Below are 202553 nucleotides of genomic sequence, written 5' to 3'. Positions count from 1 at the left end.
TTACTCATTTTCAAGCTGGGTAGAATTGAATACTGTGTAGTGAATGAACTCTGTGGTAATATTCCAACATTATAGCTGCTATAAAGTGAGATTACATTCTTATTCCGATGGCAACATGATTGCGCACAGCTTGTGGTTGCGTGTCCGACTCCTGTCAGAGCTGCAGAGAATTGGCTTGAGCCGAGGGACAGAGAGGGTGGGATGAGGGAAAAGCTGGTCTGGATAATAGTGGAGAAACTCGCTCTGGTAAACTTAACATCTGCTGGTGGGTTTATGTGAAGAATCCGTGTGGACCAGGGGAACAGTGTTCGTGCGTAAAGTGGAAATGCCCGATCCGTCACGGGCATTGTTTGTCTAAAAGTAATATGCACTTTGAACTCAAGGGAAGGGGTCAATACGTGGCTCTCTGAGCTGCGATTATTAAAAGAAATCCGGATATTTTAAAGACAGGAAGAACACGAATGTCATGTAGAAGTAATACAGTCATCAGTATATCCTTTTTATTGTAAAATCAACCTTCAAAACATCGTAAAACACACAAAAACATCAAAATGCAGCGCGCGTAATGGCTCGATCCAGTCCGGATTTTCCATGCGATGCGCGTCGGAGCCCTGGAGGTGGATAAGCTGGTAGAGCCCGCTCTCTCTCATGCCATGCTGGGCCACAAGGGCTCCGGGAGACGCTGCTACATATTACCGAGAACCGGGTTGGAGGAGAGGCGGAGGGGGGAATAAAAAAGTTTCGTTTAAACCTGGCAGATAAACTTTCAACATGAAGCCTCACTGACGCACCATTTCGACACCACCACCAGAGCTAGAACAAAGCTTGCTTTTCCACTGAATACATTTTCCTCCTCCCAGCTTGTGTTTTTCTTCCCTCTTGTATTATTCTCCGTGCGTGCACGGCTGGTCGGGGCTCGCTGTCATTGCGCGCTGAGATGTTGGAGTGACCATGGCTGCGCAAGTTGCATCGGCTCCGACCAGAACTAATAACACAAATAAGAAATTGTCAAGCGGTTTGTGTCCGGAGCTCAATTCGGGGAAATCAGGAGGAGGAGGGACCGTACAGCGGACTGGACCGATGCTGGGCTCCGGAGATGGGACTCTGAATAATGTAGACCATCACCGCCGGAACGAGCTCAACATGGTTCATTCAACTTCCACGACTCACAACGCTTCGGACGGCAACGACAAAGATGGGAGTAACCTCACGTCCGCCTCGGCTTCGACTAATTCCTCCACTTCCTCGATGGAAACAGGTTTGATTGCGAACCACAAGCTGAAATGTGTGGGGAGCGGAGATCCCCCTCAGTCTCAGCCGCCGCCGCAGCAGCAGCAGCAGCAGCCGCCGCAGTTCGGACAATTTGCGCCACATCAGCAGCGACAGATCCAAAGTAACAACACCGCCAATAACAACGGCCAGGGGCCCCGTGGGGACAGGGGGGTGGATCACCAGCACCACGGCGGCAAAGAGAACCTGTTGGGGGGCCAGGGAGAGCCACAGCAACACATGCCAGGAAAAGGTGAGGGGGAGCTCACCTGTAAACCCGCGGAGAGGATGATGGGTACCAGGTATGAACACTCTAACTTGGGGCCAACTAGTAACAACTCTGAGTTTAATAACAACTATTACACTCCTCCGAGGCCTTGTTATGAGCAACATGGCGGACAGCAGCAGAGCAGTGGGATGGGGATAACGCACTCTTCGGCACAGAACAGCATGGAGAACTCCCACGAAGCGGGGTACCAGAACAGCCAGTACAATCAGTACCCGGCGTACAGGGCAGGCTACGGCGGAGGGGCCTATGGGATGATGGGCCCCACCGGAGGCAGACAACCTGGGAACATGATGATGGGCAGCAACTCCTCAGCAAGCCACAGCAAGTCCCCTCTGGGAGCTGCTTCGGGGGGCTTTCAGAGGTTCCCGGGACAAACTCAGCAGCAGCAGCAGCAGCAGCAGCAGCAGCAGCAGCAGCATCCCTCAGGGGCCACCCCGACTCTAAACCAACTGCTGACGTCCCCCAGCCCCATGATGCGGGGCTATGGTGGTGCATATCAAGACTACAGCGGCCCCACGGCGCAGCAGCAAGCAGGCATGGGCCTAGGGAAAGACGTGGGGCCCCAGTACGGAGCCAACTCTGCTCATGGATGGGGAGGGCAGCAGAGAAACCATCCGCAAATGAGTCCAGGGAATGGAGGGCAAGGCCTCGGCAGGGCTCAGGTAAGTTTCTGGAAACTTCATTAGTCAGCCAATCAGTGAACTTTGGTTTTTCTCCACGCTGGTGTCACTCATTTTTACAAGGTGATGTGTGTGTTGACAACAAATAGGCCCTTATGCCCCGGACATTACCTGTGGATGATTGTTGAAGTATGTAGATCATTTCAGAAAAATAACCTTGGTTTATATGTATCAAGGGGATTTTATGCAGAATATATATATATTTTAATTGTAGGTAAAAGTGTAAAATATAAGACCTGTTGGAGATTTAACAAGACAGAAAAGGGGAAGATAGTAAGCAAAACATTTAAATTCTAAACAATTTTCTTCTTGATTTGGCTTTAAATGAGGCTGTAATTACTGATAGGCTAAATCATAGGCGGTGACCATACTCATGTTTTTATAGATCATATTTGTGTTGTTCACCCTCCACTTTATTTCTTTTTTGATATGAGTTTTAAAGCAGCATTAATGTTAGAGAGATTCAACTCTCTGCCGACGTGGTGTTAGACACGTTGCGAAACGCCCTGTTTAGAGGACGTGTTGTGTTCGAGGTGCTCGCCGAACAAAGTAAAACATGCCTTTAGAATCTGTAGATCAACGCTAATTTTAAACGGCAACGTTCTCTAACAATTCTCAACTCTTCGTGTTTTGAAAAATGAACGGACACCGTGGCCGTGCGAAGAAACAGTGTGTCTCTGTCCGCGCGCTCAGTCTCGAGCTGGAGCATGTCGGTGCGCCTCGTTTATTCCCATGCAGCTCGGGATTTGAATAGTGGAGGTAAACTGGCTAAAAGCTCTCCGCACTCCCAGCTCACAGTTGACACCCAGACTGCCATCTGATTGGCTCCCTGTGGTCCCGCTGGGCAGACTGCACTCAGAAAAAAAGGAGGATACTTGCAAGGCTCCTTGGCCATGGCGTTGTAGTGATGCTGCATTCATGTCTGATGGGAATATTCCAGACTTGGAGGCCTTCCAACGCAATAATTGAAGTTTTATCAAGGTTTTGGCTGATCTGGATAATTATTCTCATAATTCTTCCACACTGAAAAGATGTACAAAAACACTTCAATGTCAGCTCTTAATGACAGAAAGGAAATCATGTGTGAGTTAACATTTTAAACTACTTTTTCTACTTGTATTCTTTGTTGAAGAATATGTTTTTTAAGTTATTTGTAATTTAGCATTTTAATTATAGTTTTTGAAAAATTGTCCAACACACATATCTTAAAAATGAGAAGTTAAAACATAATATAATAATTGTTGCATTGACATTTTGAAATACAAGGGAAAGGTCCGTTTTTGTGGAAACCATTTTATTCAACAACCCTGTTGGCTAACCTCTGTTAGCTTGAGGTTGAATGCCTTGCATGAGGGCACCTCTGGTAAAACTAGAAGAAAGTATTCCTCCCCCTGTTTTTGGACGCTGCACTCAGGGGTCCCTGGGTGTCCCCAAACCTTGTGCTGAACACCGATGTGTCAACAGCGTGCAGACATGGGGGAGGCACTGCCAGCTCAGAACTCTGCCCCAAAACAAAAAAGCAGCCATTATCCTGCAGTTGTTTTTGATGCACTAAATTATTCGTACCGCAGGATGGCACATCTGGACGTTGAGCAAAGCTTATACTGTCTGCAAAACAAAAGCAGTTCATTAGCCTACATTGTTTCAATCAAAGGCAATTTGCGTTGGATGCTGGGGAAATTAAGTGAATGTTTTAGCGTGGGAGTGTTTGCTGCCGTATTGATTGTATCAAATGATGCACTGATAAAATGGTCACGAGAAACCTACAGTAAAATCACTCCTTAATTATTACTGGGTTCGTGCAAACTGGTTATTAAGAATATATGGAGACTTATAACTCTGATAACAAATCAGTATAGGTATATTCTATACTATTTATGTTCAGCTTTTTAGTGAGTATATATCCAACAAACCAGCTCCCTGAACAAATCTTACGTTTATCATTATATATGGCAATTTCTTTTTTTCAATCTGCCACTTCAGGATTGAATGCTTGTGCGACAGGGTTCTTTCCTCAGCTCTACCTACATTTCAGCAGCAGTATATTCACGCTACAAAAGCCCTATGTTTAATTCATATTTGGAGCGGCAGCAGCGCTCTCCTGCGCACTGACAGGCTGTGTGAGAAAGCCGGGCGGTGTAGTGCATAATACTGCCTCCAAATTGGCCCCGTGATATGCCTGCGCTTCACTTCAGAGTGCGTTTGGTCGGAGCACGCCTCCGTCACCTGTTGGCACAGTTTCCCCTCTTTCAAATTCAATTTCCCTCCCCACTGCCTCTCTTCAGGAGCAAGCTGTGAGCGAAACGAGTGCACCTCATTTACACCGCTGCCCCCCCCCCCCCCCCACCTCACGCTCACTTGTCTGGCCGCTCACCAAAATAAAGACAGAACCCTACTGTGTTTGTTTGTGTGTGTGTTGTACACACACCAGAGACACATGTTATTTAGAGGTGTGTGTGTGTTGAACCTGCTCTATCATCAAAATCACATCGTCCTATAGTTTTACAAATAACGGAGGCCTATTTCATCGACAATAATAGAACAATTTTCAGTGTTCAGTTTGTGACCTTCAGCCTCATTGTGTGTTTGCATGTTTGGTAACACGCCAGCTGTTTTAAGTAGTCCATGCTGTTTCAGCTCAATGTGTGTTTTCCTATAGCAGTAATACACTGCACATGTGCACTCCTAATGACAGCATATTCTGTCTCAACCTGTATGTATAACAAGGATCTGTCTGGAATCTACGAATCAGAAGACATCACAGACACAACACAAACATATCACACACACACAGAACAATACAAGTAATTAGTAGATTATAACGAGAGCGTCGGAAATAGCGTTGTTGCTCACATAATTGCAGCAGTAACTCATTTAAAATCTGACCTAATAAAACAAAAATAAATGGATATCTACGGCTTCCTCTAATTGATCTCTATTATGCTCGGTGTTTTGCCTTTGTTTTAAAAAAAAAGTGTAATCAAAGCTCAGTAGTTCTACATATCAAAGACGAGAGCCAATCCCATCCTTGGTTAATGTGCTTACCTTGAAATGATTCCTGCTCGCAGTGCTCTCCAGTGCATACTGTTTACATTTCTCTCTTATGAATTATTAGTGTGATATGAACAAAGACTTTATAATAGGAGCAATGCATCAATGTCACATTGTATTATGCGGCTATCTCAGGGAGCCTTGTGCATAGTGATGGGCCTGACTGTGGCTGCTGGAATTTAATTTATGGCTCATGTTCTGCATCGGGCAGACAGCCCACGGGGTCCAGTCAGGTGTGTATGTTTGGGGGGCTTTTTTTTTAAGGGTGGTGTTTACTGTTTGTGTCCTTCAGTGTGTCTTTCTCTGTGTGTGTGTGTGTGTGTGTGTGTGTGTGTGTGTGTGTGTGTGTGTGTGTGTGTGTGTGTGTGTGTGTGTGTGTGTGTGTGTGTGTGTGTGTGTGTGTGTGTGTGTGTGTGTGTGTGTGTGTGTGTGTGTGGCCTAGCATTACTATACTTGTGGGGACCTACATCTGTTTACACAGTCACGTGTGGGGACTCACCTCCCTTATGGGGACAAATTGGAGGTCCCCATGAGGGGAATCATTCATTTTAGGGTGAAGACTTGGTTTAGGGTAAGGGTTAGGGTAAGGGTAAGGGTTAGGGTTAGGGTTAGGCATGTGTTGGTTATGGTTAAGGTTAGGATAAGTCTCCAGGAAATGCATGTAAGGCAATGTAATTTCCCATGAAGAGATGTATACGTGTGTGTGTGTGTGTGTGTGTGTGTGTGTGTGTGTGTGTGTGTGTGTGTGTGTGTGTGTGTGTGTGTGTGTGTGTGTGTGTGTGTGTGTGTGTGTGTGTGTGTGTGTGTGTGTGTGTGTGTGTGTGTGTGTGTGTGTGTGTGTGTGTGTGTGTGTGTGGGCTGGAGACTTCTGAAGCCCCTTCATCAGCACTAAGCAGTCCAACTTTAACCCCGCCTCGATCACAACGTCTCTCCCTCCCTCCGTCTCTCGCTCTCTGGTCCCTCCCGTCAGTCGTTTGTTTATGTCAGTTTGTTTACATCTCTGTCTTTGCTAGCAAGTGCACTGCTGATTAGCAACACTAGAGTGACATTTTAATTTGCTCTGTTGCGTCCGATAAGAGCCCAGCGCATCTTCCTCAGATGAAACACAGAGCTTGCGTAGGTAATTGGCAGGCCGGGGTTATCCCTGGTCTGCATGTGGTTCCCACATAAACGCCAATTAATTCAGATTTTTAGAAAAAATATGAATTTAAAGAATAGTCTGTCCAGTTGCATAACCAGACGTAAATTGGTTTTATAAGATGGCTTACTAAAATGCATGTTTTCCCTTTCTGGTTGCACCATGCACTCTCAGCATCCCTTGGAGTTAAAGGTTGATTTGTAAAGGCCCTGAAGAAAGTATTTAATTACTGTGAGCGGCCGCTGATTTGGTGTTCTCAGCTCGGTCTTATCCAAACTGCCGGTGTCAGGAGGAGGCAGAAAAATCTAAACCAAAGCAATTTTTATGGAAGAAATGTAATTGTGCACATGGGAGAATTTGACTTTTCCGTGTGGATGTAGCTTTCAGGCTTTGATTTGATATTTATTTCAATTACATTTCTCAACCTTGTTTAGTTTGTGTCAGCAGTGGAGAAGAACTACCATGTTATAAAACTACAGGCGGCATCTGGCATTCTGGGATTTGTAGAATATATTACAGCTCTGTTATTTATTTAGATAAAGAACCTACATGTAAGTGTGACCCCAACTTTCTATTTTTGTCTCAAACAGAATGATGGATCTAATAGCAATGACATTTTCAATAGCTGTTAGCGCTCTTTCTATTATCTGTTCAATTTATTCAGTGAGAACTACCGCCAGCAAAAGGGAAGTCCTTTGAATAGTTATTAATATTTGTGAATTCAAAAGTGCCACTATGCAGCGTGAAAACTGAAACAAAGAAAAGGTATTTGCAGTGTTAATATGACTATGTAGTCACAACTTCTGCAAAAGCACAGTTTTGACATTCTTGTTTGTAAAAATATTGCTTTTGTTATATTAGTTATAACCAATGCATTCCTGTGGACAAATGTTTATGTATGAACATTGATTCATACACATAGTTTTGATTGTGTAATTTAATCAATTTCAAGACTTTCTTGTGATATGTTATTGGATTTTTAGTTGTCTTTCTAATTCCAATAGGTCATGGTTTGCATCTATTTGCAGAGACTCAGCTGCTGCCTGCTCTGTGTAAACAGGCGGCGTATAGGAAGGCCAGAGATGTAGAGATGTAGGCGATATTTGAAGTGAGTCACATGGAGGGCTGCTGACTTCCGAGGAATGGGCCTGGCTCCACTAACAGAGACAGAGAATCAGTATCTGAACTCTGGAAACATGTCAGCATAGTTAAATCCTCTCTCTCCTGATCTCACCCTGCATCAGCCTTGTAAAATGTTGCACGAGTATTTACGAGTTTTTGGCCTCACACACACACACACACACACACACACACACACACACACACACACACACACACACACACACACACACACACACACACACACACACACACACACACACACACACACACACACACACAAAGATATTGGGTTTCCTCCCCTCAGTAGTGTGTGTGTGTGTGTGTGTGTGTGTGTGTGTGTGTGTGTGTGTGTGTGTGTGTGTGTGTGTGTGTGTGTGTGTGTGTGTGTGTGTGTGTGTGTGTGTGTGTGTGTGTGTGTGTGTGTGTGTGTGTGTGTGTGTGTGTGGTGTGTGTGTGTGTGTGTGTGTGTGTGTGTGTGTGTGTGGCTGGCAGGGTGCTAGGTATTATGGCAGTGGATGCTGTAGTGACACCCCCCACCCACCCCTCCACCCTGACCTTCACATATGCTAATTAGCCATGTGGAGCTGCAGAAAGGAAGGAGATTTGTTTTTCTCAATCTTTTTCTTTCCTTATGGCATTTTGCTACATATTATATTATACTGTATACGCACTAATAAACAGATGGTTTTCTTTTTACTTTCACAGCCATGTCTTTTTTTGTCTCTCCTCTTTTATCTGCCTCATGTCCCTGGCTCTCAGTAGCTAGCTGGGTCTCCCCGGGGACCAGCAGTCAGTTCAGAGGTATTTAGACAGACAGCGTATCCTATCGAATATGTATACACTATAGTGAACAGAACTGTGTTAGTGCTGATACACTGCCCTGCTTCTCTCCTCTCTGGCCCGCAGAAGAGGGAATGGAAACACAGTGTCCGGGTCAGTTCCTGTAGAAATGACTCATTTTGTGATTGCAGCAATTAATGCAAATTCAAAGAGTCAGCGTGACATTTTTAAGATCCAACCATTTCCTTCCTCTTTATATAATACAACTAATGGTCTGATAGTTCAGCTTTACAAAAAGAAAAGAGAGGGTGATAATTGGCGAATTATTATCAGAATTCCCTTTTTTATTTAAAAGAATGGAGGAGAGTTTTGGGGCACTTTCGTTGTCAGTGAATATGTATAGTATTGGTTTAGTCTGCTGAGTAGATCATCCACTTATAACAAAATGAGCCCATTTGGTTTGTAGATTGTCACAGAGATTTTGACATAGAAACCAATGTGAAATCCATAAAGTGGGACTTCACGTGTGAACCTCCACCATCCTACCCTCCTCTTACCAGCCTGTGAGAAAATCATCATCATCATCATCATCATCATCATCATCATCATCATCATCATCATCATCATCATCATCATCATCATCATCATCATCATCATCATCATCATCATCATCAAAGCCTCTGTTTCCACATTGCACACGGTGCTCTCCAGTCACACGTCTTGCTGTTTTGGTTCGACTTGATCCTAATCAGCGCTGGCACAGTGGGACCATTCGCTATAGGAAGAAAAAAAAGGAGAATACAACCAAACGGCACGTATACATGCATATTGGCTCACTGGAGAAACTGCATGTACTTAGTAATTTAGCCTATAGTTTGTTTCAGAACACAGATATTTAGTCTCTGTATTTTTGCACACACCTCTCTGATATGGCCGACCTGAGTTCCAGCCACTCCTTTGACACAAACCTGATGAACTGGATTAGATATTGACAACACAAGTGAACTTTATTTTTGAAGCTTAAATGTCGTATTTCTTTAAGATGTTAATTCCTTCAAAGGATATCAATACGGTTGGCAATAGCAGATGTTTGCTGTTCACAGTTAATCTCCCTGTGCAACTGAGCCTGTGTGTGTGTGAGTGTCTTCCTACTCAATGAACATACATAGTTACTGTTGGCTAAACATGCAAAGGTTACTGTAACATGCCAGAGGGGAGTGTGGAATACCACATTAACATCCCTTTTACAAACACCACTGTGCCAGGCCTATCGCCACCGCGCTGCAGGAGCACATGACTGCTACGCTGCGTGATACTGGATGGAGGAACTCCAACACAGTGGCACTCTTACTCTTCCAAGGAAAATGGCTGGTTGTCAGTTTTTGGCATGACTTGCCAGGACAAATTACGATGCTTGAACCTGAAACCTTCCTCCACTCAACCCAAGGCAAGGGCTGACAGCTTACATTGCTCACACAGTTACACAATGCGGAGGTATTGTTGTCTTGTCTGACCCGCTGGCCTCTGGCTGCATGTGTCAACAGTTTGTTGTGTACTGTGAGAACTTCCAACAACTCAGTGGGCAGAGGCTGGATTTGGCAACACTTTGTTGGAATAAGACCCTTCTGTGGGGGTTATTTTTTGTGGGGTTGAATATTTCCCTGAACGCTTCAGACAGATTTACTGCAGTGTTGGTATGGGACTATGAGAATAGCTTTATAAGGCCTTCACGGATCAACATATCCACAACTTAGCTTTAAATGTAGCTGTGTTTACTATTTCTTAAGCAATTAGGGATAATCTTTCTAGCAGAAATGAATACAAAGAAACTGTGGGACTAATATTAAAGCATTCTGTGTTAATTAGATGTGTTATGGTGGTTAAGGAGGATGTTGGCCTCTCACCCGCTGGGGCTAGAGTCTGTGCTGACAGTCGGAGTGATTGTTTTGATAATTATGTGTGCATAAGCCCGAGAAGAGGCTCTTACTGCATTTAGAAAAATACTTTCTTTTTTATATTTACAGCTTGGTTTGTCTGCGCTTTCAGCGTTGTTCTGAGGGATCCATTGTTTTCACTCGCATAACGGTTATTTTAATTAGTCTGTCTTTGGAAATTCCCTGTGTGTGTTGTGGTTTGTGTTGGACACTGCAGTCTCCCACAGCTCCCAGACATTTCTCAACTTTTTTTTTTACATGTTGGCTACGTTCCAAAAGCAGAGTCATGCGTGGAAAACTTCAGCAAGTTCACATTTTTCATCAGCATTTTAAAGCATAAACCATCCCTCTTTTTCTCTGCCGTTCTCTCTCTCCGTCGGTCTTCCCATTTGTTTCCAAGTCTCTGTCTTTTGGATGCTAGTTGTGGGTGACCTTGGCTGGTGACTACAGTGCCTCTACTCATTAAGTAGTAAAGATGAATGGTTCCATTATAACAGGGGGAAAAAACGAGCAGGGCCAATTAGTGGTAATTAACAGCGAAGAGGGCGAAGCGCTCTAGAGGGCACCATGACCCGCACTCTGGAGGGGCAGAGGGGAGCAGGGCTCATGTATATGGGGGGGGGGGGGGTTTAAGGCATATATGTGCAGAAAAATTAGTATTGGATAAGTGTGAAGTAGGTGATAATAGGTGTGTGTACTACTTATGTAATGGAAGGAGATGTATTCGTGTTTGTGACGGAAACATTACATTTGTGTGTTCAATTTTTGGTAGAGTGTGTGGCTGCCCAATATAATTATTTTATATGGATATTGTGATTTGAGACTTGATATCTATTTCTTATGTCGTTATATCGCATAAGTGTCTTTTCCTGAAGACAGTATTTGGTTTAATGTGAAAATAAATATATTGCTGTGGTGCTGCGAGGAAATCCTGTTCTACAAAGATATACAAACAACCCATTTGTATTTGGTACAGATACTAATTTCAAAATGATAATGTTACATATCATTTTCAATGATTATGTGAATACTGTTTCAAACATGATAACTCCCTCTTATATTTCATATCATATATTGCAATTGCATAGTTAGTTAGTTTCTCCAAATGGTGCAGCGCTACCAACCAGTAGTCATTCTGTTATTTGCCTTTACCCACTTAGCTATTTTATCATCATACCAGACGATATTCCATCAAAAATATGTATATGTGAATGTAAATATTTTGTGAAATCATCAATTGTTACTACAATATCATTGCCATACCGATATGGTATCTGATCAGAAATATTGTCTATTATATTTTCTCCATATCGCCCAACCTTAGGGTTTAGTATCAATATGTGTCCCTCGATGCAATGGATTTGTTAATCAACGGGAGGTCTACGTTTATATATGTGTAACCAGGGTAATGGGAAATTGTTTGTGTGAATATGAGCATAATGGTTACAAGTGGGTGTTTATGTGATGTTTAAGATATACGCCTGTTATATAACGAGGTGCTTTGTAACGCAAATCTGTTGGTGTGTAGCATTGGAGGCATTCCTGCATGCTGACGTATTGGAAAATCACTGGGGAAAATCGCCACGTTTGAGCATATCGAGGTGATTGGAGGTCAACAGCCGGCAACACCTCTCTTTGACTCCTAACCCGTGATGTGATGCCCCCCCCCTCCTCCCGCCCGCCGCCCTTTAGTGTGGCCAGGGAGCTCGTTAGGCAAAGGTCTGAGAATAAAAGGCCCTGAAATGCCAAGCCAATATAGCATCAGCGCTAATGAACATTTTGCGATGATTTTTGTCCTTAATTGGGGATTTTTTTTTTGTGCTGATCTGCAGTATTTTAACATCTCAGCATCAAGGAGGAACTCAAGGTTGTTCACTGAGAGACTCTTACTCTCCCTCCGTCTCTCTTTCACAGCCGCTGCACTTGATTTATTCACCCCGCCTACCATCCCGTTTTTTATCAGTTCTTGGTTGAAATTGTCACAGTCGTGTAATCCTTTGGGGGCCACTATAGCTGGGAGACACACACACGTGAGCGAGCACTAAGACGTGTGTGTGTTGTAATGGTATTGGCGGTGAGGTGTTTCACCAGTAGGTAGAACGGGGTCTTGTGTCCAACATGGAAATCCTGGCAAGTCAATAAAGGGATGTTCAATATAAACGGGAACAAGGCTGTGTGTCACTTTAACAGCCATGTTAGAATTGGCAGTTAGTGACAGAGAGCATTTGTCGAGGCTGGAGATTTTTTTAAAGGTATTTTGCAAAGTGCTGGCAAACTGGCAAAGTGCTGCTTTCAGGGCCCCTGAAATTGCAATTCCTAGTAAATGGATGGTTTGAGGAGTATACAGTGTATTAGAAGTCAATTGTGCATGGGAGGGCCTATTTTCCATATCGCTAGTCGAACAAGTGTGTTACTGTGTGTGTATATGTGTGTGTGTGTGTGTGTGTGTGTGTGTGTGTGTGTGTGTGTGTGTGTGTGTGTGTGTGTGTGTGTGTGTGTGTGTGTGTGTGTGTGTGTGTGTGTGTGTGTGTGTGTGTGTGTGTGTGTGTGTGTGTGTGTGTGTGTGTGTGTGTGTGTGTGTGTGTGTGTGTGTGTGTGTGTGTGTGTGTGTGTGTGTGTGTGGGGGGGGGGGGTGTGTGTGTGTGTGTGTGTGTGTGTTTGTGTTTGTGTTGCATTTCTGCCTTTGTGGCCCACACTAACGCATTGAGACTGCACATGCCCCCGCTCCATCTATTCCCCTGTTGCTCCAACGACTCTCGGCTCCGTCATGCACAGGTTTGTCTGTATGATAAGGTTGATGGAGGGGGGGGGGGGGTCACTGTGGGGGCCACTACGTACATTACAAACCATTACCCATAATGGCTTCCTTCCCCACACCCGGCATATCCATTCCCTTTCCCTCTTCTGACATTTATTTTATGACTGCTTACATATCAAATATTTAAATAAACAGAATTGGGGGCTTCGGCTGAGGTTTGCCCGGGAGGGGAGTTGCGGCGGAGGGAGAAAGGGGATAGATGATGACATTCATTTCCGAAACGAGGAAAGAAAAAAAAAGACAAGGTTGGGTGGAGGGGTGGTGGTGCTGAAGGGTGGGAGGAAAAGCAGCAGCGGAGAGGAAGGGGAAGAAAAAAATGCTTCGCTTGGCTCCAATCAAAGCTGGCGGAGGAGGGCGGCGTGTTTTTTTGCTTACGCGTGGCAGCATCGGTGACAGACGGCTGTGTATGTGCTTGTGTGTACGGGTGAGAATGTTTATGTGTGTGGGGCTCATCCGTCAGCATTTCCCGGGGACGGGGGAAAAGGCCCTTGTGGATCGTAAAAAGCAGCCCGTCGTGCTGAAGCAATATCAATTGCGCGGCAACCGGCAATGAGTTCAGAGCACAAGGCAAAGTAACAAAGGGAGAACAAAAAACAAGAAAGAAACTAAGTGTAACACAGCAATGAGAGGAAGGACACAGGGAGGGATTGAAGGTGAGGAATAGGAAGATTTATCTCTTTTTTTTCTCTTGGGGAGAAAGTGGGTGTGAAGGGGGGAGGCAGAGTAGGAAGGGGATAAGGAGGAAGGTGTAGATATATATGTAGAGAGACAGAGAGTCCCGGGGTGCAGGCGGCCAGTCTTGTGCTGGCTGGCATCGGTGGGAGGCCCATTACTGTCAGGCTAATCTTAAAATAATTAATTGCGAAGTCGACGCTTTTTAAAGAGTATTGTAATTGAATCCTAAATTAGGCTTGGGAAAGGGGACGCGTCCTGCTTTGCTGCAAGTCTGTTCCCATTCTACATTCACACACACACACACACACACACACACACACACACACACACACACACACACACACACACACACACACACACACACACACACACACACGCACACGCACACACGCACACAAATAGACTATGAGTGTGATGTGCGGGCAGGAGGGGAAAAAAAGACAACAGGCGAAGGAAATGCTAATGAAATGCATATTTGGGGAGACGGGGACCATCTATAATTTAGCTGTGCTCTTTGAATGTGAATGATTTGTGTGCAAGCGCTGTGATTTATTTTTGTTGTGCAGAGGGATAATTCTGTCAGAGTAGGCTTTTAGTCTTGTAAACAAATGTGGGGAAAAGAGCAGAATAAAAGTGGAGTAATAAAGTAAACAGAATGGTATGAATACATTTAGCTACTGGCATGAATCATTTGTATAGGGGATGGAGGGGTTTGATGAAAGAGAGATGACAGATATGAGCGCTGTGATAGTGCCTGATGAAATTCTGCGCTGCATGGCCTCCGATTCACTACTTTCTGGGACTTTCTTTCATTTTTTTTCTCTCATGGATTAGTGCAGTGTATTCCTTTCCCACGCACCCACACAAGTAGGTAGAACGAAGCCATAACAGGCACACGCCTAACATGCACCTTATAACCCCTCCAAGGCCATTTAGCACTAACCTCCGCACTAAGGCTCTGCTTAAAACAAGCAGCTCAATGTGCTTTCACTTACACACGCTGCTGCCCACATGGCTCCTGCTGGATGACCCCTGCAAAACTATAAGCTATAGAACTTTCTGGATCAAAGCTCCGGGAAAGGGGTCTGCCCTCCATAAACGTCGGCCCTGCTCCATAACTCTGGCAGGAGCCATGGAAGAAAGATGGCACGGGGTGCGAGGTCAGGGAGACGTTTCTAAAAGGCAATAATGGAAACTAGGCAGTCGACACATGCTTTGTGTCAAAGATAAAAAGTAGAGAGACTGCAATCATGTGTGGAATATTTTAGTAAACTCCAACTTCTATAAACATTGAATGTCATAGCATTTACATTGCAAGTGTTTATAAAGGGCTTGATAATACCTGTGATATAGCTCAGCGTTGACACACAGATGACTTGATTAAGTATCTAAAAGGCGGAGTTGCTTATGTATTTCCTGTTATGCTACGCTGTGCTTACATCTCACCTCTGCCAAGTTCCAACACATAAGAACCAGTTGAACCGCTCCTCCAACATGTTGGCCCTTGCTGCCGTTCACCCCAATGCACCGCGCAGTTCAGGTGCAGCTTTATTGTCATCTGTATTCAAATCCACGTCAGAAATGGAGTACAATGCAATTCTTCAGCTCTGGCGCAAGAATCGGGCGGCATCAGCATGACAAATCAAACGTTCCTCATGCTGTTTTCCAAATGTTTGAAACCTATTCAACTCTTATTTGGCCCTGCTCTGAAGGCTATATACTTGGCTCAGAACATCCCATTTTCTCCTGGCTGACTGGGATGAATAAAAGCGGAGCGGACAATATTGTGGTCTAGCTGAGCACGGCTGACTCTTCTGTCTCTGTGATCCCTCTATCAATAAGGAACACAGGCCTGTCAGAAGGCCTGCCAACTGTCTGGCTGTCCACGCAGCCTGCTCTCTACGCAACATCTGGACACAGATGGTACGCACTGATCGCACACTCACACACACAATACTTATACACATGTTTTGCTGATTCTGGCAGACTTTCACAGACATATATGTTCATTTACAGGTTTTTTAAACAGTAATTTGTGTGTGTGTGTGTCTGTGTGTGTGTATGTGTGCCTCCATGCATCCACAAACATATTCAACTTACATATTTAGTGCGTGACATGAAGATACATTCTCAGAATCAGACACATGGTGAAACGTGTGTTATTGCTGAAGGATCCTTGGGGTCTCCTGGGAAATATGCACGTCTCTTTAATATGTCTGGCCTTTAATAAAAACCTGAACATCAAAGGTCGGTCAAGGTTCAGTGTGTAAAACAACTCATGATCAGGGTACTTATTCTGGCCACAGAAGTGGGCTTGCTCTGATTTAGAAACTCTGTGTGGTTGCATTATTGATCAATTCTGAATTAGTTACTGTAAGATTTAGCTATCGTTGCATTTGATTTTCTCATATCGTAAAAATATATGAGGATGATGAAAACTAAACTACTAAGGACCAATACCTGACAGCCAATATGTATGGGGTTCTGGTGTGGCCAGCAGATATCCAAGCTAAGATTTCTTGGTGCGCTGCTCCAAGTTCACAGTTCGATGAGCAAGTGATTGTTTCACAAGTAGCCTGTTATCAAAAGAATGTAAGCTTATAAAAAGCAAAATATTCATCAGACGATGGCCAATGAGCTCCGGGATTGCATTTCGGCCTCGATGTTTTTTTATTTGTTCTCTCCTCACAGAATGTGTTAACCAAAGCCTGCTTGAACGTGATTGGTCGGTTCGGGTTGGACTAAAAACAGACACTACAGTAGACACTTCTTATACCAATGCTATTACCTACACATTCTTTATATGAATGTACGGTCTATTTATATACAGTGGGGCAAAAAAGTATTTAGTCAGCCACCAATTGTGCAAGTTCTCCCACTTAAAAAGATGAGAGAGGCCTGTAATTTTCATCCTAGGTACACTTCAACTATGAGAGACAGAATGGGTGGAAAGAATCCAGGTAATCACATTGTAGGATTTTTAATGAATTAATTGGTAAATTCCTCGGTACCTTCACCTACAAAAAAACAAGATTTCTGGCTCTCACAGACCTGTAACTTCTTCTTTAAGAGCCTCCTCTGTCCTCCACTCGTTAACTGTATTAATGGCACTTGTTTGAACTCGTTATCAGTATAAAAGACACCTGTCCACAACCTCAAACAGTCACACTCCAAACTCCACTATGGCCAAGACCAAAGAGCTGTCAAAGGACACCAGAAACAAAATTGTAGACCTGCACCAGGCTGGGAAGACTGCATCTGCAATAGGTAAGCAGAAATCAACTGTGGGATCAAAATGATCACAAGAACGGTGAGCAAAAATCTCAGAACCACACGGGGGGACCTAGTCAATGACCTGCAGAGCGCTGGGACCAAAGTAACAAAGGCTACCATCAGTAACACACTACGCCGCCAGGGACTCAAATCCTGCAGTGCCAGACGTGTCCCCCTGCTTAAGCCAGTACATGTCCAGGCACGTCTGAAGTTTGCTAGAGAGCATTTAGATGATCCAGAAGAGGATTGGGAGAATGTCATATGGTCAGATGAAACCAAAATAGAACTTTTTGGTAAAAACTCAACTAGACGTGTTTGGAGGAGAAAGAATGCTGATTTGCATCCAAAGAACACCTGCTGTGAAACATGGGGGTGGAAACATCATGCATTGGGGCTGTTCTTCTGCAAAGGGACCAGGACGACTGATCCGTGTAAAGGAAAGAATGAATGGAGCCATGTATCGTGAGATTTTGAGTGACAACCTCCTTCTATCAGCAAGGGCATTGAAGATGAAACGTGGCTGGGTCTTTCAGCATGACAATGATCCCAAACACACCGCCCGGGCAACGAAGGATTGGCTTCGTAAGAAGCATTTCAAGGTCCTGGAGTGGCCTAGCCAGTCTCCAGATCTCAACCCCATAGAAAATCTTTGGAGGGAGTTGAAAGTCTATGTTGCCCAGCGACAGCCCCAAAACATCACTGCTCTAGAGGAGATCTGCATGGAGGAATGGGCCAAAATACCAGCAACAGTGTGTGAAAACCTTGTGAAGACTTACAGAAAACGTTTGACCTCTGTCATTGCCAGCAAAGGGTATATAACAAAGTATTGAGATGAACTTTTGTTATTGACCAAATACTTATTTTCCACCATAATTTGCAAATAAATTCTTTAAAAATCAGACAATGTGATTTTCTGGATTTTTTTTCTCATTTTGTCTCTCATAGTTTAGGTATACCTAGGATGAAAATTACAGGCCTCTCTCATCTTTTTAAGTGGGAGAACTTGCACAATTGGTGGCTGACTAAATACTTTTTTGCCCCACTGTACATTATTTTCAGCACCATGTACAAATCTCAATATGGTCTTTTATAGCTCATATGGTCTGGCACATTTAGTCCACCGTAAACATGGCTGCCCTGGGGCATAACAATAATGGGACTGAATGGTGGAGTTAAGTGTGAATCAGAGGTGTGTATGTGCAGTCAGGGCAGGCCATGCATCAGGGCTCCCACAGGCTCGCATTGATCGACCCAGTTCCCCCCCCACCTCATGTTCCCAGCCAGCATCAGTGATTGATTCCCAGTCAGGGCCCTGGAGATGGGAGGCCTGGCCTGGGCTAACAGAGCCTGGGGCCTCCCTGAGGATGACCTGGGGCGGGAGGGAAGCCTATTTCCAAGGCCCCTTACCCAGGTGGAGGAGCCCATTTCTGGGAAAGTCTTCTCAGCGGGGTGCAGGAATGGAGGCTCACATTCATTACGGGAGAAAATGAAGGCCATGTCTGCTGCTGCTGTGACCGCTTTATTGAGCTGTGGGGAAAAACAAGTGTGTGATTGAGTGTATGTATGCAAGAGGTGAGGAGATATTGGTGCATAGGGGTTTGGGGGGAGTGAATACCACCTTAACATGCTTTCACACAGTCCTTCATACACACCGACACACTGTTCTATTACCACTGAACGCTGGAATACATTTTCTGTTTCCACTTACAATGTTCAAGACTCTAACCTGCTGTGTTCCCATTCACACCGAACACCACCGCCGCGGCGAGTCAACAAGCCCCTTTCCATGTCATGTTACAGGCGATAAAGTGACATACTGTAGAGTAAAATTGAGGGGGAAATAAATTATATGAAAATCCATTTTTTTCTAATTAACTTTGTAAATTTCCCGCTGAGCTATCAGACGTGGGGGCCCGCCGTGTCGTGCCGAGTCCGATAATGAAATCAATTTGGTTCAAATTGTTTCAGGTGACTTTTAATGAGTATCTAATATCCGCCTGAGGAAGGAAGGTCAGGATATTTGTTTGTTATTTGTGTTTTTTTATTTAAGTGATGGATCGCTCGCAGGACAAACATGGATGGTTTCACCCTGGAGGACTGGGCAGTGATCCAAAACAAACAGCCTGAATATAAATCCTTGTTGTTTTGGTAGGAAGCCCCCTATGCACCGCGGGTATGACCTGCTTTGACAACTTGCTTTACTGTATTATTACTTCTTATTAAGTGCTTCATGAAAGATATATATATATTTTTTAAATATTACACCTGGGTTTCAGGAAGAGAACCAGGGAGGAAAGTTGGAAAAGAGCCTAATAACAGGGACAGGGGCTTATTGTAGTTTTTCTTCAGATGAAGCTTTCATAATTTACTCTGCTCCCTCTCCCTCAATGGCCAGCCTCCCAGCCTGAGGAGCTCGTTAAGCTTTGCCTTACAGGGAAGACTAATGGATGGCAGAGAATGCCCCCTCAGGACCCTTTAGCATCGTTTCCGTTGGTCTGCTCACTTAGTATTCACTTATGTATTTTCACCCTACTCTGAGCACAATATCATGAATAACCATTGCTAATTCATAAACACACTTGGCGATACGGGACCTCGTTCATAATTATCCAAGCTGCAGAAAAGCAGTTCCTCTCCAATACCATTCCATTAGCAAAGGTGGTGATTTCCTTGAATAAGGGTGGAATCTAGCCTGCATATTTAATAGCAGCATTTCAGCTCGGCTCGGGGGGGACGTGGGAAGCAAAAGGGCAGCACATTTACTCAAATAGCGTGTTCTCTCTCTCTTTGGGGCAGATGGGAGTTATTGTTCTTTTCCTGTCCCCCTTTTTCGCTCTTTTATTTGGTTGTGTAACAGCATCTCTCCATGGGGTTCTGCGGACAGGGGAAGTGCATTCCTCTCGTTCCACCACTCTGCTCTCCACGACCCTTATATGAAATGGGTTTTTTTCTGCGGCCCTCTGCTGTCCCGGGGTTTGCGGCAGGCAGGAAACACACAGGACTGAGTGACAAGAAAAGACTTGGAATGTAGCAGGGCTTCAGAAACTGTGTAAAAATAGGCTAGCAGCGCCGCAAGAGGTGCTCTCCCTATACCCTGAAAGCATTTCATTTGCATTGGTTTCAAAGCGATAGTAGTACCGCCACACCGTCTAACCTAGAGGCGTTTCAGTGGATTTTCTTCCGGGCAGAGAAACTCTGCTGGTTTTCAGCAAGAATGTTAGATGATTTAAAAACACATGCTCAGCACATAAAAACACTGTGAATGTGTTAGGAGAGAAAGAATGAGGATCTCGGATCAGACTTGAACAACACTACAAAATGTTCCTTGGAAAAAGCTTCTTGCTTTAACTAGACCTGACGCAGGTTAATCTTCTTTTTATTCCTTGTTAAACGGGGAAAATCAGAATGAATTTATTCTTGGACAACTGCATCCTGGCAGGAGATTTGACTGGCAAATGTGTGGTCTGTGTTCTCCCACACTCTACTGTTTGCAGACGATCGCATTTGATTTGTTTTCATTCTCTAATGGTGTTTCGCAGTCTTGTCAGCCACGTCTTGTTTTGTCATTGAGGGTTTTCTCTTTATTTATGTCCCTGACGCTTCTTCAGCTCTCAGTCTTGGCGAAGGAAAAGGGCTCCGACGACCCTGCGACCCCAATCTCACTTGAGACAGATGAAGCAGCCTCTCTCCTTCTCCTGCTCCCTCCCCTCTCCTCCCCTAGCTTAATGACGTCTTTGTGCCGGCCGTGACGAACCGAACGCTCGGGAACTTTTTGCACACAGGCGGGGGCTGGAACGGGTCGGTGTGTTTCCGAGCACCCTGATGTGCGTCAGGTGTAAATATTGGTGTCAAACTCAGAGGGCACACCGATCAACAGCTCCGAGGACGACGCAGTAGAGCGAGCAATTATGTGCATTGCGCCAAACACAAAAGCACGCCAGTCGGCCGCATATAACAACCTCTTATCTGGCTTTCTTTCTTTTCACAACGCGTAGCATCGTTGCCGAACATATACGTTTCCTTGTGTCTCCTTTACGGCTGTCACTCCCCACTCCTCTCTCTCCTCAGATCATTGCATGCTTCTCTTTGCTAGCCAGCCTGCATGCCTATTGGGGCTGGGGGAAGGCAATTTGGATCTGCCCAGCTCCCGGCGGACCAGTGCTGCTCTTCATTCATTACCAGACCTTTTACTAACAAGGCGCGCGTGCCGAGATGCAGGACGAGATTGCGTTTTAAGACATAATTCACCGAATGTAGTCCTCTTAGCGATTCAGTGGTCACACACCGCTCAGCTACTTCCCTCTAGCTTACACGATACGTTTTCAGGATGGGGGTAACTTGATAGGAAAGATCTGTCAAGGTTAAGTGTTGTGTGGTGTTAGTTAAGTGAAATGAAGTGATGGACCCATACTAAAGAGTGATCTATTCCTCCCTGAGGCCCGGGCAGTGAGGAGTTAACAGCTCCTCTCCTCTCTGCTTGATGACATCAGTATTGTCTCTGCATCCATGAAATTAATTTTTCTAATCTTAGTCAGCAGGAGCGGGGGAATTTGCACACATTAATATGGAACTCGATCTGTACTCGCCCACTGCTGCAGTCTCCTCTTTCTCCCCCCCCCCCCTCTCCTATCTTTTTCTCCTTTTCATCCCATTCTGTTTCTCCTCTGTTTGAAACAGGCGGGCCCAAATGCACAGCCTGAAATGCAGAGGTTTGTTCTGAAGGCCAGGGCGTCGCTGGGGCCCCATAGTGTAATAGGAATGGGAGAGTGCTCTGCTACGTGGTATAAATAAAACACATAAAAGACAAGGCTGATTGTCCCAGCAGACTGACCGGCTCTGGCTGCAGCATGTTGATTCTCCTGAGACAGACGCGGCGCAGAGGATAAAGAGGATCCATTGACAATAATTATCCTTATTTGTTTCTCCTCACAAATACACGCAGGCTCAAACACTTTCATTACACAGGTATAAAAAGCCGGCGTTCAGCAGTAGCTCCTACAAGAAAAACACAAGATAATCAATACCCAAAAGGCATCTTGGGGCTAATTTTCATACACAATCAGGCTTGATGCCTTTTTCTATGGTGATATTCAGAACCATTTTCACATGGCAGTAATTTGCACAATGTGATTGCTGAATTGGTTTTTATAATATAATGGCTGAAAAATATGAATCCTGCTATATTTGTAGACTGAAGCTAAGTACAGGGAGCTTTAGATCGCCAATACTCACTGCAGCTGCTGGTTCTTTGGGATTTCATAGGAACTGTTGCCTACCCAAGTCTGCTCTAATCGAGACAGAATTACACCACAAGGCGATATAATGGATCATAATGGTTGAATTGCTATTTGGAGGTTCAACTATTTGTGTAGTAGTAGCCGTCTCTCAACAAAGCAGGTTGTTCATCATTTTTATTGCAGGGGAAAGAACAAACTGAGTATTTTAGTGGAAACAGTGAATCCAGTTGCTCTCCGTGTGTGTGAGCCTGTCCCAGTCACTGTTTCCTGTGTGTGTGTGTGTGTGTGTGTGTGTGTGTGTGTGTGTGTGTGTGTGTGTGTGTGTGTGTGTGTGTGTGTGTGTGTGTGTGTGTGTGTGTGTGTGTGTGTGTGTGTGTGTGTGTGTGTGTGTGTGTGTGTGTGTGTGTGTGTGTGCGCGTGCGTGTGTGTGTGTGTGTAGTAAATAACCGGAATGAAGGCCTGGTGCAGACAGGTGATGATTTGGGCATCTGGTGTGAAGGACGAGGGCAGCAATAGCCACAGGGACAAAGTGTGTAAGTGAGTGTGTGTTTCTGCGCGCCAGCCTTGTCTGGAAGCACTTTCATTCCCCACCACTGATAAATCAAAAAGATAAAAAAAAAATTGCCAAACAATTTGCGCATTTCAAAATGAATTTGGAATAATAGCCATTTACCAATATTGTTTTATGTCTGTTTGATCCCAGTGTGTGTCTCATAATCCACATCGCCAAGCCTTTTGTCTCGAGCATTTTGTCTCTTTCTGATTAGCAACTTAGAACATTAAAGCGAGAAGGAATACAATAATTTTTTTGCAACATAAAAATGTTGTCGATTGAGCTCAGAAAAGCAATTTAGCAGGTTTCACCCCACAGTAATTTCACCCATGTTCTGTTTTAATGGCTTTGTTTTGCAAAAAAAAGAGAAAAAACCCCTCACGAGAGTCAGAAAGCTGGAGAGGAGTTCATAAATTGAATTTTAAATTTAGCAGTTGAATTACTATTGTCTCCCTTGCCTCCTCCCCTTCCTCCATTGAATGGCATGCCCAGATGAACAAAAGTGAAAAACACATTTTGAAGAAAATAAAAAACAATTTCTCTGTATTCCCTCAAGTTCTTTATCTGCTGTCCCTCCCGGTGCAAACACGATTCACTTTATGTCATATTCCTAATTTTTTTTCCTAAGTACAGCCATTTCTCTGAGGAGGGGAACAAAATAATGTTTCAATTTTATGAAGAATTGTTGTCAGGGCCTTTTTCTTTATGCCTGGGGTTGTGAGGGAAACGGTGGGCATATCTCTAGGAAAAGGCGGCAGTGAGCTGAAATCTCATTTACTGGAACTTGTCATGAGAGTAGATAGAGGCTCCGTCTGGGGAGGCGAAGAATCGTTTTTTTGCCTCCGTGGACAGGTGTGGATAATGCCATGTGTGAAAGATGGAGCTCTGTATCATTTTATTGAGGCCGTTTTATTTAAGAATTTCCCACAAGTGCAGGAGAGAGTGGGAGAGAGATGAGAGGGATCAACAGTGAGAGACGCTGCAAGATTCTACTAATACACTTTTTTGTGCCTGTGTGTGTGTGTGTGTGTGTGTGTGTGTGTGTGTGTGTGTGTGTGTGTGTGTGTGTGTGTGTGTGTGTGTGTGTGTGTGTGTGTGTGTGTGTGTGTGTGTGTGTGTGTGTGTGTGTGTGTGTGTGTGTGTGTGTGTGTGTGTGTGTTTAATGGAGCGTCCACTTGTGCAATCCCAAAACTCTGAAGTTGTTTTCTGTGTCCAGTGCCTTTCTAAGTGCAGCAGTTTTTTGTATTTTATTTTGCGTTTACACTTAGCAGCCATGTGAGGGGATTTACTTGTGTAGCGCTCAGCAGTTTTGGCAAACGGAGGACCTCTCGAGATGGATTGGTGAACTGGATGGAGCCGGGGTGGGTGTGTGTCCCGTATCATGAGTGGCACATTGCCCTGGATATTTAGAAATTGGAGAGTGTCACCCTTTTGCTTTGTATTGCTTAGTGGACCTGTGTGTGTGTGTGTGTGTGTGTGTGTGTGTGTGTGTGTGTGTGTGTGTGTGTGTGTGTGTGTGTGTGTGTGTGTGTGTGTGTGTGTGTGTGTGTGTGTGTGTGTGTGTGTGTGTGTGTGTGTGTGTGTGTGTGTGTGTGTGTGTGTGTGTGTGTGTGTGTGTGTGTGTGTGTGTGTGTGTGTGTGTGTGTGTGTGTGTGTGTGTGTGTGTGTGTGTGTGTGTGTGTGTGTGTGTGTGTGTGTGTGTGTGTGTGTGTGTGTGTGTGTGGGGCTGCCTTGTGAGTGTACAAACATTTGAGCAGATCATGTGGTGCCCATTGCTCTAGAGGAAACACCATTATTGCTGCAGTGCCCCCCTAACACTGACTTTGGACCCCCCTGTGTTTATGATTAAACTATTTCTTGGCTGATGGAATAAGCGGAAGTAACGATATTTGTCATTCTAGTCGGACCCATTAGAGCATTCACGGGTCTCCAACACATCGATCACGAGCTACCGGTATCTCGCAAGCCCTCAATAGCCCCCACTTTACAAATATGTTTTTTTTTGTTTTTTTAACAAGCCGCCCTCGCCACGGAGGAGCACACAGCCTCTGTGAGCGGGCGAGCGAGACAGACAGAGAGAGAGAGCTAGAGAGAGCACACCTTTATCTATTTAATGTGTTGTAAAAAATAAAGAAATCATTCCAATGTGTAGCCTACTTTAGGACAGTAAAAAAAAAAACTGTTTGAAAGGGGAGTGATTTGTAAAATATGCATAAATAAAAAGAAAGAATACTAGAATACTACAAAAACAAGTTTAAATGATTTGTTATTGGTTGTGATCATATTCTAAAGATTTTTCGATTATTGAAAAGTATACAGCTCCCTGTCATGAGTGTTGAGAGCTGTATCCATACATTCCTTTTGTGCTCAAAGTGCACCAGATTGATGCATTTAACTTCAACATTTACAAAAAAAATCTTCCCGGGGCTGCATGCCCCCGGACCCCCCTAGAGAAGGTTTGGTCCACCCCCAAATAAAGCAGGTTAAAATAATTTTCTTTTAGTAAACACTGAAAACGGGTCCCACAGACCCAAACAGCATACAAAGGTAAGCATATAATAATGTGTAATGAAACAAATACCAATAACTGTATTGCATTGTTTTCTTAGGTGTATGCGCACTTCATACTGTCTTTTTCGTCCTGCATTTATTGTGTCCCCCTCAGAAAATAACTGGCCCCAGCCTGGCCCCCCCAGTCAAATTGGTCTAGAACCGCCACTGATCCTGAGCAATAAGTAGCCAAGAAAAATAATATCAATCAAGGATTAAAAATGGAAGTATATCCATCATTATTTCAAAAAGTATATTCATAATTTTCTTCCGAAAACATTCTCTTTTTTACGGGTTTTACACTACATTGGCTGATAACTGTAATTATTCCTTAATGTGCTTCACTCCAATGCTGGCAATCATTCATTAGGTGTCAGATTTGTCCAGAGCTTAAATATTTCATTTTAATGTCAGAGCTGCTTGTGCACTCTTTGACTTTAGCAACAGGATGCTTAAGCAGTTTCAAATATGAAGGGGGGGAGGTAAGTAAAGAGTACCAAACAGGAAGTGGACTTCGAAAAATGCATTACACACAGACATAGCAAATGTTTTCTATCTTTCTTAGGATTAGGCTCTCAACATCCTGGTGATGCAGACCTTTGCAGGATAACCCCCCGTTCTCCTCCATGCTGTTGAAGAACTTTTAGACACCCCATAGTACTCATTTCTATCTCTCTTGCACGTGCTCTGGTTTTCTTTTGCGATCCCTCTCTCTCTTTCTCCTTTGCACTCTGTGAAATAGTCCAATGTACTCCACACACATGCCTCAGTAGACAAAACCCCTCTAAAGCTAGAGCAGCGTAACCATCCGCACGTAACCCGCTGAATAAAGTGCTCCCATCCCCTGACATGTCTGCTTGATATTAGCCCGGCAATATGAGGCAGCGGCAATCTCTCCTCTGCGCTAGACGAGGTGATATTGAGTTGGGAAGAGGAGAGGGAACTGAGGAGGGAGCTTGTGGTAGAAGAGGAGGAGGAGGAAGAGACGTGTGTGTGTGTGTGTGTGTGTGTGTGTGTGTGTGTGTGTGTGTGTGTGTGTGTGTGTGTGTGTGTGTGTGTGTGTGTGTGTGTGTGTGTGTGTGTGTGTGTGTGTGTGTGTGTGTGTGTGTGTGTGTGTGTGTGTGTGTGTGTGTGTGTGTGTGTGTGTGTGTGTGTGTGTGTAAGAAACAGTAGGAACAAAATGTCATAAATCACACATGATCCTACACGGCGGAGTCAAAAGGGAGAAAGCATGAGAGGAGAGATAGAAGAAGAAGTCCACATTATCTGCCCCGGCACACAGACAAACACATCACTACGGGTGACAGATTATCATTAGCCGGACGCACTGTACTGGAATTTTCAGATGGCTCACTAAGACCCAAAACAACCTCTTAAAAAGACTCTGAAATACTTACAATGGGATAAATCGCCCATGACACCTTCTCTTTCTTCTCTTCGATTGTGTTTCGTGTACTTTGACTGCTTCGCTGCCTTGAGTTCCCTCCTGGGATTCAAACTCCAAATGCCTTGTCACCATTGTAATGCACAGTTTGAACCCCTGCCATACTCTCAACACTTCAGTGTTTTTCTTATTTGAATTCAAAAGAGCATGAATGCTAATGTAATTATCAGTACTCCTGCCAGTGAGCAGTAAGCAACAACATGCAAACAAGCGAGCGATCGCTGTGCAGCGATTACTGGCACGGCTGGGCTGTGGTTGTGGGAATAAGGCCATAGAGTTTTTATTGCTCTGGCTTCCCATCGCTTTAAACAACATTTACAACACTTTTAAAAAGCCTTTCAGACATTAAAACAAAGATGCGAGCTGTAGGTTTGAATTCAATCATTATATTTTGGCCCTACTCCAGCAAACTTAGCTCCTGATAGCTTTACGCAATAAACATCTTTGCTTACTTAATTCCATTTGTAGTTCATTTATGACCTGTACACTTTAATTTAAGGCTTTTGCTCGCTGTACTGTTATAAGATAAATCAATGGCGTCTGTGGTTTGTAGTGCGTGCGCTAAGTGGACTTGTGTCTTGGCAGACTCTAGAGATGAATTATTAACCAATCACGAAGCATCGTCGGGAATGAATGTAAATTATTATCCAATAAGAATAGCATATCATTAATCCCTCTTTTCCCCGCTACAGGTGTCCTCCATGGACTTCATGGCTATGAAGCGCTCGCAGCTGTACAGCATGTCCAACAATGCCTACTCCAGCCAACAGCAAGGGGGCGGGCCTTACCCTCCAAACCAGCCATACACATCGCCTCCCCCGCACAGATATCCAATGAGCATGCAGGGGAGGCCTCAAATGGGCATGGCCGGGATGCAGTACCCTCAACAGCAGGTATGTTAACAAACGTTTCCGTGCAATTCATGAATGAGCCCCCTCCCCCCTGTGGTGCTGATCCAGATAATTTGTAGCTGGTATTATTAGCGATATTGCTGCGGGACTTTCGCTTCTCGTGATGGAACATTCTCCAGTGGTTTTCCCCCTCAAGGCTTGGCATGTTCAATTTGAGATCCGGCCTAAAATTCCAGGCAGCACATCTCTCACGCGCCGGCATGTGGTGGTGTCACTCCTGTTCATCACTCAGATTCCCCTCAGACTCCCACTGGAGCGGAATGGGTTTGATGCTGTGTGTGTGTGTGTGTGTGTGTGTGTGTGTGTGTGTGTGTGTGTGTGTGTGTGTGTGTGTGTGTGTGTGTGTGTGTGTGTGTGTGTGTGTGTGTGTGTGTGTGTGTGTGTGTGTGTGTGTGTGTGTGTGTGTGTGTGTGTGTGTGTGTGTGTGTGCGTGTGCGTGTGCGTGTGCGTGTGCGTGTGTGTGTGTGTGTGGTGTGTGTGAGGTGGGGGGATGGGGTAGTGGTATGGAAGTAAGCATGTTCATTCTTCTTGGACTAGGTGCTTTAATATATATTAATTTGCTTCTGAACTATATTAGGGTGCTTTTTTGTTTGTTGGTTTGTTTTGTTTGTGTATGCATGTCTGTTTGTTTGTGTGTAGTGGAATGCTTTCTGTGTAGCCATCACAGACACACACACACACACACACACACACACACACACACACACACACACACACACACACACACACACACCACACACACACACACACACACACACACACACACACACACACACACAGCCGACCCACGTCACTGTCTCTCAATACAATAGGCCTGTGTTGGAGACAATAGCGCTTCTGTCTGCTTTATTGAGTCTTAAGTAAATCCCATTTGGACTGGAAGATGTGTTGGAGGGAGAAATACAGGGAATGTATGCATGTGTATTAATCTGTGTGTACTATATGTGTGTGTGGAGGATATGTGTGTCCCACATTTCTGGCAGATCACAAACTTCTTCCGTCTGACAAATCTAGCTCCATCAGTGTGTAGTGAAACAGCAGTACTGAGAGCAACAGTGAGAGACGGGGGAGTGTCCTCCGCTGTCAGTGCCTGCTATATTTAGTCAGCCTGGTCTGCTGGCCTGGACACCTCTTATTGAGGCGAGCGAGCTTCCACACATAGCAAGTCCACAAAGAGAGAGAGGGAAACACAGATGGACTGACAGCTAAACTTACATTGTCTTAGAATATTCTCCAAATGTGTGTGGAATGCTCATGTTTTTATTCATAAAAGAGCTTCTCACCTTTAATATGTTTTGTTATATGGAATATGAAGAAGAGTCAAAATTATTATTAAATGTATTTATTTTACGTTTGTTTATACTATTTTAGTTGTGATTTTTATGAACGCATCTAGCCTCAAAATCAACACAAGCAAAAATAAATAAATAAAAGAAGGTTAACTTTATATATTTTAAAGTTTTAATAGAGAAATAGACGGCTTATAAAGCTACAAAATATGTAATACATTCACAGCAATAATTAAACATAGGCTGAAGCCAGGACCACTCATGCCTACCTTTATCACTATACCAAAAAAAATTAAACAATGATGACATCATCTGCCAAATAAGTTCAAATATTTAATGCTGTAATTGACTCTATTAAATTCCATTCATTTTGTCTGTCTGGTCACGCTGTGCTCTGCAGTCTTTACTGAGACTTCGTTACCTAGACTGCAGATCTAAACCTCATCTGACGCATTTTGATGATGTCAACACACTCTCAGAACGAGCATTATTGAGGAGGCTCAGGGCTTTCGCAGCATGAAATACACACAATTGGGAGTGAGTGGGGGTGTGTATGTGGAGACAAGCTGTGCATAGAGAGTAATGACGTACAGTCAGTCACGCACAAAAATACATCCCTGTTCCTGCTCCGTGATGAAATCCTCTGGCGTATTAAATAGCCCGAACATAGCGCTATGGAACGTAATTAGTTCAAATAGAATTAGTTGTTCACTCCGGCTGTAGCCATGGGAAATGCGCTTCTAAAGTTTCTAATTATCTGGCTCTGGCTTTAAAAGCAGCACCACCGCATTGCCTATCTGCAGCCGGTGAAATCTAGCTCACAGTAATGAGTTCGGAGGAGGAGGTTTAATTCCACATTCTCAGATGAGCGTAATGAGCCTCACCTACAGAAAAGCGGTCAGGGGTCTGATCGGGGGGGGCTGAAAACGAATGCCCCAGATGTGCACTGCATAATATACTGTATATCGAGTCTTAAAGTGACTAATAATTACATTTCAAGAGATGCAGCAAACGCAGTTAAGATGGACATAATTGCAGCTGTGTGTGTAGGAGGATAACCCCCCCCCCCCCCCCCCCCTTTCTTAACCTCACATGCTAAGAGACTGCCCCAGGATCAGCCGCACAGAACATTCCCACCGTCTTCTTGACTGCGGCTGCATCAGCAAGGGGGATTGTGGGTGATGTAAGACACGGCACACACAATTCCCCATGATGCATTGCGCTTCAGGGCTGAGACCTCAGCTTGTTACAGCCAAGCATGCTGGGATGTTGCCAAGCAACGTGACGTCAACAAAGATATGCGTGTACGTCTATCTCTGTGATTTCCCCAAGAGTGAGTGACTGTGTGTGTGTGTGTGTGTGTGTGTGTGTGTGTGTGTGTGTGTGTGTGTGTGTGTGTGTGTGTGTGTGTGTGTGTGCGCGTGTGTGTGTGTGTGTGTGTGTGTGTGTGTGTGTGTGTGTGTGTGTGTGTGTGTGTGTGTGTGTGTGTGTGTGTGTGTGTGTGTGTGTGTGTGTGTGTGTGTGTGTGTGTGTGTGTGAGAGAGTGTGCATGTGAGAGTGTTTGTGAGAGTGTGCATGTGTGTGTTTGTGAGAGTGTGCGTAGTGGGTTTTAGCAGAGGAACAAAAGGTCCTCTTTGACTGTCTTTCATTATTATGATTAAATCCTGCTGAAATTAAGCCCCACTCGTATTAAATAAAGACTCCACAGTAATACATTTAATCCACTGGAGGTATTGGATATAGAATATGTAGAAATGTGTCTCCGTCATATTGACAACTTTCATATCGTGGACATTTATCTTTGTATCAGCTTGGATTTATGTTACTGGTTCACTTACAATCATCATAAGTATTTTATCCTTTAATCAAAGGGAAAGTTATTATTTTGTAACTTACCCTAAATTAAATCTGGCCATACGTGTTTTTGTCTTTAACCATAACCCCAGAGAATAACGATTACTTGAATTTAGTCAAATAAGACATAAAATCCTCAAAAAAATGTATTAAACCAATTTAAGAAACATTTTAAATCCACAGACCTCTTTATAAACAGTTATTTACATTATTTTCTGCCAGTAAAAAGTCCCTATGAAAATTGTTGACAGCAGAGGGGCAAGGCTATTGTTTGATGCGTTTAGCACCACAAACAACTTCATAATTACCCCCTAGAATCTGCGGATAAACATTTCTGACGACTGATGACAGATTTCTGGTGACAGTGTTTGTGTGTGCAGGACAGTCACTAACATCATAAACACAATAGGTAGCTAGACCCTACCTTTCATTACACATCTATGCAAAATATACTCTATCCAAACAGTGAAATGTATATATTCAAGCACACTACATGCTGCATTGACACGTTCACGTATCCATAAAAAACCATGTGAAGGAAGCTAGGAGCCAATACAAAGACCTCTCTTAAGATGAATTTAAACACTGTGACTCAACTGCTACCTTAATGTTTTTGTTTACAGTGCTATTGGTGTACATGTAAACTCTGTAATTATTGAGTCCAGAAATATTTCTTGCGAACTTTTTAACTGTTAAGGCCACATTTATTGAATTATTCACTGTAGCTGTGTCTGTTTCCTCAGTCACATCTAGTACAGAGAGTATGCACATGATCATACATGCACTCTCACACACGCCGTGACACATTCTGAACAGTCCATTTCACTACCAATTAGCTACTCTCCTCATGACCCCTTTCCTTGATCCAGCCATACACAGCAAGCACAGACACTGATCCCACTGTTGATGTCTGAGATTTAAAAAAAAAACGTCCTACTAGCCTTCAGCGAATACACCTAGAACTTGCATTAGGTGTAGTTAGCATCTTGCGGCATCAGCATGCATGTGAAAGAGTGCTGGTGGAGAGTTTAGGTGATGTGTGTGTGTGTGTGTGTGTGTGTGTGTGTGTGTGTGTGTGTGTGTGTGTGTGTGTGTGTGTGTGTGTGTGTGTGTGTGTGTGTGTGTGTGTGTGTGTGTGTGTGTGTGTGTGTGTGTGTGTGTGTGTGTGTGTGTGTGTGTGTGTGTGTGTGTGTGTGTGTGTGTGTGTGTGTGTGTGTGTGTGGAGTGATGGGAGCCAGAAAAAAACACATCAGCTTAAAAAAGAAAAGAGGAAGTGGAAGAAGGAGGCTGGTGTGTTGGAGACACGAAGAAAAGTGTCTGTTAGGGAAGTGGAATGAAGTTGAAAGCAACAAAAAAAAAAAAACCTAGCCAATTCTTAGCGTAATTTCCTGTGATTTCAAAGTTGGCAGACAAGAGAGGAAAAGGAATTTGAAGGAAACATTAGTGTTTGATGTGAAAAGAGGGGAGGGGTGACGGAGGGGGAGAAACAAAAAAAAAGATATCCTGGAGAATGAAAGAAAGGGAGAAATAGAAAAAGGAAGCAGTGTGTATGTGTGTGTTTATATATGGAGAGGGGAGGGGTTGTCAAGGAGTCAGCCAGAAACCATTAGCAGTGTTGGCTGTTTGTTCCTTTAACACTCGGCCAACTTAATGGAAGCCAAGCATTTAAAGTCAAGTGGAAATGTGGCTCAACTGCTGCTGGTCACTCCATACGAACCAAAACCCACCTTCACAAGCATGCTATCCTTCTCTACTTAGTATACATGTGTTTAAGTCACAGTTGGCTTACAAAGGTTTTCAGGAATCCTCGTTGTTCAGTAGTGGTCAGCTGGTAAAGAAGGAAGGAAGAAATAAACATCTGTTTCTTTCAAAAGCCTGCACTCCAATCAACTGGGCAAGCCGTGTACATTCCTGAATAACAGGCAACATTTCGAGATGTCTTCCTCTTTATTCACTTCATGTGTTTAATTTCTGCATTACAACATGTTTTTCAAATTGGTTTTCACAACAGCTTACCACTAGATTAAAACCAGTGTCATGCAACTGTCAGTATAAAATGTTATGGCTTTTAAATATTGCTGTAGAGAAGCACTGTTTTCAATTGAATTATAATAACAAAAATCCCTATAGTTGTTCTGTCTTGTGGTTTGGTAACAAAATAGGCCTTTGCGTTTCAACAAGTGACAGTCGAAAAAAGCACAGGTGTTAATATTCAACGTAATGATGGCTGCATTCCAATTTGCTTCAGTCTCAGGGTCTTGGTATCATTCATGCAGATTTATGTCCCACTGTCCTGGATTACTGAGACACTTGTATAGAGTGGAGCCGTCATTAGTGTTATTAGTAACACCTGTGTTTTTCCTACCAAAGAAACTGAAGCAGCTGAAGGGAATTCAGCCATCGTTAATTCAAATATTCACACCTGTGTGACATAACTACAGTAACCAAGTGTCCTTCATGGAAAATATTGATTGACAGGTCTCTTTATGCCTAACCAGAATAATGAGACAACAAGCATTTAACTCAATCTTGCCTTTGCTAATAATTTGTGAGTACTTATCATGGCCAGAAGAAATAGTGATTGGGCTCTTAAGTTACTACTATAACAAAAAGCTGTAAAAATCCGTCCAAACATCATCTTGCTGACGATCGACTTCAGGGAGTTAGATGGGTAATTTACGACATTGATTGAGCCTGGGTGGGGGGGTTCCTCACTAGTGGAGAGAGTGAGGGCCACTTGGAAGCACTTAGGGGCTCCGGGTGCTGGGGTTGTCTCTGGGGTTAATGCAGCCAGCGCTGCTGCCTCTGACAGATGGCTGGGAAGCCCCAATAAATCAGCCCTTCTGCCAGGAAAGATGGAGCGAGAGGAGGGGTGGAGGTACAAAGGGGACCACTCCAGCCTCGTCACCACCCTCCCCTTGTTTTTTAAAAAAGGTTCGCTGTTCAAAGTACACATCTGAACCAGGCTGATACACACAACACACACTTTCTGTCTTTCTTCTGCACAAATCCTGACCATGCCAGCCCACGGGACACTGGGCATTTTTACCTCACACTTAAAAAAGACATTAGGGGAGAGAGGGACAGAGAGGGGAGGAAGTGGGGGGTAAAGGAGAGGAGAGAAAAGGATTCACAGAAAGGAGGACCACTCTATAGAAAGTCTGATTCATTAAGGGTTCCTCTCTGGCTATAGAATAGATGAAGTTTCAGGATCAATTAATTAGCAAGCTAGCGTATGCATGTCAATGGCTCTAATAGCCTGCTCTCATTTGTAACTTTTATTACCCCACTGCTGTGGAGTGGCTCTCAGCCAATCAGACTCCACGTGGATGCGATCTTACGTTGCCATTAACTGGAATAGGGGGGGACTCTCCTCCCATTTTCACACAGCAGCTGAAGCAACACTATCAATTATATAAATGTAAAGTGTGTGTACGTTTGATCACACATCAATGAAGATGACCAAACACAGAATGGGACACGCATTAGTAAATTCTGTGTCCTATGTATAATATATATCGTGCTATATGTGATATGATTCAATGGATTTGTAAGCCATTAGTGAAATTACAAAACAAGCTGTCAGTCTTTTCTGTTGCATTAGTTGTATGAGCTCTGCATCATTCTCACGCAGGCAGGTGAAGTGATGTTGGAATTGAATATAATTTAGTGTTGAATGCAGGCAATCGGTGTAAAACGTCAACAAAAATAGTGTTTTTGAGAGATCCAGGCCTGACGCTCTGTGTCTGCAGCGCCTATTGATAGGATACAAGGGCAGAGAGATGAAAGTGGAGCGAAACTGAGGGAGCGATGACGAGAGGGGAAAGAAAGGGATGCTTTACGTCTCTGCCGAGTTAGTGGGGGATTAGTCGCCGCTCTAATTGGCTCAGCGAGAATTCATCTCGGTTTTCTTTTTAGATTAGAGATAGATTTCTACACAGGTCAAGTCTGCTGCAGCTTCTGCGTTTCTGGGCTTCATTTGTGGAGCGGAGAAAGTGAAGAGACGTGACACACCATCAACTTTTGAAAACAGATCTGAGGAGGCTCAGATTGGCATGATCAAGGTGCTACCACATCCATCCATTTGGTGTTAGGTTGGTACGAGGAGAAAAGATGAAGACGGGGCCCAGTTTTATAGACTTTGGAGTCTAACTTCAAAGTACTTCAAAGTCACACCGAAATAACTTGAATTAAGGTTGAGATGAATTGTATAAGTTACCAACACTTTGGCGTCACCATTTGAGATGAGCACTAAGGATAATAAATACCGTACATAAAAAGTCTCTTAGAAAAATGTACTTATTAAAAAAATACCTTAAACATACTGTAGCCTTGAGCTATTTTAAATTCCATTACACCATCTCAAGAGAATAAACTAGTAGGTACTTGTATTAACCAAACATAATGAAGGTTAAGTTGAAAGAAAGGAGAGAGACAGACGGAGAGAAAGTGTTGAATTTTTAAGTGTGTTACAAAATCTTATATTGATCCCATTAGGGTTTTTAGATATTTTGAATATAATGTGTTATCGTACAGTGATGTATCCACGTGACAAAGAATACATTTTATTTCATTATATACCCAGTTGCCAATTTATTAGATGCATCAGGCTGCGAGAGAGGTGTTGAATCACCTTTATGGTCATTCTTTAAGGTGCAGTTGGTGTTGCTATTTAACTACACTGAACAAAAATATAAATGCAACACTTTTGTTTTTGCTCCCATTTTTCATGAGATGAACTCAAAGATCTAAAACATTTTCTATATACACAAAATAATAATTTCTCAAATATTGTTCACAAATCTGAAAAAATCTGTGAAAGTGAGCCCACCTCACAGGTGTGGCATATCAAGATGCTGATTAGACAGCATGATTATTGCACAGGTGTGCCTTACGGCCCGTCCACACACAGGCATGAAAAAAATCTTGAAAAATCTTGATGCTGGGCGTGTCTGAAGCTTGGCGATTCTTTGCGAGCAACGCGACCAACAATCACATGAATCTCCCGTCCCCGACATACAAAGCAATAGCAATGTTAAAACGAAGTAAACTGGATATAAAATCCCCAAACAGGCGAAAACCTACCAGTTTCACCCACTGTCTCTGCCACCTCCCTCCATGCCTGGTTCCTCCGGTTTGTATCCCGGTAAATAGTTATGGTCGTAAAGAACCGGGTGATATGCTACCGTAATTTCTCGTTTGGAATATGAGGAAATGAACTGCGATCTGGCTCTCCCAGCTTGCACGCGGTTTGATTGGCTAGCGCTTGTACTGGCGGGATTTGCATAAACGGGATTTGATTGGCTGATGCCAGCTTCGAAAGCATCGGGAGCATCAAAAGTTGAACATTGCTCAAGTTTTGATGCTCACAATGCTTGCAAAGCCATGCTCCGCTCCCCACAATGCAGTTCGGCGAAGATTCAAAATCTTCTTCGTCACCCCATTCAAGTGAATGTGCGAAGCTTTGAAAGATTTTTTTCATGCCTGTCTGTGGACGGGCCGTTAGGCTGGCCACAATAAAAGGCCACTCTAAAATGTTCAGTTTTATCACACAGTACAATGCCACAGATGTCGCAAGTTTTGAGGGAGCGTGCAATTGGCATGCTGACAGCAGGAATGTCCACCAGAGCTGTTGCCCGTGAATTGAATGTTCATTTCTCTACCATAAGCCGTCTCCAAAGGCAGAGAATTTGGCAGTACATTCAACCGGACTCACAACCGCAGACCACGTGTAACCACACCAGCCCAGGACCTCCACATCCAGCATGTTCACCTCCAAGATCGTCTGAGACCAGCTACTCGGACAGCTGCTGCAATGATCGGTTTGCATAACCAAAGAATTTCTGCACAAACTGTCAGAAACCGTCTCAGCTCAGTCATCGGCTCATCTGCATGCTCGTCGTCCTCATCAGGGTCTCGACCTGACTCCGGTTCGTCGTCGTAACCGACTTGAGTGGGCAAATGCTCACATTCGATGGCGTCTGGCACGTTGGAGAGGTGTTCTCTTCACGGATGAATCCTGGTTTTCACTGTTGAGGGCAGATGGCAGACAGCATGTGTGGCGTCGTGTGGGTGAGCGGTTTTCTGATGTCAATGTTGTGAATCGAGTGGCCCATGGTGGTGGTGGAGTTATGGTATGGGCAGGCGTATGTTATGGACGACGAACACAGGGGCATTTTATTGATGGCATTGTGAATCAGAGATACCGTGACGAGATCCTGAGGCCCATTGTTGTGCCATTCATCCACGTCCATCACCTCATGTTGCAGCATGATAATGCACGGCCCCATGTTGCAAGGATCTGTACACAATTCCTGGAGGCTGAAAACATCCCAGTTCTTGCATGGCCAGCATACTCACCGGACATGTCACCCATTGAGCATGTTTGGGATGCTCTGGATCGGAGTATACGACAGCGTGTTCCAGTTCCTGCCAATATCCAGCAACTGCGCACAGCCATTGAAGAGTAGTGGACCAACATTCGACAGGCCACAATCAACAACCTGATCAACTCTATGCGAAGGAGATGTGTTGCACTGCGTGAGGCAAATGGTGGTCACAACAGATACTGACTGGTTTTCGGACCCCCCCAGACCCCCCCAATAAAGCAAAACTGCACGTTTCAGAGTGGCCTTTTATTGTGGCCAGCCTAAGGCACACCTGTGCAATAATCATGCTGTCTCATCAGCATCTTGATATGCCACACCTGTGAGGTGGGATGGATTATCTCGGCAAAGGAGAAGTGCTCACTATCACAGATTTTTTCAGATTTGTGAACAATATTTGAGAGAAATGGTTATTTTGTGTATATAGAAAATGTTTTAGATCTTCGAGTTCATCTCATGAAAAATGGGAGCAAAAACAAAAGTGTTGCATTTATATTTTTGTTCAGTGTATGTTGCGTTATTCTAACTCGTTAACCTAAAACTTGAGTTCCCATTCTAATAAAGTGCATAGTTAATTACGTATAGGGGAATTTTTTTTTGTCCAAACACCGGGCTGTCACCCAGAAGATCAATGTTAATTTCCTTTGTGAAATGTATCATTGTTGACTTTTTAATGTACGTCCAGAATGAGTTAACATACTTATTTGAGGCCAAACCATGATCTCTTATTTTTAAACCTTACCAGGTTTTGTGTTGTTTTTTTTCTATACAATGTTATCCATTTGTTTGAAACTGCAATTTTACAGTGAGGAGTTATATAGGTAACTATAGCCTAGCAATGACACAAGCTGGTTGGACACAATAACAGAAACACCTTGCATTATAGTGCTTTATAGTTCTCTTTCAATATATTTTATTTTATTTTCAGGTGAGACAATACAAAAAACATTAGGGACAACACAACAAAACATAATAAAACACACAAAACAATGACAAAAACAGACAAACAGTAGCAACCTAGTACTCTAGTACTTTACAGTTCTAAGTCAAACCAACACCTCATAAAAGTTTGAACAAAAACCTATACTTCCAAGGTGTCATGTTAACATAAGCCTACCTGCCTGTAACCCTTTAACCCATAATCCTCACATCCCCAACTCCTGCTTCATCTCTCACACACCGCCCCACTCTGACCCGAAGGAACTCCACAATCCATGGAGTCACTGTCATTTAGCACAGCGGCACCTCGGAGCGTCAGCATCCCAGGAAGACAGCCTCACAGCAGGGGATGTCAAATACCAGTATAATCTCCCGCGCTGATGTCGACCGCTAATGGTGAACAAGCGTGTTTCAACTAGAAGCCCTCCCTCCCTCCCTCCCTCCCTCCCTTCTCCCTGTTCAGAAGTAATTGACATGAATCCTACACAAGTTCGAGCCTGTCATCGTAGCGAGCGCTGAAAAAACGCTGGAATGATTGATCAAAGACATTTCAGGGCTATTTTGCGCTGAATTTTGATGTTTACATGTGTCGCAAGCCTTCCTTTCTTCTTTCTTCCCTTTGAACTTTAATGATGATTATTTTGTATCTGTCAAAACAGAATTAAGTTCAAGTTACCTCTAGTATCAGGTAGACAAAATGTCCAATATAAATAATCAATAAATATTTCAGGTGATTATTGATCTATTTACCGTTTTCTTTGTGGGAAAGCCTTCAATAACTCAACATCTGCACCCTCTCTCCCTCTCTCATTCAGATCCATTTTTAACCCCCCCCCCCCAATGAATCACATTAGCTGTTGCTTTCTCTCGCTCTTTCTCAATCTCCCCTCTCTCTTCTGTCTTTCTTGGCCCCAGATTGGGGTCAGGAGTTTAGTAGGGAAAACACATTTGGAGCCGATGGCATGGGGCCCAAAGCCTCTCGCAGAAAAGAAAAAAAAAGATAGAAAAAAGAAATCGCTGTTCACACACACATTACGGAGAGCATTAACCTGCCCTTCTCTGCCTCTCCAAATGTCTCCATTACAGCTCTGCTTGGAACAACACAGGCAGCGCTAGTCGCAGCCAGCCATCAATTGATGTGAGCAGAAAACGGAGAATTACAGGGAGGGGAAAATAAAGAAAGACAGACAGGGGGCAGAGAGCAACGTTTGGCAGTCTTCAGAAAGGAATCCGAGATGAAAATATAGAAAAAAACACAGCCTGTGTGTCTAACAGTCGATAGTGTACACTATCTGCTCGCTTTCACTCGCCGTCAACACAATGTTGATGTTATCACAAGGTCGATAAGTCACAATCTTTGAATATACAGGCTTGTGATTTCATTTGGGAATAAAAACTGTGGTTTATGTGCTCGATGCTTCATACATTGAAAGTACCAGACAATACATCTGGAATTTGTTTTTCTTTGTTGAGTGTGATAGTGTTTCTGGGTTTACATTTAGCCTAAATTCTGGTTTCTATCACACCACGATTGAGAAATATATCCCTCACCCTTTTTGTCTCAGTCCTCCAAGGGCAGCTCATTCCTTAAGGTATCAAGGGCTTCCCAATGTATGAGGAGGGGGGGGAGATATCTAACCTTGCGAGATGCAAGGATGATGACGGGTATCGTTATGCGTAAACCCTCTTCTCTTGCCTAATGTTTAATCATGAGTCTGTTGATGCTGATCTGTCCCACAAACATAAGGACTCACCTTCACCTTGTATCGCAAACCAGGCTGTGATTGGCTGATCTTATCACCGCACAGAGCTCAAGAAGCTAGTTTGTTTTGTTTTGGTCCTTAGTGTGATGTGTTGTCAGCTGATCAGAGTTTATATTTACGCTATATTGCCAGTGTCAGACTTAAACAACAGCACATGTGTTTTTACATTTGTCCAAATCAGACGCTATCTTGTTGCCGTGATAGCATTGTGTTGCGTGTTTCAAAGAACTTACAAAGCTCATTGTAGTATTACATCTAATTATCTAGGATTCCGTGACTAACTAAATGTTGTATAATGCAGTACACAGGTGTGTTGAAATGGAAAAGTAAAGCAAAATAAAAAGTTTGCAAGACACACATTTCTGGTCATGGATTTTCTTAAAAATCACAACGCTGAACAAAAGCATATTTTTTCTAAAGTTAGCTGCAACAGCCAATCAAACAGGTCGCTTAATGTCGAGCATCGAGACATATCCCACATTTAAAAATTCTTGAATTTAGCCAACTTATTTACAATATACATCCATCAAATATAGATCCATATAAATGAAATGTTTGTTTGTGTGATCACAATAAAATAGTTACAATTTTTTTTTTTTTTTAATAATGTTTTTCTAAAATGATGCACATCTTTTATACAAAGCGTTTACTATAAGAAAGATTAATCAAGTTTATTTTAAAGATGCATTCACCACAACAATTGATTTCAAGTAGATACATTCTTTAACTTCCACCCCAAACATTTAAGGGATCCTTTATTTCCCCCATAATTTCTGCAATTCTGCCATATATTATTTGATTCAATTATTGAGAGTCCCCCTCATTTTATAACAGTAGACTATTTTTTAGAGGCAGAGATTTTAACGAGTGATAGACAGAAAGACAGCAGGAGGAAAGGCAAGATGCAGGTCAACTGAAAAATGAGACAGTTGGATCATTTAAAAGCTTCAGCCTCTTATAGCAAAAATGCTTTAAAGAAATATAAGAGGCGAGAGTTATTTTGATAACGCTATACTTTTTTATCCTTTGACTGACAGGTCTGACAGCTTTTCCTCCCTAACTGTTTTTACCTGCTACGCTTCCTTACTAAAATATCCTTTGATTATATGCCTTTATGTTAACTTTGAGATTCACTGAAGTGCTCTAAAGTCTAAATATAAAAGAAATCCAGTTTCCTTTTGCTATCTGTTTACAAATGCAATTATTTGAATGTTACTGTATATTTACGTAGATCCTGTTAGTCAAGTTCTGATAAACTGATATAATACTTTCTTTAAAGGCAGTTGTCTTTTAGTATACATAAACTTCTTACAGTTTATTCATCTTCATATTCCTGGCCTCTTCCTGCCCCTCAAGCAGGTTTTTATTTATTTATTTGGGACCATTGTTAGGAAGAGTTATTTTCCATTTGCAAAAGATACTGAAGAAAAATATCTGCTATTTGGACAGACACACTTAACGTGCAACAACAAGTTTTTGATCGATATATATGGTAGTACGATTAAGTCCAAGCAATACAAAATATCTTAACTTGCTGCCAAGTTACTTAATGAAAGTTGAATGGGATTATATATAACAATTGTCAGTTTGAATCGATGACGTTGGGCTTTCAGTGTAATGCATTCTACTGTTAGCCAAACAGGTATAGGGTATTACAGCATCCATCAGTTCCTGTGCAGGAAATTATTATAACACAGTGCTAACGGTGTTCTTTCATATGTCTCAGTTTGCACTACCGACACATGCTGGATTATTTGTTATTATTGTTAATAGCTACTTGTTTGGGCATTTCCATCAGGGCCAGGGTGTGGCTTTTAATAAGCACTATTTTCCCAAAATGTATTGCCCACAAAGCATTTAGGAGTGAACTGAAAATATAACACATTTTTGGTGGTTGTGGAATGACCCTAGGAACATCTTAGAAAACAGACAAACTAAATAAATACATCTTCGGACACGTTCAAATGACATATCAAAGTAAATGTTTGATTGACATCTGACAGCAGTGGCCTGGTACTTTCAAGTTGAAAACATATGTAGATCTTGATGCATATGGCTTTGTGACTGCTGAAATAATGGACTATGGAAATCAACACTTTTACTATGCAGTATGGTATTGGAAGAAAGAAAAGGCAATTTAACTGTAAAGCTTCTTTCTGGTTAAAAGCATTAAGAAACTAAATGAAACCTTTTAGAATCTGACTTTTAAATACATTTAAAAACAGCGACTTTTCTACGTTTCTTCCTTTTACTATGTGTATTGCATTGTGGGAAAATGGTTTCCATTAAGTTATACTGGAAAAAAAGAAAGAAAAAAAGTGAGTTTTGTTTTGTCACTTTTCTGCTTAAGCCTCCTTAAAATCAATGTGTAGATTGCAAAGTACCGCAGCTGATTTACCCCGGCTCGTTAGTGCTATTTGATTAATTACATTCACCTGGTGTTCCTGGTGCCAATCTGAACTGCATTAAACGTCTCTCTGCCTCCTCCATACCTCCTCAAATGATGTGAGTATAAAAGAACTTGAAGCTCTTTGGCGTCTTCTTCCTGTCTCCATTCGTCTTCATCATTATTTCACATTACCCTCCTCTAAGACTCTTCTTGCTTCCTTCCTCTGCTTCTCTTTTACACTTATCTGTGTCGCTCCATCCTCCCCACATATCTCTCTGTCTGCCTCGCGTCTTTATCAGTCTCTCTCTGACTTTATCGTGTGAAACATCGCTTTATCCATCCCTTTAAGTATCTCAGTCTGTAACGCCGCTCCTCTATCTCTCCATCTCTGTCTCTCTAAACATTTCTCTTTGCCACCGTCTCTTGGTCTCCTCACATGTCTGTATCATGTTTTATTGCTTATATCCCTTTCTCTTGCTTTTCTTTTGTATGTAATGGCCATCTAGCAGGACAGCATGCTGATGCGTTGCCTGTCAGTGTGTGTATGTGTGTGTGCAGGCGTCAGGGTTGCGGCTCACTGGTTGGCTGAACCCATCTGTCAATCAAAATGGCTGACCTGTGATCCCGGTAGCAGCCAGTCGCATCGCCTCTTTGACAGAATTAACAAAATCTTGTGTATTGCTCATTGGCCCAATTGAATAACACGTTTTTAAACTGCTGATTTAAAGCACACACGCACACGCACGCACACACACACACACACACACACACACACACACACACACACACACACACACACACACACACACACATGCATATGCACACACACATACCTGCGATAGATGGGTTAGCATCGCTATGTATTGCCCTCCGTTTTCAGAGCAGGAAGACATTGTCTGCCTTTGTATCTGATTCTGGTTTTGATAGATTTTTGATTGAGTTCTTCTCTGTGTTTGTGTCTTTGTCTCTTAATATGCCGCCAAGGCTTTTGTTTTCATCACACTGTTTTCTACAGTTTATGGTGAATTATTTGCTTCGCAGGACGTCTATTCATCTCTCCCTAGAGCACCTCACATCTGTTGTCATTTCATTACAGACATTTATTTGACACCGTGTGCCTGCCAAGACACTCTGGATAAATCACACTGTTATTTTCTCTGCTTTCACCCACCTGAGTGGAAGGAAAAAAGGCAGAAAATGGTCTTTTTTTCTGCATCCAGCAGTTGTGTTTATTGGTGTAAGCAGCGGCACAGCGAGTCTGTTTATCACTAAGCATATTTTCAGTCAAAGGGAATCAGGTTTCAGTGAGCTGGTACTCAGTGGGTACAGTACATTCATACAGTCGCCCCCAGCGATCAAACAGAAGCTGTGTTTGAATGGCTCTTTCTTCCCTCGCAAAGCCACTGTGACAGGTTGCTACTTGTTAGACCTCCAGTCTGCCTGCTGTCTCTGTTCCTATTGACTGACTGACTGGCGGTATTTGGTTTGTCTCCATGACTGTCTCCACTTGCTTACCTGATTGCCTGTCTACCTGCACGCTATCTGTCAGTATCTGCTCTTAAATACACTATAGTAGTGTATATATATGTAACTATACGTAGTTCTAGGTAGACAAAGAGCTTGTCATAGCAGCAATATCAGAAGCAAAACTTTCCAGTTGCTGCAACCAACATTTATTTACATCTTCATTTAACGGCATATTATTTTCCTGATTATGTCTACAAAAATTCAGAATATAGTAAAATAGTGAATCAAGTCCAAGGTAATGTCTTTATTGTCTGTTTGTTCAGTCTTAAACCCAAACATATTAAGTGTTATCACAAAATAAAACAGCCTTTCTGCCGTAGTTGCATGAAAAATTACTTTGATTATCAATAATATATTGGAAAAAGGTCTATAGAATGCAGCTTGCTTGCTTGTTGTGCTCTGACATGGCAAAGAGTCTGCTTAAAACAAGTATATTGTGATCCATTAAAAAGGATATGGATCCAGTGAATTCAGTGGTCACAAATGATAGCACAACTTCTTGAATTTTTTAATCTTGAGAAAATAAAGAATCACATAGCATTACACAAAAAGCTCCCCATGCTTATGTCTACCCATCCAGGCAGTCACGGCGGATATAAAGCAAAGAGAGGCAGCAGACGTAACATTGGTGTATTTGAGCTTTCTTGTTCCCGCCGCTTGCTATCTGTGTCCCAGGTGCATTTTTACATGTAAAATCTCTGCAACTCAAATTGGCAATTTTAAAGACAACAGAAACTGGTGTAGTTTATTATTAATTCATTAGCTTGCCGTGCTCTCTAACAAGGTTATTTATAGCTCCAAGAGGATTTATTTGGAGGCAAGAAAACCTAAAGAGCTGTTCTCCATTAGCCCTTTTCTGTCTTTATCGCGGCCTACCTCTATCTATTCCTCCGTCTATCTGTCACTGTCTGCCCCTATCTGTCTGTCTGCCTGTCATTGTGTTTGTCTGAGAAAGGAACCCACCCACGGTTGTCTGTGCTCGATCTCCATGGCGACCTAATCCTCGCCAATCCCAGAACAGTAGTGTTCCAGTTGAGACCCACTGTGTGTTACAGTAGCCTGTCATCACTGATCACAGGATAGAGTCGCTTCTGTTTTGTGAGAGTGGCTTTGATCCACAACTAATGATGTGTGTGTGTGTGTGTGTGTGTGTGTGTGTGTGTGTGTGTGTGTGTGTGTGTGTGTGTGTGTGTGTGTGTGTGTGTGTGTGTGTGTGTGTGTGTGTGTGTGTGTGTGTGTGTGTGTGTGTGTGTGTGTGTGTGTGTGTGTGTGTGTGTGTGTGTGTGTGTGTGTGTGTGTGTGTGTGTGTGTGTGTGTGTGTGTGTGTGTGTGTGTGTGTGTGTGTGTGTGTGTGCTGCCCTGGCCTGCATAATGAATCCAGTAGTGCTGTTGGCATGAGCGGGGCCATGCTATTAACCTCTCTGCTAGCTAGACTGATCTCACCCTGTCTGTCTGTCTCATCGGCCTAATGACACTCTCACACTCTGAGCACACACACACACACACACACACACACACACACACACACACACACACACACACACACACACACACACACACACACACACACACACCCCCACACACACACACACACACAGACCTGTCCTTTCTAATCAAATTTTCATTTAAGTGAAAAGTATTCTACATTGTCCAATCATCTCTATTCAGAGTGTCAAAAAGCTTCTGCCAGCATGGAGAGAAGATTTCTTTTTCAACACCCACTCAAAAGGAAGTTACTCTTCAAAACTATTTCTAACGTTTTAATCTCCACTTGCCCTCTACAGCCAGAGGATCACATTTCACTGTATTTTACACCAGCCACACTTCAACAGCGCTTTTATGACTGACCGCGGTTTTCTCTCTTTACAGTCACAGTAAAACTACGATATGGATGTGTGCTCTTTACTTTTGATCTGACAAGACCGTAGTGTAGTAGTTCCGTCACGTTGTAGTCCCCTGATATCTAATATCATCATTTGAAATATAAATCTCTCGAGAATTTTACTCTGCCAAGCCTGCCAAAAGAAGATTTAAAGAGACATCTCAAAGCTTAGGACTCGGAGCAAAATCTGGAGGTGGACGATGAGCTTCACTCACACCCCAAATTACAGCCTGTGTGCTTGTTTAATGAGCTTGTGGTATCACTTTTGGTCGTCAATAAATTAAAAAAAGCAATATGACATGTTGGGAGAAACAATATGACATGAAAAATGCTGTCAAATTGCTTCACCAGTAGTCGTAAATGTTGTTTAATAGTCTGTACTTAGCTTTTGTGTGTGTGTGTTGGCATGCTTGTGTGTCTGTGTGAATGAGAAAACCCCAGCCTCCGTAGGAATCCTTAGAGGAGTGAGGAGCACCTGGCGCTGTCTGTAGTCATAACAAACGACAAGAGGGGATTTAGACTACATTTGTATCGGTGCCAGCTTGTTACACGCACTCCGTGTTCACATTCATTCTCATAACCGGCGTGTAATATAGCGTTGGGACTTGGCGTGGCTTCGCCCTCGCGAGTTAGTTATTTAACTGCACTGCCTGGAATGCCCCTGCTCATCCATGTGTCCCTCATTAGGGTTACGGCCTGGGACGGGCCAGCGGAAATATCCAACACACCTCATCCCATCTGTGAGCAGAGATAATGTAGAAGAGGATGCATTTGGCAAGCCAGAGGACATAACGTTTGAGGTTTCTGCAGTGAGAGGACTGCTGGGAGACGGGTGTCAGCCTGGTCTGAGCTAAATTAAAAGTGTTAGCTCAGGGACAATCAGATGAATTGGGGAATGTATAGTGGCCAGTTTGTGTTGGCCAGTGTGGAAATGTCCACATAAAATTTCAGATTATGCTTTTGATTGCTTTTGACTATTACACTTGCTGTGATGCCTACTAATTGCCCCTCTTACAGCCTCTCTGCATTACTTTTAATTTGAGGGAAGGGGAACGTTTTCTTCCACCTTAGCCCTGACCTTAATGCCTCCCTTCTAACCGTCGTGTGATTGGTTGTTTCAGCAGGTGGTGCCATATGGACAGCAGGGAATGGGGGGCTTCAGCCAGCAGCAACAGGCGGGGCAGCAGGGGAACCCTCCGTACTTCAGCCCCCCCCAGCAGACCCCACCAGGACCCGCTCAAAGCCCCTACCTGCAGCCTCGACCACCCCCCCAACAGGTACTAACACCAGCTCATCAGAGCGAGACACACACTGTGCTGTTTGCCGGCTGTAAAATTGAATAAATATATCAGATACACATTGATGCGCAGATGTCGCAAATCACATCAGGGATAACTTTTGAAACATCAGCTGAGAAAAGGATTTCATCCAAACATTTTTCCATTGGTTATATTTTAATATTTTAGTGGTGCTGAAATTGGAGGGATCATCTTTAAGGACAGAGTGTGTGGGTGTGTTTGTGTATGTGGTCCCATTATTCCCTCGCATTATTTCTAAGAAGGTATTTTAGGTAAATATCACTATGTGCTTCTATATATTGTCATAACCTCTCAGCTCACACACACACACACACACACACACACACACACACACACACACACACACACACACACACACACACACACACACACACACACACACACACACACACACACACACACACACACACACTCTCACACTTACAGAAAGAGGACTTAAATGCAATTCGAGTTCACAGTGATACAGTATAAACAAATATTGAAAATGTTCTATGCACACAAACGCGGCTGTGCAATCCCAGAATTCTCAGTACAACAAAAGGCCTGTTGCACAGCTTTGGATTGAGGCTAGCTCGTCCTGCCAAGTTTCAGTGTGTTGTTCTGTTGAAGTTTTCCATCGGGGATCTGGGTTCAAGCAGTTGTTTTAGAGTTGAGTGAAGGCTGCCCATGTGTTTCCCATCCACTCTGCAGCCAGAGGGATCTATCCGCCTGCATGGAGTGACTGGTTAACAGCCTGTCCCGGGATAGGAACAGATTAGAACAAAACTGAGCAGGAAAAGAACAGTATGAGACGGGAGAGATTACAGATACAGAACTGGACAGGAAGGGAAAGATCAGACAGAACAGGGAGGGAGAGTCAAAGAGTGGACGCAGAACTGGAAAAGAGACATGAGTAGGGATGGGTATCGAGAACCGGTACTAAGTCAGTACTGGTACCCGATTGGACGGTATCGGTATACCGTTAAGCCGCTGGACAAACGGTGCTGCTATCGGTATATGAATTACGCTACTTCCTTAGTTTAAACAATTCTGGTTGGTTGGGAACCCTCCTCCCGTGGGACGTATCCGGTTTGATTACCACTCTGATTGGCCACTGTGAATGCCACTCGTCATCTCTCCTAACAACGCTCTTATTATTGTGAGACTCCCCGGGGCAGACCATAGGGGCAGACGCAACATCTTGCTAGAAACAGCGTCTTAAGGCTTCTTAACATTTAACAACCTGTTAATGATGCATACCCACTTAACGGGAAGAAACTCAGCTAACAGACGATATTAACCATGTTACCTACACGGAACAGAAGTCCAACACCAAGAGTCTAAATCAACACTTAGCGAAACGGGCTATCGGGGCTAACGGCTACTTTAGCACATAACTGGCAAAAGCGATCTTTTCTACGTCATGTTATCTGCACAAACGACATATCACATGAACGCTGAGATTCCACAGATTCCATTGGTATAAGTCTCATCACTGTACGACCACAACTCACTGAGCTAGCAGCCAGGAAAGAGCAAGAAAACAACTTCACTTCACGTAGCCATGATGAAAATTGTGTCTTACCTTTGCTGTTTTGTGATCAAAAGCTGTGTTCAAGGGCATACAAACGGTTAATCCAATGTCTCTGTGTAACTTTAAAATGATTACTGATAATCCTTTATTACAATTATAAATAATAAACGCAATAAACGGATTATAATGGTTAGCCGACCGGAGCTTCCGGTTTAGGAGGTGCGCACGCAGTGTCTCGTTTTAACTGAATAATGGTCATGTTTACATGGATTTATGAACTGCCCCTAATTACCGCCCCCTTCCAGAGACACACTGTCAAACAAACTCATACCTGTATGACATTGAAAAAGTTACAATAAATAATAAATACAAATAAATTACAATAAAATGACTGTTGTTTAATCTCCACATCTTGTAATCATGTCTATACCTTTGAGCACCAAATTATTGAAAACTATATAAATACAGTTTTTAATTTCAAAACTGAAGAGACTGTGAAATGGAAAGATACACCACCATCATCGCAAGCTACAACGTAACTGCTTCTTACATAATTTAACAATCTAGAAGGTATGATTGGCACTTATTTTTCCTATAACACTTTCTTTACTTGGCAAGACTTTAAATTGCATTAGAGTGATTGCTACATTTACTGTATACACATTTCTCTTTCTAGATTGTAAAGACATGTTCATGCAAAGACTTGCAAACAATTTAATTTTTTTAAAAAGCATCCTTTATTTGGCCCAGATCCCTTTTTGGTTCACCAATGTGAGTGGAGTGTTTAAGCATCTGCACTAGTTGAGGCCATTAGGCAGTAGGGTAGTCGGATCTGTCAAGGTAGTTATACTGTGATTTACTGAGATGAAGTTAAACCTTTCTTTAGACAGTCTGGAATAATGAGTACATGAAGACAAATAGCTAAGCAAAAAGCCACTGAGAACACAAAAGCAGGTTGTCAAAAAATAAAATCGTTAGTCTTGGCATAGTAATTTTCACACTGAGTGAACATTTCAGCCAGCATGCCTTTTGTCTCTCACTGAAAAAAAGCACTTACTCTTATTCCCCCCCTTTAACATGCTCACACACACAGACTGAGCTGCATACTGCACAAACATTATTCCCTCTAACTAGGATCCATGGCCAGGTTGACATTTCGTGACAGTAATAGTGTGTTTTCATCATTGCTGATGATGTGGCACCAATTGACCCTCACTGACATTTACACACCAGGTAGTTGTGCCCCAGCTCTCTGATTGGCCAAAGCCCTGTTTCACCTGTGCTGATAGGTCCCATGTTGGTTTCCATGCCAACTGCTTTGGTGACCAAAGAGTTGCTTTCCCTTTGTTTTTCATTGTTAGGCATGCACGCCACTTTAAGGGAAAATGTTTCAATCAGCGCACATGGTTGTTAACGCTGCATAAAAGCCACAATAACTTCAGCAGCCACTGCATCAATGTTGCTTCCCGCTGTCTTTACCTTTTAATCAAGAAATCCTTCCTATGTGTTTCAGCTATATAGCATTTTATATCCCGGCAACACAGCAGGTGATGTGCCGACACCTCCTGATTCCTGTCTATTAGCCATCAAACTGTAGACCAACTAAATCCTCTCTTTGAATAATAAGCTTCCATACATTTTATGTTTTGGCTTGGTGTTGGAAGAAACCCTGCTATTAATGGAGAAGAACAGTCAATTTACTTTCAATGGAAATGTATAGTTAGTAATAGGCTATGTCTCTCTTGTAGGTTTTTGGAATATCAGTGTATTTTGCACACCAATTCCATCTTTTGTGACCAGCTGAGAATCCAGTTCCAGCGACCACTCACTTTATTTCAGCAATTTTTGTTCAAGTATTCATTGAAAATACACAATATTGATCATTAATACAAACATGACATTTAACACATTAGAAAAAGAAGCCTGTGCGCTGGCATTAAGACAAAGTTAATTGTTCATCGATTTAGCAAGAGAGGAATTTAGAGAAGCAAATAAAACCAGAAAACTAAATAATACATTTAACAAACAATGAAACCAGGTCTCTGTTTTAGATTTTGAAATTAAACTTAAACACTGCTGTTGGCCAAGATTACAAGTAGGATATTTGGTGTCTTTTCAGCTCAGCAATGTTTTTTTTACATTTTTTTCTGTGTGTCTTTCCATCCGTTTTTGTGTGTGTGTGCCTCTGTCAGTGTGTACACAAATCAGCCAAGTGTGCTGCAGCAATTCTGAGCTGTGAAAAGGTCAAACGGCGACCTTTGTCTGTGATTCTGGGCTGAAATGAGACATGATGTGAGCCGCACGGAACGGATTACACACACACACACACATACACACAATTGCAAGCGCATGCCAGATTAGGATGTCATTGTGGTTTTGACCCCAGTTTTTTGACCCTGCATTACTCTGCTGAAAAGTTCTTTATTTTGCTCTTCCTGCGCTCTCCGCAGTTCCTTTCCCCCACTCCACTCCCATTAACCCTAGCCAGAGGACATCCTCCAGTTGATGGAACCATTCCAGCTGCCTTTGACACAGAATTTGCTCTGCAACGAAACGCTATTAGCTGGTTTTGTAACAAATCGAAGTGAAAATGCCATCTTTCTTTGAGTCTATTGCACTGCTGTGACCTCATCCGATTACGAGGAGCCGAGCAGGCTAAAAAGACATTTCTAAGACATCAAGGCTGATACGAAAAGAAAAAAAAATATATAATAACATCAGGGAAGATATATGGGTGGTTTTCTGCTTTTTGAGTGCTGTGGGTGTTTGAGAACAGCAGATATTTTAAAATTGATGAGTACGAGTTGAAGTTTGCAGAAACACTGTTACATTCACTTATATAAATGGATTGAGATTGTTTCAACCTCATGCAGTTCTTTGTTTCTTATTAGTACACTTACATGTCACTTTCCACAACTGCTTTTGAATCGACTGTTAAAAACACTAGAAACAAATATATTTAAATGCCATGTAATGGGGCCCCCTTTTCTTGAAGTATATTTTAACAGACCCTATAAATACCATGACCCTGATGTTTTTGGTCTTATTGTTAGCTTCAATTACAGCGTGAGACACATCTCTTAAAATAAAAAAATGCAACGCTGGCCAGCTGCCAGCCTTAAACTCGTTGTAATGTTGTGAGAACATGGTGCTGGCTTTCATCAGCTATTCCATGGGGAACTCACTATTTCATATTTCACCAAGACAGTGTGTTACAGTTGTTTTTCAGAGAGCAATAACATGTGTCAGAATATAGCCTTGACTTCTCTTTAGTATAATATAAACTGTATGGTTAATTTGTAAGAATGTGTATAGTAAGGAATTTGACTGCTGGTCTTTGAAGAAGGAAGTTATTCTGTGACATTTACTTCCTGTAGTGAAACCTTCCTATCCACTCTAACTGATCCCACCGGTCGTTTCCTCTATTGGCCTTAACTATTTCCTCTTCCTGTCTGAGAGTGGGCTCTGGGGAGGTGTCAATGAGTTCAGAGCTGATTGGAGGAGACACGCTCACTTTACAGGGACCTACTTTGAAGGCAGCTGATTCATTGGTTTGTATTAGTGATGCTCATGAGCACAACATCACATGACCTCCACGTGGTGTGAACTAAACAACTACTATACCACGAACGCTCCTGGCAGTTCAAGCTATTTTACTTTTAATCTGAAAATAGAGTAACTACTGAATGTGGGCCTTTTATATGACAGAATAAAAAGTACAGGCCACTGGAATGTTATCATATTCTGCAATGAAACCAGAGCATATCTTTGCTGTCCTCTGAGAAACATGTACCTCTAAAGTGCCAGATTTCTGAAGCTTTGTGACACTGCATTTTGAAGATAGTACAATGTTTTTGTTATGAGAGGCAGTGGAATTTGTACAGCAAAAAAAAACAGTAGACCATTGAAGTAATTAAAATAAAATACAAATCACTACATTTGGAGAAACACTTGACATCAACAATGTCCATTGTGTATATTGAATGAAGTCTGCATATTTGTCCATCAAACACGTTTTATGTATTTACTAGCTGTTCTTAAGTATTTCTATATCACACAATCTTCCTGTGTAGGGGATCTCTTCCCAGTTGTTATGGGACTGTTAGTGTTAAAATGTTGACTTGCTAAAGTTTTTAAAGGCTCTTCTATTTTGACTTGACTGTTAATTATTGATGAACAATAGAAGCACCAGAGAAGTAGCTAAATGGACCTTGTGATATGATTGTTTTGTAAACTCCAGTTTACGTATTTCCTCATTACGCCCATTCTATATTCTATTTGCTTTAAATGTAAAAAAAAGATTAGTAAGAAAGTCTTTGCAGGTCTTTAGAGGGAGCCCTTTATAAACAATGGGTGCCCTATACTGGCACATCATCACCTGGCTCCTTTACCTCTCCCTACTTCCAGTCATTTCCTATTTCCTGTCGGTCACCCCCCCGCCCCCACCCGGCTGCAGCAGCAGGCCCTTTCTCTCGCCCTACGCCACCCCCGCTTTTAATCACACCAGGTTAATTAAAAGGCCGTCGAGCCTTTCTGCAGCCTGCCCCCCTGGCTTTATTACCCCCTCGCTGTATACTTGCTCTGCTGCCTCAGTGCGCGCACACACACATACACACACACGGAAATGGGAGCTCACCTTGGCGAAAGAGGTGGAGGGGAAGTTGAGGGGACAGAGGAAATGAGAGGCAGGAAAGTGTGTGTGAAGTGAAAGCGAATAGGATGTGGTGGTGTGTGTGGTGTGTGTGTGTGTGTGTGTGTGTGTGTGTGTGTGTGTGTGTGTGTGTGTGTGTGTGTGTGTGTGTGTGTGTGTGTGTGTGTGTGTGTGTGTGTGTGTGTGTGTGTGCGTGCGTGTGCGTGTGCGCGTGTGCGTGCGTCTGTGCATGCGCAGGGGGGCACTGTGTGTGTGGGTGGGGCGCTCAAAGTTCAATGTCATTAATTGGTCACCATTTGAATATTAAGTGAAGAACTCTGTTAATTAACAGGATAATAAAAGTGCTGCTGGCTGGAAGGGGGTGGACAGAAAGAGGGAGGGATGGAGGGAGGACAGGCTGCGGAAATGGAGGGCATATGGTGGGAGAGGGGAGGAGGGAGAGAGAGGGAGAGAGGCTGGGTGCGGGGTGATAAGAGGGAGAGAGAGAGACGTCCATGGGTAAAGGTCTGGCAGTGGTAATTTGCAGAGAGCTGCGTTAATTGTCATAACCTTTTAAATGGCAGAGTTTATCGGAGTCCTCTAAATGTCCCCGTGTATCGCCACGGCAACCCTGGGCCTGCCGCACTCCGATTGGCCACCGCTGACGAGCACTTAAGCTTGATGAGTTTTCAGGCACAAACTAAATGATAAAATTGTAAAAAAAACTATATATGCTGTATATGTCAGCGAGGGTTTGTGTGTGTGTGTCTGTGTGTATGTGATAATGTGTCTGAGATGATGTTTTTAATTTGGTGTGTTTTTTACCTCCACGTTGACTGACACTCGCTAATTGCTCAACTAGAATCCGCCACTGTTTTTTTTCTTTTCTTTTTCAGTCTTCTTTTTCCCCTGTTTTGATTTATGTTTGTTTTTGTACAGCCGAGCTGCAATTGAAATGCAAATGAACGAGAACGGGAGAGGTGTTTTTGGAACGGTTAGGACAATCATAATGGCTCAGAAAAAAAGGGGGCCCGTAGTTAGTGGCACAGCACCCTGGGGGCCTAATTTAGCTGCCATTTGTTAGGAAATGCCGCTACATTTGTTCTTGGATACAGACTTCACAGACAGAGAGAGAAAGAGAAAACACCAAAAAGGAAAATGTCAAAGTCGAGCTTGCCAACACACATCGCTATTGTTCCTCCGTGCTTTAGCGAAAGTCATGTGGGTGTACACCAGTTTGGGTGGATGTCCTCTTTAACTGTGAGCCAAAGCAATTGAAGTGACTGGGCGGATGGGGGGTGGGGGTGGTGACGGGGACTTGTGAAGAGTGTGTGAAGTGAAGATGGTACAAAGACTGGCTCTTATTTGATTAGTCTGTGTAGAGGAATGAGAATGAAAGCCCTGGCAACGGCATCTGCAGCTAACACTGTCGGCTCCATCTGACATCATCCCTGAGGGACGGCCTGCACACGTATATGGGCAATAGCTAATAGCTGCTTTTGACTGTGTGTGTGTGACTGACTGTGTGTGTGTGTGTGTGTGTGTGTGTGTGTGTGTGTGTGTGTGTGTGTGTGTGTGTGTGTGTGTGTGTGTGTGTGTGTGTGTGTGTGTGTGTGTGTGTGTGTGTGTGTGTGTGTGTGTGTGTGTGTGTGTGTGTGTGTGTGTGTGTGTGTGTGTGTGTGTGTGTGTGTGTGTGTGTGTGTGTGTGTGTGTGTGTGTGTGTGTGTGTGTGTGTGTGTGTGTGTGTGTGTTGTCCTGTGTTGGCACTCTGGTCCTCTCTTGTAGTCTCTTTGTGCTAAAGGTCAGGGGGATTGCTGAGATAGAATCCAATCTGAAGGACACAGCACTAGAACAGGCCCTGCTACAAATGGACCTATTAAGGCTGGACACACACACACACACACACACACACACACACACACACACACACACACACACACACACACACACACACACACACACACACACACACACAGCTCTTGGATACATACAGTAGGCACACACACACAGGAATCCTCGCATACACATAGCCACACACAGCAGCTGTTTCCATTCTAATGCCCACCTTTCCTCTTGATGATAATAATAGACTGTACCCTGGAATAAATGCCCATCATTTACATGGAGTCCAACCAACACACTGTTTCAAAAGGCACTTGCCGCAGAGGAAAGTAGGTCTGCCCTGTAATATATTTACAGCATATCTGACAAAGTCAGAATGTAACTGCAATGTTTTCCAAATATTCCGAAATGGATCAAACGATGTAAGTGTCAAGAGAACACGGGAGACGAGCACATCATAACCAAATGTTGATTTGTCACATTTTTCAGAACACGGTGTAGCCGGCGCTCGCTGCTGATTGCTGCTTTAATTACGGTTCAGTCGGTCTGATTGGTGTGAGCATGTGTGCGTATCTGCAAGTCTGAACCGATGCCTGTGTGAACGCGGGGTGTTGAATATGGATGTGTGCCGCACCCCCCTCCAGCACCACCATCAGCACCGGCACCGCCTCTCCCTGATGCAAAGAAGCTTTTTGTACATGTCTGTAATCGTTTCTTTAAAGGTTTTTTTTTTTTGGCAGCTTAGATGAATGCAAGATGAAAACGCCGCTTTTAACTATACTTACCTGTAGAGAGCAGAGCATACACACGTACATAAAGACATTCATATAAAAGAGGAAACACACTCCCTCGCATCCTCACCTCTGTCTGACCCACCCGTCACTATGTCTTCTCCCAGAGTTTATGTGAGTGTGTGTGTGTGTGTGTGTGTGTGTGTGTGTGTGTGTGTGTGTGTGTGTGTGTGTGTGTGTGTGTGTGTGTGTGTGTGTGTGTGTGTGTGTGTGTGTGTGTGTGTGTGTGTGTGTGTGTGTGTGTGTGTGTGTGTGTGTGTGTGTGTGTGTGTGTGTGTGTGTGTGTGTGTGTGTGCGTGTGTGTGTGTGTGTGTGTGTGTGTGTGTGTGTGTGTGTGTGTGTGTGTGTGTGTGTGTGTGTGTGTGCGTGCCTCTCAGGGTCTTGCCAATGGACATCCAAGACTCACTGTCCTTGGGGTAATGTGGCAGAGGGTTGTGGTCAAATGCTTCATGTGAATGTGTGTGTGCGTTGAGTTAGTCAGGGTCTGGGCAGGGGGGGGGGCTTATGGGCTTCTCTCCTAAAGACGCGCAATTAAGCTTAATTTTTAATGAATATTAATGGAATTAGCGTCAGATTTTGTGGAGATGTGCATCTGCTAAGGTGCAGCGGGAAAAGGGGGGTGACTAATTCATTTGGTAGTCATGAGGAGAACAGCTGGAGACGGGGGGATGGAGAGGGTGAAAGGAAAAGAGGACGAGTGATGGATATAAATAAAGAGATGGGGATGGAGTGTGAGGGATGTGAGAGGTGTGGAGAAAGCAAGAGACTAATGAGGAGAGTGGATGAACAGAGAAGGAGGCGATGCTTCAGACTGAGAGGAGGGGGGGGTGAGGGAAGGGTTGGTGCAAAATGTAAATGTTATTAGCAGTGGTGTAAAGTAACTATGGCAATTTACTCAAGTAATACTAATAATAATAAATGGTTTTTCTATAGCGCTTTTCATAGACTCAAAGTACTGTGCTTTAGTACATTTTGGAAGGAGTTGGAATATGTACTTGTTCGCAAATTGTGTACTTGTACATGTGGATTAATGATGAAACATAATCAAAACTAAAATACAACTTTATTTAAACCTGGAGTAAATTCACAAGCTAACCTGTAGTATACTTAGTCATTACAATTAGCTGCACCTTTACCAGCTAAACACATTAAAGCACCAATAATTATATCAAAATATATGATATATATTATTCTGTAATGGGCCAATCTGCATAATGAGTACGTTTGTTACTTTAAGTATTTTTTTGTATGCTAATACTTTAGGACCTTTACTTGTAACAGTGTATTTCTACTTAAAGGGGACCTATCATGCAAAATGCACTTTGTGATGTCTTTTATACATACATATGTGTCCCCGGTGCGTCGGGGAACTCACGCAGCGTTAGAAAATAAAACCCTCTCTCTTTTCCTCCGTACCCAAATCTTTTAAAAACGGGTGTACAACGAGCGGATACAGATTCCATCCGAACTGACGTCAAATCGGCAGCGGACCCACAGAAAGTTGCTATCAGAAACAATGCCTGACGTGTTTTGGACGTCTTTGTTTACATTAGCAAGCCTCGCTAACACTCAGAGCTAACCTGTACAGTGTAGAGGAGAGCACATGTGTTTAAAAAGCAGGAAATAAAAAAAGAATACTGTTTCAGAAATAGTCCTTGGCGTGGTTTAAACAGGAAGGCGTTTTATCACAACCGAATTTAACTTTATCTCCGGTAGAATTCTGATCAGGCATTAGCTCTGCCTCCTCCTCTTCTTTTTCTTTCAAGCTAAGGACCCAAGATCCGCGTTTCTCTAACAGGGCTTCAAAAGAGGGGTTTGAGCAGTATGAGGCATGGCTACAATGGGTGATCTGTTTGGTATTTTGAAAAAAAAACTTCACAGACATGTTTTGTAAGTATGGCCCTACAATATATTTTTTCAAATATAGCATGATAGGTCCACTTTAAGTAATGACCCGAGTACTTCTCCCACCTCTGGTTATTAAAGAAAAAAGGTATGAAAATCAAAGCCAACACAGAAAAGAATAGAAGATGTGAGCGGAAGCTGCTGAGAAATTCATTTGACCCCTGTATTAAAGGGAAAAGCAGTGTGTGACGAAAACACTGCACACAAAGTTTTTAAAAGCAACATAGCCCAGAGCAGACAAAGGCGGCGGAAAAAATGATTAAAAATCAAGCATTTTTCTAAAAAAAAGTACAGTCTCAAGTCACACACATCTTTTTCTCGCTGTTTGGGGGAAAAAAATTGCGACAGATGTCAGCCAAAATCAGCTTAAAGTAATGGCCATGAATTGAGTTCCTGCTGCTTTCTGTTGTGTGTCAAGTGGTGGCATCAAATGAAGCCTGTCACCAGAGCTTCACCGCTTGTTTTCTCACAAAGCAGAGCACCTTGCTCCCTGCTTGAACACAGAGGCAGAGAGTGTGCAGTGCAACCAACCAAAAAGGCTCAGTACAACATTCTTAAATGAGGTGTGAGCCGAAAAAGAAAGAGACTGTCAAATTGGATGTATGTCAGGGTTGGAGGAAACTGTTTGGGGCAGCACTGTGGCTCAGATTCTCCTGAAAGTAAATATGCTCAAACTGGAGAGGGTTTTGTTCCATAGCACAATTTACTTTTGACCGCTTTTGTTTCTCTTTGACGAAGTTTAACTGTTTAACTGTCAGCATGATGCTGACAGTACAAACAATAATTTAGACTACTTTTTAAAGAGTGCAAGTGTAATTTTCCCAAACAGGCAACGCACTTCAACATCTCTGCTTCCAGATCCTTGCACACTTAACGGAGAGCCGAACAAAAGTAATGCAGGGATTTTCTCCGAGTTCATACGAGTCTCATATTCTAACTGAAGTTGCATTACTTGTTTCCTGAGTTAGTGATGTGCATTTATTGTTAACACATCCTGAAGGTTGCCATGTCAGAGTTTCTAAGTTTAGAAGCGAGTCAGGTCTAATAGTCAGATGTTGTTGACAGGACAAAAGTAACAGATGTTTATTTCATATTCTTTCGCCCGCAGCTAATGTGGTCAAACTTTGTGTGTGTAGCGGCATTAATTAAACATGATTAGTCATATAGAGAGAATACAGAGGGAAAGCATGGGTGCTGTGTGTCTTTACTCTGCACTGTTCCCATGAGGAGAACACAAGTTGGTCGTAGAGTAAAACATTTTTATTATATCCAGTAAAGTTATTTGAATCTAAAGCACTTATTAACAGTTCCTACTGTTGTAAAACATTTGATGAAAGTAAATAATGCGTATTGACAGACATTGTTCTTAAAAACGTCAACATTTGTTTCACAGTTTAAAAAAACAACACCTTGTGCAGAAAACACATGTGAGATTACAATGAGAGATGTTAGATTACAACACAACTAGTTACAACTAGTTACATTATGTTTTAAAATGAAGTTTATCTGCAAAGTGTAACTTCCGTACTTGCCTCCCCCTGCCGTCTGCCTCCCGTTCCTGAGCGGATTAACACGCCGCTGCAATATTGATTTGCGTCCGCATAAAGCCTCCCCAGCTCTATATATTACACCACGTTCAGCAGTCATCTATTCAATCAAATCTAATATTACACTGTCTCTCCACACAGCTGTCTAATAGTATTTAACTCACAGTTTGATTCCCGCATTCCCTCATGTACTTCAAACGCTTGCCTTCAATATCCTTCATTCGTTTCTACTATGCCAAGAAGAAGTCTTTTGAAAAGCACGGAGGATGAATGTGTGTGTGTGTGTGTGTGTGTGTGTGTGTGTGTGTGTGTGTGTGTGTGTGTGTGTGTGTGTGTGTGTGTGTGTGTGTGTGTGTGTGTGTGTGTGTGTGTGTGTGTGTGTGTGTGTGTGTGTGTGTGTGTGTGTGTGTGTGTGTGTGTGTGTGTGTGTGTGTGTGTGCGCGTGTGCGAAGAACAGATTAGCTGTGGCCTAAGGCTTAAGGTATGGAGTATTTTAGAAGCTTCTAAATTTGCTGGGAAATGGGATTTTGAGACAATGGACTGGAAAAAACTCAAATGAAAGGATGCACTCGCAGCACTCCTTCATTTGCCTCTGATGTTCCCTCGCGCTCGCTTTTTCTGGCCTTTTTGTTCCTCTCCCCCCTCTCCTCTCTATCTGCTCTGCATCTCACCTTGTGTATTTCTCTGTCAGCATCTGCCCTCCCTCCTCCCGCTCTCCGTTTCTCTCTCTCTCTCTCCCCCTCTGTCCATATTACAGTTGACAGCGATGATGTAAGAACGTGAGTGTAAACAGTAGTATGAGGCTAACCTCACTTTGACCCACTTAAAACGGAAATCCCCTCAAGTACACACACACACACACACACACACACACACACACACACACACACACACTACAGACTCATATGCCTGAGTAAATATTGGCTGCTGACGACGTGGGTCAGCAGCCTCTCTTCTGTTCTCATTTCACTGTGTGAGCAACTGTCTGTCCATGTGCGCATTTTTCATCTGTGAACAGAACTGTGCACGTGTGTGTGTGTACATATGTGTGTATCAGAGAGCCACCACACATATTTTCGCCTCTATTTTGTCCTCCTCTGGCACCCCTCCTTCCCCAGGCCTTTATTTACCTGTGGAGGTGTGTGTGTGTCTGAGCCGGGTTTCAGCTTCAAACACGACTTCCGACCATGTAATAAAAGCCCAACGTTTGGCGTGCGTCCAGCCTCCCCTTGATAAAAACAGGGTGTGTGTGTGTGTGTGTGTGTGTGTGTGTGTGTGTGTGTGTGTGTGTGTGTGTGTGTGTGTGTGTGTGTGTGTGTGTGTGTGTGTGTGTGTGTGTGTGTGTGTGTGTGTGTGTGTGTGTGCGTGTGCGTGTGTGTGTGTATACAAATACAGGGCTTGCCCAGGGCCCTGACGAGGAAACTAGCGTGGCTTTTGTTTTTAAAAATAGCACCTCGGTCCTTTGCTGCGTTCCCGTTGTTAAGAGGCTCTGCACCACCCACACACTTATTATATGATACGTGATCCAGATATCAAATCCCATCTGGGTGAACAGGGTTTCCTCTGTCTTATGACAAGGTTAAGGAGATGTTGCTGGTTCAATTAAATAACAGAGCTGTTGTTGCAAGGTTATTGCTCTTTGTTGTTATTTATTTGACTGACCTTTTTCTGTGACTATTGTTTTTAATGAAAATGATGAAGGGAGACCAGATCTCTGGAAAAGGCGCCACACATGAAACATTACAATAAGACAATTCAGTCAAACAAAGAAGCATTGCATGCAATCATTTTAAGCAAGTGAGGAATTTTTTATAAACTTTTTTTGCGTACTTGCTTAACATTCAGCTGTACATTTTATTAAATTAATACATTAATAAAAATCTCCAGATTGTGTGGGATTTAGATTTTATTATCTTGCCAAAATCAGGTAACTTTCTCACGATTAAAAACTGAGATATATTTATTAGATATAATTAGAACTTTTTTACCTACATAAATATCCCACATATTTTATATAATATTTCATTGCATTTTATATATGTTCTCTGACGTGTTGTAAGTGTTTCCTACACACAAAATGAGAAACTATGTAAGCAGAACATTTGTAATGTAGCTAACCTGCCTTTATCTATTCACTGATAAACTCAAATCCTGATATCCTAAAGGACTCGAGGAGGTCTCAGTGAATATAAATACGAGACAGAAAAGCTGTTAGTTAATATTCAGTGACCCAGCGATGAACAGCAGTTTTAGTTATCCACCACATGTCCACATAAACTGAATAATTTCAGGAAACAAAGTTATTTAACATTTTCTTGTATTTCTTTAATTATTGTTTTACTGATTTAATTGGCTATTAATTGAAATATGGATTTGAAAGAGGGACTACTCTAGGGCAATTAAGGTCAATACATTCCCTTCTCTTAATACTGGATGATTGAATACATTAACTTGTTGTCTGCGTGTGCTCAGCTGCTAATGCACCACGCAAATGTATGTAAAGTAAGTGTGTCTAAAATATCAGATTTCATAAAGAATATACAAAAGTACAGAATTGGTATCATTCACCCTGGAAGCACAAATTGTGACACCTTTAATGCTCTAATAATAGATCAATTTCCCATGATACATCTCTTGCAGTGAAGGATAATCTTCAGCTATAAAACGATATCACCTAGCTGACAGGGATACTGCCCACCTACCACAGTATAATCTCACAACAGATAATACATCAAACTGTAGGGGGAAATGGATTTTGGAAGTTAAAACTTGAACACACCTGTTGTGTGTGTGACATGTACACGTGGCAGTGTGTGTGTGTGTGTGTGTGTGTGTGTGTGTGTGTGTGTGTGTGTGTGTGTGTGTGTGTGTGTGTGTGTGTGTGTGTGTGTGTGTGTGTGTGTGTGTGTGTGTGTGTGTGTGTGTGTGTGTGTGTGTGTGTGTGTGTGTGTGTGTGTGTGTGTGTGTGTGTGTGTGTGTGTGTGTGTGTGTGTGTGTGTGTTTTTCTGGTTGTGTGTTCAAGCACTCGTGTGTGTGTGTGTGTGTGTGTGTGATCTCTTGCCGCGTCTCGCCGATCAGTTATCGCTAATCCTTCCACACAGAGCTCTTTAACAAGTTGCCATTGTGCTGCCGACGCTTAACATGATGGAGGAACGACCTCCGTGGTGAAAGAAAAGAAGAGCGAGAGAAAAAGAGGGGGAGATACAGAGGCAGGCAGAGGGAGAGGGCAACACCTCCAACAATAGGGAGAAAATTGGTTTACACTAGATAGGCTTGTGATTACAGAGAGAAGGAAAATGACTTAGATTGAACAATAGGAATGAGTGTGTGTATTGGTTTGTGTGTGTGTGTGTGTGTGTGTGTGTGTGTGTGTGTGTGTGTGTGTGTGTGTGTGTGTGTGTGTGTGTGTGTGTGTGTGTGTGTGTGTGTGTGTGTGTGTGTGTGTGTGTGTGTGTGTGTGTGTGTGTGTGTGTGTGTGTGTGTGTGTGTGTGTGTGTGTGTGTGTGTGTGTGTGTGTGTGTGTGTGTGTTTTTCATTTTTTTTTCAAGGATTAGTGGGTAGTCGGGCCCGGATATGGTTGAAATGAATTGGTGTTGTGCTGACGTATTCAGAGGTCTTTGTACTGTCGTGTGTGTGTTTATGACACTATATGACATATCTAATCTAGAATCCCTTACAGAACTTACAAATATTTTGAAGAAAAAGTCAAATGAATCCTATGAATTTATTTATAAAAAGGTGGCTTGTCCCAAAACAACAACATGACACTTTGCTGACCCGTGTCTGTTTGTGTGTAGGAGGCCCAGCAGGAGACATATGGCCCTATAGGTCCAGCCCCAGGGAACTCTGGGAAGGCCAACAACGAGGATGGCGTCCCCCAGGACCGCCCATCCAGTCTCCCGGTGAGTGACAGCTCTGAGAGATCTCATCAAGCCTCAAAGAAAAGTTGTTTCCTTGTCTGTCTTCACTTCCTGTATTTTTGTTGTAAGCTTTTCTGTCCAATCACATTCCTCCGCTCGCCTACAGCTTTTATCTCTGGTCCCATGAGAGACATGGATTAAATTGCTCATTTTAGAGTGTATGTCTGTGTTTTGACTGGCGTCCATGCCCAAGGCGAAACGGCCATATGCATCAGCCCGTGGTCGGAGCATCCTGCTCTCACTCACACATACACCCCCCACACACACAGAAGCATATGCACGGACACAGACATTATTGCTAACGCGCAGTCACACACGCAAACCCACTCGCATTTGGCATTTAGGCGAGCTAAAAAATCTTTAAGCAGGTTGACTGGAGGAGTAATTGAGAAGAAATGGCGAGGCCAGGCTGATCTATGAGGGGAGAGAGGAGTGGGCCGCTCCAGTTTTTTGGCTAAACTAATCGTTTTTTACTCTCTATCATTTCTCCCCGCACAGCTCCGCAGCACTTTCAAGAATAGAATAAATAGACATTTGCAAATGGTCGCAAATATTGGCACTGCTTGAGGTGTGTGCCGTTTAATTTAGCAGATACTTTGGAAGAGCCCCAGGAGTGGAGGAATAAACTGCTAGAAAGGATAAATTAGGTGTATGAACTGAAATTAAGCCACCCTATTTTCCCATAGACTGCTACTGATACATAGGTCTGTGTGTATTGGTCGTATAAAGTATGATGACTCGGTTGACTCGTATTTGATTCAAATCAGCGGCTGATTTATGTGTCATATTTCTAACTGATTTTGTCTATCTCGCTCATTCACACAGTCTCTCCATCTTTCTCCGTTTTTTTTCGCCTTAACACCAGTGTGTCATCCGTTTTATCTTGGCATTTTTCTCCCTTTATTTTCTTTCATTATCATTCTCCCACACTCCCCCCCCCTCTCTGTCTTTCCCTCTAAAGTAGCATCATGAAAGCTTTTCTCTTTTCTTCTTCTACCCTCGTGCTATAATGAGAAATGGCCTTGATGTATCAGTGTGTGGATCCGGAGCGAGAGAGCACGGCGAGGCGAGGAGCCGCTGCAGTCGCGGGGGCCGATCTATTTGAACCGCAGCCGATATCACCCCATATTCCCTTACCCCTTTAATCCTGGCGTTTTACCCCTTGGGTTCTCCGTGTGTTTTTCGCATCCCATCCAAAGCGCATGGCTTACCGAGATCCTAATCGGCTGCAAGTTTTGATGAGAGAGAGACACGCAGAGCGAGAGATGGATAGATAGAAGGGAGAGGAGAGAGAAATTGCTCGCCGTTTGCCAGGCTCTTCCAGCAAGCTGTCACGGCAGAGATGTAACCATGTTTTTTCCCCCCTCTCTCTTTCTCACTCTCTCGCCGGCGTTTGATGTCAGATCTAAAGCTGCTGTCATCTTTTCTCTCCCCTTTCTCTCTGTCAGGGGGGAGGGAGCGCGGGTCGGCAAAGTGTCATGTTGTTGTTTTGGGACGAGTCTGCTGTGTGATGTGGCGGGATTTTTGAAGGGAGACCAAAGGGAAAAAATGCTTTAGTAACTTATCACAAATGCAAGTCACAGCGCCCCATGGGTCTTTTAAAATGAAATATATTGGGGATACAGCATGCCGTGCATTCCATATCACTGTACAGTATCTGTGTCTTTAACACTGCCTATAGTATCAAATCCATGCTCAATTGGTAATGCACTCAGCACGAGCTTGTTTTTTAGCATCAGCATTGCTGTTCTTCATTTCCATGTAGCTTTAGCTCTGATGCTAACATTTATGTATTCAATTATGGCATTCAATTATGTTGGTTGTTTTCACAGTCCTTCTCCGTATTAAGGAATCAATGAGGGAGTGGTGTTTTCATTGCATACCTTCCAGTTTTAACAACTTCTCATGTTAAAAAAGTTGTATATTTTGTATCTACCGGCAGCTTTGTCAGTTTATCCTTTTAAAACAAACTGGCATTCTCCCTCTGATTTTCAAAAAAGCGTTAGCATTTACAGTTTAGTGAGTTATTGAAAAAAGCTTTTTGTTTTTGTTTGCTGAAACTGTCACTATATCCAAACCGGAGTGCATTAGATCGATAATCCTATAAATATAAACATTATTATATCTATAATATAGATATTATCTTATAGATAGATACAAAACTATCTGGCCATCATGTTGAAAACAGATGAGCCAAAACCAAGCAGATAAGATACATTATTGTGTATAAAAGCTGAAAACTAGCAAATTAAGTACTTTGTGTCTGGGGTCATGAATGTTATCATGTTCTAATCAAGCAGTATACTAAAATATCTCTGAAAACATGATGCAAGAAACAGACAATGCAGTAAGAGAATGTTGATATTTGATCAGCACTGCCTAGTTTGACAGTTAGTGATGAAATATTTTGTTACTAAATGTAGCTCCAACAATATCCATATTTCCCTTACAGTGTTTTCATCCTCTTTAGACTTGCCCTAATATAGCTGAGCCTGTACTCCAGTGCCATAGAATAGTGGAGGCAAGAGCCAGAGCAAAGATCATCTATTGAAAAAGATGAACCACTCGGTATTGAAACTTTTGAGAAAAGTTGCCAGTTCCTCTGAATGCATTTTCTCCCTTTTGTAGTAGCAAAACAAACATTGAGAAGTGTCAATGTGAGCCGAAGGTGAAACACTTTTTTGGGTGCATACTTTGTTTATTATTGATTATTCCGCAACAAACTTGATAAGTGTAGGTCCTTTTAAAGTGACAAAGCTTGTTGGTTACTTAGCTGGAGTTTATTAGCTTATTTCCATCTTGTGCTGCAGTGATGGTTCTGGTACATGAATATAGAGGGAATGTAAGGGCTCTGTAGCGCCCTCAGCCCTTTCCATCTTTTACCTAACATCGCTAAGCACAGCCAGTTCTTCCAGCACCACAGTGAGGTGAGGAGCCAGGGCTTTCATACCCACTGACCCCCCCCACACACACACACATCCCCCCCTTTAGTACACCACCGCCACCCCCGTTCCAGTCACTACGTGTTCCCTGCTCTCCGGCGCTCCCCTGACAGCCTGCCAAGCTGCCGCACAGCCTCCCATCCTCTGGGACATGGGAGAGGATGGCCAGTCATGTGGAAAGAGAGAGAGAGAGAGAGAGAGAGAGAGAGAGAGAGAGAGAGAGAGAGAGAGAGAGGAGGGTGAGGTGAGAAAGGAGAGGGGTGAAGAGCATAAGAGAGTGAGTAAGATAGAGAGAGAGGGCGTGAAGCGGTGAAGTGAAACGTGGTTATCTTTTTGTCACTTGTTCAGGGTGAGGGATGTTGAATTCAGGCTATGGGGTTCCAGCAGCGACATGCTATTCACACTTGCACGCACACGCACGCACGCACACACACACACACACACACACACACACACACACACACACACACACACACACACACACACACACACACACACACACAGAAGAACTATTTTGTATGTCTTTAAGTGCTCATTTGCCCCTCCTTGACTTATTTTCCATCAGACAAAAAGGAAAAATTCAGAAACACTATCTCTCCCTCGCTGTCTCTTACTTCTCACGCCGGTCCACCTTGCCCTCCTCTGTTTTCGCGAGTGTTAGGTCATGAATGATTGACAGGGCACAGCTGGAGAGACCTGCCCCCCCTCCACACCCCCTCCCTTCTCTCCCTCTTTCCCCACAGCCACACTCACACAGGCCTCTTTGCTCACAAACACACACGCATCACACACTTTGATACACATTCTGTCCTCTGCGAGCCATTTGTGTGTGTGTGTGTGTGTGTGTGTGTGTGTGTGTGTGTGTGTGTGTGTGTGTGTGTGTGTGTGTGTGTGTGTGTGTGTGTGTGTGTGTGTGTGTGTGTGTGTGTGTGTGTGTGTGTGTGTGTGTGTGTGTGTGTGTGTGTGTGTGTGTGTGTGTGTGTGTGTGTGTGTGTGTGTGTGTGTGTGTGTGCTCTCTATCAGAGCATGTCAGTCAGGCTGCCTATACAGTATGTGCTCTCGCTCTGGCTCTCCCCACTGCTGTGTTTTATTTTAGAGTCCCCAGGCAGGCAGACAGGCCAGCAGGCAGCGCAGAGTAATGTCATCCAGCAGGGTTAGATTCAGCCTCCACATTAGTGCACGGGGGGGGGGGGGTAGGAGAGGAGAGGAGAGGAGGCAGGGGAGTCAAGAAAGCAAAGAATTGCAAGGGAATGATGGGGGAGAGAGGGGGGAGGAAACTTGTGGAAAGAAAAATATGTCCCTTATAGTGGTTTGGACATTCAGTTGAAATACAAAGATCACATACAAATGATTAAACATATATCTTTAGAGAACACTCAAATTACGCATTAGCCGCCACAACAAGTTTTTTTCCATGTTGTTTTCTACTTCAAATATATATTTGGAGCATGCGGAGAGAGAAAAAGAAGGGTAGGTGGGGGAGAGGGAGGCAGGACCCTGCTGCCTATTCTTAGAACCGACAGCACACTGAAGGCCACAGCAGCTCCAGCGCTAGGACAGCTAATCTGAAGCCAGTTTCACAGTCTGAGGTGCAGGGGAAGCTCCTGGTCACACCAGTCTTAAACCTCAAGACGTATTCTCTCAAATATGAGTACAAATGATTGATTCACTCTCCCTTTATGTGTTGCTGGACCCTATGTGCTCCACAGGACTCCATAATGTACCATATCATTTGAGATATCTGTATCAAACTTGTACTATTTCTCTACACACTCCTGAAATCATGCGACGAATATAATATGTGATTCACCTCCGGCCCGCTGCACTCCAGACCCAGATATCATGACACAGCGAGTCAGAGGACCCTGGCTTCATTTAAAATGCAGACGGACAATTTTTCTGCTTGTATACCAGCCTGTTTTCATTTGCTCCTCATGAATCATTGAGCGCGCACACACTGTTTCATGTACACGCGTCGTTTTTATTCGAACCTCAAGCGCCCGGAACACGTGTTTTTTACCGGGGCCATACCATTTGTTCCCGACGGCCTGAAACACAGACGTACAGGAAGGGGAACTGATCGGCCGTTTAACTTTCTCTGGGTCTTTCATCTGCACACATCTACGCCATTGTCTCTGGTCTGGACAATTCATCTGGGATTATATGTGCATTGGCAGCCATTTGTGTTATGATTAGGTCGTTTCTAAATATTTGGACTTTGTTTGTTTGTTCATATTGTAGCAGCTTAAATTTCTGCCATTTTGAACAGTTTGAACACATAGCAGTCCAGTTAGAAAGGATCCAACAAGAGGCAAGTCATTATTTCCATCCAACCTCCATGTTGACAAGCATCTTTGCTGCTGTTCTTGAGCAGGACACTGAATCTCTACAGCAGCTGACACTGCACCCTCATCCCCTGGGGAGGAGACACTCGCCAAAAAGAGAGATTTCCCTACAGGGATCAATAAAGTGTTTGGCCTGAAGGCTTTTGGTTGTATCTTATGGCAACATGTTATGGCTTCACACTGTTCTACCAACTGGGAACTATGCTGGCCAGTGTAGGCTGTTAAAGCAAACGGGCAACACTAGGATGAGCAGCAGTGGTACAGAGAGAGGGGGGGGGGGGGGGGGCGGAGAGGCTCTGCAGCTGCGGGGGAGGCCATGTTTATACCCATCCAGCCCTGACAGCCTGGCCGAATTAAGCTTAGCACAGCAGAGGGATGTGTGTGTGTGTGTGTGTGTGTGTGTGTGTGTGTGTGTGTGTGTGTGTGTGTGTGTGTGTGTGTGTGTGTGTGTGTGTGTGTGTGTGTGTGTGTGTGTGTGTGTGTGTGTGTGTGTGTGTGTGTGTGTGTGTGTGTGTGTGTGTGTGTGTGTGTGTGTGTGTGCGTGCGTGCGTGCGTGCGTGCGTGCGTGCGTGCGTGCGTGCGTGCGTGCGTGCGTGCGTGTGTGTGTGTGTGTGCACACTCTGTCCGGGCACTAGTCTTACACACTTACCTACCCCTATGCTTACATGCGTACTCCCCCAGTGTGTGACAGGCCTTATGATTTGAGAGTGAGGGGGAAAATGGAGAGGGATGAACTTGGTTAGGAAAACACCAGTCCTGTTCCACTGGCGCCTCTCCACCAGAGGGGGGAGATAAGAGAGGGGAAGGAGGAGGGGAGAGAGAGTGAGCGATGAGTGACCCTAGAAGGAGAGAAATGTTTCCCCCCTTCATCTTTTTTTTTGTTATCCTTTGCCCAACAGTTATTCTTCTCTCGCTGGTGGCTTTTGTCAAATCGTGTTTCTATAACTAGATTAGACAGACTTTAGTTAAAATTCAGGATAAAAGAGCACAAAGATGTGGGGAAACACACACACACACACACACACACACACACACACACACACACACACACACACACACACACACATATATAATCACACACACATCGATCTGTAGTTCGGAGACAAGCAGGAACATCTTTTTTTAAAGGATAATTTAATTAAAACTGACTGAGCATGTGTTGATATTAGCTTTTGTGTGTAACCATTTTGCAACATATGTGTGTGTGTGTAAGCAGTGTGTATGTATCACTGTTTTGTTGTTGTTGTGTTTTTACGGAAACAAAACACCTTCCTAACTGTCCTCCTCGTTCCACCGCGGGACAGTCAACAGTGTGACAGTGTGTGAAAGCGAGGCCACTGTGTCGTGATGTTTGATACACACAGTAAATGAACATGACACTCTGCGTGTTTTACCAGTTTGGAGGTGTTACATCCGATGTTGTTCTTAAAATACGACGAGTTCACTCAGTTCGCTCTGTTTTTTATTTCCCTTTGATAAGGCACTGTTTCATTTTGGTTTTAGAACAGCTAATATATGTTTCTTCTCAAGTGCAAACTGGACTTATAGATTTCATTTTCACTAACCGTTAATGCCAGATATGTCCTTCTGGCATACACCCTCGGTCATAAAGGAGGATTTCGGTCACCTCATTATTATTTAAATAAACAGTTAAGATGGCTTCAATGTTATTGAGCCAATATGAAGTGAAGATTGGAAACATCGACTCTATATTCAGTAGCAGTTTGAACATGGGAACGCCTTCTTTTCAAATGATATGTTAGAATCTATTTCTCTTCCTCATTGGGTGATTCTGATGATTGAAGTAACACATCTTTGAAGGGTGGATTGCAGCATTTTTCACTCTTTAATTTAAGCCGAGCAAATGAAAAGTAAACTAAGAGTTGCTGTACAAATAAATAATAAGTAAAAGGCTACATCATCTCCCTCCTTCCTTTTCCTCCCTCTGCCCTCCTTCCCCCTTCACTCCCTCTTCTCCTATCTTCAGTCATCCACTTCTAACCTTTCTGGGTTTATTTTTATGTCTGGACCCGGGTGCCTGGCCTCCCAGCAGGGGTAGGCAGCGAAGGGAGGGAGGGAGGGAGGGAGAAGTTAGCAGAGGTACAGAGTGAAGGAATTGAAAGGGGGATGGAGGAGGGAAGCAGCCGTCAGAGGAGGGGAACGCTCTGTCATCACCATGGCTCCCTCTGGCTGCTGGGAGGCTGAAATTACATCTGACTTTGAAGTTAGGGGCAGCAACACTGCCACTGTTGCTATAGTGACAGGAAGTGTGTGTATGTGTGTGTGTGTGTGTGTGTGTGTGTGTGTATAAACTCCTTGGGAGGTTTATTATGCATGATCCACACTGTGACTTGTCCTGATGGCATTACAGTGCTGTTAATAATCTACTCTCATAAGACACCTGTGCTTTTAAACAAATCCAAGCACACGAATATATCTAGGAATTCATGCTAAGATGCAATCGCGCGCACACACACACACACACGAGCTCACACACGACCCATTTCACAGCTGGATTCAATCTTCACGTCGTGCCTTTTAAAGATTAAGATGAAGTTTTTCCTCTTATTATCTTTGAGAAGGTTTAGCTGGCTGCACACTGCGCTCACAGGCAAATGCACACGCAACTGTGTGTGGAAAACACACACATTATGCACGCACACGCAGAGTTGTTCAGATTGCAGATAGCTCTGTTTGGGTTGTTTGAGCTGCTAATATTCCACTGAGTCCTCCAATATTTATGGCTTTTGTTTTCAACTCTGAGCGCGGCGAAGAGCATTTTCAAAGGTAATGTAGATGGACAGATATACAGAAAGACGGATGGATGGATAGACGTATAGATGGATAGGGAAGAGATAGAGGGAGGAGAGGTGTATGGAGAGATGGAGAGGTTGAAAATAATGTTCCATTAATGCAGAGCCAAGCTCTCGCTGAGGGCCCAGCGCCAATCTGCATCTCCCTACAGTCTGCCTGCTATACATTTTTCATGAACACTGAGCGAGAATTAGCAACGGATTGCTGCTGAAAATCGCTTCTCCTTGGTCGGGGGCCGATGGAGAGGGAGAGAAATAAAAAGAGAAAGAGGAGGATGAGAGAACAAGAGGGAGGGAAAAGTGAAGAATCAAGGACGGGGGGCGGGGGAATAGTGGAGAACAGAACTATTGACTGAAAGGGATATGAGGAGAAAATATTGTTGCGGTGTGGTGTCCGTATACAATGAAAACACTTATTATGACAAGCATATATACATAACACACTTCGCCCACCTTAACATCTAATGTATGTTGCTTCTCTCCTTTTATAAATCCTACCTGCACTGGAAGTTACTTTTCATGTTTTTGTTTCCATGTCTCCATGTAAGGAGAGGCAAAATGAAAAAGAACATAGTACCTACAAAATCAAACATCATCCGCAGAAATTATTTTGACATAAATGCACACTGAAAAAGCAAATGTTAAAATGTGTTTAATTAATCATTTGTTAATGATTACAGTCAGTAGTGCATTTCCCAAAAGTTTGAAATGCATAATCCCCTCAAAATTAGGGCAGCAGATTAAGATGTTCTCACCTCCAGTCCCAACATGTATATAAGATAAAGTGTTATTGTCTCCCTTAGGAGAAATGTGTCTTGGGCATCGAGATAATACACATAAAACATTCAGGTCAATCAGTCATAGATACAGAACAGAGATCACATATCACATGGCAAAGAAACAAACAAGAAACATACAGGTACAGCACTTTCCCTATTGCACATATCCCTATTGCACATACATAATCAAATTGCACTTTCCCTATTGCAATCATACATAATCAAATATTGCACTTTTCCATATTGTATTTTTACATAAATCAAATATTGCACGTTCCCTACTGTATTCATACACAAATCAATATTGCACTTTCCCTATTGCACCTATGCATAGTGTCCGTCAAATTGCACATATCCCTATTGTGTCCATACCTATTTACACACAATGCACTTCCCCTATTTAACCTTCTCGATCGCACAAACTACACTGCAAACATTGCAACAACTCCTAACACAGCATAATCACAATTGTTTCTGACTGTTCAGCAGCTTGATTGACAGCGGAATAAAGGAAAACTTATACCTGTTCAATTTACACTTTGGTAATCTATACCTTCTGCCCGAGCTCGGGCAGCAACTCAAACTCTCTATACAGGATGTGTTTGGGGTCGCATGTGATTTTACGGCCTTGCTTTCTCACCATCTCCTCAAATATCTCCTGAAGAGAGGATGGTGGAAGCATGCCAATTATTTTTCTTGCCCTTTTTATCAAGCTCTGGAGTATATGGGTTATCAAAGCTCAGTACTACATTACCCATAATGCACAGAAAAGCATTTGACCTTCCCTGCCTTGTGAACCACCACACCTTTCTGATAGTCAGCACAATTGCCAGGGTCATCGGAGACACACAGAAGACGGAATATAACTGTTTATTACAGGATGAGTAGGACTCTTTATAAATAGTAAACTTGCCTTTTGAATCTAAAACATGTGGAATTGTTCTAACGTTTTTCAGTCTGGTCCTTTCTCCTCTCCTTTCCTCCACATTTCCTCTCCTTGGCCCGTGCACCATATAGTTCTGACCCCAATCCCAGCCCACTCTCGACAATCCAATATAGCCTGCTTTCATTTTCCACCGGTGGCCTTGCACTGCCATTACAGACCCTCGCTGACCGGCTGACTGACTGTTTGTCCACCTGCTCTTTGTTTCTGAAAGGAACCATTTCCCCAGTCTGAGTTTGGCCTTCTGAGATTGGCCTTTGTGCTCGGTGGGTGAATTGCACTCTATAATATTCCCAATTCCATAAGGGTCAATTATTGCAACTACCATGCAATACAATATCTCACCTGCAATTCCATAAACACTATTCTTTTTTTTCTTTTTTTACAATGGTATTAGTTATTTTTCAGCATTTAATTTCAAATATTTGAAGACACACAATCTATAGTACCATCTCCATGTGTTTTATGTCCAAATAGTGTCCCAGTCCTGGCCCTGAATGACCCGATGTTCAGTGTCGTTCAGTTGTATTCCAGAGAACCTAAGGCACAGTGTTATCATGTGCCTGTCCCTTGCTACAATATCACTGCTTCATACAGGCCATACTGTAGGATGGATCCAGACATGTGTGTATCTATATTGCTGATGAAAAAGAAACATCACTTTGACAGAAAGGGAAGATGTGTGTGTACATGTGTGTACGTGTGTGTTGTGTGTGTGCAGGGCCTATTATTGCCGCTGTAATCTGCTCTCTCCTGCCAGCCACGGTTATTACAGTTGTCGATATGGTGCTCTGGGCTTTTCCAGACACAAGCAGCAAGACTCAGTCTGGATGCCCGCCAGAGTGTGTGTGCGCGTGCCAAAGTGCTTTATAGTTGTTGCTACACTTGTGTGTGCACATGTGTGTGTGTATGATCCTCTGCCCCGTGTGTGTTTGTAATTGAGCTCCCCTCTCATGTAAAGACCGGTTCAACAGTGTGTTAATTACTTATGTTACAAAGTGTTTGACCCGCCATTGTACGCTTTGTCATACCGTATCTCCAGTGTTTATTTTATTCCTGCATGCATGTATGCATGTTGAACGTGTGTGGGGCCCCATCTTTGCTTGGCCAAGTGTACAGCTATAAAGACTTGGTGCTTCACTGTTAATGGGTTGAAGAAGGGGAAAAGGAGAAGAACTTAAAAAGGGAAAAAACAGCGTGGGAAGAGAGGAAAAGGTTTCAGTGTCTGGAAGGAGAGTCTCAAAGGGACTGGAAGGAGCGAGGGAGAAAGTTCAGGGTGCGGAAAAGTGTTTTTGGTGGGAAGGAAGAAGGCATGTCGGTGTGGAGGGGCTTTCTCCTCATGGTGTTCAGCTCTGACTGTTTCCTGTTGTTCAGTCCTCCTCCACTCTGTACTGCCCTGCCAGCGTGGTTACTCTTGGGGCTTGGCAGTGGGTAACAAAGGGACAGACAATACTTGTGCAACATTTTGCTTTTGTAACACTGTCATACATGCATAAGCACACACACCGCGAGGGTCAGCGATGGCCCATTTTCCCACTCACACACACTGCTCTTTTGGAAGAGTACGACCATCTGTCCGACTTGGCCAAGCGATTAAACAAATCCGTCTTCTCTCTCTTCCTCTCTGTCTCCCCGTGTGTGTGTGTGTGTGTGTGTGTGTGTGTGTGTGTGTGTGTGTGTGTGTGTGTGTGTGTGTGTGTGTGTGTGTGTGTGTGTGTGTGTGTGTGTGTGTGTGTGTGTGTGTGTGTGTGTGTGTGTGTGTGTGTGTGTGTGTGTGTGTGTGTGTGTGTGTGTGCGCGCGCCAGCATTGTGATTGAGGTCTCCTCACATATCAGCAACCTGTGACCTCCATGGGATGAAAACACTTCTCCCATGGTGTTTGTGTGTGTGTCTATTCTTTGTGTTCTGAAATAAAACTCCCATCCCTTGACGGATGTACCACACTAGAAATTAAGAAACAATATGCCTTCTGTTCAGAGAAAACATCTTGTTTTTAATGGATTCTTTATGAGCTCTAATTCATGGAAATGTTTCAGTGTGTTCTGAGTAAGGTTCGCTTGTTATAATTGATTCTTATTACGTTTTAATTGTTGTTTCTCTATGGACTGAGTACATTTTAATTGTTTTGATTATTTCGTAATGTAAAAAGAACCCCTGAGCCCACATCGCCAATACAAACCTGGTGACTTAAAAAAATAAATACTGTATATATAAAGCAGTCCGTCAACAAGCACCTCTTCACCTTTTTGGGGCCACAGTGTCAAATGTGTAACATACCACAATAATGAAATACAGCTTAAATAAAGTTTAAAATATCTATTTTGTGCTGACAGGTTAACCTTAAAGCTTTCAAATGACATTTGAAGAACATTTTCCAGCTAATAGGGCTCTACTTTTCATTTTAGATGTAGGTTTTCTACGTGTAATGGAGTATATTATTAACATATCACACGACGCCCCTTTTGGTGGCCACATCCTACAAATCCTTCCCCAAAGATCTGAGAAAGAACCAAAGTACTTCCCCCACTGCTGACCAGAAGACAAATGTCCATTTATGCAGCCAGACAGCAAAGTGCTCAGAGGCATAACAAAAACATTAGTCCTGTTTAGACAGCGCAGGTTCTACACACACAACCCAACACACACACTCTGTGTCGGGGTAATTTTGAAAGAATCTTGTGGTAGCTCTGCATAGCATTTGGGCTAATGGCGTGCCGGGCGCTTTCTCCCAGGTCAGCGCATCCATTAGCGGCCATATTACTGCCACATAATGGCTTATTGGTTGGTGGGAAAGAAATTACCAAAGGGCCAGGACGAGAACAGAGAGCGGGAGAAAGACGGAGAGATGAAAAGAGAGGGAAAGAAAGAGATGTGTCTAGCAGGGCCTCCAAATTGAGTTACAGCTGTTATGATTTGTCGTCTCTCAACTCTTTTTCTCTCTGTTCTTTTTCATTTCTTGTTTCCGCCCCCTTTTCCACCCTCAGGGCTTTGGGAGGTTTTTATCTTTCTAATGAGCCGTATTTTTTTTGTCTTACCTCATTCGTTCTGTGTGGAAACCAATATTTGTCATACTGTCAAGCCAGTGTTTGAATCTAGCGTGTGTGTGTGTGTGTGTGTGTGTGTGTGTGTGTGTGTGTGTGTGTGTGTGTGTGTGTGTGTGTGTGTGTGTGTGTGTGTGTGTGTGTGTGTGTGTGTGTGTGTGTGTGTGTGTGTGTGTGTGTGTGGACTGCAGCCAAAGCAAGTGGCGCAGAGTGTTTATGCCAGTGTTTGGCTTGGCGTTGGTGGGAGAAGTGGTTGCAGGGGTCAGAGTACTTTGGCACCGCGGCTGCCTTATCGATATGCAGCGCGGTGGGTGGTTTACACTTGACTTGATTGCTTTAATTGGTTTGACACATTTGCAACACACACTAACACACTCAGGGCTACAGCAGTTCCTGCCGTTCAATGGTTGCACTGAATGTTTTGTTGTTGTGATATTTTGTTTTGCGAATGTGGGACTCTGCACTCTTCGGCTCAACTTTGCATGAGTCATTCTGCTCCTACACACTCATATGCATATTTTGTAAACACACGCATGCACACGCACACACACTCACATATATAAACAGTCCGTTTGGAGTAGGGAGAAGTTTAAAGGTGATCCTCTGTTATGAGCGAAATCCATAAATATGTATAAGACGCAGATCGTAGTGCTTGCGCTCACACACACAACTATGAATTGTGTGTGTGTCAGTCAGTCGCTGCAAGTATGTATATCAGTGATATCAGTGACTGCTTGGCGGTAACTCAGCGAGCATGTGCCTACTTGCTAATGCTGGCGTGGCTTGGGTAGAACGTGTGTTTAGATGTGTGTGTATGTTGTGTGTGTGTTTGTGTGTGTGTGAAAATGATGTGGAAATCAAATTCACCTTGAAGTGTCCTTCTCTCTCCCCTCACCACCCCCGTATTTTTTCCTTCGTCTTTGCTTTGAACGCACTGCAGCACTCAGTTCAAAGAGGTGTGTGTGTGTGAGAGAGAATGGTTTGAGATGGAAAGAGGGAGAATGAGTAAGAGCTGCCCTCATCTAAGTGTGTTTGTGTACATTATATGTTCATTTGCTGGTTGATCTTAATTATTATTTGACTTTGATACTGTATGTGTATGATTGCACGTCGCATTTATATTTGGTGTATTGCTGCGAGCGCATGCATGTATGCATCTTCTCACACGCACACTGGGGCACAGGAGCTCTGGGGATGTTATTGGAGCGTTTGACCTAAAGGTCGCCCAACGGTAGCAATTGACAGCTTCAGAACGCGCTCAATATCTGATGTTCACAGTTGACTTTTGCACAGGACAATCAAACGTGATTAATGTCTCTCTCCAGTGCATAGTGTTCCACTTCGGCTATTAGACAAGACATGAGAAAATGAGAGGACAAAATGGAAGGATAATATGGAGAAGAAGGAAGGTAAACAAAATAAACATGTCATTCTAGAACATAAAATGAATGAAGGAAAAAAGATATCAAAGAGGGTGGACTGACATTGGGAAGGAAATGATGTAAGAGGTGCTGGGCTTTATATATCTTGGGAAATAAAGCCAGAATAGAGACAAGAGACATTTGGACTGAAAGAGAAATATTCACATCCTCACCAGGCCAGATGGATAGTGTCTCTCTCTCTCTGGTCCCATAGGCTGGTTTTAAGAGGACGCGGCAGCAGGCCAGGAGACAGTAAAGGTCACATCGTCTTCCCCCCCCCTGCTCTTTCCATCTCTGAAATGATTTCCACTCAAAACTTCTACTTCTGTTTTATGGAGAATCGTTTCAGCTTGGCATCAGGATACTGAATGATTGACAAGGGTCAAGCCAAATCCTAAAAATCCTGTCAAACAAAAACATGGCTTGTATACCAAAAACAGAAGAAGATGTTTTCATGTTGTGCCTTTCTTTAGTCCTCTATTCTTCAATTTTGACTCTTTCAATTTCCCTCTCAATTGTACCTTTTAAAATTCTCCCCGTCCCTTCCTCATCTCCTTTTTATTTCTCACATCCTGAATCCTCCTTTCCTCCTGACCTCTTATTTCCTGTCCTCCTCCTCCTCTCCTCTCTGACTCAGGAGGCTGAATCTCCGAAAGGTCAGTCCTGGCTGACATTTTCCACGGAACCTCATTGATTTCCGCTTCGCGCTTTGTGATTGGCTAACCGAAGCTGCTTCCATTTCCCACCAATCCCCTTTAACCAGGAAGCCAGCCAGCCAGCCAGCCAGCTGACCCCTGGGTCAACCAGCTCCAAATAGCTTTTCTGGAGCGTTACATTGTTGTTTGCTCTGTATTTCTGCTGCAGGCTGAGGGGAGAGGGAGAGGAGAGAGGGAAGGAGAGAGGGAAGGAGAAGGATTAAGGCTTAAAATGGAAGTTTACAAGGCCAATGGTTCTCATACCCTGGTTCAGGGTCTCCCACGCGTCCTTGATATGGCTCCCTGGCAAAACACAGATTTATTTAATTTTACTGTATTCCACCGGAAAGTCCATATTTGACTTTAACCCTCATTCTGTTATCATATATGTATCTCTATAAACTACAGACAACTTAAATAAATATATAGGTTTTATGGAAGAATGTAAGTAGTGGGTAATAATTAGACATTTTAAGAGATTTCCCTTCCTATTTCTCACTGTAAATCAAACTGCGGATGGAATTCTAAACTCTACAGAAAGAGAAAGTGACATCAAATGAGAATATAGTTTGCCTATGTGCATCTGAATATTCACTGCGTGTGTACACCGTGCCTGATGCATGCTCTTGCTTTTGCACAACACATATCAGAGAATTACACCTCTGTCTCCGTCTGCTTCTTTATCCATCGGTGTTTTCTTCCTCCCGCCCCTCCCGGCTGCGCTGCTTCCTCCTGCAGAAAATGCCGTCCTCGTGAGACGGCAGCGTACGGAAAACGCTGGTGGAAAATGTCCGGACGCACAGGCGTAAACAAGCGGGTATACAGCTCTCAGTCTTTCTCTGTGTAGTGATAATGTGTTCCCCACGCTGTTTTTGTTCTCATGCTAATGAAGTGGACCGCATCGGTAATCACTTTCAAACCCTCAGCCAGGGAAAAGGTAGAAACGGCAAAACAAAGGCTCGCACAAAAGGATGCTGAGCTGTGTGTGTGTGTGTGTGTGTGTGTGTGTGTGTGTGTGTGTGTGTGTGTGTGTGTGTGTGTGTGTGTGTGTGTGTGTGTGTGTGTGTGTGTGTGTGTGTGTGTGTGTGTGTGTGTGTGTGTGTGTGTGGTGTGTGTGTGTGTGTGTGTGTGTGTGTGTGTGTGTGTGTGTGTGTGTGTGTGTGTGTGTGTGTTTGTTTGTGTGTCTGTGTGCAGAAGTGGAAATAGAAAAAGAAGTGGATGTCGGTTTGAAGTGGGCTTGCTTTTTTTTTCGCACTAGTACACTACCAACTTCCATGACTGGCTGCAGGGAGAGGTCAAAGGTCACTGGCTCCAACGAATGAGATGTGTATGTGAAATGCACAAATAAAGCCGAACAGTATCCTAATTCATCAGTTGTGATTAAATGGGATAAAACATGGTGTTAGAGCTGTCCAATGCTCGCATCGTTTTTCTCAGCAGGCACGTTACGCTTTCTTACATGTGCTAGTAGCTTTAGGAGGCATATGTGTAGCCTTTTGTGCCCCTTCCCAAATGTCAGTTTTCATCTAAGAGTCTTCATCTTGCAGTCAGTGTTGGAAAGCTGCTGCAGACACAGCCTCGCTTTACCTCGTTTACTGCGAAGAAATAAACATAAAGGTCCAGTCAGAGCAACATCGCTCAGCAGCTGCTGTTATGGACTGAAAACTCACTTTCTCTAAAATAAACTATTCTGTCAGGGTGTCGACAGTTTGCACATGTCGTATCCACACTGTTTTTCTTTCCATCCACTGATTACTACAATGTTATCAAATTAGCTGGCACGAACTGCAAGCTTTTTACTGCTAGTCGTATAGAATTAAAGAAGTGCATCTTCTTAATGTCTATCATTTAAAGGTTGAATATAAAAAGAAAATAATTGAAACACATTCTATCCTGCACCATAAAAAGAAAATGACAGATCCAATCGCCAGCAGGTTTTGGTCATAAAGCCCTTCGCGGCAGATGAAAGAACAAATCTAAACCTTCATTTCCTGCTTAGTCTCGCTCTCTTTATTAATGGTTCCTCTCCTCTTCCTCTTTCACTCATTGCACCTTTTTCTATTTTACAAACACGGGCCAGCTCTCCTCCAGGCTCCAAGTGTAGGCCATAAAGCTGAAATGCTGCCCCCGGAGAGCTTTTTATCTACTGGAGACCTTGGAAATCAGCATGTTTTAGAAGAAGAGGTTTACAGTATTTAGAAAATGCGTTGTTGCCAAATATATAGTTTATTTATTTTAAACACTTAAATGTGTGATTTGTGCGACTATTCCTCATTTGAATGCAGTTTCTGCAACATGTTGTTACGCCTTTGTCCTGGTTGCATGTTAACATATGCTTGTGTACTAGTGTTCATATGCCTGTGTGTGTACGTGTGTGTGCCTGTGTGTGTGTGTGTGTGTGTGTGTGTGTGTGTGTGTGTGTGTGTGTGTGCGTGCGTGCGTGCGTGCGTGCGTGCGTGCGTGCGTGCGTGCGTGCGTGCGTGCGTGCGTGCGTGCGTGCGTGCGTGTGTGTGTGTGTGTGTGTGTGTGTGCCAGCTCTGACGGTGAAAGACATTAGGCTGCAGTAACAAGCTATTGATTAAACTGGGCGGGAGGCTGCTGCTGATCTCATGGAAACGCTACAACAGGGAACAAGAAACACACACACACACACACACACACACACACACACACACACACACACACAGGGATGTGAAGCAGTACATACAAAGTACATTAAAAACAAGATATAACACCCACCAAAACAGTAACCTTCCTTGTATTGATGTTTCTGAGCCGCACTCCTCAGAGATCTCTTGGGAAATCAAAGTGTTTGTTGTTGATGTTGTGTTTTCTGTTGATAAAGTTGAGTTTTTCCTTTGCTTTGCCATGTTAGCTATACTTGATCTTAAAGATGTCATATCATAAACAAACTCCCCCTTTCACTGCTTGTGCACTTATATTTCTGTATATGTTCAGCCAACAACCCACAAACTTTGAAATAAGATAACCCTGTCAGTTTTTTGCGGGCTTCCTCAGTCAGCAAACGTGGCGTCAACAAGCTATCCAGATTTTATTCCCATTCTGATGTGACATGCACGCTTGTGAAATGATATCCCCCATCTACTGTGTCTTCTTCTATCACCACATACAACTTGAAAACTATCCTTTAAACGCATTACATTTTTCCTCGTAAGCCAATCAGAGAATGCCAGGCTTTTTCGGAGGCGGGGCCTTAACGGAGCATTTCAGACTAAAGGTGAATACAGGTATATTTAGACAGACAGTATGAGATAAATATGTTTTTTTTCAACATGAAAGCAAGTAAACAGGTTCTAGTAGAAATTGGCACAACATGTCCACTTTAAGTTGTATATCCCCACTTCTTAAAAAATATCACCTCTTTGCTGCAGAAAACTCACCCCAGTAAATCAGCTTTTTTTGTTTTATAACGGCAAAAGTAACACCTTTGATGAGCTCAGTCTCAATGATTAGTTATAAAAGAGCACCACTGTGGACATTTATTTGTAATAAAATGCCACTATGGGAAGCTCCTGTCAAAAATATCCGCCTTATTTCTACCGTTGGGTGCAAACTAGAGAACCTGTTAACAAGAAAATCATCCGTGGTTTGTGAAATATTGATCAAGGTTTTTATTAACATTTCTGTCTGAAAATACATTTCAATTTGGAGTGCCTAAAGAGACAAATACACAGTAATGACTCTCACTGGCTCCCTGCTCACACACACACACACACACACACACACACACACACACACACACACACACACACACACACACACACACACACACACACACACACACACACACACACACACACACACACACACCTGCTTTGCTACTGGCATGATGTTGGCGTCCCAGAGGTAATTAGACTGAGGCTGTTGCTGGCTGTGCTACCACAGCTCAAATAACTGGACTGACTATACTCCACTTGTCTGGGGGGGAAACTGTGTGTGTGTGTGTGTGTGTGTGTGTGTGTGTGTGTGTGTGTGTGTGTGTGTGTGTGTGTGTGTGTGTGTGTGTGTGTGTGTGTGTGTGTGTGTGTGTGTGTGTGTGTGTGTGTGTGTGTGTGTGTGTGTGTGTGTGTGTGTGTGTGTGCGCGTGCGAATGCGTGCGTGCGTATAGGTGTGCCACATCTCCCTCCAGATGTACAGTCTGTGTCTATACGTTATTGTGTTTGCAGGTGACACATGGTTGTGTTTGTACCGCAGTAGGTGTGTGTCACCATGATAGCTCCTCCATAATCCAGACGTCTAGCCTTTCATCTATGTGTGTGTGTGTGTGTGTGTGTGTGTGTGTGTGTGTGTGTGTGTGTGTGTGTGTGTGTGTGTGTGTGTGTGTGTGTGTGTGTGTGTGTGTGTGTGTGTGTGTGTGTGTGTGTGTGTGTGTGTGTGTGTGTGTGTGTGTGTGTGTGTGTGTGTGTGTGTGTGTGTCATCACCTGCTGGAACAAACTTGTTTTGACATCACTCTGATCTCCGTGATAAGCCTTAACAACAGGAGCATATATGATCATCTTGTCTTTGACACTCTCTCCCTCAAACACACACACACACACACACACACACACACACACACACACACACACACACACACTGGTGTAGATGAAAGGCTCGACGTCTGTATTATGGAGGAGCTAACATGACAAGGCTGTTATCTGTTATGCTCTTTATGAATATCACTAGATGGTCTTTAGGATAGATGGCGCAGGCTTTGATGATCGCTGTGTTACCAGAATGACATGTTGGCAGTTGTGTACAGTGAAAAAAAAAAAACACGGCAACATAATGCGCTGAGCTCAAACACACACGCACACATCGCACGATCACAAATGTAGGGATTTTCGTGCAAGCTGTCGTCTTCTCTCTCACTCACACACAAGTTTTGGGGGAAGAGCATGCTGCTACATCTCTTTCGTTCTAGCACACGCACACAAACACATACACACACACACACTCGGTACACATGTAGCTTAATGTTGTATTTTGTGAGCGGTTTGAAGCCGACAAAGGTTAGTTAGTTCGACCTCTGCCTGCTGTATTAAGCCTCTTTTCCGATCTACTGGAAAGGTAAAATACACAAACGCACACCACCTGGAGGCTAAAATTAGCGCTGTAATTGGGATGATTTTTGGAGGAGAGTAATAAAGAGGAAGGCAATGAGGAAGAGAGGGGGGGCAGAGGGAGAGAGAGAGAGACGGGTTTTCCCCCCCTCACATGCTGCATTTCATTTTAAATTGAGCTTTCTTCTCTCTGTTTATTTCTGATGGCTTTATGCCACGAGACACATGCTAATAGGATTTTTGCTCATAAATGAACGCGGCTCTTTCCTCCTGTAGGGCCGTCTCTGCTCTTTGACCACTCACTGTTCAATTATCGTTTTTTTTTAAGTTAGTTTATTATTAAATGCAGTATGTCCCAGAATCTCACGGTTGAAATGCGGTTTTCTAAAAGGCTTCTCCGCTCTGCCGGGAATACAATTCTGAAGGGGGAAAATACTGAACCATTGTATTTATTCATTTATGAATCTGTCTTTATAGCACTATTGTATTCTTGTTTTTTTGTATTCAAATTCTAAATCATCCGCTGTATGTTGGTAGTATTGCAGAGCTGCCACAAGCATGTTTCTGGATTCCTGACCTTGAAATGTGCTTTTCTTCTTGGTTCTCCTATTCTCATACTGAATGCCGAGTGTATGGTGCACACAGTGGAGTTATGATTGGACTTTCTGCTGCAGTGTTGGTAGTTTGGTGAAAATATTTGACATTGCCTTGAAACAACTTAAAACAAATTACATATGGGAATTAGGGTGGTCCTTAAAATTGAAAGTCGGAAAGTTTAACCCCCAGAAGTTTAGCCTCAGTTGCAGCATGCACCGTGGCTGCTGGTGTGGCAGCCCAGGTCGATGAGAGAGGGGTACATGTTGCAGGTCGATGAGAGAGGGGTACATGTTGCAGGTCGATGAGAGAGGGGTACATGTTGCAGGTCGATGAGAGAGGGGTACATTTTGCAGGTCGATGAGGGAGAGGTACATGTTGCAGGTCGATGAGGGAGGGGTACATGTTGCAGGTCGATGAGGGAGGGGTACATGTTGCAGGTCGATGAGGGAGGGGTACATGTTGCAGGTCGATGAGGGAGGGGTACATGTTGCAGGTCGATGAGGGAGGGGTACATGTTGCAGGTCGATGAGGGAGGGGTACATGTTGCAGGTCGATGAGAGAGGGGTACTTGCAGGTCGATGAGGGAGGGGTACATGTTGCAGGTCGATGAGGGAGGGGTACATGTTGCAGGTCGATGAGGGAGGGGTACATGTTGCAGGTCGATGAGGGAGGGGTACATGTTGCAGGTCGATGAGGGAGGGGTACATGTTGCAGGTCGATGAGGGAGGGGTACATGTTGCAGGTCGATGAGAGAGGGGTACATGTTGCAGGTCGATGAGGGAGGGGTACATGTTGCAGGTCGATGAGGGAGGGGTACATGTTGCAGGTCGATGAGGGAGAGGTACATGTTGCAGGTCGATGAGGGAGAGGTACATGTTGCAGGTCGATGAGGGAGGGGTACATGTTGCAGGTCGATGAGAGAGGGGTACATGTTGCAGGTCGATGAGGGAGGGGTACATGTTGCAGGTCGATGAGGGAGGGGTACATGTTGCAGGTCGATGAGGGAGAGGTACATGTTGCAGGTCGATGAGGGAGAGGTACATGTTGCAGGTCGATGAGGGAGGGGTACATGTTGCAGGTCGATGAGGGAGAGGTACATGTTGCAGGTCGATGAGGGAGAGGTACATGTTGCAGGTCGATGAGGGAGGGGTACATGTTGCAGGTCGATGAGGGAGAGGTACATGTTGCAGGTCGATGAGGGAGAGGTACATGTTGCAGGTCGATGAGGGAGAGGTACATGTTGCAGGTCGATGAGGGAGGGGTACATGTTGCAGGTCGATGAGGGAGAGGTACATGTTGCAGGTCGATGAGGGAGAGGTACATGTTGCAGGTCGATGAGGGAGAGGTACATGTTGCAGGTCGATGAGGGAGGGGTACATGTTGCAGGTCGATGAGGGAGAGGTACATGTTGCAGGTCGATGAGGGAGGGGTACATGTTGCAGGTCGATGAGGGAGAGGTACATGTTGCAGGTCGATGAGGGAGGGGTACATGTTGTCACAACATTTACATGGCATTAAGGACCACCCTAATGTGAATATCTACGAGTCAATTTGGTAACGGACACACTTAAAACATAAAAAACTATTGTCGTTATTGGCTAATAAAGTAGAATATTCCTTTAACCTGATTATACCTAGAATGCTTCTAAAGCAAACCGAACAGAACTTAAAATGGATCGCTTTTAGTTTATAAAATATTATATTTAGAAAAACAGAGATCAGTTGGTCGAGCTGGCAGCCTACGTACTGGGGCTTGGTCCCCATGTGGAGGACCTGGCGTTGGCCTGGGACCCAATGGTTTCTATGGTCTCTGCAGAAGTGTGATGCAAGGGTTCATAATGTATTGAATGAAAGAGGGGGGGGGCTTTCATTCAATTCTGTCACTTGAATAAAGGCCCTGGTTAAAAAAACATACATCTACTACATTATGAACCCTTGCATCACACTTCTGCAGATAACCATACAAACCATTATCTGGTCATGGCTTCAATGCTCGCCTTCAGAAAACTCACTGTGCTGAATAACCTTCTATTGAATGTCACGACACTTCAGTTCCATAATACCACAGATTTCATCATGGGTAGCAGTTCATTTGTGGGTGCACCTGTTTCACCTGTGTGCTTGTGTGTGGATGAGTGAGCCTGTGAGGGATAAAGAATGTATGTTCCAATCGCAGTATTAACAAGGATACCTAGTACATTCAGTAGGCCCAATCCACGGGGCTGTGTGTTTGTGTGTGTAGAAATACACCAACGCTTACTTCCCTCCTTCAAAATGGCAGATCAAGGATTTCTCTCAAGTCAATTTGGAGAAACAGAGAGAGGGATAAAGAGGAAGAACGCAGCCACAGAAAGAAAACAAGAAAGTGGATAAAGAATGAGAGGAAAACTGCCAAGCTGTTTGCTCCCACCTGTCTTGACTTGAAAGAAGAAAGGGGGAGAAGACAAAGAGTCGCAGACGCCTGGGAAGACTTGAAAAGGGGAACATAAAGGAGAGGAAGAGGAAGAGAGCAGATATGTGCGCAGCCCCAAAAGGCACGGTGTTCAAAGCCGGAGCGCTGGAACAAGCAGTAGCATCGACTTCATAGAGTTCAGTCCGCGGGTAAACGACTGGGGTGGAAGGAGGCGTTTGATACTGGGAGCGCTGGAAGGAAAGGATAGCTCATTACACACATCCGAGCCCAGAGACCACGCCGCCATATCTGAGGGATCAGGATATGTACACAAGACACAAAGTTATCCATTGGAATAAATGTGTCTTCAGCTGATGGCATGTCCTATGTTCGGAAATGTAATTTGTTGTTTTAGAGCGTTCTGTAGGAATATCGTTAATGCAGTAGTCAGGGAAAGTGTTTATAGATGTTTACATTGATATTAACTGCTAGGTAGATTTAAAGCTAAACTCATATTTATATTCGTTTTGGTACATTTGTGTAAGACCTCTGGTTAATTCAAGGTATTGTACTGCATTACAGCCGTGTAATATCAATATTAACAGTAGTTACAGTTGTTTATTACCGCCATCAAGAAACGTGTTGGCTCTGTACTGCTCTGTCTGTTTGTTATTCTGTCAGCAGGGTTACTGCAATACCATAACACTTGATGGAAGGGCTGGTTTTTTGGCAGATTGGAATCATGTGAAAGATGTGTTCTTGACCTAGAAAAGTTGCATCAGAACAACAACTCTGAATAATGTTGTCTTAAAGTTCTGAGCAATCATATACAACACATCGTTGTAGCTTGAAGTGTCCACTTAATGTTCATGAACCCAAAAATACCCTTCCAAATGGGACCGTGCGAGGAGACCTGAATGCACCAATGGCTTTGTCGGTCAGTCCTTCACTTGTTTGTTCTGCCTCTTTTTGTCCCAGTAATTAATAATAATAATAGTCATTTTAATTTGTATAGCGCCTTTCAAGAGACCCAAGGATTAAAGAAACAATATGAAGGAGAAGGTGTGTCCACGATGTCTCAGCTGTCTTTACTGTGAGATTTGGGTCTGTGTTTGTGTGTGTGTGTGTGTGTGTGTGTGTGTGTGTGTGTGTGTGTGTGTGTGTGTGTGTGTGTGTGTGTGTGTGCGTGCGTGCGTGCGTGCGTGCGTGCGTGCGTGCGTGCGTGCGTGCGTGCGTGCGTGCGTGCGTATAGATGTAAGAGGTATGCATGTATGCCAAAAAGTGTATATTTCCCCACAACCTTCAGTGGGATGTGTGCTCTGTGTGTGCAAGCGAGAGTGCAAAAAGTGGAAGAGTTCATTTGTATATGAAAGCATATGCTTTAAGTGCTTTTATCTTTGTATTTGTAATGCGTGTGTGTGTATTGCTGTGTGTCAGGGGCTGTGTCACAAGTCCACGGTGCATTTTAGTTTAGCTGTTTAAACAGGCAGCTCCTCAGACAGCCTTGCCTGAGCTGCATAATAAAAGGACCCCAGTCCATTGAGTTTCCTGCTGCATTCAGACAGAGATGCCAACACAATGCAGTCTGCACACACACACAGCCGCTCTCCATTGTACACTCTCTCTCTCTCTCTCTCTCTCTCTCTCTCTCTCTCTCTCTCTCTCTCTCTCTCACTTTTCCTCCTTCATTTTTATATTTCTTTCAGCCTCTTCCTTTTTTCTGTTTTTTAATCTTTTGTTTTCTTACCTAAAGTATCACCTTTTGATTCTCTCATTTGTATAAGTAGAATTTGTTCTGTCTCTCAGCTCATCCTCATCTGTTATTGGAGGGGCAAAGTATTCATAATCATTTTATTAACCCACGGAATCGATTACAGAATCAGCCTCACCGGTGTTATTTCGGGTCAACACAGAATTGGTCGTTGGAGGCGATTAATAAGTATCGTCACTATCAAAGAAGCCATGTCTTTCTGTCCATTTCTGCCTCTTTAATACTGCTTCCTGTTCCTCTTCCACCTGTCTCTCCATCTCCTCACTGTCTCATTAACATTGCTGTGTCCTCCTCCCCTTCTCTTTTTCTCCTTCATTCCTAACTGAATGTCCAAATTCAGCAACTTCTTTCCTTCCCACTGCATCCTTTTCTCTCTATTTCCCACTCATTACAGTATGTCTCTGTCTTCCTCTGTCACCCTCTTTGTCTCTAGCACACTCTCCAGAAGATGAGAACGAGTTAGGATGGAGGCAAATAAAAATTCAGCCATAATAACTTTGTCCTTGCACTTAAAAAAAGGCTGAATATTTAAATGATAAACTGATGGAAAGAAGAAGCCAGCAGGGTGAGAGAAAAAGAGGATCAGGGAGTGTAAAATAGGAGGAATGAATGACAAGACTGGAGAGAAAGGAAAAAAGAGGGAGAATGCCAAGTGAGAGAATTATTAAAATGTCTTTGGGGGGATGAGAGCGGCAAATCATTTTCTAACACAGGAAGAGGACCGGCTCAAAAAAGTATTAGCCGAACAGAGTTTTCAAACCGCAAAGCACAGAACTGATGGCGGAGTTTTTACCTTCCCAAAAACGAACGGACGGGTGATGTTTTGTGTGTTGAGAAAGCTCAAAAAGACAGCGACTGCGCTTTCATCTCTTTCTTTTTTTAGTGTTTCTGTGATCTCAACTCTGGAGGATTTCGTTTCAGCGCTTTTGAAATCATGTCCCCGTTCTCCTCTCTGCTTTGTTTTCTTCCTTCCTGTCGCCCTTTGTGTGTGTGTGTGTGTGTGTGTGTGTGTGTGTGTGTGTGTGTGTGTGTGTGTGTGTGTGTGTGTGTGTGTGTGTGCGTGCGTGTATGCGTGCGTGTGTGTCTGCGTATGTATGCAGTCAGTGTGTGTGTGTGTGTGTGTGTGTGTGTGTGTGTGTGTGTGTGTGTGTGTGTGTGTGTGTGTGTGTGTGTGTGTGTGTGTGTGTGTGTGTGTGTGTGTGTGTGTGTGTGTGTGTGTGTGTGTGTGTGTGTGTGTGTGTGTGTGTGTGTGTGTGTGTGTGTGTGTGTGTGTGTGGTACACGCCTGGCTAACAGTGGCAGCAACACAGATGTGCTGATAGAAATCCAGAGGCTAGCAGCAAAGCTCTGAGGGACACACACACACATGCATGCATACACACAGTGTGACAACAGGGACACATTCACCCTGGGAGACTGAAGAAGGACATATTGTAAAATCCCTTTGAGACACAGCAAAGGGACACATACACACACACACACACACACACACACACACACACTCCATGGAAATATAATTTAGAAGAACATGTCAAAATGTATCTCTGTGGTTTCTCAACACCCACAAGGGATGTCAACATTTGTGTGTGTGTGTGTGTGTGTGTGTGTGTGTGTGTGTGTGTGTGTGTGTGTGTGTGTGTGTGTGTGTGTGTGTGTGTGTGTGTGTGTGTGTGTGTGTGTGTGTGTGTGTGTGTGTGTGTGTGTGTGTGTGTGTGTGTGTGTGTGTGTGTGTGTGTGTGTGTGTGTGTGTGTGTGTGTGTGTGTGTGTGTGTGTGAGTGAGTGAGTGAGTGAGATAGGGGCAGAATTGACACTCGCGTCGACGGTTGCATCCCACTTCACTTGCTTTCAACCTCATTGACCTCGTGCTGTTGTTTTTTCTGCTGCCATCATGATAAAAATCACCCCTCCTTGCTCATCCATTTTAAATCCCCCCTACTCCGATTCTAATTCACTTAAAGGCATAGATTGTTTATCTTCCCATCTGAAGCTACAAAACCTCCCCCTTCCTTCCATTCTTTACCTTTCACTCAATCCCTCCCTCCCTTTTCGACGACGCTCTCCATTTTCCTTTTTAATTTCTCTTGGGGTAATTAAAATAAGAGCAAGGAGATTGGAAATAGGAGAAAAGAAAGGGAGGGGGTGAGGGGAGGAAGAAAAGGGGGAGTCTGAGAGGTAGAGTGACAGGGAATGAACAGAGAAAATGTATGTGTGGACTTTTGTCTACCTCTGTCGCTCTATTGGCTAAGCTCAGTGCTTGTCATTGCCCCAGCCAATCAGTACGCTTCTTTTCCTCTGCTTTCCCCTCTCTTATGTTTAAGCACTCATTACACTGTTCTTAGTTCTTGCCATGTATTTGCACAGCTCTCCGTTTTATACTCCATCACTCGGTTAATTCCTCCGTTTCTATGGTAATAACCCAAATTCTCTTCCTCTCTTTCCCGCTCTGTCATGTGCAAACACAGTCATTATAAGACTGTGAAATCTACTGTGAATCTCAAAAGCACTAATGATTCAACAACCACTTACCCAGAGCACATCTTTCTCTCCCTCTCTCTCTCTCTCTCTCTCTCTCTCTCTCTCTCTCTCTCTCTCTCTCTCTCTCTCTCTCTCTCTCTCACACACACAGACACACACACACACACACACACACACACGCACACACACGCACGCACACACACACACACACACTTGCACAGTAAAGTGTCACCAGTGTTGGGAAACATTCCTGGGAATATATTTAATGATATGCCAAATGCCTGTTGTAATGTAGCCATGTTAAATTAATGAATTGCATGTTTTTTCATGGACATAATTTTATGCAAATGCTATGGAATGTATGAGTAATTACAATGGCATCATTTTGCTGATCGCATTATAATTATGGTCTTTCTCTTTCTTCCTATCTATGTCTGTGTCGTCGTTGGTTCTTCATCACATAGGTAAGTTATTTTACTTTAAAGTTCATTCTCTTTTTCTACACTTCACTATTTTAAGACGACAAAGAGGGTCCAGTTTAAGACGTTTCATCATTTTCAAACCGTACATTTATATCCCAAATAATTCAAATAGCCTTCACACATAGAGCATTAGCTCAATATGAATACATTGTGGCATTGAACCGAACATTAATCAAGTTAATCTGATCCTCATTTTAGCTGTACTACATACACATAAGCTTGTGCAAAATGTACTTAAATGCACTTAAAGCTCATGTGTTGGTCTCACCTCTAAATGATACCTACAAGATAAACTCAACGTGTTAGAATAGGACGTCTTCTCTTCTCTGTGTTTGAGAAAAAAAGGGGGATAAAAGAGTCGAGCGCTGCTAGGCTTTCTCTGATCGCCAAAGAAGAATGTGCCTTTTCAGATGTTCTTTCCCCCTCTCTTCTTGTCCCTCTAAGGGCCCCGTAGCAGGCCTTATCTGAGAGCCGTGCATGGCTACTCATCTCTGACACACTGAATATTCACCACGAATGTGTGTCTCCACATTATTCACACTAAATGCCTAAACGTTTCCGTGTCTGTGCTCTTCAGAGGCGTACGGTTCAATGGCGCTGCCGTTTGACATTGAGGACACATTGTGAGACTGTGAGAGTGGCTGTAAGGGACGTTTGCGGGTGCTGCGTTACAGATTTTGCTGTCATGTGCCATCGAGGATTAACAACGTGTTGTGTTTCGGCCACTTGTGGATGAGAGAGATGTGAGTTAGCTCATGTGTCTCCTGGCGATTGCTTTGTACGGATATGATACATTTTGGTCAAGAAGATAGAGGCTTATCAGATAACATTATTACCGTAGGTCTGTACTTTTTACATTTGATTGTGACGAAGACAAAGGAAATACTCACCTCCATGCCTTATACATTTCTGTATTTTGTCCAAACAATAATAACTTCATAAACTCACAATTTCAGAAAATGGTATACTGCTGTTTCAAACCCCTCCCCATAATCCCAGTATGTAATTCACGTTAGTATAAATACACAAAACCCCTTATCTATCTATTTGTTTGGCTGAAAAAATCCAGAGTATTTACTCAAAAAGTAAAAAAACTCCCCATGTGTACATTCTGTGTCTAAAAGTAGAATGTTCGCTCTGGTCATTTGAGTCCTCACAATCTGATTGAGACCAAGAACAACAACTCAAAAGCCTCAGGTTTACTTCATAGGAGTTGTTTTTTTTGTCATTTAAATCATTGCGCTCTTTTGAGTAAAATAAACTATCAACTGTGCCCTACATTATCTACTCAAAATCTAGTTTGATGCCCTTAAAAAATGAAGCGTACATGGTATCTATTTGTGTGTTTTGTCCGGATTAGCCTGTATTGAAGAGTGGCGGTGATGAAAGGGGGAATCAGAGATGAAATGCGTAAAGGAACAGCAAGCCAGATTTGAACATGCGTCTGCCTCCGCAAAAACAGAGCCCGCATACTTGGTGCCTGGGAAACATTGAAAATCTTTGCACATGTACTAGTTTTTTTGTCCCCGCTGCCTTCCAAGTCTACGTTTGTCAGGCGACTCCACCGCAGCATGCTCTACCTGTGTTTGAAGTCAGCAACGTGAGAGGCTGTTTGTTTGTATCTCTGGACATTTCAGGATTTGCTGCAACTACTTATGCAAACATGGGGGAGCCCTTTCTTTTGAATAGTTTTGTTCTGCTTTCACTGAGGCTGCTTGTGTTCTGTAGAGGCCTACAAAGATGAAGGAACTTTTAAAAATAAGCACTCCTATGAAAATGTACCTTAAATTGGACAGTTTATGCTGTTTTTTCATAGAGGACACCAGAAGCTTCTTGGCAATTTACACATACATATTTATTTATATTCATTCTTGTTGTTGCTATGAGTCCAAAAGTTTAATAAATCATATGTGTGTAGGTTTTATTAAACCGTGTTGCATTGCTGACCCTGCGTTTTGAGCCATCCCCCGAAGAGATCTAACCTTAAATCCTTTCTCTACCCCCTCAAAACCAAAATCAATAATCTAATGGAGAATGCAGGACCATGGCTGTGACTGTGTGTGTGTGTGTGTGTGTGTGTGTGTGTGTGTGTGTGTGTGTGTGTGTGTGTGTGTGTGTGTGTGTGTGTGTGTGTGTGTGTGTGTGTGTGTGTGTGTGTGTGTGTGTGTGTGTGTGTGTGTGTGTGTGTGTGTGTGTGTGTGTGTGTGTGTGTGTGTGTGTGTGTGTGTGTGTGTCAGTTTGGTGGGTATTAGTGTCTCAAAGCACAGGGCTAGCCATACTGGATATTGCCCCGCGGTGAAAAGAGGGATTTGGGAAGTCTTAATAGCTGAATTTCCCCAATGCTTCCATGCCCTTTTTTTACCCTGTGAGGTGTGAAAAGAGCAAATAGCTAACCTTAGCTTTTCTGCAGTCGGAGTCACCAAAAAACACCACAACTCTTTCCAAAGACACATTCACTTACCCACACTGAGAGAAACACATCTATTCTTTCACTTATCTGTCACCGTGTTCTTGTGATGGTGTGAAAAATGTGTGATTTGGTGCTTCTCCGTGGGGTCCTCGTCACCCCCCCACCAGGACACCTTCACTGGATTTACTGCGCTGTATTATATATTTGCTTTGTCCAACATCCCGGCAATAATGCACAAGCTTTGGGAATATGTCTCTCCCATTTCTGGAATTGTTTCTATCGCTCTTTTGCACCAGAGCTGACACATTATTTTGCCCTTCCCGCACTCTCTCCATCTCCCCCTCTCCCCCTCCCCAGCTCTCCTCTGCCTCCTTGGTTCATCCCCCCCCAGGCTAGCGGAGAAGTTTGGTGCCCTTTCCCTGTGTCTGGGGTCCTGGTTTAGGACAGAGAATCAGTCACAGTTACACATATTAGATTAGAGAAGAGTGGAAACCAAATTGCCCTCTCCTCCTCTTCTTCTCCTCTCCTCTCCGACCTCCTCTCCTCATCTTCCTCTCCTCTGCTCCCCCACATCCTCCCATTCCCAAAGGAGATAGAATGTCATTGTCCTCTGATTTCAAAAATGTTTCCGCTGTCTCTATATTTTCTCCAGCCATCTGTGTCCTTTGCCTTACCCCCTAATCCCACCAGGAGCGTCTGCGGCGTTTTTAGCGATCGCGGCCACTCTAGTCAATAGGTGCTATTCCACCAGACCCGCTGCGCCGCGGCTCGAAGCGTCCCAGAAGCTCCTCGCCGCAAGGAATTTCTAAAATATAGGATGAATCCTATTTTTTACGCGGCGCAGCGCAGGCAGGAAGTGGAACGTTCATCCAACAACTGCGAGGCTGCACACACGACGCTCCGCTTCCGCAACGTTTTGAAACGCGCCTGGTGGGTTATGACGCAGGAGGAGGTCGCAGCGCAGCGCAGACGCTTCCGGTGGGATCAGGGGGTTATCGCCATGATTTGGGGTTCCAGGGCCAGACGCAGGAATAGAAGGAGAAATGACTGTTTGTTCGGGCATTGTGAGGTCAACAAGTCAAGTGTCTTTGTTTTCTTGCCTTGTTTATACTCAAAACTAAAATCTTTAAAATGTAGTATAATTAATAGCAAAGTGTGACATCCATCTTATCTTGAAACAGACCTTTTCATGTGTGTTTCATTAAATTCCTGATCTGCTTTTCCTCGTACTGCCAATTGAACCCAATGCTAATTAGCTAACTTCAATCAAAAACAACGTTGCCAGCTTTGCTTGTGGTTTAGGATTAAGCTTTAGGTTTAATAATATTGGTGAGTTTATTCTGTTACAGAGGAATCCCAGTCTTTATCTTAACCTCCATCCCTTTATCCTGCCATTTGTCTTCCCTGTGCTAATCACCCCATCTCAGCAGGGAAATGGGAAGCTTGACTTTGACTTTTACCTTTGGATGGCTGTACCTGACACAAGGGCACTGAGCCAGGATATTAACTCGGATTAATGTGCTTTTTTTTCTCTGATATATTGCCTTATGCCTATATTTTATCCCACTCACCTTTGTGTTGTGAATCTGTCACGTTCGGGGCACTTCCCTTTGAAATGCAGTTGTAATTATAGCCATATATCAACCTAATACATTTCAAATATCCTGAGTAATAAGAAAGGAAGAACAACAAGGCCTCCAGATGACTCCCAGTACTATTCTTCATCCACATTGATCACAGGGAAGAGAGAGGGACCCCCCTAACACACACATGCACCCACACATGCACACACACACATGACTAATGAAGACATGTTCCCTTTCACCTCTCTAATCTCCTACACTGCACATTCAAGCGCACACACTCCTCTGTTAAAGCAGCATGGTCAAAGTATGTGTCATGCTGTTGAACTGAACACTGTGTAACATTAACCCTAACCACAACATGTCCTCTGTGCTAATCGTTATGGACACGTCTCCATGTGTGTCTGCCTAAGAGGCCTAACACCATTCACTCTGTTCAAATTGAAATCGTGGTATGACTTGAAGACAATGCTCAAGCCACTCGTGCAAACACATTAAACCAAGTGGCACAAACTATGTTAGATACTTGTCACCTACCCAAACGTTCTCATATTCAGACTTTTCAACATCGTGTAGCCTTAGCAATTTGTAGGCGCACCTTCTCCTCTAAGGTTGATTTATAAGATGGTGTGCACAATATTTGTATCGATTGGTGAAACTAAAATGAAAAAATAGGAATATTTTACTCTCTCAATTCTTAATGCAGTGGTGGAAAAGTATTCAGATTCTTTACTTGGGTTAAAGTACTAATACACTGTAAAAACATTTTAATTTCAAGTGAATGTGCTGCATCGAGAATGATACTTAAGTAAAAGTATTTAGGGGAAAGTATTAGGAGTGAAAGTACTCATTGCAGAAGTTATATTTTCCAACATTTGGAAGCTAAAGCTGCACATTTCAAATTCTGAATTTATGAAGTATAAATCTGTTAAATAAATATAGTGGAGTAAAAAGGTCAAAGTTTCATTCCAAAATGTAGAGGAGTAGAAATATAAAGTAGTATAAAACAATAATAATAATAGGGTAGAGAGTTCAAGTATCTAAAATGTGTACTTGAGTTGATATACTTAGCTACTTTCCACCACTGTTTAAATGTGTGGTTACTTAAATACGGTACAATTGCAGCAGCTATTAAGTGTGAACAGGAGGTACTGGTGCTCTCAGTGCTGCCTCAGTGCAGGATAACATGCAGCTCTCTCTTTGTTCCACTGTTTTATTTCCACTGTGTTTATCAGACCTATTTGTGTCTTTGTTTGTTTGTGTATATTGTCTTGCAAAGTTTCCGATGTTCCGCTGTTGTCATGTTATCTGACACTATCATCTCCAGTCAGGCTGCAGAATGCATCGAGACACCCTCTTGTTGTGCTTTTCCTTCCAAGTAATGGGATTTCCCTTTTGTTGTGCACTTGTAATTTGTAAGGCCAAGGGCAGTGTTGTGTGGTCTGCAGGCTGTCCTCAGGCAATGTGGGCTCTGGCCCGAGGACGCTCCTGTTTGCTTTCCTTTTGCTCTCGCTGCTTCAAAGCTTTATTGTGATACAATCAGAGTGGGCACTGGATTTCAGCTGATAGTGGAATTAGATGGCTCTTTATTTGGATTAGAATTAGAGGGGAACATTGACCTAATCGTGTTCTGCACACTGATTTTCTGTCGTTTGATTTAGACCAAATATCACTTTTCCTCTCTTGCTGCGGTGGCTCCATATTGAGCTACATGTTTGTGTATCATGTGTCTTGGAGCCTAATTGAATGGGCTCTAATCAGAGATGGGTTTACTCTGAAGGGGCCGCCCAGGCATCGAGCCATGCCAGGGGCCCCCGAGAGTAACCAGCTCGGCAATAGCAGTACGACGCCCCTCTCCACCTCATACTGTGCTTCATTGATCACAAGAAATTAGAGAGAAAACCAAGAAGAAGATATGAGAGAGAGCAATATGAGAGGACTAATTATGGGGTCTGATCATTTGCATCAAAGATGATGAAAGTCTTGGACAGTATCCCAAATCTCTCCTGAGCATTTGTAACCACCAACCCCCCTCCCCCCTCTCTCCATCCTTTCTTTTCTCTCCTTCTTTTCTTGTAATTTCCTTGCGCGTATTCCCTGAATTCCCCCCCCCCCCCCCCCCCTCTACCACCTTCACGTCAGTATTGAAATGCCAATACATCATTTTAAAGTAACACCTCAAAATGAAGTCATATTTCAGCATTTAGCCCCGGCTATGAAAAGTGAACTTCTCGAATGTCCTTCCCTGGCCTAATGGACCTAGAAATCATTCAGCCATGAACATTATGCTAATACTCGCTAAGCTCGCTCTCCCTGCCTCCTTTTGTGAGTGTCTGTCATTCTATTTAGCCTGATAAACAAGTCTGATTTTCAATTATCTCTATTCAAATGAGGCCTGCGGCAGTATTTGCTTAGAGGCGTCCAATGTGTGTGTGTGTGCGCGCGTGTGTGTGCGTGTGTGTGTGTGTGTGTGTGTGTGTGTGTGTGTGTGTGTGTGTGTGTGTGTGTGTGTGTGTGTGTGTGTGTGTGTGTGTGTGTGTGTGTGTGTGTGTGTGTGTGTGTGTGTGTGTGTGTGTGTGTGTGTGTGTGTGTGTGTGTGTGTGTGTGTGTGTGTGTGTGTGTGTGTTTATGAGTGCAGGCATACATCCAACTGACAAGAGTGCTTCTCAGCTCTCTCTTTCTTTCTCCAAATTGCTTATGTGTGCTAGTTATGTGTGTGTGCATGTCCAGCGGGCACGCCTGAGTAAGAAAATGTTTGCATACGTGTAAACACAGAGTCTACCTGCGACAGGATGCATTCAGGGTATTCCTCGTTTAGTTTTATGGAGATGTTGTAAAGCTAAGTGGCACTTTCTTGTTTTACTACCCACTTATAACCATAGGGATTTGTCTTTTGGGCACACAGGCTGGAATAGTCATACAAACACGGTAATTAACTGGTTATTGATCATGTGTCGTCGCTGTGAGTCGGTCGGACAGACAGTCTGACCTAAACCAAACAGTCAGATAAGGGAAGGACAATTAAAGCAGAAAATGATTCATCTTCCTCCCTCTCTCCCTTTCTGTCTCACTCTCTCCCATTTCTAAGAACCTCTTTCTCTTATTTGTCCTTCTTTAACCCCCCCTTCCTCCATCCCTCCCTCCCTCGCTCCCTTCCCTCTCTCTGTCCTCTGTTTATGAATTCCCCTTGCTTGGAGCGGCGGCCGATGGAGAAGTTTTTAGTATGCAGCCTCTCTCAAGGACAGAGCCTTGTTAGAAAGCCTATTGAGCTGTGGAGCAGTAGCTGGCTGCAGCCCGGCAGTGGACTCAGTGCATCTCTCCCCCCCGCCGCATCCCTCCCTCCCTCTCATTAATGATGTATTAGTTTATTAGGCGCTGGATATTGGGTCGGGGACCCTGCGACGGACTTCATCACGGCAGAGCTGCATGGAGAGGAAACACAGCGAGGGGGGATAGGAGCAGGGAGGCAGAGACGCATACAGATGTTCAAAGACTCGCTCACATGCTACACACACACATAAAATAAACATGCTCAAACATAATCACACATGCACACTTCTGTGTCAGTATTCATGAACACGAACTACTTACTCCGTTGTGATTTAGTTGGAGTGGCTGGAAAACAATGCCGTGGATACATGGAAGCCCCGGTCACCTAGAGACACAAGGTGATTTCCCATAATGCCTCTGCTGTCTGTCTACGCTATCTGCCATGCAAAGCTATGCGTCTGGCACTGAGGAGCAGTGATCAGGGTTTGGTTACATGTGCTTGCAAATGCATAATGCAGCAAGCAGGCTCCTGTATAATTCATACAGAGCGATATTGAATTGTTACTAGCCTTTACTTTTCGTCGAATGGTATTCTTGTTTTTGTCTGAATTGCTCTGTCTTCTTCAGTAATCCTTTCTTTGTTTATTTTCCTTACTTCCATATTTTCCCCTTTTTTCAAATTTCAATTAACTTCATTTTAATTTCCATTGTGCTTAAATATTTTTTTTTCAAATGAAGCCTTTGGCAGTTGTTTTTTCCCGCTTGTTATCTTCCCTTTGTAATTACTTCCTTTGTTCCTTATTTCTAATTTCTTGCATCTCTATTTTATTCCCATGTTCTTCCCTTTTTCTCGACACCTTTTCCCTGCATCGTTCCCTCTGTTCTCTAAATGTCCATCCTTCTACCTCGTTGGCTTATCTCCTGCCTGTAGCGGCACATCTCCGTCTCTCTTTTTTCTGCACGGATGATTTTGTTTACCTACTTGTCATTGCTGAAGTGCTCACTCTCTCCGTTCGGCTGAGAGATGTGTGTGTATGCACGCACGCATGCACGCACACACACACACACACACACACACACACGCACACACGTGTCTATGGTATATATAAAGAAGCACACGTTAGCACAGATCCCAGACCCAGCTTGCTCGATCCAAAGTGGGCCTTGAAAGCCAGCCAGCCTACAGTCTTTACGTTGTGCTTTTGCTCACTATTTCTCTCTTTCTCTCCAACATTCCCACACACACTACCTCACCCAAATCTTTTTTTTAATGCACTATCATTGCTACAGCGCTGTCCGCCCTCGCTGCCAGAAGAAGAGTCGTATTTTAGACCTACATGGAAAGCTATGCACTTAGAGTTTGGCTATGGCCTTCATCTTGATGCCAGGAGACGAGAGAAGCACTAAGTGAAGAGACGCTGCGGGGTATAAATGCTGCTCTAATGCTGCAAGGAAGCATTTGCGGTTCACTGTAAATAACACAATTTGCAGATATTTCTGCATCAAAAGACCTTCTTTTCACATCTGAAGCATCTGATTTAACCTTCGTTGCACGATGAGATGATTCATTTCTCACTGAATTCAAATCACATTTTTCACCGAAGCCCATTGAGAGGTGGCAGTATGCTCTCGTGTATCAGAAAGGTCAAACATTTGAATTCTGGAAATTCCTAAAGGGAAAATTAGAGGAATAAAAAAATGATTCACATTCGATCACGCCTCAAATGGAAAATACAAAATAATTCAATTTGGTAGTAAGTGTAAAGTGATATAAGATGATTGCAGACAAGTATGAATTCAAATCTGGTTTAAAACATTGCTGGAAAAAAAACATTTTGTCCAAGCTAACTGACAAAAATAAACACTTGTTTCTACAGCAAGTCACAGCTAAGAAAAAATCAAGAAGTAAGAAATCCCATAGATTATTAATGACTCAGTTCATCCAAATAGCAATCAAACACTACTTTACCTGTCTTCTAAAAATTAGCTTATCCTGAAGAAATGAGTCCCTGAGAAAATGTTTGACAGCATGTTCGGGATATATTAAAAGTGACTGGAAAAAGATGTAGCTGTTGACATTTTTGTATGTGATTCTTCAATTCTGAGGGTGGCAAAATTAAATTCTACCTCTATTTATATGAGTTAGAGGCTGAAGTGTCACGGACGGATGTCTTAAAACCTTGGCAAAATAAACTAGCTTCATGGGTAGATACGCAGCAAGTGAGAAAATATGTGTTTTCTTACACACTCGGCGCAGGTGTACTCACTTATTCTGTCTGCTCAGACCTCTGCTCAGGGGGCAGGCAAGTGGATCTGCGTAGCCTATACTGGAAATTATATGACGTAATAAAACTATATTTTGCAGTGAGAATACTAAAGCTGTAGGTTATCTCACCAAACAGGTGCAGCAAATGCTTACAGGATGGGAAATGTCAGTCAATCACAATCAAGAGAAGAGGTGTAATCAGACACCAGTGGAAACACCCGTGCAGGTGAACCATGATGATGCCTTTCATTTGAAATAACCACCACTTAAATGTGCAAATGTTCCGTCTGAATAGATATATTCACAGAAGACATGAGAGGCAGTAGAACATCATAATTATAAAACCGATGGTGGCTGAATTCCATTTGTTGGTTTCAGGGTTTTGGTATTGACGAATCAAATCAGAGCCACATCACTTTTATTATGACAAGTTAAGATGTCTGATGTGAAAAGGTCTATCTTTTAAACTTTGTTCCAAAATAAATCTTGAAAAGTACATTTTGTTTTGATTGAAGTGTTTACATGCTACAGTTTAAACGTTACACTGTGCTAGCTACCACCTAGCTAGCAAGCTAACCTGAGATATCCTGCCTCAAGCTAATGTTTGGTTAACTTCATGCATAGCAACACATTCAATAAAAGTTTGCTTCTACAGGAGCAGTGTTAAGAGTGTGCCGGTCAGTCAGTCAGACAGCATTTTGAAAAGTAATGTCGTTCAAAGAAATAGTGTGCCACTGTCGTTCATGGTGTTCACTGTGACGGCTGCTGCTGTCAGCTCTTCTTTTTCACCCTCTCTCCCTCTCCCTCTGACACTCGCTCAAACAAAAACTGTCCGCTCAACCCTTGTGCAACAAGGTAATTCCTTCCCGTCTCCCTCCTGTCTGGAGAGAGCGTTTTTTACCGCAGCACAGCTCATGTTTGCCAATGAGCCACTGTAGCTACCCAGCCGTATGCTACAGAGACGCCTCACTGACAAAACACTATGGAAGACAGACAGAGAGAGATCACACACACACACACACACACACACACACACACACACACACACACACACATACCATGTATACATCACTTCAGGGGACATTACATTGACTTACATGCATTTCCTTCCTAGAGACGTATCCTAACCTTAACCATAACCAACACATGCCTAACCCTTAACCTTACCCTTACCCTAACCCTAAACCTAACCAAGTCTTCACCCTAAAATTAATGATTCCCCTCATGGGGACCTCCAATTTGTCCCCATAAGGGAAGCCAGTCCCCACACGTGACTATGTAAACAGATGTAGGTCTCCACAAGTATAGTAATTCTAGACCACACATACACACACACACACACACACACACACACACACACACACACACACTCAAACATGTAGCCTACTCCCATGAAAACATGCATGCATATACTTAAGCATCTTCAATTGCATGACAGCAGTTGCTCACCGATGTGCTGCATAGTGATTCATTTATTTCACACACTGAAACAATAAGCTGTGTATGTTGTGCTTTAGTTGAGCTATACTGCTGCTGCTAGATTGCACGCATCGCTCTCATCAAGTATTTACCGCCTATTCTTAGGAGAGGATGAATTGTAAATTGCTTCTGGTATTAAGGCGACAGTGTCTCTGCTTTAGCGTTGGAGGACTATTCTCTATCTCCTGTCTCTTCTTCTTTTCTCTCATCAGACAAACATTGGGGGAGGGTGTGGGTAGGGGGCTATTATGCCAGAGAGTGTTGTCTTATAATGTCCACACACACACACACACACACACACACACACACACACACACACACACACACACACACATACTCAGTCTCTCCTTCTTCATTTATTAGTATCCAGTGTGTGTCGTTCCCGGCCCCCCCCCGAATATGCAATGAAAGCTGTGGGGTCACTGGTTCCCACTCATTTTCATAATCTGGTGTACAGAGGCAGAAAGAGAGAGGGGGGGACGGAGGGAGAAAAGGCCACAGAGGAGAGTTTCCCCTCTCTGCATCTTCTGTTTCTCTGTGAGAAAGATGCAGTTGCTCGCTGTCCCTGCCAGGCAATAGGACGCTGGGAGAAAAGAAAATGGCTTCCTTTCACATTGGATTCCGAGCTTATCCTCAGTTTTCTTCTCACTTTCTGACTCTGTGTTTTGTTTTAAATGAAGGCTTGGTTCAAGTGAAAGGGCTATATTTAAACTGAAGTTTTATTAATCTTCATAACATCTAAACCATTATTAATGCTGATATTTAAACTGTTGTGAAAAGCGATCCATGGTGTCCCACACTGAGCTTTAATGTCTGCTAGCTCAATGGTGCTATTTAAGCTAGCAGTACAACCCAGTCTCACGGCATTTCGTGTTATAGTCACGACATTTAATCTATTGATTCGTGTTCACCGTCACGATTTTCCCCTTTTTTTCGTGTCACACAGAACGATTTTAAAAGCAATGTATGTCTATTGGTAGTATGATTAGTTGTACCACGTCTTTTTGTCCGGTCGGGTCTTGGAAGACCGGAAGCTGTGTGGTTCATAAAAAAAATGTCTTACTCAATATCAAGCCATGATTATTGTTTTTATTTTAAATCGTAAAATGTCTGACTTTTTTTGCCGTCCGTGAGGAAAATAAATGGGACTCAGAGCCTCAGAATACTGAAATCATCATAATCTTTTTTTTTATTTCCTTCTAATTTGTTATTCTTTTTAAATTACATGTCATTTGTTAGACGCTTTTATTCAAAGCGACTTGGATACATTCAGTACTGTGGACAATCACCACAGGAGTAATTTGGGATGAAGTGTATTGCCCAGGGACACAACGACATGTTGACTGACACTTTTTTTGCCATCCGCGAGGAAAAGAAGAGGCTCAGCGCTTCAGAATACTGAAATCTGTATTTTTTAAATCTTTTTTTCCTTCTAATTTGTTATTATTTTCTAAATAACACACTGTTATTTACTCAACAATAACACACAATTATCCTTGTTTTTATTTATTTGTTTAATTCTATAATCTCTGGCTTTTTTGCTGTTCCTCAGGAAATGAATTTCAAAATAAAGTCACCGGAAAATTGAAGATGTGGTTTAATTGCTGATATATTTATGATCCACGTCACGTATTCAGTTTCAGTTGCAGTTCTTCCAGTTTGTCTAGAAGTTTTCTAATCAGGGCTCTATAAATAGAGAACTACGGCAGATATGTAATATTTAATGCAGCCGAACCGTGTATTACAATGCCGTTATGTGATGACTTTCAAAGAGAAAACTCGGATTAAAGTATTATTTTGTTTTTTTTTTAAATGTTTTTTCGGATTTCATATTGCACAAACACCATATCCCAACGTGCATTGCTGCTAAAACATCCAATCACCGAGCTTAAACCATACATGTAGCTGAGGATCTTGGGTAATCAGTTCAGTGGGTGTGTATCGCAATGATGCTCGAAATGTCCCTTATAGGCCTACGCCTGTTTCCGTTGACCTTATTTTGAAATTCAGTTCCTGAGGAACGGCAAAAAAGCCTGAGATTATAGAATTAAACAAATAAATAGAAACAAGGATAATTGTGTGTTATTGTTGAGTCCCACTGCAGTCAGCATGTCGTTGTGTCCCTGGGCAAGACACTTCATCCCAAATGACTCCTGTGGTGATTGTCCACAGTACTGAATGTATCTAAGTCGCTTTGAATAAAAGCATCTAACAAATGACATGTAATTTAAAAAGAATAACAAATTAAAAGGAAATAAAAAAAAAGATTAGGATGATTTCAGTATTCTGAGGCTCTGAGCCCCATTTCTTTTCCTCACGGACGGCAAAAAAAGTCAGAAATGTTACGATTTAAAATAAAAACAATAATCATGGCTTGATATTGAGTAAGACATTTTTTTTATGAACCACACCGCTTCCGGTCTTCCAAGACCCGACCGGACAAAAATACGTGGTGCAGGCACGAAACACACTACCAATACATTGCTTTTAAAATCGTTCTGTGTGACACGGAAAAAAAAGGGGGAAATCGTGTTGGAATCAATAGATTAAATGTCGTGACTATAACACGAAATGCCGTGAGATTGGGTTGAGCAGTAACAGTTAGCTTCCTTTTGCGCCATCATAGGGTGGTTTTGCGGAAGGTACAAGTTCAACATGGCTCACAACGAGTTCTGTGGATTATAGCGAATAACTGGGTCATTATTTCTTGAAAAAGACATTGCTGTTAAGGACAAGTTATGAAATGTAATGTTATAAGGAAGATATCTCTACGCTGAGCAACTCACACAAGAACAATTGTGATAAATAAATATTGCACTTAAGTTTTTTTAAAGCTTTTTTAGTATTAAGCTACTGCATATAAGGCAAGGTGTATCATTATCCTGTTCTGCAGGTAACATGTTGTAATCTATTTTAGCTGAGATCGTCACAATTAGGCTACAGTTAATCGTCTGACCCGTAACACTTAAAGTGTATCGAAATGCCTTAACCGTCTTATTTATTCATGTATGCACCCACTTGAGTTTCATTACCGCTGTTGTTTACTTGCATGTCCAGAGGTGGCAAGTGATAAAGATCTATATAGACACACACACACACACACACACACGCCTATTTTACCCACTCCCTTATCTCTTGGTTTATCTATCCATTACTAATTTGTTCATTCCCCCCCGGTCTCCTCTTCTGTCTGTTTCTTTATCACGCTTTCTTTTCTTTTTTTCTCTCCCTTTTTACTTTCAGCCCTCCATCTTCTCTCCCCTACTCCTTTTCATCCACATTCTCACTGCAATCTATCTAGATCCTCTCTATTTTGTCTGCCCTGGGAGACCATGGATGCAATAACCAGAGCTGTGAGAGGGTCAGTCTGTGTAACATGCACCTCTATGTGGCTGTGTCTCTGTGTGTGTGGTGGGGGGGTACTGGTTTACTCTGTATCTGGTGGTATGAAATGCGTCCTCAAATGCGTGTCAAACCATTAAAGCCAAGGCCAGTTGTGCAGGCTTAAAGCGTAAGAATGGGAAAATGGTCATGTGTCCTCCAGATATGTTCATGTATATGAAGTGATTGTAAGATGCATGGTGCACAAGGCCACAGCTGCAAAAGACTCATGCTTCCTCATTTCCCCAGTTGACAAAAGATAACAGCTGAAAGGCAGGTCCGAACAGGTTTCATACGTTCCAGGGACAAAAAATTACCTCAAGTCGCCAAACAAAAACAGAGAGAGTGAGAAAAGTAGTCATGAGGTTTTCTCACACCTGTTAGCCAACACTGGTCGCATTCTCTGCATTCATGCTTCACAGCGGCCTTGGATTCCACTTAAATGCACAGTATTACATCTGTAATGGTATATAGAATTGGTATTCGCTTGACTGTGGAAGTGGGTTTGGGGAAAAACTGGCGGAAATTGAAAATGAATGTGAACTGCATGATAGTCCGCCTGCCTTCCTCTTTGCTATTGTTCACAATTCTTTGGCCTGCCTCCCTTCCCATGTCACAGTCTCTCCTCCTCCTCTCTCCTTCCTCCTCTCTGTCTCCCTCTCTCCAGATGGATTTGACTCTAACTGGCCTTGGCGCCCGTAATGAAACCAAATCTATTTAAAGCCAAAAGCGATGCAAGTTTTAATTTCCTATTCCAGACTTAACCTTTTTGGCTGCGCTGCATTTTCACATCCACTTAATAACTTTTTACCCAGCACTCTTCCTCTCCCCCTTCTTTCAGTCTCCCCATCACTCTCACTCTCTGTCGCTTCCTCTCCTCCATCAACCCCCTTCAATTCTCCTCTTCCCACCCCCACAACCCTCAAACCCCCCATTGCTCTCAGTGGCGAGGCACAGGCTGCCTCTTCAAGGGCAATATCTGTCAAATGATTCCCCTGTGAAATTAAGACAGAGGCCATGAGAGAGGAGAGAGAGAGGGGGAGGGGGGGTTAGAAAGAGGAGGGTGAGAGGGGGATGCAGGAGGTGGAGGGTGAGGAGTAACAGGAAGAGCTGGGAGTGTGTGTTTCTGTGTGTTAGGGGGTTATTCAGTCAGGTGGGATTCCTCCTCGTTTTAGTCTTGACGAAATCAATCTCATTTTACTGAAGAATAACAAAAAAATAAGTTAAAGATAGATCTGGCAGCCCTTTAAAGTACATGTTTAAAAAAAAAAAAAAGGGACGATCCGGGAAATGAAAGGCTTGGGGGAAAGGAATCGAGACAGAGTGGAAATGGGAGACTTCTGGAGAAAGAGATTTTCTCTTGTCTTTTAATGACCGTGGACTGGCGCTGTGTGAAGATTCCCTTCTCATGTGATGTGCGGGGTTCTGTTTACACAAAATGAATTAATTGAAACAGATCATTTTAAGTGATTTACTAAAAGCCTCGCATAATCCCCCGTCAAAAAAAGTCCCATTACAAACATTTTGAAGCAAACTATACAAATTCAACCACAAAAATCTCTGGGAAAATATCTGTAAATAACTGATATTATACAAACATAAACATCCATTATCACTGAGATGACACACATGTCCATATAAGGATATTAGAGCACTATTATAGCTTCCTGCTTGCTTGGGCTATTTTTATTATATGTACAGCACTTTGGCTCGACCAAAAATCGTTTATAAATGTGCTATATAAATAAAACTTGATTTGATTTGATTAGTGTTTCTACATGTGTTAGTAATTATAACAGTCCATGTCAGCAGTGTGAATCACATTATGAAACGATCAGCAATGTTGGCTGATCCCGAACCTCTTATATTGTTTAAAGTTAGATCACGTGCTCCTCTGTGCTCACACCAAGCACAGCGCCATCTCCTGTCCAACTCCACTATTACATCCAGGGAACATTGACCACTGGAACCCACCTCCACAATTCAGCACAGCAGCTCATGTGAAAACAGACACTTTTTCTCCCACTGTTCTCAAATAAACTTTACACTTTAAACTCCTGCTTTGCATTCACACACATAATGAATTGCTTACATCTAATTATTCAAAATCTCAATTATCAGAGCTGATAGCCTCACAGTGCACCACGAGAGCTTAAATTTACAGCCCTATTCCGTAAATGTCTAAAATGAAATTAACTTTTTACAAGGTGTCATCTGTGGCTTTTAAGTGGTGAAATTGAAGCCTCCCTCCCCTGCACACACACACACACACACCTCATAATGAGAAGCCATTATTAGGCCGTGATTGGAGCCAGGGTGCTGATATTAAAAGTGGCAGGAGAGGCAATATCACCTCAGTGTCTAATACGCTAGTAGATATGTCATATATTTTAAGACAGCTGCTGCGCTATTTATAATTAATAGCAATTTAGTTCCAGCAAAAATTGGAAGACAGCTAACAGAGGGATCTTGTTCCATTAAGTGCAGATTCAGAATCAATGTCAAAGTGACATTGTGCATTTTTTTTGAGTGGGTGGTCCAGACTCTGCAGGGCTTATATAAACACCACAAAGCCCATATGGTGTTCAGTGTGTTTTGCACGGAAGACGATTTCTCTTTGATTCCATGTAAAAATAAGTGCAGTACAAACAAAAAAAGAAATGACAGCTTATCTAAAGCCAGTTGAGTAGCACTTGAAATGTTTTGGCTCTATGAAACCTGATGTACTTATATGATTCTGTTTTCTTCAAGTTTGTATTTTGTTGGTCGAACGCACTTATTGTTAGTCGCTTTGGATAAAAGCGTCAGCTAAATGCAATGTAATGTAAAATGAAGTTGGCCTCTAAAGACACATGAATACAAATAATCTGTCTTTATTCTCATGCCTCCCAGTCATAAATCACTCCTTCCCCAATGACAGCCTCATACAGTACATGGCGTATCAGTGTGGCAAATGGCTCTATCTTATAATAGCAATGTAGCACATAGCAATATTATCTGCTGGGGAGTGTTGTAGTGCATGTGTCTCAGCGCTGTGCCCCGGAGCGCTAGCCAGATTACACTGGCCCAGCGACAGTCTTATAATAAGACGCGCCCATTAAATCATATCAGCACTGCTTTTTATAGGCCAACACCTCAGCTACAACACTATGAAACCGTCTATCACACAAAAATGTGCGTGTGTGTGTGTGTGTGTGTGTGTGTGTGTGTGTGTGTGTGTGTGTGTGTGTGTGTGTGTGTGTGTGTGTGTGTGTGTGTGTGTGTGTGTGTGTGTGTGTGTGTGTGTGTGTGGCAGAGATAGTGTGTGAGACGGTCTAGGAGGAGACGCGTGTGTGTTTTACCAAACGGTGCTGGCGTTTGAGCTGCTTGCCGCCTCTTCTGACAGCATTTCATCTTCTCCTGTTATTAGATCAGCCTCGCGCCGCTGTCACCTCTCCTTTCCCTGTGCTTACATCACACACACGCACACACACACACACACACGCCCCCGCACACACACTGCCGGGGCGACCGTGGGCTCATGAACTCTGCCAGGACGTTCTGGTTAGTAAGCTAGTCTCTGCTCCATCAGGCTGGAAGAGGGAGGGCATCCAGGAGGACTTTCCATCTCCAATCACAGTGTGATTGCAAACTGGATGTCTGTTCGGTACGAGCAGTGAATCTGGATGAGTGTGTTGTTTAAATGCCTTCTTTAGGTGTTATGAGAGGTTTCAGCCTTCATGTGTCACCATTCTGTCTCCTTAGTCCTTATCCCTTGGATTAGGACGATTTGAGCATGCACAATGTTTCACAAAACACAACACCATAGATCCCATCATGCAGCAGGCTGAATTATTGACCAATTCAATTGATTTCTGAGTTTTTATGAGAGAATGTCATCAAGAAGAACGCATGATTTTGTCCATGCAAAAACAATTTTTTATTCCTATAAAAAAGACACTGTTTTGAATGTAGCAGAGGGTACGTATTATCAGTATATTGACTCTTGCAAATGTCTAACATTAAAATAACCTTTATTGGATTCTTTGTTAAATCCAGCACTTAAACAAACGGAACCAAAGCCGTTAACTCACCAAAGACCTTTCATAACAAAATAAGTGGATCTGAATATCTATTTTTTTATTGACAAACGTCCCCTTGTCACTTACTGTGCTGTTAGTACCTTTCTGACTTTACTCACCGCAGCCTCCTAAGAAGAGCTGTCATGTCACATTTGTCATCTCTGATGGATGACGTCGGTATAAAGCTAGGAAGAGTTAAAGAACCGATCCCACAGAAGACACAGCAGAGCAGCTCAGATTCTTTTAGACAAATCAGATTGACGTGTTTTTGTTCCTCGCTATTTTTTTCGCTGCCCTCTGAGGGACGTTTTTTTTTTGTTCTGTTGCATGTTTGACGCGGCTTGCTCGATTGCGGCAGTGCAGCGGTGAAGTTAATTCAAAGGGTGTATGTGTGTGTTGCTTCTTGTTTTTCTGACAGCTTTGTGATTTCTCTGCATATCCTGATATTTTAGATTTGCTTGAGTTGTCACTTTTCATGACATTTCTCCGTGTCTCACTTTGTCACTTCTTCAAACTGCAGAAGCTTGATTCCTCTGTAAATTACTGTACAGCGCTGCACCAAGAAGCCAAAAGAAAACGCATTTCTCCAAAATCATATTGTAGTGTACTTCTTAATTATCTGTAATCGTCAAGATGCTGCTAAAATCGCACATTTAAAGTCAGGTGCATTCCCCAAAATTAATCAGTTGATGATACATTTCCCAACTCCAGCCAACAGAAACAAACGATCCACACAGTGGGGTTTAATTGAAATGCGTAATTGCATTGTTACTCACACTCTTTCTCATGCTAATGCACCCCCGCACACACGCAAGCATCCGCCTCCCCTCTCATTTACACACACGGACCTGCACTACACGTTAATACTGTGCACTCACAGCTGAGAGACAGGAAGAGACACATCAACTCAAACATCGACTCTAACACGGCAACATGCTGCACATACAAAGTGATGTAGTATACACAGGTAGACCAACAGAAGTCTGTCTGACAGACACACACACACACACACACACACACACACAGCATCCCAAGGCCTCTCCACATCTCGGTTAATCCAAGCCGTCAGTTAGTGCTCCGGGGCCTGGATGATGCCGTTTGATTGTAATTGCAAAAACCGGAGGCAGACGAGGGAGAGCCAGGGATGTCAATAGACAGGTGGAGGGACTGAGGGATGGATTCCTCCTGCCTACCCACAAGTCCCTGCTCAGCACGCTGTGTGACTTTGTGTCAGCAGTTTGTCTTGTGCATAGCTAATGACGGCTCAACTGAGGGGTGGGCTGCTGCTCTTGTTCGATCTCTCTGTCTCTCCATCCTCCGGTCTTCAGCCGAATCCCCGACAAATTAGATTTTGCCCGAGGTGGATGGACGGCTGGTGTGTGGAGCGAGGCCTCTGTCTGCCTGCCTGCCTGTCTGTCTGTTTGTTAAGAAATCTCACAAGCCATAAAGGACCCGGAGGTTTTTCTCCTCGCTAACCTCCCTTATCTTTTCTCCTCGCCCCCTTCTCTTCAGAACCATCTCCCGTCGTTCTTTCTCTCTCCTGCAGCACCGTCTTCTCATTTAAGATGGAGGCCAGAATAACTCACAGTGAATTGTTTTAATGAAGAAACAGGGGGTAGGAGGGAGGGGAGGGAAAAGAAAGAGAAGGAGGAGAGGGCAAGGGCATCCAGGCACACTAAGCAGCAAGAAAATTGGAGAGATGAAAAAAACAAACAATAGACGGAGTGGGTTTTTGAAATGAGGAAAAAAAAAACAGCTTCTCCAATTAAGGAGAAGTTTTTTTTGTTTTGTTTCTTCGGTCATGGACAGTCAGTCACACTTGCTTTTGTTGAGTGTGTGATGAATTACACCCCTCCACTGCTTCTCCTCTGCCTTTGTTGTGGTGAAGCTCCTGCCGTCTGTACCTCCTACAATATTATTTTTTGCACCGTGAATTCTCCATGCCTGTTTACCAACCGGGGTTCTTTTGAACTGGCATAGAGAAATGGCTTTTTGAAAAGTCTCTTTGATGGTGAGCCCAATTTGTTTTCACCGCTAAAAAGTTAGTTTGAACGCTGTGAGATGTGGGCTGACGTCGAAGCCGGGGCCTGTCCTGAGAGTGCTGACTCTCTCAGTGTGTGTGTGTGTGTGTGTGTGTGTGTGTGTGTGTGTGTGTGTGTGTGTGTGTGTGTGTGTGTGTGTGTGTGTGTGTGTGTGTGTGTGTGTGTGTGTGTGTGTGTGTGTGTGTGTGTGTGTGTGTGTGTGTGTGTGTGTGTGTGTGTGTGTGTGTGTGTGTGTGTGTGTGTGTGTGTGTGTGTGTGTGTGTGTGTGTGTGTGTGTGTGCAGCTTGTATAATTTGATTAACCTGAAATGAGAATTGTATCGCCTCTTTATTGTTCCATCAGCCCACTGTCTCCATAATTGTCTGTCTGTCTATTTGTCTAAGTAATTACACATCCATTTGAACAGCAGCAAATGTGTGGAATAATGATGTAACATAAAGATGTCTTTATTAATATTTTGGGACATTATTCTCTTCTATCACACTTGCATACTCTGCTGGAAGGTCAGAGGTCAGATGTAGATGGCATTGCCAACTTCTTTTCTGTGGACAAACACAAGCAAAAATTAGCGAGAGGCTACCAGTTGATGGTGTGAGTTATGTACATAAAGGATGATAAATACAAGCTGAACAGAATACAATACCCTTCCTTTACACTTTACATGTGCTTTTACTGTGGATATAAAGTCACACAGGTAGTTTTATGAAAGCTTAAACCAGTGTTTAGAATTTAAACAGTCATATGTATCTGCGCCAACATGATAGGCGCCAAGTAATTCCATATAAGTCAGCGTCTGTAATTGTCAGTGACTTTGTAGTCAGTAGTGGACTTGATATTGATAGACATGTTTTATCCACTGACAATGCACTTTAAAATGCTCTGAGTAAACACCTTTCATTAAATGACGTCGCCATGTCATTTGAATACAATATGACCGAATTGTAAGTTCACACAAACATCGTGAGGCGGGGCTAACCAAGGTGATCAGGGAGCAAGCTGCCATACTCTATCCATCCTCCAGCTGAAAGACAGATTGTGAACCAGGCGTTAATTATACAGCGCAGTACCTCTTCGGAAACACAGATCAGGACCAGACGTCTCTCAGAATTTCACCATTCACATTATTGATCGGCGGCGGGGCTGATGGATTACCGAGGCAGACGCACTGACAGGCGGCACGTCCAATGGGGGAAGAGTTTTGCAAGGCACCGATCAAACCAGACCTTCAAACCAGACTCCCCCCCCCTCCCTTCTTTTGATCAGACTCATTTTGACATTGATGCATAAGTCTCCGCAGCCCAGGGCTGGCTGGATGGGAGGAAATGCCACAGATCCCACGAGAGTAGAGGGATGGGGGATTAAACAGCGAAAGACACCCCGTTTTTGAAAAAGAAGTAAAAAGGAAATCAATGTTTCCTCCCTCTGCTGACAGGGTGTTTAGGGATGCTGCCACTCTTGTGTTTTCTGCCGTCTTTACTCTTCAAAAGAAGCATTTTGGGTTTGTGTTTAAACCCGTTAGTCTGCCTCCTCACCTCCTGAAGTCCTGTGCGGAGGTTAAATCGATACAAATCATCACTATCATCCCCTGCGCTGTCCTCCCCCCCTCCCCATCCCCTACTTCCAAGTTCTAACTTCCTTTCTTTATTTCTCGCCACTTCTATCAAGGAGAAGTGAATGGCACGCATTTCATCTCTCCAAAGCGACGTTGGGCCTGCACCACCACAGAGGCAGCGCTGGCTAACATTGAACTGGATTGGGTAGAATGAATTCAAAGGCAAGAGGGAAAAGAAAGCAGCTGGGGAAACACAAAGGGATGGAGCTGCAGATGGGAACTATCCTTGCCTGGGTTTCTCTGATGTTCTCTTAAACACACACACGCATACCTCCACCGCACCCATTACTGTCAACCCCTCTTTCTCTCTCCCTTTCTCTCTCAAGTCATCCTTTTATTTGTCATGTTCAGAGGACAGTACCAAAGCATCTGAGGAATGGGAGGTTACAGTGTATTAAAGGAAATGTTGTTTCACAAAAATGGTCATTCCCCTTTCAGCAGGAAATACAGAGGCTGTGTCGTTACTGCACTTCAAAGCTGCCCGGAAAACTTCCCATGAAACGACTTTGATTGTCTGCATCTAAAGGGGACAAGCTGGGGAACTTCCCACTGGTGCCTCGGCAAAGCCTTTCTCACGTAGTTCTAGCTTTTCTGCTGCATATAAAAAGAATAGAGTATGAACTTATAAGCTTATGTGGAAAAAATGCAGGCAGGCAAAAAACATGTTGCTTCAAAATCACATTGGTTGATGGATAATCCACGCATTTAGAAGAAATTGAATATTTAATCTGAACATTTTCATTCTAAATCCACAAGAAGAATCTGACCTTAGACACGGATTGCTGGCATGGAAATCTAATTCCTGATTGTGTTAATTGATCCTAAACTCTTGAATCTCTCTTAGATACAGCAACACTGAAGAGGAGTCATTCGTGTTTTTTTAAATGGGAAGAATTAACATTTGAGAATTAATGTCATCCTGGAATGAAGCACGTCATTCAAGTATCCGTGTATTGTCATTGAAAGTCCTTTACTGACTCCTTTTGAAGAAAGATAACACATGGAAGCAATGTGTTGGGAGGCGAGTAGTCTGAGGAAGCTGGTACTTGCAAATGAGTGTGGAGAGGGGGCATTGGAGAGAACCAGGGAGAAGTTGGACTGGTTGTTAGTACTGGTTGAAGTGAAGAGGCTGCAGTCGGGTGGACTGTCTCCCTGACGCACACATACATACACACACATACAACCCCACTCACAACCCCCCACCCGCCTTCGCTTCTCCAGTGGCCCTGTCGGTGTGCCAGGGCGGGTGATTACCGACGCTCTCCCCCAATTATGGGCTGATTATTCCGCCGCGCTCTAATTGACTGGGGAGATATGCAAATGGCTGTCATTTGGGATGATAAAGGATGCGGGTGCTGGATGCCCCCTGCATTATTTAGCCTCGGCTGTACGCAGCGTGAAGGATGTGGCGTGCGCTTTAATTGCTGAGGAGAGAGAGGTTAAGCTGAACGAGCAGCTGAATTAGAAATGAGGAATTTGGACCCTTTATTTATTTCTTTAATTTTGCTCCTCATCTTCCATCTCTCTCTCTCTCTCTCTCTCTCACACACACGCATATGTACACACATTTCTCACACACTCATGTCATTTTTTTCCAAGTTTTCTCTTGGCTGAGTGGAGAGGTGGGGGGGGTGGGTGGCAGGATGTCATGCTGGAATGCCATAAATAAAAACATTAGTGGAACCAATACGTGCAGAACAAATAGGGTGTGTGTGTGTGTGTGTTTGTGTTGGTGTAAGAAGAGGCTGTGAGTGGTCGGCTTTTGCATTAAAGTGTGTGAACAACCTTTGCGGACTGATGGAAACTTTCCACAGCTTAAACAATAAGTAGGCCTGTCTCGTCTGCCTCGGTAGAGCTGCAGTTTAAAATGAAAGCAAATATAAGTACACACTTCCAGGCAATATAACAATGACGTGTGAAAGGTCGGGCTGGTGGGTGGGTGGAGTTGGAGTGTTTGGATCTTCGACTTCAATACCTGGACACACAAAGAACACCAGCTTCCATCTTTATCCTGCCACTTAAAGGATGTTGTTGGAAAAACTTTGCAGTCATCGTTGTTGCTGCAGAAAACAGTTGGGGGGCATTTAGTGAATAGGGCCCACCGGCTAAGAACTCCTCGCTGCTACAGCTTGGCATATTATCAGGGGGAATCGGAGTGAAACTCAACACTAATCCCTCCGGTTTAGAGACAAGCAGTGCCAGATTTGGGAGTCTTTAACAGCTCAAACGTCCCTTTGAATGCGTCCTGCCCCATATCTCCACATTATGAGAGGCTTAAGAGCCGGGGCAGTTATCACTCAGTGAGCCCCCTATCTTACAACAAGCAATAATTGCTAATGCGTTGTAGTCACTGTTAGCATTATCACCAGATTTAGAGAGTCTATCGGAATCCTGAGTCAGGTGTCCAAGCTTCTGTTTGACCCTCACGCCTGACTTCAGGACCGCTCTTAGTTTTCTCCCCGCTCAGCGCTGCTGGTGGAAAACAGAGAGCGCTTTCTTTTCCCCTTATCGAGATGCCGCGGCATTATCAAGAGATTGTCTGGGCTTTGTGAAGTGTGCTGAAGCAGAATTGAAAAGAAAAGCAGAATTGCTTTTCAGTGCTCCTCTGCACAACTTTGGGAAGCCCTGAACAGTTTGTTCTAAGGCTGCTTTTGTTCCGGATAATAAAAACAGAGACAGAGTAAAAACATTGGCTTCAACAAAGTGGCTTTCCAAATAGTGCAGTGTTTTTCAAACCACTAAATAGTTATCTTTAAATAACGAGCTTTTGTTTGACCACTCTCTACAGTACATGCAATTATTTTATACTTACACAGATATATTACAACTTAGTTAGTTGCTAACATTATTACCCTGAAAGGTGTTTTCCCTTCATGGAGGCTACATGGCTGCTGTTCAACATCGAGCCCAAGTGCCTTCAAACCAGTTGATAAATACACCCTGACCTGCTTGGAGGACAATGATGTGTAATGTCGTCCAATATACTCAGATAAACAAACATTCTCAATTCTGTGTTGCTCTGTTTATGTCCTCACTGCTGCTTGTGCATGGTCACTATCTTCCATCTCTGAGATGGGACAAACAGATAGTGTGCCACCTGTGGCTGTCTCTAATAGACTTACTGGAAGACAATTGGAAACTTGACTCACCCGGGAGAACATGCAGCCTCCAAACTCGTGGCACAACCCAGACATTCATGGGAAGGCATGCTAGCATAATTGAGTGCCTGCTGGGTGCTCCTAAAGCCCACATGGGTTTCCTGGCGGGCCTGAGGCATGCCAAACATCTCCCCTTGGTTAGCAACGAGTACCCTTGCCTGTATTTGGAGTCTCTCTGAGTGAAATGCTCAGTGAGGAAAGGAGGCACTAGGCAAAGACCCTCAGGAGGTGGCAGGGAGTCTGTTTGAGTGCTCTTATCTCCACACACACTGGCTCATACATATACATGTCCCAGTTTGCACACAAACAGTCACATTATCTAGCAAAGACATAACCCGTTAAGGCATGTTCCCACATTCCTACACAGAATGATTAAAGCAGTGCAGGACTGTACATTAGCACGCACATTTTGATCAGCATTTTACAGTGTAGTGCTTAAATCTTCATCATTTCTATCAATCATCATCATCACCAATTCTAATCATCATTTTTGGTAGACACTCCAGCTGATTGACATCAAAAATAGAAATGATGATGTGGGTGTTGTGTTAAATCTCCGTCCCCTAAGTCGCTCTCTATTTCTCAGCTCTCTTCTTCTTTCTGTACTTAATAGCACTTAGTGAAGGGAATTACAGTTGGTACTCTACATGGGGCATCACATTAAAACACTCTTTCACACATACACACACAAACGCGCGTTCAGCAGTCCATTTGGATTCATTTGCATGGCATTTCATTTGGATTTTTCCTCAATCGACGGTTAGGGGGGGAGGATAAAAAAAGCATCTTTGTGTAATAGCATTTCCTCTTAGTCTCCAGTGCTCCATAAAGATAGAAAACACAGCGGCCAGAGTCGATAAATGAGTGCAGTGCTGCCATGAGCCGACCTGTCCCTCAGGCCTACAAACGATAGCTGTTTGAGTTAATTACAGTTTACATCATCATATTTACCCCGAGAACAGAAACAGAGATTAAAACTCTCCTCTGAGCCCACAGAGGTGTTATTTCTGTATATACTGTACCACAGTGAAGTGCAGTATAATCGTCGCTATGAGTAACATTATAATTCATTTTACTCGTGACCTGCGAAAACATAGCCCCTATATGGACACTTTGGTAAGAACTTCTATACAGCATAACAGTGTTTATAGAAAAATAACAATAAAAGTGTAGGTCAGCGTCTTTTCGAGAGTGTCTTTAGACAAAACTGACCTGATTTTATATTCAACCCTTTTTCGGCTGTAATCGTTCTACATACTGACCAAGAAAACATATTTTCCAAATGCAATTCCAATGTAGGAGATGGGGGATATAATCCACAGCCTTAGTCGTTTCAAATATGAATTCTAAAGTTCAGCCGCAGATAATGTGAGGTTTCAGCAGTAGGACTATATTGGAAAAAATGTCCCATTTGCGTTTGCCCCGACAGTGTTTCTTTATCGGTTTTATTTAAGTTCTCAATTGACCCAAACCATAAAAGATAAATACAGCATGTTCTCACTTATCTCTAGGAACATCTAGTCATGCAAATATTTTCGGCTTTATTTGCCTTGGCTTTGAGATATCTATCTCAGATTTTCTGCAGCTGATTTTCTTTTGTGGTGCCCGCAGCATTGAAAATTTGACATTTTAAATATTCAACAGCAACAGGATTGTCCAAAGACAGATATAGTCCCCATGTAAACTGCGGTTACAGCGGTTGTGATTTAGAGAAATGAGACACTGCTTTGAAATGTGTTGCTTTCAAAAAAACATCAATGTCATTTTTTTATGTTTTGAGCACAGCAAACAAATTATACACACTTTTAACTAAGACAGAAAAACAGATATCTCATGACTTGGACAAATAAAATAAACTTTGATAACGATATTTAACTTTAAACTAATGCATTTTAAAATATATTTTCCATGCACAAGTATGAACACAGTTATGTCACTATACAAGGGACCTGGTACCAATGCTCTTTTCCTCTGGCAGAGAGAGTTGATATTTCTTTAACAATTATCCTGTAAATGAAACATTAATGAAATACTGATAATAATAATAATTACTGTCAACTTGTAACATCGGTACTGCAAAGTGTATCTTTTGGTTCCGTTTAGTTTCAAGCCTTAAGGAAGGTTGTTTTTGAGTGTTACCACTCACAGTGCTCGGTGGCTGTGTTTGGGTTTGTCTTTCAGGCTCTAGTTAGCTGGCTAGCCATCTGGTGCAGACCCTTCAGCCATACGATCCCTCTGACTGGGGCACAGAGAGAGAGACAGAAAAACAGATACCCGATGTGTGTGTGAGAGAGAGAGAGAGAATCATGTAGCTAGTTCCTCCAGTCGCTCTCCTTTCCTGTAGCCCACAGGAAGCTGCAGTCATTGGCTCCTCCCTGTCTAGACAGAACTACTTTTGCTCTCACACTAACACACACGCTCGATCTAACAGAGCAACTTTCATTAATTCCCAGTGTGTGGTGAGAGGAGACAACATCAGCACCATGGTCAGGGGAAAAAGGCCAACCGTCTGCTGGATGTTACAGCTCCCTGCTCCACACCGATTCCTTATACCCTGTCGCAGTGTGTGTGTGTGTGTGTGTGTGTGTGTGTGTGTGTGTGTGTGTGTGTGTGTGGTGTGTGTGTGGTGTGTGTGTGTGTGTGTGTGTGTGTGTGTGTGTGGTGTGTGTGTGTGTGTGTGTGTGTGTGTGTGTGTGTGTGTGTGTGTGTGTGTGTGTGTGTGTGTGTGTGTGTGTGTGTGTGTGTGTGTGTGTGTGTGTGTGTGTGTGTGTGTGTGTGTGTGTGTGTGTGTGTGTGTGTGTGTGTGGCCTAGCATTACTCTACTTGTGGGGACCTAAATCTGTTTACACAGTCACGTGTGGGGACTCGCCTCCCTTATGGGGACAAATTGGAGGTCCCCATAAGGGGAATCATTCATTTTAGGGTGAAATCAGATCAAATCAAGTTTTATTTATATAGCACATTTATAAACGATTTTTGGTCTTGCCAAATGCATATAATACATACATACATATACTGTACATACATACGTACATATAATAAAAAATAGCCTACAGTAGAGACACTTTACAGCAAATACAATAGCACAGATTGTTCAGAATATCAGTATGAGAAAACGACACCCTCTGTCCTTAGACCCTCTGTCCTTAGACCCTCTGTCCTCAGACCCTCTGTCCTTAGACCCTCTGTCCTCAGACCCTCTGTCCTTAGACCCTCTGTCCTTAGACCCTCTGTCCTCAGACCCTCTGTCCTTAGACCCTCTGTCCTCAGACCCTCTGTCCTTAGACCCTCACATCGTACAAGGACAAACATCCAGAGAAAACCCACAGTTTAAAGGGAACATGGGAGAAACCTCAGGGAGAGCAACAGAGGAGGGATCCCTCTCCCAGGACGGACAGACGTGCAATAGATGCCGTGTGTAAACTGAAGAGATAATACATTATAGTGATAATACACACAGTGAAGACTTGGTTAGGTTTAGGGTAAGGTTAGGGTTAGGCATGTGTTGGTTATGGTTAAGGTTAGGATAAGTCTCCAGGAAATGCATGTAGGTCAATGTAATGTCCCCTGAAGTGATGTATACATGGTGTGTGTGTGTGTGTGTGTGTGTGTGTGTGTGTGTGTGTGTGTGTGTGTGTGTGTGTGTGTGTGTGTGTGTGTGTGTGTGTGTGTGTGTGTGTGTGTGTGTGTGTGTGTGTGTGTGTGTGTGTGTGTGTGTGTGTGTGTGTGTGTGTGTGTGCGTGCGTGCGTGCGTGCGTGCGTGCGTGCGTGCGTGCGTGCGTGCGTGCGTGCGTGCGTGCGTGCGTGCGTGTGTGTGAGAAAGAAAGAACGAGCAGGTCAGAACTATGAGTGAGGGACAGGTTGGTGAGTGTGTGTGAGTGTTAGTGTGTGTGTTTGTGAAGCTTCATCTGTCCCCTCGGCCGCATCAGTGCTCAAGCATGTCTCTCTGTGACAGCCCATCAGCCTTTCACACAAACACACACACACACACACAGACATACGCACAAACAGAGGTGCAGTAAAGACGACAGTGCAGGCAGGCGCCAACACCAGCGAGGTGAAGGGTCACGAGCGACTGCTTCCCCAATGTTGTGTGAGATGTGTAGATGACAGTCTCGGCCCATTATGTGCGTATACGCGACTGTATGTGTGACCGTCTTGAGACGGGTGTTGGTGGGGGGGGTGGCATCTCAAATTAACTGGTTATTATCACCTCAATATTTTTCTTATTATGACAATTACATGCTCCAGGAGCGAATTAAGCGATACAGGACGCCAAGCGGGAGTGGTTGACAGCTATTTGGAGACTCAATGCACAGAGCAATTTGCAGCCCCGAGCCAAACAAATTAGATTTGGGCCACTTTGGATCAGGGCCCCAGATTGTTGGGCGTTTGGATCGTCCGACCGCATGCCTGCCTGGCTGGTTAGCTGGCTGGCTGCTGGCTTTGATTCTTTACACATGACTATGTAGCATAAGGTTAGCCAGGTAACACAGTGCTCCATGGCCCTTGACGAGAATGAAGTGTACATGTGGAGGAAGGTTGTGTGTTGATAAATGCAGCATCGTGAAATGACTGTTTTACGGTAGTTTTTCAGCAACCATAAGTCCTAACTGTGGGTTTATTGGGTATTTACAATTGACATTTTTATAGTCTGCGGGTGTTAAGCTTCCCACCCTTTCATGTTATTATTCTGCTGCCACTTTTTTGGTCTTGGGCCACACAGCTGTGCTCAAGTGTGTGTATAATCCAAATGAGCCTAACAGCCTCTAAACGAATTACTGGTACACATTTTCCCACCCCTAAACTGCCACTGGAAAAGCTGGCAACAGCACCCAATTAGGTGAAATGCAATTATTCCCATCCATTCACACAATTAGCCCACGGGTTAACAACCTAGCCGTACGCCGGGTTAGCTCTGGGTGTTTTAGAAAAGCCATCGCCATGGTTACACCCGCTCTGATGTTAACCCTGCTGTGTCAAATGGCATGCACCTGGGGGCAGCAGGTCGGTTTGCAAATAACATTAAGCCCTATTGGTTGAGGCAGCGCGTGACATCACTCGGCTCAGAATACTGGATGACATGATTGGCTGAGACAGGCAGTGGTACCACGGGTGAGAAAGACAGAGGGAGAGAGAGAGAGCGGAAAGCGAGTGCCCCATGTGTTCAGCCGAGCGAGGGTAGATAATGCCAGGCGACAGGCTGGCAGGCTGGCAGAGCGGGTGGGCACTCACAGCGGCATGATGGGAAACAAAGGCTTTGTGTGTCACCGCCAAGATCGCATTAACCAAAACAAGCAGCCGTGGACCGACTGCCACTGACTGGGTTGCCTGTTCCACAGGCTAAGACATGCATGGATAGAGAGACATGGGAGGCGCCAGGCTCACTTTCTTTATATAAAGAACATGGGGCTAGGGTAATGAGGAAAAAGTACAGTGTTTGCTACTGTTGACATTGAATTGACAGTGTGGCAGAGCAGCGTAAACTCAAAATAAATACCATATTTGTAGCCAATGCATTCAAGACACGATGGGTTAGCAGATATTTCTAGTGCTCTTATGTTGCCAATACTTATTCTTTTATTTGAACTACTAGATTTTCTAAAACAGAGTGAGGCTGCTATTAATGTAGCTTTTATAGTATGACACCAAACTAGACTTTATATGAAAAACAATAGGGAGTTGTATATATTTTTAAACAATTGTGACAGTGATATCTCCAAGAATCTGAAGTGTGTTTAGTGTTTGATGAGAGAGTGGAGGATTCATGATGTTTTTCGCTAGTGATGTATTGAAGCTTAAAACTAATTCAATCAAAATTATTATTTGTTCATACTTATTCTTTTAGTTTTTTTTAAATAATTTTGTAATTTTTAGTTTCAGTTCACCAGAATAATTGTTCACTGATTGGTTTTCAGTAGATGTATAGTTTGGGTTTTGGGATTTTAAGACCCGATGAAAGCTTTATATGACATAAAGACAGACAGACACATATCATTATGGGGTGACAGTCAGGGTTGCACAGGACCCAGGTGGGACGGGTCAACAGGCCTGACGGAGCAGGCAGGATCAGCTGGCATACACCCGCAGCACCAGCCAGGAAACAGGGGTCACTGACAGGTGACTTCCCCTTATTCAGCTACAGCTGGGACGCAGCCGCTCGCCTCTACATGTGTGTGTCTGTCTAAATGTGTGTGATGTGTAGCTCAGGGTCAGCCACCACATCTGGTCTTCTCTTTACCTCCACCAATCTTATATCTATCATTGCTGTCTTAGTACTTTGGGGCTGCACACTTTAATACTTTATTCAGTATTCTGTCAGCAGTATTAGTGGGGATTCCCTGGATCAATTCTGGATGGGGTGTACCTGCTAAACACACACACACACACACACACACACACACACACACACACACACACACACAAAGTGATGTGCTCACCACAGGGAATGAAAAGTGTAATATGAACTCACCCTTGGTCTGGATGAAAGCCCACTTCAATTCATTTTACAGTAGCCACAGCAGCCACTGTAAAGTAGTTTCTTTTTATGTAGGTAATGTGTTTTCTCCTCTGCCATATTAAGCACTGCCTCTGAGTAAGAAAGTTAAAAACAGTTTGGTGGTACATGCTTTTAAACTGCACTGCCTTGCAAAAGCAATGGAAGTATTGTGTGTGTTTGCCTCATGTGTTTCCCTTGTTCTTTTTTCTTCTTATTTTCAAGCAGCTCTTTCACATTATGATCCGGTCCTTCAGCCAGTCATATGTCAACCATGCGGAAATAGTTGAAATAGTGCCGATCTATCATGACATTATATGAGCTCCCGTTCAAATGTGCCACCTGCTGCATGTCACAACATATCAAATGCTTGGGTGGGCTTCAGAGACACTCACTGTGCGTCCTCTTTTCTGTTCCAGGATCTGTCCGGCTCCATTGATGACCTCCCCACTGGGACGGAGGGAGGTCTGGGCTCTGCCGTCAGCGTGGCCGGCTCCTCCAGCAGCAGCACCAGCAGCCAAGGGGAGCAGGGAGGGGCCGGCAACCAGGGACAGTCCCCCTTCTCCCCTCACGCCTCCCCCCACCTCGCCAGCCAGAGGAGCGGGCCCTCTCCGTCCCCTGTGGGCTCCCCCGCAGGCTCCACTCAGTCCCAGCACTCTCGCTCCGGCTCCGGGCCCATCTCTCCTGCCAGCGGACCCCCAGCTAACACCTCTGCACCAGGTACTCTTTCCATTAGCGCCTCTGCAAGTATGTTCACCTGCATCTCTATAAACCGATTTTATCTTGATGGAAGATGCAACTTGTAGCATGATAACTTCATTAGTGACATCCCCACAAACAAACAAGACTATAACTGACAGGAGAAACACACACCGCATTTTACATTGTCTACCACAGTGTTAGGTTCCCTGGGAAATTTGCAAAATTGCTTTACAGCTTAAAGGGGAAATTGCTTTGTGCCACCAAACAAGAGTCTGCTGTTTGAAATCAACTGAGAAAACAATCACAAACATTCCCCCAGTCAGTGATGTCTAATGAAGTGTATTGCCTTTGACAGAGAAATAAAGCAGCTGCTGTGACATCACTAAAAGGGGCGGGGACAGACGTTTCCAGTGATTCAGTTATGATGTGCTCTTTGAAATCTTGAATGCAGTACCGTTAGTAAATGTGTTGCTGCTGTAAGCATTTCACAGTTTTCACACCTATAATTCAGCTTGACCTTTCCATATATTTTTGCTATTAAAAGCCCTAAGCCGGATTTCATTTGTTTTTAAATATGTGCATTTAAAGAGGATTTTTAAAAAGGTCATGTAGAAAACTGACCCTGATGCAGAATAGGTATTCACGTTTCAACAAATAACAACATGGTGTGTTTTGCATTGCAAGAGTAGATTGCAGGAAAAAAGGTTTTAATAACAAAACAGGCTAAATAAATCATCCCAGAATAAGCAGGAGGTGTTTCTCTGTTTTAATCTAGATTTCCTATTACTACCCATAATAATATTGTCCATGTAAATCTACATACTGATGGCATATTAACAAACCCTGTAGTGCAGAGGCTGATAGCTCCATGGTGATTGGACTGCATTTTGTAAGCGCTTTTTCCAGTCTTTGCAACCTCTTAATTGCGCATCACTTGGAACTGCTACCTCACAAAAGATGTTACTCTAATGATATTACAGCTCGAACATGCCCATACATTACTGCATATATCCATGTTGAAAAATATACATTTGTGGAAAGAACCTATATGCTGCAGGTCTCCCTTGAAAAAGAGATCTATGATCTCAAGGGACCAATCTGATTAAATAAAGGTTTGAAATGAAATGAAATGAAAGAACACAGAAGGCAGTACAATGGGAAAAAAACTTGACCATGAGATACAGATCCTAAACAACAATTCCTCCATTTCAGGCTAGGAATCTAAACATAGCAGAAATAATTGGGTTTTAAGATTTTTTGTAAATTTGGAGTCTCATTTAGACGGAATGATCCAGTTTTGTGCCAAGTGTATTGATACAACCTTATTTAAATGTATCCAAAAAGCACAGGAGCACAGAGGAGTTAATTGCTTGGCAGCACAGTTAGGGTGCATTTCACTGTTTTGCAGGTGCTTTGGGAATCACACGTTTTCTTTTTGTATTATGTGTTCAGGTTTAGATGTTGCAAACATTGTGAAATCGTTTTATTTTTATCCGCCCCTCCGACTTTGCTTTCCTTGAGCACAGTTTGACCTCTTTTTAGAGCTGTGCAGATGACCTAAAGCATAAAGGTAACACCACACTGGTTTAATAGCTTCTCTTTTTTCTCATCTCCAACTCACCATATCATCCTTCCAGATCCATTTTCATTCTGCCAGTTTGGACAGAGGATGAAGCTGAGTGCACACTGCACCAAAAGACAAATAATATCAAGCCAGCATGTCTAGTCTTTGATGTCTCTGGCCCATTTGAAATCCTAATTCAGACCGCTGAAGAATATTAGAGTTTAGTGCGGAGCACTTCATGGAATATGTCTCGTTCATTTTCCTCACACAGTTTTTGTCCTTGCATAGAAAGGATTTGTTAAGTCTTTGATCGCGATGTTGTAGAAACACGTCTGTTCATTGCAGGGGAATTTTGATAGAGTCAATCTCCCCTGTGGCTCGCACAAGTATTTCCAACATTTACTAATATTTCCTCTCCAGTCTGAGTGTTAATGAATTGAGACTGACTGGTAATGGAGGAGCTCCTATCTGATTCGGAGTCTTATCTAAGATATGGCAGGCCAAACAAGACACCAACAGGATTATCAGACAATGCACGGTGTGTCTGTCTGTCTCCTGAGGCCACAGTGCAGCGCATAACCATTTAGATAAACACTGAGCATTATAAAGCAGTGTGGATTTGATTTTCCTCAGACAGGCCTGTGAATGTGTGTGTGTGTCTTCGCCTGGCCTCCCGTCATCCCTCCACCTCTCTGCCCGACTGCGTGGCCGACCGGCGCATCAGCATGTCTCAGGCCTGTCAGTCACTCTGACAAGGCGGGGCAAAGTGTCTTGAGTGATATCCCGATGCCGGCTCCTCCCCCGCACCCCCTCGAAGCCGCTTACCAGAGTGATTGACGCTAATGAAAAACCGGGACAGTGGTTTTTACAGGCGCCCGTGCCAAGAATCATGACGAGAACCCGGGATGAGTCGGCGAAGACGGGAAGCGAAACTGATCGCTGGGACGTGATTAATAAGAAAATATTAAAAAATATTCCCCATGCCAAGTAAATGGTGATAAAGCGTGGAGCAGTGAGTAACATCTGGCATGTTTTAGCGGCTGTACTACAATCAGTTTGAATTAGATCAAGGAGCAGCCAGCCTCAGAGAGACACAGGAGAACTAATGTGGTTAGCACACATCTGATTACCAACGCTCCACTTTCTAACACTTCATCACAAGTTAGGACACTTTGGCTAATGTTGTCGTTTTAGTTTCTTACAAGTCAGCGAGGGAGGGGAGGGGGCAAGAGAGCTAGCAACAAACAGCACTGTGTATTTGTGTGTTGTTTTTTTATCCTCAGTACTCCCACTTGTGTTACTTACGAAGCCATAAAAAACCTTCTTCATTATTCAAACCAGCCGTGTGAACAGCAGTGTCCTCCTAATAAACAAAACATTATTAGGCTAATTAATAAGCGTGAAAAAAACTGTTTTTATCTGCACTAGTATGGCTCCAATCAAGGAAAAGTCAAAACAAAAACATATCTTCTGGCTGAAATGCATTCTGGGTGTGCAGGTCCCTCTATAATGCATTCTGTGGCTCTACTCACATCAACATATATTGTTTACTTTTATGTTTTAAACAATATAGGTGTGTTGTAATCCCATGGTCATATTTTGAATTGTTTGGGGCAATTTCACACAAAGAAGATTTGTTAGTTTAGTCTTTAAAATAATAAAAACAGTAGTATTTGTAGTGACAAGGTGTGTGTACGTTACCACCTGCATTAGTTTATGGATTTTGCCACATGTCTACCATAATAACTATGCAAAAGTGGTTTATGGGTAAAGGGTATAAAGAAATGACTTCAAGAAAAATATTGCTACAGTATACCAGCCTTAAAGGCCCTGTCACACTGTCCCGAAATTGACACCCGATGGATACACGAATATGGAATTGTGAATTTCGCACGAAGATGGCCCCGAACCACACACGAAGGCAACATTTACATTACATTTAAGACATACAACTGCAATGAAAGTACCAAAAACAATTATGTTACAGTACTATGATACTGTACTGATATCTTCAGACTTTGTTCTTTACTTTATCCGTCTTATATGTAGAAAATATTACGTTTTCTCCGTAATGTTGTTTCCATAACAACAACAATTTCCTGTCAACTGTCCTTCAAAATAATATATTATATCCTTTTTAGTTTCACAGAACACAAATTGGGTTATTTACATAATATATTTACATGATTTTGTTGTGCAATAAAACAACCCGATGGACACACGATAAAGGAAATGTTCAAATTCGGCTCTGATCGTAGCAACATCGGGCCATTCGTGAGGGCATCTTAAGCCTTCGTATGATCGCTGGTGGAGTTTCTCAGGCTCCGGCAGCAACTTCGTGAGCGGAGGCAAAATCTTTGGCATGCCAAAAAATTGCCGAAGGACCTTGCGAAGGTTCATGTTCGTGTTGAATTCGTGTGTCAATTTTGCCCTTCGTAAGGCCATCGTGAGGGCATCTTGTTATCCTCGGTGCCATCGGGCATTCACCCCGATCAGAGTGAGGAATGCACCGATGATAACACGAAGATGACACGATTTGACAAGATGCCCTCACGAGTGCCTTACGAAGTTGCCGCTCACGAAGTTGCTGCCGGACCCTGAGAAACTCCACCGGCGGTCATACGATGGCTTAGATGCCCGCACGAATGGCCCGATGTTGCTACGATCACAGCTGAATTTGAACATTTCCTTTATCGTGTGTCCATCGGGTGTCAATTTCGGGACAGTGTGACAGGGCCTTTATAGATCCAGTCATTTTATATTTGCCTATATTTGTGTGTGTGTGTGTGTGTGTGTGTGTGTGTGTGTGTGTGTGTGTGTGTGTGTGTGTGTGTGTGTGTGTGTGTGTGTGTGTGTGTGTGTGTGTGTGTGTGTGTGTGTGTGTGTGTGTGTGTGTGTGTGTGTGTGTGTGTGTGTGTGTGTGTGTGTGTGTGTGTGTGTGTGTGTGTGTGTGTGTGTGTTTGCGTGTTATTCTGTCACTGGTCAGCCTCAGTCACAGGAGTGATGGGACATGTCACACGGCTGAGCACTCGCGGGACACACGTTACCCTTGACAGCGGTCGGAGGAGAGCAATTTCATCATGTCATCCTTTCACCTGGCTGTCACACACACACACACACACACACACACGCACGCACACACACACACACACACACACACAAGAGGCATACATAACAGCGCAACAGCACACAACCATATGAACCTTTTTTGTCATGGTTTCAAGAGAAACATATATGGCCATATAAATAAATCACTTAAGCCTATATGTGCTCGCTTATTTGGATGAGTGACAGTGTTGTCTGTACGTGTGTGATTGTGTACGTGTGTGTGTGTGTGTGTGTGTGTGTGTGTGTGTGTGTGTGTGTGTGTGTGTGTGTGTGTGTGTGTGTGTGTGTGTGTGTGTGTGTGTGTGTGTGTGTGTGTGTTGTGTGTGTGTGTGTGTGTGTGTGTGTGTGTGTGTGTGTGTGTGTGTGTGTGTGGTGTGTGTGTGTGTGTGTGTGTGTGTGTGTGTGTGTGTGAGAGAGAGAGAGCCATGCAGAGAGAGAGAGAGAGAGAGAGTGACAGATTGCCAGCCTATCATACACCCATATACTTGCACAAATCTATCTTGTCGGAGCTCCACGGCACGCCTGTGATTCCCTCGTCCCCTCACTCCTCCGGTTCCTTCTCCTTCCTCGCTCTCTTTCTCTCTTTCTTTCTCTCTCTCCCCGTCTCTCCATGAAGCAAATCCAATACACTGTAACATTATCCGGGCCTCGCCTTGCTATTTGGATTCTCTCCCGGAGCCAAAAAGGCTCACACAGGGCCAAATTGATTTTCCTGTTGCGCTAGATTTGTGACAGTCGAGCAGAAATCACATTGCTCAACCGCCAACCTCCCCCTTTTGCTCCTCCACCTCACACACACACACACACACACAAACACACACACATCCTTCCTCCCAGTGTCTCTGAAGCAATTCAGAGTGTTCACAGAGTATTTGTCTCTTTCCATGAGACATCGCGGATGGGGCGAGCATACATTCGTCTTTCATCTGGATGGATGTGCAGCTGAATGCGGCGTCGGAGCTTCCATCACTGACTGCAAGCATTTAGGGGGGGGGGGGGGGGGGGGTAAGTCGTCCAGTCAAAGTGCAGAACACAAGGCCCTGAAAAACTTTGGTGCAAAAGTTAGTGTCAGTTGCTGCAGCCACGAAGACGAATCAAATACGCAGATTGTTTTGTGCTTGGTTTCGTAAAACTCTGCATTGCCTGGATATTTCTAAACGGTGCTGTGTATGTTGTGCAGTTTTGAGTGTGTGTACTCAAACAAGAAGAAGCCATATCTCCTCCCACACTGAACCCGATGCATACTGAATGAAACAAACAGAAACTCAGTTCTCATCACTATTGCTGATAGGAGTGGGCTTCTTAGGCCAAGAGATCCAGACACAAAATAAACTCTTCTTCGATCCAAAGGTAGTGTTGCTCCATATCACCTTTAGTTGTTCAGTTGGGTGAAGATCCTATACGTATAGTAGCATCCTGAAGGCCGTTACTAGGAAATAGTAATCCGTGTATTTATGCCCCAGATCTCCTTCATATTTGGTGGTATTATATTTCTCTTGTGTGCCTGGGTTTGTTCATTTGTGCCTTTGCGCCTGCCTGGCTTTGAAGGCCACACTACCTACTGACACAGAGCACATCCTCACTGCCAGATCGCTCTGTCTGCCACAGAAAATCATAAATACTCATCTCTCCTTCCTCTCTCTCCACCAAAGTCCTCCGAGGTCCAGTTAACTCTCCCTCGCCCCCTCTCTCTCTTCACCCCTCCAAGTTCTTATTTTCTTCTAAAGAGGTGATTGGAGCTTGCAGGCGAGCGCTCGGGAGAGTTTAATCTGTGTATCTGCGTTCGCTTCAAGTGCTTCCAGGGCCTGGAAAAGGACAGAGAGGTCAGGGCGAGTGGAGGAGGGAGGGATAGATAGAGGGTGGGAGACGGAAAGGGTGAGAAGGCCAGGCCTGTCCAGTGTGTTAGCTTAAGGGTCCTTCCCAATGAATCTCTTTAATGAATCTCCTCCAACCCGCTTACACCCGCTCTTGTCCTTTACATCGTCCCCCAGCCCAGCCTCTGGTTTGCATTTAGCTGTTCCTTTCCAGAAAGTATATTTTCTATCTCTAATTATGGTAATGAGAAACACAGATGGAAAAAAACAAAAGATTGGTGCTGCGTTTTCCCCACACTGAGATCAAAGGTCAAACACGGACGCCTGGAAGCAATCAGAGTGACCATTTAAAAAAATAAGTAATGTCGACTTCCCCGGCGTGAAAGAGAAACAATTTTAATGGCTGCAAAATACCGGACCAGGGAAGACGCCGCAGGGATGTTCAACCAAAACTTGTACTTTTCCTCTCTTAGTAGTGGAAGTTATTACAGAAAGCAGTGAAAGAGGATGGGGGTGGTGAGCTTTTATGCAAGTGTGTTTTGCGGTGTGTAGCCGGGCGAGGTTTCTAGTCCACCACTCCCTAAGAGCATCGCAGTGGGAAACACTGCCTCTGGCTGTCCCTGTCCCTTTCTTTCTCTCATTATTTTTATCGTGCTCGCTTTCTCTTCTGTTCCCTCTTGTGTCTCACGTTCCCTCATCCCCACCCTTTCCTCCCCATCTCTGTTTGTCTCTGTTGCTTTCCTCGCTCAGAGCGTTGCTGTGGTACAGGCCTCCCATGAGGAACAAGGTTGCATTTTCCATCCCTCTTATTTTCTCCACATCCCCTCCTCCAGTGCTCTTTTCTCCACTTGTTTCCCCCTTCTTCCTCCCCAGCTACAACCCTCCTACCCGCACCTCCCCAACTCTCTCCCCAAACTCCCACATGCCTTGTCTCTCCTCCCTCCGATGGCTTGTCGTGTGTTGGAGTTAAAACAGCAAAAAGCCCCCCTCGCAGACTTTACATTCACAATGCACACCGTCGCCAAAACAGCGGGGGGGAAAGAAGAATATGCCGGCTTGCTGCGTTAGCCATTTAGAGAATTCTCATTCTAACTCTGTCCGACTGGAAAACCGGAGCACAGAGCACAATTATTTCCCTCCCCAACTCCTATTTTCTTGCTTTTCTCTACACTCCAGCGCTCTCTCGCCCGCTCGCAGTTTTTTAGGCTTAAGCTGCAGTTTCCGTTTACTTACAGTTGCTACTCAGCATTGGAAGTAATGAGGATCTTGGGAGAGCGCTTGTTTTGTGAGCCAGCGCAGGCCTGGGCTCCTTCCTTACAGGGAGAGTTAACTGGCATTAGCCCCCCGGCTTGGAGAGGCATTGACTCGCACCCATTGAGAACTAAACCGCCATTATTGGAGCACGCTGTTTATCTGCCTCTTTCCCCAAAGACAAGGACAAGTGGGGGATATTACCTCGGTGTGTGTGTTGTGTGTGTGTGTGTGTGTGTTTGTGTGTGTGTGTGTGTGTGTGTGTGTGTGTGTGTGTGTGTGTGTGTGTGTGTGTGTGTGTGTGCGTGCGTGCGTGCGTGCGTGCGTGCGTGCGTGCGGCATTTACAGCCTAAGGGTTTGTATTAGGAGATGGTGCTGAAGCAGGCCGTTTCTCTGAACTACACACCGGTCTATTAGTGCTCACCCGCCTTTACCCCCACTTTAGCAAAAATGGCCCCTGCTCTCCAAGGAGCCGTATTGTGAGAAACTATTAGGCTGTGTGTGCGGTGTGTGCTGTGTGGTTGTTGTGTGTGTTGGGTGTGTGTGTGTGTGTGTGTGTGTGTGTGTGGTGTGGTGTGTGTGTGTGTGTGTGTGTGTGTGTGGTGTGTGTGTGTGTGTGTGTGTGTGTGTGTGTGTGTGTGTGTGTGTGTGTGTGTGTGTATGCAGGCAGGCAGAGGCATCGCTACATGCACTGTATACATATATCTGTACACCCTTGCATGCATACAGTACACGTACACACTGCTAACGCTAACGCACACCTGCACCTTCCTTTCAACAGCAATTAATAAAAGCCTTTTCATTGACTCTCCGGTTGACTTTTCTTCCTTGGCATTACTCACTCACACACACACACACACACACACACACACACACACACAAACACGCATTAAATCCATTACTTAATATTACCAGGGCCCAGAAACAAAACAGAATACGGCCACAAGTACTCTCCCTCGGCTTTGAACTTTCCCTGCATTTGCGTTTGAAACCCTGATGAAAAAAGCTTCAAAGACCACACTCCCTCTCTTCAAAGGAGACTCAGGGTTGCCTCGGCAGCCCTCGCAGAAAATACATGTAAAATGTGTATTGGGCTTTTAGCGAGGAGCATTATCTCCAAAAATGCAATGAACTCCCATTACTTTGGCCCCGCTGCCTTGTATTGAGCAAAGAGTATAACATGGATCGGCCACTAAGTGCCTTTTTTACAAAGAGAAAATTGCAGTTCTTAGACTTTACAGCACAAATGTAAAACAGCATTTTCATTGAAGATATCTTCACTTTGCTCTAGTTCTTCATGGAGCAGGTCCCTTCTCTAAAACTTCAACATCAGATCTATTCTACTTTAAGGCCTAGTGGTCTCTGGCGCTAACATTTACACAGGTGCACTTTCATGATGTTTGTTTTAGACCTGCTATCAAAATGCACTCTTTCAGGATCAAGTTAAGTTTAATTACAATTTATAAAAAATAAAGGTACCTTAATTCTTAACACATATTCCCATAAATGTGTATGGATGTGATTGGGATTTTTTTCACCATTTTAACATGTGTGTATTTGTGTATGTTTATACGTGTTTGCTCAGCTGGGTGCGTGTAGAGGTGTAAATTGCCAGTAAGGACTGTGGATAAAGATGAAGGCTGAGGGACAACAGAGATATCGCCATGATGTCACTGATGACCATGTGCTAATTGTGTTATAAAGCACCTATGGGAACACTAGCACTGTAAGGAATAAGAGATCTTAACACTGGAATAAACACATTCAAGCACTTACAAGTTAAAACGTGCATAGTAAAAGTAAAGAAAAAGGTAAAAACTGTCAAAAAGATACAAGAATAATCACAAATACTTCAACACCCTGCAACCCTGCACACCTGCAACATAACAATAGCTAAAACTATTAAATCATATGCATCAATGAAAAATAATTATTGTTTTTCCCAGAATTGTACAGTTCATATTTGCATTGACAAAAGAATACTGTGCTGTTCACATATAGCACTTAGTTACAGCCAGACTTACTTACTAGCATACCAATGGATCAAAACACATTGAAATCCCCCTCATGCACAGCAACCAAAAGAAGATTACCAGAACAGTGGAAGTATTTTTTTACCATTTTATTTGTTTTACATTCTCATTCATAGCAAGCAAAGACAGGGAGAGATATACAGTCGGCTCCGGCTGACATTTAGCTCTCCTCGCGCTCTCCCAGCAGCACGTGGAGAAGAACTGCACGTCAAAGATTCAGAGTATGAATTATTAATGGTACAGATTAAACGTGCCAGGACTCACTGTGGAAGCCTGTTTGTTTTATTTGGACATAATTATTGAATGGCACCTTGTTAAAAAGGATAGTGAGGAGAGGAGAAAGGAAAAGAGGAGAACATGTGGGATGAAGCTTTGTTTGGACAGTAATTGGTGGTGAAATAATTACGAAGTGCCTGTGAGCGTTCACTGCACAGACCGAGGTGCAGAGGTGAGGCGACTCAACTCTTCTTTCACCATTTTCTCATTTGTTTTTCAATTCTCTTTCTTGACAAAGAGATCTGTTTTCTTGTCATCCTTTTTCCCCCTCTTCGTCCCCTCTCTCACACACACACATGCACAAACGCACCATTGCATGTCTTTGTATTAATGTCAACCCTGGTGGACAATTTACATGGGCATGTGGAGAGAGTAGTGGAGCATGGAGGGCACTGTTCCCTATTTGTACCTTCATAGTGACTCACACACACACGTACACTGTAAGCTGCTGCCACCACCACTCTGCCATCCAAACAACAGAGTCTGACAGCCGTAAGCCGGTGCCTGGGCAGCATACCTGCACACACAACACACACACGCACACAGACACACAAAGGCCAGCCGTTATTGTAGGGTCCACTTCCATCGTTTAAAGGTTCAGCTACACTCATGCTACAATACTTCATCCTCACTAACCAGCCGCCCATCGAACTCGTGCTGCATCTAAATCCTTGTCCCTCTACAAGGGGCCATGACCCTTTATGAGAGGCTCTTCCACATAAACATATACAATACAATTAAGTGGTAATATAAACAGTACAAATAATATACACAAACTTACCAGTGAAAAGTAAATAAGTAAATGTATTAGTCACAAAGAGAGGTACAGGAAAACATTCCCTGCCTCCTCCAATAACACTTTTTTATAAAAGACCTGTAGTATTTTGGATCCTGTTGTATTTTTGACTTCTTTTTTTTTATTGAGTCAGGCACAATGAGTTTACATTTATACAGTCAATACTTATTTGTTTTCCCTTTCCCCCCCTCCCGGTCCTAGCTAGTAAATTAAATAACTAAATAAATAGATACATGTATAAGTACAAAAATGTAGAAGATAATATAAAAGAAAATTAATAGATAAGAAAATAAAGAATAGTAACAATAATACATGTACCCATATACTCACATATGTATACCCACATATATCACATACATGTGTGTACATACCTACACACATGTACACATGCACATACATACACGTACGTGTATACAAAGACAGAAAAAAAAAATTAAAGAAATAAAAAAACTGTTGTATTTTTGACTTTTTATTTTAACCATCCAGAATATTTTATATTGTTTTGTTTATATTTGATATACTATTTTTCATTTTTTCATTTTATTTTGAATTGTTAATTCTCTTTTCCACTTATTTTAAGTATTGTATAAAGTCTGAAACAGACTTCTGCTTCTGTGACGAAATAATTTCCCAAATTGGGGATCTATAAAGTATCTATCTAGCTATTGTACGATTGGTATTATTGTAGGTACTTGTTCTTGATTATTTCCACCTATCATAGTATATACAAATAATGCGCTGCATCTCCGGGGAAACCACTATTATTTTTAAATGAATGCCATGGTAGGTCAACAAAATAATAATTACAGAGCCAGGGCACAGGGGTGATATCCAAAGAAAACTCTCAGAAATTCTCCACGATTAAAGTCACACATTAAGAGAAATAATACACTTGATGAATCGCAACGTCAACAAATAAAGTAGTTAAAACTTGATCCCACTTGACCAAGTTCAATGCTTAACTGCTTAAAACACATCACTAATGATTACCCAATCATACTAAAAGAAATATCATAATACACATTCAAAGAGCAAAATGAGAAAATAAAATGTCTTTCCTTCTTCCACCTTTTTACTTGTAATGAAGTATATTTAGCTACTTTTATTAATGTAAAGCAGTGTTTGTTTCACCACTAGTACACACAGAAGCACATAGTTAGTAATTATTGTTTTATCTAAGGGTTTCTTCAGGGTTTGCACTCTGACGTTTTCCCTTTCCCTCCACCACATGATGACAGACTAATCGAATATTCCCTCTTTGAAGCAGCGCCGCTGGATCTATTTATGAGTCAGGCAGGGGGTCTGTGTGTGTGTGTGTGTGTGTGGTGTGTGTGTGTGTGTGTGTGTGTGTGTGGTGTGTGTGTGTGTGTGTGGTGTGTGTGTGTGTGTGTGTGTGTGTGTGTGTGTGTGTGTGTGTGTGTGTGTGTGTGTGTGTGTGTGTGTGTGTGTGGTGTGTGTGGTGTGTGTGTGTGTGTGTGTGTGTTGTGTGTGTGGTGTGTGTGTGGTGTGTGTGTGTGTGTGTGGTGCGTGCGTGCGTGTGGTGTTGTGCTAATATTACAGCACATATTCCTCTACCTTTGCGCATTACGAGTGTTTTCTTGTGCGTTTTGAGTATCTTTGCGCGTGTTTGTGTGTGTGTTACTGTGTAGGCAGCCGGTGTATGGAAATGTTTGTTTATGCGTTTTTTATGCAAAGCAATTATGTTGACTTAATGGGTTTGTTTATGTGGAGAGTTTGCCCACCTCCAGTCATGTTCCTGCTACCGTGGACAGACACATCATATCACACACGTAACAAATATTCGCCGCACACTTATTGAAACAGCACACTTTCTACTTTGTGATTGAATAATGTGAAGTGTTTCCATTATAATAAGGGATTTATATTCAGTGTGGCCTTCTAAGGACACTATCGCAGAAACATTTTGTTTAATATGTCACTCAGCGGCAGTAATTCATAATGTGGCATCCTGAGTAAAACAAAGTCAAATCATATACCGTAATTGTACAAATATGTAGTGACAATCATTAGTGAACATGTACCGTTGAATAACATTAACATGTCTTCTGGGTAAAGCTGCATTTCACTAGCATTATGTTCAAGTACTGGATTTTTCATCCACAGCAAAGTACAACCAATGCAGTCTTAAAAAGAAAAAAACTCTGCCTCTCCTCATTGCCTCAGGTCTGAATCCAAAGATAAAAGGTTAATTTGCCATTTCTCTCTTCAATCCAAATCAATCCGACATAGTCTCTTCTGCCATTGTCCTAATCAGACCCTCAACTCGCTATTGGATTTCAATGGAACAGGCGCAGCCCAAAGACCTGCACAACCACCTAATCAATGATCCTCAAATGCTGCTGGTTTCTATAGGGGGTCGCTCTGGTTTTAATGCTTGCACAAGGAAGTGGCACAGGGTCCAACGACTTGATACTGTATGTCCTCTGGAGGTGCATTTGTCATTTAGCTAACAGCGAATCACAAACAACTTCATGCATAGTGATTCTGCTGCGTGCTTGGGGGGTCTGTACATTTGGCATCAATCGCTCTAACCCTATCGCTTCAAGCCCAATGAACACATCCAGGGTAACCAGGGTAACCTAAGTCCAAATGAACCTTCTAGCTTACCTCAGTGTCATAGAAAGAAATGCAGAAGGGGAAACAAATTGTCCTTCACAGCTTTTTGTCACAACAGTTCATGCAGTTTCCTTCAGTTTTTAAGTAATACAGACAGGGAGTAAGTATTTGTTACTATTGTTACTATGTTGTTACTATTATACAAAGAAGATAATTCAATTAATGCAACATATTTTTATTTTAGCTTGTATTACTCTGAATTGTGTGTGAATGTTTGAAACGTTATGACTATATTGTTGTGCAGGTTCTGCGATGGCCTCACAGAGCTCTGGGAATGGACCAGAAGGAGCCCACCCGCCAAACACCCGCTCACCCATGGCTCAGGAGAAAGGTATATGTGTGTGTATTTTGTATCCAATGGCACACATTCAGTGTTAGGCCTTGACATTTGAAAGGCGACAAAGAGTAAAGAGAAGTTTGTTTGAGTGGAATACAGTGTGTGTTTATGACAAGAGTTTTACTTTGGTGAAACGTAATGGCTAACATTCTTAGAAGAACCAATGCAGCATAAAATGTTTCCAAATGAAATCCTGATCATTTACAGAATAAAATAAGCTTTATACTTTTCTAAAGTCAGCCATGTCCGAAATATAAGTTTTTCACATTCCACACCAGTGAGGACATGAAGGGTGAAGATCATAAGAAACTAAAATATAAATAGTCTGTTCAAAGTAAAGCTCTGTGAATATCACCAACACTGGTTGTAATGAAAGGTTTTCTGATGGAACATAAGGATGTAAACAAAGATTGTGGCTTGTTTGTCTCAATGCAGGACTTTAGCAAGCAGGCGCCTTTCATATTCCTCTGAGCTTTTGACGGCACCAGCATGTGTTGAGAACAAACTTTTTAAACAGAATCAAATGATAGTTGAGGTAAAGCTCTCATACACAAGGTTTTTAGCATCATACGACATCATTTCCCAACATAGGTCAGAGGAAAGCCATGTTTTTGCAAATATGTAACAGTCAACATTCAGTTGATTAAGTTTGAGTCAGAGCATGTGTTCTTTTGATGGAGCCACTTCAGTTTTGCCCACTACTTGTTGCCAAAGGCTTGTAGCACGAATGCTAACTCACAAGCCGCATGCGCCTGCCAGCAGAAAAATAGTTTCCAGCAATTATGGCCACTTGTCAAGCATTACTAAAAACAGAAGAATTACTCATTTACATCCACACAACATTGTAACAAAATCTGAAAGGCTGGGATGTACCCTTAATGGGATGACTGTGATGCTCCTTCTCTATCACCCACTGAAGAACAGTTAACATAGAAGACAGGGAGTAGATGGGTGAAGACAGACAGAGAGTGATGCTCTGTAAAACGTTATTTTCCCAACATGATGAAATCAAACAGGAGATTGAATGCTGCTCTCTAATGCCTGTAAACCTTGAGCCCCCCCCCCCCCCCCCCCCCGCAGCCCAGTCCGGAAAAACACAGCGCCGGTTAACAGGGCTGGTTGTTGTTTTCCGCTTTTTTTTCTAGCAAGGATTAACCCCCCCTTCCCAAACATACTCCCCACTTTGCTCAAGTGCCTGCCTCCCTAAGAGCCTCTCTCCACTCTTAATTTCCATAAATCCGCTGAATGTCCCTTCCCCCCCCCACACTGTCTCTCGCGTGCTTCGCCGGCTGCCTGTTGTTGTTGTTGTTGTTGTTGTCCGGCTGAGAGCTTCACTCGCTCTGCCAAAAAAGAGAGAAAGGTTTACGCGTGTGTGTGTTTTTGTGGAGATGGAAGCAGAGAGAGAGAAATCCTTGAACGTGTTATTTGCTTTTAGCACTGTCTGCAGAATGTTCCTCTCCCCATCCATTTTCCAGGCAATTTAAAGTGCAATATTACACACTGTAATTTTTTTCTCCTCCTCTCCAAAATCCCCTTACCCTAATGGAAGCAAAACATTACAATAATGTCCTCGCTCCTTAAACCCAGCACTCGCAGCCTAAGCACTTTCAGGCCCCAATCGTTCTTTCTCTTGCTCCGTTGCTCTGTCTTTCCCTCCCACACTTTCTCTCTCACTGCCTCTGTCTTGGCCTCTGTCTGTTTCCCGCACGAACAAACACACACACGCATTGAACATTTATTGCTCTCTTCTCCCCATTATCCCCCCCCCCCACACTCCGAAAGACAAATATGTACACACTTGTATATGCACACAAGCATACAGTGAATACACACACAGCATTTTCAACTTTTATCTCCCTCCTCTCTCCTCACATTTGCTCTCGCATTCTAAGCAGAAACAAGGAATTATACAAGTGTCTGCTTGCGCTTTCCAACTCCTAAACCCCAGACTCACGAAAGAGTCGGAATGTGCGTGAGCTTTCATCAAAGCGGATAGCTATCAAAGTTTACAGTCGAGCAGACCCAATCCATTTACACCTTATCTGCAATACTGCATCCCCCCCAACACACACACACCCACACACCCTCGTCTCGCTCACTCAATGGCTGTCCAGCGACCTTTCTCCATTCACGGTGGATTGGGAGACCTTTCTATGGGTTTTTTGGGTCCGCTTGAAAGAACGAAGCCCAGGCGAGGATTGCTCCAAATGTCAATTTGAATGGTGGAGGCGAGTTTGGGGCCTGAGAGGTTTTAACACATCTATTGACAGAATGGCTTAGAATAACATAGTAGCCATGGTCAATTCACGGGCTAGTTCTTTTTTTTCATGCCTCAGAACACATGGACTCAGCTTTTGCAGATATACATTCTTCTTTTAGGCCAGGTATATACGTGATCTCTGCTTTCACTGCTAAAGGAGTTCACTAAACATTCTGTGTTTTTTATTTTTGCTCAGGGTTCCTTTTACATGTCAGCCTGTGCTTTTGGTGCCTGTTTTGTCTAATACCCGCTCCATGCCGAGTTACTCACTGATTTGTATCTACGAGTAACAGGAGCCAATGCCAAGGTAAAAGATTAGGCTTTCATTAAAAGGAAGGGTCTCTTTACACAGGGCCATTGAATGGATATCCACATTTATTTAGCAGGTATAATGACCTCATCCACCTTCGCTCAATCCCTCAGTCAACACTTGATTTTTCTGAGCAGGTGTATTTACTCTTAAAGAGCTCTTTGTGTTTCAGGCACCTTTTTAAGCAAAGCATTGACATTGCGTTTTATGTCTAATTGTGTGTTTCAGGGTTCATGTCCAACATGCAGAGGAACCAGCCAGGCTCTCAGTTTGCTTCTCCTCAGTCAGGACCTCCCATGTCCCCCCACCCCTCACCTGGGGGCCCATTGTATCCTGGGATGGGTGCCTACTCCCAGAGCGGCCCTTCTGGTTCTTATGGACCTCAAGGATCACAGTATGGACACCAAGGTTAGAACCAGTTTGCCTACAAAATCATTATAACAAATGTTACTTTAACTCACAGTTAAAGGTGAAAATACACTTAGAAGGTTCTGGAAGATTGGCCCATTGATTATCTTTAAACAGAAACTCATATTAAAGTGTGCAGTGTCAGGGTGCGTGGAAAAGGTAGGACCCAAAAGCAGTATTAACAAAAAGCGAGCTTTAATTTACAAAAAAAGCCGATGACAAAAGAAAACGAGACAAAGTTAGCATTACCAAAAAACAGGGGAGCACGAGTAAATAATCCAGGACCAAAACTTCAAGGACAAACATGGAGCGTGACATGAAGGGAAAGACAAACAATGAACCAACACTGAACACAGGAAGAGACAAGACTAAATACAGGGAGGGGTAATCACAAGATGAGAAACAGCCGGGCAGGGGAGGAGAAACACAAGGGCAACAGGTGAACACAATCAGACAACTAGACACACCAGGGAAACTAACGACAGGAGGAAACACACAGGGAAAAGGACCAGACAATAAACCAGGAGGGAAACATGACAGGGAGAACAGCAAAACACCCAAACCTAGACATAAAAACGTGACATAACATGAATATCGTGACACGCAGCCCTTTATTATGATCCAATAAGCTTGATGACGTAGCAACCACTCCCAGGGTTAGTTAGTTAGTTAGTTAGTTAGTTAGTTAGTTCGTTCGTTAGTTAGTTAGTTAGTTAGTTAGTTAGTTAGTTAGTTAACTACTGTAGCCGACAAGCTAACCACTAACTTGCTACATGCTTGAAACATGCTAATGCTAATCAGCTCACCAAGCTTCTTTTTCAACATGGTGTTGAGTTCTCACGACTATACATAATTTCAATCTATTAATACTTTATTGAAGAGTTGAGAAAAAAACTCTGAGCTAATGAAATTGTTAACTGCTCAAAGCTACTTGGACATCTGGTCGATAACAAGATGTTAGGTTTACAGTTTTGTACCATAAAAAAAAAGCAAAACCAAACTTCAACTCGTTGGTTCATTTCCTTCTCGAGTAGAGGATGGTTTAATATGAGGAGGGGGTTCAACACAGCTTGTAATCTACAAGAGTTTCCCTCTATTTTAGACTCCATGGCCGTTCGTTCACCTAAGTGATGATCACCTTTTGGTCAATAACTCCAGGAATTCATGAAGATGTAATTTACATAGTTTGCAAATTCACCTATCTTTCCAATTCCATTGAAATCAATATGAAGGGGTGAAGAGGCCAAGACACTTAATCATACAGTATTTTTAGGAAATAATAACAAATGGGATTTATTTTTTACTTTACTTTACGAGAAACACATTAATTTTCTGTCTATATAATGACTGTATTACACATTTCTCCTCAGCCTTACAACAATTCTGAATGGGACGTTTTCAGCACTAGTTTGAAATGTTCTTCTCCTCTTCTACAAATGCCATGTATGGCTGCACTTTACTTTACCAATAATGTGCTATATTGTGTTTAGTACATTGTTAGCTAAGGGCACCTGCGTCAATAACATATTGAAGACACAAAGGCTATAAAGGAGTCTAAGTTTGTAATTTGACCAAAAAGTCAAACATATTTCAGTTAATTCCTTTAGGCAGGAGTGGGGACATTATCTCGAGGCTCTAATCAAAAATTGAGTCCTTGGAGCCAAGCTTATTGAAACAACACAAAGAAACTCCTGTCACTCTTTGACAGAAAACGAATATGTACTGTAACTTAAAGCCAGATAAAGACTATTCAAAACCAAAAGAGATGGAATTTGATTTTCCACACGCTATGGATCCTTTCAAATTTTGCGATGAATTATTACTCATGAAAACCACTAACAGGCCCTGTGTGGACTTTCTCTGTTGACTTTTACCTGACAGCACTTTTTTGGAACAGCTTCTGCTTTCTGCCTAGTCTTTTTGGACTGATGAATACCACGTAATACCAAGGGGCCTGGCCTCAGGTGGGAAAGCCACATTTGTCTTTGTTCATGACGGTTGGCCCTCGTTTCACAGTCACATTGGGCCTTGACATCGGTGTCATTGGTTTTCAAAGAGACTTTGTTAATGAGCAATACAAAAAGATTCATTTTAAGACTGTCACCCACAGACATTTGTATATGGTCTCTCCTCCTGGGGTAGGTCTCACTGCAGGCATTAAAACACATCTTTCTGAGGATGAGACTCTGAATATTCATGATGCACTTGATCTCTGGACAGACCTCTTGGCCCTCCTCATGATAACATTATGAGGGAGCTCCAAAATGACAGGGGTCGTGAGGTTTATCCACGGAATGATAATGTCCAGTGGACCAAAGAAAAACCAAGATATTTTACTAAAGTAAAAGTAGTTTTACCATAATGTAAAATACTAACTTTAATACAAAGTACAAGAGTATAAGCACAAAACATTTTATAAATAATATTCATCATGCAAAATGGCACATTTCAAAGTAATGTTTATTATCAGATGATAATTTCATAACTTTATTGTAGCTGGTATTGGTGAGGATAATTTTTTCAACAAGATATACTGCTGGGTAGCCATGTTTATAAAAATACGTCATAATTTATTAGTTAATTTAGGATGTTTAATCTAAATCTGGAAAGTAACCAGTAACTAAGATATTAAATAAATGTAGCGGAGTAAAAAATACACTTTTCCCTACAAAATGTGGTCTATTGTAAGTCAAAGTGGCATAAAATGGAAATGCTCAAATATACAGAAGTATCCAAAAATGGTATAGTACTAGTAAGTGAAGAACTTGGGTTTATTTATCTAATTGCATTCGTCCACTGATGATGTCAAATCAGAAATGTTTTGTCATCATCCTATTCCTATTCATACATGGTATAATTGTTGATATTTCTTTAAATTAGCCATTTAGTATTTTTGGCGAATTTAAGTTCACCAGTAATTTTGGATATTTTGTCTGTTGTGTATTTACAACAAGATGACTGCAAAGCTTATTTTTTTATCTTACACACAAAGAAGGAAAATACGCTACAAAATACAAACACAAGAAATCAAACATTAATTAATTTCTTAATTAAGTTTTACTCCTTTTACTGTTGATGTTGTTCATGAAGCTTTAACCAAGTTAGATCCTAAGAAACCGGCCGGCCCGGACAACGTAGAACCTTTCTTTTTAAAGATAGCTGCAGATTTTATTGCTCCACCTCTCACTACTCTTTTTAACCTCTCCCTCAGCACAAACACAATTCCAAAATTGTGGAAGTCAGCGTATGTCCTGCCTCTACTAAAAGGTGGGGAGGCCACTTTATTAAATAATTATAGGCCCATCTCTAAATTATCAGTTCTGGCTAAGGTTCTTGAACGCCTAGTGAGTGAACTGGTTAAGATGTTTTTATGTACAAATGACATCATGTCTAAACATCAGTCAGGCTTCAGAAAGCAACATAGCACCATCACTGCCACAATGAAAGTGGTGAATGATGTGGCCAGTATTTTAGATAATAAGCAGAGTTGTGCAGCTCTATTTATTGACCTTTCCAAAGCATTTGATACCGTCGATCATCGCATCTTAAAGCAGAGGATACTCAGTATTGGCATATCCAGCCATGCAGTGGGGTGGTTTGTGAACTACCTCTCTGAAAGGTCCCAATAGCCGCGTTCACACTGCGGTACTTTTCCCACAAAGGTTCATGCGAACTTAGTTCATGGTCGCGTTCACACCAAAAAGAGCCGGTACTAAAAGTAGTTCATGCGAACCTTTTTACCCCCTCGAAAGTCCCTGCTAGAGAGCAGGGACTTTCGAGCGGGTCTTTTTTGAGAAAAGAGCTATATTCCTGATTGGCTGGGCGAATTGCAAACCACGCCCCGTAAAACTCCCAAAAAGTTTTGTGAAGCCGCCATTTTATTATCCTCGCATTAGCATTATTAGCATTAGCCCAGCGCAGAAACGCAGAGAGACTAACTTATGGCAACACAAAATAAAACATGGGAGCGGTGGAGATGAGGAGGTGTCGGCGTTCTGGCGATTTACTCGGAAGGCTTCAGTAGAAGCTGCTGGGAGTCCCAGCAGCTTCTACTGAAGCCAATCCCCAACTCCGGGGACTTCCGGCCGGGGACTTTGGGCGGCAGTATACGCCGTGAAGTGGTTTGCGGCCTGCCAGTAAACCCAAAGCAGAAGACGAAGAAGTGACGTCAGCGGCTTCATTTGCCTAATCCACCCCCAGGGACTTTTTCTGGTGTGAACGCGATCTGTACTTAGTTCATGCGAACTAAAGAGTTTGCATGAACTAAGTTCGCATGAACCTTTGTGGGAAAAGTACCGCAGTGTGAACGCGGCTAATGCGTTCATTTTGATGGGCTGTCTTCTGAGTGGTTAAACATTACTAATGGTGTTCCTCAAGGTTCTGTTTTAGGTCCACTTTTATTCTCCATCTACATCAATAGTTTAGGTGAAAATGTCGATGGAGCAACCTTACATTTTTATGCGGACGATACCGTTATGTATTGTGCAGGTCCCTCCATTAAGGAGGCTATTGTTGAATTGCAAGCTGTTTTTAACATTATTCAGACTTTTTAAATGTGGATAAAACCAAGGTAATGCTCTTTTCAAAAGCTAAAAAGACACCAGAGCCTGTTTTAGATATTGTAACCACGCAAGGAATTATACTTGAAGTGGTTACCTGTTACAAATACCTTGGTATCTGGCTTGATGATTGTCTCACTATTAAACGTCATGTCAATAACCTTCTTAAAACACTGAGGGTTAGGCTAGGGTTCTTCTACAGAAACAAGTCCTGTTTCTCGCTTGAGGCCAGGAAAAGGCTAGTCACTGTGACCTTTTTACCTGTGATGGACTATAGTGATCTGGTCTATATGAATGCACCTGCCAATTGCCTGGTCAAGTTAGGTGCTGCGTATCACAGTGCACTGAGATTTGTGACAAACTGTAAAGCATTAACCCATCACTGTACCCTGTATGCAAGGGCATGTTAGGGAAACTTCCATCCTACATCTGCTCCCTGATCTCACGGCGAATTGTAAGTGGCTACTGCCTGAGATCGCATGCTGTGGTTTTATTAAATGTGCCAACTGCTAGGACTGTCTTAGGGAAGATGGCATTTAGATGCGCAGCTCCTCTGTCTTGGAATAGTCTGCAATTGAAATGGAAACTGAGCAATCTGGTGCCACTAAATGTTTTTAAAGCTCGGTTGGATGCTACTCAATCGGAAGTTGTTGGTACCTATTCATGTGGATAGTTATGTAAATTGTAAATCCCTGTAATGATGCTGTATGATGTCCCTTTTGTTGTTCTGTTTATGTTTTTATGTTTCATGTGGAACCTACTTGAGCAGGTCTCCCTTGAAAAAGAGATCAATGATCTCAATGGGATACACCTGGATAAATAAAGGATTAAAAAAAATAATAATAATAATAATTTACAGGTTCACAGTGTTGAAACCTAATGCTTCATATTTTAATACGTCGTAGGGCAACCTAACTTAAAAGGTTTAAAAATATAATAATTTGTTGCAAGATACTGTCAACTCATTTTAAAATGATAAGGTCTATAACTTGATCAATCTGTGAATATCATTCCTGTCTCTCATTCCAGTTTATACTCCAGGCCTGTTTTGAACAGACATTTGGTGAATCAGTCAAATCAACCATTTGTATAAGCTTTTTCTCATACTCAAAAAAAGGCAAAAAATAAACACTAATTCCCAGAAAGATGGGTAAAAACTGTGGATTGCTCTCTATAATTCAGCATTCTCCTCTGCTTTTCCTCAATGTATGACACCTGGCCATCCAACAAACGTTGATATCTGCTGTTGTACTTTGTTTTTGCATTTGGCGGTACCCTAGATGAAAAAAATGTTTTGGTTAATGTTTGCTTTAAAGTGTCACCTTGGTGAATGCGTCCATCCGTAGTGTTTCCCCAAAATTGCATCCTCTCCCTCGCATTTGTTAATGTTGATTAATAACCCAAATGCATTTGGTATTTGGTCTCCCCTCTCCACCCACCCTTATCTCTTAATGTGAATTTGGCTGGGCCGACAGCTCAGTAAGCAGACAGAAAAAGAGAAGTAAAGTAAGCAGAGAGCGACAGCGAGGCGAATAGCCTGGAAGAGGCTCTGGAGGCAGATGAGCGTGAAATCTCACTCGGATGACAGGAGAGATGTTCCCATCAGGAATGGAAAGAACAGCTCAGGCTCGCTTGTCTTCTCATCACAGTCACATACAGTATATTTATACTGATGTATGTATACCCTCATTCAAATGTAATGCACTTGGAACTGACCTGCATCTGTCCTGAGTTTATACTCGAGGATATTCTCAGACAGCAGCGCAGCTCCTATCTAAAAGAGTTTGTTCTTGAATGGCTACTTTTGTATCTTCGCATAGTATCAACAACAAAATAAACAAAAATGGCAGGCAGTACAAAATATCCTCTTCCTTCACGCTGTATGAATATTTCCCAGTTTATTAGGTTATACTGTTGTTTAATACAATAGCCCTCCAATACATAACGAGTACTTTCATACAATGTCCAGCTTTTGTTGGAACTGTCGAGAGGTGTTTACTGTATGCAGTGCTGTTGTTTGTTTTCCATCATACTAAGATTTGCTTCTTACATTTTGACATCCCCATCATTTAATTTGTACTATTTGCCAGGATATGGCTTTGTTGGATGACGTAGCACTGCCTTTGGGGTCAAGTTAAAGTTTTGGGCTAGACCACTCCGTCTTTCTTGCACAGAAACGAATGAAACAACTTTGGTTTTTGATATGCTATTGCCTTTCTGAACACTGCCTTAGCAATGACCTCATTCAGAAATCTTTGATCCACAAAGGGACACCCATCAGCAGAAATATGAAAACAATTTTCCAAAAACATTCAGTCCTGGAAAGTATTCAAAAGGGGACATAGCTGGTGTCCCAGACCTTGAAGGGTCTGTTTGGGGTGAAGAGGGCAAACAGCTGCTGGTCATTGTTCTTTTCCTGACAGCTCCATCTGCTTCCCTTCCCTCTCCCTCGCGCACTAACAAATTAACCAGCCATTAGCCAAAACAGAAACGCACTCCAAGTTTGTGAACTCTTCTCTGACTGTTTTTCTTGGCCTGTCCGCCTGTTCTACGAGAACTCCACCTCTTACGTTACTTGTGTGGTGGATATAGAAATTTGTATTCATTGGGATAAACCCCTTGAGATGCACCATCTCGTTTTCAAGGGGGTCCCAACAATAGCAACAACTTACAGACATACATAAACAAAAAGACAAAATGCAAAACATGACACACAAGACAAACCACATACAGTCTGTTAAGTAAAATTCAAGCAATGCAAATAATCATTACAATTTGAGACAGTCGAGCAAATCTGTTTCATCAATATCAGTTAATAACAAGTGCAGACCAGTTGAAAGTGAGATAACAATGCATGTTTAAATAAACCCAATGATGCAATAGCAGCAGGTAAAGTATTCCAGTCTGTTGGGGCTTTGCAAATGAACGCTCTTCTGCCAAAAACATTTTTTGCAGAGGGGACAGAGAAATAAATCTGAACAGAATGTCTAACTTGATGATTTGGTGAGTAGGGTACAAAATACTGCTTTAAATAAGGGGGATAGTTAAGATAAATGCATTTCAATATCAACTGAAGCTGTGTTACACAGCTCATCAGAGAACATCAACATCTGTGTGATGCTGTGTAAGGAAGGTTGCAGCAAGGACCTTGTTTCAGCGGCAAACGGTTGTAGCTTGTGTAACCAACTACATAAACCCAACACAGTTATGATGATGATTGCAGGAGGATATGCCCATTTTAAAAACAATCCTAAAATAATATTATTTACATAGATCTTAGATTAGTGGAAACAAGGCTTTCCCTCATTTTGCTATTCCTTACAGCTTTCTGCAACTCTTCTGAAGTGCCCCCTTCTTGCCCTCAAAATATATTTAATGTTTTATGTTCATGGCTTGTTTAAAGTTGAACTGATCTCGTACTGTGTGTTGATATCGGCCTCTTCTCGGGACTCACATAACTCCACCAGCTGTTTCTAAGATGTGCACATGGACACGGTGCAGAGCCAGCATGTTGAGAACAGTGGACAGGAGGAGGAGGATATCAGACCATTACAGGAAAGAGATTTGGAGTGTGTGTCAGTTCTGCTGGCTTTCTCTCTCACCCATTGCAGTGTCCCCCTCCCTCGAGGGGTTAAGCACTCGCTGGTAATGACCATGCTTCATACAGCACTTTTAAGCCTTGGTGCCTTGCTGGGGCGGCGGTGTAATTCAGCCAAAAAAGCCAACGCCTGGGGGAGGGACAGGAGGTTTTTTGGAGGAAATTGAGTGTGTGGAGCTCTGTAGCCCCAAGGCTCACCCTGGCCCTGCTTAGGCTCAGACGCCCTGCCGGGAAGGTGCTGAGGTGGCTGAGAGAGGATGTTAAAGCCTCAGGCAAAAGAAGACGCTGCAAAAAAAAAAAAACTATCCATCCCAGCAAGTCATACTGCAGTATAATACCGAGTCCTAAAAGCGTATTACGGACTGGAATAAATGTGCTGTTTGCTTTTTTATTTGTATTTATCCGTTTTGGAATTATCAATAGCTGTGAACTTATCTGAAGTTTTAAGAGCACTCATATTTACAAGGCACCCACAACATAACTAAGTACATAATATAAGAAATAAAAAGTATAATAAAATAATAATAATAATAATAATAATACAGGTATAATACGAGTCTGTGAAAAATCAGCAGCAGTCCAGTATAACAGATACTAATGTTGTGTGTAGTAAGTGTAGTAATAAATACATTTTCTTAAAGGTGGGGTAGGTAATTCACTTCAGAAACACTTTTTGTTATATTCCATGGAATGCTCTTAATATCCCGATAGCAATGAATATATTAAATGCTTTGACAAAAAATCCATAAAAAAATGTCATCTGTGGAAGCCGTGGCGCTGTGAAAAGCACGACCGGATGGCCTACCTGCCTGTCAGCCTTCCATCTCGTGCACAAACTTATCTCGTGCCCTCATTGGTCATGTGAGCGTTCGTGTGTGTTTGAGGAGGGGCTCTGTAAGGAAGTCTGAAGAAAGGGGCTGATTTTTTTCGGCTGCGTAGTTTCAAATTCTAGCGCACTCGAGCTGGTTTCTCCATTCTTACCTACCATACCTTTAATCTCAAGAGCTTCAATCTGTTGTAAACAGATTAAACTACATTCAAAACTGTTAGAATTATGGTATATGTAAAATTATGTTATACTGTACTTTAAATAGGAACTAGGGGAGATTGTGTTTTATAGCACCCACTCTATATAAAACGTGTTACGCCTGAGTATAATGGATCGAGATATATATCAGGGTGTCCACTAGCACATTGATAACAAAGAAAAATGCTGTTATTCATTTCTTTTATTCGTGTTCATCCACATGAGGACATGGACAGTCTGCTCTTGTCCTTGGCAGCTCAGGCATGCAACCATGTAATCTGCGTTCCACTCCTTATTGATGGAGCTCACAGATCCGGGGGGCTGGTTCGGCGCCATCATAACCTTTCTCCATCATAGCCGGTAGAATGGCTGCCTCGGCTGTTAGCATTGGACGGTCCAGTCTGCTGAGGAGGCAGAAGACGGTAATCTGCTCGGTCACACTCCAGCTCCCCCTCGGGACTGCAAGGATTAATCCCGGCGCAGGATATAGCTTCCGTCCAATGCGTGACCATGCCCGGAATTTCCATGTAATTGTGAACGAAGCACCATGAGCTCTCCTTCTCCTTCTCCTCCCCTCCATCACACTATAAATACCACCAAGACTCCCCAAAGGCGCCAAGTGCCCGAGAAGCAGGCAGGAAACCAAGACTGAGCCACAAGGACACGAGAAGGGACAGATAAAGATGTCATGCTATTTGTCCTCTTTTTCAGAGTAGTATGGCTAGCATGCAAAGTAGGAGAAGCAGATGATACAGTTCTGTGAATATATGTTGATGCTTACATGTGCACAATATGAGCTAACATGGCAAATATATGTTTGAGCAACAGGAAGTGGAATTTCTGAGTATTTATAAATGTTGTCATTTTGCCAAAAATGCAGAATAAAGTATCAAGATTTTTAAAGAGAAAGTGTCAAACCTTCATATTGGCTACACAAACGAGTCCCCAGCTCAAATGTATTTAATCTACAAATAATACATATTTTCAATTTATGATCAAATATATGTGTGCTTATAGTAATGTACATTTTAAATAATATATATTCTAGCTATAAAAAAAATATTCTGTATTGCCGGTTACTGATCCAACTTCCTCATCTGATGTTATCTGAATGGCACCTCGAAAGACTTTGGAAATATAAATTACTCTCATGAAAACACCTAGAATTTCAGTGAAAGTAGGTTATGCTATCTGTCCTTGAAGAAGCACTCTGGCGCAGCACCAATCGTTCAGGAGAGTGAATCATCCTTGTCAGGACAGAGCAAGACTCTCATAGGAAAGCTTAGCATTAACCCAGTCCCACAGCCACTCCGTCTTTCCTTTGTTAGCCGAGGCAAACATAGCTGGAAACTAGAACATTTTGAACGGTAGTACATCAAATGACAGATCTGTCTTCACCCCTCCTAGTAAAGTTGAATACAGTCTCATGGAAATTTCCAGACTCACTCCCACTTTTTGGGGCTTTTGGAACATCCGCCAAAATGGAAAAAAAAAGAATGTCCAAATGGGACTGTGTGATATAAACAACTCCCCGGGAGGTGTGCTGAAGCCTCAGTTTGTCACGAGGGCCAACAACCACAAAGTGTCCGCCCAGGCCATTGAGAACGTATGGCAGGTTGCCATGACATGGGGCTCAACAGCTGTCCAAAGAGCTGAGAGAGGTCGCTGACTGCGGCCTTGTTCCAAACCGTCCACCCAAGTGAAGGGAAGGAAGCTGCAGGGCACCGCTCCCAGTGTTCCCCACAGCACAGTCACTTTAGAGTGTAAGAAACATAGAAATGTATCTTTCACTAGTTTCAAGGTCTCAGAAGTATTATATATGCATCCACACAGACAAGCAGATGGACACACACACACAAATGTAGTGTGCACCATACTCTTGTGTTCGTTAACAGACATCCTTTCTTCCTGAACGCTTCCCTATTATAGCCCCAAAACCCTTGACAGGTGTCAGCCGTACTCAGCTCACCGACTCACCAAAGCCTCCCCAGAAATAATCCGCTTCTTCTTTCCCTATCTCCCACAGTAGATTTCATCACACTTTCTGGACAAATTCAACCGATGCTGCTGACTTTTATGGGAAAGACTTTTATTTTGATTCAATATAAATCCTATCTCGGGGGTGGAGGAGGGGAGGCAGGAGTTTTCTCCCCCCACCTTCTGTCTGCCTGTCTTCCTCTCTTTCCGCCCCAATCCTCCACTGCTTCCTCCCGCGATATCCCTCTGTTGGACTCGCAGGCTTATGTCATGTGGAAAGTGTCTTCACTGAAGCAGCTCGAGGACACTCAGAAGCCATTTCCATTTTCGGAGACATTTTTTCCCCCTCTTGGTGAATATTGTCATTCAACGTTCCCTCATCTGAGCGTGCGGAAAAGCCTTCAGGTTTTAAAGGGACTTGATCCCCTTTTCCAGACATATTCTCAGAGGATTAAGCAGTGATGCCCAACTAAAGCACCCTTAATCAAATCACAATAAATAGCCCCCTCACAATGCAGGATGCCACATGTTCCTTTCTATCTTGCAGGGGATTTGTCCCAGGGAGGGGATATCACAGTTGAAACGGCCCAGTGCCTGCAGAGGGAATACAATGAGATGTGCTCCGTGTGTAGGAGTGTGCTGCACTCACATGTGCACTAGGTGTGTTTTAGTGTGCCTAAATGTATGTACATGTTGTTTTTGACAGCATGGTGATTCTCTTACGGCTCTTATTGCAGCTGGTGTTGGAGTCGAGCGCGGCTTTTAGAGCCAAAATGGAGGGGTTTAAGTGTGCCTTAGGAAAGCTCCTGGCAGCGCATCCGTGTGGCCCTCCAGGGCAGCAAAAAAAGCATTTACTGCAGATTAGAGCTCCTCTCAAGTGTTTCACAAAGTCAGTCTTAAGCTTGACAATTGTTCCCTGGGCAATCCAGAAACCTGCAACGGAGGAAAATGTCACCACCCCTCACCCCATTTCGTCTTTCTGGCCTCTGCTGGAGGTTAAAAAGGTTATGAATCAGAATTTGGTTTTGCACGTCACATTCCTCCTTTTTTATCTCCCACCAAATGATGTTATTGATTGATGAAATTGTTGTATGCATCACTGTAGGTATAGGTGTATTGATGAACTCAATTTTTCCTGAATGAAAAGAAAACACAGGACCAATTTTGTGTCATCATTTTTATAAGCAATCTATCAATTTCACTTCAGTGAAATGTCTCAAGTTTCCAGCAGCCATGTCTTACCTTTTTCAGTGACTTTGTCTGTGGACTAGCTACTTTTCCAAAGATGTAAGGCTCATTCATATGTTGTCTTCTTCCAGGTAACTACCCTCGCTCCTCCAACTACAGTGGGCCTGCCAGTACCGGCTACAGCGGCCCCGGCCCCGGCATGACCAACAGTCTGGGAATGAATGCTAGCAGCCCCATGCACGGCCAGGGGCCCGGCCAGCCCATACCTGTGGGACGCAGCCATGGCGCAGGCAGCCAGAACAGGGTGTACCCACCCATGGCCCCCAGCTCCCCCGGCATGCCCCAGCCAGCTGGGCCCGGGATGGGCCCTCCCTCTTTGGGTAGCTCTAACCGCAAGGCCCAGGAGGCAGCAGCAGCTGCCATGCCGGGATCTGCCAACTCGACACACAACAGGTGAGAGCAAGCACCCAGGGGCTCACTGTCTCTGAGTTGTGTAGATTAACATGTGTTTCTTTATGGCTGTAAGTTTTCACCCAAGTGTGTGTGTTTGTGACTTTTACATATTGCATTATTTATTTTTCTTAAAAATTTGCTAAAGATATCATGATATTTTTTTAACACATTATTCCGGCCACAATAATCGAGAGTCTGATGTTGTAACAGCCATAGTGTAAGTGTCTGTATATGTTCATATCATTCATTGCAATTGCTCCTATGCTATTAGGTCCTACAATTGATCTTGGCAAAAGACAGAAGAATAGATTCAATATTATTATTACATCGCTTTCAAAAATAAAAGGCTCAAATTCTTCTGTAGGGCTGAGCCTATTTTAGAAATAGTGTTTTTATTTGTATTGAAGACACATGGCACATAGAAAATACATTTTGTACCTCAATGGGGACCACAGTTAAAGAATAAAAACAACTAGTGATCGTCTTAACCTTAACTACTATTGTACATCAATTGAAAAGCAATATTGGTATGCTTGAATAGGGGCTGGTAAGCATCTCTTCTCTATCTTACATCACATCACTCTCTCTGCACGGTCGTGTGTGGGGAGGAGGGCTGAAAAGCACCAGAGACTTTCTGTGCCACACACTTTGTCTTTTTCTTCCATGAGTCTTTTCAGACGTGAAGGCATGAGTCGTTCTCTGGGGTTCCACGCTTCTGTGAGCCATTTGCCGAGCCATCCCTATTTTCACACATCTCATAAAGTGCCTGACATTTTGATAGCTGGCACTATACACCAAGTGCCATTTGTTGTAGAGATATTGGCCTGTGAGCCGACTGTATGGGTTGAATACAGCACTGTCAAAACATAAAAGAAGGAAAAGCAAACCACAGATTTAACTGTGAAAACACCAGAGACCGAGGTGACACATAGCACCTTATCACAAACACATAGCACTTTGATGCTTTAACAGCATATGAGTTAATATTATGTTTCCATCAGTGTTGGAATTTTAAATGTAAGCGTGTGTGCAGCATCCGAGACCAGGGCTGTTGTGGGATTGTGTGGGCAGTAAAATGTTGCTGAACCCTGCCGGGGGATCTAGTGGAAACATGGCCGTCTTCTGAGAGGAAGTGTGGATTTCTGCGCTTCTTCCTATCAGTGCGGGGGTTCGTCTAACAATGCATCATGGGTGCCAGCATTCTGCATGCTGTAGTGGCGAGTGAACATTTGTCAATGTTCATTCCTATTTCTCATGACGCATGACTCCAACTGGAGACTGTGAGCTAGCAATGAAGTTTTTGTTTTTGTTGGGGGTCTGTTGGTGCCGGTCTTCAGGCGGCCTCCTTATGCGAGGTCCCAAGCCCAGATGCAGCCACGTCATGCCACCTCCACCCACTGGCCTGCACCCTACCCCACCTCCACCTGTCCACCACCTTCCCCTCCACTCAGACCTCACCATCCACCCATCCTGCCACCCTCACATTCACAGCACCATAGGTAGGTACACCCCCATCGTGATGTGTGTGTGCATGCCTTTAAAGGGACAGTAAGGATATGCTTGTATGAGGTACTGTATCAGTGTATTACGTAGATTGTGGTCAGCACCAACACGTTTGAGTCACAGACAGGATGACCACCACGGCAGCAAAGCATGTACTGCTGTTATTGTTCACCGCATTACCTCGCCAGGAGACATCCCTTTGATCCAAACTGAAGCCGTCTTCCCTGCTGAAGCAACACGACCCCACTGAAAAAGACAGTAACTTTATCTTACAGAATATGGTAGATGCTGGTCTACTTTTGCCTCGATACGAAAGTTTGTTTGGGTTAATATTTGATTTTGTTGAATCAAAACTAATCAAAGTCACACAAAAACACATACAAACTAGCCAGTCGAGAAGAAAAAAAGTACTGTATTATTCTAGTGGGTTCTGTTAGCTTTAGTGAAACATCTAAAGCAGGGGTGGCAAACTCAAGGCCCGGGGGCCAAATCCGGCCCGCGACTTCATTTCATGTGGCCCGCAAGAGCTCTGAAAGAATGTAATATGTTTATTATACGGTTACAGGCCGATTTACAGATGCACAATGTCCATAAACTACATGTCCCACAATGCATCTTACATTAGATATTTTTTTTTTTTTAACTAACTTTTTCTCAGAATTTGGCTTTTCTTTTTAAATAATTTTGTGACATTCTCACTGAAGAGACTTGCACTTATTTGCCCTAGACTTCTTCTTTCAGACGTAGTTATCTATGAAGCTTTTACCCTATCCGATAATAATCCAATGCAGAGGCAATAAAGTAATATAATACATTATTTTAAATATATAAAATATTTATATATGTATTTTTATATAGTCTTAAAGTTACAACCGGCCCTTTGAGTGCAACCATAATGCTGATGTGGCCCGTGATGACATTGAATTTGACACCCCTGATCTAAAGGGTCGTGTTATGGCAAGTAATGCTGTGATAATATTCGAAATATAGCGTACACTGATATTGATCGTCTAATATAAGTTGTGGTGCCCACGTCCACAACAGTTCATTCATTTGCTTTCAGTACTTATGTTTTTCAAAACTGCCAACTGCCATCTACTGTAGGTATTACACTGACTACGGGTAAGCACATCATTCAACCCCACTTTAAAACATCCAACCTATCCTTTTCAAAATAAACTGTCTTCATGAATGTGTTATGGAAATGTCTCATGCAAAACAGAACTGAAAGTGATCGTGATGATACTTCTCACAAGCTCCCTCTGAAAACAAAACAAGAGGAGTCATCATGCGATCATTGTAATTGCCATCATCACCTTCAGCATCATGACTGTAGTCATCATTATCATCATCAGCGCGTCTTAGTCATGGCAACAAGTGAGCGCAGGCAGCATGATGCACGGACACACACACGGACACACTCACTGAGTTTTAGATTGTCATGTGCACTGTGTTGGCATTTTGTGGGGAGGCTGGCAGTATGTGTGATTAATTACGTGCGTCAGCAGGGCCCAACACACACACACAGTCACACACAGCAATGCAAATGCTGGCCGAGCCATTAGGAGACGGCCGGTCTGTCAATAAGAAGTGGCATGACATGATCCCCACTGCTGGGACCAATCAGACTGGTTGTCAGTCTCTCCTCACATTCAGCAAGGTGTTGCACGCTGGCTGTGGCGCTGCCGGAGGAAAGGGCTCTCTGTGCCACTCTGTTTGTTTACATATCTGTCTGCAAAGTGTGTGTGTCTTCACTCATTTCTCTTCTCAGTGATCCCTTCTGATCTACCATCGACTGTGAAAACATCCCTGTGTTTCTTGCCTTTTATCGGTGTCAATAATGTGTTGTGTTTTTACTGCACTGCAAAGTTCACATTTGAAGCAAAAAGTCCAGTGCTATGATGACTTTTACTTTCGATTTGATGTCGGAAATCTCTTTTTTCTGTTTGGCTGCGATGGCTGCACTTGCAAACTTCCAAATTGCCATCGTATTCATTCAAAACAAGGCATTACTTCGCCTTGCACTGGAACGAAATTGAACAGAAACGGCTTAGAACAACAAAAGACTGGTATCTCGCTTGTTTAAAAAAAATGTTTGCAAACTATAGGTGAGACTGTAGTTTTCAAAGCAAATCAGTGTTACAAAAAATGTAATTGTCATAAAGCAGCTGTCTTCTTTATTCATAATATTTATTTAAAGCAATTATGAATTAGTTGTAGCTTTGACTGATTTTAAGATTTAAAAAAAACAACCTAAATGTTTGTTAAGATGGGCATCTTTGGAGAACACACCCGTTTCCGTGCAGCCAGTCTCCTGCTTAGAGTTTTCCTTGCCTGCTATCGCTCATTCTCCCTCTTTCATCCGTCCCCGTCTGTTTCTGTTCTCTCCTCCCACCTGTTTCACTCTTTTTACCAACTCTCCCAACTGTATCGCCCTCTGTGCAGCTCCTACCCAGACTGTTTTATCTCCCTCAGTCTTTCTTCCTCCCAATTTGCTTTTTGTTCTCCGTTGTCTCCAGCACGGCCTTGTTATGTTTTTCTTCTTCAGATCCCACTTTAGAACATCTGACGGAGATCAAGGGAAAATTGGCCTCCGAGAAACCTGCAGTTATAGGCTCCAGTTCCCCGTTTGCTCTCCAGATCTCAGCGCAACATTCTGAAACATTCAGACCTAGTTGCTCTCCGCCTGAGAAACAAGTTGTTAGTCGTAGCACATGTCTCGCTTCACTCTTTGATCCACCAACCCAGAGTGAACTGCCACAGCCACCGCGCTGCCTAGCCTCCATATCATGGGGCTAGTTAGAGGGTGATGTCATTGGATGGTCTCTTCTTCTTCTCTTCTTGAATGTTCCTCACTACATTCCCACCAATAAACCCTTTACATTTCCACCTCTCATACCCAATATCAAACCTCCCCTGATTCACACACACCCTCACACATTAGTAGACACACTCCAGCTTCATTACGCTGAGTGAAAAGAATGCTAAATGAGCAGAGGAGGGCCACTTCTGGTATCCCATGGCTGCAGGCGTAGGTCGTGATTAAATCTTCATAAAGTCTGGCATGAGTGTTTTCTTCCCTGGAGGCCTCCAACCTCCAACTGGAATCAGAAACAAATGTCCCACTTTTATCGGTGAATCAAGTTGATTGGTGGTTGAGGGGAAACAGGGTCTAGAGTTTAGGAAACGTACAAAAGAACCCTGTTGCTTAAGTTAAATGTGTCAAATAGCGGACACTAAAATACCTGCTAATCTAGATTATATTGATGGCAGTTATTTTAATATTTAAAAAAATGTATTCTACAGTATAGTGGTTTCCTGAAATGAAAATATGACTGTGGGAAATAGCATTGGTTGTATGGAAAGTTGCTTCCCTTGCTGCCGGTTGTCAGTATGATGAATTGCATTGTAAAGACTCAGGCATGTTATGCACAAACAACACGGACGGTGTCAAACCCTGTCAGTGTGGAGGAGGTACAAGTTTGCTTTTGAAGAAAGGTACGGTACAACATTTTTCCGGGGCTGTGGATTGATGTTAGGGATTTTTAATTTTTTTGGAAAAGAGAAGAGAACAGGAAGTATTAAAAGGTATAAGCTTTTCTTGGCAGCAGCTTCTGAGGACAGAATTGGCTTTTCAAATGACTTTCCAGCGCTGCCGGCGACACTCTACACAAAGTTCCTGGAGCTATAGGAACGGGCTCTGTCGGAAAAAATAAGCACTTAGTAGAAGAAGAAGAAGAAGAAGAGCTCCGAAAGAAAAGTCGTAAATCAAAGGGAAATTGAAGGGGAAAAAATGTTGGAAGAGGGGAGAAGAGAGGAAAGGAGACTGCTCCCAGGCAAATCCTCGCCAAATAATTCATTTCTGACCTCCTTAGTAAGTACATTTGCTAAATAAATAAGAGCAATGCTTGAATGTCAAGAACGAGGGATGCTGCCTGTGGTGCTTTGTCGCTCGCAGTCTTGGCAGTGTTGCGGCGCGCTCTGCTTTCATTAGATGGCAAAATAAATGGCTTCTCCTCTATCCATCCTGAGCTGTTTGATGTTCGGGACGGAGGGAGTAGCTTTTCTCTGGATTTAATATGTTAAAAGCTGTCCTTTTATTTTTTGTGGGGGGTTTATTCTGCCGCCCCTCCATTTTTGTACGTGTGTGTGAGGGTGTGTGTGTGGTGATTTGAGTCAGGAGTTTGGAGGAGCTATGAGCCCAAGCTGCCTTAAGAACAGATTGGGTCCATATATAATTCATGGCCTCCAGCCGATCCACTCCATCCTTCCATCCAGCAGCCTCTCTCTGGCTCTCTTTTCTCTCACTTTCTTACACACACTCTACACACTCACACACACAAAGCGGAGGGATCGATTGGCAGGGACGCTCACACACACTCACACACACTCACACACACTCCTGCAGTCCCAGCGCTTCTGCTGTCTCGTCCAGTTAGCAGCGCTGGGTGGCATCAGCGCGGCCTGTCACCACGAATGAAGGACAAAGGCGCTGCCACTTCTAGAGAGACACCGTCAGCTGGTTGGCTGGCACCTCGTAACCATGGCATCCCCTTGGCAACAGCGCCCACCCTGCGCATGAACACAAGGACACGCTCAGACACCGACACACACACACACACACTGCCCACACGGCCTTCTCTGATGCCCTTCACACATGTGGAATAGCAAAAGGAGATAGGTGTGTGTGTGTGTGTGTGTGTGTGTGTGTGTGTGTGTGTGTGTGTGTGTGTGTGTGTGTGTGTGTGTGTGTGTGTGTGTGTGTGTGTGTGTGTGTGTGTGTGTGTGTGTGTGTGTGTGTGTGTGTGTGTGTGTGTGTGTGTGTGTGTGTGTGTGTGTGTGGGTGCGTGCGTGCGTGCGTGCGTGCGTGCGTGCGTGCGTGCGTGCGTGCGTGCGTGGTGAGAAGGCAACAGTTTTTTGTTTCTATGAACGTATTTAAAAGGTTTTTATTTCAACCGTGTGAGTTGAAGGCTTTTCTGCCCTAATGGTGTCTGGACAGGCCGAACAAAAGATCGAACACCAAAGCAGAATGTTTGTATACATCTTCTCTGTAATGTGGTGTCAAAACTCTCACACTAACTTTTCTTAAGGAAAAATAAAAAACTCAGAGAAAGAAGCGCCTCCCTGTCTCTCTCTCCCTGTCTCTCTCTCTCTCTCTCTCTCTCTCTCTCTCTCTCTCTCTCTCTCTCTCTCTCTCTCTCTCTCTCTCCTCAGGCCACTCCTTGACAACAAACTGAGAGTGCGCTGGCCTGATGGGGCTAGGAAGATGTTTCTCAGTGAGAGTGTGTTCCCTCGGCTCAGTCTCATGGAACAGCGATTACCTCCAGCTCTGGGGCCCTGAGCTGCAGATACGCCCCCCCTCGGTCCACCAGGGACTCATACACACACTACTCAGGCTTCTTCTTGCCTTCATTTCCATCCCTCCTTCTCTCTCCAGCTCCCTTCTTCTTTTCTTCCTCTCCCTTTATATCCATCTCTCCTCTATCTTCCTTTGCTCTTTCTTTCTCTGCGGCAACAGGATGGGTTTTTTTTTCCCGGCACAAAGGTGCCTGAGAGCAAGATGAATATGCTATGCCGTTTTTTTTCTCCCCCCCCCTCCCCGAAAGCGGCACATGCATATATTAAGTGTGATTAAACGCTGTGCAATGCCTCCATCAAGTGCTTTCTAATGGGCTTTTTTATGACATGAATTAGTCATAATGGGAGAGCGCCACAGTTGAAAACCTCCAACCACTGTTGTTGTTGTTGTTGATTTGGATATTTCACCATTCACATGAGAGCTTTTGCATATATCGCTCAAGGTGGGTGAGGGGCGTTTTTACAGTACAGTATGGATACATTAGGTTCGAGGGCATTTTAGCAACTTATTTTCCTGGCTGGCTTATCTGCGCTCTGTTTTGTGGGAGTCTGCATGCAGCGTACATTTTCACTTGAGAGAGAAATTGCAACGATCAAAAGGTACATTTATTTCCGTGTCTTGACTCACAGAAAGCTTTTTAGGGAACACGTAGGCAGCAAGGAAGGAGTCTCAATTCCCCCCCCCCCCCGTTATAGGGAAATGGGGCCAGATAAGCGTGGATTTGGTGTGAGCTTGTCTCTTTGCCATGGAGCTCCCCTGTGCACCTCGGCCCCCATAGAGGGATTACATATGTATCATCAGCCGTGCTATATGACTAATTACATCTGTGAGATGAGATTATGGGGAGGTTTACCAAGCCAATCCCTCCTCTTAGGCTATGTGTATCGGTTCCAACACGAGGTATTACACTATGTGTCTGTGTGAGTGAGTGAAAGAGAGAAAGATGCCAGTTAGGAGGGAATTGACTGACATAAATCCCAATAGATTTTTTATTTCGGTCTGCATAAAACTTGCATTTCGGGCCAAAAACTCCTCCTTGTGATCTGTCATCGCCCGACACCGTCCCAAGGATGTCTTCCTGCCTACCTGCTTTCTTCCTTAATGTATTCCTTTACCATAACAACTATTCCCTCATTTGTCTTCCCCTTCTCAACCCTCCTCTGCCTGCTTTCTTTTCTAATTTAATTCTCAGTCTTCCACCTGTCATCTCTTGTTCATTCATTCTTTTAGGCTTTTCTCTCTCTTCGTCTCACATTTTCTCTCTGCGTCTCTATCCTCCTTCTCTCCAAATCCTTTTTTATGTGGTTGTCCAGGAGATAATCTTGAGTTAGCAGGAGATAGACCAAATTGTTCCAAACACGGTGTTCCCTTTCAGTCCCTGTGTCACTGGCTTTGGCCTGCCTGGCATGCAATGATAGACGTTGCCTTCAATCACACACACTCTGACACACACACACACACACACACACACACACACACACACACACACACACACACACACACACACGTGATAGCGTTCAGCAGGTTGAAGATAAGCCCCACTGATGTCACTTGCGACACCTGAGAGACAGAGAGAGGGAAGGGAGGCTGAGGGAGGGAGATTGACTTCTTCCGTCACTATGGCAACAAATAACATGATCCTCTCCAAAAGCACACCTTAATTAGTTAAATTATGACTTGTGGGAGAGAGGGAGGGAGGGGGGGGGGGGGAAAGGGAGGGGAGGGGGATTTATAGAAGAAAAAATAGCAAATAGAGGATCGGAGAGTTTTTTTCGTTTCTGATGCCGCATGCTCATCTTCAATCTGTTGAAGGAGGTGTTTGTTTGATCAGGGATATGTGCTTTTCTGTGCTTTCATTCTGACTTTCAGACATACATGCTGCTCGGTTTTTACTACAACACTAAGCATGGCAGCGCTAGACTGCCAACTATCATCATCTTCGTACGATTCTGTGACTTCTGTTCTTCTGCAGCTTTCACTGTGACCCACTTATCTCTCCACAGCCTGTCATTACATTGTGAATCCAAACTGGATCTGTCTCTCCCAATTCCACTAACATCTCTCCTCTCTTTCCGTGGTAGGCAGGGCAGCTATCAGGGCCAGGGCATCAGCCAGGCCAGCACCATGGCTACCACTGTGCCCTACAGCCAGCCAACGGGGAACAACAGCTCCGCCATGGGCAACGCACAAGCTCCAGCATACAACATGCCACCTTCAGGTATACTAGCTCAATGCTAACAAACAGAGTTATGGTCCATGTGTCCTAGGGCAGGGGTCAGCAACCTTTACTATCAAAAGAATAGTTTGTCTGGAGCTGCCGAACATTTGATCAGACAGCTTATAAAGTTTTTTATATAGTTATACTATATACACAAAAAACAGTTTGTTGAATATTTTATATCAACAATAAATACAAATCTTGAAAGTATATTGCTATTTTTACCGGTTTCGCATAAGAAGCATAAGAAATCCTTTTCAAGATGACATTATTTTTGGTTTGCTAAATTCCCTCAATACAGCATGAATGTAAGCCAGGATTGCCAGCAGTAAAAGCAGAGGCATTTTTACACTCTGAATGAAACTCCTTTTTTTCAAGGCCGGGGGGTCTAGAAATGTGGGTTTGTCCTCCAGGACAAAGACGTAGAAGGATTTCCCCTTCCTAGCCAAGTCTGTTCATACAGCTGTCAGCCTCCTACATCCCTCCATCAACACACACATATTTGACCCCATGTTGACTTACTGTACTTATCTTACATTACAATGTACAGAATACATGTTGATAAATAGAAAAAAACAGGCACAGCCGTGTGAGTCGATGTGAAAGGGTACTCTGATCTTCTGCAGTTTGACCTATGTGTGTATGTTGAATGTACGCTGAACTCGCTCAGGATTGTTTACATTCCGAGCAGAAGTAGAAAGCGAGAGAACTAAAAGGGGTGAAAGAGAGTAAAAGGCTAAGAAATCAAGAGAGTAACTTTCTCAGAGCTCCTGTCGAGTTGGCCCACCAGTGAGCAAAGATTAATGTGGTGCATCACTCTGTCTTACAGCCCTTCACCCCGCTGCATTGTTGCTAAACGCGCCTCACAGTGGCGCCTTTTATTTAGAACCGAATATCAGAATGCGTGACATTTGGAAAAACTTCAAACGAATTACAGTGCCAAGGTTCCTCAAAACTCATCTGGTTTGCCCCTGGGCGCGGTAAAAAGCCATTAGTTTTCCCGCCGTGCCGCCGAAAGGGAAAAATAAAGAGGCAGAGCCTTGTATTCAAGGATCTCTTCTTTCTGTTGATAAGAAAAATGTGCAGCTGGCACGGCGGAAAGGAGTCTTTAAGGGCCTCTGCTCTTCTTCAATTAGAAACCTTGTACACAAATGTCTTTGAAAACAGAAACAAGTGTTCTCGTCAGACAACATCTCTCGAATGCTAACCTTCCCATTCTGTTGCCACTTTGAATATTTGACAACATCCCAAATGAATTCTCCCAAATCTGAGGATGTGCAGCCAGCAAGGTAGGAGTGCGCTGGCTGGCTTTAAGTGGAGTCTTACCTCTTTCTCTATGTCTTCTCTAAACAGAAGTATTTTTACATGTTTCTTTTACAATTGTCCCTTTGAGACAAATGCTGGACAGACTTTAGAGGCCCCTGGAGACTACTGAAAGAAAGAGGATAATTACATATAATTTAAACCATTTTACATTGTCCAACTCTGCCTTTGACATTATACGAACTATTATCATGCAGATTTCAGCACACAGGAAGAAGCCACGGTCATTGTAGGATCTTAAATCTGTTGAATCTAAGTAAACATCTTCATTCCAACAAATGTTGCCTGCCCATAGATGCTTTGATTATATATCTCAGCTGTTTTTGCTTGTGAAATATCCTTTCAATTGTTTGTTCAATTAAATGTCTCCTTATTCTTCGTGAAGGAGACATGGGAATGTCGGGAGACGGGATGATGAGCCCTGATGTGAAAGCGAAGGCGGACGTAAAAGACGACAGCGTTCCCGCCAACGAGCCTCACAAACCAAAGGTACACAGTTGACTTTTATCGTCTTGCAATCTTTTTTCTGCAATTCCCTTACTCCCTCTCGTTTTTATTTTTGTTTTGTTGTGTTTTTTGATCTTTCTCCCCTAATGAAGCAAAGCAAATCTGATCAGCATATGCTGCCTCAGCACAGTGGGATGTTTCTCTCTTGTTTTCTCGCCATATCTAATGATTTGTTTAACATTTACCATTCCTGATGTTTTCCTCGCTTTGTTTTAGCCCCCAGCACTCTCTCCTTACTGATGTTTTGGCAGCCCGAGCTGCAAAAAAAAAACACTCACACACACAGGCATATTTGTTAATTTATTTTATATAACGAAAAGACAAGAAGCCACAGACTGGCCTTTCCAGTAAGACACACAAGCACATGTACACCATCCTTCTCGTAACGCTACTTCCTCAGTGCCACACACACACACACACACACACACACACACACACACACACACACACACACACACACACACACACACACACACACACACACACGTCCCAATACACAATGCTGACTTCTCATTTTGCAGCTCGGCTTGGCTCAGCTCAGCAACAACAGAACTCTGCTCTTTGCTCTTCTCTTCCCCCTCCTCTTGTTTTTGCTTAACAACCCCTTTCTCTCTCTCTCTCCCTCAGCCACACACTCACACAGACGTGCACAAACACACTCACACGCCTCCATCACATCCAATACACGTCTTTTCCCTCCAAATCCCTGTCTTTTCTTTTGCTGATTACGGTAGTATGGCCTTTTGAATTATTTAAGGCAGTCAGAGCAGACAGAAAGACCCCCAGTGCTCCCAAAAGAGATGATCTGTCTGCCAAGAGAGTGAGAAAGAGAGGGGGGGGGGGGGGGGTAAAGGGAAAAAGATAAGGTTTTGCTGACATGAGCATTTTGTACACAGAACAGAAGCACTTGTCAAGCTGTTGTTCCTTTTTTTGCAGTCTCTTTCTCACACACACACACACACTGGCTAATGTACACATGAACTGAAGGACAAGACTCACACTCACATACACTGATGGGAACTAACATGGATTGTCACACACACACACATGTATGGAATATGGAATAAATAGATGAATACATGCTGGTCTGCATGTATGCATGTTGAAAAGACACAATGGCAGAATGCAGGTTCCTCACACACACTACTGTCCCCCTGGCTTTATTTCAGTAGTTTGAAGGTACTTGCGCCAAAAGCTAGATGTGCATCTGCGTTGATTGACAGCTAAACCCAAAAATGCTGACCAATCAGGGAAGATTGGGCTCTTTTCAGAAGGGTAGGAGATAAGCAGAAAACAGCTACGAGGAGAATACATATTTTTTCAATGAAAATTACAGAATGTCAGCTTTTTCTTGTTATATCAGAAAATAAACAATTCAATCTAAAAAGTTGTTTAATATGACTACCGGAAAACCATGTATTTTGAACTCACCTACATTTACCTGGAGAGCTACATGTACTAAGCCGGTTCAAATGATTTATACAGTATTTATAAATGGTATATCATTTGTTTATAAAGCTTTAGGAGCATATTCCGACTGTTTATCGTGACTATAGCTGACACATAAATGTAATGGACGAAAATGCAATTATTTCGCTCACAAATGTAGAGAGATTCGAATATAACATAAAATCTTAATACTGAAGTGGAATTGAAGTACCTGAAGAATTGCTTGACACACATTATGAACTTGCATTACAACTCAAACACACACGTCTCAGTTTCCTTGCACACACACATCGACTCATTGTGTTCTATCTTCTGCTGAAAACTCATAGTCTGCCCGCACTGTTGTTGTGAGAGTAGAGGATCCTACCATTGTGTTATACTGATAGTGAGGAGGTGTGTGGAAGGAAACAGTGATTCTTTTATTGAAATTAACTTGTAGTCCTCTTCCTCCCCCCCCCCCCCCCCACCAGCAGCTACAGGACAGCTACAGCAACACTAACAGCAGCAGCTCCCAGCAGTGTGTGTCGCAGCCCACCACGCCAGGGGGTGCACTGCCCGTGCCCTCCCCCCTCTCCCCCAGCCCAGCCAGCCTGTCCTCCTACCACGGAGACGACAGCGACAGCATCAGCAGCCCCCCCTGGCCCCTCAAAAACCCCTCCAGCCCCGTAAGTACTAAAGGCTCAATCACTATTGGCTGGACGGGTGTGTGTACTTACTGGATAAGTAAAGGAATGACATGAACATATTGACACAGAAACCAAACCAAGCGAATTAATGATTTAAATTCCCTTTATTGACAATAATGTCAGTATAAGCTGTTAGTTTGATTGATTGATTTATGACTGAAGGATTATTGTTTAATTACATGATCAAATGCTGGTTCTTGGACTACAGAAGTATTTTTAAACCTGGACTGAAGCCAGACATGTCTTGGTAAGATTACACTTTGTCCACCAATTTGAACTTGAGGGACATAAATGTGCTGTGAATGAACTTGGAAGTAAACACAAGCTGCTTACTTAACACAATGCTCTAAAGATTTAGGATTTGTTTTGCTTGGTCATTGAACCAAGGGCCTACTTCAGAATTTGTAAATATGGGATTAAACTTTGATGATCCTTGTGGGGAGAGTGAGTTGTTGTTAAAGCAGAAAACTGCAATAGGAGACAGCCATACACCGCACATGAGAAGTCAACGAAGCCACCGTGACGTCATCAATATGTTTTGGAGACAGTGGTACATGCTTAAAACAAAATAGGATGTCATTTACTGGAAAAGCACCCAAATGTTTTTCTGTCTCTTCGTACAATCGAACGCTGAAAAATAGTTAACGTTCATCAACTGAAAACATGCTGTAAAAGAGATTTAAGACAAAAACACCCCAAAACCACTCCACAGCTATTTAACATTACATTACATTGCATTTAGCTGACGCTTTTATCCAAAGCGACTTACAATAAGTGCGTTCGACCAACAAAATACAAACTTGAAGAAAACAGAATCATATAAGTACATCAGGTTTCATAGAGCAAAAACATTTCAAGTGCTACTCATGGCTTTAGATAAGCCAGTCCTTTATTAGTATATAAGTGCTCTGTTAATAGTTCTATCGCTCGAGGTGGAGTCGAAAGAGATGAGTTTCAGTCTACGCCGGAAGGTGTGTACGCTTTCTGCTGTCCTGATGTCAGGGGAGCTCATTCCACCATTTTGGAGCCAGGATAGCAAACCCACGTGTTTTTGCTGATGGGAACTTGTACATAACATATAATGTATTCAGTGCCATAGATACACATTGCTACTCATCTATTTTGACTGACAGGCCGAATGTCTAAGCGACCTGTCAATCTCAAGGTAGCTACGCCCTGAAGCATACCAAGCTTTGTTTATGTATTATCTTACTAATGGGACAATCATTTACAAAATAAACATTTAGCCTTATTAAAGAAGACTTGAATCTATTGATTGAACCCATACACTCATTAAAAACTCATTTACTGAGGTGATACCTTTGAGTGAGAAGTAGGGTAGTTTTTGTATAGACTTCTATACAACTTTGTAATGACTTCTTACTGCGATGAATGGAACCACCTACTGGCCATTGGAAATAATGCAGGTTTTACATTGGCTTCACATGTGTTTCAACATGAACGTAGCTGATTAAGAACATTTTCATTTCCATAAGCTAACTTTTTTTTCTGCATCTCTCACCAGAAGCCCAACCCCAACTCCTCCTCTCTCAGTGGGGAGCGAATCACGCGGCTCTTTGATCTTGGTGTAGAGCCGGAGAGGCGGGGCTGGGTGGAGCGATACCTGACCTTCATGGAGGAGAGGGGCACGCCTGTTGCTCAGCTTCCCACTGTGGGCAAGAAGCCCCTGGACCTGTGGAAGCTCTACATAGCTGTTCGTGAGATAGGAGGCCTCGCCATGGTAACGTTTAGAAAACACACTTGATTTTTTTTGGGGGGGGCAAAAACATGACCTCCATAGCGATGATAACAGACAGATTAAACAGTTGATAAGCCTTCAGTCAATGTGTATCAGCAATGTGCATTAAACCAGCATGGCATATGCGTTGCGATGGTAGCAGGAAACGGCATTGCACTTCTTACCCAAAAGCATATAGATATGCAAACATTACACATCTTATTTCAAAACCTTGGGCATTTTATTTTGCTGCAGTAGCCTCTTCTTTTCTACGAAGGCTTTTCACACAACTTGAAGGGATTGTGTCCCTTTCAGCCACAATAACATGAATGAGGTAGCCACTGGTGTTATGAAATAAGGTTCCAGTTCAGGTCCGGGCTGTGTGCATGCTGGTCAATCCATTCCACACTGCACCTGGAAAAAAAGTTGTACTCAGACCTTGTCGTGCTGAAAAGGAAAATGGCCTTCCCAAAAACTGTTGCTGCTAGTTGCAACTGAGAAACTTTAAATAACAGCCCCAGAGTAAAAATATGTGTTCATGGGTGTCTACATACAGCGATGTGTAGTATGGGTAAGAGTAGCAGACACATATGTAGATTAAGTACAAAAACATTAAATGTACAGCCATGGACTTCATTATTTTTCAAGAGCCTGGCTGATGCTGCAGGGATACATAAACATGAAGAAAAAGGACATGATTTGACTTATTTATGTCTTTTAATTCCTCTAAACCCTCATCCACTCAGGTAAACAAGAACAAGAAGTGGCGCGAGCTGTCCTCCACCCTGAACGTGGGCACATCCAGCACCTCCGCCAGCTCGCTGAAGAAGCAGTACATCCAGTTCCTGTTTGCCTACGAGTGTAAGATGGAGCGGGGGGAGGAGCCGCCGGCAGACAGCAGCAGCATGGCCGGGGGGGACAGCAGGAAGCAGGTCAAGATCCAGCCCCCCTCACCTGGTAAGGCCTGAAAACACACTCAATTGCTGTTTCCTTTTTTTCACCACTCAGATCCCCCATCTGTCTGTAGCCAAACAACAGGTGCTGCTGATCAAACCACAGGTGTGAGGAATCTTCAGAGCGACAGTGATCTGTATTCATGACTATGTGTTGTGTACATCATAGACACAACAAACGAGTCAGACACCTTTTAGTGAATGTGGCTGCCATGCTAGCATCTTGGAGGTAATTGTTGGGTGTCGAAATGTTTATAAAGCAGGAACATGTTCAAATATATTGTTAGTAGTTGTCTCGGCTACTGTACATATCACCAGACTATAAATAATGATGGGATTCAGTATGAGCCAAAAACATAAATGATCCATTTCCAACAGTACAAAGACAGTTCATAGAGCAGTGGCAGTTATAAAGTTAGTTGACCTAATTAACATCCTTTTTTATAAAAAAAAAAAGTCTCTAAAACGTACAACCGCTAGAGCTGAGACACAAATGTCAATGTCCCTTTAACAAGCGTACAGTACCATGGCCAGCCAGTGTGAGCTACATTATTATTAATAATAATATCTTACAAGAATGCAACATTAATACATGAACACAGATTAAAACCCAACACGGTGATCATTAGCACTTATGAGATGATTCTTAGTTTAATAAAGGTACGCTCCAATACGAACACTGTGCTTTCGAGGAAATGTAACTGTTTTAGTGCAGCGCCGTAACACAAAGGGTCTGCGTTCTGTTTGTGTACATTACCTGTTCACACCACGCCTGTCTCTCGGCACAATTATGACGTGAGGATCAGCAGAGGAGAGGGAAAGAGTTGGAGCCATGCGGAGCGGTAAGGTCGCGTCTCTAATTTGCAGCGGAGATGAGAAAAGTGAACCTGGCTTTTAAATAGAACATCAGAGCCCTTCACCTGCCTGAGACACTGCAGATTGCTTTTCCTGGTGGGTGGGAAAGAGCATCTCCCTTTATTTGCACACACACACACACACATACAGTACACATTAGCTATATAAACACATGTGAATTATTTCATATTCCCTTTTGCTCATAACACTTTATAATCTACAATTTGGCCCTCTCTCATCTATTGAACGAGACCTAACCAAGGCCAATTTCACAGAGTCTCTGCTCTCTGCTGATGGCACCGTGGGACTCAGATATGGAGTCTATATTGGGAAATATGAAAAGGTCAATGTTTGTTCCACCTTTTGGATATGCAGCATTAAACTGTAAAGTACTAGTTGCAGCATATGATTGAAGTAAGTTCTGCTGCATAATTTGTACGGCACCTGCATTTAAATCATCATCAGAGTTAAAAACCCTGCAGCTAATTATGTAGTACAGCTGTTAGACAAAACCAAAAAAAAAAAAAAATTCTACACCGTGCATTTCAAATGTGAAGGGTAGTTACATATCTGTGTTGCTTAGCTCATGTTTCATAGCTCTGCTAACATTGTAATCACCACAGATGAGAGGTCAGGGGTGATAAACCTCCAGGTTAGCTAAACTTCATCGAAAGAATAAACCGAGGCAAACAGTACAATTATTTACCATACTTTTCTGTTTCAAATATCCATCACAGTTAAACACCCAGTGAGTGTACTTACTGTAGCTGAGACAAAATAATCTGTGCGATGAGGGATTATTACTATGATTGAAACAATGAAATTATTCCGTATTTCTTAGCTTTGTGATTTTTTCCGACTTCATAGATAGTATTGTTTTAACAGATATTGTTTCTCTTCCAATCATTTAATTAATATGTAATATTAAAATCAAATGTATGACAAATCGTCTGCTTTTGCAGTTTTAAATCAAACTTAATTTTTGCGAAGAACGACTTATATTGCTGTGAAGTAATAAACTGTACATCACAGGAAAGCATCCACCCTTCATCCAGAATAATAATACATCAATACTGTTGACTTGTTTACAAGCGTTAATCTTGTCTGAATGCAGTGTCGCAATGTTGCCATGTTCCTGGACATTAGCAATTACTTTGATAAGATAAAAAAACCTGTGTAACCTAAATAAATTATAACACTTCCTTTCCCAAACAATCGAATAAAATGAATGACAGTTGAAGCTCTTTTTATATAATGTCAAAAAGTCTTTAATGTGTTTGCCTATTATGGGCCAGGGCGTCTGTCACCAAACACACAAACAATTGCAGTTAGAAGTTAGATTCAGACGCGACCAAATAAATTACAGAGAGAAAGGATGAATACCCCTTTAGAAGAAGTCCCATCCATTTCCATTTCACGCCTCTGTCTTGATCTACTATCCATGCTCTCCTGCTGCAAAGTGCAGACTGCCTCCCTGACGCCCTGCCAGCCTATATATAGACTGACAGCCCAATGATGTCACACAGGGAGCTTGTCCAGCGTGTGTGTGCGTGTGTGTGCGTGTGTGTGTGTGCGGGTGTGTGTGTGTGTGTGTGTGTGTGTGTGTGTGTGTGTGTGTGTGTGTGTGTGTGTGTGTGTGTGTGTGTGTGTGTGTGTGTGTGTGTGTGTGTGTGTGTGTGTGTGTGTGTGTGTGTGTGTGTGTGTGTGTGTGTGTGTGTGTGTGGAGTGATTAATGAGAACTGGAATGTAGAACGTAAACAAACTCGACCTCGCCGTCACCTTTCATTCACAAAACTCGCTCGGCTGACTGACTTTTTTTTTTCTCACCCCCGCTTTAACCACTACCAGCCCTCTGGATTATGTCACCCGCACACATACACACACAGCCTCTCGTGCGCACACACATCAAAGGCCAGCCTCCTTTTTTTGTACACACTCTTTTCCCCCTCTGTCATTCTGCCCGGTGAATGTGGAGCAGAGGGCACGTGAGTTCACGCTCTCCTCCAGTCACCCCACGGCTCGGTGTTATGCATCCGTCTGTCTGCTTGCCTGCTCTTGAGGAATAGTAAACCTCTTAACCTTGGCTAACCCGTTTGCACTTCTCTCGTGTGAGTGTGTGCGGGCATATCCCAGGAAGTGGAGAATCCCTAATGCTCACCGGCCCTTCCTTGCCCTCTCTTCTACCCCGGCTCATCGTCAGGGGAAAACCACCTCTCCCTCTCTCTCTCTGTTTCTCTCTCTCTGATGGTGTAGAGGCAGGGGGTATCATTGAATAATTCAGAATTAGCATGAATTTTTAAAGCTTAAGTCTTTCTTCCCTTTTTTCTTTTTCTTCCCGTGGAAACGTGCGGTGCAGTGAAAGGCCACTGAGGCTGTTCCAGAGAAAGCCTTCTTACGCTAAATGCTCATTAGGACGCTTTCATATTCTCTCTTCCACCGTCTTTGTCATCTTTTAGCTGAAACGCTCCACAATTTCCATTAACCTGCTTCTGGGAATTTGTATCCCTTGGTTTATCTGGTAGGGGGCTCTTTGTGTGTATTAGGCTCTTATTGGTCGGCACTCTCGTACTTTACGAGTCACCTGAACTTCCACAGAAATACGGTGTCATAACAAGAGAGCACACTAACCCAATTGTAACCTCTGTAGGAGTCTCTTTGTGAGGGGATGTATTTGTTATAGCATGCCGAAAGCACATGCTTTCTCACTTAAATTGAGGGGTGTGCATGTTTTTCTTTATTTTTGATACACTAATGGTAGATATATATATACTATCTTTAAATGCATATGTGCCCCCCAGCATAGCCCTGCACATGAACCCGTAATCAAGTCCATGATACACCAGCCTGCTAACCCATCTTCAAACCGCTTCTAAATAGAGAGCTGTGTGAGGAAGCCTTCGCTGTGTCCTCTCCTCCTGCCTTCTTTCCTCCTGCCTCCTTTCCTCCTGCCTCCTCTCCTCCTGCCTCCTTTCCCTTCTCCTAGCAGTCTCTCATCTTTCTGCCCTCATGGCGGCTGTTTGCTTCGAGCTCAGTTCTCACTGTTAGTGCTTCGGCTCTAAATCCTAAGTTATCTCCCTTACACAGCACCTCACCACCTTTACTCAAACAAGCCTCAAGATCATATCCTGAGAGCCTTGCGGTGTGATGTGTTTCACTTTTTGCTGTTGCGAGTTCTGTGAATCATATAATGATTTAAACGGATACTTGTGTCTTCCAGCGAATTCAGGCGGCTCACTCCAAGGCCCGCAGACGCCTCAGTCCTCCGGCAGCAGCTCTACAGCGGAGGCAGCGGGAGATCTGAAACCCCCCACCCCTGCCACCACCCCTCTGGGACAGGTCACACCTCTGCCCCCCAACAGGTACCACACATACCCACTGTAACAGTAACAGCACTAATGCAGTACTGTTGATGCTCCACCGCTGCTCTAATGATAATAATAATAATTCATTACATTTATGTTAGCGCTTTTACAAGTGCTTGAAGCGCTTTACATTACATATTACATATATCAGACATGTAATACATCAATACTGTGGACAATGCCCACAGGAGCAATTCAGGGTGGTACTAATGCTCATTATGTTCATCCAGTCACTGCCGCTACAGTAGTACTTTTTATTATCTATGATTATTTGACTTTATTTTGTAAAAGAACTTGCAGTATGTACAAAAACCTGAACAAATTGTGCCTTCTGTATGCACATTGCATGACACAAATAAACAACAGTTTGAATGTAACTTAGTAAACTCAACTAGTCAACATATTTGAAAGATAAATTATATTATCGGCATTGTTTAAGATTACAGTGCTTAACAATATATACCGTTGTTGAAATAAGCTTCCCTTGTGACTTAAGGTGCTGCATACATGTCTACAGTATTGCATCTGTAACTATATCAAATAATATCTAACTCCCAGTTTTAAAGAAAAAGAAAAATAACGATGATTTTCCTAAAAAATAAACATGATAAACCCCTCTAGCAACTTTGATAAAAAATTGCGTAAACTTAATAGCCAATTAAAACATTTAATAATTTGTCTTCAAAGCACACATTCCATATGTTCAGTGTTTCAGTTGTCTCCACCTCCCTCACAGCTTCTTCTTTTTCCCCCCTCCCCCTCCTCCCTTGTCCAGGAGCAGTGTGAGCGTACAGGATCCCTTCTCGGAGGTGAGCGACCCTGCCTTCCAGAAGCGTGTTACCCCCCTGCCCCCCTCAGCTCCCTACCAGCAGGGCCTCAGCATGCCTGACATGATGATGAGGATGCAGTACGACACCAAGGACCCCTTCGCCGGGATGAGGAAGAGTGAGTGAACCACACGCTGTGACATCCTTTTACCCAAACCATGTTCTCCACAATTTCCCCCAATATTCTGAGTCTTAAGTTAATACACTTTAAATGAGTATATGTAAATGACTTAACTCTTTAAAATGCCTCATGCATCCCAAAGCCATTGTTCTTTGGTGTGTCTCGTCGGTCTAATTCATCGTCTAGTCAGGACAGGGGTGTGTGTGTGTGTGTGTGTGTGTGTGTGTGTGTGTGTGTGTGTGTGTGTGTGTGTGTGTGTGTGTGTGTGTGTGTGTGTGTGTGTGTGTGTGTGTGTGTGTGTGTGTGTGTGTGTGTGTGTGTGTGTGTGTGTGTGTGTGTGTGTGTGTGTTTCACTAACAGAACTATGAAAGGAGATGAGAACAATTTTTTACGCCACACACAGCCTTTTATCGAAAACACACTGGCCCGTCTGATGTTCTTGTAGCTTAGCCTTCGTCTCATCCTTACTTTGTACGTCCTTTTCATCCTCCTCATTCTCAACCTTTCATCCTTTCCATCCTGCTGAGAAGCACCTGTGTTGACCAACTCATTTAGTTTTCAGAACAAACAGTAGTTTCAGAAAGAATGGCGGCTCCTCTGAAGGCTGCAGAGAATGGAGTCTGAATGAATAATATGGTGGATATGTGTAGCTGCATAACAACAGTCGCAGCCTCAGAACAATAGATTTAATCATGGGAAATGGAAAATATTCATAGAGGAAGGCTGCCACCTGGTGGTCGGCAGATAAAAACATCCATGCATTTTAAAATACACATGTTTGCAGTTTTTCAGTGATTGCCTAAAATCATGATAATATGCAACAATCAGAAATACCTAATGTTCTCTCCTCCTTCTCAGTGGCAGGAGCTGACCCCTACATTCCGGGTCAGATGCCGAGTGGAGGCATGCAGGACATGTATGGTCGCCCCCCGTCGGCGCTGAGCATGAGCCAGCGCTCGCAGTACCCGTACGGGCCGGGCTACGACAGGAGGTAGGAGGAGACCAGCAGATGAGGGCGGTGAACCTGCAGCATGTTATTATTTCTCTGACATTTTCCCTGTTTGATCCTCAGACCGGACAATGTCATGGGGATGGAGGGGAACATGGGTCCCCCTGGGAGTCAGAACAACATGGGACCTTCCAACAGTGAGGGCAGCATGTACTCTCCCAGCAGATACCCTTCACAGCAGAGGTCAGCACCTGTGGAGTCTTCATGTAACTTTACGATTCATGTTCTGAACCAGCGTGTGATGTATCCTCTGTTGTGTTTCAGACACGATGGCTACAGTCAGCAGTATCCCAGCATGCCATACGGGATGCATCCATCTGGGATGTACCCACAGCAACAGGTGAGCGAGAGCTCATCTCTAAGATGTTAATACAGAAGCTTTGCACTATATATGACGTACCAGCAAAACATTAAACCCATTTGGAACAGGAAATGCCCTAAGATCACACTCCAGCCTAAAGATGGATATTTACCATATAAATAAATCCTCCCGCTACAAGTTTGATGAAAAGCATGCCAGTAGCTTTTGTTGTAATCCTGCTGATAGAGAAAATAACCAACAGACGGAAAAACCGAGCCAAATAAAATCTCCTTGGAAATGAATATAGAGGATTCGATTGAAATTGTAGAAGTAATCCTAACCATAAATATCTGCCATACCTAGGGTTGAGAAAACATGTAAAGATGCTACTCAGATAATGTCAATCTTAATCTCATATATACCACCACTGATTCTCCTGGAGCTATTAGTATGCCTGTTTTTACTAACCATCTCCCCCCTTGCTTCAGCAGGGCTACAAACGGCCAATGGACGGCATGTACGGCCCACCCCCCAAGAGACACGAGAGCGACATGTACGCCATGCAGTACGCCAACCAGCAGCCGGACATGTACAACCACTACAGTGGGGGGTACTCGGGCCCCGATCACAGACCCTTACAGGGACAATTCCCCTACCCTTACCCCCGCGACCGCATGGGCCCCTCAGGTCAGAGCCAGCACAGCATGATGGGTGGAGGGCCACCTCCTAACCATGCGGCCGATGGCCCCAACATGTGGCCCTCCAGAACAGACCTGGGCTATCCTTACCCCAACAGACAGGGGCCGCTGTCACAAATGCCCCCCTACATGGGTAGAGAGGACATGGAGGGGCGCCCGGGACAGGAGCAGTGGCACCGCCAGTCCCCTTACATGTCATCATCGGGGGGCATGATGCCCCTGACCTCACGCCAGCCATCTTCTTACTCTAACTCTCCCTCCATGCTCAACCACCTGCCCAGGGCCCCCAGCCCGGGGGCCTTCCAGCGCTCCATGGACCCCAGGATGTCTCCGGGCAAGGCTCCGTTCATGTCAGCCATGAAGATGACGAAGCCTGGGATGAGCATGATGGGCCCACAGGGGCCCCTCGGTCACTACCCCCCCAACCTGAGGCGGGACCTCAACTACCCCCCAGGATCAGTGGAGGCCACCATGCCCCTCCTCAAGCCCCGACGCAGGCTCACCTCCAAGGACACCGGTGAGATTGTTTATTTAATGACTGTTCTGACCGAGGTGATCAGATGCAATGGCAATACTACAGTGTAATATATTTAAATATATAAGTCCCGCATTAAATATGCAGCCCATTTCAGAATAGAGTAATAATAATTAGTTATTCATTACGTGCAGTTAATTAATTATGTAGTAAAGGCATATTGGCATATAAAGCATATTGTTGCCATTCTATAGTATGCCTGCTCATAATAACACATCATCCTTAGTTAGTTGATTCACATGTTGTGTTAATATTATGAATCCAAGTATTGTCAAATAAACGTAGTAGAGCAAAAAATACAATATTGACTTGAAAATATTGACATACAATACTAGAGTACCCAGTTACATTCAACCAGTGACTGAGACAGTGGGTGGATTGGTAAGGATGTTTATTCTCGTTGTGCATGTTGTGGATTTTTTAGACATATCACAGCCTAATGTACATTTTATAAAAGTACTTTAGTACTACTATTCTATTCAGTGTTTCCTGTATCGTTTGGACATTGTCTGAACATCCTACTGTTTATATCGCAGGAACGCCGGAGGCCTGGCGCGTGATGATGTCTCTAAAGTCCGGCCTGCTGGCGGAGAGCACCTGGGCGCTGGACACCATCAACATCCTGCTGTACGACGACAGCACTGTGGGCTCCTTTAACCTCTCCCAGGTAAAACACAGGCATACACCTCACTGCTGACAGGACGCAATCACTCATTTATACTGCTAGAGCCTGCTGTAACTGATATAGTGAAGAGACATAACATTTAGATGGGAGGACATATTCATTAGACCATTATATCATTATGTAGGCCAAAGGACTCGAGATATTATGTCCATTTGAAATGAAAAAGTAATTAGAATGACATTTGCTTCTGCTCTAATTGCTGACATGATTTTCTTCTGAACAGCTGCCTGGATTCCTAGAGCTGATTGTGGAGTACTTCCGCCGTTACCTGATCGAGATCTTTGGCATCCTGGAAGAGTTTGAGGTGAGGGCCGTGGCTCAGAAAATAATTTTGGACCCTGCTGCTGACCAGAAAGAAGAAGCGCCCGCTGACCAGGAAACAGAGTCTAGTGCTCAACCTGAACCTCACGCGGCTCCGGGAGCAGAGGTGGAGAAAGCGGCGGCCATTGTGGAAAAAACTCCACCAGACACTGCAGAGCCAGCCGAGGTGAACGGTGAGACAGAGGTTAGCGTCAAGAAGGAAGAGGACGGAGAGAAAGAGGTGGAGGCAGAGAGTGGAAAAGCAGTAGAGAGTAAAAAGGAGAGCGCAGAGACGGAGCCTAAACCCAAACAAGCCAGTAAATACGACCGGCTCCCCATCAAGATCGTCCACAAGGAGGAGCTGACGGAGGACATGATTGAGCACTTAGGCTACATCACCGAGTTCACCAGCGGGTTGCTCCACTGGCAGGCAGGCGGGGGGGATTCCACAGCACACATTCAAACACAATTTGAACCCCGGAGCGAACCACCTGCCAGGGCGGAGGGAAAGACAAACAAAGAGGAAGAAAACAGAGAGGATGATGGAAAGAAACATTTCACCGCGACAATTGACGATGTTCTGTGTGCTCGGGTCGATGCCCTCTCCTACGCCCACCCCGCCCGCTCCCTGCCCTCCTACCCTTTCAGGGTGCATGAGGACGGCGAGCAGGACCACATCACCCTGCTGGAGGACGAGCCGCGCTGCCGGGACGAGGCTCCGCTCTCCACCTCCTCCGCCGGGCAGGACGCGCTGGCCAAGCGCTGCCTCTGCGTCTCCAACATCGTGCGCAGCCTGTCTTTCATCCCCGGGAATGATTTGGACATGTCCCGCCACCCCGCGCTGGTCCTCCTCCTGGGCAAGCTGCTCCTGCTGAACCACCAGCACCCGGAGAGGAACAGGTCGCCACCCGGCTACCGGAGGGACGAGCTGCAGGAGCAGGGGTCCTCCAGCAGCGAGGGGGAGTGGTGGTGGGAGTGTCTGGGTCTGCTCAGGGAGAACGCCATGGTCACTCTGGCCAACATCTCGGGCCAGCTGGATCTCTCCACCTACCCGGACACCATCTGCCTCCCCATCCTGGACGGCCTACTCCACTGGATGGTGTGCCCCTCGGCAGAAGCCCAGGACCCCTTCCCTTCAGCAACAGCCCACTCCCAGCTCACCTCCCAGAGGCTGGTGCTGGAGTGCCTCTGCAAGCTCAGCATACAGGGCGGGAACATCGACCTCATGCTGGCCACGCCCCCTTTCAGCCGCCAAGAGAAACTCTTCACCGTGCTGCTGCGCTACATCGCTCAGAGGAAGGCGCAGGTGTACCGGGAGATGGCCGTGGCTTTGCTCTCCCACCTGGCACAGGGAGACCCCACGGCGGCGTGCGCCATCACCATGCAGAAAGGCAGCGTGGGTAATTTTGTAGGCTTCTTGGAGGACGGCGTCAGCATGGCGCAGTACCAGCAGAACCCTCACAGCCTGCTGCACATGGGGCAGCCCCCCATGGACCCGCCCAGCATCAACATGATGTGCCGAGCGGCTAAGGGCCTGCTGGCCATGGCCAAAGTGGCGGAGAACAAGACAGAGTTTGTGCTGTATGAGAGCCGATTATTAGACATGTCCATTTCCTCCGTGCTCAACGCAGGGGTGGTGGCTATCATTTGCCAAGTTCTCTTCCACTTAGGGAAATTGTGACAAGAGGAGAGGCAGGACTCACCCGGCAGATGCTAACATACTCCTGTGGTTTTCTATTTTTATTTATCAAAATGACAGAAAATGTTTGTTTTTCTAAAAAAGAAATATCCACATAAACAAAACTATCTATATATGTAAAGCCCCCGTTTAAAAAACAAAAAAGTGGGTTTGGGATTTGAAAACCCCTTTTAATACAAAATATTTAATACCTGCTGGCGATTGCTACTTTTGTTCGGCATTTGTTTTTCGCTTGTTTACTTTTTTTCAGCCAAAGTTGCCACCAGATGTTGGTGCTGAATTACGTGGTTCCTTTTGAGTCGATGGAGATGTTTTTCAGTTTTATAAATGCTAAATATACTCATCAACATTTTGTTAACGGAGAGTATTTATTTAAAATGTGACACTGTACAGTAGTTTGAACTTTTTTGCCAACAGTCGTGGGAGAGGGGGGAAAAAACACTGACTTTTCAAATTGAAATGTATATGTCTCCATCGCTGGAAGATAAATTGTGCAATAGGACTCCAGAGCAAGTTGTCCCTTTTTGAAGAATCTTTAAAGACACAGTCTGCAGTGTGTGCTTTAGGCCATGAGGAGGCAGCATTGCACCAGCCAATCAACATGATAGATGAGCGTCTGTCAGAAAAGCCTCATTTATCAATCATAGCCTCAACCACTCTCACAGAATAACTTTTGTGTTTCCCAAACACTTGTGTCTTGTCTGTATTTTTTCATCACTGTGTATATAAACTGTTGGACGCACATGATTCTTTCAGTCTCAATCAAGCATAGCAAGAGACTCTCCGACTATTATACAAATGCTTTTATCGTTGGTAAATTTGTTATTGTTATTATACATATTTTGTTAATGGGGTCAAATATTTGAACATGGCAGATGTAACTGGTGTTTCAATGTAAAAAAAATCCTGTATGCATTGTATTATAGCTGAGAAAACAATCGCTTTGGTAATCAAATGTGAAAGTGCCAGGGTGAGAGGTCACATAAGATAACACATTTCTGTTTGTTTACTGTCCTCCATTCATGTCAAGGGGCATATTTTTAAATCAAGATAATGCTAAAAAAAAAAACGTGTGAAAAGAAAATGTCCTGAGAGCTCATTGTAAAATGTTCCTTTTTTTCGTATGACTCCATGTCTCTCTTTTATTCAGTATACCCATTTATACTCTGTGCCGCACATGTCACAAATAAATGTACTAAACATTGTTAAGCACCGGAGACGTTGCATTATGTCCAGACAATCTTAGGCCAATAAAACAAACATCAACTGCTTACACGGACTGCCTTTTATTGATGTCATTCGCCATTATTTCATCACGGTCACAGCTGACTCCTGCAGCCTTAAGGTGAAATTATACAACGCTGCAAAGGTCCAGAGGACGCGTGATAAGAGGACCTGATAGTCTTCCTGACAGAGTTCAAATATTCAAGCCGACATATAAACATGGCTGCTACTCAATTCAAATTCAATTCAAAATCTTTATTTATCCAGGTAAAATGCCATTGAGATCAATGATCTCTTTTTCAAGGGAGACCTGCAGCAGTAGGTTCCACAAGAAGACATAAAAACATAAACAACAGAACAACAAAAGGACATCATAGAGCAAAATGTACAGGGATTACAATTTACATATTTAACCACATGTACAGGTACCAACAGCATCTGATTTTGTAGCATCCAACCGAGCTTTAAAAACATGTAGTGGTACTAGCTTGGTAATTTTCCATTCTTTTTGCAGACTGTTCCATGTTAGTGGAGCTGCACATCTAAAAGCTTTCTTCCCTAAGACAGTCCTAGCACTTGGCACATTTAATAAAACCACAGCATGCGATCTCAGGCAATAAGTACTTTCAATTCGCAGAGAGATCAGGGAGCAGATATAAGATGGTAGTTTATCCAACATGGCTTTGTAAATGAAAAAGTACCAGTGACTGAGCCTCCGTACAGTAAGTGATGGCAAAACCGCCTTGGTATACAGGGTACAGTGATGCGTAAGTGCTTTACAATTTGTCAAAAATCTCAGTGCACTGTGATACGCAGCATCTAACTTGCTCAGGTAATTGGCAGGTGCATTCATATACATCAAATCACCATAGTCCAGCACAGGTAAAAAGGTCACAGTGACTAGCCTTCATGGCCTCAAGCGAGAAACAGGACTTATTTCTGTAAAAGAAACCTAGCCTAACCCTCAGCTTTTTAAGCAGGTTATTTACATGACTTGAGACAATCATCAAGCCAGATACCCAAGTATTTGTAACAGGTAACCACTTCAAGTTGTATTCCTTGCGTAGTTACAATATCCAAAGCAGTCTCCAGTGTATTTTTAGCTTTAGCTTTAGAAAAGAGCATTACCTTGGTTTTATCCACATTTAAAAGAAGCTTAATCTCAGAGAGCTGAGCCTGAATAATGTTAAAAACAGCCTGTAATTTAACAACAGCCTCGTTAATCGAGGGACCTGCACAGTACATAACGGTATCGTCCGCATAAAAATGTAAGGTTGCTCCTTCGACATTTTCACCTAAACTATTAATATAGATAGAGAATAATAGCGGACCTAAAACTGAACCTTGTGGTACACCATTAGTGATGTTTAACCACTCAGAAGACAGCCCATCAAACTGAACACATTGGGACCTTTCAGAGAGGTAGTTCACAAACCACCCCACTGCATGGCTGGATATGCCAATACTGAGTAGCCTCTGCTTTAAAATGCGATGATCAACGGTGTCAAACGCTTTGGAAAGGTCAACAAATCGAGCTGCACAACTCTGCTTATTATCTAAAATACTCGTAATATCATTTACCACTTTCATTGTCGCAGTGATGGTGCTGTGTTGCTTTCTGAAGCCTGATTGATGTTTAGACAGGATGTCATTTGTACATAAAAACTCCTTTACTTGTTCGCTCACTAGGCGTTCAAGAACCTTAGCCAGAACTGACAATTTAGAGATGGGTCTATAATTGTTTAATAAGGTGGCCTCCCCTCCTTTTAGTAGTGGCAGGACATACGCTGACTTCCATACTTTTGGGATTTTGTTCGTGCTGAGAGAGAGGTTAAAAAGAGTAGTAAGAGGTGGAGCAATAAAATCTGCAGCTATCTTTAAAAAGAAAGGTTCTACGTTGTCCGGACCAGCCGGCTTTTTAGGATCTAGCTTGGTTAAGACTTCACGAACAACATCAACAGTAAAAGGAGTAAAACTGAAAGGGTTTTCCAGACCACATTGTTCTGTGTCACCGACTGTGGTGTTCACAGAAGCAGAATTAGAAACAGAATGAAACAGAGAGCCACAGGACACAAAATGCTCATTAAAACAATTTAACATGGTAGCCCTGTCCGATATAGTGCCAGATGCTGTGGTAAGGCACGGAGGTAGCTCATTACGGATATCACCGGTGGATATCGATTGTTATGGCTTTCCAGAATTGTCTAGGGTTGTTCAGGTTATTTGTGGTAACTGACAGATAATACTTAGATTTAGCACTTTTGATATGTGAAGTGAATCTATTTCTTAGCTGCCTAAAACGCAGCCATTCTACCTCTGAGCCTGATTTCCTAGCCTTTGCCCAGGCCTTGTTTCTCTCATGCAGGAGACTAGACAGTTCAGCAGAAAACCAAGGATTGTCTCGTCCCTTCACTCTAAATGTACGCAGGGGTGCATGTCTATCTATAATTTCCATAAAACCAAGATAAAAACTCATTTTTGAAAGTTTCCCATCAATGAAAATCACAAAGTTCTGGAATGTATGTCTTTATCTCTTCATCAAAAATGTTAATATAATGTAGAGTAAAAAAGTTAAAGGTCATGTGTTTTTTTTTTGTAGGCGACAGGTATGAGACACAAACAAGGACACAACAACAATGTAGGTGAGAGAAGATTTCCATATCCCAAAAAAGTAAAATAAGAAAATAAAATAGCAGTAATAACACTCATTTACGGAGCCCCCTAGGGGACATGGAGAATAATTTTGTTTTTGTTTTGCCAGATATCGCAAAACCTTTGCGAGATCTCGCAATACTTTTGCGAGATCTCGCAATACTTTTCATTTAGGCCCATTCCCAAACCGCCCCCTACACCCTACCCCTCCGTTTGCGCGTTCACGCGGAGGGTCCGCCATATTGAGGGCTGTTCCAAAGCAACGAGTGTGGAGGGGGAGTGGGCTATCAAGCCCTCAAACAGCGAGTCTGCAGCAGCGGCTCTGACTTGAGACCGGTCTCTACCTGACCGGAGTCACGCTGTGTGTGTCCGTCAGGAAACAAGCTGTTTACAAGTAGTTCCAGCAAACATCCACTGATAAACTGCGATGTTAACAACCTCATGATAACCTCATATGTTTTTAACTTAGGATCATACCTGTGTTTAGTCTAGAAAAAGGTAAATGTGTGCATTTTATTATAAAGTTGTGTATATTTACAGACCGTTGCAAACACTAAGAAGCTTATAAACATCAGGTTTAAAACTTTGTTTGTTTTTAGTTATTCATTTAAACTTTTTGTCTAACGGAGCGTCCACACTACAGCTTCTAAAAAAGCTTGGAGCTGGGCGTGTCTGGAGCTTGGGGGTTTTATTCAAGCAACACGACCAACAACCAATCACATGAATCTCCCACCCCCGACATACAGAGCAAAAAACCCCGGGGATTTTATGCGAGCAATATATATATATATAAATAAACTCCCCAAACAGGCGAAAACCTACCAGTTTCACCCACTGTCTCTGCCACCTCCCTCCATGCTTGGTTCCTCCGGTTTGTATCCCGGTAGGTGAAGAGGGTCTGGTCATACAAAACCGGGTGATTTGCTACGGCGATAGTTAGTTTCTCCTCCGACTTTTTTTGAAATATAGAAATGAACGGCGGGATATCTCTCCCAGCTTAGACGCGGTTTGATTGGCTACGGCTTCAGCTGTCAGATTTTGGGAAACGGGATTTGATTGGCTGGCGCTGGCTACTCAGAAGTCAGAAGTTGAACATTGTTCAACTTCTGACTTCTGAGTAGCCAGCGCCAGCCAATCAAGTTGAACATTGTTCAACTTCTGACGCCGGAGACGGACCGCTCTGCTACCCACAATTCAGTTCGGCGAAAAAGCGAGGCTACGTGACGTCACCCCATTGAAAGTGAATGGGCAGATTGGAGTTTTCGACGCTGTCGACGCTGTAGTGTAGACGGCGTAAGAGATGCTGATTTGAAACCGTTGTTACATAGCCTACAGTTACGGCATTTCCTGTTTCTGCCGGAGAGAGGGGAGGCCGTCCCAAAGCTTGCTGCTGTGTTTACTCCCTCCATCTGACAGGAGGGAGCCTCGTTGAGCTGCGAGTGTGGCTACAGACGGAGTTCACTCCGTCACGGAGGGGTAGGGTCGAGGGAGTGGTTTGGGATTGGGCCTTAGTACTTCCTGGTCAGTTCGGCTGCTACGGCAACATAGAAACCACAACAATGGAGTGGTTCATCGATTTTACTTTGAGCTTGGCCTTAAATATAAAGATATAACTGAACTCATTAGACAAGAACAAAATAACCAACAAATAAAGAGAGAAGAAAACAGTCAATAGGATCGCTTCAACATTTCAGATAAAAAAGTCTCTTTGCAGCAAACTGAGACTAAGCAGATAAATCATTAGGCGCATTCACACTGCGGTACTTTTCCCACAAAGGTTCATGCGAACTTAGTTCATGCAAACTCTTTAGTTCACATGAACTAAGTACAGATCGCGTTCACACCGGAAAAAGTCCCTGGGGGTGGATTAGGCAAATGAAGCCGCTGACGTCACTTCTTCTTCTTCTGCTTTGGGTTTACTGGCAGGCCGCAAACCACTTCACGGCGTATACTGCCGCCCAAAGTCCCCGACCGGAAGTCCCCGGAGTTGGGGACTCGATTTACTCGGAAGGCTTCAGTAGAAGCTGCTGGAAATCGTCAGAATGCCGACACCTCCTGATCTCCACCGCTCCCATGTTTTCTTTTGTGTTGCCATAAGTTAGTCTCTCTGCATTTCTGCGCTGGGCTAATGCTAATAATGCTAATGCAAGGATAATAAAATGGCGGCTTCACAAAACTTTTTGGGAGTTTTACGGGGCGTGGTTTGCAATCCGCCCAGCCAATCAGAAATATAGCTCTTTTCTCACAAAAGAGCCGCTCGGCAGGGACTTTCGAGGGGGTAAAAAGGTTTGCATAAACTAATTTTAGTACCGGCTCTTTGTGGTGTGAACGCGATCATGAACTAAGGGTGCATTCACACCTAATAGTCCGCTCTCTGGTGCGCACCAGACGACAGTTTGTTACATTGTTTTATTTTTCAGAAGGTTCGGTTTGCGTTCACACGGGCAAAACTCAAACGGACTATAAACTTTAAACACAAGTCATGTGCTCGGAAATGCTGTTCAACCATTGGTCAGACATTAAGGGGGTACAAACGCAAATCCCGGCAATTTCTAGCGGAGCCTCCGCCATGGAGCATCGGCACTTTCGGCAGGTTATTCTCATGCTGCTGTTAGTCTGGAGGTCAACAGACACTAGCGGCCCGCGCATATGATTATAATCAGACAACGTCCGTTAAAAAACATTATTACATGGCTTTGTTGAATACTCGATTCTGATTGGTCAATTCAAAACACGTGACACGTTTTTAATCCAGAACAGACAGACCGCTGTCAAGGATTTATTGACCGTTGTTAAGGACGCTCACATTCCGTTCGATTTATACAGTTTGGCTGAAACTAACTGACAAGACAAGAGCGAACAAGAAAACAGCGGAGAAGTAACGGGCAGAAACCCTCCTTTTTACGCAGCGGTCTAGACATAGGTCAGACGGCGACACATATTCAGTTGCCAGTTACTTTGGCATTAGGGCAGGGATATCTAGATACTTTCCAAGGTTTGACATAATGAATTGTGCTACTTTTAAAGCAAGCAACGATTTTTTCAAATCTGTAATAAAAAAGCTCCTCAAAAACGCTATCGAAGCAGTTCCTGCCGTTGCTACGTTAGTTCAAACAGTAACAACGGACTATTTTTCTTAGCGGATGCATGTCAATTTAAATACAACTATTTTTTAAATCAATAAAATCATTTTCTAAATCCACAAAAGCATTTCAATTAATATTGGGAGTCATGTCGTTACTTTGTTGAGAATGTGGCCATGTAATAAGGGGGATAATGTGCAGCATTATCCATGAGAGACGTTCTGCAGAGGAGGGGCGTTTCACCGACGACAGGTGTTCTTACTTTTATGTAGCTGACGGAGAATTTTTACTTTACACGACACTGTTCAACACTTAATTCTGCTTTACTCTTTAACTAAACAACCGCGGATGTCTTGAAAGACTCTTTCGCTAAAGATTTTTGAAGATATCCGCGTTCTTGTGAAATACTGCGCTTCCTATGTTTTGGTGCGGACTGCGTTCACATCAGCAATGAACCGCTCCAGAGTTCGCAAGCAAGCGCTCCGAGACCACCTATTTTAGCGGACCAGAGTCCGGTTGTTTAGTTCACTTAAGAGGTCTCGGACTGCGTTCACACCGACCCAAACGAACCGCACCAAGCGGCTAAACGCACCAGGGTTCGATTCAACCGGACTATACAAGGCAGGTGTGAACGCACCCTTAAGTTCGCATTAACCTTTGTGGGAAAAGTACCGCAGTGTGAATGCGCCTATTGAATAGGTTTATTTACATTTCCAGTTGCATGCTGTGTTGGCGTTGAAGTCTGGGTCTGATAAAGTGTCATGAATACTTATTGTACTCTTGGGACCCCACACTCAATTTAAACGGCTCCTCTCAGATCATTAGCTTGCATTATCTTCCCAAAGGTCAACGACCTTTTGACCTCTATTCTCCGACATACAGTGATGCCCTTCTCAAAACCTCATACCACTTTAATTTCTAGAGCCCTTGAGCTCTTCAGGAAGGACGCCACCTAACATTTGCAAGAAGGCTCTTATGAAAAAAGCTTTTGACCCGTTTCAATTGAAGTGTCATGCATTATAGGCCTTCACACAAGATATTTTTGACTTGTCATGCTATGAAAAGTACAGGGATTAATAATAAGATTAATGTCACACTGTTATGACACTGCAATAGGAATTCAGCCGTCATGAATTGTATTGTTGTACACCTATTCCTTTTCTACTCTGACATGTAGAAATATTGTTTTAGGAAAAACTCCTAGGGTTCATAAGGAATGATTCTCGCTTCTCCTCTCAGCTTTGGTTATGGTTCTTAATAGAAAAGTAGGATACATCTTGCCCCATGTGTTACAGCTTTGTGTTGCTGTATCCAGGGACTAGTTTTTGTGTACATTTCTGCATGTCTTTAATTCCGTTTATTAAATAATATCAAGTCCTATTTTAAGCTGCCTTTAATAATAGCATTCCTGTCATTGACAACATGGGCGAAGAACTGGTTGGGTCTCAAATAATGATTGTCGCTTTGCTGCAGAGAGTGACAATCACTCACATTCATCTTATTCAAACCTTACTGACGCCTCAAAACGAATGACAGCAGCCTGAGCTGATTAACAGCTTGATCGATTTTTTCGGTAAATGTTTCTGTGGAAAAAGAAAGGGAATGTCTTGGCATCTTAACTAAGGATGTACATGTATGCGCCTGCAGATCACAAACTGAAATGTAGCTCACACACCTTTGAGCGTTTCCAATTTCCATTTAGAGATTGATAAGTGGGTTTGCTTTCACGTAGGCAGCCAGGCGCAGGAGAATACCTCCCACACTCCTGTGCCTCTGAGAAGCTGAGTCATCGAGCTCGGACAGGATGGATGTGGTGGCTGAGTGGAAGCCAGGCCTCTCATTGGCAACCGCCGGGCCTGGGTGCCCAGCCCTGCCGCCTCTCACCGCTAACGTAGGTAGATGAATGAGCATCAGGTGAAGACAAAAGAGAGTGCTCTAACCTTTCAGAGGAAGTGTTTTATGTGTGGTGTGAACTGTGTGTGTGCTTACCATGCAGTTCAAGCCACATGCAATAATTGTGGCTAAAGAGAGTATTGATGAAGCTTTGATGTGCCTTCATGCTGTACAGGTTTCTAATCCAAACAGTTTTGCCTGGATGAGGCCTTGGCAGGATGTGATTCAGGCCTGTGTTGTTCTTGGATAGGGGCTCAAAGGCCCAATCGCGTCCACTTACTTTCCAACACAAACACAGCTTCAGCCATATGTCATTGCATCGCTTAATGAGCCCCACATTTAAGGAATTAGTCTGGAGGGCTTACAGGTCATTAGCAGGCATTCAAAACATCCACAGCTTTCCAACAGATTAAGCCAAACATGTGCCACTTGATAGTTTCACACGCCCGACGGCAGTGGCAGCCAGTCATGCTCTCAGCCAGTTTGCAGATGCACGACATAAGCTTTAATGGAGGACAACTCCCAGCACCAAACATCACCACTTCCTTATAAATATTGTCAGTCAGCTCTGGGTACAGTGCAGTAGTTTGTGTACAAGATTGTGTGAGGGTGTTGCATTGTTTTATCAGAGACGCTCCATATCCCTGAATGCTAGATCTATGAGGGGCCGTGTAAGCCAAAATTCAAACTAACCTCGCACACACACTACTGAAAACATCTGGCCTTGCACACACACTACTGACATACTCTCACATTCACTACTGAACACCTCACACACACACTACTGTAAACATCTGGCACACACTACTGAAATACTCTCACATTCACTACTGAACACCTCGCACACACACTACTGAAAATGAACCTCACACCAGAGTCCTGCATCGGGTCGGGTACCCGACGGGTGACCCGCAAAAAAAGTGATTTGCCGGTGGTATTTTTTTTATTCCGGGTTCGGTTCTGGGTAAAACAAAGATGATGCGGATCGGGTCGCGGGTGTTGCATAATAAATATATTAAAATAATAATAATTTAGTTTAATGTTTAAATCCTCAGACCTCTCCCCGCGGGACCGCGCATAATCATAACCTCTGCAGCGCATCAATCTGCTGCTGAGCGCGCCACATTTGAAATGGCTGAGGTGAAGCTCTCTAGTGGAGAATACAGCATTTTCAATAACACTTCCTCAAGAGCGAAATCCAACGTCTAGAAGGCTTTTGGTGTCATCCTAGATGGAGAAAATAACTAACATCCCACGCTTTTTGAGACAAATATGCAACTGTGTGTGTTAATAATTGCACGTTTTCACTGCTCATATATATGCGGGTTCGGGTCGGGTTGCGGATGTTGTGCTGACGGGTCGGGTCGGGTTGCGGAACAAATTGGCAATATGTACGGGTAGCGGGGCGGGTTCGGTATTGCACGTCGCGGGTGCGGGGCGGGGCGGGAGCGGGTCTTGAAAATCAGACCCGTGCAGGACTCTGCCTCACACACACGCAACTGAAAACATTTTACTGAAAGGTTCTCAGTAGGGAATGTGCATGTGTTTCACCTATGTGTGTGAGGGGGATTCTTGCTGTAACGGAAGTCATTGTAATGAAACGGAAGTAACAAAGAACGATGCTGCAGTGATACAGTAGGTGGCGATAATTCTCGTCTACTCTGTTTGGAAGTTGCCATTAAAGAAAAATAATGAAACAGAAGGTCCAATTCAGCATGGATTTATAGAGAAACAGCACCGCAGCCGTAGGCTGGAGCCTGGACCGAGCAGTCTACAAACTGAGACGGTCTGGTCTATGGAGGTGTTCTTGTTTATGTAACCCAAATATCCTGTAGACTCTCTGAACACCCTGGGACTCTGCGTTGTGTTTCTTATGGGTGATGGGATGTTATGCAGAGGGCAGGAAAACAGGACACAGTAGATCGGATTGTAGTGGAGACGCTGAGCGGTGATTTATTTATTCCAATGGCAGCTCTTCTGAAACACCTTTCATGGAGTGAATGTAAACATTATCCATTAGCTACATGCTAACCAATAAAACAACCAAATTAACAGACAAAACATAAACGAGTAATTCCTAGCATTCGGTGCCATTTAGGTCCCCAACACATTATATCATATATTTTGTATTTAAAAGGTCTAATGCTTTTTTTTTTAAAAGCTTGGTTTTAAATGTTTATCCCCCTCTACCATAAAACAACAATGTTATTTACCCAGGATATTAAAAATTCTAAATAATTACTCTGATTTTAGCACAAGTAGGCCGAATCATGTCCCCAATCATCTTTGCTCAACTTCTGTAACAGATATAAAAAAGAAATCAAACAAATACAAACAAATTCTACATTTTTGTCACTGTTGTATAACCCTTTTGCTAATATTCCTCACCAAATGTAATTCTTTTTTATTAATTCATTTGTATTGTTTAAAGAGTGTGTGTCCCCTGTTTGAATGTCCCCCCTGTTACTCTGATTTGAATCCCTCTGGACACGCCCCTTTACTATTCGTATGACTCAAGAAGAAGGATACATTTTGAGTGGGAAAATCATCTTCAAGAAGCTGAGTGTATGCATTCTTCCTTCAACGTTTTTTTGTAACGTTTTTAAAGAACTTAACTGTTGCGGTAAAGCATAACATGTCCACCCTGTTATGCTCATTTTAGTGAATATATCTATCAAATATATGTTTCTGTTGTCACCAAGTGCTAGCTTGATTATCATCACACATGTAGCAATAGCCAAGTTTAGCATAAAATGTCCACCCTGTTACCATCCACCTTGTTACTATGTTTCACATTAACAGGGTGGACACACATTAACTGATGTTAACAAAGAAATGTTTTAAACATACTATCCTGAGCTTGACCAAAATATGTTTCTTATACTTTAACAAGCCATCATTCAGATTAAATAAAAAAAAACATGCAAAATTATGTTATTTATTTTTTGATTAACCTAGCTGAAATGGCACCGAATGCTAGGAATGACTCAATAACATCTCACTCCCAAACATACACAAACGGGTAAATAAACATTTAAACTAACCCGTCAAAGAAATTGAATGTTTGGACGTTTTTAACGTTATAATGTGTAAAATGATTTGCCACAATTAACACTGCTTACCTTTCATGGAGTGAATGTTAACATTAGAGCCAAGATGGCGGACGCGCCCAGAACAACCAACAACAGGAGAAATATGGTGTCCCACGATGGACAAAAAACAACAAATTGCTGCTCAACAGCAATATCTAGTGGCCTGTCAAGGCTGCCACCTTTCAGTGCTTCTCAAAGTGTGGTCAGCGGACCACTGGTGGTCCGTGAGCGCCCCCTAGTGGTCCGTGAGTATATTGGTAACATTTCACATTTGAAATTAATTAATTAATTTAAAGGTGGGAGGTAAGTTTGAGAAACCGGCTCGAGATACACTTTTTGTTATATTCCATGGAATGCTCTTAACATCCCGATATAAATGAATATCTTAAGTGCTTTGATAAAAAATCCATCAAAAAATGTCATCTGTGGAAGCCGTAGTACTGTAAAAAGCACGACCAATCATTTTAGCCGGCCCGGCTAAAATAACTGGATGGCCTACCTCCCTGTCAGCCTTCCATCTGTGCACAAACGTATCTCGTGTCCTCAACACACACGCGCTCGTGTGTTGGAGGAGGGGCTCTGTAAGGAAGTGGCAGAAATTCAGAACATATTAACCAGCTTTTATTTATCATCATAAAAACAAACATTTTCAAATTCTAGCGCACTCGAGCTGGTTTCTCCAAAATGACCTACCCCACCTTTAAGTTTTCCGCACTCTCGCAGGAATATCTCCGCAATTGAGCGAGCTTAAATTTCACACATGTTGCCACCTGTTTGTACCATTTTCAGGCGATTTGTAATCTGTTCTAGAAAAACGATGTGTTTTTGGATATTTGTGGAGTTAGGTGGGCCGCGAGTGTTTTTTTATTGGTTAAGTGGTCCTTGGTATGAAAACGTTTGAGAAACACTGATATCACCTGGTGCAGCTCGTGAGGTGGCCTAGCAACCCGCTAGCAACATGCACAGCGGCAATAAGCTAACAAGCTAACTAAACCGAAATTGAGCCAGAACCTTTCCTTTTTTGTTTTACCATTTATTGAAGTGATTGATATTTCAGGCTGAGAGGACAATGGCCAGTTAAATATGGTTGACTAAGCTGTGTACTTCTAGCCAACAGTTATGTTAGCATTAGTTAGTTAACAGTAAGTAAATATAGGAGTAACCGATGTATTCCAGCCTGATCCAAATAAGGCTAACCTACTCCTGTTGCTCCCGGTCTGCACGTTTTACGTTGCTTAAGGTAAGTGAACATGAAACTATTCAGCAAAACTTTCAATAATAATCTAAGTTATTGAGTTTTTTTGGATAATACTTGCATACAAATCTAAAAATGCCTTCAGGTTTCTAAAATATATAATGTGTGGTAAATTCAACAGTGGATCCAGCAAAGATTCAAATGTTTGCATGATTTTAATTATGGATTTTTTGCTGTTACTTAATTATACTTTTAATAAATTGAAGGCAAGCTTAGTTACATGTGATAGTAGCTAGTTAGTGCTCTTACCTGTGTGCCTCCTCCGCAACCAGACTGTATTAAAACTCTTAAATACCAGTATCTACTTTACTTTAAACAATTAAAAAGACAAAATCAACTACATTTATTGATATACCAATCTTTATTTTTGGGGCCTCTTCTTTTAAATACGTTTATTTTCTACATATCTTCTAGAAACATATTTGCTCCTACGTTATGTTTCTTATGAACGTATCTTAAATACGTTTATTTTCTACATATCTTTGCCATTTATTGTCTTGCTTATAATAATGATGTTTCAGCTGTTACTCTCATGAGCGAGACAGAAAATAATAGTTTTAACATGCCAAAAAGCTGCTGTGTCGTTTATTGCACCTCAAACATTAAAACAAATCCAGAGTTACGTGTTTCTGTACTTCCTCTAAGAAGAAAGGACAGTAACAGAAGATCTCTGTGGCTTCAGGCTTGATCGCCGTTCAAATGACAGCGTCGGTTTCCCCAAAAGTGGGCGGGGCTGTAAAGTGACGTAGATTTTACTCTCATCTATTATTCAAAACCATTCTATGTATTCTAACGTAAATTACATGCCAGTGTTTTATCTTTTTATTTATTTGTTTTTATTTTAAAATCGTATAATGTTGGACTTTTTTTCCCGTGAGGAAAAGAAATGGGGCTTAGAGCCTCAAAATACTGAAAATCTTTTTTGAAAATCTTTTTTTCCTTCTAATTTGTTATTCTTTTCTAAATAACACACTGTTATTTACTCAACAATAACACACAATTATCCTTGTTTTTATTTATTCGTTTAATTTTATAATCTTGGGCTTTTTAGCATGCTTTTTAGCCGTAAATAAAGTCACCGGAAACAGACGTAGGCCTATAAGGGACATTTTGAGCGATACACACCACAAACCCACTGAACAGATAACCCAAGATCCTCAGCTTGAAGCTCGTTGATTGGATGTTTTAGCCACAATGCATGTTGGGATATAATGTTAATGTGATATGATATCCGGAAAAAAATTAAATAATACTTTTTTCCGAGTGTTCTTGCTTTTCTCTTTGGAAGTCATCACATATGCACCCCTGAAAGTCCCGCCCACCTGGGATGTTTGTGTCAAAATCGAAAACAAAAAATGAGGGAGCGCAAAAGAGAAGAGCTGCAGCCAGAGCAAAAGTCTGATCATTAAGAAAGAAGAAACAAAACTGCAAACAAAAACCTATGTTAAAACAAAGAAAAGATACTTATAGTTTACATGATAACACAAATGATTTGTTTGCAACTTGTAGTTTTATTTTTGAAATGTATTTCATTTTCCTTGACTCAGTTTTTTTCTTCTTTTAAACTCATAGTTTTGCTTTATTCTGAGAAAGTGTTGCTTTATCTTTATGATACACAACTAATCCCATATTAAGGAGTCTTGGTGGAGTCACGCATTCTGGTGAGATCAGGTTGCTTTTGTTTTACAGTATAATCCTTCTTAATATTTTACACTTCTCTATTATGTTTTAACTTGTATACCACGGATAGCATCGTTAGCACAGATGTAGCTTCATCTCGCTAGTTAGCTGAATAAAAAGACCAGTAAGAAATAAAGTGCTTGAATTTCACTTACCGAAGAAACTGCATTCATGGAGTTTGAACCGCAGAGCCATAAGATATTTCAATGAAGAATACTCCACCAGGCATCAACACTACAAACACGTCCGAGTTAAAGTTGTGTTCTCTGTATCAGCTGAGCCTGAGCCCCTGTAGCAGTCTGGGGCTAATGAAGCTAACGGGGCTAACGGAGCTAGCAGAGAGACCACTAGCAGTTTGGTACTTCCGTTTCATTACAATGACTTCCGTTACAGCAAGAATCCCCCTCACACACATACATGTAGGTGAAACACATGCACATTCCCTACTGAGAACCTTTCAGTAAAATGTTTTTCAGGAGTGTGTGTGTGAGGTTTTCAGTTGTGAATGTGAGAGTATTTCAGTGGTATGTGCGTGAGGTTAATTTATAGTTGCATGTGTGAGGTTTAATTTTCAGTTGTGTATGTGAGGTGTTCACGAGTGAATGTGAAAGTATTTCAATAGTGTGTGTGTGAGGTTAATTTGCAGTTGTGTGTGTGTGAGGTGTTCAGTAGTGAATATGAGAGGTTCTATTTCATCCCTACTGACCGCCAAAGGCGGTGCTATAAGCACTGGATATGTCCATCGCGTGCATGCGCAGCTCGAGTACCAATAACAACAAAGTCACCTGTGACCCACGTGACACCGGCTATATCAGCCGGTGTCGTCAGAGGATCTGTTCCTTTCATCTTCTCGCTGCACGAGAGTACCGTGGCTACATTTGTGTAGCCTACAGTGTTCAGGTTTGAACGTTTGATCTGAGGGATTGCCCTGCAAGCAGCTGGCCGCGTGCAGCTTCGCGACTGACAGTCGGAGCTACGGGTCGTTAACGCGTCCTCCAGGAGCTGTGGCCGGCTGTGCGCTGTGCAGAGCCTCGACAGACAGGTTTGTGTCAGCTTGTTGCTGGTGATGGCTGTGTCCCCGCACCCTTTCCCAGCCAAGTTGTCCTGATTGACGTCTTATTTTTTGGTTGGCTTAGACTTTCTGGTGACGACAGTGTTCCCGCTTCCTCTCCCATAAAGTTGCCCTTATGCTCTTTTGAAAGTTCTGCTTGTGGCGTTGTGCCCGAGCTATCATTAGCATTTGAGTCCCAGCTTTGGCTGTGTCCCTCATTCAATTTAGTATGGAAAGCTAGCACTAGGATGATATGCAGAGAACATCTTCACTGCGGGTGCTGTGTGCTCTGAATGTGCGGTTACTACTGTAACCATGGCCTACGGTTCTATGCGGGCTATTCTCTTTATTAGAAGCTAATTATCTGGTCTTAACATTGTGTTCTGACTTGGTTGTTTGGTTGTTAGCAGCAGCCGCTTGGCTAACACCTTGCATGTACTGTTAAGCTTAATTATTTAACTCAGCTGGTGAGGGCAGTGCTCTCGCTCCCGCTCCCGGTAAACGCATGGTATGGTTGCAGTAGCGCTATATCGTTGTATTTACTGCTCCTAGTACTAGACTCCTAGCACTAGGACGATATGCAAAGAACAATCTTCACTGTGTGTGCTGTGTGTTCTGCATGTGTGGCCATTAAGGAGGATTTCATCCTCCCAATATTATATTATCTAGTGGGCAGCCGTTTGGCTGACACTTTTAGGCACCGGCCACAGTTACTACTGTAACTAAGGTTCTAAGCCGTAAGTACTGGCCATAATTACTACTGTAACTACGGTTCCAAGACGTGTAAGTACTGGCTATAGTCAATACCATAACTACGGCTCTATGCTGTGTAAGTACTGGCCATAGTTACTACTGTAGTTCTACGGTTTTAAGCCGTAAGTACTGGCCATAGTCAATACCGTAACTATGGCTCTATGCTGTGTAAGTACTGACCATAGTTACTACTGTAACTACGGTTCTAAGCCGTGTAAGTACTGGCCATAGTTACTACTATAACTACGGTTCCAAGCCATGCAAGTACTGGCCAGAGTTACTACTGTAACTACGGCTCTATGCTGTGTAAGTTCTGGCCATAGTTACGACTGTAACTACGGTTCCAAGCCGTGCAAGTACTGGCCAGAGTTACTACTGTAACTACGGCTCTATGCTGTGTAAGTTCTGGCCATAGTTATGACTGTAACTACGGTTCTAAGCCGTGTAAGTACTGGCCATAGTTACTACTGTAACTACGGTTATATGCCGTGTGAACACTGGCCATGGTTACTGCTGTAACTACGGCTCTGTGCTGTTCTCTTCTTTAGAAACTAGTTATCTGGTCTTAAACATGTGTGTTATTTGACTTGATCTCGCTTGATCGTTAGCAGCAGCCGCTCGGCTAACGTCTTGCGTGTACTGTTAAGCTTCTTTATTTTACCCAGCTAGGTGAAGGCAGTGCTCTCCCGCTCCCTCTGCCGGTAATGTGAATGTAGCTACATCCCTTTTTCTGTTCGGCGAGTAGTAGCACCGCTCTATACTCTTTCCGTTAAGCAGGTAGCCGGTGAAGGCTGTGTTCCGGCTCCCGGTTACGCTGCATCTGGCATTTGTCTCTAACTCAACCAGTGAAGGCAGTGTTCTCTCCCCCGCTCCTGGTAGACGCTGAACAGCCACGCTTTTCCGTTAAGCAGGTAGCCGGTGAAGGCTGTGTTCCCGCACCCGCTCCCGGTTACGCTGCATCTGGCATTCGTCTCTAACTCAACCAGTGAAGGCAGTGTTCTCGCCCCCGCTCCTGGTAGACGCTGAACTGCCTCGTTTTTCCGTTAAGCAGGTAGCCGGTGAAGGCCGTGTTCCCGCACCCGCTCCCGGTTACGCTGCATCTGGCATTCGTCTCTAACTCGACCAGTGAAGGCAGTGTTCTCGCCCCCGCTCCTGGTAGACGCTGAACTGCCTCGTTTTTCCATTAAGCAGGTAGCTGGTGAAGGCTGTGTTCCCGCACCCGCTCCCGGTTATGCTGCATCTGGCATTCGTCTCTAACTCAACCAGTGAAGGCAGTGTTCTCGCCCCCGCTCCTGGTAGACGCTGAACTGCCTCGTTTTTCCGTTAAGCAGGTAGCCGGTGAAGACCGTGTTCCCGCACCCGCTCCCGGTTACGCTGCATCTGGCATTCGTCTCTAACTCAACCAGTGAAGGCAGTGTTCTCGCCCCCGCTCCTGATAGGCGCTGAACTGCCTTGTCTTTCCGTTAAGCAGGTAGCTGGTGAAGGCTGTGTTCCCACACCCGCTCCCGGTTACGCTGCATCTGGCATTCGTCTCTAACTCAACCAGTGAAGGTAGTGTTCTCGCCCCCGCTCCTGGTTGACGCGGAACTGCCCTGTTTTTCCGTTAAGCAGGTAGCTGGTGAAGGCTGTGTTCCCACACCCGCTCCCGGTTACGCTGCATCTGGCATTCGTCTCTAACTCAACCAGTGAAGGCTGTGTTCCCGCACCCGCTCCCGGTTAGGCTGCATCTGGCATTCGTCTCTAACTCAGCCGGCAGTGTTCTCGCCCCCAATCCTGGTAGACGCTGAACTGCCGTGTTTATTAATCCAGCCAGGTGAAGGCAGTGCTCTCCCTCCCGCTCCCTCTGCCGGTAACGTGGGTGTAATTACATCCCTCTTTCTGTTCGGCGAGTAGCAGCAACGCTCTACTCTTTCCATTAAGCAGGGAGCTGGTGAAGGCTGTGGTCTCGCACCCGCTCCCGGCTACGCTGCATCTGGCTACCTACAGAATGGCTCATTCATGTAGCGCCTGTATGGCTTCTCTTGAGCCCGAGGACGGCCATGACCGCTGCCCCTCTTGCCTCGGCCGACTCTGGCGGTCAGTGGGGACGAAATTTGAGCAACTGAGGAAGGTTCTCACGGTAAACGCCTGCATGAGCTGTAGCTGCATGCCTCGGGCGCTCAGAGTGGCTAGAATCACTGAGGTGGAACGTCTGGCAGCAGCCTACAGACACCTCTCCTTGTCACATCCTCCTCCAGATCAATTCGGCCATTCCCGGCGACTTGAGGGAGCGATGGCTGTGTGTGCTCCCCCCAATAGAAGGACTAGAAACAGGCTGTCCTCTAAAGTGGATCGGCTAGCTGCCGATAGGGGCATGATGAAGTCGCCTCTTGGCCCTTCAGCCTGGGCCCGGTGTAGGGGCTGCTAGCGGGCCGCTTGTCCCCCCCCCCCCCCTTCGGTTGACGCCCCTCATTCGGTTGGCGCACCTCCTTCGGCTGACGCACCTCCTTCGGTTGACGCACCCCTGTATGAGGATGCCTTGTCGCTGGTACAGACTCATCGCCAGGTTTGGCTGGCCCAGTCACCGCTAACGGAGGCATGTAGGGTAGTCCTCCGTAGCGTACCAGTCGAGCCAGGGGAGATGTTTAGGTCAGCTGCCCTGGAGGCACTGGAGCGTGCTTCCCAAGCTAGGCAGACCAGGCACCAGCTCTCGGGTCCTCGTAGACCTATGCCCACTCCCAGCAGGCCCAGGGGCCGCTCTAGCAGCCGCACTCAGCCGACGGATTACAGGGGTGGTCTGCAGAGGTCTTAGCGGACCACTCAACCGCCTCCCAATAACTTTTGTGCCTTCCAGGCGGCCTCGTGCCCCAGAGCCTTACCGGCGCCCCCCAAGAGGCTCCAGGGGCCGGGGGGCTGGGCCCTGAAATCCCGGGGGCGGTCATCGACTGCTTTCCCAGCAGCAGCTCAGTTACTGGGCGGTCTGTACTTCCGGCCCTTGGGTGGTTTTCACCTTAACCCAGGGGTATGGACCGCAGCTCCGGCCCCTAGCCTTCGGCTGGGTCTAATTGACAGTCGTCAGCGATCAAGCCAGTAAGACCCTCTGCGTAGCCCAGGGGGTTCTACTCGGCGTACTTTCTCGTGAGCAAGAAAGTCGGCGGATTTCGCCCGATCTTGGACCTCAGAGGAATCAACAGATTCCTGAAGGTGCTGCCATTCTATATGCTGACCACTGCATATGCACAGGTGGAGTGGTTCTCAACCGTGGACTTGAGGGATGCCTACTTCCACGTGGGCCGGGCAAGATGGTGCCTTATATTCAGTTCCTCCGGCCCTTGGGCAGACTGGCAGCTACCTCGGCTGCTGGGCCCTTAGGCCCGCTTTCGTTGCGCCCCATGCAGATGTGGCTGAACAGCCTTCACTTGGACGCCAAGTGGCACAGGGAAGTCAGGGTGTCGCAGCATTGCCTCCACTCTCTGTCACGCTGGAGGGGCCGGGCCTATCTCCTGGTGGGCATGCCCATGGGCGCCATCCTATCCCGCCAGGAGACCATCACCATAGGTGCATGTCTCTCAGGGTGGGGTGCAGTGCGGCAGGGCAGGCCCGTTCAGGGTCAGCGGTCTGCCCAGGAGAGTGTGCGCCAGGTCAACGTGCTAGAGCTTCGGGCTGTGCAGCTTGCACTCACGCACTTTCTACCCCAACTAGGGGGCAAGAATGTGCGTGTTCCTTGGGGACAGCATGTACGTTGTTGTTTAGACAACAGTCCCTTCTAGATAGTGGACGTTCTCACTCCACTCTGAATTTATGTGGCTGCAATTTCTGCCTGACATGTTCGGGTCGACGGCGCCACGGCGGGGTGCCACAGGTCGGTGTCCCTCTTTATGAGAGGGGCTTTACGGCAGCGTCCCCCGAGGGCTCCGGCTTGGGACCTGCCCCTGCTGCCGGATGCCCTATCATCTCCTCCCTTCGAGCCCCTGGCCCAGGTGGGGCTTAGGTGGTTGCCCACGAAGGCAGCATTTCTACTTGCCATAGCCTCAGGGAAGCGAGTCGGGGAGTTGCATGTCCTCTCCATAAACAATACATGCCCGAGGTGGGACTCTCAAGCATTGCCCTTTGGGCAAATGTGGCATTCCACAAACCCACTTCAATCAGCCTGCCCAGCTGGCACGCCTTGACATTCAGGAGTACGGCACGTCGAAGTTGCTGTGCCCTGGGGGTGCCCAAAGTGTGTTTATCAAGGCTACTGCCTGTATACGGCAGTAGGAGCAACTCTTGATTTTGCCCTGGCGGCACTAAAGGAGGTTATGCCCTCTAACCAGTGGCTGCCCCACTGGGTTGTCGATACCATCTCACAGGCTTACGGGGCCAGTGGCCGCCCCCCTGCCATCAGGCTGAGATGCCACTCTACAAGGAGCATCTCAACATCTTGGGCTGCCCTGAGGGTGGTGCCCCTGGAGACCATCTGCGCCGGGGCGTCGTGGGCGTCTTCTGGCACATTCTCCAGTTGTCATCAGGTCAATGTCGCCACTCCCCATTCTTTGGGCGTGGTCCTTTTGCCGAGCTCCGCTGCTTCCAGTGGTGAGCAAGGGCTTGGATTCTTCATAACATTGTTGGTATAAGTCATCCAGTGCTAAAGCACCGCCTCTGGCGGTCAGTATGGACGAAATAGAATGATAGTTACGGCTGTAACTACGGTCTATGAGTCCCGGATGACCGCCAGAGTTCCCTGTCACTCAGAATTATTGTGTGCTCGCGAGAAGATTCTGGGAACAGATCCTCTGACGATACCGGCTGATATAGCCGGTGTCACGTGGGTCACAGGTGACTTTGTTGTTATTGGTACTCGAGCTGCGAATGCGAAGCGATGGACATATTCAGTGCTTAAAGCACCGCCTCTGGCGGCCATCCGGGACTCATAGAACCGTAGTTACAGCCGTAACTATCGATTTCAATAGTGTGTGTGTGAGGTGAGTTTGAATTTTGGCTTGAGTTAATCTCCGTCAGAAAGTAGTTCCTATAAAGTATAGTTCCCTTGGTAACGCTAGCCGATCAATCGAACACTCCTGCTTCCCCGCTTACAGTTATTGATATAATTATAGTAAATAGTATATTATTAACCAATTTATTGAAAACAATTTATTTACAACAATTCTTGAATTAGGCTATTTATTTATTTGTTTACATATTTAACATTTTGGCTTCAGAATGAAGGTGGATGTTCATGCTGCCATTAAAAGTGCAATTTTTGAAACAGCTCTCCATGAACTCCATGCCAGACTTTTTTGCAGGTGGTGCTGTGGTGTTCACGGGTAGGTTATCGGAAGAGCTTTCCTCCAGTGGCCGTTTCATGGCGTGTCCCGGACCGGCAAAAAGCGCGTTGCTCCACATCTTTCTGTTGTCCAGAGATGGAGCCCAGTAGCTGCGAAGCGATGACTCATTTTTATGCCCGTCATCATAGACCCCAGGCTGTTCACCCCCAAGGGCTCCATGCTATACCACACCGCATCACCAGGCTTCACCGACTTCCTTGGATGGTGGTAGAAAGCCTTTGCTGATTCGGGCATTTGCTTTCTTGTTTCAGCCCAACGGTATACCGTTTTTCTCAGACGCGGAGGGATACTGACTTGTTGTGAAAAGGCACGTTCTATTTGACCGTTGTTTGATCGTGGAATCAAACACGCCTATTGACCAATCAGAGAGCTTGCTCACACCTATTATGTGTTATAGAATAATTGTTAACTGTGGGAGGGAATGAGCCAAACTGCTCGGGTAACTTCAGAGCTAACATGAGGAGGTGTGTGTGTGTGTGTGTGTGTGTGTGTGTGTGTGTGTGTGTGTGTGTGTGTGTGTGTGTGTGTGTGTGTGTGTGTGTGTGTGTGTGTGTGTGTGTGTGTGTGTGTGTGTGTGTGTGTGTGCGTGCGTGCGTGCGTGCGTGCGTGCGTGCGTGCGTGCGTGCGTGCATCGGTGGATTGCTGATGAAATCACTTGTAGTAATGCAGGCTGAACAGGAAATTGCATCATCAGGAAGGTGTAGATGTGGGGACATCATTACCCATCTGTTTTGAGTAGAAACCAGGTTAATATGAATAATCGTGCCCAAATTTTTTGAAGGATTTACGGTCAATGGTAATATTTGTTCTGTGAGTATACAGTCATTTTATTGTCCCTGAATAATTTTAAATCATGTGAAGGGTGTGCTTCCTGTTCTAGGAAGTTCTAGGAAACAATACACAGGTCAATAAAGGGGCATCCAACCTTTACCAAATCTCATATTCATATTCCAGTCTGAAATAACACTGCATTCAAATATATGTTGTTGTTTTTATCTGGGGGGTGGTTAGAGATAATTGTAGCAAACATATTATTTATTTACTGTAAAAATGTTATATTTATTTTCACAGCTCTGACTAATCCTCGTATTGTAATCATGACCCAACTTTATGTGTTTGGGGACACCCTTTTCAAGGGCAGTTCCGCACTAATAAAATAACCTACCATAACACAAGGAATATTAATAAAACTTGTTTGCAGTTTCAGGTGTGCTGTCAACATTTTTACAGATATAATAATCCTTTTAGGGCTGCAGTACAGTACCTTAGTTTACCACTGGGGTATATCATTTCTTTATTTTCACAGCTCTGACAGCTGGGCACTGTAGGTTCGAGGTTACTTAAACAGGTGTACTCACGGCCCGTCCACACACAGGCATGACAAAAATATTTCAAAGCTT

At 43.6% G+C, this 202553-nt stretch overlaps 1 protein-coding gene across 2 annotated transcripts; it reads left to right on the top strand.

Moving 5' to 3' along the window:
- The first annotated feature begins 593 nt into the window (after positions 1–593).
- On the top strand, positions 594–180437 carry arid1b (AT-rich interactive domain 1B). 2 transcript variants are annotated; one of them, XM_034111673.1, is made up of 22 exons: positions 594–2220; positions 27506–27706; positions 46875–47030; positions 63098–63202; positions 123158–123458; positions 137164–137250; positions 140055–140234; positions 152715–153036; positions 154374–154535; positions 161980–162116; positions 163825–163928; positions 165866–166060; positions 167607–167822; positions 168566–168776; positions 172845–172986; positions 173765–173934; positions 174796–174928; positions 175010–175129; positions 175211–175286; positions 175736–176462; positions 177017–177147; positions 177389–180437. In XM_034111673.1, the coding sequence occupies exons 1-22, from the start codon at positions 952–954 to the stop codon at positions 179144–179146; spliced, it is 6903 nt and encodes a 2300-aa protein (XP_033967564.1). In that variant the 5' UTR covers positions 594–951; the 3' UTR covers positions 179147–180437. The 2 variants fall into 2 exon arrangements, with proteins under 2 accessions (XP_033967564.1, XP_071063291.1); XM_071207190.1 differs by lacking the exon at positions 154374–154535.
- The last annotated feature ends 22116 nt before the right edge of the window (positions 180438–202553 follow it).

This window comes from Pseudochaenichthys georgianus, chromosome 22 (assembly GCF_902827115.2).
Source record: "Pseudochaenichthys georgianus chromosome 22, fPseGeo1.2, whole genome shotgun sequence".
In the NCBI taxonomy this organism is placed as follows: domain Eukaryota; kingdom Metazoa; phylum Chordata; class Actinopteri; order Perciformes; family Channichthyidae; genus Pseudochaenichthys; species Pseudochaenichthys georgianus.
This window is presented reverse-complemented; position numbering and strand designations above follow the sequence as displayed.

Excerpts from the sequence above, each read along its gene's own strand:
- arid1b (XM_034111673.1), top strand. The coding sequence starts at position 952 with ATGGCTGCGCAAGTTGCATCGGCTCCGACCAGAACTAATAACACAAAT. Across the intron at positions 63,203-123,157 it reads ACCGCCCATCCAGTCTCCCG|GATCTGTCCGGCTCCATTGA; the intron begins GTGAGTGACAGC and ends TTTCTGTTCCAG. Across the intron at positions 172,987-173,764 it reads ACACCTCTGCCCCCCAACAG|GAGCAGTGTGAGCGTACAGG; the intron begins GTACCACACATA and ends TCCCTTGTCCAG.